This window comes from Salmo salar, chromosome ssa01, assembly GCF_905237065.1.
Source record: "Salmo salar chromosome ssa01, Ssal_v3.1, whole genome shotgun sequence".
Classification (NCBI taxonomy): Eukaryota; Metazoa; Chordata; class Actinopteri; order Salmoniformes; family Salmonidae; genus Salmo; species Salmo salar.
Window position 1 is genome coordinate 95901747 of NC_059442.1, and position 288358 is coordinate 96190104.

Consider the following 288358-nt stretch of genomic DNA (forward strand, 5'->3'; position numbering starts at 1 on the left):
AGTTGCTGCAGGGGGTGCTGAGATGTTGGCCAGGGTAGGTATAGCCAGGTGTAAAGCATCGCCAGCCGTAGAAAAATGCTTATTGAAATTCGATTAGCGTAGATTTATCAGTGGTGACAGTGTTTCCAATGTTCAGTGCAGTGGGCAGCTGGGAGAAAGTCTCTTATTCTCCATGGAATTTAGTGTCCAAAAACCTTTTCGAATTAGTGCTACAGATCACCGACCATTTCCCTCTCCTTACCTTTCAATTAGAAAATTCGTTCTCACTAAACCCTCCCCGATTAGCACCAAAAGCTCAGACTTTAGGGCTTTCTCAGGGACGAAGAGTCCATAATGGTCAGCTATAGCTCAAAGGTCTTACTTTACGCAATCCCACCAACCGATCAACAGAGGGCGCTTCAATAAACTGGGAGACGGCTGAGGCAGCCATGGTACACAGCAGCCTATTGAACATACGCAAACTAAACAAGTCACCCTAACTCAACCTACCACCACACCTCAATCACAGAGAGCTCAGAGCAGCGGGATCCGGTGGGTTTAAAGATCCCGGATGAGCCCCCATTATGTTACGTAGGCCTTTTGGAAGAGGGAACGCAACACCCTGCTACAACTCAACTCCCCATGGAGTGAAAGAGGTATGGGACTGTAGGTGCGGGTAAGGATGACAGAGGCAGAGAATATTACCTTTAACAGGGAATTTATTTCCATTACACGGTAAATGTGGGGAAAAGGGGCTGGACGGAACCAAAGAAGGTAAAATAAGCTTTTTTTTTAAGTCCTCTCCTACCTTACCTGCCTACCCACTACTTACCTATTCTTAACGCCACCTGGCGCGCTAACCACAATACAGGGGTGGTCCACTCAGGTCTTACCTAGTGTGTATAGACAGAGTATATACTACGGGTATATGTATGCCCGCAGGCCTCTTGCCTAAACACTTCCAAGGTGCCTTCCCCTTCACCCCTGGGAACAAATGAAACAGAATAAGTCATCAAACTCAGTGAACAATTTGAATAAACCAAAAACACTAGGTACTATGGCAAACACATACCTCTGCAGGACCGGCTACAAAATACTTTACAACAAATTTACCAGACCAACAACCAGCACAGCACATACAAAGACACTCTCCTAACAAAGGAACACTGGCTTTTCAAGCTGTAGAAGGAGTTGGTAATTGCAGACAGCTGTATCCCCTGACGAGAGGGCGGGGTCAGAGCGCCAATCTGCAATGGGGCCGACCAATCAGCTGCTTGGAATCCAGGAAGCCATCCTGAAACACACACACACACACACAAACACATACAAGCCCAAAACAGCACAGAAACTGGGGAACGTAACAATATATAATACTGGATTAAATAATGATGTAGTAAAAACTGCTTACTCTACTTCTCTCCACTGATCTCCACAGTGACCTGCTCAAAGGGTTCCAGGACTCTGCACACCTCCTCCACCACCTCCCATTCCTTTTGGGTCAGAGCATCAACAGGTACATTGACAATGGCCAGGGTAGAGATGATGGCATCCTTTGACTCAAGAAACCACTTCAACATATAAAATGTTGAATTCCACCTTGTAGTGCAGTCTTGTTTAGGCCTCAGCTCAGGCATCCCCATCTGGCGTTGTGTAGACTTTAGTTTTTCAGCACCTACTGTGCTCCTGTGGAAATATTCCACAGCTGCTTTCACTTTGTCCACAGTGGGCTTCATCACCTTCAGAGCATTTCTTACAATCAGGTTGATTGTGTGGGCAAGACATGGATGATGGGTCCATATAAACATTTTCATGGCTTTGGTTATGTTAGCTGCTTTGTCGCTAACACAACAGACCACTTTTCCATCTACTTGCCATTCTCTGGCCACTCTCAACAGTTCCTCTGCCAAGTTCTCTGAGGTGAACTCAAAGCAGTCCAGAAGACAGCTAGACGTCGAAAAATCTTCAATGAAGTGACATGTAACCAACATGTAAGAAGTGGTTATCCTTGATGTCCAGCAGTCAGTGGTAAAGCAAACTGCATTAGCTTTTGGGACTCTTTCCCACACTTAAGCCTGTGTGCTCTGGTACAGTTGTGGAATAAGTGATTTTGAAAGGGTTTTCCTGCTTGGATTTGTGTACATTGGATTTAGACTATTGTTATAATTTCTAAAACCTTTGTCCTCCACGATAGAAAATGTCTGGAAATCGGTGGCAATCATTTTAGTCAATGCAATATCAATTTGGCCTTGTTTTGCTATCTCCACATGTGGAGGTGCTGGCTCCACCACTATCACTAGCAGGCCTGCTAGTTTATCGAAGCTCCGCTACAGCTAGCTTCACAGTTGGGTGCAGTTCGTATATGCCGGTGTAGGTTGTGCGTAGAACCGGCTTTATATGAGATTTTGTTTTGGCAAATTCTACACTGTGCTCTAACATTGTCTACATTATTAAAATGCATTCAAATGCTACTGTGCTTCCGACTCATTTTCCATCTGTTGTTTTCACAGCTGTCCTTCCTCTCTCTCCTCGGCTGCTAAGTGTGACTGTGAGTGAGAAGGCTCGACCCTCCCTCGTGCATCTTTGGTTCATTGGTTGACACTGCGTGTCTGATTGACAGAAACAACAGGTGAGGCTGTGAGCAGACAGTCAGAACGAATGTGTGCGCTTCAGCATTTAGGCCTATATTATTTAATTTATTTTTTTGTTCTTTGAATTAGTTAATTCTATTAATTTAAATCTTTTGATTATTCATAACTTATTTATTTATTTTTATAAATAGATTCGGCTCTTCTGATATGCTCTTAGAGCCAACTCGTTCGCGAACGACCCATCACTACATCTTTCAATGCGCTTCCCTTTGATGTTCAGTGTCGCTGGACTATTATTGCCCTGCCAGAAGTATTTGGGTTGACATTTCAGTTAAAGGGAGGTTGCTTGCAAGTTTATTGTGTATTGTTATTTGAACTGTATTGATGTGGGGTGGTACTATTGACATATGGCCGAGAAGATTTTGGACATTTTAAGGCCTTTGTTTTGTGTATGAACACCCACACACACCCATTCATACCCTCTGCGAGGCACTGGGAGGTAATACCGATTATTGCCAATCCTCTAATGTTGTTTACTGGGTTCGTTCTTGTCAATTGTTTCTATGAAGTTGCCGTTAAATTGCTCTGCCGTTATTATTGTATGAGGTATTATTGGTGGGGTTACCCCTGTGCTGTGACGTGTGTTTTCTATATGGTGTCTTTTTGTCTCTACTGGCTATCTGGCAAACAGGCTACAGTGTAGGCAGTCTCTTGTGCTGATGTGTGTGTGGTAGTGTTGCTCTATCCTACTCTTTTCTTTTCGGCAGGGTTAATACCTGTCTGGCGCCTGAACAAAATCTTTATCCCTGTCTACTGCTAAAATACCACTATATATAGAGTTGAAGTCGGAAGTTTACATACACCTTAGCCAAATACATTTAAACTAAGTTTTTCACAATTCCTTGTAAAAATTCGCTGTCTTAGATCAGTTAGGATCACCATTTTATTTTAAGAATGTGAAATGTCAGAATAATAGAGTGATTTATTTCAGCTTTTATTTCTTTCATCACATTCCCAGTGGGTCAGAAGTTTACATACACTCAATTAGTATTTGGTAGCATTGCCTTTAAATTGTTTAACTTGGGTCAAACGTTTCTGGTAGCCTTCCACAAGCTTCCCACAATAAGTTGGGTGAATTTTGGCCCGTTCCTCCTGACAGAGCTGGTGTAACTGAGTCAAGTTTGTAGGCCTCCTTACTTGCACACGCTTTTTCAGTTCTGCCCACACATTTTCTATAGGATTGAGGTCAGGGCTTTGTGAAGGCCTTGAGCCATTTTGCCACAACTTTGGAAGTATGCTTGGGGTCATTGTCCATTTGGAAGACCCATTGCGACCAAGCTTTAACTTCCTGACTGATGTCTTGAGATGTTGCTTCAATATATCAACATAATTTTCCTCCCTCATGATGCCATCTATTTTGTGAAGTGCACCAGTCCCTCCTGCAGCAAAGCACCCCCACAACATGATGCTGCCACCCCCGTGCTTCACAGTTGGTCTGGTGTTCTTCGGCTTGCAAGCCTCCCCCTTTTCCCTCCAAACATAACAATGGTCATTATGGCCAAACAGTTCTATTTTTGTTTCATCAGACCAGAGGACATTTTTCCAAAAAGTACACTCTTTGTCCCCATGTGCAGTTGCAAACCATAGTCTGTCTTTTTTATGGTGGTTTTGGAGCAGTGGCTTCTTCCTTGCTGAGCGGCCTTTCAGGTTATGTCGATATAGCACTCATTGTACTGTGGATACAGATACTTTTGTACCTGTTTCCTCCAGCATCTTCACAAGGTGCTGAACGCGTCTCCTTCCTGAGCGGTATGATGGCTGCGTGGTCCCATGGTGTTTATACTTGCGTACTATTGTTTGTACAGATGAATGTGGTACCTTCAGGCATTTAGAAATTGCTCCCAAGGATGAACCAGACTTTTGGAGGTCTACAATTTATTTTCTGAGGTCTTGGCTAATTTCTTTTGATTTTCCCATGATGTCAAGCAAAGAGGCACTGAGTTTGAAGGTAGGCCTTGAAATACATCCACAGGTACACCTCCAATTGACTCAAATGATGTCAATTAGCCTATCAGAAGCTTCTAAAGGCATGACATCATTTTCTGTAATTTTCCAAGCTAGACAGTATCAATTTTATTCTGACAAACGATATGCCTAGGTCTATACAGAAGCTCATGAACAATCTGATTCAATCATACATGAACCATTAGATAGGTATAACTTGTGAAGTAATATTTATGTAATTGCCTTTGCATTTCACCTTCAATGTACATGTACTTTACTCTGTAGGAATAGGGCAAACCATACAAGAAAATGACCTATAAACAAACAACCTGTTCTACAGTATAAACTGTGTGGCACCGAGCCCTGAATACTGATTGGCTTACAGCCGTGGTATATTAGACCACAAACAACCTGTTCTACAGTATAACATGTTTACAACCAAGCTTCTCTTCTTATGAGAAGCTGCAAGCAGCAGGTTCTTTGTGTACTGATCAATCTTAATAAATAGCTATCCTTTATTATGGATAGGTTCAACTAGACATCTAACTATAACACAGACCGAGACTAGACAAGCTAAATATCTAAGTTCATTATAGATTTAGGTCTAGGCCAACTAAATCATACCAATCATACCAACTAGACATCTAACTAGTCTTTAGTATATCAGTATATAGACCAACTTACTTGGCCTCTACCTCTAGATCCAGACCAACTAGACTTAAGATCGTGGCCAACTATGAGACCAAATAGATTGTTGAAAGCCAGTCTGTTTGTGCCATCATACCGATGCTTTGTCACTCATTGTCATGCCAAACATGTATGGCTTGACAATGATAGCAGATCTGAGACCAGGCTAGCTCTAATCAAGACAAAATGCTAACAACATGTCTAGCTAGACAATAGATCTAAAGCCAATAGTAATAGTTGAAAAAAGCACACACATTTTCTGAAGAAAATGTACCTATTCTAGATTAAAATATAGATCTGGGTGTTCGAAATAGAAGTAATACAAAAGTAGCCTAATCCGATTCCTCTAAAATAGTAATACATTAAGTGAAATGTCTTTCAACATAACTGTACTTGCTATAATATATAGATATTTTTTATGTTGATTGATGCAACTTTTATTTTGAAAAAGCGTTCTACGGGAAGTGAGAGTGAAATCCAGTAGGATTCACAGATATCATTAGGGATTTTCCTTCAATTATTATTTTTATTTCGAAGCTGCTTTGCCTCAAGAAAAACAAGTGGACATAACTATTTTACCTAGCTAACAAAACACAACCCTGGCCATGTCTGAGACATACGGTAGGAAATCTTCACTAGTACTGTAAGGTCGCATTACAATAGATATCCAGAGGCGACGATGGAGCAGGTGTAACGTCATTGTTATGTCTCTATCAAAACAAATAGCCTACGCTAGCTAGCTAACGTTAGCGTTTCCTGTTTACTCGTTGATGGGGGTATAGCTTTAGCTAGATAGCTTGCATCTCTGTCAAATGTCATCATTAGCTAATTGGTGTCTTATCTAGACAATCCTCTACATTTCAGAGAGCGACAGTAGCTAACGTTAATTAACTAACGTTACATTTCGGCGAAAAAGTAGCTAGCTATACATGAAGGGGAAAAAATGCGTTAGTTCAGCTAACGTTAGTTATAGCAAGCTGATTAGCCAGGTGCTGTGCTGCTGGATGATTGGCATTGCAAATGCGTTGTTTGCGTACACATGTTAACTAGCTAGCTATCCAACTAGCCTAATGAATATGCATGATCTAATGATTACAATGAATATGAAATATGAATAAAATTAAGTTTGTTTCCCCTCTTCTAGATTTCCTGTTCAAATTCCTAGTGATTGGGAATGCAGGAACAGGAAAATCATGTCTTCTTCACCAGTTTATTGAGAAGAGATGTAAGTCCTCCTGTCCAATGCCTGGATTGTACTGACATGTACTTCCTATCTAGCTAGCTATAACATGTATTTTAGGTACAAGCTACACTTTAAGGTTAAAAGAGCTTTGAATCAATAAATATGTTGTGATCAAATTATGTGATATTAACATGAAACGTTTTAATTTAAATCGCAGTCAAAGACGATTCGAATCACACCATCGGAGTGGAGTTTGGCTCAAAGATAATCAATGTGGGGAACAAATATGTCAAACTCCAAATCTGGGACACTGCAGGACAAGAGAGATTCAGGTATGATACAAGACAGCATTTCACATACCTACTCATACTGTGGCAGGACATCAGACATTTTATTCAAACCAGCTTGGACCGTTTCATCTCCAGCCGATCATTAGAGAACTGGTGCCAGATCCTTAGAACAGTAAGGGAATAAATAATGGCCGATATGGCCATTATCTATTTTAGCGCAGCTAAAATGCTGATGTCGGGGAGTTACTAATGTGGAGTGCAGCTAAAATTCTGAAGCACTACTACTGAGCACCATGTAGGATTTTGTCTTGTGGCACCAGATCATCTTTGGAGGACAGCACTAAATGCTGTTATGTATAGCTAGCTGTATTTGGAGTAGGAGATGGATAATGTCAATTTAATAAATGTAGTTCTGATGGGTAAAATGTCCCAGTTGGTACAATGATGTATTTCAAAGTGATGTTACAATTGCTATTCTCTCCCAGATCTGTGACGCGGAGTTACTACAGAGGCGCTGCAGGAGCGCTGCTTGTGTATGACATCACCAGGTAAGTGAGGAGAAATAATACATGCTTTATTATGGGTTACCTTCAAGGAGTATGCTGTTTTGGAGCTGTCATCCATCTTTGTGAATAAACAACAAATGTTTCTAAAACGACATATTGAATTTAGTACGTGAGCACGACTCTAGGGGACCTAAATTCAGCAAAAAAATAAACATCCTGTCACTGTCAACTGCGTTTATTTTCAGCAATCTTCACGTGTATATATTTGTATGAACATAACAAGATTCAACAACTGAGACATAAACTGAACAAGTTCCACAGACATGTGACTAAAAGAAATTGAATAATGTGTCCCTGAACAAAGGGGGGGTCAAAATAAAAAGTAACAGTCAGTATCTGGTGTGCCACCAGCTGCATTAAGTACTGCAGTGCATCTCCTCCTCGTGGACTGCACCCGATTTGTCAGTTCTTGCTGTGAGATGTTACCCCACTCTTCCATCAAGGCACCTACAAGTTCCCAGACTTTTCTAGGGGGAAATGGCCCTAGTCCTCACCCTCCGATCCAACAGGTCCCAGACGTGCTCAATGGGATTGAGATCCGGGCTCTTTGCTGGCCATGGCAGAACACTGACATTCCTGTCTTGCAGGAAATCACGCACAGAACGAGCAGTATGGCTGGTGGCATTGTCATGCTGGAGGGTCATGTCAGGATGAGCCTGCAGGAAGGGTACCACATGAGGGAGGAGGATGCCTTTCCTGTAACACACAGCGTTGAGATTGCCTGCAATGACAACAAGCTCAGTCTGATGATGCTGTGACACACCGCCCTAGACCATGACGGACCCTTCACCTCCAAATCGATCCCGCTCCAGTTTACAGGCCTCGGTGTAACGCTCATTCCTTCAACAATAAACACAAATCTGACCAACACCCCCGGTGAGACAACCACGACTCGTCAGTGAAGAGCACTTTCTGCCAGTCTTGTCTGGTCCAGCGACGGTGGGTTTGTGCCCATAGGCGATGTTGTTGCCGGTGATGTCTGGTGAGGACCTGCCTTACAACAGGCCTACAAGCCCTCAATCCAGCCTCGCTCAGCCTATTGCGGACAGTCTGAGCACTGATGGAGGGATTGTGCGTTCCTGGTCTTGCCATCCTGTACCTGTCCTGCAGGTGTGATGTTCGGATGTACCGCTCCTGTGCAGGTGTTGTTACACGTGGTCTGCCACTGCGAGGACGATCAGCTGTCTGTCCTGTCTCCTTGTAGCACTGTCTTAGGCGTCTCACAGTATGGACATTGCAATTTATTTCCCTGGCCACATTTGCAGTCCTCATGCCTTCTTGCAGGATGCCTAAGCACGTTCACGCAGATGAGCAGGGACCCTGGGCATCTTTCTTTTGGTGTTTTTCAGTCATTAGAAAGGCCTCTTTTGTGTCCTAAGTTTTAATAACTGTGACCTTATTTGCCTACCGTCTGTAAGCTGTTAGTGTCTTAACCACCGTTCCACAGGTGCATGTTCATTAATTGTTCATGGTTCATTGAACAAGCATGGAAACCGTGTTTAAACCCTTTACAATGAAGATCTGTGAAGTTAATTCATAAAATTCCAAGTATCTTTGAAAGATAGGGTCCTGAAAAAGGGATGTTTATTTTTTTGCTGAGTTTAGATATATGACTCATTGGTAGCACATTGGCTCCTGTCATCTTTTTTGGAAAACACTGCTCTAACCTTTCTAAAGTCAAATTTGATTCATGTAAACAGAACCATCTCATCTGTGTCTTCACTGCTCTCGTCCTCTCAATCTATTTGATCTATCTGACCTCATCGTCCTCAGCCGGGAAACCTACAACGCCCTGACCAACTGGCTGACAGACGCCAGGATGCTGGCCAGCCAAAATATTGTCATCATCCTGTGTGGTAACAAGAAGGACTTGGACGCAGACCGGGAGGTCACCTTCCTGGAGGCGTCTCGCTTTGCTCAGGAAAATGGTGCGTTTAGTATGAATGATGATCCCTCTTAACACTGAAATCCAACGGCTGTATGTATCAAGCGTCTGACTGGGAGTGCTGATTTAGGAGCAGGTATTCTCTGTCATTTTATTTATGGTGTTCAAGAAAGGTAAGCTGATCCTAGATCAGCACTCCTACTCTAAAACGCTTGACACATATCACCCAAAAAGGTAGCTCCTACCCTCTAGACACTGCTGTAGACCTGAACGTCTTGGAATTTCACAGACGCCAAGGTGAAGCAATTACCATAAGATCCTAATTTGAGTGTTTTCCATCCCCCACTAGAGGTCACTGTAGGACAACACTGTGTGAACTAGTACACACAGAACCTTGGCAGTTTCATGTCCTCCACAGCTAAAGGCAGATTTAGGGCTCTATTCAATCCGTATCACAGCAGTTCAGTGTTGCAGCGTGATTGAAATTAAAGGCAATGTTTCTGCATTAGCAGTGACTGTATTCATGGTAAAGACTGCTTATGTCCGCTCCAGGTAGAGTCACTTTAACTCTACCTGCATTTACATATTACCTCGACAAACCGGTGCCCCCGCACATTGGTTCTGTACCGGTACCCCCTGTATATAGCCTCGCTATTGTTGTTTTACTGCTGCTCTTTAATTATTTGTTACTTACATTTAAAAAATTTTACTCATCTAGTTTTTACTTACACTTATTTTTCTTAAAACTGCATTGTTGATTAAGGGCTTTTAAGTAAGCATTTCACTGTAAGGTCTACACCTGTTGTATTTGGAGCACATGACAAATAACATTTGATTTGAATCAGAAATTACCTTTTAAATTTCCATTGTGCATTCTGTATCACTTCAGCTTTACTTATTGAATAGAGCACTGGGTTTCATATCCATCAAGGATAGTCAATGTTAATATTGTGTCCCGCTGTCTTGTCTGTTTCAGAGCTGATGTTTCTGGAGACCAGTGCTCTGACAGGGGAGAACGTGGAAGAGGCCTTTGTGCAGTGTGCTAGGAAAATTCTCAACAAGATAGAGTCGGGTATCTCTCGGCTATCAGTGTCTTCTCGCCTTAACCAACAGCAATGAAAGCATAGTTTACCAGCTGAACTGTTTCAGCTCAGGGAATTTATTTCAACCTTCCTCTCTCTCCCTCTTTGAATCTCTCTCTGTCTCTCTCTTCCAGGAGAGTTGGACCCGGAGCGGATGGGATCAGGGATCCAGTACGGAGACGCGGCGCTGCGACAGCTGCGCTCCCCTCGCAGGGGACAGGCCGAGAGCGCCCAGGAATGTGGCTGTTAGTGAACAAGCTCAGTGTGCCCAGATCCAAGGTGAGAGACTGCTGCCTATTGCAAAGGATTCTGGTCTGGGACTTGCCCTGGCATTATTACACTAGTAACTCAATTAATAGCTCAGTTTAGTGACATCCAAACTGCCGCCTCTCAAAATAGCAGGCACAGATAAAGTTGTAATCGTAGATGTTGCTTTTCACATGTTATATAAGAGGCCATTCAAAAGTCTTCTCTATTTCACAGTTTAGGCTGTTTCAATGCATGGAGCATTTTGAGATGCAAATCCATGAGCTTTAAAGATTGGTCCATAATTCACCAAATGCTGAAACACTGCTAGTTTGATCGCCATTATTGTTGTCAGTTTCGTCTGTTAATTCAAGCTCATCACATGCCCCCTCGGAGACGTGTTCGAGCCCTTAACTACTTCATGTACCCCTTCATGTACCCCTCTCTGTATCTGTCCGTACATTAAAATGGGAATCAGAACTCAAATAAAATAAAACATCATCAGAATGCTGATACATGTTCTTTTCAAATGGTTTCCCTGAATGCTTTGCAATGTTTTATTTTCTGTTGCTCCAAGGTGATCTCTAAAACTACTCCAGGGCTAAGTGTAAGTCTGTGTCCCAAATGTAACTCCTTAAGTCTAGAGTCTCTTTATGGTACTGTGTCGCCCCCCGTGGTAATGGGGGGTTGGATTGAGGCCAGGGGGCTGTTTTTAGGTATCTCACAGAGGGAGGAGCCATCTATCTATTTCGGTCCTCCAGCTCCCAAGTGGCTAATGTGTCAGTGATACCGAACCATAGCCACCCAAATCGACTCTACCTCTTTTGGTAGAGGGGAGGGTAAAGGTCATGAGAATGACGAGCCTCCCTACTAAGAAGCTGTCTGGATGCGGCTTCACACAACTGGGGTTGATACAGTGTTCCCTCTGGGCAGATATATATTTAACCCGAGATTCTCCTGACTCCTGTTGGGTCAAGGCTCTCTGAAGTGCCTTATTTGGGTGTTGTAGTGTTTCACAAAAAATGCCAGGCATAAATAGAGGGGTACAATGTCTGCAGACAGGAATCATCAATTAGCTTGTTAATTACAGAGCGTAGAGTTGAGTAACTGCCAAATATTGCCAGCCCACAGTTGTAATGAATTGTAACTCTGTTGATTGCACATTGACACAGAGGTGTCTTGGCTAAAGGGGCTAATTTACAAGATCCCTGTGTGCCTGGGTGTGTATTGGATTCAAAGCTCTCTGTCCTTGTTTCCAGGCAGGTTGGTGAAGACTCAGATGACAGATGTAGGGAACATGATACAGGGCTCATCATGGCGGAGCGACTCTTCCCTGACCTTCTAACTTCCCAACTTCCGGATGTTCCATCAGTGATCCATAGAGAGTCCCGGATTTTTGGCCCCAATCTGGAATGCTGAGCTTGTTCCTGGACCCCTCAGACACAGGCAGAGATGCCCATGTTCCAATCTCCTCTAAGAGTGGACCAAGCCCTTCAATCATCTAGGCCGTATTCATACTGCGTCTCTCAGTTGGAGTGCTGATATTATTTATTTTTCCTCTTAGATCATAATGAATAAGACAACATGGACAAGGGGACCTGATCCTCGATCAGCACACTTAATCAGAGACGCTAAATGATTACGGCCCTGGCATTTTACTTACACCCCTGTACTGCTGCCCTATCCCTACCAACAGCATCTTGCATTATGTACAGTACTATCTGTATAAAGAATAGATAATTTAAGTACCTCAAAGCATGTTTTATGGACTGAATATCACAGTATTTCATTATTAGCTGAAGAATAATCTATCAATTATGACATCACATTTTCCTTTCATGTTACGGTGAGAATTATCAATCAGCACTGTCTCACGCCTGCTGGTTTCATCGACCTGTTGTTTGTCATGTTACGGTGAGAATTATCAATCAGCACTGTCTGACGCCTGCTGGTTTCATCGACCTGTTGTTTGTCATGTTACGGTGAGAATTATCAATCAGCACTGTCTCACGCCTGCTGGTTTCATCGACCTGTTGTTTGTCATGTTACGGTGAGAATTATCAATCAGCACTGTCTCACGCCTGCTGGTTTCATCGACCTGTTGTTTGTCATGTTACGGTGAGAATTATCAATCAGCACTGTCTCACGCCTGCTGGTTTCATCGACCTGTTGTTTGTCATGTTACGGTGAGAATTATCAATCAGCACTGTCTCACGCCTGCTGGTTTCATCGACCTGTTGTTTGTCATGTTACGGTGAGAATTATCAATCAGCACTGGCTCACGCCTGCTGGTTTCATCGACCTGTTGTTTGTCATGTTACGGTGAGAATTATCAATCAGCACTGTCTCACGCCTGCTGGTTTCATCGACCTGTTGTTTGTCGTGTTACGGTGAGAATTATCAATCAGCACTGTCTCACGCCTGCTGGTTTCATCGACCTGTTGTTTGTCATGTTACGGTGAGAATTATCAATCAGCACTGTCTCACGCCTGCTGGTTTCATCGACCTGTTGTTTGTCATGTTACGGTGAGAATTATCAATCAGCACTGGCTCACGCCTGCTGGTTTCATCGACCTGTTGTTTGTCATGTTACAGTGAGAATTATCAATCAGCACTGTCTCACGCCTGCTGGTTTCATCGACCTGTTGTTTGTCGTGTTACGGTGAGAATTATCAATCAGCACTGTCTCACGCCTGCTGGTTTCATCGACCTGTTGTTTGTCATGTTACGGTGAGAATTATCAATCAGCACTGTCTCACGCCTGCTGGTTTCATCGACCTGTTGTTTGTCATGTTACGGTGAGAATTATCAATCAGCACTGTCTCACGCCTGCTGGTTTCATCGACCTGTTGTTTGTCATGTTACGGTGAGAATTATCAATCAGCACTGTCTCACGCCTGCTGGTTTCATCGACCTGTTGTTTGTCATGTTACGGTGAGAATTATCAATCAGCACTGTCTGACGCCTGCTGGTTTCATTGACCCGTTTGTCATGTTCTTTGTGTTGATATTATTAGTTGTTTTCCCTAATTGTTATGACTCATGCTTTTTAAAATGTATTCTCAATAATATAGCTACTCTTTTTTTTTAAATAAAGTATAACAAAATTGTATAAATTGTGACAAGGTGACTCCTCTTACTTTATTAAGTGTGTCTGTAATATCCATTTTTGAATACTTGGTAACACTACAAATGAAGTTGCTGTTCTACTTGTAATTACTATAGTAAGTCTACCTGTGCAACACTAATTACTATAGTAAAATTCTACCTGTGTAATAACACAAATTACTATAGTAAAATTCTACCTGTGTAATAACACTTCCTATAGTAATATTCTACCTGTGTAATAACACTTCCTATAGTAATATTCTACCTGTTTAATAACACTAATTACTATAGTAACATTCTACCTGTGTAATAACACTTCCTATAGTAATATTCTACCTGTGTAATAACACTAATTACTATAGAAATATTCTACCTGTGTAATAACACTAATTACTATAGAAATATTATACCTGTGTAATAACACTAATTACTATAGTAATATTCTACCTGTGTAATAACACTAATTACTATAGTAATATTCTACCTGTGTAATAACACTAATTACTATAGAAATATTATACCTGTGTAATAACACTAATTACAGTAGTAACATTCTACCTGTGTAATAACACTTCCTATAGTAATATTCTACCTGTGTATTAACACGAATTACTATAGTAATATTCTACCTGTGTAATAACACTAATTACTACAGTAATATTCTACCCGTGTAATAACACTAATTACAATAGTAACATTCTACCTGTGTAATAACACTTCCTATAGTAATATTCTACCTGTGTAATAACACGAATTACTATAGTAATATTCTACCTGTGTAATAACACTAATTACTATAGTAATATACTACCTGTGTAATAACACTAATTACTACAGAAATATTCTACCCGTGTAATAACACTAATTACTATAGTAATATTCTACCTGTGTAATAACACTAATTACTATAGTAATATACTACCTGTGTAATAACACTAATTACTACAGAAATATTCTACCCATGTAATAACACTAATTACTATAGTAATGTTCTACCTGTGTAATAACACTAGTTACTAAAGTAATATTCTACCTGTATAATAACACTTCCTATATATAGTAATATTCTACCTGGGTAATAACACTAATTACTGTAGTAATATTCTACCTGTGTAATAACACTAATTACTATAGTAATATTATACCTGTGTAATAACACTAATTACTAAAGTAATATTCTTCCTGTATAATAACACTTATAGTAATATTCTACATGTGTAATAACACTTACTATACACATTCTACCTGTGTTATAACACTTACTATACACATTCGACCTGTGTAATAACACTTACTATAGTAATTAATTACAGGTAGAATGTTATAGTAAGTCTACCTGTGTAGATCATCAAGGACAATAACCACCCGAGCCACTGCCTGTTCACCCCGCTATCATCCAGAAGGCGAGGTCAGTACAGGTGCATCAAAGCGGGGACCGAGAGACTGAAAAACAGCTTCTATCTCAAGGCCAGTAGACTGTTAAACAGCCATCACTAACATTGAGTGACTGCTGTCTCAAATCTCTAGCCACTTTAATAATAAAAAATTGGAAACAATACCACTTTATATAATGTTTACATACCCTAAATTACTCATCTCATATGTATATAGTGTACTCTATACCATCTACTGCATCTTGCCTATGCCATTCGGCCATAACTCATCCATATATTTATATGTACATATTCTTATTCATTCCTTTACACTTGTGTGTAAAAGGTAGTTGTTGTGAAATTGTTAGATTACTTGTTAGATATTACTGCATGGTCGGAACTAGAAGCACAAGCATTTCACTACACTCGCATTAACATCTTTATTTTTATTTATTTAACTAGGCAAGTCAGTTAAGAACAAATTCTTATTTTCAATGACGGCCTAGGAACAGTGGGTTAACTGCCTTTTTCAGGGGCAGCTCAGGGATTCGATCTTGCAGCCTTCCGGTTACTAGTCCAACGCTCTAACCACTAGGCTATCTGCCGCCCCAACATCTGCTAACCATGTGTATGTGACAAATAAAATTTGATTTGATTTAATAAAACTATAGTAACAGTCTAATTAGTAATAGCTGTGTAATCGTATAGTTATGGACTTTGTGCAGGTTTTGTTATTACATAGGTGGATAAGCTGGCTCACAGACAGGGAGCTAATGCACAGTGATCTACTTACCTTTTGACACCTTGCACCAAATATTGACGCCAGTCATTTCATTCAATGATCATTTTCCCAATGCATATCGGGACTTTTCAGTTCCCTGTGTGAAATGGCAGGCTCCAGAATGTCATTGTGTCTCTGCTTAGATTGACCGTTTAATGGAGCAAGATCGCTATATGTTAATATGGTTCCAGAGGCATGTAACACTTCTCCAGGCTCGACGTGACTGCAGAAATGACAACCTGCAATGCCACTATTGTATTGAGATGAATGACATGAAAATCAACTGATTCCCCCCTCCCCCTCAGGGTAGAACCGATCTACTAGTTTTTGAAGATTATGACATTCATCATGAGAGAAGGCACTGCCAGTGACAGTACAGGAAATGCCCATCACTACTACATGATGGTATGTCCTCTCCCCACCTTCCCTCTTGTCCCCTTAATGTAACACATGAGCATAGTAATGGATGGCATTGTCCATATTTTTGTTAATTGACATTCCAACAGATATAATTTGAGGCATATTTGTGGTTGTGCTGATAAATTGATGAGTATCCAGGTGAAATATGCCTTTCAATCTCATTACTGTAATAAATATTTTCTGGTGGATGTTTTCCAAGTCAAACAATTCAGTAAAAAAAGTGGTTTATTCATTATTTTAGGCATAGCACACAATATCAAAATGCAATCTGATCTCAGTATCGGTACCATTAAATGTGTAAAAGCGTAAACATTTAAGTTTGATCATACAAAATAACACTAAAAAAAGAAAATAGTGGTGCCATTTTTAATCTGCTGGAGCTGGACATTAGCTCCCTCCTTACAGGTTGTCTGTGATCTAGACTCACTAGTCCTACTGGCTTTATTCCAAGTAATGTAGCCTCACATAAACATATTCACTTTAGCACCGACAAGTCATTATACGGACAGGAAGATGTCCCAAAGCTTTGAGTAAATCAAGACCTCAATGTAATGGCTGCAGTAAATTGTTATTGTTCTATACTTCACAACATCGACATTGACATTTTGTGTACTGCAGCTTACTCACACAGATATCAGTGAATCAATTGTTATCTGGTGCTGGTAGATTATTACATTTCATGCATCCTGTGGTTATGATCACTGTAATCGAAAGCATTGGCCCTGTTGTAGCTATTTGAAACATAATATTAGTTATTTACAACTTATTGCATCTATTTATTGCTCATTATTTCATCCAAATTAGTTCTAAACGTTGTCTTATGGTCTTTTACATGGAAATAAAACCTGTGGTGTTAAAACATAATACTGACAAATAAAATGAATATATGATAACAGAAGACCATAACATAATACTGAACCACCCAAAAAATAGATTAGACCATGAGAACATCCACATAAACTAAATTTTGACCTTCATTATCTACAGTATGTACAGAACGTTGTCACTGAGGTCAATGTGCAATTGAGGTCACTTTTGGGAGGATTTTATCAATGACATCTATGCGGTGTCCAGATTTTCATACCTTCACACGCTTCCTGTACCATACTGGGGTATACGGTATTACTTGCAGTGCACACAAGGAGCGCTATTTCTTTCCAAACTTAAAAAATAACACAAAAAGCTCATTTAGGCAGCAGTAATCTTGATACAGGAGGGAATTGATGGTTTCAGTTGTAACCAATAAGCTTGATCTTGCAGGTCAGCAAACCAAATGCATAGCTGGAGTCCTGAGCTGGAAATAATTTATTTGGCACGTTAGATAGTTAACTTTTAGTTATAAGAAGTGGCCTAGCACGTGCCCTCTGCTAGATGGTGTTGAAAGTCCTACTGTCTGTATTTCAAAATACCCCGGTATACCGCCTAAGCCTAATGTCTCCTGAGAGTAACCCTTGGCTGGGGGCTGGGGCCTGGCGGTGCAATAAGCTGAGAACAGGACTATCTAGTGTCATTCTGTGTATAAATAACTTTGGACGGTGATATTGGGATTTCACAAACGGAGGACTATTTACTGCACATTGTTACTGCAAGATAAATAATTCCATCATTCAGAGGATTTTGTGCATGACCGTTGTGAAACTTGAATTAAGTTAATGCATGATTTGGATGCAATACTTTGTAGGGACTAAGGAATATACAGTACCAGTCAAAAGTTTGGACACATCTACTCATTCATGGGTTCTTCTTTATTTGTACTATTTTCTACATTGTAGAATAATAGGGAAGACATCAAAACTATGAAATAACACATATGGAATTATGTAGTAACCCAATTATTTTTTTACAAATCATAATATATTTTATATTTCAGATTCTTCAAAGTAGCCACCATTTGCCAAGAGTGTGCAAAGCTGTCATCAAGCCATTCTTTCAACCAGCTTCACCTGGAATGTTTTCCAACTGTCTTGAATGAGTTCCCACATATGCTGAGCACTTGTTGGCTGCTTTTCCATCACTCTGCGGTCCAACTCATCCCAAACCATCTCAATTGGGTTGAGGTCGGGTCATTGTGGAGGCCAGGTCATCTGATGCAGCACTCCATCACTCTCCTTCTTGGTGAGAGTGACAGAGTGATACACAGCCTGGAGGTGTGTTGGGTCATTGTCCTGTTGAAAATGATAGTCCCACTAAGCCCAAACCACATGGGATGGTGTATTGCTGCAGAATGCTGTGGTAGCCATGCTGGTTAAGTGTGCCTTGAATTCTAAATAAATCACTGGCAGTGTCACCAGCAAAGCACCATCACACCTCCTCCTCCATTCTTCACGGTAGGAACCAAACATGCAGAGATCATCCAGTCACCTACACTGTGTCTCACAAAGACACAGCGGTTGGAACCAAAAATCTAAAATTTGGACTCATCAGACCAAAGGACAGATTTCCACCAGTCTAATGTCCATTGCTCGTGTTTCTTGGCAGAAACAAGTCTCTTCTTCTTATTGGTGTCCTTTAATAGTGGTTTCTTTGCAGCAATTTGACCATGAAGGCCTGATTCACGCATTCTCCTCTGAACACATGATGTTGATGTCTTACTTGAACTCTGGGAAGCATTTATTTGGGCTGCAATTTCTGAGGCTGGTAACTCTAATGAACATATCCTCTGCAACAGAGGTAATTCTGGGTCTTCCTTTCCTGTGGCGGTCCTCGTGAGAGCCAGTTTCATCAGAGCGCTTGATGGTTTTTGCGATTTTACGTGAAGAAACTTTCAAAGTTCTTGAAATGTTCCAGATTGACTGACCTTCATGTCTTAAAGTAATGATGGACTGTCGTTTCTCTTTGCTTATTTTAGCTGTTCTTGACATAATATGGACTTGGTCTTTTACCAAATAGGGCTATCTTCTGTATAGCAACCCTACCTAGTCACAACACAACTGATTGGCTCAAACGCATTAAGAAGGAAAGAAATTACACAAATGAACTTTTAAGAACGTACACCTGTTAATTTAAATGCCTTCCAAGTAACTACCTCATGAAGCTGGTTGAGAGAATGCCAAGTGTGCAAAGCTGTCAAGGCAACGGGTGACTACTTTGAAGAATCTCAAAAATAAAATATATTTTGATTTGTTTTACACTTTTTTGGTTACTACATGATTCCATGTGTGTTATTTCAGTTTTGAAGTCTTCACTATTATTCTACAATGTAGAAAATAGTAACTGGTGTTTTACTGGTGTACAGTCAAGTTTTGAGAATGACACAAATATTAATTTTCACAAAGTTTGCTGCTTCAGTGACTTTAGATATTTTTGTCAGATGTTACTATGGAATACTGAAGTATAATTACATGCATTTCATAAGTGTAAAAGGCTTTTATTGACAATTACATGAAGTTGATGCAGAGTCAATATTTGCAATGTTGACCCTTGTTTTTCAAGACCTCTGCAATCCGCCCTGGCATGCTGTCAATTAATTTCTGGGCCACATCCTGACTGATACCAGCCCATTCTTGCATAATCAATGCTTTGAGTTTGTCAGAATTTGTGGGTTTTTGTTTGTCCACCCGCCTCTTGAGGATTGACCCCAAATTCTCAATGGGATTAAGGTCTGAGGAGTTTCCTGGCCATGGACCCAAAATATTGATGCTTTGTTCCCCGAGCCACTTAGTTATCACTTTTGCCTTATGGCAAGGTGCTCCATCATGCTGGAAAAGGCATTGTTCGTCACCAAACTGTTCCTGGAAAGTTGAGAGAAGTTGCTCTCGGAGGATGTGTTGGTACCATTCTTTATTCATGGCTGAGTTCTTAGACAAAATTGTGAGTGAGCCCACTCCCTTGGCTGAGAAGCAACCCCACACATGAATGGTCTCAGGATGCTTTACTGTTGGCATGACACAGGACTGATGGTAGCGCTCACCTTGTCTTCTCCGGACAAGCTTTTTTCCGGATGCCCCAAACAATTGGAAAGGGGATTCATCAGAGAAAATGACTTTACCCCAGTCCTCAGCAGTCCAATCCCTGTACCTTTTGCAGAATATCAGTCTGTCCCTGATGTTTTTCCTGGAGAGAAGTGGCTTCTTTGCTGCCCTTCTTGACACCAGGCCATCCTCCAAAAGTCTTTGCCTCACTGTGTGTGCAGATGCCCTCACACCTGCCTGCTGCCATTCCTGAGCAAGGTCTGTACTGGTGGTGCCCCGATCACGCAGCTGAATCAACTTTAGGAGATGGTCCTGGCACTTGCTGGACTTTCTTGGGCGCCTTGAAGCCTTCTTCACAACAATTGAACCACTCTCCTTGAAGTTCTTGATGATCCGATAAATAGTTGATTTAGGTACAATCTTACTGGCAGCAATATCGTTGCCTGTGAAGCCCTTTTTGTGCAAAGCAATAATGACTGCACGTGTTTCCTTGCAGGTAACCATCGTTGACAGAGGAAGAAGAATGATTCCAAGCACCACCCTCCTTTTGAAGCTTCCAGTCTGTTATTCGAACTCAATCAGCATGACAGAGTGATCTCCAGCCTTGTCCTTGTCAACACTCATACCTGTGTTAACGAGAGAATCACTGACATGATGTCAGCTGGTCCTTTTGTGGCAGGGCTGAAATGCAGTGGAAATGTTTTTGGGGGATTCAGTTCATTTGCATGGCAAAGAGGGACTTTGCAATTAATTGCAATTCATCTGATCACTCTTCATAACATTCTGGAGTATATGCAAATTGCCATCATACAAACTGAGGCAGCAGACTGTGAAAATTAATATTTGGGTCATTCTCAAAACTTTTGGCCACGACTGTACTGTATGAACATTAAAACGTTTTAAAAGCTGTGAGAAAAGCATGGTGAATGCAAACTTTGGAAACAAAATAATTCTTGATGTTTTCTATTTGATAACAAATACCATATTCCCCATCCTATGTTTATCACAAGTATTGCACTCTATATCCATCAGCACCTGGCAGAAAAGCAGCGCATGTACTCTGTCATCCAGGGGTCAAAGTCAGGTTTGGTCATGGTCACTTTCTCCAGCTCTGCAGACCGCACTCTCCACTTGTCCACTTTCTGCACCTGCTTCTCAACCTCCCGTCTGGTTTTGGCCCGTAATGCAGACTGGTGGATCTGAGGACCACAACAAGAGTTAATGCAGACTGGTGGATCTGAGGACCACAAGAGTTAGTGAAATGAAGTAAAGGAATACTATGGGCCAGTTACCGGAGATTCTCAATTGAACATTCTTTTTAGTTCAGGACTAGGCTTAATCTGGGTCTGAGAAACCGCCCCATTGACCTACTACACTTAAACACTTGACAGACCTTTTGGAATTTGCATTGGCTGAGTGAGTAATCACCTCCTTGGTTGATGCAGCTGGACCCACATTGTGAGTCTTCTTCCTAGCCATCTCAGCTGGCTTATCACCCCCTCCATACAGGGCAAATGGGTGTCTGTTTTTCTTGTCAGTCTCTTTGGGCTTCCGTAGCTGGCTCCATGCCCTGAGGGGCTTTCTGGACTGTTTGGCTTTAGTTTGGGCCTCTGGCTTCTTCCCTGACTCAGAGGCAATTAATCCTTGTCCCAGCTTGACTTCCTCTGTCTCTCTACAACCTCTGTCCACAGCACCCTGTACATCTAGGAAGAGAAGAGATAAGATTTACTTATGAGTTCAATAATTTTTTTTGTATACCTTAGTTTTTAATATGTGCAAGTGTTGTAGGAAGAAACAGTTAACAGACAGAGGCTGTGATAAATATTTTGTATCTTTCCATGTTAACTTATCAGTATGAGAGTCCTATTGTTTCATTATTTATTTGTTTTATTTTAACATTATTTGACCAGGCAGGGACCATGTACAACAACAACACGCGTCTTTGGTAGCTGTTAGCTGCTAGATTTAGCTAACAGCTAATTCCCATCTGCATAAACATCTGAAATATATACGTGAAATAATAAAACTGTAAACATTGACCTTAAAAATGTTTACCAATGGGTGGCGAGGTCTCTGGATAAGCAACTTCTTGCAATTCTTCTGAAATGGGGATCTTCTGTTCCAATGGTTCTTTAGGTGGAATCTTTCTCTCACGTTCTCGTTGTGATTCTTCTTTTAGGACCAATGGCTCAACTTTATTCTTTTGAGGAGTGGACCTGCTGGATTCCGAGTCACTGTCACTGTTCCAAAACCACGGATTATGAGTTTGTTCCAAAAGCCTTCTCGTCAGTCTGTACTTTATCATCTCCTCATAACACTTGGCGTAGGTTTCCCATTCCGGGTCCTTGAATCTCTTCATATACTCCGTTCGGATCCTCTTTGTAACCATTCTTAATTTCCGTTTGTTAGACCCTTATCAAAAAGAAAATGTGTTTGAATTAATTCCTCGCTTGTTACATTGTAAAACTGTTACATAGTAGCGAGCAATACCAGACTATACCTAGCCTACTCATCCAGCGCCAGACATTTAAACCAAAACATAGGGACTACGAATCCTAGAGAAAAGACGCCAATGGCTGAACAGCTGTGGGGGTGTGACGCTGTGTTGACGCGCCCGCCCTCTCAAAAAACGTCTTCATACAGAGGACGTTCTTCAAACGACTCTTCTAGATTTTATGCCATAATATTTTCAGTGTAGAGAAATGTGTGTTTTTTATCATTAATTCTTATTTGAAGCTATAGTCAATCAGCCATAAAGCTTGTTGTAATGTAATCGTTATTGCATTGCACTCACTATTTAATGTATTATTAAACTGGTATGACATGATTATTATTGTAAGATTAAGCTGATAATAGCATATCCATCTCCATATTCTATTGTCAGAATACACTAAGTAGGAAAATCAAACGACTTTATAATGTAGGTAATGTAGTTTACACTGCAACGAATGCAAAATGTGCAAGATAACTAGATTATGCACGCTTTAGCCTATGCGATTTGATTCTGCACAGAACTATTGAATGTCTGAAAATGTATTGCAAATCGTAGGTTTGAACATTCTAATGTATTATACTTACAGCATATAGATTTACTGGCTCGGATTTCACGGAAGCAAAACACAACAGATGGTGTTTCGTGTGCTGTAATCATAGGCTGGCTACGTCTAAGCCCCGCCCGTAGTTGAGATCCATTTACAATGCCATTTCCTCCCAACAGGTGGCCGAATATATGACAATTGGGTGAGAATGCACAGACCAAATGTAACTTGGTATAACATGAGTCTGATCAGATACTTTTAAATAGGTGGTAAATGTTGCCTAGAATACAGGAATGTTGTCGCTAAAATTAATGTCTGCAGAACTTCCGGAGAGTTGGTGCGCAGGGTTTTGCTCCAGCCCTACTATAACATGGTCCTGATGAGCAACTGATTAGTAACCTGCAATCAGTGTGCTAGATAGCTAGAGCAATGTTTGGTCAAAATCGTGGGTAGGCCTACCTGTCTTTTCAAAAGGATGGATGGGGCGGGCGCTTTGAAGAGTTTGAAATGTGTGAGAGATTTGCTCTAAAACTGTGTTCAATTATTTGCCCATGTATTCTAAATGAAGAATATGTCCTTGGAATATGAGATTAGTGTCAAATCTGTGTTGCTGCGAAGTTGAAAGTACAAGGCCCGGAAGGAGCAAGCATAGCACATTCAAGCGAAGGAATTGCCGAGAGTCACCTTTCACTCTCTCCAAGCCAAATCAAGAGTCAAATCTCTTAGACTCCACGCAAGTCAGTTTAGACTCCACTCAAGTCAGTTTGCATGCAGTTTTATTGCGTGCGTAAACGTCCGAATGTGTGAAATTTGATAACAATTAATGTCGTTGACCTTGGTATTTCCAATAGCCTATTATCTCACAGTGCCATTGCATTCAGAATGAAAATCCTAAATTTGTCATGCATTCTACCTGTGCATGTGCACGAGTAGGCAAGCCTATTGGTTCATTGCATGATGATCATGTTATGTATTTTCTAACATTGGCTGATGATTACAAAACAGAAATGTATGAAAATACCAAATAATGGACTTTAATAACTTAGTATTTATGTACATTCACGTTCACATGTTGAATAATAACATGGCATGTTTCGTTCTTGTTGATGTTGGTTGACATTTGCAGATTTTTCCCCCCGGGTAACATAGTTACAAAATAAAAGTCCAGTAACAACATGTTGTTTCTCTTCGCGATCCAGAGAACGCACACACTGGAGATGATGATAGGTTTAGAAGCACTTGCGGTGGACAATGCTGGGGCCTGCCTCGTCGTATTCCTGCTTGGTGATCCACATGGCCTGGAAAGTGGACAGGGAGGCCAGGATGGAGCCACCGATCCAGACGGAGTATTTACGCTCAGGGGGGGCGATGATCTATAGAGAATTAAGTTGAGTATTAGTAAAAAAATAAAATGTTTTAAAAACATGACATATTAAGATTGTATTGTTAAGATCTAAATGTTTATTTTATTTTTCCCAAAAGTTATTTTAAATGTCAGAATATTGTAATTGGGTTGCCGATTATATAATTACCTTGATTTTCATGGTGCTGGGGGCCAGGGCAGTGATCTCCTTCTGCATACGGTCAGCAATACCAGGGTACATGGTGGTACCGCCGGAGAGCACGTTGTTGGCGTACAGGTCCTTACGGATGTCAATGTCGCACTTCATGATGCTGTTGTAGGCGGTCTCGTGAATACCGGCAGACTCCATACCTGTTCAGATCATATCGTATTAGAAACATAATCTCTTTAATTCGACCAACATAGCAGGCATATATATTAGCCCTACTCGTTATACGATGATTACGTACCAATGAAGGAAGGCTGGAAGAGGGTCTCTGGGCAACGGAAACGCTCGTTACCGATGGTGATGACCTGACCGTCGGGAAGCTCGTAGCTCTTCTCCAGGGAGGAGGAGGAAGCGGCAGTGGCCATCTCGTTCTCGAAGTCCAGAGCCACATAGCACAGCTTCTCCTTGATGTCACGCACGATCTCACGCTCGGCTGTAATGAAGAAGTATTTTTGCTCAGAAAATGGAACAAATTATTGCAATTATGCACAGCCAAATGCGCACGTCTTGTGCGTCTTTTCTCATTTGACAGATTACGCATGGCATTCTCATGGTGAGTAAAACAAGGCAAACGAAATCTCACCAGTTGTGACGAAGGAGTAGCCACGCTCAGTGAGGATCTTCATGAGGTAGTCAGTCAGATCGCGACCAGCCAGATCCAGACGCATGATGGCGTGGGGAAGAGCATAACCCTCATAGATGGGCACGTTGTGGGTCACACCATCACCGGAGTCCAGCACAATACCTTGAACATAAACCAAAACGTCAATATTCATCTGAATGAACTCATATTAAAGAGACATGGTTGGCTACACGTAGCCGATATGTTGTTTTAGGTGAATTATTTAGATGCGTAAACTCTGCATTCCTTACCAGTGGTACGACCGGAGGCGTACAGGGACAGCACAGCCTGGATGGCAACATACATGGCGGGGACGTTGAAGGTCTCAAACATGATCTGGGTCATCTTTTCACGGTTAGCCTTGGGGTTCAGGGGGGCCTCAGTGAGCAGGGTGGGGTGCTCCTCGGGGGCTACACGCAGCTCGTTGTAGAAGGTGTGGTGCCAGATCTTCTCCATATCGTCCCAGTTAGTAATGATACCGTGCTCGATGGGGTACTTCAGAGTCAGGATACCTCTCTTGCTCTGAGCTTCATCTCCTACGTAGGAGTCCTTCTGACCCATACCGACCATGACACCCTGGAGGAAAGAGGAGACTCGTTGGTTTATATGGGGACGTAGCCTAATCCCAGTCAAAACATTAAGTGTGAACTCATAGATGGACAATACAGGATTTACTGGGGGGAAAATGCGTAATATGGGCCTGTTGCAAACGTCATTGGAGAGCAGATCTTACCTGGTGACGAGGGCGACCAACGATGGAGGGGAAGACAGCCCTGGGTGCGTCATCACCGGCGAAGCCAGCCTTCACAAGGCCGGAGCCGTTGTCGCACACAAGAGCAGTAGTCTCGTCGTCGTCACACATCTTGGGTTCTTAATAATACAAGTAAAAAAGTTTGTTAATTTTTCTGCATGGCTCACGCGCAACACATCACAGAACAAGATAACGCACGATGCACACCGAAACTGTATGTCCAACTTATTATGTATTGTACAAGCCACAAATGATAGCTAACACACAGAACTTATTAAGATAATCATATGTCGATATTATTGTAATGAAACAGGCAGGGAGCAGGTCTCGATCCCTCGACCTTCTAAGCCCAGCGCGATATCGACTGTGCCACAAGAGCATGCTCAAGCGGGAGAGGCGATATCCGCGCTTATAAAGCCAGGGTCGTTACACTACTCCCACCTTTCAAAGAGCGCGTTCTCTCGCTAGCTTGCGACTCTAAATCTTACAGGAACGCGCTCACCGGTCAAGCACCTGCACTGTCGTGGATACAAGGTCCGATCATTTCTGACACCAATGTAATGAAACAAGTAGGAAGCAGGTCTCGAACCCTCGAACTTCTAAGCCTTTAGTCCAGCGCGCTATCGACTGTGCCACAAGAGCATGCTCAAGCGGGAGAGGCGATATCCGCGCTTATAAACCCAGGGTTGTTACACTATGTTGAATTGAGTTTGGCACAAGTCATTTGAGTTGTGTCAACATTAGATGATGTCGCCCGCTGAATAGCCTACTGGACATGTTCTCCTTATTGTATACCCATGTTATAGGCCAACAATAAGTTGTTCTATGAGTGAAATTATTTCTCCAATTATTGTTTCTCAACTCCATGAAACTCCTCTAATTTATTTCACAACACAAAATCAAGGTAGCCAAGTCTATTAAGCTTCTACAAACAAGGGTTTACCAAGTAATCTGATAGAAAGGAAAATGTGTATTTTATCGCCGTTCTACCCTTCCCCATGTTGTAGCCTATACAATTCCATTAGTCATTTCTTCAGGTGAAGAGCCTGTGACATCACTATCAGTATCTTGTGTAATATTAATTGGTCCCGAAGATGTACAATTAAAAAAATAGAGTATTTCCATTGAAATCAATCCATAAATAGTAGATCCAGTCTTTGAGGTTTGGGTTGATTCCAGGTTCTTACCTTGTCTGTCTCAAATGAAGCTCAGAACACGGAAAACTGCTGCTGCTGGGTCGAGCTACAGTGGCGCTTCCATCCTTATATACTCACCGCGTTCGGCCTATTTCCCTTACCCACCACTGAGAATGTCTACGTGTTCCATTGGACATTTACCCAGCCGTCATCCATATTAGGTTCTTCGGGGTGACAGGGGGAGACTTCGAAGGCAGGTTACAGGGCTCCCCGGTTTCAAAGTGAGCAGCAGGGCTCTCCATGTATGGGACTGCTGTCCTGATTCCAAGCCACGGTGCCAGAGCCGTATATGGAGAGCCTGTGATTTGTAAGACACCCTCATGGCATAGCAAACTATAACTGCAAACAGGATCCCGGTTGGAAAGCCCTTCCCTTATCAAGGACCGCAACCTTATAGCCATATAGGAATGACAACACCAAGGAAGGAAGGTAGTTTACGTTCTTGTTCTGTCAAAGTACCGCAGGCTGATTACAAAAATGTGAATGTTCCTTTGAGAATGGAATTCCTTTCATATAATTTTATTGCAATTGCACAGCCGTTTTAACAATGGGTTGATCTGTAATTTTGGTAGTTTGATCTTTGGGATTTTACTCGGTTTAGAGCTCTAGACCACAGTGGGTTATCCAAACAATAACAGATGCCCCATTGACTCAGGCCTGTAGTAGCATACGTTTAATGAAACTATTTCCATGATGCTATTTGCTAGTTGCATGCATACAAAGTTATCCTTTTTTGAAATGTTGATTTTGTTAGAAGACCAAATAAAGATATTATTATTCCATCAGTGTGCAGCTGTAGCCTGACCTATTTATGGCTAGTGCCAGACGGATTCTCTGAAACATCATAACAGCTATACTATGCTAACTAAGCATGTTATGGTAAGCATCATAGTAGGTTATTTATTGGCTACTTAACATTAGGGTTGTAAAAAATTTCCAGTAGGTCTAATACATTTATTATACAATATATATATATATATATATATATATTATATATATATATATATATATATATATTTGAAGAAATAGTCCAGGTCATCTGCTCACAGCAACACCCCAGTCAAATAATTAGTTGACAGAGACCACAGGAGGCCAGGGTTAATTCATGACGACCCTGTCTAATCCGTTAGCAGTGTAGCCAGACCACATGACACAATAAGCTATCCAAGAATCTCATATCCAACCTTAGAATGCTGTGTTTAATGAAAATGAATAGCTGCTGAGCATTATTTTCTATTGAAATTCTGTGAAAATCAGTCCTTCCATTCACTTGATCTTATGTATTGTGTTGTACAAAATAAATAAAGTGTTTTTTTAGTAGCTCTACATCTGAGGCTGGTTTGGTTTTAAAGGGTCTGCGATCCCAGCTGCTGCCACTCAGCTGTCTGCCCCAGCAGGTGATGCCCCAGTTTAGCCACTCAGAAGACCACTCCAGCCTGGGCTAGAGAACCTTACACTCTTAGAAAAAAAGTTCTAAATAAAATCAAAAAGGGTTCTATTGCTTGTTAGTATATTATGTATTATGGCACCCCTAAAGGTTTTAATACAGAAGCCCAATTAACCCATTTTCTTGAATTGCATAGAACCTTTAGGGGTGCCATATATGAAGCAGTGATAGAAACTTTTCTATAACCTTTTTTATAAGAGTGTAATAGGGCAAGGATAGACTAGGGCTGGGATTCAATCCAATCGCCTCATGAGCTTAGTTCAACTGCCGTACCCCATCAAAACCCCAAATATAAGATTTGTGTACCCCACAGCTAGTAAACAATGTAAATGTCAACAAAAAGCCTCAAAGATGATTAAACTATAGTGTTGATGTCATGGATAGCCAGTCTTTGCATCCATAGCTCTGTCTATGAATTTGTGAGTGGTTACATTTCTCCAGGCCCATCCCTCAGATTGTTACCAAAACAGAGACGGGGGTGTCTGCTTTATTGTTTCAATTAAGGATTCTAGCTTTAATGAGGTTCAGAGGTCTCTTCTAGTCACATTAATTTGGCGCCTCTGTTTTCATGATAGATAGGCTGCACGTCATGGGCTCTAAACTGACCTACATTACATGGCCAAAAGTATGTGGACATCCCTTCAAATTAGTGGATTTGGTTATTACAGCCACACCCGTTGCTGACAGGTGTATACAATTGAGCATACAGCCATACAATCCTCATAGACAAACATTGGCAGTAGAAAGGCCTGTACTGAAGAGCTCAGTGTCTTTCAATGTGGCACTGTCATAGGATGCCACCTTTCCAACAAGTCAGTATCACATTTCTGCCCTGCTAGAGCTGCCCCAGTCAACTGTAAGTGCTTTTATTGTGAAGTAGAAATGTCTAGGAGCAACAACGGCTAAGCCGCAAAGTGATAGGCCACACAAGCTCACAGAACGAGACCGCAGAGTGCTGAAGCGCGTAGGGCATACACATCGTCTGTCCTCGGTTGCAACACTCACTACCGACTTCCAAGCTGCCTGTGGAAGCAACATCAGCACAAGAACTGTTCGTCGGGAGCTTCATGAAATGGGTTTCCATGACCAAGTAGCAACACACAAGCCTAAGATCACCATGCGCAATGCCAAGCATCGGCTGGAGTGGTGTAAAGCTCACCTCCATTGGACTCTGGAGCAGTGGAACGCATTCTCTGGAGTGATAAATCACGCTTCACCATCTGGCAGTCCGAGAGACAAATCTGGGTTTGGCGGATGCCAGGAGAACGCTACCTGCCCCACAGCATTGTGCCAACTGTAAAGTTTGGTGGAGATGGAATAATGGTCTGGGGCTGTTTTTCATGGTTCCAGCGAAGGGAAAACTTAACGATATAGCATCCAATAACATTCTAGACGATTCTATGCTTCCAACTTTGTGACAACAGTTTGGGGAAGGCCCTTTCCTGTTTCAGCATGACAATGCCCCCATGCACAAAGTAAGGTCCATACAGAAATAGTTTGTCGAGATCATTGTGGAAGAACTTGACTGGCCTGCACAGAGCCCTGACCTCAACCCCATTGAACACCTTTGGGATGAATTGGAGCCAGGCGTAATCGGCCAACTTCAGTGCCCGACCTCACTAATGCTCATGTGGATGAATGGAAGCAAGTCCCCGCAGCAATGTTCCAACATCTAGTGGAAAGCCTTCCCAGAATAGTGGAGGCTGTTATAGCAGCAAAGGGGGACCAATTCCATATTAATGCTCATAATTTTGGAATGAGATGTTCGACCAGCAGGTGTCCACATACCTTTTATCATGTAGTGTATTTGATCATTGAAAGGGGTCACAAAGGTATATGAGTAGAATGGATTAGGCAAAAATCCAAGGAATTGTTTTGGATAGCCCAGATGTCTGAACTGAATTTTTTTTTATTATGCTGAACAAAAATATAAACGCAACATGCAACAATTTCAAAGATCTTACTGAGTAACAGTTCATATAAGGAAATCAGTAATTTTAAATAATTTAATTAGGCCCTAGTCTATGGATTTTGCATGACTGGGCAGGGGCGCAGCCATGGGTGGGGCCTGGGAGGGCATAGGCCCACCCACTATGGAGCCAGGCCCAGCCAATCAGAATGCGCTTTTCCCCACAAAAGAGCTTTAATGCAGACAGAAATACTCCTCTGATGTGGAGGTCTGCGGTTGTCAGCAGGCTAATTGCATGCTCCTGCATCACTTGAGACATCTGTAGCATTGTCTTGTGTGACAAAACTGCATATGGCCTTTTATTGTCCCCAGCACAAGGTGCACCTGTGTAATGATCACACTGTTTAATCAGCTTCTTGATATGCCACACCTGTCAGGTGGATGGATTATCTTGGCAAAGGAGAAATGCTCACCAATTAGGATGTAAACAAATTTGTGCCAAAAAATTGAGAAAAATACAATTTGTGTGCATATGGAACATTTCTGGGAATTTTTCATTTGAGCTCATGAATCATGGGACCAATACGTTACATATTGCGTTTATATTTTTGTTCAGTGTAGTTCAGGTAAAATTCTAACTTTTTTAAACACACTTTACACACACGGATTGGAGAGAAAAAAATCAATAGGGTAATAGCACCCTCTTTTGGTATGAGGAAATATTTTTAGAGAATATGTGACGACTGAGTATGATATAAACCTGTCATGTAATGTCAGTACTGCATTTGCTGTATTAGTAGGGCTATTAGTGGGGGTTACTTTGAAAAAGTATTCAGAGAATACCAATTAGATTTTATTTTTCACAGATGCCTAATAATTTAGAGCACAAAATCATCAAAATATAATATTTGATAACATTATTACAACATACTGATTTTACCCAAGAGCCTTCTGTAGAGAAAATGTATATAGGACTTATGCCCCAAAACATCTGAATACAATAGTGATATAGGCGTAGGGTCATCTGTAGATATGAGTAAAAGTGATGTAGGGACGGGCAACTCCAGTCCTCGGGGGGCCGGAGTGGTGTCACACTTTTTTACCCCATCCTTAGCAAAACACAGCTGATTAAATTAATTACATTCTAAACTGAATATCATGATTAGTTGATTATTGGAGTCAGGTGTGTTAGCTAGGGCAATACATAGATTTGAATAAAATGTTACCTACTGAATGTTAGATTGTTCAGACATGTTGCCCAAACTGGTAGCAAAGACCCAAAAGCACCTTTGAATAGCAGAATATTTTCATGGATATGCACATCATTTTCAGAACTGATCAGTGGCGGTTCATTCATTGCTTTATCATCTGGAATGTAAGATGTTATTTGATTATCATCTACATTTATGACAATTTAGCTTGTATTTCAGTTCTCTGTATGTTTACCGTGTCTTGGAAATAGGCCCGTCTAATTGACAATATTTACGTGACTTACTTCAGAGTTTTAATGTCCTTCATATTTTCAGGAAACACTAACCTCTTGAGGATCCTCAATGAGTTGGGTGTCCTCAAGAAGAGAAGCCATCTCAAAATGAATCCCAGCAGTTATATGAGATATCTGCAGTACTCAAATTTAACACGTCCAAAATCATCCATGTCCCATTTGATATGTACGTGCAGCTTCATCTGATTCACATACTGACGTACTGAGGAGTGTAGCAGAGCACGTCACCACTCAGCTACTGTAAAGGCACTTTCTCTACATTTTAAGAGCTCCCCTGTCCTCTGCTCTTTTCAATGCTTGCTTTTGCTCCTCTTGGAAGAAGGTTTGTTTCTCCATCAGCTTTCTGAAGAGGCCTTGGCGGTTGCCCAGGAGCTGTGCGTGCTGACCACACTCCACCACACACCGCTGGCCCAGCACCGCCACGGCGTCAGCGTTCTGGATGGTGGTGAGGCGGTGGGCGATGATCAGCACCATGCGCCCATCCATGAGCCGCTCCAGAGCCTCCTGGACCAGGAACTCATTCTCTGCATCGTGGGCACTGAAGAATAGGGGGGGAAATGCTTAACTGTCCAAAATGAAGAGGAAGAGGCTGAAATAAAACATGTGATGTGATTATGCATATCTCTTACCTTGTAGCCTCATCAAGTAGAAGTATCTTGGGGTTCTGAAGGAAGGGAGGAAAGTAAACATTATTACTTTAGCTCATATAACTAAAAACATCCATTGTTGACACATGCAATCGGGTGTAATTAAATTACCTTGAGCAGAGCCCTTGCGATAGCAATTCTCTTTTTTTGACCACCTGTTGGTTCAAGTAAAATAAGTAATTCCATTCCAGCTGTTAAAACCTCTTACATCTAGATGTTCCGCTAGCGGAACGCCTCGCCAATATCCAATGATAGGGCGTGGCGCGAATTACAATCTCCTCAAAAATCCCAAAACTTCAATTTTTCAAACATATGACTCTTTTACACCATTTTAAAGACAAGACTCTCCTTTATCTAACCACATTGTCCGATTTCAAAAAGGCTTTACAACGAAAGCAAAACATTAGATTATGTCAGGAGAGTACCCAGCCAGAAATAATCAGACACCCGTTTTTCAAGCTAGAATATAATGTCACAAAAACCAAAACCACAGCTAAATGCAGCACTAACCTTTGATGATCTTCATCAGATGAAACTCCTAGGACATTATTTTATACAATACAAGCATGTTTTGTTCAATCAAGTTCATATTTATATCAAAAACCAGCTTTTTACATTAGCATGTGACGTTCAGAACTAGCATACCCACCGAAAACTTCCGGTGAATTTACTAAATTACTCACGATAAACGTTCACAAAAAACACAACAATTATTGTAAGAATTATAGATACAGAACTCCTTTATGCAATCGCGGTGTCCGATTTTAAAATAGCTTTTCGGTGAAAGCACATTTTGCAATATTCTGAGTAGATAGCCCGGCCATCACAGGCTAGCTATTTTGACACCCACCAAGTTTGGCACTCACCAAACTCAGATTTACTATAAGAAAAATTGGATTACCTTTGCTGTTCTTTGTCAGAATGCACTCCCAGGACTTCTACTTTACACCCAATGTTGTTTTGGTTCCAAATAATCCATAGTTATATCCAAATAGCGGCGTTTTGTTCTTGCGTTCAAGACACTATCCGCAGGGTGACGCGCCGGCGCATATCGTGACAAAAAAATTCAAAATATTCCATTACCGTACTTCGAAGCATGTCAAACGCTGTTTAAAATCAATTTTTATGCGATTTTTCTCGTAAAATAGCAATAATATTCACGTTGTTTTCGTTCAAAGACTGAAAGAAGAAAATGGTGTCTTCACGTGCACGCGCGGGCCCGTGTCATTGTTCTCAGATCGACCACTATCCAAATGCGCTACTGTTTTCCGCCCAGGGACTGCAGAGTCATCATTCCGCGTTCTGGCGCCTTCTGAGAGCCTATGGGAGCCTTAGAAAATGTCACGTTACAGATCCTCTGTTTTTGATAAAGAGGCTATAGAAGGCCAAGAAATGGTCAGAGAGGGCACTTCCTGTATAGAATCTTCTCAGGTTTTGGCCTGCCATATGAGTTCTGTTATACTCACAGACACCATTCAAACAGTTTTAGAAACTTTAGGGTGTTTTCTATCCAAATCAAACAATTATATGCATATTCTAGTTTCTGGGCAGGAGTAATAACCAGATTAAATCGGGTACGTTTTTTTATCCGGCCGTGAAAATACTGCCCCCTATCCTAAATAGGTTAAAGAAGCTACGATGAAGAACTTCATAACAAAACCCATATCTGTCTGTAGTCAGATCATTCAGGCTTGAGAATGTCCAGTGAAGTCCAACACCATCATCAGGAAATCTATGTATTTGTCTCACCTGACAGTAGAACACCTTTCTCTCCCACCACTGTGTCAAAGCCTTCGGGGGAAACCTCGGACAAACTCGTAGGCGTTGGCGATCTGTGCAGCCCGGTGGATTTCCTGAACTGTGACCGTGTCAGAGTTGGGCGCTCCATAGACAATGTTCTCAGCGATGGAACAGGAGAAGAGGACAGGCTCCTGCAGACCCACAGAGTACAGGGACAGACCACACCTCACAACACCAGCTGAGCCACAACAATGGGAACATGTGGTCAACTAATAATGTCATCATGTGACCAATTACCTGACTAACAGTTCCAATGTGACTCCTCAGCCAATAAGGATTCAAATCTCTCACATCATGCCCGTCAATAGTGATCACACCTACAGAGCAAAACAGGGATCTCAAAATCAGAAGACTTGATGAAATGGAAGACACATGCACACAGTGACATCAAATCAAATTGCGAAATGCGAGCAGCTTCATGCTCTTACAGTATGATTTGCCCGATCCGCTGGGGCCTACCACGGCCATGACAGAGCCGGAAGGCACGGAGAGACTAAGGTCCTGGAAGATAGGGGCATCTTTGCGGGTCGGGTAGGCAAAGGAGACATTCTGGAACTCCAGATTACCCTTCAGTTGCTCCGGCCTCAGCACAATACCCTCTATAGAGAAATGAGGAGGAAAAAGGACATGCCAGTTTAGATGCAGAGGAGTGTGAAGTGCTATGGTGTTTTGCACAATGCTGTCTCAGTGTGGTCTAGAATTACAGGGGAATGATGCTGACCATTAAGGGGGAAATCAGGCTTCCTGTCCAGTAGCTCCCACAGCCGTGGCCCTGCTCCACAACCCTTCATCAGCTCAAAGTAGAACAAGCTCATCCCTATTCAACAAAACAGACAATTAAACAGATGTTTAGATGAGCTAAGCGATTGAGAATCATTTTTTTTATTTAAGTGTGATTTGTTCATTTAGTAATGAGCTGGGGTTGAGCTATTTCCGGGTTTTCAAACGTAAATGAACCATGTGTATATGTGTTTCCAATTCAACAAAATAACTTAATTCATTAAAGTCAAAATAGTGGTTATGAAATGGTGTGTGCTTTATTTGCATTATTTAAAACATTTTGGTGAATGGATGAAGGTCGTTCATAACTAAAAACTCTGCTAATGCGATTTCCTCTTCCGAGGGGTATTCCAGAAAAATGGTTTAACAAATTCAGTATTTGGGTGATTCTGCAACTTCGGGCACTTTGGCCCGGCAAGCTTTCAGAAATTAAAATGTTTTGAAACACCATTTTACCAGTATTATAATCATCTTTGATTTGTCTGGAAATAATATCCGATAATGGCTGCGATCGTACTATTCAGGAATTGATATATTTTCGTCATTTTTCTCAGACAGCCATAGACAAATGTAATTTCCATCACATCATTAAACATCCATTTTAGTTGAAAATGAAATATCATACAATTATTTTATAACACATTTCTTATACATTTGTACATGAACTTGCACTGAATATTATTTTAAGTGCTTTTTAAGGTTTTCCTAAAATTAATAATTCACCATAATGCCTGAATGTATAAACTTTCCTTTGTGACTGCTGAAAATATGTATTTATCATTAAAAAAAAGATATTTCCACCCAACCTTTTAGTGAGATTATGATAACAACCATATGATTTCCCTATCTAAAAAAAATCAATCAATGTAAATTATACATAATATACTAATTTACCCAAAAAATATGGGTGTGGTGGAAATGACAAGGTGTGGTGGAAAAGACATCTATGTAAAAATAACTTATGAAAACAATATTTTATTGCAAACATTTTGAACAACAACCATTGTAAAACATGTAATTAATTTAAGAAAAAGTAAGATTCCAAAAGTGGGCAGAGCTCAAGGACGTAGGCCAGTGTTTTTCAAAGATGAGCCCAGATTGCAGAGCTCAGTGAGCAAAGTGAAACGGTATCATTTGTGGTATATCAAACACTGGTGTGGAGGGTCACCTGCATGTGAGAATCACCAAAGTGAACTGCCTGGATTTCACTGGTGTATTTACACAGGTAGTTCTCTCAGTGGCACAACTTTGGTTTTAGAAGGGGGGGGGGAATAATTATTAGTCGGATAAACATTCCAAACAGCCTACCCGACCGCTTGGAGGTGTCTGCATGGTCCTAAAGCACACCGTTGCCTCATTTTGTATCACATTCAAATGATAAAACTGGAGGGGACAAAAATGCAATTTCAGAATGTGAGGGGGACATGTCCCCCCCGTCCTCATCCCCAGTGAAAGTTGCGCCCCTGAGTTCTTTGCAAAGTCAGTATGCACAATGATCTCCTCTTTCCACAGGTTCTCTTAATTCTCTCAGTTTGGAGTATTGGTGTCGAATGTTGTACATATCTTCCCCAACTTCTGTTTCAATCCTTTGAAGAAGTCCTCCAGTAGAATATGCAGTGTGCTACACACCTTTTGTTATTCTGTCAAATGTACAGTGAACTTCTCCATGTTTCCCTCTTTGTTTTTCCTTCTCTCTCTCAGCTTTGTTTTTCCACTCAAACCACCATGTCTGCTCACCAGCATCAAAGTCAGATGTTTTAAGCTCTTTGGCTTGGCAAAGGGAGCACTCTCTATACATACATTCTTACTTCAGGTTCTCACAGCACAAAGACTCAATAAGGTTCTCATTGTTGCTGCAGCTGATCACTTTGTGATACTGTAGTTTGTCCGCCATGAACTGGACATTGGCGTGGGTTTGGCATGTGGCATGTGTCCCTATCCTGGACTGTTGACTTGACAACCCAAAAATACGTCTTTTAAAGAATTAATGGTAGGACATTTTAATATCTGAATATTCCCTCTTAAAATCCTGATAAAGGTTCTGAATTGTGCCATTCAAGAAGCACTTCTGCTTTATTTTCTTGTTCCTCGTTAGTGTGTCCTTTTTCCCTGTTGTTGCTCTACTGTTGACATCACGTTCATAGAATCTAGTGATTTTCTCTTCTGTGGCTGTGCTAATTATGTAACACTGCTTTTTTCCTGGAGGATTGAAGACTGGTTGGCCTGTTTTCATTTGCCCTCAATGCTTTTGCTGAAAAAATAAATTCTTTGTTTATGGCTTTGACCAGGCCATACTTTCTCAGGATGTTGCCTCTGAGCATTTTTGAAGCCACTTGTTTGTCCTTGGCACTGCACATTTTTTGATACTTTTGCTTTAACTCTGCAATGATGGCATTTTGAAACAATAAAATCCTTCTCAAGTTCTTCGGAGTTCCCTTCATTTTCTGTTTTATCTATGTCTTTGGGGAATCTTGTCTCTCCATTTTCTTCATCAGTTGATCAAACCTTTTTTTGTATTTCTCAGTTTACCGTTAAGCTTTTATCAAGTTTGCCATTTGTCATGCAAAGATCTCTATGTTTTTGAGCGACCTCTTCCAACCTTTTTCCTTCCAGCAAGTATTAGACTTCTCATTCCTGTTGCAGACGATGAGGAAGGGGTATCAGGGCGTGCATCAGGGCAGGTAAATTATGGGCAGGTATGATGGCCTCGTGTTCTGGCTGCAGGTCGTCTGGTGACTGAGGTGGTGTGTTGCCTGATAGGTAGGTCTCCATCTGGTGACTGAGGTGTTGTGTTGTCTGATAGGTAGGTCTCCATCTGGTGACTGAGGAGGTGTGTTGCCTGATAGGTAGGTCTCCATCTGGTGACTGAGGTGTTGTGTTGTCTGATAAGTAGGTCTCCATCTGGTGACTGAGGAGGTGTGTTGTCTGATAGGTAGGTCTCCATCTGGTGACTGAGGAGGTGTGTTGCCTGATAGGTAGGTCTCCATCTGGTGACTGAGGTGTTGTGTTGTCTGATAGGTAGGTCTCCATCTGGTGACTGAGGAGGCGTGTTGCCTGATAGGTAGGTCTCCATCTGGTGACTGAGGAGGTGTGTTGTCTGATAGGTAGGTCTCCATCTGGTGACTGAGGTGTTGTGTTGTCTGATAGGTAGGTCTCCATCTGGTGACTGAGGTGTTGTGTTGTCTGATAGGTAGGTCTCCATCTGGTGACTGAGGAGGCGTGTTGCCTGATAAGTAGGTCTCCATCTGGTGACTGAGGAGGTGTGTTGTCTGATAGGTAGGTCTCCATCTGGTGACTGAGGTGTTGTGTTGTCTGATAAGTAGGTCTCCATTGCAATTGTTCTCTTTAAAGTCTGTCTTCTATTCTGTTGGTTGCATTTCTATAACCATCTCTTGCTTCTTTGTTCTCGTTTTGTAAGCTCGAAGATAGATATCACTTCTCCCTTCTTTTTTTTCTTCCAGTATCTCTTCCTGTCTTTTTGCAGATGTTCCTGGTATCGTATAGGATCATTTTTTATTTTGTTTCTATGTCTGTGACCTCTTTGCTGTTTTATGTGGCATCTTCTAAAAACAAAGAAAAATACTCAAGTTTTCCAATTGCGCACACCTTGGAGCATTTTCTAGATTAAAGTAATTTAAAACATGACTAAATAAGCCTAAAGTTTAAAAAAGTAAAAAGTAATAACACAATGGATTTTTGTTATTTCCACCATGTTCTGTCATTTCCATCACAGTTAAGTTTGTGATGGAAATGAATGTGATGGAAATGATGCTTCTGCTGTTTTTGGAGAAAAATGACAGACTGCTTAGCATGCTTTGGGCAACCACAGGAACTTCAATGTCCTCAGGGTCAATTTTGTGGATTTTATAAAAAAATATATTTTTATTCTTTATATGTTAAGTTCAAACTACAATCACCCCATATGTTTTTCAACACCTCACTATCAAGTATTTTAGCTTCTTTTCAGATGCATTTTATACCTAAATTTTACTGTTTTGCCCTCGTCCCTGACCCAGACTTTTGAGCTACTATGTTTTTCTATGAGAAAACATGAATAATTACACATGATGTAATGTTATCTTCTAGAGAAAGACTCAATCAAATAAAATCTATATCAATAGATATTATTTCCACAAAATATACCTGTCCTTTGGTAGTGGTGTCATTTCCACCACTGAGGGCAAATTCCTTCTTTCTTCTTTCTTTCTTCCTTCTTTGACCTGACAGGTCATTTTGACAGATGTCAGCATTGCAGCAACAATCGTATACCTTAGTTATAGTTATATAGTAGCTCATCAGGTAGTAGCCTATGTTTTCTCTCAGGTTGATACAGAGAGACTCATCCATGCTTTTATTACAAACAGGCTTGACTACTGCAATGCTCTCCTGTCTGGTCTACCTAAAAACTACTGCCTGTGAGATTTAAAATTAATTTTAAGATTCTTCTATTGGTTTTTAAATCAATCCACGATTGTGCACCCCTATACATGTCAGACATTCTTTTAAGTTATGTACCCAGTAGGTCCCTCAGGTCCTCTGGCACTGGACTTTTAACTATCCCAAGGTCTAGAACCATTACAAAAAAAGATTGCAGTATTTGCATGAGGTAGACACTGCTTCCGAAATAACAGTTTTATTTGCTGCAGTAAGTTTGCAATGTAAGAGTGCAGCAAAACTGCTGTTCAACTGCAGTACACTACATTTATTATTAAAACACACCTTAAAGCACACCTTTTTAGCTTTTCTTTTCCTTAAGGGGCTTTTTAGTCATTCCATTTGTGTTATTCTTTAGTTTTTATCCTCGTGTTTGTTGTGTAGTAAATGTTTCAGTTTTTAATTTTCATTGTCATTATTTTCTTTTTCCTGTGAAGCTCATTGTGTTGCATTCCATGTCTGAAATGTGCTGTAGAAATAAGGCTTGATTTGATTTGATTTGGTATTGGCTACGTTTTATTTACAAAAAAAATCTGATTACAAGTTTATTTGACCAGTACACTCCAGGCATGGTACATTTATATTTCACAATCATGAAGATACTTCCTATTTCAAGTCCATTCACCAGCTCCATTATTCACCAGCTCCATTATTCACCAGCTCCATCATTCACCAGCTCCATTATTCACCAGCTCCATTATTCACCAGCTCCATCATTCACCAGCTCCATTATTCACCAGCTCCATTATTCACCAGCTCCATCATTCACCAGCTCCATTATTCACCAGCTCCATCATTCACCAGCTCCATTATTCACCAGCTCCATCATTCACCAGCTCCATTATTGTCATAATGTAACTTTAAGGAAACGACTCCCTCTGCTGGCCAAATAAGATAACATTCCTTTAGTCTCAGAACTGTATTGACTCAGGTCAATCTCTCCCTTTCCACAGGCCTTGTTTCATGTACAGTATGGCTTCCATTTACTCTGGTATTCACATTATGCTGAAAAACCCCAAGACACCCCGGGTAGAAAAACTGAACCATGCCCATTTTACACTGATGATACAAGTGTTTTATTAAATGTCATGATTTCTAACATTTTTTTCTCTCCAGGTTATAATTGAAAGGATTCAGGAGTTGCCTCAGAGACCTCCTCAGCGTCTGTCTCCACTGTGCTGAGCTTCTGTAAGGGCATCCTGTCCTCCCCAGTCCTCTCTGTCACATTCAGGGACCTACTGACCATCAGGGCCTGGATGGCCGAGGATGACCCACGTGTTGGCTAGCACCTGAGTAGGGACATCCGTGGTAAGGTGGACACCATCCGGCAGTCTGCCCTCTTCCTGCCAGACCACCTCCAGGTGTATAAGGAGGAGCCAGGGATGAAGAAAAGGCTGGCAGGGAAGGGCCTACTCTGCCCAATCCACTCAATACTTACAAAGCTCTGTGACACTGCTCTCCATTATGCGGTCAGGTTGAGTTCCCTCCCGCTGTTCTTCAGGTTCTCACTGGACGCCTACTGTAAAGGAGAGGATAATAAAGAACACAGTTAATCACCGCGGTGGATTTCATTAACGTGGTGACTCTCAAAGACATGTTTGACGGTGAAAACTGCAGCTTAGCTCTGCTGGCTTTGGAGAACCTCTTGAATTTATGCTTGACGGCAGACATTTACAATGTGTCGGCTGACAGGATAAAGCACAAGGAGGTTCAGTTGTTTTTCTATAGGAAGGTGGTTAGGATGTTGTTTGACAATGCCCAATCCCATTATATCAGCATGGTACCGCTGTCTAAAAGCCCTGCTCAGTCTCAACCACCTGATCACAGAGCCGGACGTGGACGAGCTGCTGTCAGCAGGATGGATCGACTCCGACTGCACAGAGCCACGGATTAGGAAGGCACACGAGGCCTTCATCTCCTCTGTTCTCCTGACCTACGCCAAGCTGAGGAGCTCCTGGCTGTCATCTGCCACCCAGCAGTGGATGAGTTCCGACAGCCTGTTCTTCCAGAGTCAGTGCAAAGGACGCTTAGCAGTGGATTTCTTTTTCTTTTCTTTTTTTTCCCACCTTTATTTAACCAGGCTAGTTGAGAACAAGTTCTCATTTACAACTGCGACCTGGCCAAGATAAAGCAAAGCAGTGCGACACAAATAACAACACTGTCACGTCCTGACCAATATTTAGGTATTATTTCTATTATATTTGGTCAGGACGTGGCAGAGGTATATTTGTTTTGTATTATGGGGTTTTGTGTGTGGTGTAGTGGGGTGTATTAGTTTGGTATAGGTTCTAGGTTTGTTTTTCTATGTGTAGTTTTGGGTGCTGGACTCTCAATTGGAGGCAGGTGTTTCTAGTTGCCTCTGATTGGGAGTCCCATAAGTAGGTGTGTGTTTGTTTGGTTTTCGTGGGTAGTTGTTTTTGCACTGCGTGTTGTGTGCCTGCAAAACTGTTCCTGTCGTGTATATTGTTTTCCAGTGGATGCGTTACTCCTTTTTTGAATTAAAACATGAGCATCCATATTCCCGCTGCAGTTTGGTCTATTCAACACGGCTCTTTTTGTGACAGAACTACCCACCACCAAAGGACCAAGCAGCGGAGAAGAGGACAGAGGCAAGTGAGGGAGGAATGTTGGAGGCAGCCCCAATAATTTTTTAGGGGGGGGCACAAGGGCTATTTGGCGGGGCGAGATTACAGCCCCAGGCCAGCTCCCCGTACCCTTGTAGGGCAGACTGGACAGGTCCCGTGCTTTGGGGTTGGGGCTGTGGTGAGGCCTGGGATTTTCAGGCCGGTAGGCAAGGTACCAGCGCCCGCATGTGCCAGGGGCGAAGTAGGCATCGAGCCGGAAGGGGTGATGCCAACCCTGCGCTCAAGACCGCCAGTGCGCCCTTTCGGTCCGGTGTTTCCCGCTAGATGCACTAGCATGGAGGTGCGTGTCTCCAGGCCGGCACGTCCAGTACCAGCCCCACGCATCAGGAGTCTAGTGCGTCAGCCCAGCACCGCCAGTCAACAGTCGTCGGAGCTGCCCGCCAGTCAACAGTCGTCGGAGCTGCCCGCCAGTCAACAGTCGTCGGAGCTGCCCGCCAGTCAACAGTCGTCGGAGCTGCCCGCCAGTCAACAGTTGTCGGAGCTGCCCGCCAGTCAACAGTCGTCGGAGCTGCCCGCCAGTCAACAGTCGTGGGAGCTGCCCGCCAGTCAACAGTCGTCAGAGCTGCCCGCCAGTCAACAGTCGCCGGAGTGGCCAGACTGCGCTGAACTGCCGGAGTGGCCAGACTGCGCTGAACTGCCGGAGTGGCCAGACTGCGCTGAACTGCCGGAGTGGCCAGACTGCGCTGAACTGCCGGAGTGGCCAGACTGCGCTGAACTGTCGGAGTGGCCAGACTGTTCCCCGGCCCAGCCCGAGGGGCCCTCCTGTCCCCCGGCCCAGCCCGAGGGGCCCTCCTGTCCCCCGGCCCAGCCGAGGGGCCCTCCTGTCCCCCGGCCCAGCCCGAGGGGCCCTCCTGTCCCCCGGCCCAGCCCGAGGGGCCCTCCTGTTCTCCGGCCCAGCCCGAGGGGTCCGTCTGCCTGGCGCAGCTATCGGCTCCACCGAAGTGGGCGACGCCGAGGGTGGAGCAGGGTCCACGTCCTGCACCGGAGCCACCTCCAGGATAGGTGGGTTGGGGAGGGAGGGTGTAGCACAGTGCCGTCGTTGACGGCAGCCACCCTCCCTTCCCTCCCTTATTGTTTAGGGGGTATTGCTTTTTGGTTTTGTTGGGGTAATGGGGATTTTTTTGTGTTTTCTTTTAAGGTGCATTCCGGGGTCTGCACCTTTAGGGGGGGTAATGTCACGTCCTGACCAATATTTAGGTATTATTTCTATTATATTTGGTCAGGACGTGGCAGAGGTATATTTGTTTTGTATTATGGGGTTTTGTGTGTGGTGTAGTGGGGTGTATTAGTTTGGTATAGGTTCTAGGTTTGTTTTTCTATGTGTAGTTTTGGGTGCTGGACTCTCAATTGGAGGCAGGTGTTTCTAGTTGCCTCTGATTGGGAGTCCCATAAGTAGGTGTGTGTTTGTTTGGTTTTCGTGGGTAGTTGTTTTTGCACTGCGTGTTGTGTGCCTGCAAAACTGTTCCTGTCGTGTATATTGTTTTCCAGTGGATGCGTTACTCCTTTTTTGAATTAAAACATGAGCATCCATATTCCCGCTGCAGTTTGGTCTATTCAACACGGCTCTTTTTGTGACAAACAGAGTTACACATGGAATAAACAAACATACAGTCAATAACACAATAGAGAAAAAGTCTATGTACAGTGTGTGCAAATTAGGAAAGATAAGAGAGGTAAGGCAATAAATAGGCCTTTGTGGCGAAATAATTACAATTTAGCAAATAAACACTGGAGTGATACATGTGTAGAAGATGAATGTGCAAGTGGAGATACTGGGGTGCAAAGGAGCAAAAAAATAAATAACAATAGGGGGATGAGGTAGTTGGATGGGCTATTTACAGATGGGCTATGAACTGGAAGGAAAGGCGGCCAAAGGAGGAATTGGCTTTGGGGGTGACCAGTGAAATATACCTGCTAGAGCGCGTGCTACGGATGGGTGCTGCTATGGTGACCAGCGAGCTGAGATAAGGCGGGGCTTTACCTTGCAAAGACGTATAGATGATCTGGAGCCAGTGGGTTTGGTGACGAATATGAAGTGAGGACCAGCCAATGAGAGCATACAGGTCGCAGTGGTGGGAAGTATATGGGGCTTTGGTGACAAAACGGATGGCACTGTGATAGACTGCATCCAATTTGCTGAGCAGAGTGTTGTAGGCTATTTTGTAAATGACATCGCCGAAGTCAAGGATCGGCAGGATGGTCAGTTTTACGAGGGTATGTTTGGCGGCATGAGTGAAGGAGGCTTTGTTGCGAAATAGGAAGCCAATTCTAGATTTAATTTTGGATTGGAGATGCTTAATGTGAGTCTGGAAGGAGAGTTTACAGTCTAACCAGACACCTAGGTATTTGTAGTTGTCAACGTATTCTAAGTCAGAACCGTCCAGAGTAGTGATACTGGATGGGCGGGCAGGTGCGGGCAGCGATCGGTTGAATTTAAAAGCAGTTGGAGGCCACGGAAGGAGAGTTGTATGGCATTGAAACTCGTCTGGAGGTTAGTTAACAGTGTCCAAAGAAGGGCCAGAAGTATACAGAATGGTGTCGTCTGTGTAGAGGTGGATCAGAGAATCACCAGCAGCAAGTGCGACATCATTGATGTATACAGAAAAAACGAGTCGGCCTGAGAATTGAACCCTGTGGCACCCCATAGGTGCAGACAACAGGCCCTCCGATTTGACACACTGAACTCTGTCTGCGAAGTAGTTGGTGAACCAGGTGAGGCAGTCATTTGAGAAACCAAGGCTGTTGAGTCTAAGAATGTGGTGATTGACGGAGTCGAAAGCCTTGGCTAGTTCGATGAATACAGCTGCACAGTATTGTCTCATTGATGGCGGTTATGATATCGTTTGAGCGTGGCTGATTTGCACCCATGACCAGCTCGGAAACCAGATTGCATAGTGGAGAAGGTACGGTGGGATTCGAAATGGTCGGTGATCTGTTTATTAACTTGTCTTTCGAAGACCTTAGAAAGGCAGGGTAGGATAGATATAGGTCTGTAGCAGTTTGGGTCTAGAGTGTCTCCACTTTGAAGAGGGGGATGACCGTGGCAGCTTTCCAATCTTTGGGGATCTCAGACGATACGAAAGAGAGTTTGAATAGGCTAGTAATAGGGGTTGCAACAATTTCGGCTGATCATTATAGAAAGAGAGGGTCCAGATTGTCTAGCCTTGCTGATTTGTAGGGGTCCAGATTTTGCAGCTCTTTCAGAACATCAGCTATCTGGATTTGGGTGAAGGAGAAATGGGGGAGGCTTGGGCAAGATGCTGTGGGGGATGCAGGGCTGTTGACCAGGGTAGGGGTGGCCAGGTGGAAATCATGGCCAGCCGTAGAAAAATGCTTATTAAAATTCTCAATTGTTGTGGATTTATCGGTGGTGACAGTGTTTCCTAGCCTCAGTGCAGTGGGCAGCTGGGAGGAAGTGCTCTTATTCTCCATGAACTTTACAGTGTCCCAGAACATTTTGGAGTTTGTGCTGCAGGATGCAAATTTCTGTTTGAAAAAGCTAGCCTTTGCTTTCCCAACTGCCTGTGAATATTGGTTCCAAACTTTCCTGAAAAGTTGCATATCGCGGGGGCTATTCGATGCTAATGCCGTATGCCACAGGATGTTTTTGTGCTGGTCAAGGGCAGTCAGGTCTGGAGTGAACCACGGGCTATATCTGTTCCTGGTTAAAAAAAAATTGAATGAGGCATGCTTATTTAAGATTGTGAGGAATGCACTTTTAAAGAATAACCAGGCATCTTCTATTGATGGAATGAGATCAATATCCTTCCAGGATACCCAGGCCAGGTCGATTAGAAAGGCCTGATCGCTGAAGTGTTTTAAGGAGCGTTTGACAGTGATGAGGGGTGGTCGTTTGATCGCATACCCATTACAGACGCAAGCAATGAGGCAGTGATCGCTGAGATCCTGGTTGAAGACAGCAGAAGTGTATTTGGAGGGCAGGTTGGTTAGGATGATATCTATGAGGGTGCCTGAGCACTGACAGCCTGTTCTCCATAGGACGCTCAGCAGTGGATGAGCCCCCCGACAGCCTGTTCTCCATAGGACGCTCAGCAGTGGATGAGCTCCGACAGCCTGTTCTCCATAGGACGCTCAGCAGTGGATGAGCTCCGACAGCCTGTTCTCCATAGGACGCTCAGCAGTGGATGAGCTCCGATAGCCTGTTCTCCATAGGACGCTTACAGTGGATGAGCTCCGACAGCCTGTTCTCCATAGGACGCTCAGCAGTGGATGAGCTCCGACAGCCTGTTCTCCATAGGACGCTTACAGTGGATGAGCTCCGACAGCCTGTTTTCCATAGGATGCTCAGCAGTGGGTGAGCTCCGACAGCCTGTTTTCCATAGGACGCTCAGCAGTGGATGAGCTCCGACAGCCTGTTCTCCATAGGACCCACCTCTTGCAAAAACTGCTCACTCTCCAACAAATTAAGAAAGTTATCCTAAGCATGAGCTATAGGACAGACTAGAGCTTCAGATGTCCTCCGCAGAGCAGTCCAGCACATTGTGGGGAGAGAAGATCCTCAACTTGGCCAGCAGAGTGACCAGCTATGGGACTGCCAGGTCAGTAGTATGGATGCCAGCATCTACCCAGTTACCACAAACCTACCAATGATCTCGCTATACTTCTCAGAGGACGAAGTGCTTCATGTAGCTGAAGTTCTCCTCAGCTCCCTACTTCAGAAGACACCAGACTACGCCACTGAGAAGCTGTCTGTCTCTCTCATTTCCAAACATCTGCTTGAGAGCCTCATTCTAGTCGAGTTACCCATGACTTACTCTGCTATGGTCAGATGTGTCACTCAAAGGATTGTGGGGATTCTCAGCAGCACCCCAGACATGACCCCAGGCCATCCAGCACTCATGAAGTTAAGTGAAGTCAGTTGTTCAACAGCTGAAGATAAAGTAAGTGCAGTAACTCAGTCAGACGGTGATGTCACTGAAGCCCCCTCTGCTTTGAAGAGACTGGAGGCCATAGCCCAACACATACTGAGCTCTAGTACAACTGGAGCCTCTATAACCCTATCTCAAAGTCAAGCCGATAACCTTTTAAGCTTACTTCAAGTCACCGATGCTCTTAACCCAGATCGAATGTCATCTGAAGACTTTTCAGGGCTCTTTTTGTTCTTATTCCTCATGGTCACAGACACACAGCTACATAAGGACGTGAAGCCTGCAGTGACAATACATCTGCCGAATCAGCTCTTCAGTCTCATGGGGTCACTTCTGGCAGGGAATAATTCCCATCATGTTTTAAAGATTGTGCATGGGAGTAGCCTCTTGGAGGCAGCTTTGGCAGCTCTCCTTTCACACTGCAATAAGGGCCTCTCAAACTGTGGACAGCTCTGCTTGGCTGACTTTCCTAAAAACCATCCATGATTTCATCCAGTCCCTGATCCTATTGATAATCCACAGAATGAGCAGTGTCTGTCTCAACCAAGAGAAATGCCCCACCTACTTGGTCAATAGCAAGGTGGCTGTTATGGCTTTGTCTACTGTCCCAGGAAACACTGTTCTCCGTACAGCTCCTGCTTGCGTCTTTGAACACGCTGTGCAAGGCCATGACCTCCAGCCTCAGCAAAACCAAGCAGCTAGATGAGACCCTGAGCCACTTGCTGGGGAAGAGCACTGCTGTTATGGGCCCTGCCATCCAGGCCAGCCTGCTAGTCTGCTAGGCCAGACCTTCTCTGTGGATGCGATGACCGGGATGGTGAGGAGCGAGCTGGCCTGCGCTTGCCTACAGGATGAGCCTAGCGAGGGCATCACCCAGGAGAGTCTAAGTCACGTGGGTCTCTATAGGAACTTCAGCCAGCAGATCCTACGAGAGCTGTGCCCATCCTAGCACCCCATGGACTTCCTGGTCTCATCGCTCCACTTCTTTTCACTCTCTCATTCCACAACAATGTACGTTTCTTTTTCATTTTTAGATTGACATTGACATTTTAGTCATTTAGCAGACACTCTTATACAGAGCCACTTACAGTTAGTGCATTCATCTTAAGATAGCTAGGTGGGACAACCACATATCACAATCATAGTAAGCACTCTTTTCCTCAACAACGTAGCTATCAGCAAAGTCAGAGCTAGTAAAAGAAAAAGAGATCAGACTTGGTAGTGTGTTCTGAGATGGTAGTGTGTTCTGAGATGGTAGCGTGTTCTGAGATGGTAGTGTGTTCTGAGATGGTAGCGTGTTCTGAGATGGTAGGGTGTTCTGAGATGGTAGCGTGTTCTGAGAAGGTAGAGTGTTCTGAGATGGTAGAGTGTTATGAGATGGTAGCGTGTTCTGAGATGGTAGCGTGTTCTGAGATGGTAGAGTGTTCTGAGATGGTAGCGTGTTCTGAGATGGTAGAGTGTTCTGAGATGGTAGGGTGTTCTGAGATGGTAGCGTGTTCTGAGATGGTAGCGTGTTCTGAGATGGTAGGGTGTTCTGAGATGGTAGCGTGTTCTGAGATGGTAGCGTGTTCTGAGATGGTAGCGTGTTCTGAAATGGTAGAGTGTTCTGAGATGGTAGCGTGTTCTGAGGTGGTAGTGTGTTCTGAGATGGTAGAGTGTTCTGAGATGGTAGAGTGTTCTGAGATGGTAGAGTGTTCTGAGATGGTAGGGTGTTCTGAGATGGTAGAGTGTTCTGAGATGATAGCGTGTTCTGAGATGGTAGCGTGTTCTGAGATGGTAGAGTGTTCTGAGATGGTAGCGTGTTCTGAGATGGTAGCGTGTTCTGAGATGGTAGCGTGTTCTGAGATGGTAGAGTGTTCTGAGATGGTGGAGTGTTCTGAGATGGTAGAGGGTTCTGAGATGGTAGAGTGTTCTGAGATGGTAGTGTGTTCTGAGGTGGTAGTGTGTTCTGAGATGGTAGAGTGTTCTGAGATGGTAGAGTGTTCTGAGATGGTAGCGTGTTCTGAGATGGTAGGGTGTTCTGAGATGGTAGAGTGTTCTGAGATGATAGTGTGTTCTGAGATGGTAGCGTGTTCTGAGATGGTAGCGTGTGTCACGTCCTGACCAGCAGAGGGAGCAATTGTATTAGTTTTGGTCAGGACGTGGCAGAGATTTTGTGTTACGTGTAAGTTGATTGTTGGACTCCCAATTGAAGGCAGGTGTGTTGAGTTGCCTTGATTGGGAGTCCTATATAGTAGTGTGTGTTTTTCCTTGGGGTTGTGGGTAGTTGTTTTTGCACTGCGTTTGTTAGCCTGCAAAACTGTTTATGTCGTGAGTATTGTTTATTGTTTTCCCTGTGGATGCTTTGCGTGTTTTTATTAAAGAAATATGAGTATCCACATTCCCGCTGCGCCTTGGTCCATTCCTGACAACAGACCTTACAGAACTACCCACCACCAAAGGACCAAGCAGTGGAGGAGGAAGGAGCATCGGGTTGATGAATGGACTTGGCAGAGTGAACGACGATTCTGGGAGGACAAACTAAGGGAGCTAAGGGAACCCGAGAGGCAGCCCCAATAATTTTTTGGGGGGGGCACAAGGGCTGTTTGGCGGGGCGAGATTGGAGCCCCAGGCCAGCTCCCCGTACCCTTGTAGGGCAGAGACAGACTGGACAGGTCCCGTGCTTTGGGGTTGGGGCTGTGGTGAGGCCTGGGATTTTCAGGCCGGTAGGCACAGTACCAGCGCCCCGCATGTGCCAGGGCGAAGTGAGCATCGAGCCTGAAGGGGTGATGCCAACCCTGCGCTCAAGACCGCCAGTGCGCTTCTACGGTCCGGTGTTTCCCGCTATACGCACTAGCATTGAGGTGCGTGTCTCCAGGCTGGCACGTCCAGTACCAGCCCCACGCATCAGGCGTCTAGTGCGTCAGCCCAGCCTCGCCAGTCAGGAGCTGCCAGAGCTGCCAGCCAGTCAAGAGTCACCAGAGCTGCCCACCAGTCAAGAGTCGCCAGAGCTGCCCGCCAGTCAAGAGTCGCCAGAGCTGCCCGCCAGTCAAGAGTCGCCAGAGCTGCCCGCCAGTCAAGAGTCGCCAGAGCTGCCCGCCAGTCAAGAGTCGCCAGAGCTGCCCGCCAGTCAAGAGTCGCCAGAGCTGCCCGCCAGTCAGGAGTCGCCAGAGCTGCCCGCCAGTCAGGAGTCGCCAGAGTGGCCCATCTGCCCGGAGATGCCCGAGTGGCCCGACTGCCCGGATCAGCCAGAGTGGCCCGACTGCCCGGATCAGCCAGAGTGGCCCGACTGCCCGGATCAGCCAGAGTGGCCCGACTGCCCGGATCAGCCAGAGTGGCCCGACTGCCCGGATCAGCCAGAGTGGCCCGCCTGCCCGGATCAGCCCGAGTGGCCCGACTGCCCGGATCAGCCCGAGTGGCCCGACTGCCCGGATCAGCCCGAGTGGCCCGACTGCCCGGATCAGCCCGAGTGGCCCGACTGCCCGGATCAGCCCCAGTGGCCCGACTGCCCGGCTCAGCCCGAGTGGCCCGACTGTCCGGAGCTGCCAGAGTGGCCCGACTGTCCGGAGCTGCCAGAGTGGCCCGCCTGTCCGGGTCTGCCAGAGTGGCCCGCCTGCCCGGATCTGCCAGAGTGGCCCGCCTGCCCGGATCTGCCCGAGTGGCCCGCTGCCGGGTCTGCCGAGTGGCCCGCTGCCCGGATCTGCCAGAGTGGCCCGCCTGTCCGGATCTGCCCGAGTGGCCCGACTGCCCGGATCAGCCCGAGTGGCCCGACTGTCCGGAGCTGCCAGAGTGGCCCGACTGTCCGGATCAGCCAGAGTGGCCCGACTGCCCGGATCAGCCAGAGTGGCCCGACTGCCCGGATCAGCCAGAGTGGCCCGACTGCCCGGATCAGCCAGAGTGGCCCGCCTGCCCGGATCAGCCCGAGTGGCCCGACTGCCCGGATCAGCCCGAGTGGCCCGACTGCCCGGATCAGCCCGAGTGGCCCGACTGCCCGGATCAGCCCGAGTGGCCCGACTGCCCGGCTCAGCCCGAGTGGCCCGACTGTCCGGAGCTGCCAGAGTGGCCCGACTGTCCGGAGCTGCCAGAGTGGCCCGCCTGTCCGGGTCTGCCAGAGTGGCCCGCCTGCCCGGATCTGCCAGAGTGGCCCGCCTGCCCGGATCTGCCCGAGTGGCCCGACTGCCCGGATCAGCCCGAGTGGCCCGACTGTCCGGAGCTGCCAGAGTGGCCCGACTGTCCGGAGCTGCCAGAGTGGCCCGCCTGTCCAGATCTGCCAGAGTGGCCCGCCTGTCCGGGTTTGCCAGAGTGGCCCGCCTGCCCGGATCTGCCAGAGTGGCCCGACTGCCCGGATCAGCCCGAGTGGCCCGACTGTCCAGAGCTGCCAGAGTGGCCCGACTGTCCGGAGCTGCCAGAGTGGCCCGCCTGTCCGGATCTGCCAGAGTGGCCCGCCTGTCCGGGTCTGCCAGAGTGGCCCGCCTGCCCGGATCTGCCAGAGTGGCCCGCCTGCCCAGATCGGCCAGGGTGCCCCGCCTGTCCTCCGGTCCAGCCCGAGTGGCCCGCCTGTCCTCCGGTCCAGCCCGAGTGGCCCGCCTGTCCTCCGGCCCAGCCCGAGTGGCCCGCCTGTCCTCCGGCCCAGCCCGAGTGGCCCGCCTGTCCTCCGGCCCAGCCCGAGTGGCCCGCCTGTCCTCCGGCCCAGCCCGAGTGGTCCGTCTGCCAGGGTCAGCCCGAGTGGCCCGTCTGTCCGGCGCAGCTATCGGCGCCACCGAAGTGGGCGACGCCGAAGGTGGAGCGAGGTTCACGTCCCGCACCTGAGCCACCTCCAGGATAGGTGGGTTGGGGAGGGAGGGTGTAGCACAGTGCCGTTGTTGACGGCAGCCACCCTCCCTTCCCTCCCTTATTGTTTAGGGGGTATTGTTTTTTGGTTTTGTTGGGGTATTGGGGATTTTTTGTGTTTTCTTTTTTAAGGTGCATTCTGGGGTCTGCACCTTTAGGGGGGGGGGGTACTGTCACGTCTTGACCAGCAGAGGGAGCAATTGTATTCGTTTTGGTCAGGACGTGGCAGAGATTTTGTGTTACGTGTAAGTTGATTGTTGGACTCCCAATTGAAGGCAGGTGTGTTGAGTTGCCTTTGATTGGGAGTCCTATATAGTAGTGTGTGTTTTTCCTTGGGGTTGTGGGTAGTTGTTTTTGCACTGTGTTTGTTAGCCTGCAAAACTGTTCGTGTTGTGAGTATTGTTTATTGTTTTCCCTGTGGATGCTTTGCGTGTTTTTATTAAAGAAATATGAGTATCCACATTCCCGCTGCGCCTTGGTCCATTCCTGACGACAGACCTTACAGCGTGTTCTGAGATGGTAGCGTGTTCTGAGATGGTAGAGTGTTCTGAGATGGTAGCGTGTTCTGAGATGCTCACCTGTACATTGTGGGATTTCCTGCTGCTGATAATAGCTGTAATAACCCTCCAGTAAATGTCCAAGTTAACTTCCTGTACCATCACTGACAAACATGGGTGACTAAAACAGACATCATTCAGAATTTCACAGAATTTCTCTTGAAAACAAATTAATAATAAAATACAACGAATAACGAAGTTTCTTGCCAGCTGCCTGATTCCAGAAACCTGCTTAAAACCTGTTGGGGATAGGGGGCAGTATTTGCACGGCCGGATAAAAAAGTACCCGATTTAATCTGGTTACTACTCCTGCCCAGTAACTAGAATATGCATATAATTTGGATAGAAAACACCCTAAAGTTTCTAAAACTGTTTGAATGGTGTCTGTGAGTATAACAGAACTCATATGGCAGTCAAAACCCTGAGACAAATCTGAGACAAATCCTGACAGGAAACTGAAATCTGATGTGTGGATATCACTTCAAACATTTGCCATTGAAACACACAGGGGCTTGTGAATCATTTAGCACTTCCTATGGCTTCCACTAGATGTCCCCAGTCTTTACAAAGTGGTTTGAGTCTCCTACTATCAATATTGACTGAAAGAGAGGCCGTGGAACTTGGTCACAGGGGATGGGCCATTACCATTGTGACGTCGGCGCCCATGGGTACTCTCCCTTTTCGAAACGTTTTGAAAAACAATGCAACCGTCCCAATGGAATATTATTGAAGCCCTGGTTGAAAAAGCCCCTAAAGATTTATGTTATACAACGTTTGACATGTTTGAACGAACTTAAATATATTTTTTTTGCTCATTCCTGACGACAAGTCAGACGCACACGGTACATTTTCACTAGCCTTCGGAGCGCGCTAACACTATTTGGACATAAATGATTAACTTTTTTGAACAAAACTACATTTGTTATGGACCTGGGATTCCTAAAAGTGCCTTCTGATAAAGATATTCAAAGGTAAGGGATTATTTACAATAGTATTTTTGATGGTTGATCGTTCCAAGATGTCTCCAACATTTATAGCCTAGACTTTTTTTCTGGGCATACCACGTCGTTTATTGCAAAGTGTGATTTCCCAGTAAAGTTATTTTTAAATCTGGCAAAGCGATGGCATTCAAGACATGTTAATCTATAAGTCTTTGAATGACAATATTACATTTTAACAATGTTTTCGAATAGTAATTTTGTAAATTGTAGCGCTAATTCACCGGAAGCATTTGAGGGAAAAGATTTTCTGAACGTCATGCGCCGATGTAAAATGCTGTTTTTATATATAAATATGAACTTTATCGAACAAAAAATGCATGTGTTGTGTAACATGATGTCCTAGGAGTGTCATCTGATGAAGGTTGTCAAAGGTTAGTGCTGCATTTAGCTGTGTTTTGGGTATTTGTGATGCATGCTAGTTGCTTTGAAAATGGCTGTGTGATTATTTCTGGCTGGGTCCTCTGCTGACATAATCTAATGTTTTGCTTTTGCTGTAAAGCCTTTTTGAAATCGGACAATGTGGTTCGATTCAGGAGAGGTGTATCTATAAAACGGTGTAAAATAGTCATATGTTTGAGAAATTGAAGTTATAACATTTATGAGGTTTTGCATTTAGCGCAACGCGATTCCACTGGCTGTTGATTAGGGTGGCACTGGCCCAGACAGGTTAAAAGTGTTCTGACTCATTGCATCTCAGATGATGTCTGCCTTGGTAGTAAGTATTCACTGTGACTTTTGATGTGCTGTGCTTTATTGAGGACTGTTCATCCAAATAAATGAATGCCGCTGAAAAATATTATTTGAGGTAGAATCATGCAAAATCTAGTTATGGTTAAGGTAGAATGTGTCCTCACTTACAAACCTGCTTCCATGCTTCAAGAGGGACAAAACAAAGCATTGGATTGGCTTTGGCATTGACTTAACATGGAATTGAAGGGTAAATGTGTTTCCTATTTAGCGTAGAAACCTCCTTAGGGCATTGCAGAAAGAAACAGTCTGGCAGTCCGTTACAAAGCATGTCACGCTTCTCCTGCTCTGCACTGTCTCCCGTGTCTTGGATGTGATTTGGGGGAAGAATTGGTTTAGCTGTGGAAAGCCAATGTTGGGCTGCAGCAGTAAGTGTCTCCCTCCCTGTCTCAGTCTCAATCTGCAGCAGGGAGAGTGACTCCCTGTCCCATTTAATCAAACTGAATCTGATTTCATTTATCAATATGGCTCCCTCTCACCTCACTGCAACTCTGCAGGAATAACTAACGTTAGGTGTTACCATACACAACTACAATCCCTCACTGGGTGTCCACAAGACTTACAAACAGGAATGTTGTCTCACTCCAATTGGTGTTCCAGTATTTCTGTTTTTCTCTGTTCTCTCTCTGGGTTACACTTAGTACATTGAGAACCCACACAGGATGTAGTATTTCTCTCTCTTTCTGTCCTTTGTCTCTGGTTCAACTCCCACTGTCCTCTCTTCTCTCAGTTTCTAGTGAAGGAGTCTGGCAAGCAGACAACCCTGACCGCTGCTCTGACCATGCCAGCGCTGGACACTCTGCTCCGTCATGGGGAGGGGATGCTCTCCAACCCCCACGACGTGACCCTGGTGCTGGGGGCCCTGCAGTTTGTCCCCCTTGAACATCTGATCATGGAGGTTGCCACACTACCTTTGAGTCCATCCACGAGGCTCTGTTTGCAGTCATCCAGTGTCACCCGCAGGTTAGTGGCCTAGGTTCGATACATGTCACTTCATGCATCTTTTTATGTTTTTACCCAATCCTTGGGCATAAGAATGGTTCTTTCTGGGAATGCTTTTAGTTGATGTCATTGTGATTATGAAACTTTGATTAATTTATTTTATCTCTCAATATTCCCTTTGTCCATGGAGTTCTTTGATGTATTTTGGAGCGCGTCTTGTGCTGAATAACACTACAGCAGAGCACATTTTGCCTGGGGTTTGATAACACTACAGCAGAGCACATTTTGCCTGGGGTTTGATAACACTACAACAGAGGACATTTTGCCTGGGGTTTGATAACACTACAGCAGAGGACATTTTGCCTGGGGTTTGATAACACTACAACAGAGGACATTTTGCCTGTGGTTTGATAACACTACAGCACAGCTGGTTTGCCTGGGGTTTGATAACACTACAGCAGAGCTGGTTTGCCTGGGGTTTGATAACACTACAGCAGAGGACATTTTGCCTGGGGTTTGATAACACCACAGCAGATGACATTTTGCCTGGGGTTTGATAACACTACAGCAGAGGACATTTTGCCTGGGATTTGATAACACTACAACAGATAACATTTTGCCTGGGGTTTGATAACACTATGGCAGAGCACATTTTGCCTGGGGTTTGATAACACTACAGCAGAGGACATTTTGCCTGAGGTTTGATAACACTACAGCAGAGCTGGTTTGCCTGGGGTTTGATAACACTACAACAGATAACATTTTGCCTGGGGTTTGATAACACTATGGCAGAGCACATTTTGCCTGGGGTTTGATAACACTACAGCAGAGGACATTTTGCCTGAGGTTTGATAACACTACAGCAGAGCTGGTTTGCCTGGGGTTTGATAACACTACAGCAGATGACATTTTGCCTGGGGTTTGATAACACTATGGCAGAGCACATTTTGCCTGGGGTTTGATAACACTACAACAGATAACATTTTGCCTGGGGTTTGATAACACTATGGCAGAGCACATTTTGCCTGGGGTTTGATACCAGTACAGCAGAGGACATTTTGCCTGGGGTTTGATACCAGTACAGCAGAGGACATTTTGCCTGGGATTTGATAACACTACAACAGATAACATTTTGCCTGGGGTTTGATAACACTATGGCAGAGCACATTTTGCCTGGGGTTTGATACCAGTACAGCAGAGGACATTTTGCCTGGGATTTGAAAACAATACAGCAGAGCACATTTTGCCTGAGGTTTGATAACACTACAACAGAGCTGGTTTGCCTGGTGTTTGATAACACTACAGCAGAGCACATTTTGCCTGGGGTTTGATAACACAACAGCAGAGCTGGTTTGCCTGGGGTTTGAAAACACTACAGCAGAGCACATTTTGCCTGGGGTTTGATAACACAACAGCAGAGCTGGTTTGCCAGGGGTTTGAAAACACTACAGCAGAGCACATTTTGCCTGGGGTTTGATAACACAACAGCAGAGCTGGTTTGCCTGGGGTTTGATAACACTACAGCAGTGCACATTTTACCTGGGGTTTGATAACACTACAGCAGAGCACATTTTGGGGTTTGCATCACTTCTCTGAAGTACAACACAAGGAGCCTTGTTTTGTGCTCTTCTAATCTCTGGTCGGGGATTAGTTTCATATTCACAAGTAGGTTCTTCTGATTTTCCTTTTACCCAGACACCCTCAGGGTGTGAGGATCAATCATTGTCAGTGCTGTGGATTCCTTCTTCTCCCTCCTTCCCCTGAACCACAACTCAAGCCATGCTTCTCGGTAATCGAAAGCCCTAGGACTTGAATATGTCCATGTATAAGAGTGTCTGATTTGTGTTTAATTTGCTGTTCACGATAGAAAAAACAGTACTTCCTTTAATGTGTCATAAACAATGGAATGCAAGGCTTAGACGGGTAGATGGAAACAGTGGTTGCTTGTAAAGGTGCTAGCACAGACATTGTGCACTGCAGCAAAGGGAATATTAGAGTTGCTCTCTTGGCAAGTGAAACGGTTGGCATGCCTAGTGTTTTATCCTGCAGCCAGGAAATCTATTTTAATGTAATTTGGTGCAAACATCAGTGTCCACTGATCCACGGTGCGGACTGACCCTTAGAAATATTTAGTCTTGTTCATAATAATAGTTCTCGCTGAAGCAAAATTTGAATCATACCTTTTCACTACCAAATCACATTAACTTTATTCAATTTACAATACTTTGACAATAGCAAGCAACTCTATGCTATATGGTTTTTCATTCTCAATCCCCTGTAATGATGCGTCTCCTGAAGGCTTCCCTTCTCCCTGTAATGATGCGTCTCCTGAAGGCTTCCCTTCTCCCTGTAATGATGCGTCTCCTGAAGGCTTCCCTTCTCCCTGTAATGATGCGTCTCCTGAAGGCTTCCCTTCTCCCTGTAATGATGCGTCTCCTGAAGGCTTCCCTTCTCCCTGTAATGATGCGTCTCCTGAAGGCTTCCCTTCTCCCTGTAATGATGCGTCTCCTGAAGGCTTCCCTTCTCCCTGTAATGATGCGTCTCCTGAAGGCTTCCCTTCTCCCTGTAATGATGCGTCTCCTGAAGGCTTCCCTTCTCCCTGTAATGATGCGTCTCCTGAAGGCTTCCCTTCTCCCTGTAATGATGCGTCTCCTGAAGGCTTCCCTTCTCCCTGTAATGATGCGTCTCCTGAAGGCTTCCCTTCTCCCTGTAATGATGCGTCTCCTGAAGGCTTTTGACACTGTGTAGGTGCTGCCTTGGGAGGCCTTATACTTGCATGGACAAATAACATCTGTCTACACACCTGTCACACAGGTTTACCTAAATGTTCATACAGAATCTTCCTTGGCAGCTGCTGCTCCGATTTCCCTAGCTTGATTCAGCCTATCACACAAGCACCCAAGGGAGTGACTAGCTTACCCCATGACTATTATACTCAGTCAACCTTGGATCCAGGCCAGCACCTAAGTTAGCCCGTTTCCACTTGACATTGAACATATTTTGGGGGTGCTAAGCAAAGAAAACATCCCACTGCCTCCCACTGTAGGCAATAAAACAGAATAACTTCAGAATCAATTTCTGAAAAGGGCTGTTGGTCTGTGCCAGATGCGTGCTTAAGTGGAGGCAGATGTGCTCTGGAGAAGGGCACGTCTTTGGCGTGAACACTGGAGGATGTGTGGAAATGATTACCTCGCCAACTGATGACTCATAGGAACATGGTAGCTCCTGAGCCTGAGAATTGAGGGCATTTTTTTCTCTTTCTCTCATTGGGAGATAGCACATGGCACCTTCCTCTCCTCGGCCCATACCAAAACAATTACAGACCTCCAAGAACAGGGTCTAACAACCGTCTGACAAATATAGACCCATACAAATGCTTCAGTTTGATTATGTATTTGATTTTTTTCTTCGCAAATGTAAAATGCTTTAAAAGCATTTTATAGCTAAATGTAATACAATCTAAATGTCTTTCAAATGTAATTTTGTCGAAGTTGAACTTTTTGTAACGTGGCCCTTTTTTGGAATGTGCCCAGGTGAAAGCGGTGCAGTCTTACCTCAAGTGTTTGGACCGCCTGGAGGTCTCCTCATGCACGAGGGGAGACAGAAGGGTGAGGCTGAGCGAGGGGAGACAGAAGGGTGAGGCTGAGAGAGGTAAGGCCATCGGTTCATGTAATCATTTATTCACTCACTCAGCCACTACTTCATACGTTAATCCAAATATTCACCCATTAACTCATAATCTCAATTGATAGGAATGACATTGGCATTTACAGGAATTGTGTGCATCCTATATATTATTCAGCAGTTTCTATTTTCCTGCTGGTTCCCATTGAAGAACAGCGACCAACCATCTTCATGTGTACTAAATGTCTTCATGTGCACTAAATGTCTTAATGTGTACTAAATGTCTTCATGTGCACTAAATATCTTAATGTGGACTAAGTGTCTTCATGTGGACTAAATGTCTTCATGTGGACTAAGTGTCTTAATGTGTACTAAGTGTCTTAATGTGTACTAAGTGTCTTAATGTGTACTAAGTGTCTTTATGTGTACTAAGTGTCTTTATGTGTACTAAGTGTCTTTATGTGTACTAAGTGTCTTCATGTGTACTAAATGTCTTCATGTGTACTAAATGTCTTCATGTGTACTAAGTGTCTTCATGTGACTAAATGTCTTCATGTGACTAAATGTCTTCATGTGACTAAATATCTTAATGTGGACTAAATGTCTTAATGTGGACTAAATGTCTTCATGTGGACTAAATGTCTTAATGTGGACTAAGTGTCTTAATGTGTACTAAGTGTCTTTATGTGTACTAAGTGTCTTTATGTGTACTAAGTGTCTTCATGTGACTAAGTGTCTTCATGTGACTAAGTGTCTTCATGTGACTAAGTGTCTTCATGTGACTAAATGTCTTCATGTGGACTAAAGTCTTTATGTGGACTAAATGTCTTCATCTGGACTAAATGTCTTCATGTGGACTAAATGTCTTCATGTGGACTAAATGTCTTCATGTGAACTAAGTGTCTTCATGTGCACTAAATATCTTCATGTGGACTAAATGTCTTCATGTGGACTAAATGTCTTCATGTGGACTAAGTGTCTTTATGTGGACTAAGTGTCTTTATGTGGACTAAGTGTCTTCATGTGACTAAGTGTCTTCATGTGACTAAGTGTCTTCATGTGACTAAGTGTCTTCATGTGGACTAAGTGTCTTCATGTGGACTAAGTGTCTTCATGTGGACTAAGTGTCCTCATGTGGACTAAGTGTCTTCATGTGGACTAAATGCCTTCATGTGGACTAAATGCCTTCATGTGGACTAAATGCCTTCATGTGTACTAAATGCCTTCATGTGCACTAAGTGTCTTCATGTGCACTAAATGTCTTCATGTGGACTAAATGTCTTCATGTGGACTAAATGTCTTCATGTGGACTAAATGTCTTCATGTGGACTGAATGTCTTAATGTGGACTAAATGCCTTCATGTGTACTATATGTGTTTTTCAGCCTAAAGGGCACCCTTAATCATCACACCGCTTGACAAATATACTGTATGACACAGACAGCCTGTTGTTTTAGAAGTTGACATGATATTTAGCCTGGGTTCTTCCCAAGGGACTCCTCTGTATAAATGTGCTGTCAGTGTCAAACAACTCCAGCATGCTTAGGGGATGTGATTTTGGGAAAGAGGTCATCATAATGGGAGATTTTAACATCAATTATGAAGACAAGTCTTGTAGGAAAATCCTCAAACAGATCACTAATACCTTTGACCTTATACAGCTAGATTTTAAAGGGCCAACCAGGGTGGCTTGTTGTTCTAAAACACAGATTGATCTGGTGTTCAGTAATAAACCAGAGAGAGTGACTAAATCATTCAATATGGTTACTGGGCTATCTGATCATAATCTGACACTTGAAGCCAGAAAGCTTTCTAAGAGCAGGTTTAACCTCTCTACTGTTAGAAAGCCGGATCAACTAAGAATACCTAAGAGTGAATTAAATTATTTTGAAAATGCAATTAAGGGAATTAACTAGAATGATCTCTAGTCCTATACAGATGTGGAAGCTGATTATCAGGTTTTTATATCCACAATCCAGACTACAATAAATGGCTTCCTAAAGAAAATCAAATCCAAACCTGGCAAAAATAATACTCTTCCTTGGCTACATGGAGAAATCTGGAAACTGACAATTAAAGATCATGCTCTAAAAACAGCCCTGATGTCCAAATTAGAGCATGACAGACATAGGTTTACCATGTTAAGAAATAAGGTGATGAAAGAAATCAGACAGGCCAAGGCAAACTTTTTGATCAACATAATTGGTGAAGCAAGGGGAATTCTAAATTGATCTGAGAGAATCTAAAAAAGTCAACAGGGAAAACCATAGTAACACTGCACCCCCCCACTGGGTTCCTGGGTTCAGCGCTAGTGAAGGACACTCACCGAGTCTTCATCATAAGGGAGGTTTCTGAGTCAGAGGGGAACAAGGTGATTATCTCACTAAAGAACTCTAAAGCCAAAGATGTTTTTGGGCTGGACTCTACCTTTCTTAAAAACTACAAAGAGTCACTCATTGGCCCCATTACTAAGGTCACCAACACATCTATTGGTCAGGGGGTGTTTCCAAGGGTCTGGAAGTCGGCCATAATAACGGCCATCATTAAATCAGGCAACCCTGCTGACGTAAGAACTACAGGCCCATTAGTGTATTACCTGTGGTGTCCAAGGTTGCTGAAAAGTGTGTAGCAGAGCAACTGATTGCCCACCTCAACAACGGCCCCTACACATTACTCTCCATGCAGTTTTGCTTCAGAGCAAAACACTCCACAGAAACGGCCAACTGCTTTCTTCTGGAAAATGTGAAGTCCAAGATGGACAAAGGGGGCGTTGTTGGGGCTGTGTTTCTAGACCTAAGGAAAGCTTTTGATACTGTTAACCATGAGGTTCTCATCACAAAACTGTCCAAGTTCAACTTTTCCCCCGATGCCTTGAGATGGATGAAATCATACCTAGAAGGCAGAACTCAGTGTGTCAGAGTGATGATGTGGGCGTGCCCCAAGGGTCAATACTGGGGCCCCTCCTGTTCAGCCTGTACATTAATGATCTGCCTTCTGTCTGTACTGGGTCTGAAGTTAAAATGTATACAGATGATACAATGATATATGTGCATGCAAAGAGCAAACAACAAGCTGCACAAGAACTCACTACTGTAATGGTCCAGGTGACAAAGTGGCTCAGTGACTCATGTTTGCATCTCAATGTGAAAAAAACTGTCTGCATGTTCTTCACAAAGAGGGTAACTGATGCTACTGAGCCAGATATCTATGTGTCAGGGGAGAAGCTCCAGGTGGTATCTGATATTCAGTACCTTGGCATCATACTTGATTCCAACCTCTCTTTTAAAAAAAGGTAACTAAAAGTTAAACCTAGCTCATTTCTGATTCATGCGAAATTGTTTGACTACAGAAGTAACAAAACTGTACTTCAATGCTATGATACTCCCCCACTTAACATATTGCTTGACTAGTTGGGCCCAAGCTTGCTGTACAACATTAAAAGCCATTCAGTCTGTCTGCATGCTACGTGATTCTTGAGTTTCTCTGTCTGCATGCTACGTGTTGCTTGTTCTATGTTACTCTGTCTGCATGCTATGTGATGCTTGAGTTTCTCTGTCTGCATGCTACGTGTTGCTTGTTCTATGTTACTCTGTCTGCATGCTATGTGATGCTTGAGTTTCTCTGTCTGCATGCTACGTGTTGCTTGTTCTATGTTACTCTGTCTGCATGCTATGTGTTGCTTGTTCTGTTTCTCTGCATGCTACGTGTCGCTTGTTCTGTTTCTCTGTCTGCATGCTACGTGTCGCTTGTTCTATATCCTCTGTCTGCATGCTACGTGTTGCATGTTCTATATTTCTCTGTCTGCATGCTACATGACGCTTGAGTTCCTCTGTCTGCATGCTACGTGTTGCTTGTTCTATGTTTTTCTGTCTGCACGCTACGTGTTGCATGTTCTATATTTCTCTGTCTGCATGCTACGTGTTGCTTGTTCTATGTCACTATGTCTGCATGCTATGTGTTGCTTGTTCTATGTTACTCTGTCTGCATGCTATGTGTTGCTTGTTCTATGTTACTCTGTCTGCATGCTCCATGTTGCTTGTTCTATGTTTCTCTGTCTGCATGCTACGTGTTGCATGTTCTATACTGCTCAAAAAAATAAAGGGAACACTTAAACAACACAATGTAACTCCAAGTCAATCACACTTCTGTGAAATAAAACTGTCCAGTTAGGAAGCAACACTGATTGACAATAAATTTCACATGCTGTTGTGCAAATGGAATAGACAACAGGTGGAAATTATAGGCAATTAGCAAGACACCCCCAATAAAGGAGTGGTTCTGCAGGTGGTAACCACAGACCACTTCTCAGTTCCTATGCTTCCTGGCTGATGTTTTGGTCACTTTTGAATGCTGGCGGTGCTTTCACTCTAGTGGTAACATGAGACGGAGTCTACAACCCACACAAGTGGCTCAGGTAGTGCAGCTCATCCAGGATGGCACATCAATGCGAGCTGTGGCAAGAAGGTTTGCTGTGTCTGTCAGCGTAGTGTCCAGAGCATGGAGGCGCTACCAGGAGACAGGCCAGTACATCAGGAGACGTGGAGGAGGCCGTAGGAGGGCAACAACCCAGCAGCAGGACCGCTACCTCCGCCTTTGTGCAAGGAGGAGCAGGAGGAGCACTGCCAGAGCCCTGCAAAATGACCTCCAGCAGGCCACAAATGTGCATGTGTCTGCTCAAACGGTCAGAAACAGACTCCATGAGGGTGGTATGAGGGCCCGACGTCCACAGGTGGGGGTTGTGCTTACAGCCCAACACCGTGCAGGACGTTTGGCATTTGCCAGAGAACACCAAGATTGTCAAATTCGCCACTGGCGCCCTGTGCTCTTCACAGATGAAAGCAGGTTCACACTGAGCACATGTGACAGTCTGGAGACGCCGTGGAGAACGTTCTGCTGCCTGCAACATCCTCCAGCATGACCGGTTTGGCGGTGGGTCAGTCATGATGTGGGGTGGCATTTCTTTGGGGGGCCGCACAGCCCTCCATGTGCTCGCCAGAGGTAGCCTGACTGCCATTAGGTACCGAGATGAGATCCTCAGACCCCTTGTGAGACCATATGCTGGTGCGGTTGGCCCTGGGTTCCTCCTAATGCAAGACAATGCTAGACCTCATGTGGCTGGAGTGTGTCAGCAGTTCCTGCAAGAGGAAGGCATTGATGCTATGGACTGGCCCGCCCGTTCCCCAGACCTGAATCCAATTGAGCACATCTGGGACATCATGTCTCGCTTCATCCACCAACGCCACGTTGCACCACAGACTGTCCAGGAGTTGGCGGATGCTTTAGTCCAGGTCTGGGAGGAGATCCCTCAGGAGACCATCCACCACCTCATCAGGAGCATGCCCAGGCGTTGTAGGGAGGTCATACAGGCATGTGGAGGCCACACACACTACTGAGCCTCATTTTGACTTGTTTTAAGGACATTACATCAAAGTTGGATCAGCCTGTAGTGTGGTTTTCCACTTTAATTTTGAGTGTGACTCCAAATCCAGACCTCCATGGGTTGATAAATTGGATTTCCATTGATTATTTTTGTGTGATTTTGTTGTCAGCACATTCAACTATGTAAAGATAAAAGTATTTAATAAGATTATTTCATTCATTCAGATCTAGGATGTGTTATTTTAGTGTTCCCTTTATTTTTTTGAGCAGTGTATATTTCTCTGTCTGCATGCTACGTGACGCTTGTCCTATGTTTCTCTGTCTGCATGCTACGTGACGCTTGTCCTATGTTTCTTTGTCTGCATGCTACGTGTTTCTTGTCCTATGTTGCTCTGTCTGCATGCTACGTGACGCTTGTTCTATGTTTCTCTGTCTGCATGCTACGTGACGCTTGTTCTATGTTTCTTTGTCTGCATGCTACGTGACGCTTGTCCTATGTTTCTCTGTCTGCATGCTACGTGACGCTTGTTCTATGTTTCTTTGTCTGCATGCTACGTGACGCTTGTTCTATGTTTCTTTGTCTGCATGCTACGTGACGCTTGTTCTATGTTTCTTTGTCTGCATGCTACGTGACGCTTGTTCTATGTTTCTCTGTCTGCATGCTACGTGACGCTTGTTCTATGTTTCTTTGTCTGCATGCTACGTGACGCTTGTTCTATGTTTCTTTGTCTGCATGCTACGTGTTTCTTGTCCTATGTTGCTCTGTCTGCATGCTACGTGACGCTTGTCCTATGTTTCTCTGTCTGCATGCTACGTGACGCTTGTTCTATGTTTCTTTGTCTGCATGCTACGTGTTTCTTGTCCTATGTTGCTCTGAGTGTGCTCACTGCTCATTGTTTGTCTGTATTGTTATTGTAATTGTTTTTAATAACCTGCCCAGGAACTGGGGTTGAAAATTAGCCGCCTGGCTAAAACCAACACTTACTGAAATGTTGATTAATGTGCACTGACCCTGGAAAAATACAAATAAACTCAAGCTCATGCTGTCACCAGGATAAGCAGTCCTGTTAGTAGGGCAGGAGTATTGAAGGAAAAAGGAGAATATTATAGGTGTGTCTTATCATGTTTTTTATGCTATTTCACACATGAAACTGGGCCTATTTCACACATGAAACTGGGCCTATTTTAATCAGCAGAGCTCATCCAGTGGAAAGAGAGAACAGAAGAAGAATGGTTTCGCCTTCAGTAATGTTATATTTCTGTAGCTGGTTGTATGCCCTGCTGGTCCCCTAGGACTGGATCAAAAGCAATGTGAGGGAAATCTAACATTCCCACTGAGGATGACAGAACTGTCGTAGGAGACATGAAAAGCACAGTGCACAGCGGGAGTCCCGGACAAGCTCGTGGATGGACACCTTTTAAAGTGTTGTACTGCTGCATGCATCCCTGATGAGTTGAATCAGTGTTGAGGAGCTGTATTCAGCTTTGTGATCAACATATTCAGGGATACATTATGTTTTCCTGTTTCTAAAAGGAGCAACATAATCTCAACATCAAAGCCTTCCTGACGTTGTTGACGAAAAGGAAATAATGACATATTCAATTATGCAACAGTAATTGTCTTCAGATGGGGTTTATTTTTAGAAATCATATATAACACGTTGCTAGTGGTCGTCTTCCTCAGCCGAAGGAGGCCAACTCTGTACACATCTAGGCAGACCTCCCCTGTTCCAGGCACAGGAAGAAGGGTCAACAAGAGGAGATGGAGAGGAGCAGCTTGTTGATTTGAACTAGCATATAAGGCTCAGTGCATCATGTGTCGGGTCCTGGCTGGCCCTGTGAAATATAGTAACCCTCACAGGTGGCAAATTGCATGGAGACTGGGTTGTTTAACAACACCTCTCACCCTGACAACGGTGGCCATATTTCTCCCCTGTTTGTTTTCAGCATGTGAGCTGTGCTTTACTGTACATCTAATCAGTCAAGAGAGGAAAGCAGGGATGGAGAAATTGTTCTAGCCGGGCCTTTGTGTTCTCTAATGGGCTATACTGTTTGTTTTATGCAGACTGTAAACATTAGTTTATACACAATTAGAATGATTAAATAGCTTTTGTTGCGCCATATTCTGCTCTTAGCTATCATGATTAATGTCTCAGCTTATACAAAACCCTGTTGTTATTGTTCTGCTCTGTCACAATGCATTGAAAATATAGTCATTCTCAACCGCATGCTGGAGATTTGATTCAAATGCTGTGCTGTCATCAGTTATATCCAGCCCACATCTGTGTCAGGAGCACAGTGCACTCTGAACACCCACTGTGCTGTCATCAGTTATATCCAGCCCACGTCTGTGTCAGGAGCACAGTGCACTCTGAACACCCACTGTGCTGTCATCAGTTATATCCAGCCCACGTCTGTGTCAGGAGCACAGTGCACTCTGAACACCCACTGTGCTGTCATCAGTTATATCCAGCCCACGTCTGTGTCAGGAGCACAGTGCACTCTGAACACCCACTGTGCTGTCATCAGTTATATCCAGCCCACGTCTGTGTCAGGAGCACAGTGCACTCTGAACACCCACTGTGATGCATCACTCAAAAGTCACCATTTTGTAGAAGTTGTCCCACTTCTAAAGTTCTGTCTGAAATAAAAGTTTAACCCTCAGTGTTTGGCGTGGTCTAGTTTTTTAAAAGCTCTCCTCTTCTATTCCCCAGCCCCTGAGACCGATGCAGCGGTGCTTTTGAAGTGTGCTTGCCTGGTGGAACGCATGTACTCCCACACCGCTACCACAGCCGAGGGCTTCACTATCCTCTCCTCCTTCATGGTAGCACAGTACGTCAGCGAGTTACAGAAGGTAAGATCTCTGGTTTTCTCTCATCATCAAGGACGATGGTGATTAGTAAAGCTGGGCAATATGAACAAAAATGCATTCAATTGACTGAATTATCACGGTAACGATCAATTGAACGATAAGTTTGTAACATTAACTACATTATCAGTTTTTTTTACATTACCCTTAAATCCACAACTACTAATTTGAATGCTGTATCTATCAATTGTCCCATTTAACAATCATCCATATTACCAAACTTACTTCCTTTCAAACTTCAGATTTCTCTTGTAGGACCCTATAGGTTATTTATCATAGTGAACGACATCAGCAGAATGTCCACGATAAGTTGTCGGTTTGGTCAGTGTCGATGTCGATAAGTTGTCGGTTTGGTCATTGTCGATAAGTTGTCGGTTTGGTCAGTGTCGATAAGTTGTCGGTTTGGTCAGTGTCGATGTCGATAAGTTGTCGGTTTGGTCAGTGTCGATAAGTTGTCGGTTTGGTCAGTGTCGATAAGTTGTCGGTTTGGTCAGTGTCGATAAGTTGTCGGTTTGGTCAGTGTCGATAAGTTGTCGGTTTGGTCAGTGTAGATAAGTTGTCGGTTTGGTCAGTGTTGATGTCGATAAGTTGTCGGTTTGGTCAGTGTCGATAAGTTGTCGGTTTGGTCAGTGTAGATAAGTTGTCGGTTTGGTCAGTGTCGATAAGTTGTCGGTTTGGTCAGTGTCGATAAGTTGTCGGTTTGGTCAGTGTAGATAAGTTGTCGGTTTGGTCAGTGTCGATGTCGATAAGTTGTCGGTTTGGTCAGTGTCGATAAGTTGTCGGTTTGGTCAGTGTCGATAAATTGTCGGTTTGGTCAGTGTCGATGTCAATAAGTTGTCGGTTTGGTCAGTGTCGATAAGTTGTCGGTTTGGTCAGTGTCGATAAGTTGTCGGTTTGGTCAGTGTCGATAAGTTGTCGGTTTCGTCAGTGTCAATGTCAATAAGTTGTCGGTTTGGTCAGTGTCGATAAGTTGTCGGTTTGGTCAGTGTCGATAAGTTGTCGGTTTCGTCAGTGTCGATAAGTTGTCGGTCTGGTCAGTGTCGATAAGTTGTCGGTTTGGTCAGCTCTAACAATTAGGCTATTATTATACAGGTTGGAAACAACATGATGTTTCAGATCTTCTCTCATCATCCCAACAAGCCCTTACATCTGAAGGGAATACACTCTATCTGCAAATTGAATACAAGGATTTTTATTTGATCCATGGCTGTTTGTATTGTGGTGTTGTACTATACATGGGACCATTTAGAGCTACTAAGGCAAGTCCTCTGGACTTCTCAGATTTGAAGGAGAGAGAAGTCAACATTTCATTTCCTCCATAATCTTGTGTCCCGCCCTGCGCCAACTTGTCCTCGAAAGGACTGTACTTTCTGTAAAGTCTAGTAAACTGTTTTTTCCGTCGGTTTCGTTATGTGATGCCGTCTGAGCATGTCTGGCACTGTCTCAGTGTGTATTTTCCATGGAACAGGCAGAAAGGGAAGATGCATGAGGATTACTTTGGAATGTAAAAATCCATGGGAAACTCTTTGAGTAAGGATTAAACAAAGGATTGATTAAGGCAATAGTTGAACACTGCCATGGTTCTTTCCAGGTAGACTAAGTGCTTTTGTTGTCCAGTTTCCAGCTGGCAATACATTGTATTCCTACCAGGCTTTCAAAACTGCCTTGGCTGCGTACACAAACAAAGGTGTAAGGAAAAGGCAAAACACAGATCAGCCATCTCACTCATCACACCAACATTATGACGGTTACATTTTAATACCCCTTCCCCAGCCTCAAACGCTCAGTCAAATTGAAACCAGTTTTTTTGGGGCCTGCCTTTCAAAGATAATGTCTACTTTTTTAAAGATATTTGAAGATGTGCATGCTTTCCCCTGAGAGAATAACTTCACTGGGCTGTTTGTCCACTTCTATCTGAAACATCCTAGTTGGTACTGCCACACTGCCTCTCCCTCGCCTCTCCTCCACACCCTCAAGGTGACTCTGCAACCAGACATCAAGAGGCACCTGACAGAGGTAGTCTACGGGATCCTGGACCTCTGTGTTGAGCAGGAGGTGAGGTTTCTGAATACCATCCTCCAGATGGGTCTCAGAGAAGTGTTCAACGAGCTCTACGGTAGTTACACTCATTACCATAAAAGCCAGTGGCAAGGAGAGGAGAAATAAACTGCCTGGGACTCTCCTCTACCGTCTCCCTTTCCAGAAAGATTGTCTTTATTGCAGGCACATTTTTTTTCTTAACAAAACAACTGTAAATTCTTAACAATACATGTAAATTGTATTTTTTATGTCATATGGTGAAAAAGAACAAATCATTTGTAGGTCTGCTGAGGATGAGAGTAGATGATTGTAATACCAAAAGCAAATTGTGGAAGTGATTTCTAATGCTTCTAGGTGATTCTGGAAATTGTTTAAACCTGTATATATAGTGGAGGTGAATGTCATTAACATAGCATAGCACATAGTGAATGTCATTAACATCACATGCATTCCTTGTGAAACCTTGTGCCTGAAACTTTCCCTTGTGATTAGCTGTTGTTATTAACTACCAGACAAGGAAAGCTTAGGAGAAATCTGTATTATAATTGTGGTGAGCTTTCGCAGATGAATACAGAAATAGGATAATTTATTTTCACAAATAATGAGCAGAATGACATAGAGTGGGTTTTCAGTGGAATGTCATTATGGATATTCCACTGTTGTCTAACATGATCATTTTCCAAAAGGGCTCCTCAAGCCAATGTAAATCCTTCAGTAGGACTCAATATAATCATTTTTGCAAGGGTTTTCTTTTCTTCTGCTTTAAAATAAATATTTGGACCCTCAAGTGTAAACATGAGACGTTTCTTAAATGTTTGTTGACTGAATGTCTTCAGTCATAAAATGTTCAACCCCTTTGTTAAGGCAAGCCTAAATAAGTTCAGGAGTAAAAAGGTGCTTAACAAGTCACATAATAAGTTGCAATAATAGTGTTTTGACATGATTTTTTAATGACTACGTCATCTCTGTACCCCACACATACAATTATCTGTAAGGTCCCTCAGTCGAACAGTAAATTTCAAACACAGATTCAACCACAAACACAAGGGAGGTTTTCCAATGGCTCGCAAAGAAGGGCACTTATTGCTTGGCAAAAAAATATTTCAAAAAAATATTTCTAAACATTCATCCTGTTTGCAATAAGGCACTGAAGTAAAACTGCAAAAACAATTGGAAAAGAAATGAACTTTATATCCTGAATACAAAGCGGTATGTTGGGGGCAAATCCAACATAACACATCAGTGAGTACCACTCTTCATATTTTCAAGCATGGTGGTGGCTGCATCATGTTATGGGTATGCTTGTCATCGGCAAGGACTAGGCAGTTTTTAGTTTAAAAAGAAACAAATAGAGCTAAGCACAGGCAAAATCCTAAAGGAAAACCTGGTTCAGTCTGATTTCCAACAGTCACTGGGAGATGAATTCACCTTTCAGCAGGACAATAACCTAAAACACAAGGCCAAATATAGACTTAGGTTGCTTACCAAGACAACATTGAATGTTCCTGAGTGGCCTAGTTACAGTTTTGATATAAATCAGACTGAAAATCAAATCAAATCAAAGTTTATTTGTCACGTGCTCCGAATACAAAAGGTGTAGACCTTACAGTGAAATGCTTACTTACAGGCTCTAACCAATAGTGCAAAAAAGGTATTAGGTGAACAATAGGTAGGTAAAGAAATAAAACAACAGTAAAATGACAGGCTATATACAGTAGCGAGGCTATAAAAGTAGCGAGGCTACATACAGACACCGGTTAGTCAGGCTGATTGAGGTAGTATGTACATGTAGATATGGTTAAAGTGACTATGTATATATGATGAACAGAGAGTAGCAGTAGCGTAAAAGAGGGGTTGGCGGGTGTTGGGTGGGACACAATGCAGATAGCCCGGTTAGCCAATGTGCGGGAGCACTGGTTGGTCGGCCCAATTGAGATAGATGTACATGTATAGTTAAAGTGACTATGCATATATGATAAACAGAGAGTAGCAGCAGCGTAAAAAGAGGGGTTGGGGGGGCACACAATGCAAATAGTCCGGGTAGCCATTTGATTACCTGTTCAGGAGTCTTATGGCTTGGGGGTAAAAACTGTTGAGAAGCCTTTTTGTCCTAGACTTGGCACTCCGGTACCGCTTGCCATGCGGTAGTAGAGAGAACAGTATGGCTGGGGTGGCTGGGGTCTTTGCCAATTTTTAGGGCCTTCCTCTGACACCGCCTGGTGTAGAGGTCCTGGATGGCAGGCAGCTTAGCCCTAGTGATGTACTGGGCCGTACGCACTACCCTCTGTAGTGCCTTGCGGTCAGAGGCCGAGCAATTACCATACCAGGCAGTGATGCAACCAGTCAGGATGCTCTCGATGTTGCAGCTGTAGAACCTTTTGAGGATCTCAGGGCCCTTGGCAAATCTATGGCAAGACTTGAAAATGTCTCTCAAGCAATGATCAACAACCAACTTGACAGAGCTTGAAGAATTTCAAAAGAAATGTGTGCAAATATTGTACAATCCAGGTGTGCAAAGCTGTTATAGACTTACCCAGAAAGACTCACAGCTGTAATCGCTGCCAAAGGTGATTCTAACATGTATTGACTCAGGGGTGTGAATACTTAAGTAAATGAGATTTCTGTATTTCCCTTTCAGCACATTTGCAAACATTTCTAAAAACATGTTTTCACTTTGTCATGATGGGGTACTGGGTGTAGATGGGTGAGAATCACATCTGTTTAATCCATTTTAAATTCAGGCTGTAACAACAAAATGTGAAATAAGTCAAGGGGTGTGAATACTTTCTGAGGGCACTGTAAATCCCCTTGAGAGGTTGAGCACTCATGTTTCAATAAACACATATTTACCTTATAAAGTCATTACAGGAAAGTTCATATTTTTTGTCTTAGACTATGTTTATTCAAAAGTCAGATATCTGGCAGGACTGACAATTTACAATGCCTGAATCTACCAACTCGACTGGCAAAGTTTCCTATAATATTCGCAGAAGCTCTTTCATTTAATTAAACTGATCATTTAATTAGAGTGATGGGCTCTGCAGTCAGTGCCAGTAGGCAGATGATGGCTGATTTAAAGAGCTGACATAATACTTGCTGGCCAGTGATGTCCAGGTGAAGTGGAAAGACTTCTGCTTGAAATAATGAAGCAGGGCATTTCTGGCTCCCTCACACATTCCCTCCTGACTTTGCTGGCTGCTTTCGCATTCTCAGTTCTTCTACAGTCATAAGCCTGATGTTGCCTCACAACAGAAAGAAATTAGAACATGAACTGACTGCTGGTTCTCAACAGGGTTGCTGGGTGTCAGCAGGGTTTATTCGGTGTCAACAGGGTGCCAGTTATGGGCCCAATTGTGTGAGTGAATACCCCTTATTTATTAACAGGTAGGTTCTTATATTGTACAAGTGTGTATTAATAATAAAAAGTATGTTTTATTGTCACATACACCTGATAGGTGTAGTGAAATGTGTTTAACAGGGCTAGCCATAGTAGTATGGCGCCCCTACATGTGTGAATTGGCAAAGTTTTTTTGCATATCCCAAATCTCCCGTAGACACTATCGGAGAGTGGGGTCACGGCCAGTGTCTTCCATTATCAACGGTGACACTCTGATCTCACTGGTAAGCCATTATCAACGGTGACCGTCTGATCTGACCCTCTGATCTCACTGGTAAGCCATTTATACAGCCAGGCTCCATAGTGAAGCAGACGTTATACTGCCAGGCTCCATAGTGAAGCAGGCGTTATACAGCTAGGCTCCATAGTGAAGCAGGCCTTATAAAGCCAGGCTCCATAGTGAGGCAGGCCTTATACAGCCAGGCTCCATAGTGAAGCAGGCTTTATAAATCCAGGCTCCATAGTGAAGCAGGCCTTATAAAGCCAGGCTCCATAGTGAAGCAGGCCATATAAAGCCAGGCTCCATAGTGAAGCAGGCCTTATAAAGCCAGGCTCCATAGCGAAGCAGGCCTTATAAAGCCAGGCTCCATAGTGAAGCAGGCCGTATAAAGCCATGCACCTATAGTGAAGCAGGCCTTAAAAATCCAGGCACAATAGTGAAGCATGCCATATAAAGCCAGGTTCCATAGTGAAGCAGGCCTTATAAAACCAGGCTCCATAGTGAAGCATGCCATATAAAGCCAGGCTCCATAGTGAAGCAGGCCTTATAACGCCAGGCTACATAGTGAAGCAGGCCTTATAAAGCCAGGCTCCATAGTGAAGCAGTTCTTATAAAGCCAGGCCGGGGACATGCATAAGTGTTAAACTGTACAGTAAAATAGTTGGTGAGATAGAAAAATGTCAGGAAGGATTTCACAATGTGCAACCATGACCTGCATTAAAGGTGATTCAGGTGTTTTGTATTTTAAAGGAGAGGGAATTAAGAGAGTCTTTTAGAAAAAAAATGCAAGCCTGGTATTCAGTGAATACACTAAAATGCCAAGATCTTCTTGCATCAGTGAAAACCTATAATTGCTGTTAAACGTGGAAAAGTTAAGCAGAATAGAATGGCTTTGTGTAGGATGTAAATCATAGAGAACTAACTAACAGGTTGAATTAATTGAACTCCATAAAGTCGAATAAGGGGTGTATTTCTGTAGAGTTATTCTATGGGGTAACAATTTGATCTAGTGCTAATATGCTAGTCTACCGTTGGAACTCTGCTAAGGACAATCAGGATCCACATTATTGTGTTTGTCACACATATGCTTTAATAAGAAGACATTGCTTGAATATATACCTGAAAAGGTCCAATGCAGCCATTTTGATCTTAATATCAAGTAATATCTGGGTAACAATTACAAACCTTACTATGATTGTTTTAAATTGAAATGTTCAAAAATAACCAAATATAGCTTCTTAGCAAAGAGCAATTTCTCAAGCAATAATTTTTCTAGGACCATCTGGGAGTGATCTGAAAAGGATCTGTTATTGGCAGAGAGGTTTGGAACTCTTTCTTATTGGTCTATTAATTATTTACAGCATAGTGATGTCACCAGACAAGCCAAAACCCCATCCCACCAAAACAGGCTGAAATGGTATTATCACCATTTTTATAATTTCACAGTATTATTCCAACCTAATAGTGTGGAAATATATATAAAACAAAGAAAAATTACATTTTTGACTGCACTGGGCCTTTAAACCTCTGATTTGTTCAAGAGACGTAAGTACACAATGTGCATGATGTCACGTCCTGACCATAGAAAGCTTTTATTTTCTATGGTAGAGTAGGTCAGGGCGTGACGGGGTTTTGTCTAGTTTATATTTTCTATGTTGTGTGGTTCTAGTTTCTGTTTTTCCTATGTTGTTGTTTTTGGGATGAACTCCAATTAGAGGCAGCTGGTCATCGTTGTCTCTAATTGGGGATCATATTTAAGTAGTTGTTTTTCCCACCTGGGTTTGTGGGAGATTATATTTTGAGTTAGTGTATGTTGCACCGCTTCGTCACGGTTTGTTGTTTTGTTTAGTAGTTTATTTGTATTTCTTGCATAGTTTCACAGTTAAAATAAAATGTGGAACGATACACACGCTGCGCCTTGGTCTCCTCCTTACGACGGACGTGACACATGATGGCGGTACATATAATCCAATGCGATTTTACACAAGTAGTGATACATACATTATTTGACATAAATGATTAGCTGAACTTTTTCTCTTGTTATTGCAATGAAATTCATATGATTATTTGGGATAGATGAAGTGCCATTGTTTGCATTGTGGATCACCACCCGCCTCATCTTTTCAAGATGACACGAGTGGTGAATTAATCCTCTCTCCTATTCACCCCATCTTGATGTAACAACTCGACAACCCCTCAGATGTCTGAGGAGGTGCCTGAATTGAAAGGGTTCATTCTGAGACTTAGAAGTCAGTTGGACACACCTTCAATATTTATTAACCTGGGTCTTTCCACATGGTTTGCAGCACTTTTGCCCTCCAACAGTCCTTGAAGTCTACTTGACAACCTTCGTTAAGCCCTTCTTACTTTAATGAGGGTAACCTCCAGTTTTCTGGCAGAACTACCATGCTTCCTCCTGTCAATGGTAATTACAGCTCCGGAGCCCTGCTTCTCCTACTTGCTCTGTCTTTGTGAGTGGCTTGGGAATCCTGGGATCAAACAGAGATACCATCTTCTGTGTTTGAATTAGGAGTTTGGAAGTCCTACCTAGACATGCAGACCTCTGTAAGTCATTTATTCTGTCGTAACAGATGCCAACTGTTCATAGGTGTTGATGAATTGCATGGAAAGGCTCTCTGCTTTGTGGTTTTTCAACAAGGAACCTAAGTAGTCCTACAAAGTAAGCTGTCTCCATTTCATCAATCTACAAATAAGCCCAATTGAATAATGAAATCCATTTTGATGTGGGCTTACCTCTCACTGATGCTCTGGTGTCGATTTGTATGGTTCATTAAGCTGTTCGTATGCTAAACTAAATTGACTGAGATCAAGGAGGCACGCTAAGCCTCATATTCTTCCTTTTCATAATAGGAGATGGAGAGAAATACTTATTACTACGTTGTGTGTCCTCAGCACAAGGGTAAGGTTATTTGGAGAGATGCCCTCTGATGGAAAATGGAAGGCAAAAATAGATTCTGCTTGATATGGCTAGAACGTATTATTCATAGTTGAGGAAAAATACCTATTAGAGGACAACAGGGTGGTAAAATCTTTTGCATTCTTTTTTCTGGTAGCTAAATACATTTAGTAAAACATTTAATTGGGAAAGACTTTGGCGATTAGGCGGTGCTGGGCCAAGTTGCAGAGATGAGTACAAAGAGTTGTGGTGGCTACGAAGTCTTGATGAGGAGAATATGATCTATAATTATGTGTACTTCTATGGACCTTGCAAAGCCTTACCAATCCCACATCAGTAGGCTAGGCTAGGTTGTGATACTTAGAGGCCACTTGAGTTAGGCCCCTATAATTCATTATTTTAGTGCCAGAGAAGGATTAACAGATTAACGCACAACATTTAAGGTTTAAGACGTGAAGTAGGTATCACTGCAGCCTTTTCAATCATCATCATGTAATTGTGGGAAACAAATTGATGACTTATATGAGCACCTATTCGCTAGTTAGGTTAGCCAAAATGCTCAATCAGCCTTTTCACTGTGGGTCAACAGTTTGATATGAGAAAACTTGTGAATATTGGAAATGATATAAATATAATTGGATCTGGATCTCCAGTCAGTCCCCCAGTAATCAATTTGATTAATAGGAAAATATTTTCCTTCCATAAAGCGCAAGGCAGCTACTGGATTTCTGTTTCCTTACATCACATAGTGCCACTCATTGCCTCATTTTACAATTGGATCCCCCACCCCTAATTAGGCTTTTGGTTTAACCCGGTCCTCAGAAGCTGGGCTTGTAAGGAGAACAGAGACATGACATATCACTCTTCTATCTCTTCTTAACCAGTCCTGAGACCCCAGCAAAAATCTGCTTTTGATTTATCTGACATTAATTTATCTGCATGTCCAGCCTCACAATGAAGTGTATGAAGAGTTTTACAATTTTCTTTTCAGGACAACCAGGGAATCAAGTAGAACACAAAACTATTTGACATAAACAGTTGCTTTCAGGAGTTTTATTGACAAATGTCAATACAAAAAAGGTCAGCCAAAGCAAAAACATGATAAATGAATGTCTATGAATGCTGTAAGTACAAAAATGTTTTACACACTGGGAAATTAATATCTAACTAGTCAGTGACAACTGTGTGGAGTTTGTAGTTTGTGACAGCAACTCTGTGAGCTTATTACAGTATTATAGACACTGTCAAATCAAATCAAATGTTATTTGTCACATGCGCCAAATACAACAGGTGTAGACCGTACCGTGAAATGCGTACTTACAAGCCCTTACAAACTACAATGCAGTTAAGAAAAATTATATTTACTAAATAAACTAAAGTTAAAAAAAGTAACACAATAAAATAACAATAACGAAGCTAAATACAGGGGGTACCGGTATCGAGTCAATGTACAGGGGTACAGGTTAGTCGAGGTAATTGAGGTAATATGTACAGTACCAGTCAAAAGTTTGGACACACCTACTCACGCCAGGGTTTTTCTTTATTTTTACTATTTTCTACATTGTAGAATAACAGTGAAGACATAGAAAATAGTAAAGACATCAAAACTATGAAATAACACATATGGAATCATGTAGTAACCAAAAAAGTGTTAAACAAATAAAAATATATTTTATAATTTAGATTTTTCAAAGTAGCCACCCTTTGCCTTGATGACAGCTTTGCACACATTTGGTATTCTCTCAACCAGCTTCATGAGGCAGTTACCTGGAATGCATTTCAATTAGCAGGTGTGCCTTCGTAAAGTTAAATAGTGGAATTTCTTTCCTTCTTAATGCGTTTGAGCCAATCAGTTGTGTTGTGACAAGGTAGGGTTGGTATACAGACGAAAGCCCTATTTGGTAAAATTACCAAGTCCATATTATGGCAAGAACAGCTCAAATAAGCAAAGTGAAACGACTGTCCATCATTACTTTAAGACATGAAAGTCAGTCAATGCAGAACACTTCAGGAACTTTGAAAGTTTCTTCAAGTGCAGTCGTAAAAACCATCAAGCACTATGATGAAACTGACTCTCATGAGGACCGCCACAGGAAAGGAAGACCCAGAGTTATCTCTGCTGCAGAAGATAAGTTCATTAGAGTTACCAGTCTCAGAAATTGCAGCCCAAATAAATGCTTCACAGAGTTCAAGTAACAGACACATCTCAACATCAACTGTTCAGACATTCCCTCTTCATGGTCAAATTGCTTCAAAGAAACCACTACTAAAGGACACCAATAAGAAGAAGTTGCTTAGGCAAGGAAACACCAGAATTATTGGATCTCTTGATAATGATGAGCAAAAAGACTGTATAAACTAAATAATAGAAATACTGAGCTTTATTGCTGACAGGTGTATCAAATCGAGCACGCAGCCATGCAATCTCCATAGACAAACATTGGCAGTAGAATGGCTCGTACTGAAGAGCTCAGTGAACATCAACGTGGCACCGTCATAAGATGCCACCTTTCAAACAAGTCAGTTCGTCAAGTTTCTGCCCTGCTAGAGCTTCCCCGGTCAACTGTAAGTGCTGTTATTTTGAAGTGGAAACGTCTAAGAGCAACAGCGGCTCAGCTGTGAAGTGGTAGGCCACAAAGCTCACAGAACGGGACCACTGAGTGCTGAGGCGCGTAGCGCGTAAAAATTGTCTGTCCTCGGTTGCAACACTCACTACCGAGTTGGAGGCAACATCAGCACAATAACTGTTCATCCATGGCCGAGCAGCCACATACAAGCCTAAGATCACCATGCACAATGCCAAGCGTCGGCTGGAGTGGTGTAAAGCTCGCCGGTATTGGGCTCTTGAGCAGTGGAAAGCATTCTCTGTAGTGATGAATCACACTTCACCATCTGTCAGTCCGATGGACATATCTGGGTTTGGCAGATGCCAGGAGAATGCTACCTGCCCCAATACATAGTGCCAACTGTAAAGTTTGGTGGAGGAGGAATAATGGTGTGGGGCTGTTTTTCATGGTTCGGGCTAGGCCCTTCAGTTCCAGTAAAGGGACATCTTAACGCTACAGTTTACAATTACATTCTAGATGATTCTGTGCTTCCAACTTTGTGGCAACAGTTTGAGGAAGGCCCTTTCCTTTTTCAGCATGACAACGGCCCCGTGCACAAAGCGAGGTCTGTACAGAAATGGTTTGTCGAGATCGGTGTGGAAGAACTTGACTGGCCTGCACAGAGCCCTGACCACAACTCCATCAAACACCTTTGGGATGAATTGTAACGCCGACTGCGAGCCAGGCCTAATCGCCAAACATCAGTGCCCGACCTCACTAATGCTCTTGTGGCTGAATGGAAGCAATTCCCCGCAGCAATGTTCCAACATCTAGTGGAAAGCCTTCCCATTAGAGTTGAGGCTGTTATAGCAGCAAAGGTAGGACCAACTTCATATTAATGCCTATGATTTTGGAATGAGATGTTAGACGAGCAGGTGTCAACATACATTTGGTCATGTAGTGTATATTGTATGCTCAAATTCTATTATTTTAGAAAAATACAATTGCCCTGAGAAATAGATTTAAAAAAAATAAGAATACAAAAATTATTAATATACCTAATATAATTAGACCAAATTATCGGGGGCCCTAGAATCCAATGATCCCGATATGCAACACAAAATTAGGATCTTGGGCATTACCTTTCAAAGTTTGCATTTTCAATATTTTGTTATAGCGCCACCATCTGGCCAATCAGTGTAATTTTGTAAATGCCGTCTGTACGGTAAGACTCATCATTTGGCTCGTTCAAGTGCTAGTCGGAACTAGGTAATTCGGAAATCTCCGTTTTTTTAACTGGTTGTTGTTATACACGTGACGCATTAAACAAATCAGCAAGTCGGACATTTCCGAGTTTCCTAGTTCCGACTAGCATAGTAGGCACGCGGCAATTCGCCCACATTTCGTCCAAATCTGGCCAGTGCACTCTCCTCTCTAAGATATCGCGTGTGACTGACATACGAATAAACGAACATACCAACGAATAACTAATGGACGGAAACTGATCCACAGTCCCCTCCCCGATTTAATCGTGGTGGACAGTGAATAACATAAACCTCTCTGAAACTCTTATATTATGGATTACAATACCATCTACACAGGCCGCAGGGTCCGCTTAATATGTTGCACAAACTGGGGCGTTTTAAAATCCGCGGCGACAATGTTGCAGAAGCTAAACTAATTAATTCACTAATACATCGCCACAATACTGCAACAATGTTTCTTCTGTCAAAGCCAAGAAAGCTTGCAGAGAGACAAACGTACCAACCCCCATCACTCCTCCTTCCACGGAGCGTGATTGGATTAGAGACGGCCTTTCACCTCTAACCTCGTGATGTCGGCTGTTTCCTGCTTTCTCTGCTGGACTGCCGAAGCTGCGCTGAACATTGCTCGTCAATTGCAGGCACACAGCTCGGATACAGGACGCTTTAATCAAAGCATAAGGCTATCGGACATTTATTTCACATTCAAACAGACAGCAATGCGAAGGAAATCGAGGATGTTACTATGCTTCGCGGTCCTGTGGGTGCTTGGCATAGCATATTATTTCTATTCGGGAACAACGTTAAGTCGAAAGGTAGGTTTCCCCGACACTTTTTGCTCTTATTGAAAATGCATCAGGGGTGTATTCATTACGCCAATTCTGCTGCAAAACGTTTCTTAAATGGAACGAAGCGATTAGCGACCAAACTGAATTTGTCCAACATACTTAAGTTTTTCTCTGTTTGATTCCGTTTGGTTCTTAATAAACGGTAAATCGTTTCCGTAATAAATACACCCCCAGAGCTCGCTTTCAGGAGAAACATATTGTGAATATGTTTAACAAGTGGCTATTTTGATAGGCGGTTTATATTATGGAATATTATATTGTTCCATCATCAACTAGATTATTTTAATTTGCTTGAAATGAGGGATATAGCTCTTGTATGATTTGAACGTTGCTCTGTCTGGTATCGTATCATTTTGCTGTGATTAAATAGCTGGGCGGTTGTGAACACTTTATGAAGAGCTGCGTTTCACGCACACAACACTTACTTATTCCACTATTTAGGAAGACCTCAACAGTGAAGTATATCGTCTACAAATACTTCAGTGTTGAAATATATTCCCCCGCTACACTGGCAGGAAATATATCGGCTGCAGATGGATAGGCTACATTGTAACAAAATATGCAAACCTTATGCGTCCGTCTGTCTTTGTTAAAATCCCTGTTTATTTATGGTCATATCATTTCAATTGAGGAATAGGCTAATGCCTGTAGTTTATAACAAAACAACTATAGTTCTCTTCCAAGGCTTTAATTCTTATTTCTCTGTTATCTTAATATACAGGATTGACGAGGTCAAACACGTCACTTATAGTTAAATTGTCCTTTCAGCAAAAATATGAGCGTTTTTATCATGTAACCAACCCTTGTGATAACACCTAGGCTCTTAACGGTCCCCTTGTCATTGTGTGATCATTCATTCTGCCCCTTACATTTGACATTAGGCTGATAGGTGGTGCAGCTAGATAAGGACCCATGGGCATTCTGATTTGATTAACAAAGGCCTAATCTCCAGTTATCAGCGAGCAGTTACCCATTTCCCTGGCGAGTACAAGGCAGTGGGACGCCTCAAGGCCAAATCACAGGGTACCTCTCACAAATGACACTGCTGTGCTAAACTCCCACATTGTACTCAAATATGGGTGATAAAGTTGCTGCTGGTATGCTTCCTGTGGGAAGGGGGCATCTGATGTCTGACTTTTGTTGTGGAGGGAGATGAGCCTGCAAAAGAATGCACTTTCATTGTATTTCTATCCATGTGTAAGACAAGCTATATCTCCAATTAGCCTTACAGCTGTCTGTCTGTGATTTGGGTGGAGACTGCTTTGCATTGTTGCAGGAGAACAACAGTAAAAGGAGACCACGGTGGCTGAGAGCCCAACAGCATTATGCTTCCTCCTGCTACTGCAGACGGGAACCCTCTGTTTCGGACTGTTTACAGGCTCCTGCTACTGCAGACTAGAACCCTCTGTTTCGGACTGTTTACAGGCTCCTGCTACTGCAGACTAGAACCCTCTGTTTCGGACTGTTTACAGGCTCCTGCTACTGCAGACTAGAACCCTCTGTTTCGGACTGTTTACAGGCTCCTGCTACTGCAGACTAGAACCCTCTGTTTCGGACTGTTTACAGGCTCCTGCTACTGCAGACTAGAACCCTCTGTTTCGGACTGTTTACAGGCTCCTGCTACTGCAGACTAGAACCCTCTGTTTCGGACTGTTTACAGGCTCCTGCTACTGCAGACGGGAACCCTCTGTTTCGGACTGTTGACAGTGCTCTTCACTGTAATTTAGGTAGTGTATTTTTATCCTCATCGCACATGCGTGTATTTCAATTGAACAATGCACTTATATGAAAAATTGTAGTCATTTAGCAGGGGCTCTAATCCAGAGCGATTTACAGGAACACTTAGGGTTAAGTACCTTGCTCGAGGGCGGTCTTAGGCACTGCATCTGTGCTAGGGGTGTCACACAGACCCTGGTTCGAATCCAGGCTGTATCACAACTGGCCGTGATTGGGAATCCCACAGGGTGGGGCTCAATTGGCCGAGCGTCGTCCGGGTTTGGCCGGGGTAGGCCATCATTGTAAATAACAATGTGTTCTTAACTGACTTGCTGAGTTACATAAACAAATATAATAAAAGGGCACATCGACAGATTTTTCACCTAGTCAGCTCTGGGATTCGAACCAGTGACCTTTCAGTTACTGGCCCAACGCTCTTAACCGCTAGGCTACCTGACCCTTTTTTGCATCTTACAGTGAATGGTGTGATGGAATGTACATCAGATGTTAAGGCTTCTGTCTGTACTCACAGCTCAGAAGGCCTCTGTAACCATTTAAATATAATGTAATTTATTGCTCTCCACCGAGCAAGTTCTTGTTTACAGACACATTTTTACCCAAAACGTCACCCAGACATTTACAGTTTCAACCCAACACTTTCACTTTGGAGACTTAACATGATAAACTAAACATAGTAAATTCAAGGCAGCAATTGTCTCTGAGTAAACTATATACTGGAAGGCCTTAAATTAGGCCTCTATGCAGGTCGGAGGTCCTCAGTGTTTAGCAGACAGGTCGGAGGTCCTCAGTGTTTAGCAGACAGGTCGGAGGTCCTCAGTGTTTAGCAGACAGGTCGGAGGTCCTCAGTGTTTAGCAGACAGGTCGGAGGTCCTCAGTGTTTAGCAGACAGGTCGGAGGTCCTCAGTGTTTAGCAGACAGGTCGGAGGTCCTCAGTGTTTAGCAGACAGGTCGGAGGTCCTCAGTGTTTAGCAGACAGGTCGGAGGTCCTCAGTGTTTAGCAGACAGGTCGGAGGTCCTCAGTGTTTAGCAGACAGGTCGGAGGTTCTCAGTGTTTAGCAGACAGGTTGGATGATGGATGCTTTCACCGACCTGTCACATTATTGTATTGGGAGCTGCTGCGGCTTGGTGAGAATGCACTCACTGGACGTGTATGGTAACCAGATTGACAGCTTTTATCTCTGGCTCCATTGTGTTTGATCTGATCTCCGCTCTGCAACACAATTATTGACAAGCTGGTTGTTCTGCTCTGGCTCAGCGGACAACATTGTAGCTGCGCCTGCGAGTGTGAATGGCCATGCTGTGCTTCCTCAGCTTTTTAAAGCAAAGCTCTCTTTGGAATAACAATGAATTAATGCATTGGGAAGTGTACATTAAAAATGTCAAGTGTGTTTAGAGCAGAGGGAGTTTCTTCATTCTCTGCTGATGTCATAACTGATAATCCTCAGGTTACATTTTGTTCAGGTTTGAACAGCTCACTGGATGTTTGATTCATTTGCTGAAATAATGTTTGTAATAATAATGGCATTCATTCACAAATGTATTCTGATATTTGAGTGTTCCTAGTCCTCCTGGATTACTATTCCCTCGGTCAGAGCCAACACCTAGTCCTCCTGGATTACTATTCCCTCGGTCAGAGCCAACACCTAGTCCTCCTGGATTACTATTCCCTCGGTCAGAGCCAACACCTAGTCCTCCTGGATTACTATTCCCTCGGTCAGAGCCAACACCTAGTCCTCCTGGATTACTATTCCCTCGGTCAGAGCCAACACCTAGTCCTCCTGGATTACTATTCCCTCGGTCAGAGCCAACACCTAGTCCTCCTGGATTACTATTCCCTCGGTCAGAGCCAACACCTAGTCCTCCTGGATTACTATTCCCTCGGTCAGAGCCAACACCTAGTCCTCCTGGATTACTATTCCCTCGGTCAGAGCCAACACCTAGTCCTCCTGGATTACTATTCCCTCGGTCAGAGCCAACACCTAGTCCTCCTGGATTACTATTCCCTCGGTCAGAGCCAACACCTAGTCCTCCTGGATTACTATTCCCTCGGTCAGAGCCAACACCTAGTCCTCCTGGATTACTATTCCCTCGGTCAGAGCCAACACCTAGTGCAGTTTTATTCTCCTCAGACAATTTATTATGATGTAGCATGTTGCAATCTCCCGTTGTTTACGGAATAACTCAGCGTAACAAAACCCAGCATAGGATCTGAGCCCGTTTTTTGAAGTCCCCCAAAATAATTTTTCCCGCTATGTATATGTGTCTACTGTTGTAGGATGCACTTGGGTTGATTCATATGAATAATCGTGTGGAAATGACGCTAGGTTGTTGTCTCTCACCACCACTCCCACTGTTTATCTTTAACCTACCTGTGAGGGGAAATGTGTTGCCTACCTGTGAGGAGAAATGTGTTGTCATGTGGAGAGCACATTGCTTTTGAGGCCCCTGCTCTATCCTGACCTTTGCCTTGTATGTGGTTTAACATGGAGCCAGAAAAAGTGTTTTTAGAGAGCATTCCAGGCCCTTCCAGCTTCTGCCCTTTTGATCCAGCAGAGCGATCCCTGATCTAATATTGACTAGGCTGAATTGAGGGTCTGGATGGGCCCGCTGATCACAGTGGGAAACCCCAAGTTTAATCTCTCCCCTGCTCTGCTCCTGATCAGCATGGACTACTGTTTTTGTGGGTTGTTGTCTACTTGTCTTTATCCAGTGTGTGTGTTGCTCTTACAGTTGAAGTCAGAAGTTTACATGCACTTAGGTTGGAGTCATTAAAACTCGTTTTTCAACCACTCCACAAATGTATTGTTAATAAACTATAGTTTTGGCAAGTCGGTTAAGACATTTACTTTGTGCATGACACAGGTAATTTTCCCAACAGTTGTTAACAGACAGATTATTTCACTTATAATTCACTGTATCACAATTCCAGTGGGTCAGAAGTTTACATACACTAAGTTGACTGTGCCTTTAAACAGCTTGGAAAATTCCAGAAAATTATGTCTTGGCTTTACAAGCTTCTGATAGGCTAAGTGACATCATTTGAGTCAGTTGGAGGTGTACCTGTGGATGTATTCCAAGGCCTACCTTCAAACTCAGTGACTCTTTGCTTGACATCATGGGAAAATCATAAGAAATCAGCCAAGACCTCAGAAAAATAATTGTACACCTCCACAAGTCTGGTTCATCCTTGGAAGCAATTTCCAAACACCTGAAGGTACCACGTTTATCTGTGCAAACAATAGTACGCAGGTATAAACACCATGGGACCACGCAGCCATCATACCGCTCAGGAAGGGGACACGTTCTGTCTCCTAGAGATGAACGTACTTTGGTGCAAAAAGTGCAAATCAATCCCAGAACAACAGCAAAGGACCCTGTGAAGATGCTGGAGGAAACGGGTACAAAAGTATCTATATCCACAGTAAAACAAGTCTTATATCGACATAACCTGAAAGGCCGCTCAGCAAGGAAGAAGCCACTGCTCCAAAACCGCCATAAAAAGCCAGACTACCATTTGCAACTGCACATGGGGACAAAGATTGTACTTTTTGGAGAAATGTCCTCTGGTCTGATGAAACAAAAATAGAACTAACGTTGGCCATAATGATGGCCATAATGACCATCGTTATGTTTGGCGCAAAAAGGGGGAGGCTTGCAAGCCGAAGAACACCATCCCAACGGTGAAGTACGGGGGTGGCAGCATCATGTTGTGGGGGTGCTTTGCAGCAGGAGGGAAGACCCATTTGCAACCAAGCTTTACCTTCCTGACTGATGTCTTGAGATGTTGCTTCAATATAGCCACAACTTTCCTGCCTCCATGATGCCACTTCACAAAATAGATGGCATCATGGAGGCAGGAAAGTTGTGGCTATATTGAAGCAACATCTCAAGACATCAGTCAGGAAGGTAAAGCTTGGTTGCAAATGGGTCTTCCAAATGGACAATGACCCCAAGCATACTTCCAAAGTTGTGGCAAAATGGCTTAAGGACAACAAAGTCAAGGTATTGGAGTGGCCATCACAAAGCCCTAACCTCAATCCTATAGAAAATGTGTGGGCAGAACTGAAAAAGTGTGTGCGAGCAAGGAGTCCTTCAAACCTGACTCAGTTACACCAGCTCTGTCAGGAAGAACTTATTGTGGGAAGCTTGTGGAAGGCTACCCAAAACGTTTGACCCAAGTGAAACAATTTAAAGGCAATGCTACCAAATACTAATTGCGTTTATGTAAACTTCTGACCCACTGGGAATGTGATGAAAGAAATAAAAGCTGAAATAAATCATTCTCTCTACTATTATTCTGACATTTCACATTATTAAAATAGTGGTGATCCTAACTGACCTAAGAGAGGGACTTTTTACTAGGATTAAATGTCAGGAATTGTGGAAAACTGAGTTTAAATGTATTTGGTTAATAAGGTGTATGTAAACTTCCGACTTCAACAGTATCTGCTTCCTGGCTAAGCCATATAAATGGACCTGGTTTGGAGCTGATCTGTCTCCTTGCAGTGCTTGAGGAGCTCTACTGATGTACAGAACTGTCAGTGTTCTTCCATGATTGTTTTGTTCAATAGGGTGGTTCAGGTGCTTGGAGCTTGTCATTCACCTCCAGCAGTGGTAGTACTCAGTGCCATGATGAGGAAAGGAGCCTACTCTGAAATAATTTTGTTCTTTGATATCCCACTGTGAGCTTTTAAATGATTACTTTCTGAGTTTTTCCTCTTCTGAGGAATATATAACTTGAGAGAAATATGTAACTGACCTTTCTATGGGTCCATGAAAGATGAAAGATGCTATTTTGTTAATGATTGAGACAGGTGGTTAGGCATACAGTGTTTTGACAAGTACCACTACTTCTGAATGGAGACATTTGACAAGGCAAAGACAAAAGAGAGGGGTGAATGCTGCTTTGACTGGTGAAATGTTTATGGAGCTTATTAGCTGTAGTCATTACATTCTGAATTGCAAATGCTTCACCACCATACATTTCTGTGAAGGGAGCCAGAGGCTGTTTGGGCAAAACCCCACTGGTCTGCGCTGCCCAGTACACAATGGCTCCATTTTCCTTAGGACCTGTCGATATAAAGATGCAGTACACCACAGGCATGTGAAGAATTGCATTGACTCTGATAATAAAGCATTCATAGGACACATTCATTACTGCTGGATTACATTACAGGTAATGAGTGTAAATCAAGTCCAATTAATATAGTGACTAAAGATTAGGTATACCAGTCTGAATTATGGTCAAATAAATACATTTCCTCAATGCTTACTCCATTTTTCTTTTTGTCATCTTTGATTTCCTGATAAGGTTTACAATAGTGTGTCAAGTCTATTCTAAGTTATGAGGTATTAACGTAATGCTTTCCAACGCTCAGTCTCTGTAGAACAGGGGGCAGTAAAACAGCTTGACTTGGACACTGGTGATCCACACATGGTTGTAATACTTGGATAAGTGAGATTGTCTCCCTGACAGTATTATGTCTAACAAGGGGCAGATGTGCTCAAGCCGCTGTACAGGGACTGGTGTACAGCCTGTAAGACAGTAATATGACTCTGAAGGGACAGGCCAGGGATGGTACCAGCAGGAATGTGTACTTTGGCATGAGGACTTATAACACACAGGCCATCCTCACTACTCTGCTGACTAAACAGGGTTTTCCTTCTGGGCTATAACTGTTTATGGAGAGAGGGCTACTGCCCTGAAAAGTCTCACACTTTCTGTTTGTATTTATTGGCCCTCTGTCAAGTGTGAACATTGTGACTCTTTGTAACAAACTTGTTCTCAGCTTTGACAAAACAATCTCATGTGTTTGAGAGCCTGCACTTCCCAGAAGAGTTTGGAATTGTGTGAAGGCCACAGGCCAGTGGTGGTTCTGAGGACGATCAACACTAACTGGAATATAACCTCTTTGTGCTTTAAATGAAAGTGCTGATGCCTCAGATTTGTCCTAAGACCCTGTTTCAATTTATTTTCCTTGGGCTAATCATGTTTTATGGAAGAGGGCAGATCCCGTTCTTCCCCTTCTTCAACAATGTGCTTTGTTTTATTGGAAGAATGAACAATGGATTTGCCAGAAGAATTTCAGCGTTATTGGTTTTCTGGATTGTTTTTGAGTTTACAAATACTCCCCAGCTCTGCTTTTGCATAATTGATATTCAGATTTCCATTTGCTGTGTGTGGATGTTTCCTCTCACTGTGATTTGAACAGGATGCACCCATTACATTCTAACAGTCATGGCTTACTGCTCCTGCCCCCTGCCCATATACACATTTTGATGCCCTCTGTAGATCTGGGGGAACTGGATCTACCTAGCCTACCTACCAGATGCTGAAGCTCTGTGAGGACAAAGGTCTATTTTTATATAGCTTGAGTTACTTCTTACAATCGGTCAATCCTATAGTATTTAAAATGTGTGCAGTTATTGTATGGGTGAGGTTTAGAGACAGTGTTTGTTAACTTTGTAAAAAGTGGAGTTGGGTTTCCTTTCCTTCCTTTACAGCAGTAAGTGATTGTTTTACCACCCCAGTGCCCTGCCCAGTTCAACGTTTCTGATGGCACTCATAAATATCCTGGTTGCCTTAGACACAACAAAATCACTGTTTGAAGAACATTACGTCAGTTCCACGTCTTATTGGAAATGTACAGGCTCACAGGCAAAGCCTACGAGAAGACATGATCCTAACAGTGTTGGCTTGTCTTAGTGTACCACTGTGGAAATCTAGAACAACCAAGGCCATGCAGATAAGGAACAAACGTGAACAAAGCCACTGTAAATGTGGTGTGTTTATTGACATCTGTGGGAATTAACTTTTGAATGAGGGATAAGGCAACTGTTCAATAGTTTGGAGTTGTTCAGAAGACTAGAACTAATTTCAAGAGCTGCTGTATCTCTTGCCGCTGTGGTCTTTTCATTTGGGTAAAACCTGTTTTAAGACTTGAGTCATACCAGAACTATTTTGTGTGCTGATGGTATCCTCTTAATTACACTGCCTTCAGAAAGTATTCATACCCCTTGACTTACTCCACATTTTGTTGTGGTACTGTGTTACAGTTCAAAATATTTAAAATATATATTTTTCTCTCACCCATCTACACACACTACCCCATAATGACAAAGTGAAAACATGTTTTTTTTAAACGTTTTTTGCAAATGTATTGAAAATAAAATACAGAAATGTAAATGAGATATGTATTCACACCCCAGAGTCATGTTAGAATCACCTTTGGCAGCCATTACAGCTGTGAGTTTTTCTGGGTAAGTCTCTAAGATCATTTCACACCTGGATTGTACAACATTTGCCCATTATTCTTTGCAAAATTCTTCAAGCTGTCTCAATATTTGTTGATTGTTGCTAGACAACAATTTTCAGGTCTTGCCATAGTTGCAAATCTGCTTGAAAATCTAACTCGGCCACTCAGGAACATTCTCTGTCTTCTTGGTAGCAACTCCAGAGTAGATGTGGCCTTGTGTTTTAGGTTATTATCCTGCTGAAAGGTGACTTAATCTCCCAGTGTCTGGTGGAAAGCAGACTGGACCAGGTTTTCCTCTAGGATTTTGCCTGTGCTTGGCTCCATTCCGTTTATTTTTATCCTGACCTAGTCCCCTGCTCGACGGACGGGACCTTACAGATAATTGCGTGTGGGGTACAGAGATGAGCTAGTCATTAAAAAATCACGTTAAACACTATTGTTGAACAGAGTGAGTCCATGCAACTTATTATGTGACTTGTTCAGCACATTTCTACTCCTTTACTTATTTAGGCTTGCTTTAACAAAGGGGTGAATACTTAAGGCATTTCAACTTCTCATTTTTATTAATTGGAAAAATAAAATTAAAAAAACGTAATTCCACTTTGACATTATGGGGTATTTTGTGTAGGCCAGTGACACAAAATCTATATTTAATCTATTTTTAAATTCAGGCTGTAACAACAAAATGTGGAACAGTCAAGGGATGTGAATTCTTTCTGAAGGCTCTGTAGCTAGTACTGTACATACCTGTTTTACCTGATTTTACTTTATACTTTTACTATTTGCTACATTGTAGAATAATAGTTTTGTCTTAACTATGAAATAACACATGGAATCATGTATTAACCAAAAAAGTGTTAAACAAATCAAAATATATTTTAGATTCTTCGAAGTAGCCACCCTTTGCCTTGATGACAGCTTTGCACACTCTTGTCATTCTCTCAAACAGCTTCACCTGGAATGCTTTCTGACCATCTTGAAGGAGTTCCCACATATGCTAAGTACTTGTTGGCTGCTTTTCCTGCACTCTGCGGTCCAACTCATCCCAAACCATCTGTGGCGTACGGCATTAACATCAAATAGCCCCTGCGATATGCAACTCTTCAGGGAAGTTAGGAACCAATATACACAGGCAGTTAGGACAGCTAAGGCTAGCTTTTTCAAGCAGAAATGTGCATCCTGCAGCACAAACAAACAAAAAAGTTCTGGGACACTGTAAAGTTTATGGAGAATAAGAGCACTTCCTCCCAGCTGCCCACTGCACTGAGGCTAGGAAACACTGTCCCACTGATAAATCCACAATAATTGAGAATTTCAATAAGCATTTTTCTATGGCTGGCCATGCTTTCCACCTGGCCACCCTTACCCTGGTCAAAAGCCCTGCACCCCCGACAGCATCTTGCCCAAGCCTCCCCCATTTCTCCCCTTTCTCCCCTACAAATCAGCAGGGCTAGACAATCTGGACCCTCTCTTTCTAAAATTATCAGCCAAAATTGTTGCAACCCCTATTACTAGCCTGTTCAACCTCTCTTTCGTATCGTCTGAGATCCCCTAAAGATTGGAAAACTGCCGCAGTCATCCCCCTCTTCAAAGGGGGAGACACTCTATACCCAAACTGCTACAGACCTATATCTTTCCTACCCTGCCTTTCTAAGGTCTTCGAAAGACAAGTCAACAAACAGATCACCGACCATTTCGAATCCCACCATACCTTCTCCGCTATGCAATCTGGATTCCAAGCTGGTCATGGGTGCACCTCAGCCACGCTCAAGGTCCTAAACGATATCATAACCGCCATCGATAAGAGACATTACTGTGCAGCCGTTTTCATCGACCTGGCTAAGGCTTTCGACTCCGTCAATCACAACATTCTTATCGGCAAGACTCAACAGCCTTGGTTTCTCAAATGACTGCCTCGCCTGATTCACCAACTACTTCTCAGAGAGAGTTCAGTGTTTCAAATCGGAGGGCCTGTTGTCCGGACCTCTGGCAGTCTCTATGGGGGTGCCACGGGGTTCAATTCTCGGGCCGACTCTTTTTTCTGTATACATCAATGATGTCGCTCTTGCTGCTGATGAGTCTCTGATCCACCTCTATGCAGACGACACCATTCTGTATACTTTTGGACCTTTTGGACCAAGCCATATAATAAATGCCTTACCTTTTGAAGATCTTCTTTTTGCAATCTGAAATGTCTCAGTGACACAATGAATGGTCGTTTTGTTCGATAAATTCTTTCTTTATATCCCCAAAATGTCCCTTTTATTTGGCGCGTTTTGATTCAGAAATACACATGTTCCAACATGACTACAAAGTATCTAATAAGTTACCTGTAAACTTGGTCCAAACATTTCAAACAACGCTCGTAATCCAACCTCGGGTATCCTACAATGTAAATAAACGATGCAATTTAAGACGGAATAAACTGTTTCTAATACCGGATAAAAACAACAAAGTGCGCTCCAGTTCATGCGCAACAAAAGACTAAAGCCCTTTAGAGTGACACCTACAAAGAACAGCCCTACTTCTTCTTTTCTTGTGGAAGCCATATGAACTGCATTCTGGGCCCTAATAAATCAGGTCTCCCATAGAAAACCATTGGAAAACACAATAACCTCCAATTTTTCCCCTGGATGGATTGTGCTCGGCGTTTCACCTGCCAAATCAGTTCTGTTATACTCAGACATTATTCTAACAGTTTTAGAAACTTCAGAGTGTTTTCTATCCAAATCTACTAAATATATGCATATCCTAGCTTCTGGGCCTGAGTTGCAGGCAGGTTACTTTGGGCACGCTTTTCATCCGGACATGAAAATACTCCCCCTATCCCAGAGAGGTTAATTAACCTACAGACGAGCTTCAATGCCATACAACTCTCCTTCCGTGGCCTCCAACTGCTCTTAAATGCAAGTAAAACTAAATGCATTCTCTTCAACTGATCGCTGCCCGCCCGGCTATCGCTGCTCTGGATGGTTCTGACTTAGAATATGTGGACAACTACAAATACCTAGGTGTCTGGTTAGACTGTATACTCTCTTTCCATACTCACATTAAGCATCTCCAATCCAAAATTAAGTCTAGAATCGGCTTCCTATTTCGCAACAAAGCATCCTTCACTCATGCTGCCAAACATACCCTCGTAAAACTGACTATCCTACCGATCCTTGACATCGGCGATGTCATTTATAAAATATCCTCCAACACTCAACAAACTGGATGCAGTCTATCACAGTGCCATCCGTTTTGTCAGCAAAGCCCCATATTCTACCCACCACTGCGACCTGTACACTCTCGTTGGCTGGCCCTCGCTTCATATTCGTCGCCAAACCCACTGGCTCCAGGGCATCTATAAGTCTTTGCTAGGTAAAGCCCCACTTTATCTCAGCTTACTGGTCACCATAGCAGCACGCGCTCCAGCAGGTATATTTTACTGGTCACCCCCAAAGCCAATTCCTCCTTTGGCTGCCTTTCCTTCCAATTCTCTGTTGCCAATAACTGGAACGAATTGCAAAAATCACTGATGCTGGAGACTCATATCTCCCTCACTAACTTTAAGCACCAGCTGTCAGAGCAGCTCACAGATCACTGCACCTGTACATAGCCCATCCAACTACCTCATCCCCATACAGTTATTTATTTTTTTGCTCCTTTGCACCCGAGTGTCTCTACTTGCACCTTCATCTTCTGCACATCCATCACTCCAGTGTATACTTGCTAAATTGTAATTATTTCGCCACGATGGCCTATTTATTGCCTCCCTTATCTTAGCTCATTTGCACACACTGTATATAAACATTTTATTCTCAATTGTGTTATTGACTGTTTTTGTTTATTCCATGTGTAACTGTTTGTTTCGTACTGCTTTGCTTTATCTTGGCCAGGTCGCAGTTGTAAATGAGAACTTGTTCTCAACTAGCCTACCTGGTTAAATAAAGGTGAAATAAAAAAAAATCTCAATATAGGTTGAGGTCAGGTGATTGTGGAGGCCAGGTCATCTGCTGCAGCACTCCATCACTCTCCGTGGTCAAATAGCCCTTACACAGCCTGGAGGTCTGTTGGGTCATTGTCCTGTTGAAAACCAATTATAGTCCCACTGAGCGCAAACCAGATGGGATGGCCTATTGCTGTTATAGCCATGCTGGTTGTGTGCCTTGAATTCTAAATAAATCAGACAGTTTCACCAGCAAAGCACCATCACACCTCCTCCTCCATGCTTCACGGTGGGAACCACACACGCCGAGATCATCCGTTCACCTACTCTGCATCTCACAAAGACATGGCAATTGTAACCAATAATCTCACATTTGGACTCATCAGACCAAAGTACAGATTTCCACTGGTCTAATGTCCATTGCTCGTGTTTCTTGGCCCAAGCAAGTCTCTTATTGGTGTCCCTTTTTAGTAGTGGTTTCTCTGGAGTCATTCGACCACGAAGGCCTGATTCATGCAGTCTCCTTTGAACAGTTGATGTTGAGATGTCTGTTACTTGAACTCTGTGAAGCATTTATTTGGGCTGCAATCTCAGGTGCCGTTAAATCTAATGAACTTATCCTCTGCAGCAGAGGTAACTCTGGGTCTTCATTTCCTATGGCGGTCCTCATGAGAGCCAGTTTCATCATTGCTCTGGATGGTTTTTGCGGCTGCACTTAAAGAAACTTTCAAAGTTCTTGACATTTTCCACATTAATTGACCTTCATGTCAGTAATGATGGACTGTTGTTTCTCTTTGCTTATTTGAGCTGTTCTTGCCATAATATGGACTTGGTCTTTTACCAAATAGGGCTTTTTTCTGTCTACCTTGTCACAGCACAACTGATTGGCTCAAACGCATTAAGAAGAAAAGACATTCCACAAATTAGCTTTTAACAAGGCACACCTGTTAATTGAAATGCATTCCAGGTGACTACCTCATGAAGCTGGTTGAGAGAATGCGAAGAGTGTGCAAAGCTCTCAAGGCAATGTGTGGCTACTTTGAAGAATCTAAAATATATTTTGATTTGTTTAACGCTTGTTTGGTTACTGCATGATTCCATATGTGTTATTTCAGTTTTGATGTCTAATAGAAAAAATAAATAACTCTGGATTGAGTAGGTGTCTGAACTTTTGATTGGTACTGTATGTGTGGAATGCATGACTGGCCCTCATGCTGACTGCTGTAGGCTGTTTCTTGGAAAAAGACATGGCAGCAATGTGAGCCAACAGATTTGGTGGTTTTGCAGGTATTTGTCATGAGCTTTGAGTCCAAAGGCTAAAAACACTGATCAACACCCGGAACTAGACAGTAGCCCTAGTATTTTCGGTAAATTAAACCCCCTGTGTGGATACTATATTCTTACTGGAAGTTGAGCAAATGAAATCGCACTTTCCCTGCCAGTGATTTGTTTCCTTCTTTGAAAAGGACTGAATGCTTTACAACTTCTCGATCAGGAATGACAAATAATCCCTCCTCTGGAGAAATTGAGAATCTCTGTGTGTTGTAGGCAATTGAACATGTCTTTCCTATTCTAAAAGCAAGATGCTTGCCTATTGGAGGCATGAATTTAAGACGTTAAAGGACTTTGACAAACACACAAACTTTCAATAATTAATTTACAGAGGATACCCATGTGATTGTACTTCGTAACTCTCTTGCGTTGTTTTTAAAGAAAGGACTGTCTGGCCGTCGATCCCAGTTGATTGGTGTTTATTCTCACGATAGACACAATGAAGCACATTAGATGTGCAGGATAACAGGATGTTGATGGCTGTAGATTTGTGATTTGTCTGTTTTAACATGGAAATAACTGTGAATTAGCAGGGCCTAATGTGATCATTACAATTAGAGCTTGCTTTCAGCAATAACATACAGAAGCTAATCCCAGGATGCCCCCAATATCTAACTGGTACCTTATACCTACAGTATACACACATCAGCCCATGTACCTAGTGAACTCGTAAATATGACAATAGAATCCAATATTTCACAACGTGACCTACCGCTTGCATGGCAGTATCAGACTGGGAAGAATTTACATTTGCTATCTCCCCCTATCTGCATGCATGACTAATGGCATAACACCTTACTGATATGTACATTTAACCAACCAATTGGAATACATGAACATTGAATACATATTTATTCAGTGTCAAGTGGAAACATAACCAACCCTGTTACATTGGTATAACAAGGCCACATTTTGATGTCAATATTTTGATATAGTACTATATTTTGAGATCACATTTTGAGCATATGGGAGGCAAGAAAGATAATTCAATCTAATTGGATCTTCAATTCAGTTTCCAACTAACCTGATCTTGTCACTGTGAGTTGCACTGTCCAACTGCACATAACCCAGGGGTTTATGTACTAGCAGAGAGATGTTAGAGAAACATCCTGGGACTTTAGCATTTGATATACTGTGAATGATATGTCACATTTGAGCTTTCTCGTATATAGTCAGTTAACAATTTGGCTTAGCAATGAAACATGGGAGCGACTTTGAGACATCCAGAGAGAGACAGCGGTTGTCTGTAACGAGCCAAAATTACTGTGGTGAACAATGCAATCACAGTTAATACACAATAAAAAATAAAGTTGGTGTTATTATGCTAATTTGACAGCAAATGAAACGACTGTTACAGCTATGTGATGAAGATGGATATTTAGCCTAACCAGTGTTCTCGAGGCCATGATTAGACTGAGCAATAAAGAGCACAAACATAAGTCCTACATTTCACCCATCTTATGCCTGGTTCCCACACGGCATTAAGACACAACACAAAAAGATTGTTAGACTAGCTCAACTGTGTTAATAGAATAAGAACAGTTACTCCTGTCTCAAACAGCACAATGACGCAAAAGTTATTGCCCCATTCTTCCAAAATCATTCTGATTGAAACTGATTACATTGCAGAGGAAAGGTCCAACAGCTTGTCTATGCTTTACATAACTTGTGTATAGAAAGGATGGAACCATAATGAGGCCCTGATTCCCATCTTATTCTATAGATTCAGATTTGGCTGTATTTTCTCCCAGTTGTGCATCACTGAATCAATTACAGAGAGTCATCTTATTTATCTGATAATAAGCACCATCTTTCTTCTAGGGGTATTGGAAATGTGTATTTCCCCAAAACTGGAATTGAAGTATAATGACTACTGTTTTAATTGTTTGTTTTGAAATGAGCTGGCAGCATGAATTGTTATATGCACCATTTCCAGAATGACTTAACTGGCAACGTGAGAGAGGATGATGGCATGCAGAGAATATCCCTCAAGGCTGGCAGTAAGGGTGGACCAGCCCAGTTGGCCAAGGAAAATGTTCTTGGAGTAAAGAGGGAGGGATTGGCAAATGAAGAGAGAAGGAAAATAGTGCTTTGTTTCCATGGGTCCTGATGAATTGACAGTTGAGGGAGCCATCTGCCTGTCTGTGAGACCAGGGTCTAATGAGAGAATGTTTCCTGCTCCTTGTATCTGTCACGATTCTGAGCACTCCCACTCCTCTTCTCACTCAGCCCATCCAAAATGGCTGCATCCCAATTCAAATAACATATTTTGAGGATGTATGTGTGTATATATACTTCGCATATCTTTTTATATATATATTTTCTTCTGAAAAACTCAACTTCAAAGCACTCTCCTGCAACTCGCCTCACCAATTCAAAAAAAAAAAACTATTATTCACCTCAAATCTGAAATCCACAACAGTTAGTATTCAGCTAACCACAGTTGGCAGACATCAGCTATCCCTTAGCTCGAATAGCTATCGCCAGTTTTGTACAACGCGAAGCAGACCAGAGCATACCGAACCTATTTTTCTCTCCATATCCCCGGATTTCTATCGCAAGCTCTGGACATTTACACCTGGATCTTGCAGCTAGCGAGCTGCTATCCGAGTGACTATTGGCTAATGTCAGTCCCAGAGCAAACCTCAATTATTCCGGAGCTAGCCAGCTGAAGAGTTCCATCAGCCCCTCCTGGGCTACAATCACCTATCCGGACCCGTTTTACTGCCGATGCAGAGCCCCATCAGGCCTTCATGACTGGACTACTGGCGTTATCTGCCCGAGGGAGTTATCCAACTGGCCCCTCCGTCGCGACGTAACCTGAACGACCATCTGCGGCCTGCTAATCGTTAGCTGTCTTATCGGCTGCTATCTGAATAGGTCTATCGGACAATTTTCTTGGGCCACTATAACTATTTTGCCAATTGGACTAGTCCCCCCTACCACACGGAACCCCACTCATCTACAGACGGAAACGCACAAGGTGGCTAAAAACAGAGCTCCCTCCGTCTTCTGCCAGCTTGCTACCTGTGGACCGGCTAGCTGTCTGAATCTCACTGGACCCTTATGATCACTCGGCTAAGCATGCCTCTCCTTAATGTCAATATGCCTTGTCCATTGCTATTCTAGTTAGTGTTTATTGGCTTATTTCACTGTAGAGCCTCTAGCCCCGCTCATTATACCTTATCCAACCTTTCAGTTCCACCACCCACACATGCTATGACATCACCTGGTTTCAATGATGTTTCTAGAGACAATATCTCTCATCACTCAATGCCTAGGTTTACCTCCACTCTATTCACATCATACCATACGTTTGTCTGTACATTATACCTTGAAGCTATTTTATCGCCCCCAGAAACCTGCTCCTTTTACTCTCTATTCCAGACGTCATAGCCGACCAATTCTCATAGCTTTTAGCCGTACCCTTATCCTACTGTTCCTCTGGTGATGTAGAGGTGAATCCAGGCCCTGCAGTGCCTAGCTCCACTCTTATTCCCCAGGCGCTCTCTTTTGATGACTTCTGTAACCGTAATAGCCTTGGTTTCATGCATGATAATATTAGAAGCCTCCTCCCTAAGTTTGTTTTATTCACTGCTTTAGCACACTCTGCCAACCCGGATGTCCTAGCCGTGTCTGAATCCTGGCTTAGGAAGACCTCCAAAAACTCTGAAATCTTCATCCCTAACTACAACATTTTCAGACAAGATATAATGGCCAAAGGGAGTGGTGTTGCAATCTACTGCAGAGAGAACCTGCAGAGTTCTGTCCTACTATCCAGGTCTGTACCCAAACAATTTGAACTTCTACTTTTAAAAATCCACCTCTCTAAAAACAAGTCTCTCACTGTTGCCGCCTGCTATAGACCACCCTCTGCCCCCAGCTGTGCTCTGGACTCCATATGTGAACTGATTGCCCCCCATCTATCTTCAGAGCTCGTGCTGCTAGGTGACCTAAACTGGGACATGCTTAACCTCTTACATCTAGACGTTCCGCTAGCGGAACACCTGCTCCAATATCCAATGATAGGCGTGGCGCGAATTACAAATTCCTCAAAAATACAAAAACTTCCATTTTTCAAACATATGACTATTTTACAGCATTTTAAAGACAAGACTCTCCTTTATCTAACCACACTGTCCGATTTCAAAAAGGCTTTACAGCGAAAGCAAAACATTAGATTATGTCAGCAGAGTACCCAGCCAGAAATAATCAGACACCCATTTTTCAAGCTAGCATATAATGTCACAAAAAACAAAACCACAGCTAAATGCAGCACTAACCTTTGATGATCTTCATCAGATGACACGCCTAGGACATTATGTTATACAATACATGCATGTTTTGTTCAATCAAGGTCATATTAAATCAAAAACCAGCTTTTTACATTAGCATGTGACGTTCAGATCTAGCATTCCCACCGAACACTTCCAGTGAATTTACTAAATTACTCACGATAAACGTTCACAAAAAACATAACAATTATTTTAAGAATTATAGATACAGAACTCCTTTGTGCAATCGAGGTGTCCGATTTTAAAATAGCTTTTCGGTGAAAGCACATTTTGCAATATTCTGAATAGATAGCCCAGCCATCACGGCTAGCTATTTTGACACGCACCAAGTTTAGCCGTGACCAAACTCCGATTTACTATTAGAAAAGTTTGATTACCTTTGGTGTTCTTCGTCAGAATGCACTCCCAGGACTTCTACTTCAATAACAAATGTTGGTTTGGTTCAAGATAATCCATAGTTATATCCAAATAGCGGCGTTTTGTTCGTGCGTTCAAGACACTATCCAAGGGTGACGAAGGGTCACGCGCAACGACGCATTTCGTGACAAAATCTAAATATTCCATTACCGTACTTCGAACATGTCAACCGCTGTTTAAAATCAATTTTTATGCAATTTTTCTCGTAAAAAAGCGATAATATTCCAACCGGGAGTGGTGGTTTTCGTTCAAAGACGAAAGAATAAAAACATGGAGTCGACTCGTGCACGAGCCTCAGTTTCATAGTGGCCGGTCAGAGTACTATCTAAACGCGCTACTGTTTTTCAGCCAGAGCCTGCAAAGCCACGATTCAGCTTTTTGCTGCCTTCTGAGAGCCCATGGGAGCCGTAGGAAGTGTCACGTAACAGCAGAGATCCCCTGTATTGGATAGAGATAATCAAGAAGGCCAAGAAATGGTCAGACAGGGTACTTCCTGTACAGAATCTTCTCAGGTTTTGGCCTGCCAAATGAGTTCTGTTATACTCACAGACACCATTCAAACAGTTTTAGAAACTTTTGAGTGTTTTCTATCCAAAGCTAATAATTATATGCATATTCTAGTTTCTGGGCAGGAGTAATAACCAGATTAAATCGGGTACGTTTTTTATCCGGCCGTGAAAATACTGCCCCCTAGCCATAACAGGTTAATTATCACCCCAGCCATCCTACAATCTAAGCTTGATGCCCTCAATCTCACACAAATTATCAATGAACCTACCAGGTACCACCCCAAAGCCGTAAACACAGCAACCCTCATAGATATCATCCTAACCAACTTGTCCTCTAAATACACCTCTGCTGTTTTCAACCAAGATCTCAGCGATCACTGCCTCATTGCCTGCGTCCGTAGTGGGTCAGCGGTCAAACGACCTCCACTCATCACTGTCAAACGCTCCCTGAAACACTTCAGCGAGCAGGCCTTTCTAATCGACCTGGCCGGGGTATCCTGGAAGGATATTGACCTCATTCCATCAGTAGAGGAAGCCTGGTTATTTTTTTTAAATGCCTTCCTCACCATCTTTAATTAGCATGCCCCATTCAAGAAATTTAGAACCAGGAACAGATATAGCCCTTGGTTCTCTCCAGACCTGACTGCCCTTAACCAACACAAAAACACCCTGTGGTGTTCTGCAATAGCATCGAACAGCCCACGTGATATGCAACTTTTCAGGGAAGTTAGAAACCAATATACACAGGCAGTTACAAAAGCCAAGGCTAGCTTTTTCAAGCAGAAATTTGCTTCCTGCAACACAAACTAAAAAAGTTCTTCGACACTAAAGTCCATGGAGAATAATAACACCTCCCAGCTGCCCACTGCACTGAGGATAGGAAACTCTGTCACCACCGATAAATCCACTATAATTGAGAATTTCAATAAGCGTTTTTCTACGGCTGGCCATGCTTTCCACCGGGCTACCCCTACCGCGGTCAACAGCACTGCATCCCCCACAGCTACAGGCCCAAGCCTTCCCCATTTCTCCTTCTCCCAAATCCAGTCAGCTGATGTTCTGAAAGAGCTGCAAAATCTGGACCCCTACAAATCAGCCGGGCTAAACAATCTGGACCCTTTCTAAAATTATCAGCCGAAATTGTTGCAACCCCTATTACTAGCCTGTTCAACCTCTCTTTCGTGTCGTCTGAGATTCCCAAAGATTGGAAAGCAGCTGCGGTCATCCCCCTCCCCCTCTTCAGCTGCGGTCATCCCCCTGACCCAAACTGCTACAGGCCTATATCTATCCTACCCTGCCTTTCTAAGGTCTTCGTAAGCCAAGTCAACAAACAGATTACCGACCATTTCGAATCCCACCGCACCTTCTCCGCTATGCAATCTGGTTTCAGAGCTGGTCATGGGTGCACCTCAGCCACGCTCAAGGTCCTAAACGACATCATAACCGCCATCGATAAGAAACAATACTGTGCAGCCGTATTCATTGACCTGGCCAAGGCTTTCGACTCTGTCAGTCACCACATCCTCAGCGGCAGATTCAATAGCCTTGGTTTTACAAATGATTGCCTCACCTGTTCACCAACTACATCTCTGATAGAGTTCAATGTGTCAAATCGGATGGCCTGTTGTTCGGGCCTCTGGCAGTCTCTATGGGGGTGGCACAGGGTTCAATTCTTGGGCCAACTCTTTTCTCTGTATACATCAATGATGTCACTCTTGCTGCTGGTGAGTCTCTGATCTACCTCTACGCAGACGATACCATTCTGTATACTTCTGGCCCTTCTTTGGACACTGTGTTAACAACCCTCCAGACGAGCTTCAATGTCATACAACTCTCCTTCCGTGGCCTCCAACTGCTCTTAAATACAAGTAAAACTAAATGCATGCTCTTCAACCGATTGCTGCCCGCACCTGCCCGCCCGTCCGTCCAGCATCACTACACTGGACGGTTCTGAATATGTGGACAACTACAAATGCCTAGGTGTCTGGTTAGACTGTAAACTCTCATTCCAGACTCGCATCAAACATCTCCAATCCAAAGTTAAATCTAGAATTGGCTTCCTATTTCGCAACAAAGCATCCTTCACTCATGCTGCCAAACATACCCTCGTAAAACTGACCATCCTACCGATCCTCGACTTCGGCGATGTCATTTACAAAATTGCCTCCAATACCCTACTCAATAAACTGGATGCAGTCTATCACAGTGCCATCCGTTTTGTCACCAAAGCTCCATATACTACCCACCACTGCAACCTGTACGCTCTCGTTGGCTGGCCCTCGCTTCATACTCGTCGCTAAACCCACTGGCTCCAGGTCATCTACAAGACCCTGCTAGGTAAAGTCCTCCCTTATCTCAGTTCACTGGTCACCATAGCAGCACCCACCTGTAGCACGCGCTCCAGCAGGTATATCTCTCTGGTCACCCCCAAAGCCAATTCCTCCTTTGGCCGTCTCCTTCCAGTTCTCTGCTGCTAATGACTGGAACGAACTACAAAAATCTCTGAAACTGGAAACACTTATCTACCTCACTAGCTTTAAGCACCAGCTGTCAGAGCAGCTCACAGATCACTGCACCTGTACATAGCCCATGTATAATGTAGCCTAAACAACTACCTCTTCCCCTACTGTATTTATTTATTTAACTTCTCTAGGGTCGGTGGGATGAAATCGTCCCACCTACTCAACAGCCAGTTGAATCCCGTGGCACGTTATTCAAATACCTTAGAAATGCTATTACTTCAATTTCTCAAACATATGACTATTTTACACCATTTTAAAGACAAGACTCTCGTTAATCTAACCACACTGTCCGATTTCAAAAAGCCTTTGCTGACATAATCTAATGTTTTGCTTTCGTTGTAGAGTACCCAGCCAGAAATAATCAGACACCCATTTTTCAAGCTAGCATATAATGTCACATAAACCCAAACCACAGCTAATTGCAGCACTAACCTTTGATGATCTTCATCAGATGACAACCCTAGGACATTATGTTCTACAATACATGCATGTTTTGTTCAATCAAGTTCATATTTATATCAAAAACCAGCTTTTTACATTAGCATGTGACGTTCAGAACTAGCATACCCACGCGAACACTTCCGGGAATATTTTACTAAATTACTCACGATAAACGTTCACAAAAAGCATAACAATTATTTTAAGAATTATAGATACAGAACTCCTCTATGCACTCGCTATGTCCGATTTTAAAATAGCTTTTCGGTGAAAGCACATTTTGCAATATTCTGAGTAGATAGCCCGGCATCACAGGGATAGCTATTTTGACACCTAGTTTAGCCCTCACCAAAGTCAGATTTACTATAAGAAAAATGTTATTACCTTTGCTGTTCTTCATCAGAATGCACTCCCAGGACTTCTACTTCAATAACAAATGTTGGTTTGGTTCAAAATAATCCATAGTTATGTTCAAATATCCTCTGTTTTGTTCGTGCGTTCAAGACACTATCCGAATGGTAAAGAAGGGTGACGCGCACGACGCATTTCGTCACAAAAACTTTCTAAATATTCCATTACCGTACTTCGAAGCATGTCAACCGCTGTTTAAAATCAATTTTTATGCTGTTTTTCTCGTAAAAAAGCGATAATATTCCGACCGGGAAAGCGTGTTTAGGTTCAAAGAGAGAGAAAATAAAAACATGGGGTCGACTCGTGCACGCGCCTCCGTCCCATTGTCCTCTGATAGAGCACTTACCAAAAGCGCTAATGTTTTTCAGCCAGTGGCTGGAATTACATCATTCAGCTTTTTCCCGCCTTCTGAGAGCCTATGGGAGCCGTAGGAAGTGTCACGTTACAGCAAAGATCCTCAGTTTTCATTAAAGAGAGCCAAGAAGAACAAGAACTTGTCAGACAGGTCACTTCCTGTAAGGAATCTTCTCAGGTTTTTGCCTGCCATATGAGTTCTGTTATACTCACAGACACCATTCAAACAGTTTTAGAAACTTTAGGGTGTTTTCTATCCAAAGCCAATCATTATATGCATATACTAGTTTCTGGGCAGTAGTAATAACCAGATTAAATTGGGTACGTTTTTTATCCGGCCGTGCAAATACTACCCCCTACCCCCAACAGGTTAATTTGCTCCTTTGCACCCCATTATTTCTACTTTGCACTTTCTTCCACTGCAAATCTACCATTCCAGTGTTTTACTTGCTATATTGTATTTACTTTGCCACCATGGCCTTTTTTGCCTTTACCTCCCTTATCTCACCTCATTTGCTCACATTGTATATAGACTTATTTTTCTACTGTATTATTGACTGTATGTTTGTTTTACTCCATGTGTAACTCTGTATGTGTCGAACTGCTTTGCTTTTTCTTGGCCAGGTCGCAATTGTAAATGAACTTGTTCTCAACTTGCCTACCTGGTTAAATAAAGATGAAATAAAATAAATACAAAATTAAGACTACTGCTGGGTAAATGTTCAGGTCATTACATTCACAGTGGTTTATGAACTTCAAGCCATCAATGACTGTAGCTAAACACTAATTGCTTTTTTTCTACCTGTCAACAATTTTGAGGCCCCCAAATTGTATGAAACAGTGAAATTGGGCAGACCACATGACTTGTCAAACTTTTTAACCTGTGCCTAGTAAATTATGCACATCATGGCCACTCAGTGGAGACATGAGCAACAGTTGCTATGCTGACTCTCGTTGGCTGCACTGTGGGCAACCTTACTGTCCCAGGTTGTAACCTCAGCCCCTCTGGAGACTGCAGCTTGGGGGTTTCATTTGAGACAATACCATGGGAAAGGAACAGGATTACTTGAGATATCTGAAACTTAGTCTAACTGGGCTGTGTTTTATATATGGGGATGAATTAAGATCTTGTTTGTATCTCATGGAATGAATACTAAGCAGGTGATCAAAACATCTGGAGTTTTCATTCAAATTCTATTCATCCAAAACAGTTTTGATTAGGTTTCATTGAATCCTTTTGCTAGTCATCATACAATGCTCGTAACGTGTCTAGTCACTATCATTTTATGGATTTACATGTATACAGACTTCTCCATGGAGTTTATAAGCTCTGTTTAATGTTATCAACTGATCTGCCCCTAAGTGGTCACCTTACCATCCACAGTCCTCATCCAGCTAGCTACTGTTTACAGGACCATCTGATGGGGACTGGCGACTGTAATTACAGGACCATCTGATGGGGACTGGCGACTGTAATTACAGGACCATCTGATGGGGACTGGCGACTGTATTTACAGGACCATCTGATGGGGACTGGCGACGTAATTACAGGACCATCTGATGGGGACTAGCGACTGTAATTACAGGACCATCTGATGCATGCAGGAGATATCTCCTGGGTGCGGGAGCTGGAGACAAGCCTGCAACTTCCTCTGTGCTGGCCATACATCATCACCTGACAGTCCCTTGCCGCTCAAACTTTTCACTTTGTCACACAGAGCATGACTGCCGCCTCCCCCCATTCCACAGACCCCACTCTGCTCCTCACCAATCTATACAAGCTGTTAAGAAATAATCAACAACATGCCGTTACCTTGACAAGGTGAACAAACGTACTATGAATTATTCAGTCATGATTATGAAATACTGCCTTTTAAAGAAAATATTTTAAACGATCTGCCTACTTGTTGGCTCATGATTCTCAATCATTCCACTGTGTGTGTATTGCGCGTCTGGTCCTACAAGAACTATGTGGATATTTATTGGATGTTATCCCTGATCATCTCCTTTTGTGAGCTTGGTGGAAAATTAGGGCCTTTTATTCAGTGCCATTTTTGTTAATGAGAGTTGGCCTTGGTCAATCTAGGCACTTGCATTCCACAAGTGAGCTCTACTTCATGCACATTGACAATTACCAAGGGCTGGAGTTTAATGGAAAAACTTTCATTGGATTGAATAAATGATTGGAATCACAAAGGCGGATGCCCTGCAGGATCGAATTATGAAAACTGCGAAACTCTTTTGCTCAAAGTAAACTTTGACTCTCCCCCCAAATATTAGTTTTTCTCTATTGATGTTTGAAGTATCCCTTTGCTATCACCATCAGCCTGCTAGACATGTATGAAATGTGTTTCATTTCAGAGGCAATCCACGACTGGAGTACAGTACAAGTTGCTACCTTTATTGAGTTTATACCTGAAACCCTATGCCTCTCAAAATGTCAACCTTGCCATTTGTAAAGACTTATTTCTAGGAATCACAGTTAGTCTTTGTACCTTGTCCTTGCTCCTCTCCATCTCCACAATATTTCAGTTCAACGGTTTGGTTAGAAAGACCTTGTGTGTATGAAGCAGGCTCATTGCAATTCAGGTCGTCTTGCCCTCAGCACCACGTTTCATATTCCCTGAGTGATCCACAGCTACACACCCAAGTGCAGGAGATGATTTGGGTGTCTGTTCGATGGGTAAAGGACGACACCATTGGAACAGCGATCAGAGAGGCCAGGCCTGATTGACACACTGAGGAGGAATGTGTCCAATTTGCACTAATCTCCAGTAACAGAATAAACACCCTGTGTGCGCCCAATATAAATGAATCCTCCCACCTGCTTCTCTTTCCCTTCACAACCAGTCGTCACCTTCATATACGTGTTGGTGTGTTCTGCTCACAAGGAGTCTGATTCAGTTTGGCGTAATACCTCTATGTTTAGCTTGTTTCATTATGATTTGGTAGCGGCTGCTGAATAATAACCACTCCAACTGTAGGGTTGGAAGACTCTCATGCTCCACAGGCCCTGGCTTTAACAGGGCATTTAAATCATTCCGGTTTACGAGAGACAATGAGCTCAAAAGCGGAGCAGTTGCTCCCTACTGCAAGTCAGAAGTTAATACTGACGGTGTGCGACTGGCTGTGCTGTGACGAAGCAGTTGGCTGTATCTCTGCAGTCATCACCAGCAAAATGAAAAGCGCTTCATCAGTGTTTAACCTTGGCCCGTTCCAAGCCAACCTTCACAGAGAAGGCTGTTTACAATGAGATCTATCATCTTTAATACTGCTGGGCATGAGTCTAGGCTCTGACCGTTGCTTCCTCTTACGTCAACTGTGAGCCTGCCTGTCACTGTCAGCTTATCCTTTGTGAATTCTAACAGCAGGGCTCGGTAGTGGTTTAGAACATCAGCCACCAATGTGGTGGTTTAGTAGGACATTGCCTAGATTTGGTTGAATATGGTGTAGGGTGCTGTCAGGGAGTTGTAGAGTTTTATAATAGCAGAAAAGGAAGTACACCCTACTGTCCTTTAACTAATGGAAAAACTTACTGACAGTCAAAGGAAAGACTTGCCTACGTAATGGGAAGTAAGATTTCATTTCTAAAAGTGTCCTAGTTTGCCCACAAAGAGCCCTGATTTCAAAAGGGAAATACTATACATAGTTTGATCAATCATTGTTGCTCCATACATAGCGTTTTCTCCGAAGACAGGTGCCACCGAGAAATAGTTCTGAAATGGCGTCTGAACCATCCATTTCTCCCGTTGTTTCCACTTCAAGTATAGTAGTGAGTGATCAAAACCTCACACTGTGTGAACAGTGTTCTTCTGAAGAGGCTGAAGGCCTCCCGTTGAGCAGCTAAGGGTCACAGAAAGTGTTTATTTTCTAAGAATATGAAATAGATGACTGTCTTGAACATTCCTATTATCATTATTTGAAATCAAATGCTCTGTGAATGTGAAGCTGACAGGAGTTCCCCCAAACAGCTCATTGTTTTTGTTCTTGGGTGTTACGGATACAGGTATCCTGTTTGTGTATCCTGTATGTGTGTTTCTTTTCTCTCCTTCTCCTCCTCCTCACAGGTGACAATCATCACTCCCCAATCAGTCCCCAAACAGAAGTCACATGCTCCTCTTCCCTCACCCAATCACAGTCCCTTTCCCTTGGTTTAAAACCCCAGTCAGTTGCAATCTCTCGCTAGCTCATTCTCACTCTGTGATCAATCTTTGTGTTCATTCTCTCAATCTCTCTGTGTTCAATCAGTCTCTCTCTGTCCCTAGCTCTACATCTCTGTGTTGATCTCTTTTGTTTTGAAACTACATGTCACTTTGTCCATCCCACCTGTGAGTATTATTTTGTTAAAGTGTTGACTGTTAGTTTGTTTGGTGGGAAAAGGGGGTATTAAGACAAGTCGACCATGGGCATACATTACCCGTAGGAATACTTTGTCTAAGTACCCTAGTTAGAACTGGGCGGACCACCCTCTGTATTTTTGGTTAGTTAGCTAGCTGTTGTGGAAATGGGCTAGTCTAGTTTAGGGGTGTTTTTGATTGATTATTGTTTCTTTGCTTGGGTCCAGCTCAGCCCCTTTTCTCACACCCCTTTACCGTGTGTTTTAAAATAAACCTTTTGAGTTTGACGGTAGATTTCATTTGTCTGTGGTTTTTGGTTCTCACTGTTACTTGTCACTATTATAATTTGCATGATTTATGTTACGGGTCTTGTATCCATCCCCCCTAGACTGCAGGGCCAAAAAGGGATTCGTAACATTGGGGAAGAACACTGACTAATGTAGATTATCCAGATTTAAATCCATCCTCTCAGTAGTTGGCTTGTATTGCAAATGTGTTACTTTATTTCATAGCAATAATGTGCTTACCTATACAAATTAATCAATAAAATAGAATACAAACACATCCTACCAATTTTACTTACTGAATCGTCAAGCCAGATGTTGCCATGTCTCCAGATTATCAAGAGTCTTTGTTGGGTCACATGTTAATACTGTCACAGTAATCCCAAAAAGATCATCAAGGACAACAACCACCCGAGCTACTGTCTGTTCACCCCGCTATCACCCAGAAGGCGAGGTCAGTACAGGTGCATCAAAGCTGGGACCAAGAGACTGAAAAACAGCTTCTATCTCAAGGTCATCAGACTGTACATTAGAGGCTGCTGCTTACAGGCATAGACTAGATATCACTGGCCACTTTAACCTCTATGGGCTAGGCGGGACGTAATCGTCCCACCTACGCAACAGCCAGTGTAATCCAGTGGCGCGATTTTCAAATACCTTAAAAATCCTATTACTTAAATTTTTCAAACATATGACTATTTTACAGCTATTTAAAGACAAGACTCTCGTTAATCTAACCACACTGTCCGATTTCAAAAAGGCTTTACAACGAAAGCAAAACATTAGATTATGTCAGCAGAGTACCCAGCCAGAAATAATCAGACACCCATTTTTCAAGCTAGCATATAATGTCACAAAAACCCAGAAGACAGCTAAATGCAGCACTAACCTTTGATGATCTTCATCAGATGACAACCCTAGGACATTATGTTATACAATACATGCATGTTTTGTTCAATCAAGTTCATATTTATATCAAAAAACAGCTTTTTACATTAGCATGTGACGTTCAGAACTAGCATACCCCCCGCAAACTTCCGGGGAATTTACTAACAATTTACTAAATTACTCACGATAAACGTTCACAAAAAGCATAACAATAATTTTAAGAATTATAGATACAGAACTCCTCTATGCACTCTATGTCCGATTTTTAAAATAGCTTTTTGGTGAAAGCACATTTTGCAATATTCTAAGTACATAGCCCAGCCATCACGGGCTAGCTATTTAGACACCCGGCAAGTTTAGCCTTCACCAAAATCAGATTTACTATAACAAAAATGTTATTACCTTTGTTGTCTTCATCAGAATGCACTCCCAGGACTTCTACTTCAATAACAAATGTTGGTTTGGTCCCAAATAATCCATCGTTATATCCAAATAGCGGCGTTTTGTTCGTGCGTTCCAGAAACTATCCGAAATGGTAAATCAGGGTCGTGCGCATGGCGCAATTCGTGACAAAAAATGTCTAAATATTCCATTACCGTACTTCGAAGCATGTCAACCGCTGTTTAAAATCAATTTTTATGCAATTTATCTCGTAAAAAAGCGATAATATTCCGACCGGGAATCTCCTTTTTTCGGTAAACAGAGGAAAAACCAGAAAGACGGGGGCGGCCAGTGCACGCGCCTAAGCCCACAGTCCCTTGATCGGCCACTTGAGAAAGGCGATAATGTGTTTCAGCCTGGGGCTGGAATGTCGACATTCATGTTTTTCCCGGGCTCTGAGAGCCTATTGGAGCCGTGGGAAGTGTCACGTTACCGCAGAGATCCTTTGTAATGGAATGAGATGTCAAAGAAAGACAATAAATGGTCAGACAGGCCACTTCCTGTAAAGGAATCTCTCAGGTTTTGACCTGCCATTTGAGTTCTGTTATATTCACAGACACCATTCAAACAGTTTTAGAAACTTTGGAGTGTTTTCTATCCAAAGCCAATAATTATATGCATATTCTATTTACTGGGCAGGAGTAGTAACCAGATTAAATCGGGTACGTTTTTTTATCCAGCCGTGTCAATACTGCCCCCTAGCCCTAACAGGTTAATAAATGGAACACTAGTCACTTTAATGTTTGCATATCTTGCATTACTAATCTCATATGTATTGTCATGACGTTGCCCTCTTTGAGTACAGCGAGCACAGTTGACCCCCTCCCCCTCTACCATCCCCCTACTTCTGCACCATCTCCCTCTGCACCAGGCCTTTTCTATGCACCATTCCCCTACCTACCTCCCCCTACCCAGGCTGCTATGGTGAGAGGGGTTGTAAAATTACAAAGGAGAATGTCCTGCCTCATGGCCACAGTATAAAGAGAGTGTTTTCATGGAGAGAACAAAGGATTCTTCCACCACACAGAATTGGAGAACCGAACGACATTTATGTTCTGGAGAAGGTATAAAAGATCGGTGAAGAATCCAGCTACGAACTGGTCCGTTTGGTACAATTTTGTGAAACTCATTAGAGACAATATGGCCATATTACCATACTAAGGTTTATATACTAGCCTCAGCGATGAGACTTACATCTAATGGTTGTATAAAATGTATGAATAAGGATAAAGCTATTTGGAATATGTTGAGATGCTATGTACTTATGTTAATGTGAGAGAATTGTATGTCTGTTCAAAGCTTAACTAAGTCTTTGGGTGCCCCCAGGGACACAGACAGGACAAGGCGTCATGTGACAGCCTTTTCTACATTCAGTATATAAGCCCCACACAGAATTTATTTCGCCAGACCAGGCCTCCACTCCATTACGAGTTGGTCAATAGGTTTGACCATGCATCCCTCTACTGAACTTTAACCATACCACGTGGTTAAACTTTTAGACTATCGATACCGACAGAATAATAAGTCTTTGATATTAATTACTAGTCTGCAGCTAGAAATTCGGTATCATTGAACGCGAAGACCGATGAAACAACCATTCTATAACGACATGAACGAATGTTGCTTTGAAAGATCCATTCTAACCGAGAGAGAGAGAGAGAACGCGGACAAAAACTCTCCAACAGAACCAAACTCTCCAACAAGGATCCCGACGACACACTGAGCGTAAATATATATTGATTGCAATTGTTCCCAAATGAGTGAGCGTTCATGTGCAAAGGATTAGCATATCAATTGTTAATATTTATCAACTCTGTGTGCCTTCTCCGCTGCCCCCAACCCCCTTGTTTGTTTAACAAGCCGCCATGCCTGTTTAGCCCACTAGGGCACATTACTCTACCATTTCTTTGTAATGATACCTACTGTTTTGTATGCTTTCTGTGAATTACTTAGTTTAGTAAATAAATGATTTTAAGACAATTGATGTATAGATGACTTAGTGAAGACTGGGTTCGTGCAGATAACAATTTACGACGTTTGGAATGAGACTGACGTCAGGTAATAATACATCATTAATCAGAAGATAATCGGTCAGATATGATATCTGGAAAGTTATATTAGGAAAATTATAACTTTGTAATCTGAATATTTTCCTTGGTGCCCCAACCTCCTAGTTAATTACAGTTACACGATTAATCAGTTAATCGCGTAATAATAATTAGTTATTTGATAAACATGTCTTCAAGTTAATGATGCCCAAAGACACGACAGTATATACTGTATTCTATACTATTCTACTGTATCTTAGTCTATGCTGCTCTGACATTGCTTGTCCAAATATTTTCTTAATTCCATTCCTTTGCGTGTGTGTGTGTGTGTGTGTGTGTGTGTGTGTATTGGATATATGTTGTGAAATGGTTAGATATTACTTGTTAGATATTACGGAGCTAGAAGCACAAGCATTTCACTACTCCCGCAAAAACATTGATTTGATTTGTTAACATGCTGATCGTTCCACCATGTCTCCAGATTATCAAGAGTCTGTTGGGTCACATGTTAACATGCTGATCAGTTCCATCGTGATCATTCAACGTAACCATATTATTTTATTTTTTATTTTATTTAACCTTATTTAACCAGGAAGGGCTCATTGAGATTTAAAATCTATTTTTCAAGAGCGTCCTGGCCAAGATAGGCAGCGCCAAGTCATTACAAAAATTACAGACAAACATGAAAAACTACAAGTAGTAAAAACCATAGAATTCACAAGAGTATAACAAAATCAAAAACAGCAAATTAAAAACATTGACAGGTCAGGGAATCAGACTCAAGATCATTCATCAGTGATTTAAAAATACCAATCGGGACAAGTTCTTCCAGTTTAAAAGTATTTTGTAAGGCGTTCCAAGACGATGGCGCAGAGTACATAAAAGCCCTTTTACCAAATTCAGTTCGGACATTTGGAACAGTTAGCAGGATAAAGTCCAGCGAACGAAGAGAGTACCCACCACATTTCTGAACAATAAAAATGCCCAAATAAAAAGGTAGTAAACCCAAAATGGCTTTGTAAATAAAAGTATACCAGTGACTGAGCCTACGAGTGACTAGAGAAGGCCAGCCAACCCTGGTATACAAAGTGCAGTGGTGCGTAAGGGTTTTGCAGTTTAAAATAAATCTCAAAGTGCCATGGTAAAGGGTGTCAATTGATCTCAAACACTGAGCGGAAGCATTCATATATAAAATATCCCCATAGTCTAGTAAAGGCATAAATGTAGCTGATACTAGCCTCCTTCTGGCTTCAAAAGAAAAACAGCCTTATTCCTAAAATAAAATCCTAATTTCAGCTTCAATTTTTTTGTAAGTTGTTGAATATGCATTTTAAAAGAGAGGCCATCATCAATCAAAATTCCAAGATATTTATATGAGGTTACAACCTCAATCTCCTTGCCCTGACAGGTAGTAATAGGTGAAAGGTTCAGAGGTCTATTTCTTGCTTTAGAAAACACCATTAGTTTAGTTTTGTCAGTATTGAGTATAAGCTTCAATTGACACAAGGTATGTTGAACAGTATAAAAAGCAGTTTGCAAGTTCTGGAAAGCTTTTGTAAGAGACGAGGCACAACCGTAAATAACAGTATCATCAGCATAAAAATGAAGTTGAGCATTTTGGACATTTTTGTCTAAATTATTTATATAAATAGTGAATAAGAGAGGACCAAGTACAGCGCCTTGGGGCACATCACTACAGACAGACAATTTAACAGACCTAAGCCCATCAAATTGAGTGCACTGATAATTAACAAACCTCTGAAAGACCTACACTCGACAATCTCTGCCTTAGTATAGCATGATCAACTGTATCAAAAGCCTTAGAGAGATCAATAAAAAGTGAGACACAATGCTGTTTTTTGTCAAGAGCTTCAGTGATATCATTTAAAACCTTCATGGCTGCTGTAATTGTGCTATGCTTCTTCCTGAAATCCGATTGGTACATATAGCTAATCCTTCAATGTTGAGCTGTATGCTTGATGCCAGATGTATGATCAGCATGAGGAGAGGTAGACTGTTAGTCTGGCACAGTGTTTCTGTTGCAGGGCATTCATTGTAAAAGGTTACAATTGCTCTGAGTCAGGTCATATTTCACTGAGAATTGATGTAATAAAAGCTTTAGTTACACTGTTGCCATATGGAAATGTGCTCTGTGAAACTTCTAAACTTTGTGTGCCAAACCTCTCAGAATGTTACTTTATCCTAAGTTGGTAGCTGCCAGACTTGCGAGGAGAGCGGCCCCAGTTTGGATGCCAGTTTTGTTTTCTACCATCAACGTTTATTAAAAAAAAATGTTTTACCATGTGTTACATCATCACTGGCATGATTTTGACTTTAATTTTTGAACCCAAATGTCCATCTGCACACAGCATTCAATACCCTCTCTGTAGTTTGTCAATTTCAGATCCCTCTTTCAACAAACAATTTTAAGGCTTCATGGAGCCTTCATTAACCCTTTCATAAGCAAATGTTATGTAAGCGTCGCTATTTGCGATCTTCCAAGTTGTTTTGTTAAAACGATCAAGCTAAATTCGCAGCCCCACTCTTCCAATGCATTGTGGCTTTGAAATTCCTGAAAAGTGTGCATTGAATTCTAATAGATGAAATGATAGGAGTATAACATCCTGGCATTTTAAGCAAACTATTTTCAAAAATTCACATACTATAAAACTTTAATTTGGCATAAAAAGTCCTGCACGATTGCATTGGTTCCCTCTATTAGCTGATTTTGATACCGCATATCTAATTGATCTGCTGTTAAAACCGAAATGAGTATGACATCTGGGCATATTAAAGTATACTCGATTTTGGAAACGTCACATACTATAAAACCTTTTTTGTCTCATACTCAAATGGCCTACTATTTAGGATGCAAGTATGGGTATTCGGACACGGCCCCTAACTCTTTTTTTTCGCATTCTTTTTTTTGTCATGGACAGGACAAATTACGAAAGTAGGGGCTGGAATCATGAACTAAATTGCCAAACTATTTGCTCCCTGAAAAGTTATGCTTTGTCATGACGTGGTTGAATTAGTCAAGATGGTGACTCCTGAGGATGGAACTGCAGGCTGGTGTCTGCTATCCACTGAGTCAAAAGAAAACTAGGAACGCTTTATCCTAAGTCTGGCTGTGAGAGCGAGTTATTGATAACAGCAGCTTGGGTAATTCTAAACTGAATGAGAAATTATGGGTTAATACAGAAATCATTGAAAAAGAAAATGTGTAACGCTTGTTTAAAAACTAGGGATGCGCCGATACTGATATCCGGTATTTTCCTTGCCCAAAAAAAAGATAACGATATTTATTAAAACTTTTAGCGGCCTTTTTCAACATTCTAGTACACTTAGTTACACACACATGGAGGCATTAAGGCACTGCATCTCAGTGCAAGAGGCATCACTACAGTCCCTGGTTTGAATCCAGGCTGTATTACATCCGGCCGTGATTGGGAGTCCCATAAGGCGGCGCACAATTGGCCCTGCGCCGTCTGGGTATGGCCCGGGTAGGCCGTCATTGTAAATAAGAATTTGTTCTTAACTGACTTGCCGAGTTCAAAGGTTGCACACACCACACTGTCCAAAAAGTTATTTTGTTGGCATTTACGTATGTCCGATTACCTTAATCAAACCTATTTCTTTCACTTACTTGCTGTGCTGTTTTGTTGTTCAGTCGTTTCATTCTCAACCAGGATTTCATCATGCATGTCAAGCAGTGAAGTTTCAGCACTGTCTGTCCATGGCCTCTCTTCCTCGGTGAGCACTGTCACTGTGTCTGTTTCCAGCTTGTCCAGCTGTGTATGTAACATTTCACGTAAACACTGTTTCTCGTCTGCATCGAGGTAGTGGTCCTTGTACCTAACATCAAGCATGGTGGCGACACAGTAAAGAGGCTCAGAGAGAATGCCACTGAATCGCTTGTTCACAGCCTCAAGTACTTTTGCACGTTTTAACCCCACTGTCTGTGTCGGCAGTTTTGTTGAGCAGGCGTTTCAATGCCATGACAGAGGGTATCACGTCTGCTGCAGACGAAGTTGATTAGCTTATTTCTCCAGTCAGTTGTTCAAATGCCATTTGAAATGGCAGCAGCAGTATGAGAACCAGCACTTTCTTGAGCATGCAATACAGCCTTCCTCAGTACGAAATCCTTGTTGACCCACTGTGCTGTCAGACTCAGCATGCTCATTGGGCTGACGTCGCTTGTCCAAATGTCAGTCGTGAAGCTAATAGCAGTGACGCCCATAGCAAGTAGCTCATGGAGTTTCAACAATACTGTAACTCCGGTAGGGCGACAACTGAAAAATAGTTTGTACCAGGGCTTGACCAGTCGGCAAAAGCCAACATCATCCACGACAGAGAAAGGTTGATTGTTAAGGTCAATGAATCCCATTTATCTTGGCGTTAACCTCTCTTGGGTAGGGGGCAGTATTTTCACGTCCGGTTGAAAAGCGTGCCCAAAGTAAACTGCCTGTTACTCAGGGCTAGAAGCTAGGATATGCATATAATTGATAGATTTGGATAGAAAACACTCTAAAGTTTCTAGAACTGTTAAGATAATGCCTGTGAGTATAACAGAACTGATATGGCAGGCGAAACCCCGAGGACACACCATTCTTCCCCCCCCCCCCCCCCAAAAAAAATCAGCCTACCACTGTTTTCAATGGCTTTCACTTTTATAAGGCGAAGTCCTCCCAGATTGCAGTTTCTGGGGCTTCCACTAGATGTCAACATTCTTTAGAAAGAGTTTCAGGCTGGTTTTTGGAAAAATGAGCCAGAAATTGTCGTTTTTCTAGGTGGCTCCCATTTTGGCTGTGGTGTTTCCACGCGCGTGAATGAGAGCGCGTTCTTTGGTATTTTTCTCCGGTAAAGACAACGGTTCTCCGTCTTAAATTTGATCATTTATTTACATATTAGGGTACCTAAGGTTTGATTATAAACATTGTTTGACTTGGTTGGAAAAGTTTATTAGTAAAGTTTGGGATTCATTATGTATGCATTTTGATGGCGGGAAACTGGGTGGATTATTGACTGAAGCGCGCCAGCTAAACTGAGTTTTTATGGATATAAAGAAGGACATTATCGAACAAAAGGACCATTTTGATGACCTTTTGGCACTCCAAAAGGTCCCAGTTACATCACAAGGTTAGGCATTTATTATATCACTATTTCTGACTTTCGTGTCACACCTGCCTGGTTGAAATATGTTTTTCATGGTTTTGTATGCGGGGCGCTGTCAGATAATCGCATGGTGTGCTTTCGCCGTAAAGCCTTTTTGAAATCTGACACAGCGGCTGGATTAACAAGAAGTTAAGCTTTATTTTGATGTATTACACTTGTGATTTTATGAAAGTTCAATATTTATAATTCTGTAGTTTGAATTTCGCGCTCTGCAATTTCACCGGATGTTGCCCATAAGAAGTTAATGGATTTCGTCTTTGAGTTGTCTTGCTGAAATTTTCTTACACTTTCAAATGACTGCTCGACTTGAACTTGTTTAGTTGTTGGAAGTGTGTGCTTAGTATTTTTCTGCTTTTGTTCTGTGTCGCGCTGTATTTTTCGTGGTGTCAGTACATCATCTACCTACATTATATTAGGTATGCACGTCAGCTTTGACATCGGTTTTGCACATCGGCGTTAAACTAGACATCGGGCCAATGTTGGCATTTTTAGCTAATATCTTCCGATATGCTCACCGACTATATCGTGCATCTCTATTAAAAACATGTTATTGTATTTAAGCAAATATTAACAGCTTGGCTCATCCTACTGCGCCTGACAGGACATCAATTGACAGGGTCATTCTTCAACCATAATTAATTTCTAGTTTACTCCTAACCTGTGAGCCAATGAAAATGTGGCCTCTTCTGAAGACTTTTACTTTGAAGAAAGTGCTCTGGCATACTTCCATCCCGCTTCCCTGCCTGGGCCCAGCTGAAGCAGGTTTGTTCACTGACCTTCAGGAACTCCATTCCCTAGAGGAGGTGGCCCTCATGGGTTGAACTGTGGGTAACGCTCCACTGCACATGTGTCTGTGTGACTCCCACACAGCCGGGGCCACTGACTGAGAAGAGGCACAGCTGGGGCCACTGACTGAGAGGAGACACAGATGGACTTCCATTTCTTGGTGTGGAGAGGGGCATTGTCTCCTCACTTGTCACACTTCCTTTTTTTCTCCATCTCCCCATGGGCAGAGCAAGAGATGGGGAGTGTGGTAGTAGATTACTGCACGGCTGAGTTGGGCACTTGAGTCTTTTTGTGGCTTAACCCATGCTATCACTTCCTCACACAGTGATCATGGCAGGAATATGGGATAACACTGTGACCTGCTCATTTAGTCCATCCTGGGATAACTCTGTGACCTGCTCATTCAGTCCAGTTCGTTACTCACTCTGTTTTTTTGGTGAACAATGCTCTCTGGCCTTTTGGCAGCATGACCTAACCCTAACCTATGGGCAGGAATGACGTGAAAACATTGCCCAATAATGAGAGATCATTTTTGCAACCGGACTAGTAGATTATATTTGAGAGATCAACGTGAACTACTAGACTATTTGCCGTTGCTTTAATGTGCCAAAGCAGCTGAAAAATGTGATTTTTGTGATTCGTATCAGGGGTTGGTGGCAACTTAATGTGAAGTTTTGTTCAGACAATTAAGTCCTCTCCATTCCTAGTTTAAAAATGTTTCTATAGCAACTGAGTTGTGTGTGTGATACTAATAGACATGAAAATGAACTACATTTGACCTGTAATGGAAAGATTAGTCAGCCAGAACATGTTCTGTGGTGCAGTCCCAGGCTGGCTGTGGGAATGAGAGAGAAGCCACGGAGAGGCTGTCCCCTGGGTGTGTTTAAAAAAAATATATATATATTTTTTTTCTTCACATTTATTTAACCAGGTAGGCTATTTGAGAACAAGTTCTCATTTACAACTGCGACCTGGCCAAGATAAAGCAAAGCAGTTCGACACATACAACAACACAGTTACACATGGAATAAACAAACGTACAGTAGAAAAAAAAGTCTATATACATTGTGTGCGAATGAGAAGATAAGGGAGGTAAGGCAATAAATGGGTCATGGTGGTGAAGTAATTACAATATAGCAATTAAACACTGGAATGGTAAATGTGCAGAAGATGAATGTGCAAGTAGAGATACTGGGGTGCAGAGAACTGGAAGGAAAGGCGGTCAAAGGAGGAACTGGCTTTTGGGGGTGACCAGTGAGATGCACGTGCTATGGGTGGGTGCTGCTTTGGTGAACAGTGAGCTGAGAAGAGGCGGGGCTTTACCTAGCAAAGACTTATAGATGACCTGGAGCCAGTGGGTTTGGCGACAAGTATGAAGCGAGGGCCAGCCAACGAGAGCGAACAGGTCGCAGTGGTGGGTAGTATATGGGGCTTTGGTGACAAAACGGATGGCACTGTGATAGACTGCATCCAATTTGTTGAGGTAGAGTGTTGGAGACTATTTTGTAAATGACATCGCCGAAGTCTAGGATCGGTAGGATGGTCAGTTTTACGAGGGTATGTTTGGCAGCATGAGTGAAGGAGGCTTTGTTGCGAAATAGGAAGCTGAATCTAGATTGGAGATGCTTAATGTGAGTCTGGAAGGAGAGTTTACAGTCTAACCACACACCCAGGTATTTGTTGTTATCCACGTATTCTAAGTCAGAGCCGTCCAGAGTAGTGATGCTGGACGGGCGAGCAGGTGCGGGCAGCGATCGGTTGAAGAGCATGCATTTAGTTTTACTTGCATTTAAGAGCAGTTGGAGGCCACGGAAGGAGAGTTGTATGGCATTGAAGCTCGTCTGGAGGTTAGTTAACACAGTGTCCAAAGAGAGGCCAGTAATATACAGAATGGTGTCGTCTGCGTAGAGGTGGATCAGAGACTCACCAGCAACAAGAGTGACATCATTGATGTATATTGATGTGTGTGTGTGTGTGTGTGGCTTTGGGAATGATAGAGAAGCCAAGGAGAGGCTGTCATTAGATGTCCTTGTTTCCTCTCGCCAGCTTTATTATGAAGGGTCTGATTGTCAGTGAGCGTCCTCAGAACTCTTGTATCACTGACCCGCTACGTCTCTCATTCAGGCCACTTATAGAATGGCACGGTGCCGAGTGAAAGATCTGCTTTTACTTTGTGCCCTGCTGAACATAAAACGATGTCTGTCGGTTGGGAAGAAGCGAGGCAACTGAGGGACGTAATGTGAGCGGTTAACAAAAGCATCTTGTAAATCAGCCAGGTTTTTCAGTTAGCTCTTTTTTTCACTTAGTTTGCTGGAATATTTATGATATATTTGGTAATTTAGTAAAGGCCTGGCTGTGCTTCTATGGTGTTCCTAGTCAATTGTAGCTGGTAGGCCTAGACATTACACGAGCCTCCAAAAGGATAATGTGCATTCGATCCTCAAAGGTGATGCTCCAGCTAAGACACGGCTATTCTTGTGCCACACATCTTCTCCAAGTCTTACTGCTGCCAGCAGGGTGGTGTTGATGGCTAGTTTGGGTTGCTTTAGTCTTGGTTCCACTTGTACTCCCCGGACTCTGCAGTCTGGTTCCACTTGTACTCCCCGGACTCTGCAGTCTGGTTCCACTTGTACTCCCCGGACTCTGCAGTCTGGTTCCACTTGTACTCCCCGGACTCTGCAGTCTGGTTTCCTCATGCAGATGGGGGTCCAGGCAGCGGGCCAGCACACACAATTGCCCCATTGAGTTGCTTCCTTCTTAGCCTTGCATGCCAGAGTGACATCTCAGTTTGCTCTGCGGAGTCTTTAGTTTCGGCAGGGAGCATTATGGAGGGCTTCTGTACGCAGTGTGCTCCCAACTCTGCTACACCTTGGTAGGGGAAGGCCAGCCAGCACGGTCAGAGCTCTCCTAGTTTATCACCCTCTATGGTTTATTTTACTTTGAAGTGAAGCAATTTGAAACTCACTGAAAAAAGCCCCTCCTTCAGATGATTTGAAATCCCTGCCTGGCTGGGTCTGGTGTTAGTCTAGGCAGTGTGTGTTGTTCCCTGCCCTGAGGGTAGAGCTGTAGTAGTCTTCCATAGCAGGGATTCTTCTCAGATGGCTCAGGTTGCTGCCACCGCTGCTCTCAGTTCATCTCCCTAGTGAGTATCCAACTTGCTGAGATCTCGATCAATTTAATGTCCAACTGAACAACTTATTGGAGCTATTTTGTGTCCTAAGTATTTACAATTCTCTGAATGATTGTACAACAAGGTGTTTGTTTGAGTTCTTGACTTCTTCAGGATGTAATAAAGGTGTATTAGTATTGGAATTGGAATTGGAATTGATTTGCAATGAGATGATTGGGCACCATTTCACCAATGGTAAAGCTTCAGTTAGGATAGAAGACCAACATTCGGCATTCCGTTTGCAGTGTCACTGTGAGCCAAGCGAGAACACAGAAAATATTTCAGAGTTCATTTTTGAGCTTCTGAATAAAGGTGGTAGATGTAATGCAGTGGTTTTATTGAGTGGGGAATCGTTTCCTCTTATCAGATTAAATGGATGTGGCTGAGCTGACTCAATATAGCCTAACATGTGGCCTCAAAATACCTACTTGTTTGACATTTTTACAGCGGTGTTCGGGACAAGTAACACAATCATTTAGCTGCACCCGCTATAACATCTGCCAAACTGTGTACACGACCAATAAACTTTGATTTGATTAGAAAATGGTGGTGCAGTGAATTGTGGTAGAATTTATCCTCCCCTTTTCTATAAATCAGCTTTGTATGGGCTGTTTTTAGTCCTAAAGGGTGTGAAGTATGTACCTCACCCATTAATGCGGCCATTGAACTTAATAACTTCTAGTCATGTGCAAGTGGAGATGACAGCAGACAAGGGCTAGAAGAATCTTTGTCATTGTTAGGTTTTTTTGGGCTGCCATTACAGATTTGACATTTTAGCTTGATGTTTGGCTAGCGGGTGACAGCATGACAGTCCAAAGCACTGCAAGTTGTTTATCTTTTAAGATGTCACTCTTAGACACATTTTCAAAAGTGCGGCAGCTTCTTCACCTGTATGATATGATAAAAACAATGCTGGAGCCTTAGTGGAGCCCCTACACACCTGTAATGTTAAACAGTAGTTAACACAGAGCACGCCTGATGCTTGTATTTTTCTTCCCACTAATCCTTTGAACGAACCTGACAAAGGCTTTAATTCAGGAAGTATTGGTCAAGCTAATCAAATGCTGGTCAAGTGTATCAAGCTATGAACTGACGAGGCTGGAAAATGCACAAGTGAAACTTCCTGCTCCTTTGATCATTTCACTCAGCGAGGCAAGACCTTTTATCTTCAAAATGCCAGGCCTTTGGTTTTGAATTGCCACTCACTGAGCTGGAGCAGCATGCCTCCTGCACACCTGAAATAACCAGGAGGGCAGTGGCAGAATCACTTTTCATTAGACCTGCAGAAAATGACAGGCTTTTGAGGTAAATGGGGACTATACTTTTGGATGTTTCAGTCAAATTGGACCGTCTGTCACACACTCAATATGTAGCTAACTGAACATAGTATTTTTAACTTTTATCTGCCTTCACACCTGATGTGTATACACCTGCCACTCTACATCAGTAGCACCAGGTCTCTTGGCCTCCACACCTGATGTGTATACACCTGCCACTCTACATCAGTAGCACCAGGTCTCTTGGCCTCCACACCTGATGTGTATACACCTGCCACTCTACATCAGTAGCACCAGGTCTCTTGGTAAGCCTGCCTGCCTGTCAGTCAGTTATTTAGAGACAGCATAAAATATTGTCTGCCAGTTCAGTAACAGCTTTCCCTTCGTTCCCCAGACGACCAGGAGACTCGCATGATGCTTGTCTGAGCAGAACAGTTGGGCAATTCCACAGTAACATAATGATACTTTGACTCTTAGATCTAAAGTCCCCTGTTTTGGGGACCTGCGTGGTTCTGGCTGGATCACGGACAAGATGATAGTGCTATCCTGATCCCTCATATCTGACTGATGCAATCAAATCTAGCTGCCCCATAGAGGCTAGGAAGCCCTGAGAAAATGTGAAAGATGTATCAAACTAACATCAGTCATAACAGGGCATTTCCATGTAAAAGGTTCCATGAGCACCAACGTGAAGTTCATAGGAGCATGTCAAATGAAAGCGAAGTCCATATTTTGGGGACACCATAGGGGCTATCGCATTGAGCGGTAGCCCTGATTCTTAAGGCCCCCAGAGTATGTCTCCTCTGCCTGTGTGAAGCAGGATGTGAAATCTGACACCACTTGAAGCTGGGCTGTCCCTCCTACCATTTCATTTGCTCTTCCGACTGTCCATCATCTCCTGGCTGAACCGTACGTCACGGCCACGAACAACATATGCCTGGAATACTTCCATCGTAACGCAGCAGGAGAGAGTGGTTTCATCGCTGTAGCACTTTCAGACATTCAGAGATCGTTTTTATAGTCACTAATCTAAAATAATTAATAGATTTTAAACAAAATACCCTTTCTGTTTGATGGACAATATTAATATGAGATGAAAGGCGAGTTGCTAACGAGTTCAGGAAGCCAAGCTAAAGCTCGGTGATGTTTACACCGATGGGACAGACGTTTAGATCAAGAGACCTTTAGAGAAAATATTTTCTAACACTAACTATACAAATATGTACCCGTTCTGTCTTTCTCTGTCTATCGCTCTGGTGATGGGCGCCGCACAATTGGCCCAGCGTCATCCGGGTTAGGGTTTGGCCAGGGTAGGCTGTCATTGTAAATAGTAATTTGTTCTTAACTGACTTGCCTAGTTAAATAAAGGCACATTTTTTGGGGGCATGGGTTCTGAGATCCTCAAAAGGTTCTACAGCTGCACCATCGAGAGCATCCTGACTGGTTGCATCACCGCCTGGTATGGCAACTGCTCGGCCTCCGACCGCAAGGCATTACAGAGGGTAGTGCGAACGGCCCAGCACATCACTGGGGCCAAGCTTCCTGCCACCTAGGACCTCTATACCAGGTGGTGTCAGAGGAAGGCCCTAAAAATTGTCAAAGACTCCAGCCACCCTAGTCATAGACTGTTCTCTCTGCTACCGCACGGCAAGCGGTACCGGAGCGCCAAGTCTAGGACCAAAAGGCTCCTTAACAGCTTCTACCCACAAGCCATAAGACTCCTTAACATCTAATCAAATGGCTACCCAGACTATTCACATTGCCCCCACCCCTCTCCACACCACTGCCGCTCTCTGTTGTCATCTATGCATAGTCACTTTAATTAACTCTACCTACATGTACATACTACCTAAACTAACCTCTTTAATTACTTGTTACTCTTATTTTTATCCATATTGTTTGAAACTGCACTGTCGGTTAGGGGCTCGTAAGTAAGCATTTCACTGTAAGGTGATTGTTGAGGCCAGGTCATCTGATGCAGCACTCCATCACTCTCCTTCTTGGTCAAATAGCCCTTACTGTACACAGCCTGGAGGCGTGTTGGGTCATTGTCCTGTTGAAAAATAAATGATAGTCCCACTAAGCGCAAACCAGATGGGATGGTGTATCGCTGCAGAATGCTGTGGTAGCCATGCTGGTTAAGAGTGCCTTGAAATGTAAATAAATCACAGGTAGTGTCACCAGCAAAGCCCCCCCTCACCATCATACATCCTCAATGCTTCATGGTGGGAACCACACACACGGAGATCATCCGTTCACCTACACTGCGTCTCACAAAGACATATTGACTGACCTTCGTGTCTTAAAGTAATGATGAAGTGTTTCGCTTTGATTATTTGTAATGGACTAAATATGGACTTAATATTGACATAATATGGACTTGGTCTTTTACCAAATAGCCCTATTTTCTGTCTACTAACCTCATCTTGTCACAAAACAACTGATTGGCTCAAATGCATTAAGAAGGAAAGAAATTCCGCAAATTAACTTTTAACAAGGCACACCTGTTAATTGAAATGCATTCCAGGTGACTACCTCATGAAGCTGGTTGAGAGAATGCCAAGAGTCTGCAAAGTTGTCATCAAGCAAAGGATGGCTACTTTGAAAAATCTCAAATATAAAATATATTTTTATTTGTGTAATACTTTTGGTTACTACATGATTCCATATGTGTTATTTCATAGTTTTGATGTCTTCACTATTCTACAATGTAGAAAATAGTAAAATAAAGAGAAGCCCTGGAATGAGTAATGTAGGTGTGTCCAAACTTTTGAGTGTAATGTATGTGTAAATAATAGATGTACACGTACCAGTCAAAATTTGGAACACGCCTAGTACTCATTCCAGGGTTTTTCTTTTTAATTAATTATATATATATATATATACAGTGCCTTTGGAAAGTATTCAGACCCCTTGACTTTTTCCACATTTTGTTAGGATACGGCCTTATTCTAAAATGGATAATTGTTTTTTCCCCTCATCAATCTAAACACAATACCCCATAATGACAAAGGGAAAAATAGGTTTTTAGAAATGTTTGCAAATATATATATATATATTATATGTATGTGTGTGTGTGTATATATGTGTGTGTGTGTGTGTGTGTGTGTGTGTGTGTGTATACACTGCTCAAAAAAATAAAGGGAACACTAAAATAACACATCCTAGATCTGAATGAATGAAATAATCTTATTAAATACTTTTTTCTTTACATAGTTGAATGTGCTGACAACAAAATCACACAAAAATAATCAATGGAAATCCATTTTATCAACCCATGGAGGTCTGGATTTGGAGTCACACTCAAAATTAAAGTGGAAAACCACACTACAGGCTGATCCAACTTTGATGTAATGTCCTTAAAACAAGTCAAAATGAGGGTCAGTAGTGTGTGTGGCCTCCACGTGCCTGTATGACCTCCCTACAAAGCCTGGGCATGCTCCTGATGAGGTGGCGGATGGTCTCCTGAGGGATCTCCTCCCAGACCTGGACTAAAGCATCCGCCAACTCCTGGACAGTCTGTGGTGCAACGTGGTGTTGGTGGATGGAGCGAGACACGATGTCCCAGATGTGCTCAATTGGATTCAGGTCTGGGGAACGGGCGGGCTAGTCCATAGCATCAATACCTTCCTCTTGCAGGAACTGCTGACACACTCCAGCCACATGAGGTCTAGCATTGTCTTGCATTAGGAGGAACCCAGGGCCAACCGCACCAGCATATGGTCTCACAAGAGGTCTGAGGATCTCATCTCGGTACCTAATGGCAGTCAGGCTACCTCTGGCGAGCACATGGAGGGCTGTGCGGCCCCCCAAAGAAATGCCTCCCCTCACCATGACTGACCCACCGCCAAACCGGGCATGCTGGAGGATGTTGCAGGTAGCAGAACGTTCTCCACGGCGTCTCCAGACTCTGTCACGTGCTCAGTGTGAACCTGCTTTCATCTGTGAAGAGCACAGGGCACCAGTGGCGAATTTGTCAATCTTGGTGTTCTCTGGCAAATGCCAAACGTCCTGCACGGTGTTGGGCTGTAAGCACAACCCCCACCTGTGGACGTCGGGCCCTCATACCACCCTCATGGAGTCTGTTTCTAACCGTTTGAGCAGACACATGCACATTTGTGGCCTGCTGGAGGTCATTTTGCAGGGCTCTGGCAGTGCTTCTCCTGCTCCTCCTTGCACAAAAAAGTATTTAATAAGATTCATTCATTCAGATCTAGGATGTGTTATTTTAGTGTTCCCTTTATTTTTTGAGAAGTGTGTATATATGTGTATGTATGTATGTATGTGTGTGTGTGTGTGTGTGTGTGTGTGTGTGTGTGTGTGTGTCTATATACTGCTCCAAAAAATAAAGGGAACACTAAAATAACACATCCTAGATCTGAATGAATGAAATAATCTTATTAAATACTTTTTTCTTTACATAGTTGAATGTGCTGACAACAAAATCACACAAAAATAATCAATGGAAATCCAATTTATCAACCCATGGAGGTCTGGATTTTGAGTCACACTCAAAATTAAAGTGGAAAAACACACTACAGGATGATCCAACTTTGATGTAATGTCCTTAAAACAAGTCAAAATGAGGCTCAGTAGTGTGTGTGGCCTCCACGTGCCTGTATGACCTCCCTACAACGACTGGGCATGCTCCTGATGAGGTGGCGGATGGTCTCCTGAGCGATGGCTGAGCGATGTCAGAGTGAAACGGACTAAGATACCGTAGAATAGTATAGAATACAGTATATAGATATGAAGAGTAATGCCAGATATGTAAACATTATTAAAGTAACTAGTGTTCCATTATTAAAGTGGCCAGTGATATCTAGTCTATGCCTGTAGGCAGCAGCCTCTAATGTGCTAGTGATGGCTGTTTAACAGTCTGATGACCTTGAGATGGAAGCTGTTTTTCTGTCTCTCGGTCCCAGTGGTTGTTGTCCTTGATGATCTTTTTGGCTTTCCTGTGACATCGGGTGGTGTAGGTGTCCTGGAGTGCAGGTAGTTTGCCCCCGGTAATGCGTTGGGCAGACCTAACTGACCTCTGGACAGCCTTGCTGTTGTGGGCGGTGCAGTTTCTGTACCAGGTGGTGATACAGCCCCCTGTAAAGGTTTTAGGGGACAAGCCAAATTTCTTTAGCCTCCTGAGGTTGAAGATACTCTGAGCCTTCACCACACTGTCTGTGTGGGGGGTCCATTTCAGTTTGTCAGTGATGTATACGCCAAGGAATTTGAAGCTTTCCACCTTCACTGCGGTCCCTTCGATGTAGATAGGGGGTCTGCACCCTCTGCTGTTTCCTGAAGTCCACGATCGTCTCCTTTGTTTTGTTAACGTTGAGTGAGCGGTTGTTTTCCAGGCACCACACTCCCTGGGCCCTCACCTCCTCCCGTTAGACTGTCTTGTCATTGTTGGTAATCAGGCCTACGACTGTTGTGTCGTCTGCAAACTTGTTGATTGAGTTGGAGGCGTGCTTGGTCACCCAGTCATGGGTGAACAGGGAGTTCAGGAGGGGGCTGAGCACGCACCCTTGTGGGGAGGTGTTGAGGATTAGCGGAGTGGAGGGCATGTTTCCTACCTTCACCACCTGGGGGCGGCCCGTCAGTAAGTCCAGGACCCAGTTGCACAGGGCGGGTTTAGACCCAGGGCCTCAAGCTTAATGATGAGCTTGGAGGGTACTATGGTATTGAATGCTGAGCTTTAGTCAATAAACAACATTCTTACGTAGGTATTCCTCTTGTCCAGATGGGATAGGGCAGTGTGCAGACTGATGGTGATTGCATCGTCTGTGGATCTATTAGCAAATTGAAGTGAGTCTAGGGTGGCAGTTAAGGTAGAGGTGATATGATCCTTGACTAGTCTCTCAAAGCATTTCATGATGACAGAAGTGAGTGCTATGGGGCGATAGTCCTTAAGTTCAGTTACCTTTTGTGTTCTTGGGCACAGCAACAATGGTGGCCATCTTGATGTACGTGGGGATAGCAAACAGGGATAGAGAGATTTGAATATGTCTATAATAGAGGTCGACCAACTTAATCGGAATGGGCGATTTTAATTAGGGCCGATTTTTCAAGTTTTCATAACAATCGGAAATCGGTATTTTTGGACACCGTTTACATTTACATTTTACATTTAAGTCATTTAGCAGACGCTCTTATCCAGAGCGACTAGTTTTTTAAATATTTTTTCCTTTATTTAACTCGGCAAGTCAGTTAAGAACACATTCTTATTTTCAATGACGGCCTAGGAACGGTGGGTTAACTGCCTTGTTCAGGGGCAGAACGACAGATTTTTACCTTGTTAGTCCAACGCTCTAACCACCTGCCTTACATTGCACTTCACGAGGAGCCTGCGTGGCAGGCTGACTACCTGTTACGCGAGGGCAGCAAGAAGCCAAGGTAAGATTCTAGCTAGCATTAAATTTATAAAAATCAATCAACCTTCACATAATCACTAGTTAACTACACATGGTTGATGATATTACTAGTTCATCTAGCGTGTCCTGCGTTGCATATAATCGATGCGGTGCCTGTTAATTTCTCATCGAATCACAGCCTACTTCGCCAAACGGGTGTTGATTTAGCACTGTCGTTGCACCTAACCATAAACATCAATGCCTTTCTTTAAAATCAATACACAAGTATATATTTTTAAACCTGCATATTTAGTTAATATTGCCTGCTAACATGAATTTCTTATAATTAGGGAAATTGTGTCACTTCTCTTGCATTCCGTGCAAGCAGTCAGGGTATATGTAGCAGTTTGGGCCACCTGGCTCATTGCGAACTGTGTGAAGTCCATTTATTCCTAACAAAGACAGTAATTAATTTGCCAGAATTGTACATAATTATGACATAACATTGAAGGTTGTACAATGTAACAGCAATATTTAGACTTAGGGATACCACCTGTTAGATAAAATACGGAACGGTTCCGTATTTCACTGAAAGGATAACAGTCTTATTTTCGAAATTATAGTTTCCGGGTTCGACCATATTAATGACCAAAGGCTCGTATTTCTGTGTGTTATTATGTTATAATTGAGTCTATGATTTGATATTTGGTAGAGCAGTCTGACTGAGAGATGGTAGGCAGCAGCAGGCTCGCAAGCATTCATTCAAACAGCACTTTCATGCATTTCCCAGCAGCTCTTCGCAATTCTTCAAGCATTGAGCTGTTTATGACCTCAAGCCAATCAACTCCCTAGATTAGGCTGGTGTAACCGATGTGAAATGGCTAGCTAGTTAGCGGGGTGCGCGCTAATAGCGTTTCAATCGATGACGTCACTCGCTCTGAGACTTGGAGTAGTTGTTCCCTATGCTCTGCAAGGGCCACGGCTTTGTGGAGCGATGGGTAACTATGCTTCGAGGGTGGCTGTTGTCGATGTGTTCCTGGTTCGAACCCAGGTAGGGGCGAGGAGAGGGACGGAAGCTATACTGTTACACTGGCAATACTAAAGTGCCTATAAGAACATCCAATAGTCAAAGGTATATGAAATACAAATGGTATAGAGAAAAATAGTCCTATAATAACTACAACCTAAAACTTCTTACCTGGGATTATTGAAGACTCATGTTAAAAGGAACCACCAGCTTTCATATGTTCTCATGTTCTGAGCAAGGAACTTAAACGTTAGCTTTTTTATATGGCACATATTGCACTTTCACTTTCTTCTCCAACACTTTGTTTTTGCATTATTTAAACCAAATTGAACATGTTTCATTATTTATTTGAGGCTAAATTGATTTTATTTATGTATTATATTAAGTTAAAATAAGTGTTCATTCAGTATTGTTGTAATTGTCATTATTACAAAAAAATTAAAAATCTGCCGATTTTAATCGGTATCAGATTTTTTTGGTCCTCCAATAATCGGCATCGGCGTTAAAAAATCGTAATCGGTCGACCTCTAGTCTGTAAACGCACCAGCTAGCTGCTCTGCGCTTGATCTGGGGATGCGGCAAGGGATGCCGTCTGGGCCAGCAGCCTTGCGAGGGTTAACACGTTTAAATGTTTTACTCACGTTGGCCACGGAGAAGGAAAGCCCACAGTCCTTGGTAGCGGGCCGCATCGGTGGCACTGTGTTATCCTCAAAGCGTGCGAAGAATGGGTTTAGTCTGTCCAGAAGCAAGACGTTGTTCTCGGCGACGTGGCTGGTTTTCCTTTTGTAGTCCGTGATTGTCTGTAGTCCCTGCCACATGTCTGAGCCGTTGATTTGCGACTCCACTACATCTCTTTTCTGGCGTTTAACTTGTTTGATATCCTTGCGGAGTGAATAACTAAACTGTTTATATTCTGCCATATTACCAGTCACCTTGCCATGGTTAAATGCGGTGGTTCGCACTGTCAGTTTCACGTGAATGCTACCATCTATCCACGGTTTCTGGTTAGGGTAGGTTTTAATAGTCAGTGGGTACTACATCTCCTATACACTTCCTTTATAAACCCAGTCACCTTATCTGTATGCGTATAGATTATTTTCGCAAGCTACCCAGAACATATCCCAGTCCACGTGATCAAAACAATCCTGAAGTGTGGATTCCAATTGATCAGACCAGGGTTGAGTAGTATGAAGCACGGGTACTTCCTGTTTGAGTTTCTGCCTAATACGACTGGAGGAGCAAGATAGTCGTGGGCAGGGCCTTGTAAGCATTCCGGAAGTTTGAATAGCAATGGTCGAGAGTCTTAGCAGCGCGAGTAGTACAGTCTATATGTTCCACTGGATATTATAAGGTGAATGCACCAATTTGTAAGTCGCTCTGGATAAGAGCGTCTGCTAAATGACTTAAATGTAAATGTTAAATGTATATGTTGATTAAACTTTGGCGCCTAGTCCTCAAATTAGCTTTCTTAAAATCCCCAGCTACAATAAATGCAGCCTCAGGGTATGTGGTTTCCAGTTTGCATGAAGTCCAGTTAAGTTCTTTGAGGGCCGTCGAGGTATCTGCTTGAGGTGGGATGTAAACAGTCGTGGCGGTGACGGAGGAGAATTCTCTTGGGAGATAATATTGTCGGCATTAAATTGTGAGGTATTCTAGGTCGGGTGAACGAAAGTAGTTGAGTTCCTGGAATTACACCATGAGTCGTTTATCATGAAACCCACCCCTCCACCCTTCTGCTTCCCGGAGAGAGATTTATTCCTGCCTGCGCGTTGTCCTGAGAATCCTGCTGGCTTTACCAACTCCGACCAGTGTATCCCGAGAAAGCCATGTTTCCGTGAAACAAAGTATGTTACATGCCCGATGTCTCTCTGGAAAGAAATCCTTGCTCTAAGCTCATCAACTTTGTTATCCAAAGACTGAACATTAGTGCGTAATATACTCTGGAGTGGTGGTGGTGTGCGCGCCTCCTAAGTCGAATCAGCAGGCCGCATCGAGTGCCTCTCCTTCCCCGGTGATGTTTTGGGTCGGCTTCTGGAGTATTTCAATTGCTCTGGAGAGCGTGAACACAGGATCTTCTCCAGGGAAGTCGTATTCCTGGTTGTAATGCTGGTAGTTCTGGTGAGTTACCGCCGCTCTAATATCCAATAGTTCTTCCCGACTGTATGTAATGACACAAAACATTTCCTTAACTATTATATGTAAAAATAGTACATAAAAAAAAAAATACTGCAAAGTTTCCCAATTTCCAAACTGCCTCTGGAAGCAATGTCAGCACAAGAACTGTTCGTCGGGAGCTTCATGAAATGGGATTCCATGGCCGAGCAGCTGCACACAAACCTAAGATCACGATGCACAATGCCGAGTGTTGGCATTGTGCAAAGGAATTGAAGCTCGCCTCCATTGGACTATGGAGCAGGGGAAACGTGTTCTCTGGAGTGATGAATTACTCTTCACCATCTGGCAGTCCGATGGATGAATCTGGGTTTGGCGGATGCCAGGAAAACGCTATCTACCTCAATGCACTATGCATTGAGGTAGATAGCGTTTTCCTGACAGCCAACTATAAAGGTTGCTGGAGGAGGAGTAATGATCTGGGGATGTTTTTCTTGGTTCTGGCTAGGCCCCTTAGTTCCAGTGAAGGGACATCTGAACGCTACAGCATACAATAACATTGTAGACGAATCTGTGCTTCCAACTTTGTGGCAACATTTTGGGAAGGCCCTTTCCTATTTCAGCATGACAATGCTCCTTTGTACAAAGGAAGGTCCATACACAGAAATGGTTTGTCGAGATCTGTGTGGAAGAACCTGGCTGGCCCGCACAGAGCCCTGACCTGAACTCCTTTGGGATGAATTGGAAAGCTGACTGCGTTCCAACATCAGGACTAATCGTACAACATCAGTACCCGACCACACTAATGCTCTTGTGGCTGAATGGAAGTAAGTCCCCACAGCAATGTTCCAACATCTAAGGGAAAGCCTTCCCAGAAGAGTGCAGGCTGTTATAGCAGCAAAGGGGAGACCAACTCTAAATTTAATGCCAATGATTTTGGAATGAGATGTTCGATGAGCAGGTATCCACATACTTCTGGTCTGGTCATGTGGTGTATCTTAAAGATTGGTGGGTTTTTGGTAAAGGAATTACAAGGCACAAGGCAATATTTCTTAAACTTGTAATGATGCCTCTAGCACTGAGATGAAGTGCCTTAGACTGCTGCGCTACTCGGGAGCCCTAACTCTGTTTGTCCAGAAATCAAAGACTTTGCTTATGCCTAATTTTTAAGATTGAAAATGGTTGAAAAATATATCTATGCCTTCATTTCCCCAGAATATGGATTTAGGAGCATATCAATTGAAAGCTATGAACTTCACATGTTGGTGCTCATGGAACCTTTTACATGGAAATGCCCTGCTAGGACTGATTTTAGTTTGATACATTTTTCTCAGGGCTTCTTAGCCTCTATGGGGCAACTAGATATGACCTTTCTGATTGTAGCAGTCAGATATGAGGGATCAGGATAGCACTATCATCTTGTCCGTGATCCAGTTTGCCCTTCAACTCCTACAGTAGCTCTCTGTTTACAGGCGTGTTGTTCCCTTCTGCTTCTTTCTCAGTAAATTGACGCACCACCAGCAGCTCTGTTGTGTCTGCGCTTCAGTGTGCAGCCACTCATTTCAACTCTGCTCCAATGGGAGGAGGTGAGGAGACTGACAGGAAGAGGGACAGAAGAAGAACTCCCGCCGGAATCTAGACTTTGTATCTTCTCTAAGAAAAATAACTGAGTTGTCCATTTTACAGCAGCCAAACAAGTTGTAACAAGGGGAAATGACCCCGTCATTATCACCAGAGTGGTAAGCGGAGTGGGCATTAAGGTTAGCGGAGTGGTGGTTACGGTTAGTGGGTTGGAGTTCTCCTATGTCCTGTGAGAGAAAAGAAGAGGGAGATTTCCCTGGTAAGTTGCTGTAAGCACGAAAGCAGCATTACTGGGCAGAACTTTGAACAGGTGGGCACTGCAGTCCCTGTGTGCGTGCGTGTGTGGAATGGACCACAGACCTGGAGAGGGGAAAGGAGTCAGGGACAGGCTTACAGTCAGGGACAAGCTTAGTCAGGGACTGTTAAACAGTCATTCCTTCATATATATGTTTACTGTAAGGCAGGAGGGCTTCCTTATTGGCACCTCTATGAAAATGCTAGGTTAGATTATTTGTTACCTACCATTTACTGTCATGAAGGTGGTGCCTTTGAAATAATGTAGGTGTACTTTATATAGGTTATACTACGTTATATAGGTTAGACACCAGCTCGGTCATTCAACCATTTCTCTGAAGTGTAAATGTAGACTTCAACTTGGGCTTTATTAGCCTGATCTGTTCTCACATATTCACATGCATGATGGGATTCAATGATGAGGACAGGGTAGAGCAGAAACGGTAGACGCCTCAGAAAGCTATTTTTGTTCAATGGAAATCCCAGTTGGTATTTCTGTAGAGGGTATTGGATAGCTGGCATCCTGATGTGCCACTGATGGTGGCAGCTCTTCCTGGATCCTTAAGCCTTCCGGATCCTGATTGGGTTTTAAATGTAGTGAAGTCCGAGTCCACCTCTCTGCCCCCAGCCCCAACTGCGTTCAAAGGCCTCAAGAGTCCCACTGAAAATGCTTTTGGTGATAAATTAGAAGCAGCGGGGGTCCTGAAGGAATATCTCCGTGTTAATTCCGAAGTGGTGGATGTCAAAACATGAGCTGGTGGTAGTAACCATAGTTACATGACTTCTCAGTGAGCTTTGTTTAGACCCTAATGCAGGGGTGTCAAACTCACTTCATGGAGGGCCCTAGTGTCTGCAGGTTTTTGGTTTACCCTTTCAATTAAGCCAGAGACAACCAGTTGAGGGGAGTTCCTTACTAACTAGTGACCTTTATTCATCAACCAAGGACAAGGGAGGAGCGAAAATCCGCAGACACTCAGCCCTCCATGGAAAGAGTTTGACACCTGTGCCCTAAGGTGACGTGTATGCTTTGACGATTTCTCCTGAATGAAACATGCACTAAATCGCTGAGATTACGGCTTCACATGCAAAATATGCAAGACCAATGATTAGGCTACTTTTGAGATGTTCATTTCACTCTCCTGCTCCCTCTCATCTGTTCCTAACTTAGAGATGAAGAGTTTGATATGGTTAAAAAAAACGGCTGTTCTGAATATTTTGACTGGATGTTATTATTAGAAAATGATGAATTGCATCAGATTCCTGATATGTCTAAATGGTTTGTCATACATATGCATTATGAAACTAAGCATGTCACGGGTTGTCTATATGAGCATCTTAGGTTGACGCTAGAGCCGTGATCATAATTTTGGCTAGTGTTATTTTTTTCTGTACCATCCAGGGAAGAATCTTTTGTTTTAACAGGCACTTACAGGTTGTCATAGTTTAATCCATTGTTGGTTTCTGTGAAGGGTCATTACTGTGTTTCTGTGACGGGTCATTACTGTGTTTCTGTGACGGGTCATTACTGTGTTTCTGTGACGGGTCATTACTGTGTTTCTGTGACGGGTCATTACTGTGTTTCTGTGAAGGGTCATTACTGTGTTTCTGTGAAGGGTTATTACTGTGTTTCTGCGACGGGTCATTACTGTGTTTCTGTAAAGGGTCATTACTGTGTTTCTGTAAAGGGTCATTACTGTGTTTCTGCGACGGGTCATTACTGTGTTTCTGCGACGGGTCATTACTGTGTTTCTGCGACGGGTCATTACTGTGTTTCTGCGACGGGTCATTACTGTGTTTCTGTGAAGGGTCATTACTGTGTTTCTGCGACGGGTCATTACTGTGTTTCTGCGACGGGTCATTACTGTGTTTCTGCGACGGGTCATTACTGTGTTTCTGCGACGGGTCATTACTGTGTTTCTGCGACGGGTCATTACTGTGTTTCTGCGACGGGTCATTACTGTGTTTCTGCGACGGGTCATTACTGTGTTTCTGCGACGGGTCATTACTGTGTTTCTGCGACGGGTTATTACTACTCTTGTTGGGGGGTGACAGGTAATTTTCTGCTGTGGTTTTTAACAGCAATTCACTGAGGAATTGTGCTTCAGTAATCTCACTGATTTGGAAGGACATGAAAGAATCGGAGGAGATGGAATGAAAATCAAGTGATAGCTTTATTACTTTTTAAAAGTACTTTTTCAGCACTATCCTGTTGAGCGGTTGTTACCCTTTTTTATATTAAAAACAAAATGTATTAAATAAATGATCATACTTATAAAAGGATAAAAAACATGTAACAGGATTAGGATACTGTAATTTGTGATATTTTACCATAAACCTAGTGCTTCAAAAGATGACTACCAAATTTCATTCCTAAAGACGGTCCTGTTCTCTCTTTCACATGGTAACACACTGTCAGTCAGCTTGTTCTCTCTCTCACATGCTAACACACTGTCAGTCAGCTTGTTCTCTCTCTCACATGGTAACACACCGTCAGTCAGCTTGTTCTCTCTCTCACATGGTAACACACCGTCAGTCAGCTTGTTCTCTCTCTCACATGGTAACACACCGTCAGTCAGCTTGTTCTCTCTCTCACATGGTAACACACTGTCAGTCAGCTTGTTCTCTCTCACATGGTAACACACTGTCAGTCAGCTTGTTCTCTCTCACATGGTAACACACTGTCAGTCAGCTTGTTCTCTCTCTCACATGGTAACACACTGTCAGTCAGCTTGTTCTCTCTCTCACATGGTAACACACTGTCAGTCAGTCAGCTTGTTCTCTCTCTCACATGGTAACACACTGTCAGTCAGCTTGTTCTCTCTCTCACATGGTAACACACTGTCAGTCAGTCAGCTTGTTCTCTCTCTCACATGGTAACACACTGTCAGTCAGTCAGCTTGTTCTCTCTCTCACATGGTAACACACTGTCAGTCAGTCAGCTTGTTCTCTCTCTCACATGGTAACACACTGTCAGTCAGCTTGTTCTCTCTCTCACATGGTAACACACTGTCAGTCAGTCAGCTTGTTCTCTCTCACATGGTAACACACTGTCAGTCAGCTTGTTCTCTCTCTCACATGGTAACACACTGTCAGTCAGCTTGTTCTCTCTCACATGGTAACACACTGTCAGTCAGCTTGTTCTCTCTCTCACATGGTAACACACTGTCAGTCAGTCAGCTTGTTCTCTCTCTCACATGGTAACACACTGTCAGTCAGTCAGCTTGTTCTCTCTCTCACATGGTAACACACTGTCAGTCAGTCAGCTTGTTCTCTCTCTCACATGGTAACACACTGTCAGTCAGTCAGCTTGTTCTCTCTCTCACATGGTAACACACTGTCAGTCAGCTTGTTCTCTCTCACATGGTAACACACTGTCAGTCAGCTTGTTCTCTCTCTCACATGGTAACACACTGTCAGTCAGCTTGTTCTCTCTCTCACATGGTAACACACTGTCAGTCAGCTTGTTCTCTCTCTCACATGGTAACACACTGTCAGTCAGCTTGTTCTCTCTCTCACATGGTAACACACTGTCAGTCAGCTTGTTCTCTCTCTCACATGGTAACACACTGTCAGTCAGCTTGTTCTCTCTCTCACATGGTAACACACTGTCAGTCAGCTTGTTCTCTCTCTCACATGGTAACACACTGTCAGTCAGCTTGTTCTCTCTCTCACATGGTAACACACTGTCAGTCAGCTTGTTCTCTCTCTCACATGCTAACACACTGTCAGTCAGCTTGTCCCCCAGCAGTAATGCGTCACATTGGTGGGTGGGTGACTGACTGTCAATTCAGGCAACAATAGTACTTTGACAGAGCTTCTGGTAAAGGATGGACTTAAAGAATGTGTAATTGTCATGTGAATGAAAGGTGTGCTGACCACACCTGGCCACTCCCTCCAATCTGTGATTTAAATAAAACTGTTACTCATCAACTAACAACAATGTTTTTGGAAATAGGGTTGGGCGGTATCCAGATTTTCATATCGTCATACCGTGCGTCTCTCACATCGGGATTTCCGGTATTACCGGCTTAGTACACAAGGGGGTGCCCCCCCAAAAAAAATTCCCTCTAGGAGTCTATTACCAGAATGCTAACAACATTTGCAAAAGTAATATCACATTTCCATGGAGGCTGCTAGCTAAAAATGCCTGGAGGAGCAGACTGTCTGAGAACAGAGAGGAAAAAATACGCAAGGAAATCAGGCTGCAGTGGCAGCTGTACAGAACTCATCCAAAGGGCTCTGACTAATAAAACACGGCAGATAGCTAACACAATACCGTATCAATTTAGCTACTTACTGAGAACATACAAGTTAAACTTAGGGGTTGCCCTAACTCATAATTCTTTGTTTTTCATGCAGGAAAAACGCATAACTATCTTGCTGCGTTTTTGTAAACACAGATCTAAATTGCTGCTTATTGTAATTTCTAGTTGGCATCAGACTCATTTTGTGCTTCAGTTGCACTTCTCCGCTCGGATGAAAGTTAAACACTCCATGTTTATCACGTCAGACCCTTTTCTGGGTCTGAAGCCGTGGAAGAGTCCACTGCAAATGCTTCCCTGTAATGAGGTGTAGTGCAGAACTCTTTCCAAAATGATTTGCTTTTGCTTCTGCACTGCACCACTTTCTTGCCTCTTATTACAAGGTCCTGATCAAATTACTACATCCTTGGTACTAAATGGCAAGTTAATTGAACTAATTTAACCTTGTTTTGTACTTCATTATAGAATCTTTCAAATTGATTCATTGCCTTGGGATTTTGTTGGGCTCTATGATTAACAAGGCTTTAGTCTCTTAAACAAATATGTTATCTCCTCACAATAGAAAATTATATTGTGCTAAATTCATAATCTGAGTAACAAAGATGCTTGTTTGTCCACAGCATATTTGCTTCACCCTCTTTTCTGCCACATGTAGGTTCATTTGAGGGTCAGAAACCGCCTGTGACTGCATGCAGCCTCAACCGCTAAACATGATGTTCATCCCCTCAACTGAGATTGAACTCGTGATGCTTTCAGTTGCGTTTCTGTGAAAAGAGAATAACCATGTGCCTATACTAGCAGTGTTCAAAAAACCCACCCTATACTTGGCCCTTTTGGCTGAGATATAATTGCATGAGCAGAGTCGGCAGTCAGTAAGCTAGCTATCAAATGCAATTATGTCTGGTTACAACGAGCAATAAAATCCCCACCAGCAATCCCGCAGTCATGTTTCATGGCGTAATCAGTGTGCATACCAGGTCCTGTGGGATGTTAAATCTCTGTTGCATTCCAGAGGGGATGCCACACAAGGCAGGGGGACCCTTGTCGTGACATAGGAATCACTGTGATTCCAGAGGTCAAGGTGAACTGACACAGTGGGCTGTCATATCAGAATGGATCATTCCAGAGGTCAGGGTGAACTGACACAGTGGGCCGTGATATCAGAATGGATCATTCCAGAGGTCAGGGTGAACTGACACAGTGGGCCGTCACATCAGAATGGATCATTCCAGAGGTCAGGGTGAACTGACACAGTGGGCCGTGATATCAGAATGGATCATTCCAGAGGTCAGGGTGAACTGACACAGTGGGCCGTCATATCAGAATGGATCATTCCAGAGGTCAGGGTGAACTGACACAGTGGGCTGTCATATCAGAATGGATCATTCCAGAGGTCAAGATTATAGACTAGCGGCTGTAGAACCCTACGGGTTAATAACACCTCTCGTAAGAACCATGACTGATTTTATGTTTTGTCCACCGGTGATCTAACTGTATGGCATCTTCATGTTCACACTTTCTGTACTGTATGGCTTTGACTGTGAGTGGTGAAGTGTGTGTGTCTTCTGGACAAAGTATCTGGAGGATACGGAGTGTGTGGTGTGTGTGTGTGTGTGTGTGTGTGTGTGTGTCTGTCTGTCTTCTGGACAAAGTATCTGGAGGATACGGATGGGGTGTGTGTGTTCCAGGTTGGCTCTTAAACTGTAAATGGAACAGACTGGATGCCAGGCATTAATCTCCCAGAAAGATTGACTGCAAGAAGATTAGTGGCTTATTCATTTTGTCTCTCTGCCATCGAGCTAGGACTTAATGAGGTCTGCCACCATGCTAGGACTTAATTACGTCTGCCACCGAATCCTGCTAGTCCCACAGGCTCCTCTCCTCCCGAATCCTGCTAGTCCCACAGGCTCCTCTCCTCCCGAATCCTGCTAGTCCCACAGGCTCCTCTCCTCCCGAATCCTGCTAGTCCCAGAGGCTCCTCTCCTCCCGAATCCTGCTAGTCCCAGAGGCTCCTCTCCTCCCGAATCCTGCTAGTCCCAGAGGCTCCTCTCCTCCCGAATCCTGCTAGTCCCGAGGCTCCTCTCCTCCCGAATCCTGCTAGTCCCAGAGGCTCCTCTCCTCCCGAATCCTGCTAGTCCCAGAGGCTCCTCTCCTCCCGAATCCTGCTAGTCCCAGAGGCTCCTCTCCTCCCGAATCCTGCTAGTCCCAGAGGCTCCTCTCCTCCCGAATCCTGCTAGTCCCAGAGGCTCCTCTCCTCCCGAATCCTGCTAGTCCCAGAGGCTCCTCTCCTCCCGAATCCTGCTAGTCCCAGAGGCTCCTCTCCTCCCGAATCCTGCTAGTCCCAGAGGCTCCTCTCCTCCCGAATCCTGCTAGTCCCAGAGGCTCCTCTCCTCCCGAATCCTGCTAGTCCCAGAGGCTCCTCTCCTCCCGAATCCTGCTAGTCCCACAGGCTCCTCTCCTCCCGAATCCTGCTAGTCCCACAGGCTCCTCTCCTCCCGAATCCTGCTAGTCCCACAGGCTCCTCTCCTCCCGAATCCTGCTAGTCCCAGAGGCTCCTCTCCTCCCGAATCCTGCTAGTCCCAGAGGCTCCTCTCCTCCCGAATCCTGCTAGTCCCACAGGCTCCTCTCCTCCCGAATCCTGCTAGTCCCACAGGCTCCTCTGTTGTTTTCTGATTTTGATGTTTTAAAGTGATGTTATGGATTTATCTCAAGGGGAAAGTGGCCCTCCTGTGCATTAGTGACAGCCTGCAAATGGACAACTCCATGTTTAACTCATAAACAGCGAATCTGTGGCAATGCACCGATCCAAACTGACAGGGAAGCAGACTCCTAACAGACTTATCACCCACGTTAATACGAACTCAGAAAGTCATTACGCCAGCTAACACACCAATTTTCTCCTAACAGAGCCTGAAGAGACAGAATGGAATATAATGGCTTCAGATTTGTTTCGTTACAAAAGATGCAAATATTTCACAAAAGTATGAACAAAACATCTACTGTTATCATGGTGTTGCATTTGCAAACTTGATCAAGTGAATCGTCACAATATGGAAATTAGTCTGTTATTCTCGTAATTAGAATAGCAAAAATGTGCATCCTATTTGCATCCATCGAGGGTAAAAATCTCACTTGACAGGCGCGAGCATTCCGTTTTAATTAGTACTGTATCTTCGGGTCACAGCCGCTGCCGGTGTCATCCCTTCTAACATTCCCAGGTCAGGCAGAACTCTGGTGGCTCAACACAGGGCTTAAGTGGCTTTCAGCTGGAGCGAGTTGGAAAATGAGAGCATTGAGGCGGCATGACACCATGGGGAGAAGACAGAGGATGCCTTGGCCTGATCTACCGACTGTAGCCATTACAGTAATGCAGTTGTTCTGGACCTGATTAGAGGTTCTGTCTCTGGGCAGGAGTAAGGCACCCATGCCTGGGCTCTTCAGTGGCTCAGTGTTCAATGTGTGGGACTGGTGGTATTTGTTAAGCCCTCTACTTTCTCAGAACCAGGGCCCCGGACAGAAAGCTGATGGAGAAGACAACCATCACTTGGAAAGACAGCCAAAAGATGACCATTTTAAATAGGCCCACCGTTGTGACATGTGGGCCCAAGATGACTTCAAAATGCTGTGGTTATGAATATTGGTTTGATGGATTGTGTCACCAGCTTAAAAACAAACCTTTTTGTGCTGTCCACATTTTACAATGAAAAGATAGAGTATATGTTCACGAAGACCATTACCAGACGGAATTGAATGATTCATTGGGTGAAAGTCCTGCTATAAAGTGCTTTCATAATCAAATCTGAATACAGCCCAGTGTCCTACCATGTGATGGTTGAAAGGAAAGAAGATCACTGTGCGGACTAGTGTTTAAAGATGCACTATACAGAAATTGTTCACCCATTTCCTGGTTGCTAAAATTATAATACTTCTAATTTCAGTTTGACAAAACAAGCAAGTATCAATCAATCACATGTATTTATGAAGCCCTTTTTACATCAGCAGATATATACAGAAACCCAACCTAAAACCCCAAACAGCAAGCAGTGCAGATGTAGAAGCACAGTGGCTAGAGAGGAACCAGACCTTGAGGGGTGGCCGGGGGGAAATTATAAGAGTTGAAGCTGGTGTACAAAAGTAAAAGATGTAAAAACAAAACCAAAGAACAAGAAGCATAGAAATGGCGCATATAGAACATATCTACCACATCTTAGACTTGCTTTCAATGAGAATGACAGATCTAAAACATACTTTTATGTGGATTAACCATCCTGACTGGTTGCATCACTGCCTGGTACGGCAATTGCTCGGTCTCTGACCACAAGGCACTACAGAGGGTAGTGCGTACGGCCCAGTACATCACTGGGGCTAAGCTGCCTGCCATCCAGGACCTCTACACCAGGCGGTGTCAGAGGAAGGCCCTAAAAATTGTCAAAGGCCCCAGCCACCCCAGTCATAGACTGTTCTCTATACTTCCGCATGGCAAGCGGTACCGGAGTGCCAAGTCTAGGACAAAAAGGCTTCTCAACAGTTTTTACCCCCAAGCCATAAGACTCCTGAACAGGTAATCAAATGGCTACCCGGACTATTTGCATTGTGTTCCCCCCCAACCCCTCTTTTTACGCTGCTGCTACTTTCTGTTTATCATATATGCATAGTCACTTTAACTATACATTCATGTACATACTACCTCAATTGGGCTGACCAACCAGTGCTCCCGCACATTGGCTAACCGGGCTATCTGCATTGTGTCCCGCCACCCACCACCCGCCAACCCCTCTTTTACGCTACTGCTACTCTCTGTTCATCATATATGCATAGTCACTTTAACCATATCTACATGTACATACTACCTCAATCAGCCTCGCTACTTTTATAGTATGTAGCCTCGCTACTATTATAGTCTCGCTACTGTATATACCCCGCCACTGTTATTTTTCACTGTCTTTTTACTGTTGTTTTTATTTCTTTACTTACCTATTGTTCACCTTTTTGCACTATTGGTTAGAGCCTGTAAGTAAGCATTTCACTGTAATGTCTACACCTGTTGTATTCGGCGCACATGACAAATAAACTTTGATTTGGTCTGTTTGCCAAAAAGCTAGAAATTGCGGCTTTATCCAGCATGGGGTCTGACAGAAGGATAATAGGGATGTTTGGCAGAACCATTGACAGTTCTATTATCTATATGCAATAGTGTGTGGAGGATGTGATAACATTAGTGGTATCACTCCCTCATGTTGCTCCAAGAAAGCCGTCCAGTTATAGACCACCATCCCCCATTGGACTGCCAAGTTTCCAGATGATGATCACTGAGGCTTGTGGGTATGAATGAGCTAATGGTCATTTCTGGTGGCCATAAGAATATGTGATATGTGGTCATAATCAACCCAAGGCTTCCTGCTGCAAGTGATTTGGCTAATAATCTTCAAACCGTTGGGGATGAGTCAAAGGATTGCTGAGCAATCAGCGAGGGAGATATCTTGTTGGCTAACATATGGAGGGAGATATCTTGTTGGCTAACATATGGAGGGAGATATCTTGTTGGCTAACATATGGAGGGAGATATCTTGTTGGCTAACATATGGAGGGAGATATCTTGTTGGCTAAACATATGGAGGGAGATAGCTTGGCGGCTAAACATATATGGAGGGAGATAGCTTGGCGGCTAAACATATATGGAGGGAGATAGCTTGGCGGCTAAACATATATGGAGGGAGATAGCTTGGCGGCTAAACATATATGGAGGGAGATAGCTTGGCGGCTAAACATATATGGAGGGAGATAGCTTGGCGGCTAAACATATATGGAGGGAGATAGCTTGGCGGCTAAACATATATGGAGGGAGATAGCTTGGCGGCTAAACATATATGGAGGGAGATAGCTTGGCGGCTAAACATATATGGAGGGAGATAGCTTGGCGGCTAAACATATATGGAGGGAGATAGCTTGGCGGCTAAACATATATGGAGGGAGATAGCTTGGCGGCTAAACATATATGGAGGGAGATAGCTTGGCGGCTAAACATATATGGAGGGAGATAGCTTGGCGGCTAAACATATATGGAGGGAGATAGCTTGGCGGCTAAACATATATGGAGGGAGATAGCTTGGCGGCTAAACATACAGTGCCTTGCGAAAGTATTCGGCCCCCTTGAACTTTTCGATCTTTTTCCACATTTCAGGCTTCAAACATAAAGATATAAAACTGTAATTTTTTGTGAAGAATCAACAACAAGTGGGACACAATCATGAAGTGGAACAACATTTATTGGATATTTCAAACTTTTTTAACAAATAAAAAACTGAAAAATTGGGAGTGCAAAATTATTCAGCCCCCTTAAGTTAATACTTTGTACCGCCACCTTTTGCTGCGATTACAGCTGTAAGTTGCTTGGGGTATGTCTCTATCAGTTTTGCACATTGAGAGACTGAAATTTTTGCCCATTCCTCCTTGCAAAACAGCTCGAGCTCAGTGAGGTTGGATGGAGAGCGTTTGTGAACAGCAGTTTTCAGTTCTTTCCACAGATTCTCGATTGGATTCAGGTCTGGACTTTGACTTGGCCATTCTAACACCTGGATATGTTTATTTGTGAACCATTCCATTGTAGATTTTGCTTTATGTTTTGGATCATTGTCTTGTTGGAAGACAAATCTCCGTCCCAGTCTCAGGTCTTTTGCAGACTCCATCAGGTTTTCTTCCAGAATGGTCCTGTATTTGGCTCCATCCATCTTCCCATCAATTTTAACCATCTTCCCTGCCCCTGCTGAAGAAAAGCAGGCCCAAACCATGATGCTGCCACCACCATGTTTGACAGTGGGGATGGTGTGTTCAGGGTGATGAGCTGTGTTGCTTTTACGCCAAACATAACGTTTTGCATTGTTGCCAAAAAGTTCGATTTTGGTTTCATCTGACCAGAGCACCTTCTTCCACATGTTTGGTGTGTCTCCCAGGTGGCTAGTGGCAAACTTTAAATGACACTTTTTATGGATATCTTTAAGAAATGGCTTTCTTCTTGCCACTCTTCCATAAAGGCCAGATTTGTGCAGTATACGACTGATTGTTGTCCTATGGACAGAGTCTCCCACCTCAGCTGTAGATCTCTGCAGTTCATCCAGAGTGATCATGGGCCTCTTGGCTGCATCTCTGATCAGTCTTCTCCTTGTATGAGCTGAAAGTTTAGAGGGACGGCCGGGTCTTCGTAGATTTGCAGTGGTCTGATACTCCTTCCATTTCAATATTATCGCTTGCACAGTGCTCCTTGGGATGTTTAAAGCTTGGGAAATCTTTTTGTATCCAAATCCAGCTTTAAACTTCTCCACAACAGTATCTCGGACCTGCCTGGTGTGTTCCTTGTTCTTCATGATGCTCTCTGCGCTTTAAACGGACCTCTGAGACTATCACAGAGCAGGTGCATTTATACGGAGACTTGATTACACACAGGTGGATTCTATTTATCATCATTAGTCATTTAGGTCAACATTGGATCATTCAGAGATCCTCACTGAACTTCTGGAGAGAGTTTGCAGCACTGAAAGTAAAAGGGCTGAATAATTTTGCACGCCCAATTTTTCAGTTTTTTATTTGTTAAAGTTTGAAATATCCAATAAATTTCGTTCCACTTCATGGTTGCGTCCCACTTGTTGTTGATTCTTCACAAAAAATTACAGTTTTATATCTTTATGTTTGAAGCCTGAAATGTGGCAAAAGGTCGAAAAGTTCAAGGGGGCCGAATACTTTCGCAAGGCACTGTATATGGAGGGAGAGCTCTTGGCGGATAAACATATATGGAGGGAGAGCTCTTGGCGGATAAACATATCGAGGGAGAGCTCTTGGCGGCTAACCGTATCGAGGGAGAGCTCTTGGCGGCTAACCATATCGAGGGAGGTCTCTTGGCGGCTAACCATATCGAGGGAGGTCTCTTGGTGGCTAACCATATCGAGGGAGGTCTCTTGGCGGCTAACCATATCGAGGGAGGTCTCTTGGCGGCTAACCATATCGAGGGAGGTCTCTTGGCGGCTAACCATATGGAGGGAGGTCTCTTGGCGGCTAACCATATGGAGGGAGGTCTCTTGGCGGCTAACCATATGGAGGGAGATCTCTTGGCGGCTAACCATATGGAAGAAACAGCCCCATTTTTATTTTTTATAAAGTTTGATTCATTTTTCCTGAGCCTGCCCAGCGTGTGCTGCATATTACTCAACCATCTGTTTGAAATCAGGCCCAGAACCGAAGACTCATCAGACTGACTTAGCAAAAACTTAAAAAAAGAGAACAGGAGAGTGAAAGATGTTCTCTGTCTGCCAAATGTCAACATTTTAGCCATGATTAATTGCACCAAATAATTTTGCCATCGGTGGCAGCAGGTTGGTTTTGGCAGAAGGACAGCCTTTCATAAAAAAAAAATTCTAATTGATTCCTTGACTAAGTGAAGCTTATGCTGACCTTTTCACCTGCCCATGCCAGAAGAGTCCTTAATGAGGATTAAATAAAGCTGGATGTTTTTGTTACTTTGAGTTTGATGATTAGCTAAGCTATATTTATCGTTCTGGGCCAAGCAGAAAGGTTCAAGTCTACGGCCACATTCACATGGCCACATTCATGAACATTAAGAGAGAAATATATTGTTAGAACAGAACATGACATTGTGCCAGCTCTATTCATGGTATTTCTATCTGTAACTTTCATTACGGTGACGTGTGAAGCAGGTTTTCTTGTTTTGCATCCGTTGTTAGCTGTGGTGGTTAGGTCTAGGTGTTGTGGTTCGTCATGTTCATGTCGTCATTGACTGTCTCAAGGCCAAGGCTGACTGCATGGCTCATGGAAAGTACACAGTAAACGGTTTAGCTAAATGAGAAATTTAAAGCTTGTCTGAGGTAGGCTGTTACTCTAATGCTGTTGGGTCACTATGCATGGCTGTTGAAGTTTGAATAAGCCTAAATGGTTGATCTCTCTCTTTCAGAAGTTTGCTCCATCACCATCTTGTAGCTTGTCAAATGACCTTTGTAAATCACTCCATTGCTGTCATTTGGTAAATGAAAGACCTTTTCAGTTGTCCTTCGGTAGGGCACTAACACACACTAACCACACCTAGGGCTGTGGCTGTCATGACATTTTGTCAGCCGTGATTGTCAAGCGAATAACTGCCGGTCGCACGGTAATTGACCGTTTATTAACATACAGTAAACACGTTTAGCATCTCCTGGCTTCCATGCATAGCCTACAAGCCAATGGTGCAGACCTTTTGGAAAATGTCTAAATCATTTTAATATAACCTACACCATAACAATAAATCCATTATTTATTTTAGACAGGTCAAAAGAAACGTATGAAGAAATTGTAGTCTATTTCAGAAGAACAGAATAGCATACTCACCACCTTCCGGAGACACCTGAAACCCCACCTCTTTAAGGAATACCTAGGATAGGATAAAGTAATCCTTCTAACCCCCCCTTAAAAGATTTAGATGCACTATTGTAAAGTGGTTGTTCCACTGGATATTATAAGGTGAATGCACCAATTTGTAAGTCGCTCTGGATAAGAGCGTCTGCTAAATGACTTAAATGTAAATACTCTGAGTTGTCCTTGTTAGGCCCTGATATGGCTGTGGGCTACACTGGTTCATTTTGCAAACAAGATTTGCTTAGAATTCCGTGGCATTATTTTGTATTTTATAATATGAAAAATACAATTGAACATGAATAAAATAGAAAGGATATTTCTCCAAATGTTTTCCAAGGAAGTGCACTCATGCAGCTATTTTGTGTTGAGTGTTTAACAAAGAAACTTGTCTTCCCATATGCTTAATTTAGAGTTATTTATACAACTTTGTGATACAAACGTTGGCCTGTATGTTTTTTTTTTTAATACATTCTAAGGCTGCATGATGCGACTCTGATTTGAAAAAGTTGCATGAAAGGCATGGGCTCTGATTTTTTTTCTTGTACAGGCTGCACACACTTCATCAGTCTCTCATTCACAATCACTTGATAATATTCTCACCAGGCCTTGAATTTCCCGGCGGCATACCCCTTGTGTGGCTGTAATGTCCCTAAAAAATCCATGCCTTTTTCACCAAAGTGGCCGTTGTGCCCTTGGGCTGAATATAATAATTATACAGTTGAAGTCAGAAGTTTACATACACTTAGGTTGGGGTCATTAAATCTTGTTTTTCAACCACTCCACAAATTTCTTGTAAAAAAAAGAATATAGTTTTGGCAAGTCGGTTAGGACATTTACTTCGTGCATGACACAAGTCATTTTTCTAACAATTGTTTACAGACAGATTATTTCACTTATAATTCACTGTATAAAAATTCCAGTGGGTCAGAAGTTTATATACACTAAGTTGACTGTGCCTTTAAATGGCTTGGAAAATTCCATAAAATGAGTTCATCGCTTTAGAAACTTCGGATAGGCTAATTGACATCATTTGAGTCAATTGGAGGTGTACCTGTGAATGTATTTCAAGGCCTACCTTCAAACTCAGTGACTCTTTGCTTGACATCATGGGAAAATCAAAAGAAATCAGCCAAGACCTCAGAAAAAAAGTTGTAGACCTCCACCAGTCTGGTTCATCCTTGGGAGCAATTTCCAAATGCTTGAAGGTACCACTTTCATCTGTACAAACAATAGTAAGCAAGTATTAACACCATGGGACCACGCAGCCGTCATACCGCTCAGGAAGGAGACGTGTTCTGTCTCCTAGAGATGAACGTACTTTGGAGCGAAAAGTGCAAATCAATCCCAGAACAACAGCAAAAGACCTTGTGAAGATGCTGGAGGAAACGGGTACGAAAGTATCTATATCCACAGTAAAACGAGTCCTATATCGACATAACCTGAAAGGCCGCTAAGCAAGGAAGAATCCACTGCTCCAAAACGGCCATAAAAAAAGCAGAGAAATGTCCTCTGCTCTGATGAAACAAAAATAGAACTGTTTGGCCATAATGACCATCGTTATGTTTGGAGGAAAAAAGGGGGGAGGCATGCAAGCCGAAGAACACCATCCAAACCGTGAAGCACGGGAGTGGCAGCATCATGCTGTGGGGGTGCTTTGCTGCAGGCGGGACTGGTGCACTTCACAAAATAGATGGCATTGTGAGGAAGGAGAATTATGTGGATATATTGAAGCAACGTCTCGACATCAGTCAGGAAGTTAAAGCTTGGTCGCAAATGTGTCTTCCAAATGGGCAATGACCCCAAGCATACTTCCAAAGTTGTGGCAAAATGGCTTAAGGACAACAAAGTCAAGGCATTGGAGTGGCCATCACAAAGCCCTGACCTCAAACCTATAGAACATTTGTAGGCAGAACTGAAAAGGTGTGGGTGTGTGAGTAAGGAGGCCTGCAAACCTGACTCAATTACACCAGCTCTGTCAGGAGGAATGGGCCAGAATTCACCCAACTTGTTGTGGGAAGCTTGTGGAAGGCTACCAGAAACGCTTGACCCAAGTTAAACAATTTAAAGGCAATGCTACCAAATACCTATTTGAGTGTATGTAAACTTCTGACCCACTGGGAATGTGATGAGAGAAATAAAAGCTGAAATAAGTCATTCTCTCTACTATTATTCTGACATATCAAATTATTAAAATAAAGTGGTGATCCTAACTAGAGGTCGACCGATTATGATTTTTCAACGCCGATACCGATTTATTGGAGGACCAAAAAAAGGCCGATACCGATTAATCGGCTGATTTAATAAATAAATAAACAAAAAATAAACAATACATAAATTTGATTTAAAAAAAACATTTTTAACAATATTTATTTATTTATTTATTTATTTATAATAATGAAAATTACAGCAATACTGAATGAACACTTATTTTAACTTAATATAATACATCAATAAAATCAATTTAGCTGCAAATTAATAATGAAACATATTCAATTTGGTTTAAATAATGCAAAAACAAAGTGTTGGAGAAGAAAGTAAAAGTGCAATATGTGCCATGTAAAAAAGCTAACGTTTAAGTTCCTTGCTCAGAACATGAGAACAAATGAAAGCTGGTGGTTCCTTTTAACATGAGTCTTCAATATTCCCAGGTAAGAAGTTTTAGGTTGTAGTTATTATAGGAATTATAGGACTATTTCTCTCTATACCAAATATCAAATCATTGACTTAATTATAACATAATAACACACAGAAATATGAGCCTTAGGTCATAAATATGGTCGAATCCGGAAACTATCATTTCGAAAATGAAACGTTTATTATTTCAGTGAAATACGGAACCGTTCCGTATTTTATCTAACGGGTGGCCTCCCTAACACTAAATATTCCTGTTACATTGCACAACCTTCAATGTTATGTCATAATTATGTACAATTCTGGCAAATTAATTATGGCCTTTGTTAGGAATAAATGGACTTCACACAGTTCGCAATGAGCCAGGCGGCCCAAACTGCTGTATATACCCTGACTGCTTGCACGGAACGCAAGAGAAGTGACACAAATTCATGTTAGCAGGCAATATTAACTAAATATGCAGGTTTAAAAATATATACTTGTGTATTGATTTTAAAGAAAGGCATTGATGTTTATGGTTAGGTACATTGGTGCAATGACAGCGCTTTTTTCGCAAATGCGCTTGTTAAATCACCCATTTGTCGAAGTAGGCTGTGATTCGATGAGAAATTAACAGGCACCGCATCGATTATATGCAATGCAGGACACGTTAGATAAACTAGTAATATCATCAACCATGTGTAGTTAACTAGTGATTATGTTAAGATTGATCGTTTTTGATAAGATAAGTTTAATGCCAGTTAGCAACTTACCTTGGCTTCTTGCTGCCCTCGCGTAACAGGTAGTCAGCCTGCCATGCAGGCTCCTAGTGGAGTGCAATGTAAGGTAGGTGGTTAGAGCATTGGACTAGTAACCGGCAGGTTGCAAAAACGAATCCCCGAATCCCCCCTGAACAAGGCAGTTAACCCCCGTTCCTAGGCCGTCATTGAAAATAAGAATGTGTTCTTAATCTGACTTGCCAAGTTAAATAAAGGTGTAAAAAAAAAAATCGGCAAATCGGTGTCCAAAAATACCAATTTGTTATGAAAACTTGAAATTGACCCTAACCCCGGCAACAGCTCCGCCCCTCCCTGCAGCTACTTGCCTGAGCCTCCCCAGCTTCTCCTTCACCCAAATCCAGATAGCAGATGTTCTGAAAGAGCTGCAAAACCTGGAGCTGTACAAATCAGCTGGGCTAGACAATCTGGACCCTCTCTTTCTAAAACTTTCCACCGCCATTGTTGCAACCCCTATTACCAATCTGTTAAACCTCTTTCGTATTGTCCGAGATCCCTAAAGATTGGAAAGTTGCGCGGTCATCCCCATCTTCAAAGGGGGAGACACTCTAGACCCAAACTGTTTTAGACCTATATCCATCCTGCCCCGCTTTTCTAAAGTTTTCGAAAGCCAAGTTAATGAACAGATCACTGACCATTTCCAATCCCGCCGTACATTCTCCGCTGTGCAATCCAGTTTCCGAGCTGGTCACGGGTGCACCTCATCCACGCTCAAGGTACTAAACGATATCATAACCACCATCGATAAGAAAACAGTACTGTGCAGCCGTCTTCATCGACCTGGCCAAGGCTTTCGACTATTCTTATTGGCAGACTCAATAGTCTTGGTTTCTCAAATGACTGCCTTGCCTGGTTCACCAACTACTTTGCAGACAGAGTTCACTGTATCAAATTGGAGGGCCTGTTGTCCGGACTTATATTAAACATCTCCAATCAAAAATCAAATAGAGAATTGGCTTACTATTTCGCAACAAAGTCTCCTTCACTCATGCTGCCAAACTTACCCTAGTAAAACTGACTATCCTACGGATCCTCGACTTTGGCGATGTCATCTACAAAATAACTTCAAATACTCAGCAAACTGGATGCAGTCTATCACAGTGCCATCCGTTTTGTTACCAAAGCCCCTTATACCACCAACCACTGCGACCTGTATGCTCTAGTCGGGTGGCCCTCGCAACATATTCGGCGCCAGACCCCCAGTGGCTCCAGGTCATCTGAAAGTCTATGCTAGGTAAAGCTCCGCCTTGTTATCGTGACCAGTGAGCTGAGACAACACCCACCCGTAGCACGTGCTCCAGCAGGTATATCTCACTGGTCATCCCCAAAGCCAACCACTCATTTGGCCGCCTTTCCTTCCAGTTCTCTGCTGCCAGTGACTGGAACGAATTGCAAAAATCGCTGAAGCTGGAGACTTCTATTTCCCTCACTAACTTTAAACATCAGCTATCTGAGCAGCTAACCGATTGCTGCAGCTGTACATAGTCCATCTGTAAGTAGCCCACCCAATCTACCCACCTCATCCCCATATTGTTTGTATTTACTTTTCTGCTCTTTTGCACACCAGTATCTCTACTTGCACATCTGCTCATTTATCTCTCCAGTGTTAATCTGCTAAATTGTAATTACTTTGCTACTATGGCCTATTTATTGCCTACCTCCTCACGCCATTTGCACACACTGTATATAGACTTCTCTTTTTTTTCTATTGTGTTATTGACTGTACGCTTGTTTATGTCGCACTGCTTTGCTTTATCTTGGCCAGGTCGCAGTTGTAAATGAGAACTTGTTCTCAACTAGCTTACCTGGTTAAATAAATGTGCTGACAACAAAATCACACAAAAATAATCAATGGAAATCCAATTTATCAACCCATGGAGGTCTGGATTTGGAGTCACACTCAAAATTAAAGTGGAAAACCACACTACAGGCTGATCCAACTTTGATGTAATGTCCTTAAAACAAGTCAAAATGAGGCTTAGTAGTGTGTGTGGCCTCCACGTGCCTGTATGACCTCCCTACAACGCCTGGGCATGCTCCTGATGAGGTGGCGGATGGTCTCCTGAGGGATCTACTCCCAGACCTGGACTAAAGCATCCGCCAACTCCTGGACAGTCTGTGGTGCAACGTGGCATTGGTGGATGGAGCGAGACATGATGTCCCAGATGTGCTCAATTGGATTCAGGTCTGGGGAACGGGCGGGCCAGTCCATAGCATCAATGCCTTCGTCTTGCAGGAACTGCTGACACACTCCAGCCACATGAGGTCTAGCATTGTCTTGCATTAGGAGGAACCCAGGGCCAACTGCACCAGCATATGGTCTCACAAGGGGTCTGAGGATCTCATCTCGGTACCTAATGGCAGTCAGGCTACCTCTGGCGAGCACATGGAGGGCTGTGCGGCCCCCCAAAGAAATACCACCCCACACCATGACTGACCCACCGCCAAACCGGTCATGCTGGAGGATGTTGCAGGCAGCAGAATGTTCTCCACGGCGTCTCCAGACTCTGTCACATCTGTCACATGTGCTCAGTGTGAACCTGCTTTCATCTGTGAAGAGCACAGTGCGCCAGTGGCAGATTTGCCAATCTTGGTGTTCTCTGGCAAATGCCAAACGTCCTTCACGGTGTTGGGCTGTAAGCACAAACCCCACCTGTGGACGTCGGGCCCTCATACCACCCTCATGGAGTCTGTTTCTAACCGTTTGAGCAGACACATGCACATTTGTGGCCTGCTGGAGGTCATTTTGCAGGGCTCTGGCAGTGCTCCTCCTGCTCCTCCTTGCACAAAGGCGGAGGTAGCGGTCCTGCTGCTGGATTGTTGCCCTCCTACGGCCTCCTCCACGTCTCCTGATGTACTGGCCTGTCTCCTGGTAGCGCCTCCATGCTCTGGACACTACGCTGACAGACACAGCAAACCTTCTTGCCACAGCTCGCATTGATGTGCAATCCTGGATGAGCTGCACTACCTGAGCCACTTGTGTGGGTTGTAGACTCCGTCTCATGCTACCACTAGAGTGAAAGCACCGCCAGCATTCAAAAGTGACCAAAACATCAGCCAGGAAGCATAGGAACTGAGAAGTGGTCTGTGGTCACCACCTGCAGAACCACTCCGTTATTGGGGGTGTCTTGCTAATTGCCTATAATTTCCACCTGTTGTCTATTCCATTTGCACAACAGCATGTGAAATGTATTGTCAATCAGTGTTGCTTCCTAAGTGGACAGTTTGATTTCACAGAAGTGTGATTGACTTGGAGTTACATTGTGTTTAAGTGTTCCCTTTATTTTTTTGAGCAGTGTGTATATATATATATATATATATATTACTTTCCAAATAAATGTTATATAGTGATCGACTATCAATAGTGATCGACTATCAAGGATGGCTATAGGGTGATGTAGGCTTGTACACAATCGCCCAACCTTAACTCCTGTCTGTCTGTCGTTCGTTTTAGGAACAGCGGTAACAATAGGCAGGATTTAGGCTACCAGTTGTAGCTCAATCTTGGGTGCAATGATTTAACGTTACGTTAGCCTACATGATACACTAGTAAAGTAATAAAATATATAGCTGTCGGCTATATTAGCCACGACTTACCGTTCTTTGTGCAGCTTCAAATGTCGAACAAAGTTGGAAATTGTTGCGCCTCCGTGTGTAATTTTCTTCCAGCATGTTTTGCAAGTTGCAATCCGTTTTTGTTGATACAGCGTCGTCTTTATATCCGAAAATAATAATTTTGGGTATCATCTTTCCAAGGGCTCCATCTGATTTCACCTGCCGACGTTCCTCTGCACTGCCACGCACAACTTTTTCTCAGCTGGCACAATTTGATTGGCTGCTGTCCGATTCAAACTGTAATCCGTTAAATGAAGAGTTGATGCGCTGCACACTTTTTAATAGCGTCACTTTTAATATTTGGGCTTGGAGTCATAAGGCTAAAGTCCAAGTCAAGTCACGAGTCATTGGTGTCAAAGTCGAGTTGCAAGTCAACATATTTGTGACTCGAGTCCAAGTCATGTGACTCGAGTCCACACCTCTGGTACATGGTTCCTACATTTCAGCATCTGCCATCATAGTGTCGCTTTACTGCCTGGTTCCTTCATTAGTATCTGTCATCATAGTGTCGCTTTACTGCCTGGTTCCTACAGTTCAGCATCTGCAGCACCATAAACCAGTGTGTTCAAGAATACCCTCAGCTTTAACCTGACTGAAGTTGCCAACTGAAGATAGATTGAAAGAGACTGCCAACTCCATCTCTGCATAATGAGACTTGTGAGTACTGTGCATACGCATGTCCCAGTTCTGCAGCCCTGTTTAGCACGCAAAGATGATCCAAATCGTCACTTTATGACACTGCAGACCTGAATGATAATAAAAACACAAGTCTGTTAGTACAGACAAGGACAGTTCAGTGTGCTAGGTCATCATACTTGTTCTACCAGCAGGGCCTGTAAATATTGACATGGATGTTAGTGTTCCTGATCTCTGAAGAACACTCCAGAGCTACTCTCTTCCCTACCGTCTTCTACTCTCAACTTCTCCAGTTCCAGGTACCAACTTAAGCAACAGCCCCCCCCCAGCATCCTCAGAGAAGATTTTTGGTTACATTTTCCTCCTCTTCATCATCTGCTCCAGAGTAGCCTGGAAGACGAGTGATTGGGGGCTTGGTAAACTTCCAGTTTAAGTCCCTCTAGTCTGGCTGCTTCCTCCCTGCCAATGCCCCCTGACAGTGCATGTAGGGCTCAGCGAGGGGGAACAGTTGCCGTGGGGTTACTCCATGCCAACTGAGATGGATGTTCCTCTGGGCTCTCTGCATTCACACCTGCTCTCTCCTCCCGCTTGGCTCCCAGACCTGAAATGGCCCTGAATCACAAAGATTACATCATGGGAGTCAAGCAGGCCAAAACTAAAATAGAATTGACTGTAGTAGTCTACCACTGTACCAGACAGATGATGTATGGTTGATGATAGATGGTAGCATTGCTGTTCATAGCAGGGCGTACGCCCTACTGTGGCATATGTAATAGCAGAGCACAGCAGGGACCAGCAGAGCTAAAAGCTAAGTTTAGTGGCGCATGATGGTGTGGTATGACGGTGGAGCATGACAGCGTAGTATGCACCCAAGTTGTACGTTAACTTTGTGTGGTAACAAACTGGGCCTGGGAATTGCCCGGAACCTCACCATGCGATGCTATATCATCGCCATGCTATACTAGCACCATGCTATACTAGCGCCATGCCATGCTATACTAGCGCCATGCCATGCTATACTAGCACCATGCCAAGACATACTAGCGTCATGCTATTCTAGCGCAATGCCATGCTGTACTTGTGCCATGCTGTACTTGTGCCATGCTGTACTTGCGCCATGCCATGCTGTACTTGCGCCATGCCATGCTATACTAGCGCCATGCTATACTAGCGCCATGCTATACTAGCGTCATGCCGTGCTGTACTTGTGCCATGCCATGCTATACTAGCGCCATGCTGTACTTGCACCATGCCATGCTGTACTAGCGCCATGCTATACTAGCGCCATGCCGTGCTAGCGCCATGCTGTACTTGTGCCATGCTATACTAGCGCTATGCTATACTAGCACCATGCGATGCTGTACTTGCGCCATGCCATGCTATACTAGCGCCATGCTATACTAGCACCATGCCATGCTGTACTTGCGCCATGCTATACTAGCGCCATGTTATACTAGCGCCATGCCGTGCTATACTAGCGTCATGCTATACTTGCGCCATGCCATGCTGTACTAGCGCCATGCTGTACTAGCGCCATGCCATGCTGTACTAGCGCCATGCTATACTAGCGCCATGCTGTACTAGCGCCATGCTATGCTGTACTAGCGCTATGATATACTAGCGCCATGCCGTGCTATACTAGCACCATACTTAGGTGCCGATTCGATATGTATGTATTGAGATTCAATACCGCAACTTGTATTATGGTTTAATGTTCTAAAGATATTACTCACTATATGTCTGCTGCAGAGAGACGAGAGAGCATGAGAAAACAACTAGTTTTGATCAGTCAGGGAAATAAAAGTGCTGAAAACATGTTGGCTCACTATTTAAAATGAAGATGACGAACAAGCTATAGGATGAAAATTACCAGCGTTTTGGCACAGGTACAGCCGACTAGTGCTAGTTAACTACCTAGAAGAGAAAAAAAAAGATACTTGGAGTCAAAGTATATCCTCCAAAATAATATTGCGATATGTAACTGTATATAACTTTTATCCCCCGATCACTATAAGAAACCTCGCTTCCAACCTAAAAGTCAAGAAGCTTTTGGTCTGGCTAAGAGGATGTGTGTTTGACTTTAGTAAAGGCTTGAATAGCATTAGGATGCTACAGTAACACTTCTATCACTCATCTTAAAACTAGTGCTTTCTCAGGTCTCCCACCAAGAGACCCAACCGGTGGCTTGGTAATGAGTTGTTCATTAGCCAGAGGCTAACTCTGATGAGTGTGAGGAGGAGAGTCGTGTGAATTCCTCAGATAGCGCTGCCTGTAATGTTAATGGCAGCACAATAATTGTTCCCATGTTCTGTCAAGTGTGAGAAACGATGAACAACTGAGACTTCATGAGAATCACTCTGGAAATCGCGTTAACGTAGGCTGTTTGTCAGCGAGATGACTGTCAATTTCACACACAAGCAAACCGAGCAATGTTGACTCATTTTATTTGTTCGGTTTTTTTTCTTTCTGGAATGACCTGTTATTGTAAACGGTGTTGGTATTGTGGTTTTGCAGAGCAGACTTAATTAAGTGGAATACGCACATCATTCATTAGAATGATTATAGCGATCTGCATCCGTGTCAGCTACAGCCCACCACCACCACCATCATCACCACCACCACCATAACTCCCCTCCACTTTAAGAAATAACATCAGAACACATCATTTTGCTCTAGGAGACATGCCTCAAATTTTTCTTAATCGTTCTCAGGACATAAAGTACTTATTTATGCTCCTCTGTCTAAAGGTATAGATTTTTTCCTAAGGTTTGATCATTGATTTGATAAGTTTATGATAAAATGCTGAGCCTCTGAATGCTATTGGTTGCCACAGCCACCAGTCAATTTTGGCCTGAAGGAGCAGGCGACCAGAGCTGGTCGTGTTCGGCAGAGTGAGGGCTTCTGGACTTCAGTAGCTTGAGCTCTGTCCATACCATCCCGCCTGTTGGTTTATTTACTGCTAACCTTGGCAAGACGACTTCCTGTTTGAGTTATTGCCGGTCTGGCCTGCGGTGTGTTACAGGCTTGCAGTGCTGCAGTGTTTCACCGTTTGGCTTGGCCCATGCTGTCATTGTCAGCGCGGCCATATTTCACAACAGTTGGTTATAGAGGCAGGTGAGATTGAGGCCAAATTTGACTTGATTTTCCCTTACGAAAAATGCATCTACTCTTTCAAAAATGTCCATGAATTAGAATTCATAATAATTCACATTTCCTGTTGCTGCAATCATTTTTTTCCTGCTGTAGCAAATGAAGATTACATCTGTACTCTTCACTGGCTTTGTTTTGGCACACAGCTCATGTGTGTTCTAACACTGATGGAAATCCATCTGGCTGTTTAGTCAGAGTGTCCTTCTGCTTTTGATGTTGCCGTGACATCAGAACAGCAACCATATGAGAATAGGCAGTCGACAATTCCTCTCCATCGCACTCTGTTCTGTGAATCCTCACAAAACGTATTGTTGCGGATCAATCATGCACCTGGCGATGATTGGAAAGTTCAAGAGCATCTGCACCAGAGTTATTGTATAATTCTGTTTTCTTACCTTAAGTCTAGAACGTTTCTAAAATGTTGTCCTGATGGTTGTCAACAGGGAGACGACAACATGTGTTTTGTCCATTATTTAGTATAAAACGTTGTTTTTCTTTTTATATTGGGTGTTTTTTACAGGCTGTCGGTGTGTCTGCTCCAACATGTAGAAATACTCTTGGTCTGCCTCTGGAGAAGATCTAATGTGGTCTGCATGACTCAACATACAAATTGTGAAGTTATTTGAATGGCTGTGAGCCCTAAGATAAAACAAAACATGCCCCCTGTCCATCCTCTGTCCGTCTGGTTTTGATAAGTAGCCTACGTTCTAAGTTCTTCAATGGAATAATGGCTTTTGACAAACTCGCAGACATTTTAAAAGCTGCTCGAAGCAGAGCAATAAGTCAGGGGCACCTTGTTGCCACAGTAACATGATGATGCAAATCATGCGTTTCTAATTCCACAGCCAACCTTGAAGAAATAAATCAATAGCACCAACAGGGAACTAGGAAGACTACAATATTTTAAATGTTTTCTAACCATTTGCTTTCAAAATTAGTCTGGGAAATGTGCTTGACATTCTCGGTGTTTGACATACCGCTACTTATGAACATGGGTATTTTCTATCATTAGATCATCCTTTTCTGAGGAGGGACAAACATTTTCCACTGAATGTAGATTGTGACCTTCTCTACGTGTTTCTATATTCATGTGTCTTTGTTTCTTTGGCAGGATGACTGGAACGCTATTGACTCATCAAATCAGGCCCAGGCCCACCGCAACGCAGATGACCAAACCCACAGCCTGGAAACACTCCCCTCAGGTAGGAGCCAGATACCCAGCCAGGCATCCCACAGCACCGTCCATTCTGATTGGACACACACACTCTCCCCCCATTTACAGACATGATGAGAAGATTAGTCAACACAGGACTCCAGGTTGACATGTTGTTCAACCGACTGTGCAATAGTGCAGGGTTCCAGCTGTGGTTCTGTTTAAAACTAGTAAACTACCTTCACTGTTTACAAGGTCAGGGCTAATTATGCAAGGTGTGTGTGTATAGGAAGGCTATGAAAATAATCTGAATTCATCTGGGTGTTTTTCAGAGTGTCTGATCTTCATCAATGGGCCAATCACCCAAATCTCTCTCGTACCAGTTTGCGAGCCCATGTGCTCAACCGAACCGGGATCCGATTTAGCAGAGCTGCTTTATGCATTAAGCTTCGGGTGTAAGCATATGCTGACGTTACATAGGCTTTTCCTGCATTTAAAAAAGCAGCATGCCGTGTATGGAGGGATATAAATTACAGTAGTTTTAACATCAGAACTGTTATATATTCTCTCCTTGGCAAGGTAGTCCTTAGAGAGCTGTTCCATTTAATTTATGTCAGAAACGTGTGTTTTCTGTAAAGGTAGGGCAGGGAGACATCTTTCTGCTTTTGTATCCTGAACAATATGTAGAAAGAATACTCTGGGGTGTACAGTAGTTCCAGGGAATCATCACTATTCAGATATCTTGTTTCAATGCCTCACACTATTTAGTTCACTCCGCTTAACACTCAAGTTGGACCGAAACAAAGAATTCACAGAAGGGTTGCAGTTTTTAATTAAGTGGATTTCCAGATGGCCTAATATACAGTTATTCCTTTTTTGACTATAAGTAAGTATGACATCAGAGCTGAATTTAGCCATATCCTGCACCATCATTCCTAAATGTACATTCCCATATTACTACTGTACAATACGGTTTAAGATCTGATAGCAACTCCTTGACATATGGAGCTGAAGATCCATCCAAAATGTGGGTCCAAATGTGCCAAGGCAGCAGTGAGGGGCCTTCCCCTCTATCTGTAGGACTTTGTGCTCCTCCAAGCTGCCCATCAGCCACAGTACTGTGTTTCAGCTAGAGAGCTCCACACTTCCCCACACAAGGGTTCTTATAAGGCTACATGGTTCCCTGTCCGAATGCAAAAACAAGCCCACAGACGACCACCTCTGGTACAGTTTTGGGCAGACTGGCTCACATACCCTGAGTATACCAAACATTAGGAAAGCCTTCCTATTGTTGAGTTGCACCCCCCTCCTTTTGCCCTCAGAAAAGCCTCAATTCGTCGGGGCATGGACTCTACAAGGTGTCGAAAAGCGTTCCACAGAGATGCTAGTCCATGTTGACTTCAATGCTTCCCACAGTTGTGTCAAGTTGGCTGGATGTTCTTTTGGTGGTGGACCATTTTCTAATTATATATATCTTGTCTCATCGCCACAACTCCCCAACGGGCTCGGGAGAGGTGAAGTTAGAGTCATGCGTTCTCCGAAACATGACCCGCCAAACCGTGCTTCTTAATAACACCCGGTCGCTTAACCCGCTAGAGCAAGATGAGCCAAGTAAAGCCCCCCCCAGCCAAACCCTTCCCTCACCCGGACGACGCTGGGCCAATTGTGCGCTGCCCTATGGTACTGCCGGTTGTGACACAGGATCGAACCCCAGGCTGTAGTGACGCTGGAACACTGCAATGCAGTGCCTTAGACTGCTGCGCCACTCAGGAGGGCCCGGTGGACCATTCTTGATACACACAGGAAACTGTTCAACGTGAAAAACCCAGCAGCGTTGCAGTTCTTGACACAAACTGGTGCGCCTGGCTAGGGGCTGTGGCGGTCGAAGAATTTTGTCAGCTGGGGATTGTCAAGCAAATACCTAGGTCCATTCTAAGATGATGTACTGGTGGGTCCATTCTAACATGATGTACTGGCTGTAGGGCTGTGGCGGTCATGACATTTTGTCAGCCGGTCATTGTCATGCAAATAACTGTCGGTCTCACGGTAATTTACCGTTAATTAACATAAACCCAGTTGCTGTGTGACCGAGAGAATGATGGTCAAAAGATAAAGGAGAAAAAAAATCGAAATAAAAGTACATTTGAATGACACTAAGTAGCAGTGTTTTTACAACTAATACCGGTTTGCCTGAGGCTGATGCCGTGCAGGTGTTTGTACACATGCATATACACCCACTCTCATTCAAATAAACACATACAAGAACACACACATACATGTAATAGTACCAGACATGCACACAAACATATACAGTTGCCATTGCTGTTATGATTTTAGTGGTCCTTGATGTCCTTTGTTTTAAATGTATTATTATTACAAAAAATTGCTTTGTTTGCTGTTATCTTCGGTCTTTTCCTTTTTTCTCTTTAGTTCATTCTCTTGGTTGTTGGTGCATTGGGGGGTTCTTGGGGGTGGGGAATGGAATGAATTGTATTTTTTTTTCTTTCGGTGGGGCTGTGGGAGGGGTCTCGAATGGTTGAGGGACAGCTATTGGGGAACTGTGGGGCGGTCTTGGAGGGTTCGGGTTTCACAAGATTGTGATCATGATAAAGGAAACTATGACATATTTTATATCACTATCATGCACACGCACCCTCACACATAAGGATGGCTCTGTTGCGGAAAGACTGATACATGTTTGATAGTGTCTTGATGCTGTATTTTTTGTCCTTTATGTTCTAATACTTTGTTACCCCTTGTGTTTTTTGTAATAAAAAAAAAACATAAACCCATTTAGCATCTCGTGGCTTCCACACTGTCATGACACTCTCCTTTGTGAGGGTCAAAAGGACCCATCAGCTAGGCAATTGTTTGAGGATAGCTAGACACCCCCCCTCCTCTCCTGTGGAGGGGGGAAGAGTTTGGCCTGTTTATGACTTGAATACCATGCAGAAACTCTCCCCCACTCTGCAGAAATGGAAGGCTGAAAATCCTTTGTTACACAGAGACTTTTCCGCCAAAACTATATCTAAAATTTGACAATTAAACAATATTTCAAACAATGACAAATGGTCAGTGGGGATTTAAAGAACAATCTTGTAAAGTGTATTTTGTGATGTCATTAAGGATGGTATAACTATCTCTGAGGGTGTACACATGCTAGTTCTCAGGTTTGTATCTAAATGTTGTATAAAATATATAATTAAGTATGACAATATTTTGGAAAAGATAGAAATGTGATTTTAGCCTTCTAAATGAGAGAAACCTGGGCCCAGTCCGTAACCATGATCACGTGAGCACAGACATTGTGTCGGCGTGTTTGAACGCCCCTAAGACCAGAGTGCTTAAAAGGACTTGCTAACGAAATGTACATGAGACCAAAACATGCTGGGTTGCTGCCAGAGTGTAAAGTGGTCCTAGCTGTACCCTGAATAATCAAACATTGAGACCAGAGAACGTGAGGACGTGGTCCACACGTTGAAATTGTTAAAGCTACAAGACCAGAAAATGGTAAGACCCTCAAACTCTCGACAAGTGAAGAAGATAAAGACTAGACTGGAGCATTCACATTCTGCAGCTGTGTATCTTTGTAAAGTAGTTTAGGAAACTCGACTAAAGACGAGAGGGAAGAACAGATCCCTCTCACCACCATAGGTACCTCTGATACATCCATCCTAATGAACACTCCAAGACAAAGACGCCAACAACTAAGGACATTGTGACCTCTGGACAACCAGAGACTTACATCGAACTACTCGCCATGTTTAAACAGAGAGACGACAGAGAAAGACATCTACACGTAAATATATGTTGCATTTCTAATCCAAATGAGCGGTTGTTAGGGTGCTAAATATTCTGACTACGGTGAGTGTAGTTTCCAAATGTATGTACGAGAAGTTGACGCTTCCTCTCCCTCTCCTTACATACCCCTCCCCTTTCCATTGTGTATCCATTTACATTTTACATTTTAGTCATTTAGCAGACGCTCTTATCCAGAGCGACTTACAAATTGGTGCATTCACCTATAATATCCAGTGGAACAACCACTTTACAATAGTGCATCTAAATCTTTTAAGGGGGGGGGGTTAGAAGGATTACTTCATCCTATCCCAGGTATTCCTTGAAGAGGTGGGGTTTCAGGTGTCTCCGGAAGGTGGTGATTGACTCCGCTGTCCTGGCGTCGTGAGGGAGCTTGTTCCACCATTGGGGTGCCAGAGCAGCAAACAGTTTTGACTGGGCTGAGCGGGAACTGTGCTTCCTCAGAGGTAGGGAGGCGAGCAGGCCAGAGGTGGATGAACGGAGTGCCCTTGTTTGGGTGTAGGGCCTGATCAGAGCCTGAAGGTACGGAGGTGCCGTTCCCCTCACAGCTCCGTAGGCAAGCACCATGGTCTTGTAGCGGATGCGAGCTTCGACTGGAAGCCAGTGGAGAGAGCGGAGGAGCGGGGTGACGTGAGAGAACTTGGGAAGGTTGAACACCAGACGGGCTGCGGCGTTCTGGATGAGTTGTAGGGGTTTAATGGCACAGGCAGGGGAGCCCAGCCAACAGCGAGTTGCAGTAATCCAGACGGGAGATGACAAGTGCCTGGATTAGGACCTGCGCCGCTTCCTGTGTGAGGCAGGGTCGTACTCTGCGAATGTTGTAGAGCATGAACCTACAGGATCGGGTCACCGCCTTGATGTTGGTGGAGAACGACAGGGTGTTGTCCAGGGTCACGCCAAGGCTCTTAGCACTCTGGGAGGAGGACACAAGGGAGTTGTCAACCGTGATGGCGAGATCATGGAGCGGGCAGTCCTTCCCCGGGAGGAAGAGTAGCTCCGTCTTGCCGAGGTTCAGCTTGAGGTGGTGATCCGTCATGCACACTGATATGTCTGCCAGACATGCAGAGATGCGATTCGCCACCTGGTTGTCAGAAGGGGGAAAGGAGAGGATTAATTGTGTGTCATCTGCATAGCAATGATATGAGAGACCATGTGAGGATATGACAGAGCCAAGTGACTTGGTGTATAGCGAGAATAGGAGTGGGCCAAGAACAGAGCCCTGGGGGACACCAGTGGTGAGAGCACGTGGTGCGGAGACAGATTCTCGCCACGCCACCTGGTAGGAGCGACCTGTCAGGTAGGACGCAATCCAAGCGTGCGCGGTGCCGGAGATGCCCAGCTCGGAGAGGGTGGAGAGGAGGATCTGATGCTTCACGGTATCAAAGGCAGCAGATAGGTCTAGAAGGATGAGAGCAGAGGAGAGAGAGTTAGCTTTAGCAGTGCGGAGAGCCTCCGTGACACAGAGAAGAGCAGTCTCAGTTGAATGCCCAGTCTTGAAACCTGACTGATTAGGATCAAGAAGGTCATTCTGAGAGAGATAGCAAGAGAGCTGGCCAAGGACGGCGCGTTCAAGAGTTTTGGAGAGAAAGGAAAGAAGGGATACTGGCCTGTAGTTGTTGACATCGGAGGGATCGAGTGTAGGTTTTTTCAGAAGGGGTGCAACTCTCGCTCTCTTGAAGACGGAAGGGACGTAGCCAGCGGTCAAGGATGCGTTGATGAGCGAGGTGAGGTAGGGGAGAAGGTCTCCGGAAATGGTCTGGAGAAGAGAGGAGGGGATAGGGTCAAGTGGGCAGGTTGTTGGGCGGCCGGCCGTCACAAGACGCGAAATTTCATCTGGAGAGAGAGGGGAGAAAGAGGTCAAAGCACAGGGTAGGGCAGTGTGAGCAGGACCAGCAGTGTCGTTTGACTTAGCAACGAGGATCGGATGTCGTCAACCTTCTTTTCAAAATGGTTGACGAAGTCATCCGCAGAGAGGGAGGAGGGGGGAGGGGGAGGAGGATTCAGGAGGGAGGAGAAGGTAGCAAAGAGCTTCCTAGGGTTAGAGGCAGATGCTTGGAGTTTAGAGTGGTAGAAAGTGGCTTTAGCAGCAGAGACAGAAGAGGAAAATGTAGAGAGGAGGGAGTGAAAGGATGCCAGGTCCGCAGGGGAGGCGAGTTTTCCTCCATTTCCGCTCGGCTGCCCGGAGCCCTGTTCTGTGAGCTCGCAGTGAGTCGTCGAGCCACGGAGCAGGAGGGGAGGACCGAGCCGGCCTGGAGGATAGGGGACAGAGGAAATCAAAGGATGCAGAGAGGGAGGAGAGGAGGGTTGAGGAGGCAGAATCAGGAGATAGGTTGGAGAAGGTTTGAGCAGAGGGAAGAGATGATAGGATGGAAGAGGAGAGAGTAGCGGGAGAGAGAGAGCGAAGGTTGGGACGGCGCAATACCATCCGAGTAGGGGGAGAGTGAGAAGTGTTGGATGAGAGCGAGAGGGAAAAGGATACAAGGTAGTGGTCGGAGACTTGGAGGGGAGTTGCAATGAGATTAGTGGAAGAACAGCATCTAGTAAAGATGAGGTCAAGCGTATTGCCTGCCTTGTGAGTAGGGGGGGAAGGTGAGAGGGTGAGGTCGAAAGAGGAGAGGAGTGGAAAGAAGGAGGCAGAGAGGAATGAGTCGAAGGTAGACGTGGGGAGGTTAAAGTCACCCAGAACTGTGAGAGGTGAGCCATCCTCAGGAAAGGAACTTATCAAGGCGTCAAGCTCATTGATGAACTCTCCAAGGGAACCTGGAGGGCGATAAATGATAAGGATGTTAAGCTTGAAAGGGCTGGTAACTGTGACAGCATGGAATTCAAATGAGGAGATAGACAGATGGGTCAGGGGAGAAAGAGAGAATGTCCACTTGGGAGAGATGAGGATTCCAGTGCCACCACCCCGCTGGCTCGATGCTCTAGGGGTATGCGAGAACACGTAGTCAGACGAGGAGAGAGCAGTAGGAGTAGCAGTGTTATCTGTGGTGATCCATGTTTCCGTCAGCGCCAGGAAGTCTAGGGACTGGAGGGTAGCATAGGCTGAGATGAACTCAGCCTTGTTGGCCGCAGACCGGCAGTTCCAGAGGCTGCCGGAGACCTGGAACTCCACGTGGGTCGTGCGCGCTGGGACCACCAGGTTAGAGTGGCAGCGGCCACGCGGTGTGGAGCGTTTGTATGGCCTGTGCAGAGGAGAGAGAACAGGGATAGGCAGACACATAGTAGACAAGCTACAGAAGAGGCTACGCTAATGCAAATGAGATTGGAGTGACAAGTGGACTACACGTCTCGAATGTTCAGGAAGTTAAGCTTACGTTGCAAAAATGTTATTGACTAAAATGATACAGTACTGCTGGCTGGTGGAGTAGGCTAGCTAGCAGTGGCTGCGTTGTTGACTTTGAACGTGTGGCTGGCTAGGTAACCTCGGTAGTTTCAGTACTACACCTTGTCATGATACAAAGCAACTTTGTAGCTAGCTAGCTAACATAACACTAATCAAGACGTTCCTTGTAGTGTATTTAGTTTCAACAATGCTGCTCGTCGGTAATAGTTGGCTAGGTTAGGAAAAATGGCGTCGCGGGGGACGGAAATAGCTGGCTAGCTAACCTCGATGGCTGGCTAGCTAACAATTATCAATTAACAATTATCAAGCTATGACAAAGACAACTAGGTAGCTAGCTAGGTAACACTGCACTAGTCAAATCGTTCCGTTGTGAAGTATTAGTAACTACAGTGCTGCTAGTCGGTAACGGATGGCTAGCTGGCAGTGGGTTAATGATGACTAGGTGTGTTGAGTAAGTCTGGCGCCGCGTCGCGGCTGGCTAGCACACCTCGATAATACTCAAACTCAAACTACACAATTATCTTAGATACAGAGACAGCACAGACAACTATGTAGCTGGCTAACTAACACTAACACCACACTAATCAAGTCGTTGTAATGTAATAGTTTCTGCGGTGCTGCTAGTCGGTAGAAGTTGGCTAGCTAACAGTGATGACTAGCTAGCTAGCAGCTAGCAGTGTTGACTACGTTAGGAGCACGAAGATAGCTAGCCTCGATAATTACTCAGTTACTCTAAACTACACAATTATCTTTGATACAAAGACGGCTATCCAAATGGTCATGTTTTTGTTAGTCCTCTAGGGACTGTTTTCATTGCATTATGTTAATCAATAATCAATACCGTGTGTTTTATGTATTTCTGTGTGATTATTTAGTTAGAAAATAAATAATTAAGACAAGTTGTGTATCGCTGATTCAGGGTTAGTGCAGATTTACAAAGTCAACAACGTTCAGAATGAGACTGATATGAGGAAATAATTAATAGTTGATTGTTATTGATGTAAGAGATATTTATATAATCATTAGAGTTTGTCGGGAGATAGTAACTCGGTATACAACTTTTCCCGTGGTGCCCCAAATTCCTAATGAGCTAATTGTTACATGATTAATTTAATGAAGTTATTTTTTTTATTTCACCTTTATTTAACCAGGTAGGCTAGTTGAGAACAAGTTCTCATTTGCAACTGCGACCTGGCCAAGATAAAGCATAGCAGTTAGACACACACACAACACAGAGTTACACATGGAATGAACAAAACGTACAGTCAATAATACAGTAGAAAAAAAGAAAACAAAAAGTCTATATACAGTGAGTGCAAGTTAGGTCAAATAAGGGAATTAAGGCAATAAATAGGCCATGGTGGCAAAGTAATTACAATATGGCAATTAAACACTGGAATGGTAGATGTGCAAGTAGAGCTACTGGGGTGCAAAAGGAGCAGAATTCATAAATACAGTATGGGGATGAGGTAGAGAACTGGAAGGAAAGGTGACCAAAGGAGGAATTGGCTTTGGGGGTGACCAGTGAGATATACCTGCTGGAGTGCATGCTACAAGTGGGTGCTGCTATGGTGACCAGCGAGCTGAGATAAGGCGGGGCTTTACCTAGCAGAGACTTGTAGATAACCTGTAGCCAGTGGGTTTGGCGACGAGTATGAAGTGAGGGCCAGCCAACGGGAGCGTATAGGTCGCAATGGTGGGTAGTGTATGGGGCTTTGGTGACAAAACGGATGGCACTGTGATAGACTGCATCCAGTTTGTTGAGTAGAGTGTTGGAGGCTATTTTATAGATGACATCGCCGAAGTCGAGGATCGGTAGGATGGTCAGTTTTACGAGGGTATGTTTGGCAGCATGAGTGAAGGATGCTTTGTTGCGAAATAGGAAGCCGATTCTAGATTTACTTTTGGATTGGAGATGCTTAATATGAGTCTGGAAGGAGAGTTTACAGTCTAGCCAGACACCCAGGTATTTGTTGTTATCCACTAAGTCAGAGCCGTCCAGAGTAGTGATGCTGGATGGGCGGACAGGTGCGGGCAATGATCGGTTGAATAGCATGCATTTAGTTTTATTTGCGTTTAAGAGCAGTTGGAAGCCATGGAAGGAGAGTTGTATGGCATTGAAGCTCGTCTGGAGATTAGTTAACACAGTGTCCAAAGAAGGGCCTGAAGTATACAGAATGGTGTCATCTGCGTAGAGGTTGATCAGAGAATCACCAGCAGCAAGAGCGACATCATTGATGTATACAGAGAAGAGAGTCGGCCCAAGATTTGAACCCTGTGGCACCCCCATAGAGACTGCCAGAGGTCCGGATAACAGGCACTCCGATTTGACACACAGAACTCTATAGGAGAAGTAGTTGGTGAACCAGGCAAGGCAGTCATTTGAGAAACCAAGGCTGTTGAGTCTGCCAATAAGAATGTGGTGATTGACAGAGTCGAAAGCCTTGGCCAGGTCGATAAATACAGCTGCATAGTAATGTCTCATCGATGGCGGTTATGATATTGTTAAGGACTTTGAGCATGGCTGAGGTGCACCCATGACCGGCTCTGAAACCAGATTGCATAGCGGAGAAGGTACGGTGTGATTCAAAATGGTCAGTAATCTGTTTGTTAACTTGGCTTTCGAAGACCTTAGAGATGCAGGTTAGGATAGATATAGGTCTGTAGCAGTTTGGGTCTAGAGTGTCTCCCCCTTTGAAGAGGGGGATGACCGCGGCAGCTTTCCAATCTTTGGGAATCTCAGACAATACGAAAGAGAGGTTGAACAGGCTAGTAATAGGGGTTGCAACAATTTCGGCAGATAATTTTGGAAAGAGAGGGTCCAGATTGTCTAGCCCGGCTGATTTTATAGGGGTCCAGATTTTGCAGCTCTTTCAGAACATCAGCTATCTGGATATGGGTGAAGAAGAAATGGTGGGGGCTTGGGCGGGTTGCTGTGGAGGGTGCCGGGCAGTTGACCGGGGTAGGGGTAGCCAGGTGGAAAGCATGGCCAGCCGTAGAGGAATGCTTATTGAAATTCTCAATTATAGTGGATTTATCGGTTGTAACAGTGTTTCCTAGCCTCAGAGCAGTGGGTATCTGGGAGGAGGTGCTCTTATTCTCCATGGACTTTAGTGTCCCAGAACTTTTTTTAGTTTGTGTTGCAGGAAGCAAATTTCTGCTTGAAAAAGCTAGTCTTGGCTTTTCTAACTGCGTGTGTATACTGGTTTCTAACTTCCCTGAAAAGTTGCATATCACGGGGGCTATTCGATGCTAATGCAGAACGCCACAGGATGTTTTTGTGCTGGTCAAGGGCAGACAGGTCTGGAGTGAACCAAGGCCTATATCTATTCCTGGTTCTACATTTTTGAATGGGGCATGCTTATTTAAGATGGTGAGGAAGGCACTTTTAAAGAACCAGGCATCCTCTACTGTTGGTATGAGGTCGATGTCATTCCAGGATACCCCGGCCAGGTCGATTAGAAAGGCCTGCTCGCAGGAGTGTTTAAGGGAGCGTTTGACAGTGATGAGTGGTGGTCGTTACGGATGCAGGCAGAGGCAGTGATCGGTGAGATCTTGGTTGAAAACAGTGGAGGTGTATTTGGAAGGCGAGTTAGTTAGGATGATATCTATGAGGGTGCCCGTGTTTACCGATTTGGGGTTATACCTGGTGGGTTCCTTGATGATTTGTGTGAGGTTGAGGGCATCAAGCTTAGATTGTAGATTGTAGGATGGCTGGGGTGTTAAGCATATCCTAGTTTAGGTCACCTAACAGAACGAACTCTGAGGCTAGATGGGGGGCGATCAATTCACAAATGGTGTCCAGGGCACAGATGGGAGCGGAGGGGGGTCGATAGCAGGCGGCAACAGTGAGAGACTTATTTCTGGAGAGATTCATTTTTAAACTTAGAAGTTCGAACTGTTTGGGTATAGACCTTGACAGTATGACAGAACTTTGCAGGCTATCTCTGCAGTAGATTGCAACTCCTCCGCCTTTGGCAGTTCTATCTTGACGAAAAATGTTGTAGTTGGGTATGGAAATCTCAGAATTTTTGGTGTCCTTCCTAAGCCAGGATTCAGACACGGAAAGGACATCAGGGTTGGCGGAGTGTGCTAAAGCAGTGAGGAAAACAAACTTAGGGAGGAGGCTTCTGATGTTGACATGCATGAAATCAAGGCTTTTTTGATCACAGAAGTCAACAAATGAGGGTGCCTGGGGACATGCAGGGCCTGGGTTTACCTCCACATCACCCGAGGAACAGAGGAGGAGTAGGATGAGGGTACAGCTGAAGGCTATCAAAACTGTTTGCCTAGAGCGTTGGGGACAAAGAATAAAAGGAGCGGATTTCTGGGCGTGGTAGATTAGATTCAGGGCATAATGTGCAGACAGGGGTTTGGTGGGGTGCGGGTACAGCAGAGGTAAGCCCAGGCACTGAGTGATGATGAGAGGCTGTATCTCTGGACATGCTGGTTATAATGGGTGAGGTCATCGCATGTGCGGGAGGTGGGACAAAGGAGGTAACTTAGGTATGATGAGTGGAACTAGGGGCTCCATTGTAAACTAAAACAATAACTAACCTAAGCAACAGTATATAAGGCATATTGACATTTGAGAGAGACATACAGCGAGGCATAAAGTAATCACAGGTGTTGATTGGGAGAGCTAGCCAGACAACGGGTGAGACAACAGCTGATCAGCTCAAACCACAACAACAGGTAAAATGGCGATGACTGGACAGAGAGGGTCGGTTAACTACACACACAGCCTGAGTTCGCGGCTGTGGCCGACAGATAAACAAATAATAAACAGAATGGAGTACCGTGATTAATGGACAGTTCAGCAGGCATCAGCTATGTAGCCAAGTGATCATAGGGTCCAGGGGGCAGCGGTAGATGGAACAGGGAGGCCGCGGAGTAGTCGCTACTACGCTAGCATGCGGGCGACACGGCGCTTAACCTGTTAGGGCTAGGGGGCAGTATTGACACGGCTGGATAAAAAACATACCCGATTTAATCTGGTTACCACTCCTACCCAGTAACTAGAATATGCATATACTTATTACATATGGATAGAAAACACCCTAAATTTTCTAAAACTGTTTGAATGGTGTCTGTGAGTATAACAGAACTCAAATGGCAGGTCAAAACCTGAGAGATTCCTTTACAGGAAGTGGCCTGTCTGACCATTTCTTGAGCTTCTTTTCCATCTCTATCATTTACTAAGGATCTCTGCTCTAACGTGACACTTCCCACGTCGTCCATAGGCGCTCAGAGCCCGGGAAAAAACAGAATGTCGTCATTCCAGCCCCAGGCTGAAACACATTATCGCCTTTCTCAAGTGGCCGATCAAGGGACACGGGCTTATGCGCGTGACCCCGACCGCCCCCGCCTTTGGGATTTTTTTCCTCTGTTTGCCGAAAAGGAGATTCCCTGTCGGAATATTATCGCTTTTCTACGAGAAAAGTGTCGTAAAAATTGATTTTAAACAGCGGTTGACATGCTTCGAAGTACGGTAATGGAATATTTAGAATTTTATTGTCACGAATTGCGCCATGCGCGTGACACTTCTTTACTATTTCGGATAGTGTCTGGAACGCACGAACAAAACGCTGCTATTCGGATATAACGATGGATTATTTTGGACCAAACCAACATTTGTTATTGAAGTAGCAGTCCTGGGTGTGCATTCTGACGAAGACAACAAAAGGTAATCAAACTTTTATAATAGTAAATATGATTATGGTGAGTGCTAAACTTGCCGGGTGTCTAAATAGCGAGCCCGTGAAGCCTGGGCTATGTACTTAGAATATTGCAAAATGTGCTTTCACCAAAAAGCTATTTTAAAATCGGACATATCGAGTGCATAGAGGAGGTCTGTATCTATAATTCTTAAAATAATTGTTATGCTTTTTGTGAACGTTTATCGTGAGTAATTTAATAAAATGTTAGCGAATTCCCCGGAAGTTTGCTAGTTCTGAACGTCACATGCTAATGTAAAAAGCTGGTTTTTGATATAAATATGAACTTGATTGAACAAAACATGCATGTATTGTATAACATAATGTCCTAGGGTTGTCATCTGATGAAGATCATCAAAGGTGAGTGCTGCATTTAGCTGTCTTCTGGGTTTTGGTGACATTATATGCTGGCTTGAAAAATGGGTGTCTGATTATTTCTGGCTTGGTACTCTGCTGACATAATCTAATGTTTTGCTTTCGTTGTAAAGCCTTTTTGAAATCGGACAGTGTGGTTAGATTAACGAGAGTCTTGTCTTTAAATAGCTGTAAAATAGTCATATGTTTGAGAAATTGAAGTAATAGGATTTTTAAGGTTTTGAAAATCGCGCCACAGGCTGGCAGTGGCTGTTACGTAGGTGGGACGCAAGCGTCCCACCTAGCCCATAGAGGTTAAAACGTGCAAAAGTACTTGAGGCTGTGAACAAGCGATTCAGTGGCATTCTCTCTGAACCTCTTTACTCTGTCGCCACCATGCTTGATGTTAGGTACAAGGACTGCTACTTCGATGCAGACAGTGTTTACGTGAAATATTACATACACAGCTGGACAAGCTGGAAACGGACACAGTGACAGTGCTCACCGAGGAAGAGAGGCCACAGACAGACAGTGCTGAAACTTCACTGCTTGACATGTATGATGAAATCCTGGTTGAGAATGAAACTAATGAATAATTAAACATCACAGCAAGCAAGTGAAAGAAATAGGTTTTGATTATGTTTTACTGGTAATGGGGACACACGTAAATGCCAACAAAATAACTTTTTGGTGTGTGTGTGTAACCTTTATTTAACTAGGCAAGTCAGTTAAGAATTTTTTCATTTATTTATTCATATTTACAATGACAGCCTACACCGGCCAAACCCGGATGACACTGGGCCAATTGTGCGCCGCCTTATGGGACTCCCAATCACGGCCGGATGTGATACAGCCTTGATTCGAGCCAGGAACTGTAGTGACGCCTCTTGCACTGAGATGCTGTGCCTTAGACCTGTGTGAGAGTGAGTGAACTACTTAACTGTACTAGAATGCTTAAAAAGGCCGCAAAAATGTTAAATATAGGTATAGTTTTTTGGGGGGGGAAAGGAAAATAGCGGTTATCGGTATCGGCCAAAAATGTCATATCAGTGCATCCCTAGTTATTATTGTAACTTTAGTAGTTTTACAAATGTTGGGCTATATGTTTTGATTTTAAATACATTGTAAGGCTGCATGATGCGACTCTAATGAGGATTTGAAAAAAGTCGCTTGTAAGGCATGAGGTCTGCTTTGTTTTTGTGCGCAGGCTGTACACAGTTCATTAGTCTCTCATTCACAATTTGACAAGCACTTTATAATGTCTCGAATTTCACGGCAGCATCCCTTTTGTGTGGCCGTAATGCACGCTAAAAAAATCCATGTTTGTTGTGGCCGTTGTGCCCTTGGCCCGGAGCGCTGCTTTGTACCCTTCTCCCTGAGTGCTGCGCGCTCCGAAGCACCTCTCACTCACATAGCTCTCCATCACGTGATCTGGTCTTTCTTACAGGCTAAAGTGAAGACACATCAGGGACGCAACTGCCCGCGTCCTTATCCAATTCCGAGGTGTGTATTGGAAGAACTGTACACATTTAATTTTCGTCAGCCAACAAGATGAGAAGGCTTAGTGAACAGCAAAAGCTCTAGCCTATGTCAATCTACTATCCCCCATAGTATAAAAGTTGACCTATTCTGTGCGAGAAATAAATATTCCAAAGTTTGGGACAGTTGTGGGATGTGATAGATCCCAAATTAATACAACCACTAGCATCAAAAAAACTTTTTCATCCAGTGTGGCTTACGCAACACATCAAAGTTTAGCTTTAAATGTTAATAAACTTTTAGGCTATTTCTTCACATTATATAAGCGCAGCAATGTGCACATATTGTTCCTCAGTTCTTTAAAGTGATAAAATGAAGCTACTGTATAAGGGATCGTTGTATACAATATGTTCAAATGGTGGAACAAGCTTCCCCCTACTAGCTCTGACTTTGCTGATAAATATTTTCAGGTAAAATGTACTTGATACGATTGTCATATGTGGTTGTCTCACTTTGCTATCTTAAGATGAATGCACTAACTTAGTCGCTCTGGATAAGAGAATCTGCTAAACGACTCAAATGTAATGTTCCGGAATTTACTGCATGGAGGATTTGATTTCCTCTTTACAAATCTAGTCCCATCATTGCCAGCAGGCCATGCTCATTAACACAGCCTTAACTGCTGCTATTAGCAAAATAACAAGTGACCTAATAACTTAATGTCTTACTTATGTTTATTTTATTTATTTAACCTTTTATTTAACTAGGCATTAAGGTATATGAAGATATTTGATGTAAAAATAACAGATTACAACAAAATGTGCTACTGCGTGTCTGTGGATTGTGATGACATAAGACTGAACCATTTAATAGACTGCACCATTAATTTCATAGATAGTCATCTGTGGCTTCTGTTAATCATGGAAATGACAAGGTCAACTGCTTTTTGTCTCCAAGCTTAGTCAGTTATAATGCCCCCTGCATGCAATTTACCATTTCTGTGGAACAATTAGCATCTGAGACGGATTATTCTCAGACCTTCCTAATTGTCATGCTGAAGACAAGCTGTCAGAGCTCAATGAGATTAATTACTCATGGTCTTTTTTTCTCTGCGTGCCCCCACCCTGTCTGACAGATAATGTAATCGAATGCTGCCGTATGTTTTAGAGGCTTCATTAACATAACAGCTGCATTAGTGTTTAGCCACACTGATATCCAGTGTTTATGTGGGGACATGTTTTCATATGTTGTTGTGACAAGAATTACAATTACACATGGCATTTTATTTAGCTTTTTATTTAAATGTATAATAATCTGACTAGGCTGTGTGTGTGCTCCTGCGAGAGAAGAAGCAAAAGAGACGCAGGTAGCTTGTATGTAGCTGACTGCAGGCTCTTATTACAGTTTGGGAAAGTCTTTGTAATGTAGCTGACTGCAGGCTCTTATTACAGTTTGGGAAAGTCTCAAATTATCTGTGAGCTCTGGAATGTGCAAAATAAACACAAAGGTTCACTTGTGATGAAACTGCAACCAGAAGGTGCTAGCAGCTGTTTTCTGCCCAGTAAGAGGGAGGGCGGTTAGAACATGTTTATTTACTGTGCTGCAGTCCATTGTACTGTCTTAATTTCCTCTCCTGTGTGTCTGCTCTGGTCTGCAGGCAAGGTGAGATGGCAAGACTTTGACCAGGACCTATATGTTGGTGCTACGGTGGTGCGGCCAGGGCAGGATCCCTACGCCCGCAACAAGTTCAACCAGGTGGAGAGTGACAAGCTGAGGATGGACCGCGGAGTCCCTGACACCAGACACGACCAGTAAGTCTCCATTCCACCTCAGTCATGGGTGGAATTGAGTGGGAAACACATGAGTACAGAATTAAAGAATTTTAGCTCAATTCATGGTGATTTTACTGCAGTGAGTAGTTGAGTGAATGTCTTATGGGGGAAAAACTGGGACCTCATGCTGTCATCTGATTACCAGGAGGGCAACATTAATCAGAGACAGAAGTATACATTTTTATTTTTCTTCCTCCTTAGCCTAACGACAGGGTTTCTTCTGCTGGCGCCTCAATATAACCTAACTAAGCCTCACAATAACGCTGGACTGAGTTTCTTCTGCTGGAACCTCAATATAACCTAACTAAGCCTCACAATAACACTGGACTGAGTTTCTTCTGCTGGAACCTCAATATAACCTAACTAAGCCTCACAATAACGCTGGACAGTCTAGCAGAGACCTTTGGCACAATCATCTGAAGCTACCAATTGGCTCACCCACTCACTGCCCAAAGATCTAAGTAAATGCAGGTCCTCTGGGAAAAAAATACAGGCGAGTAGATGGCTTATTGTGGGGGGTCAGGATAGTAGATTGATAGCGAATTACCCTTCAATTTTCTTCCTTGTTGAAGCAGTTGATGTTGATCAATGGTGCCTGTTAGCAGTTGATGTTGATCTATGGTGCATGTTAGCAGTTGATGATGAATCCATGGTGCCTGTTAGCAGTTGATGTTGATCAATGGTGCCTGTTAGCAGTTGATGTTGATTGATGGTGCCTGTTAGCAGTTTATGTTGATTGATGGTGCCTGTTAGCAGTTGATGTTGATTGATGGTGCCTGTTAGCAGTTGATGTTGATTGATGGTGCCTGTTAGCAGTTGATGTTCATCCATGGTGCCTGTTAGCAGTTGATGAATCCATGGTGCCTGTTAGCAGTTGATGATGAATCCATGGTGCCTGTTAGCAGTTGATGATGAATCCATGGTGTCTGTTAGCAGTTCATGCTGCAGTTGGTGCCTGTAGTTCTTTGAGGTCCAACAGTGTCCAACTGTATTTATGTCTGTGCTTTTGATGTTTGCTCAGGATGGGCCAGGGCCCAGTTTCCCAGTGCCAGGGCTCAGTTTCCCAAAAGCATCTGAACGCTAAGTTCATCGTTAGCACCTTCGTAGGAGCATCATTAAATCTCTGAGCTGTTTCTCAAAACCATTGTTACTAAATATTTTGTATTTGTTTTTATAATGGAGCCCCATTAGCTATTGCCAAAGCAGCAGCTACTCTTCCTGGCGTCCAGCAAAATTAAGGCAGTTTATACAATTTTAAAAACATTACAATACATTCACAGATTTCACAACACACTGTGTGCCCTCAGGCCCCTACTCCACCACTACCACATATCTACAGTACAAAATCCATGTGTATGTATCGTGTGTATGTATGTGTCTGTGCCTATGTTTGTTGCTTCACAGTCCCCGCCGTTCCATAAGGTATTTTTTTTATCTGTTTTTTAAATCAAAATGTAGTGCTTGCGTTACTTGATGTGGTACTGTGTGCCTCCCATAGTCTGTTCTGGACTTGGGGACTGTGAAGAGACGTCTTGTGGGGTATGCATGAGTGTCCGAGCTGTGTGCCAGTAGTTTAGACAGACAGATCGGTGCATTCAACATGTCAATACCTCTCATAACTCCAAGCAGTTTAGTCGTCTCATAACTCCAAGCAGTTTAGTCGTCTCAACTTGCTCAATTTCCACATGATTTATTACAAGATTTAGTTGAGTTTTAAGGTTTAGTGAGTGTTTGGTTCCAAATACAATGCTTTTAGTATTAGAAATATTTAGGGCTAACTTATTCCTTGCCACCCACTCTGAAACTAATTGCAGCTCTTTGTTGAGTGTTGCAGTCATTTCAGTCACTGTAGTTGCTGACGTGTATAGTGTTGAGTCATCCGCATACATAGACACTCTGACTTTACTCAGTCAGTGGCATGTCGTTAGTAAAAATTTAAAAAAGCAAGGGGCCTAAACAGCTACCTTGGGGAATTCCTGATTGTAACTGAATTATATTTGAGAGGTGTCCATTTAAGAACACCCTCTGTGTTCTATTAGACAAGTAACTCTATATGCACATTATAGCAGGAGATGTAAAGCCATAACACATACGTTTTTCCAGCAGCAGACCATGATCGATAATTTATCTCAGCCAATCATCAGTCATTTGTGTAAGTGCTGTGCTTGTTGAGTTTCCTTCCCTATAAGCATGCTGAAATTCTGTTGTCAATTAGTTTACTGTGAAATAAAATTTTATCTGGTCAAACACAATTTTTTCCAGAAGTTTACTAAGGGTTGGTAACATGCTGGTTGGTTGGCAATTTGAGCCAGTAAAGGGGGCTTTACTATTCTTGGTAAGCAGAATGACTTTAGCTTCCCTCCAGGCCTGAGGGCACACACTCTCTGGTAGGCTTAAATTGAAGATGCGGCAATATCGTCTGCTATTATCCTCAGTAATTTTCCATCCAGATTGTCAGCCCCCGGTGGCTTGTCATTGTTGAAAGACAACAATACTTTTTTACTTCTTCCACACTGACTTTACAGAATTCAAAAGTACAATTCTTGTCTTTCATAATTTGGTCCAATATACTTGGATGTGTTGTGTCAGTGTTTGTTGCTGGCAGGTCATCCCTAAGTTTATCTTGCCAATGAAAGTCATTAAAGTAGTTTGCAATATCAGTGGGCTTTGTGATGAATGAAGGAGCCGAGTTGTCTTTTTTTCCCAAAATGTAATTTAAGGTGCCACCAAAGCTTTTTACTATCATTCTTTATATAATTTGTCTTTGTATCATAGTGTAGTTTCTTTTTTATTTAATTTAGTCACATGATTTCTTAATTCCAATCAGTTGGGCTGCCAGACTTTATTGCCATACCTTTTGCCTCATCCCTCTCAACCATACCATTTTTAAATTCCTCATCAATCCAAGGGGATTTAACAACAGTTTTTATAGTAATTTTCTTAACTTCTCTGGGCAACGTCCCACCCTAGTCAACAGCCAGTGGAATCGCGTCACACGAAATACAAATACCTCATAAATGCTATAACTTCAATTTCTCAAACATATGACTATTTTACACCATTTTATAGATACACCTCTCCTGAATCGAACCACGTTGTCCGATTTCAAAAAGGCTTTACAGCAAAAGCAAAACATTAGATTATGTTAGGAGAGTACCCTGCCAAAAATAATCACACTGCCATTTTCAAAGCAACTAGCATGCATCACAAATACCCAAAACACAGCTAAATGCAGCACTAACCTTTGACAACCTTCATCAGATGACACTCCTAGGACATCATGTTACACAATACATGCATTTTTTGTTCGATAAAGTTCATATTTATATATAAAAACAGCATTTTACATCGGCACGTGACGTTCAGAAAATATTTTCCCTCAAATGCTTCCGGTGAATCAGCGCTACAATTTACAAAATTACTATTTGAAAACATTGGTAAAATATAATATTGTCGTTCAAAGAATTATAGATGAACATCTCGTGAATGCAACCGTATTGCCAGATTTAAAAATAACTTTACTGGGAAATCACACTTTGCAATAAACGAGGTGCTATGCTCAGAAAAATAGGCTAGGCGATACAGGTTAGCGCCATCTTGGACTCATCTAAAATCAAATATACTATTGTAAATATTCACTTACCTTTGATTATCTTCATCAGAAGGCACTTCCAGAAATCCCAGTTCCACAACAAATGTAGTTTTGTTCGAAAAAGTTAATAATTTATGTCCCAATAGCTCCTTCTTGTTAGCGCGTTCCGAAGGCTACTCAAAATGTACGAAGCGCGCGGGACTTGTCGTCACGAATGTGCAAAAAAAATGTCTTTATTTTTGTTCAAACATGTCGAACGTTGTATAACATAAATCTTTAGGGCCTTTTTCAATCAGAACTTCAATAATATTCAAGGCGGACGATTGCATTGTCTTACTAAACGTTTCGGAACGAGAGAGTACCCACGGGCACGCGCATCATAGTAGTAATGGCCCTCCCTCTATGACAAACTTTCCAGGCCTCTCGTTCGGTCAGTTTTTACCGGAGAAGACTCAAACCACTTTGTAAAGACTGTTGACATCTAGTGGAAGCCATAGGAAGTGCTAAATGATTAATAAGTCCCTGTGTGTTTCAATGGCAAAGGCTTGAAAGTGATTCCACACATCAGATTTCCACTTCCTGTTAGGATTTGTCTCAGGGTTTTGACTGCCATATGAGTTCTGTTATACTCACAGACACCATTCAAACAGTTTTAGAGACTTTTGAGTGTTTTCTATCCAAATCTACTAATTATATGCATATTCTCGTTTCTGGGTAAGAGTAGTAACCAGTTTAAATCGGGTATGTTTTTTTATCCGGCTGTGAAAATACTGCCCCCTATCCCCAACAGGTTAATGGGTGCGTGTTTATTAGTAACTGGAATAAGTAGTTTCATAAATGCGTCAAGTGCAGCATCTGGTTTCTCCTCATTACACACCACAGACCAGCAAATACTCTTTACATCATCAACATATGAATCACTACAAAACTTTTTGTATAACCTCTTATTATTACGCCCAGCCTTTGGAACTTTGGTTTTCCTAGATATGGCTATTATCAAATCAAATGTATTTATAAAGCCCTTTTTACATCAGCTGATATCTAAGTGCTGTACAGAAACCCAGCCTAAAACCCCAAACAGCAAGCAATGCAGGTGTAGAAGCACGGTGGCTAGGAAAAACTCCCTAGAAGGCCAGAACCTAGGAAGAAACCTAGAGAGGAACCAGGCTATGAGGGGTGGCCAGTCCTCTTCTGGCTGTGGCGATTATAACAGAACATGGCCAAGATTTTCAAATGTTCATAAATGACCAGCAGGGTCAAATAATAATAATCACAGTGGATGTTGAGGGTGCAACAGGTCAGCACCTCAGGAGTAAATGTCAGTTGGCTTTTCATAGCCGATCATTCAGAGTATCTCTACCGCTCCTGCTGTCTCTAGAGAGTTGAAAACAGCAGGTCTGGGACAGGTAGCACGTCCGGTGAACAGGTCAGGGTTCCATAGCCGCAGGCAGAACAGTTGAAACTGGAGTAGCAGCACGGCCAGGTGGACTGGGGAGAGCAAGGAGTCATCAGGCCAGGTAGTCCTGAGGCATGGTCCTAGGGCTCAGGTCCTCCGAGAGAGAAAGAAAGAGAATTAGAGAGATCATACTTAAATTCACAAAGGACACCGGATAAGACAGGAGAAATACTCCAGATATAAGACTGATCCTAGCCCCCCGACACATAAACTACTGCAGCATAAATACTGGAGGCTGAGACAGGAGGGGTCGGGAGACACTGTGGCCCCATCCGACAATACCCCCGGACAGGGCCAAAAATGCAGGATATAACCTCACTCACTTTGCCAAAGCACAGCCCTTACACCACTAGAGGGATATCTTCAACTTTAGGTGAGGCTGATGAACCTGTAGCCATATTATTTAACATTAGATCATCTGTAAGCTTTACAGGAATGTGGTTCTGAATATAGACCGCAACACCGCCCCCTTTGGCATTTCTGTCTTTTTGGTAGATGTTATAACCATGTATTGCTACCACTGTATCATCAAAGGTATTTTCAAAGATAGTCAGAATATGAATGTCATCTGTTACAAGCAAGTTATTCACTTCATGGACCTTGTTTCTTAGGCTACATATGTTAATATGGGCTATTTTTTTTAGCACTTTTCCAGGTTGTTTTATTGCTTTTAATGCTTTACCGAGAAGCTTATCAGAGGTAGACTTACTCATGTTATTTACATTGGAGCTGATAGTACAGGGTGAGCTGCATAAAGTGGTCTTCCTACTATTGCACACCACCTCAGTGCTAACAGTGTAACTGTGGTTTATAGGCTCATGATTACTGCTTACAATAGCTGTAGGATAAACAGATGTATTCGGTGCAATTAGGGGTACATAAATATAATTACTTACATTGTTTGCCAATGCCCCTAAGATCATGTACATTTGATGCAGCATTATGATGACTCATTGTCACAATGGTAGGGTTTAACTGAGCTGGTCTTGGATCATTTACCAGTCATTGTTTCAACGCAGCCTTGAAATGCGTGGACAGAGTCCAGGAGCCAAGATGATTTGGATGGACTCCCGTCATTCCTGTAGAGTATCTTCTGTTTCCAGAATGTGTCGAAGTTATCAATAAAAGTGACTCTAGCAGACCAGACCTACAGTAATCTTTTAGACTGCTGGCATTAAATATCTGGCTGCCTAATCTTTCACACCAGCGGCCCAACGATGGTACTGGACCTGACATTATATTTTTTGGGGGGTCTTTTAATGCTACAATCAGTCATTTAAAATCCATTTTCAAATGCTCCGAGCTAGCCCTCCTGATGTCGTTTGACCCCACATGGACTACGACAGTGTCAGCTCCCGGCATCTGTCGTCGAACAGTCAGAAGCAGCCTTGTTATGTCCTGTACTCGTGCTCCTGTGTAGCACAGGGTTTTTGCCTTGGGGACTGAGATGTTTCTCACCATAGAGCTGCCTATGATGACAGCTGGTGTTGTTGAATGGGCCGGTCTCTCAGGCAGCCTCACGGTCTGGTGAGGCTGGGAGCTCCGAGGATCTGAACCCGAGGTAGAAGCCACTGGAGAGGGAGACAGAGCCGAGGACAAAGACGCAGGTACCTCCGGATCCGATCTTGATTGGGAAGCCACCAAGGATGAAGTCGCCGGAACCTCTGGATCCAAAGCGGCAAAGCTGTTTCTGGTCTGTCAGTTCCGGGCTCAACATCTCCATGGAGACTCCCATTGCCAGAGGGTGCCTTCTTTGACTTCCACGGTGAGTGATGTACCGCCATGGCTGGTTGGTTGGGTCGAGGTCAGCTCCGTTCTCCAGGGAAGGAGAATCCCCTTCGGGGATGGAACCCAGCCTAGCAACGGCCAGTCAGCTGTGGAGAGCCGACATGGTGGCGAAACTTCCACCAGACCAGAGCGGCGTCCGGCTACTGGGGTGAAAGAAAAAGTAGGTGGGCGTGGGTTCCCCAGAAGCTTATGTAGGAATGACAAATCATTCAATAAACCTCAACTAAATATTGTAATAAATCATGTGGAAATTGAGCAAGTTGAGGTGACTAAACTGCTTGGATTAACCCTGGATTGTAAACTGTCATGGCCAAACATATTGATACAACTGTAGCTAACATGGGGAGAGGTATGTCCATATTAAAGCACTGCTCTACCTTCTTAACACTATCAACAAGGCAGGTCCTACAGGCCCTAGTTGTGTCACACTTGGACTACTGTTCAGTCGTGTGGTCAGGTGCCACAAAGAGGGACTTAGGAAAATTGCAATTGGTTCAGAACAGGGCAGCATGGCTGGCCCTTGGATGTACACAAATAGCTAATATTAATAATATGCATGTCATTCTCTCCTGGCTCAAAGTGGAGGAGAGATTGACTTCATCAGTACTTGTATTTGTGAGAGGTATTGACATGTTGAATGCACCGAGCTGTCTGTTTAAACGTCTAGCACACAGCTCAGACACCCATGCATACCCCACAAGACATACCACCAGAGGTCTCTTCACTGTCCCCAAGTCCAGAACCGACTATGGGAGGTGCATAGTACTACATAGAGCCATGACTACATGGAACTCTATTCCACATCAAGTAACTGATGCCAGCAGTAGAATCAGATCTCAAAAACAGATTAAAATATATGGAATAGTGGGGACTGTGAAGCAACAAACATAGGCACAGACACATGCATACACACACAATAACATACACACTATACACACACACATGTACACATGGATTTTGTACTGTAGATATGTATTAGTTGTGGAGTGGGGGCCTGAGTGCACGCTGTGTGTTGTGAATGTATTGTAACGTTTTTAAAATTGTATAACTGCCTTAATTTTGCTGGACCGCAGGAGGAGGAGTAGCTGCTGCCTAGGCAGGAGCTAATGGGGATCCATAACAAATACAAATGAAAACAAGATAAATGCATTAAAATATAAATATATTTAAATTATATTTAAATACATTTCATGTTCAATCAATTTCAGTTCTATTTTGCAAATTGAAGTCAAATTTTTGCTCAATCTATTTAATTTATTGAACGTTCTCTCTGTGTGGCGTTTTGGGAAACACTTTACGTCTGCAGCGGTTGTAGGAAAGCGTCATTAAAACACTCGTCAGCCCGACTTCCATCACTATCGGGAAACCAGGCCCTGATCAACAGATATTAGATACTCCAGGGAGAACCTTCAGATAACAGGAAGCCCACTCTGGAAGAGCTTCCTCCATTACCACATAATCATGTTACTCATCATCAAATTAGAGAATCACTCTGCTGTTTTATTTGCCTGTGGAAACCTCTGTGGCCTCGCTCTTATACCCTCAGATATCCAGAACGTTTGAATATCGGACAATGCAAAGTGAATAAGCATGAGATTAATCCCTGTGTATAATGGATTCTTTATCTCTTAGGGAGGGTGTACATGGCCTAGTGGGTCCTTTTGTGAGGGAAATGGCTGTGACTAAGGCAGCTGCCCAGGGACTTCCCCAGTAGTGCATGTAAGATTGAACTGGAAGTGCCCCTTTTGATCTCTGATGCCCATTCATCCCACATTTACAGTTTAGTCATGTAGCAGACACACTTATCCAGGGCCACTTACAGTTAGTGCATTCTGTGTTTGAGGCCTTCTGGCCCTGTGGCACAGAGCGTGTTACAAGAGGAAATATCAAAGACAGTGAAGGGGGGGGCGGGGTAAGATGATACATGGAAGTGGATACAATTGATGAGGGACAGGGGGTGGAAGAGGGGGAGCACAGAGGCCAAAGTGTTGGAATGCTAATGAGAGGGAGTGGTCGGTGGCTGTTACAAAGTAGCTTTCCCTCTGACATTCTGATCAATGTCTTCAGGGGACCCAGGAATCGCCCCTGCTCCTCTGCTTCATCTGCCACGTTGGCTCCCTCATGTCAGCCAGAGGAGCGCTGCTCAAAGGTACAATTGATTATCCTCCGGGCTGGTCTGCCCTCCTGTGCTCCCGGGGACCTGGGCACTATCCCTGCCAAGATATCAGGACAGAAGGGCCAAATCCATATGGTTTGAGTAAGCCTATGAGTTGTTGTTTTGGCCCTCAGGTGGGTTTAAATGCCAGGTAAGTCTAGTACTCCTTTTAAATGGGAACTGATCTGGTATGCACAGGAGACATGGTTTTCTCTATAGAGCTGGTACAGTACATGTTGTCTCGTGAGATTACACCTCGTGCTATTTTTCTGAGCATGGACCAAATGCCAAATACTACATTGGCCAGATGTAGCAGGCAGTGAAGCAATGTTCATTTAGGTACAACATTTTGATTTAGCTACAATATAACATGAGATCTGATCAATATTCTCCACCATTAATGCTCATGGGTCATGTTGACAGCATTGTTCTTCAGTGGCCACAAATTAATATATTGAGGTAAGCATTTCTGCCACTCTGAAAACACTTTCTCCCGCTGTCCCATCGGACTGATGCAAATATATTGGTGGTTGGGCACTGGGTAGTAAACAAAACAAAAATCCCTGATCTGATCAATTAGTCTTCTCATTAATTAATTATTCTTTACCTGACGTTAGTCTCATTCCAAATGTCGTAAATTGTTGCTTATCTGCACCAACCCAGTTTTCACTATGAGTCATCCATACATCAATTGTCTTAAATCATTTTTTTACTAACTAAATAATCACAGAAATGCACAAACAGTAGATATACACTGCTCAAAAAATAAAGGGAACACTTAAACAACACATCCTAGATCTGAATGAAAGAAATTATCTTATTAAATACTTTTTTCTTTACATAGTTGAATGTGCTGACAACAAAATCACACAAAAATAATCAATGGAAATCCAATTTATCAACCCATGGAGGTCTGGATTTGGAGTCACACTCAAAATTAAAGTGGAAAACCACACTACAGGCTGATCCAACTTTGATGTAATGTCCTTAAAACAAGTCAAAATGAGGCTCAGTAGTGTGTGTGTGGCCTCCACGTGCCTGTATGACCTCCCTACAATGCCTGGGCATGCTCCTGATGAGGTGGCGGATGGTCTCCTGAGGGATCTCCTCCCAGACCTGTACTAAAGCATCCGCCAACTCCTGGACAGTCTGTGGTGCAACGTGGCGTTGGTGGATGGAGCGAGACATGATGTCCCAGATGTGCTCAATTGGATTCAGGTCTGGGGAATGGGCGGGCCAGTCCATAGCATCAATGCCTTCCTCTTGCAGGAACTGCTGACACACTCCAGCCACATGAGGTCTAGCATTGTCTTGCATTAGGAGGAACCCAGGGCCAACCGCACCAGCATATGGTCTCACAAGGGGTCTGAGGATCTCATCTCGGTACCTAATGGCAGTCAGGCTACCTCTGGCGAGCACATGGAGGGCTGTGCGGCCCCCCAAAGAAATGCCACCCCACACCATGACTGACCCACCGCCAAACCGGTCATGCTGGAGGATGTTGCAGGCAGCAGAACGTTCTCCACGGCGTCTCCAGACTCTGTCACGTCTGTCACGTGCTCAGTGTGAACCTGCTTTCATCTGAGAAGAGCACAGGATGCCAGTGGCGAATTTGCCAATCTTGGTGTTCTCTGGCAAATGCCAAACGTCCTGCACGGTGTTGGGCTGTAAGCACAACCCCCACCTGTGGACGTCGGGCCCTCATACCACCCTCATGGAGTCTGTTTCTGACCGTTTGAGCAGACACATGCACATTTGTGGCCTGCTGGAGGTCATTTTGCAGGGCTCTGGCAGTGCTCCTCCTGCTCCTCCTTGCACAAAGGCGGAGGTAGCGGTCCTGCTGCTGGGTTGTTGCCCTCCTACGGCCTCCTCCACGTCTCCTGATGTACTGGCCTGTCTCCTGGTAGCACCTCCATGCTCTGGACACTACGTTGACAGACACGGCAAACCTTCTTGCCACAGCTCGCATTGATGTGCCATCCTGGATGAGCTGCACTACCTGAGCCACTTGTGTGGGTTGTAGACTCTGTCTTATGCTACCACTAGAGTGAAAGCACCAGGATGGCGCATTCAAAAGTGACCAAAACATCAGCCAGGAGGCATAGGAACTGAGAAGTGGTCTGTGGTCTCCACCTTCAGAACCACTCCTTTATTGGGGGTGTCTTGTTTATTGACTAATTTCCACCTGTTGGCTATTCCATTTGCACAACAGCATGTGAAATTTATTGTCAATCAGTGTTGCTTCCTAAGTGGACAGTTTGATTTCACAGAAGTGTGATTGACTTGGAGATACATTGTGTTGTTTAAGTGTTCCCTTTATTTTTTTGAGCAGTATAGTTACAAGGAAATGATAGCGGATGTGCCCTAGTGGGCTAAACCGGCATCGTGGCTTGGTGGACAAAAGGGAAGTGGGGGTCGACTGAGATAAAAGACACTTCAAAGTTGATAATTCTAACAATTGAAATGCACATGAACGCTCACTCATTCGGGAATAATTGCAATCAATATATATATTTACACTCAGTGTGTCGTCCTGATCTCTGTTGGAAAGTTTGTTTCTGTTGGAGAGATTGTCCGCCCTCTCTCTCTGCCGTGGTTGGAATGGGTAGTTAAGAGTAACATTCAGCTATGTCGTTATAGAATAGATGTTTCGGCGGTTGTCGGTCTTTGTGTTCAATGATACCGAATTCCTAGCTGCAGGCTAGTAATTAGTATCAAAGATTTGTTCTTATTCTGTTGGTTCGATAGTCTCAGAGTTAACCACGTGGTATGGTTAAGAATTCAGCAAAGGGCTCAAACCTTACCCTCTCGTAATTGAGAGAAGCATGGTCTGAAGATAAATTCCCAAAGTGGGGGTTATATTCAGGAGAGCAGAAAAGGGCTGTCCCACGACGCTGGATCAATGTCTGTGCTCATGGGGCAGGCCTCTGATTTAGTTAATCTCCAAAGGGAATTGGAGTTCCCTTCATAAAACAGTCTAAAATCACATTACATAATTTCACAAAGTTTCATCTTTACTCATTCATCCCATACAACAATTAGATGCAAGCCCCACAACCGAGACTCTTGTTTAAACAGGGTTATGGAAATGTGTCTGTATTGTCAATTCCCAGAATTAACTTGACATATCCAACTGAAGGTACTTTTGGAATCACTAGGGCGAGCGCTGTAGTATGACTTATTTCACCAGTGAGTTATGGTTTGGGAAGGCCTGTGTTGGTCTTAGCTAACACAGAGTTATGATCGTCTGTGCCTGGAGTTTGACATTACTCAACTCCGTCTCCGCAAAGACATTAACGACCCCTTAAAGAGTGACCTCCTTTAAAAAGCAACAAATCACAACGGATAAATTAAGGTTGTGATTTGACGATGTCCGTTTGCCCACTGACATGGGGTGAACAGCTGCGGTGATTGCTCTCTATCCGATAGCATAGATAGTGAGACAGACCCGCCCAGCAGCTCTGACTTTGATTACGTAAGATGACACGTCACGCAATTGTCAACTTGAGAAATACTGCACCAGACACCTTAGTTAGATGTCAAACTAAAACATCCTCGGTAAAAACGTCATCTTAGATTCATTCTGGGGATTTTGAAGAAGGGAAATAGGCTTCCGCATCTACAGTGTCTCATGTCGGACAAACATCCTTAACCAAACGCGGAATCGGTCAGGAAACACACTTCCAAGACTGAAATCTCATTTTTCTAATGAGCAACAGAAAAACACGTACCAATCGGTGTGTTCAGTGGCTCTTTAAAGTACCTAAAATATACTCTGAGTTGTAGCATTTGACTTGACTATCTCATTCATGTGTCATACACTAAGCATTTAGCCACACCACTATAGGTTTCCCATGAGCGCCTGTGGTTTATGACTGGTGGGTATGCAGGATGTTTGGTCAGGAAGGTCTGTGACCCCCAACCCCACACCTCCCCCTGTCTGTTTTCAGACCCGTCAAGTTCTTCCACACTGATCTCGACAAACCATTTCGAAACGGACCTCGTTTTGTGCACAGGGCCATTGTCATGCTAAAACAGGAAAGGGCCTTCCCCAAAATGTTGCCACAAAGTTGGAAGCACAGAATCGTCTAGAATGTAATTGTTTACTGTAGCATTTAGATTTCCCTTTACTGACACTAAGGGGCCTAACCAGAACCATGACAAACAGCCCCAGACCATTATTCCTCCTCCACCAAACTTTACAGTTGGCACTGTGCATTGGGGCAGGTAGCATTTCTCCTGGCATCCGCCAAACCCAGATTTGTCCGTCGGACTGCAAAATGGTGAGGCATGATTCATCACTCCAGACAACGCTGCTCCAGAGTCCAATGGCGGCGAGCTTTACATCACTCCAGCCAATGCTAGGTATTGTGCATGAAGATCTTAGGCTTGTGTGCGGCTGCTAGGCCAAGGAATCCATTCTATAAGCGCCCGACGAACAGTTATTGTGCTGGCGTTGCTTCCAGAGGCAATTTGGAACTCGGTAGTGAGTGTTGCAACTGAAGACAGATGTTTTTTTACGCGCTATGCATTTCAGCACTCGGCGGTCCCGTTCTGTGAGCTTTGTGGCCTACAACTTCGTGGCTGAGTTGACCGGTGCAGCTCTTAGCAGGGCAGAAAACTGACTTGTTGGAAAGGTGGCATCCGCCACGTTGAAAGTCACTGAGCTCTTCAGTAAGGCCATTCTAATGCCAATGTTTGTCAATGGAGATTGCATGGCTTTGTGCTCGATTTTATACACCTGTGTTGCTGAAATAGGCAAATTGACTAATTTGAAGGGGTGTCCACATACTTTTGTGTGTATATATAGTGTACTTTGTATCCTGCTTTTTCTCAAGTGTTTCCTTTATTTTGGCAGTTAACTGTATGTTTGTCATAGATGTCAAAGAATTTCAATCATCCTGCGTAACTGGAAATGCTAATTGACAGCATTCTCTTTGTGGGTCTGTCTGTATTGTGTCTGAGTAATTGAAGTTAGATATGGCTACAGACATGTATTGTTTGGGATTGCTCTGCCAACTATAATGGCACATGGTGAATCAATTAAGTCTCTTCAACTTGCTGTTGTTTAGTCTTGGCTAGCAGCGCTCTCCATCCTCCACCTGCTCAGCTTCTTTCAAGCCCGTCATTTCCACTGTCCCTCGAGTGGATGAGCACAGGCTTCCTAACGATCCTTTTGACAAGTTGGCCCATACTTTGTCAGTAATTGCTGTTCGGTAACTGACGCTTACTTCTGCCTGTGGTCAGTGCGCCTGCAGCAAAGTTCTCAAGGGAATGCAGGGTCACTTATACGCCAATAAAGCAGTCACCAGGAACTAGGCTGACGTGAAGCAGTCACCAGGAACCAGGCTGACGTGAAGCAGTCACCAGGAACTAGGCTGCCTTGAAGCAGTCACCAGGAACCAGGCTGACGTGAAGCAGTCACCAGGAACCAGGCTGACGTGAAGCAGTCACCAGGAACTAGGCTGACGTGAAGCAGTCACCAGGAACTAGGCTGACGTGAAGCAGTCACCAGGAACCAGGCTGACGTGAAGCAGTCACCAGGAACCAGGCTGACGTGAAGCAGTCACCAGGAACCAGGCTGACGTGAAGCAGTCACCAGGAACCAGGCTGACGTGAAGCAGTCACCAGGAACCAGGCTGACGTGAAGCAGTCACCAGGAACCAGGCTGACGTGAAGCAGTCACCAGGAACCAGGCTGACGTGAAGCAGTCACCAGGAACCAGGCTGACGTGAAGCAGTCACCAGGAAGCAGGCTGGCGTGAACATGGATATTTCAGCTTTTTGCCTCTGTCGTTGCCGTGAAGAGGAGCATTGTGAGGAATGCTACAACTACACTAATCTTTACTTTGTTCCATATCTTATGCACTCTTTCAGCTTTCACTCTGTCCTGTTAGTTTCAACATGGAAATGGGGTACAATTCACAGTGATTGATTTGTTTATTCCAGAGGTACCGCATGCTGATTTAATTTCCCTTGTTTAATTTCCCTTGTTTGTGTCTGTAGAGAGCGGTAACTTCTAGGAGGGGATTGAACTGTATCTCTCAGTTGTCAATGTGCCAGGATCACAGTATGTGCTCTGGTGGAAAATATTTCATGCAGAGGTCTCTGTATTCATAGTGGATTGATATCAATGCCAGGGGGTGGCACATTGATTTGTTTGCCTCACCAGCTTGGCACCTCTCACTGTGTGTGTGTGTGTGTGTGGGTTTGAAGTATCTGGGGATTAAATTAATGCTGGTTCACCATATATGGCCATAGTGCTAGTCAGTGTATTTGAATCAAGGTTACGTTTCCTCTAAAATTTACATAAAATAAATGTCTAATTTGCTATGATTAGGGGAAAAACATCTTGACTGTATATATTGGTTTCCATGACACCCTTCATGATTAGGCCAGTGTCTTTGAAAGTGTTGTCTTCACTGAGAGTTTGAGCTCTCCGAGTTTCTCTGGCGGACACGGTTAGCAGACAAGTGAAAGGTGCCCACACTGTGCCCAACATTTGCACGCATAACATGCATATATTTGAATAGATTTGAAGCTCTTTTATTCCCACGTCAGTGTGAGCTGTGTCTACAGAGCCACAGGGAGGTTACCCCGAGTGTCTGAACCATGTCTACTACAGAACAACCACTAGTACAAATGGGTTTAGGATTTATTTCAACTCATCTGTTGATTTTATTTTGTTTTGTCCTGGACTCTTTCTTGGCACCAGTGGAAGATATGTCACCTATTTTCTTTGTTAATGCACCTCCTGAGCCATGGCTCTAAGTACAGTATTTCCACTAGAAGAATTCCCCCACAATCTTTCCAACATTCTGCTTCAAATTGTCACATTTGTTTTCAACTCACCAGAGTTCTAAATGAGGAAAGGCCCAAATGCTCAAGGTTTATATACAACACTTAGATGTTCATATGAAATCATATGAATAGAACTAGAAGTCCTCTTCAGAAAGTGAAAAGAAAACTGAACATAAAATCACTTTACATCAGAAGAATGGACCTGCCAGTATGTCGGGTTAGAATGGACCCGCCAGCACGCCGGGTTAGAATGGACCCGCCAGCACGCCGGGTTAGAATGGACCCGCCAGCACGCCGGGTTAGAATGGACCCGCCAGCACGCCGGGTTAGAATGGACCCGCCAGCACGCCAGGTTAGAATGGACCCGCCAGCACGCCGGGTTAGAATGGACCCGCCAGCACGCCGGGTTAGAATGGACCCGCCAGCACGTCGGGTTAGAATGGACCCGCCAGCACGTCGGGTTAGAATGGACCCGCCAGTACGTCGGGTTAGAATGGACCCGCCAGTACGTCGGGTTAGAATGGTCACTACCAAAGCAGAAAGGGATAATTGCCTCTTACATTTGTGTACATGAAACCCTTTGTACATTGTAAAAATCCTATTTAAATACATGAATGCATAACTAAACTGAGTCTTCGTGATATGACCTTGTCACGAGCAGCATGATGTTGGCATCTTTTGAATAACGAAAGGCGAGGGGACATTTGGCCCATAGACTTGACCTCGAAACGTGCAAAGAATGGGGGGTGGAGCTACTGTTCTGCTTTCCGCTCCGCTTTCTAGTATCTATTCTAACACATCTCCCCCCAGAACTTAGTCGAGCATTCGACACAATACGCACAATTTTAGTTCTGAGTTTCTGACATTACTCCCTGCCTAAGTACCACTATCCCTACTGTACTGTATGTAAGGTGTTAAACTTACGGTCACATCAGTGACGTTTTCTGTACAACTCTCTATCAGTTTCCGATCAGTGTTTGATGTGAGCGAGAGCTCTGTCGGTTTTCTAAATGCAGCTCAGCTTCCTCTCTTCCCCATCTCTGCTCTGCCTGCGGCTGTCTGCCAGGCACCATCAAACACTTAGGTGGAAGATTACTCCTCTGATTCTCGTCACAACAGAGCCTTGTCTGTTTAAAGCCAATCAAAATGGAGGCGTTTTTATTTCAATGTCCTTTTTTTTTGACAAGCCTAAATTGCTTGGCTTCTTGTTTACTCTTCAGACAGAGTGTTACCTTGGATGGCAGGAGGCCTTCTGGAGGCTAAGGGTCTTAATGAGAATGTTTTATGTATCGTCTGTCGACCCAGCGGGGACTCTGTAACCGTTGTCTGGCATTTTAGCCACTGTCTCTGATTCTAATTAAGTGTTCTCGGTGTACACTGCCGGATGAATATTTCATGAGAAATGTGAGCGGGTCACGTTGTGAAGCACTGCATGGCGTGCACGTGAAGAGGCCACCAAAGGACCAGGCAGAAGGCTATACAAAGCAACTCATCAGCCCGTGCTTGTTTTTTCTTCAAACTATGTCTTTCATATCCCCTCCCTACAGTGTCTTGTTACTGACACCTCTTTTCTATTACGCAGCTCAGAGGGAGCTACATTACATGAAGTATGATGTCTGTGCAAAGAAAAGGGCGTGCCGCAGTTTGTTTGTTTGGTACACATCTGGTGTCAAGGACTTGGTTAAGCCGGGGTTGGTTTACTGGACTACTTTACATCCATTCGAAGAAGCATGGACTTTAATGTGAATGCAGTCCTAACAGTAATGACCTGCTGGTGTTCAGCTGGGGCACTAAATAGTCCACTACTGAAGTTGTGTGTGTTTCAGGTACTGTCTGTAAAGTAGATCAGGTATCGATTTACGAGGTCCTCTCTAGGCCCAGATGGTATCATAGTTGACCGCTGCTCTGGGAACTATGGCCAGCTATTTTATGCCTTTTAGTTCTCCTAAAAAAAAGGTAGTCGTTTCATGTCATGTCTTGTCTTGTAACTCCTGTCGGAAGCATTGATTGATGTTACAATCTTACTCTACTGTTGTCTCTCTATCGCTCTCTCTATCTCTATCAATCTATCTATATATATATATGGAGGCTCATCGTGGGCACTCCGTGTCAATGGCGTTGACTCGGGTAGTCGCTGCGCTCTCACCCATACTCGTACCCGACGCTGCTGGTGATTGGGCTCTAGTGGATTAGCCCATCTATCATATTGAAATCTCAAGGGGCTGGTCTGAGGCGCCATCGTTTACGCAAGCAAGACTTTCCTTCCATTACAGCTTCACCAAACCGTCACGAGAGTGTGTAACCTTTAAAAAAAATCTGTAACCTATTTTTTGGGGGGGCCCGGGGATTTCAACATCAAAAGCTAAAGTTATTCAACCAGCGTATTGGAACACACAACACCGGCTAACCCTTGTTTCTCTCTTTTAAAGGCAGATAATTGGTCCTTTTTGGCCATTGATTGTTTTCAGTGTCCTATTGAATTTGTGTGTCCCCTTTCTCCCTCAGCTGCCAGCATAAACAGTGGAAGACAGAGCTGCCTGCTTCTAGTGTGATCATCACTTTCCACAATGAGGCCCGCTCTGCTCTGCTCCGCACCGTGGTCAGGTGAACACACACACACACACACACACACACACACACACACACACACACACACACTCTCTCTCTCTTTCTCCGACAGGCTAGGCCTGAAGATGCTAACCCATGTCTAACCCTCTGCCCTCCCTCCCTCCCTCTCCAGTGTTCTTAAGAAGAGTCCCCCCCACCTTGTCAAGGAGATAATCCTGGTTGATGATTACAGTGACAACCGTGAGTTGCTGTTTGAGTCTTAATTCTCTCTTTTGCCCTGTGCCTCTGTCACTCTGGATCAGTACTGGCACTGGTTGACAGGCTCCAGGTCCTTCTCTCCCTCGCCACCCGGTCTGTAAACTAAAGCCCCTGTCCTGAACCATCTCTCAGGCTCCGTCCCTCTAAACTCTGGGTGACCCTAAAGGGCACATGCCTCCAGCTCAGGCATCACACCTATCATATATCTTTCCCTCCTGTTTTAATAGAGGTCTCTTGTTCCCGTCTGCCTTTTGAAGTAGAGTAAAGCGATCTTTGAGTCGTTCTAGAGTTGTCTGTTTGACAGTGGCCCTCCAGTGACGCCGACACTAAGTAAACCATTGGTCCCGCTTTAAATGAAACACAACTTTTACAGCTGAAAAGAAGTCTTCATAAAGCCCTTATAAATCCCATATAGATGTTTATTTGACGTGTGTGTATATGTGTATAGATGGTTTATTTTAGTAACCAAGGGTTGTGTCTCGTGGTTCAGCTGAAGATGGAGCCTTGTTGGGGAAAATTGAGAAGATCCGGGTTCTTCGAAACGATCGACGAGAAGGTGAGTGGATAAATGGGAAATCCATTTGAAGGAATAAAAACTGCTAGTTGAAAATGATTGGTCAGGCTTTAGTCATCATCATAGTATTTGATGCCCATTGTCCTTGACCTTGTCCAACACTGCATGTACCCTAATCAAATCAACTGAAGTGATTTGCCACTTGTAACAGCAGAGAAGGATCATTAGGGCTAGGAAAGGAAACCTCTGAACAGGTTTATTGGGGTCAATGGGGAGAAAATATACAATCCAAAACAATGAAGAGTTTGTAACAACGAGTATATTTTTGGAAAGTGCTTTGTGTGCTGTCGAATAGAATGAATATTAGGTCAAAAAGACTTGGCTGCAGTCCTCTGTTCATTATTGCTATCTCTGCAAAACTGATTGTCTTTTACAACTCCACAATAGCACACCACACTCTGCTCCTCTCAACCAATAGCACACCACACTCTGCTCCTCTCAACCAATAGCACACCACACTCTGCTCCTCTCAACCAATAGCACACCACACTCTGCTCCTCTCAACCAATAGCACACCACACTCTGCCCCTCTCAACCAATAGCACACCACACTCTGCCCCTCTCAACCAATGGCACACCACACTCTGCCCCTCTCAACCAATGGCACACCACACTCTGCTCCTCTCAACCAATGGCACACCACACTCTGCCCCTCTCAACCAATGGCACACCACACTCTGCCCCTCTCAAACCAATGGCACACCACACTCTGCCCTCTCAACCAATAGCACACCACACTCTGCCCCTCTCAACCAATGGCACACCACACTCTGCCCCGCTCAACCAATGGCACACCACACTCTGCTCCTCTCAGCCAATAGCACACCACACTCTGCCCCTCTCAACCAATAGCACACCACACCCTGCCCCGCTCAACCAATGGCACACCACACTCTGCTCCGCTCAACCAATGGCACACCACACAATGCCCCGCTCAACCAACTAAGCAAGAATTGAATTGTCTAACCCAGGGTTAAAGTTCATATGACCAAGCACTTCAGCGGGTAATAGATTACTTCAAACCAAGTCATTAAAAACATACCAGATGACTTCAAACCAAGTCATTAAAAACATACAAATGTATAATTTCACACTGTATGAAAATGCACTCAGACAATGTCGCTCTAGATAAGTGTCTGCTAAATGACTAAAATGTATAAAGTAAATGTAACCATTTTAATCTGGGGGTATTTTAAGTTTTGTATTAATAATATGAAAAGTTTCAATGTTAATAAATATTTAATTATGAGTGGCCAACGATTGTGATATGCTCATCCCAAACTTCAGGGAACCAGTACTGTACACGTAGAAATGAGAGGCCTGCACACACATGAATGAACCATTGTGTATTTGTAGATGACATATTGATTAGAGCACCAGGCGTGCTACTCCTCCACAGGTCTGATGAGATCGCGGGTGAGAGGGGCCGACACAGCCACTGCCAGTGTTCTCACCTTCCTGGACAGCCATTGCGAGTGTAACGAACACTGGCTGGAACCACTCCTGGAAAGGGTGGCAGAGGTCAGTGTGTACCATAGACATCTTAACTATGAAATAACACATGGACTCATGTAGTATCCAAAAAAGTGTTAAACAAATCAAAATATAGTAGCCACACATTGCCTTGGTGACAGCTTTGCACTCTCAACCAGCTTCACCTGGAATGCTTTTCCAACAGTCTTGAAGGAGTTGAGCCCTTGTTGGCGGCTTTTCCTTCACTCTGCGGTCCAACTCATCCCAAACCATCTCAATTGGGTTGAGGTCGGGAGATTGTGGAGGCCAGGTCATCTGATGCAGCACTCCATCTCGTTCTTTGATCAAATAGCCCTTACACAGCCTGAAGGGGTGTTGGGTCATTGTCCTGTTGGAAAACAAATTATAGTCCGACCAAGCTCAAACCAGATGGGATGGCGTATTGCTGCAGAATGCTGTGGTAGCCATGCTGGTTAAGTGTGCCTTGAATTCTAAATAAATCACAGACAGTGTCACCAGCAAAGCACCCCCACACCATAACACCACCTCCTCCATGCTTCACGATGGGAACCACACATGCGGAGATCATCTGTTCACCTACTCTGCGTCTCACAAAGACACGGGGTTGGAAAAAAATCTCAAATTTGGATTCATCAGACCAAAGTACAGATTTCCACCGGTCTAATGTCCATTGCTTGTGTTTCTTGGCCCAAGCAAGTATCTTCTTCTTAATGGTGTCCTTTAGTAGTAGTTTCTTTGCAGAAATTAGACCATGAAGGTCCAATTCACGCAGTTTCCTCTGAACAGTTGATGTTGAGATGTGTCTGTTACTTGAACAATTTCTGAGGCTGGTAACTCTAATGAACTTATCCTCTGCAGCAGATGTAACTCTGGGTCTTCCTTTTCTGTGGCGGTCCTCAGAAGAGCCAGTTTCATCATAGCTCTTGATGGTTTTTTGGACTGCACTTGAAGAAAGTTATTGGAAATGTTCTGTATTGACTGACCTTCATGTCTTAAAGTAATGATAATGGACTGTCGTTTCTCTTTGCTTATTTGAGCTGTTCTTGCCATAATATGGACTTGGTCTTTTACCAAATAGGGCTGTCTTCTGTATACTACCCCTACCTTGTCACAACACAACTGATTGGCTCAAACACATTAAGAAGGAAAGACATTCCACAAATTCACTTTAACAAGGCACACCTGTTAATTGAAATGCATTCCAGGTGACTACCTCATAAAGCTGGTTGAGAGAATGCCAAGAGTGCGCAAAGCTGTCATCAAGGCAAAGGGTGGCTACTTTGAAGAATGTCACAAATAAAATATATTTATATTTGTCTAACACTTTTGTGGTTACTGCATGATTTCATATGTGTTATTTCATAGTTTTACACACACACATACAGTGCCTTCGGAAAGTATTCAGACCACTTGACTTTTTCCACATATATATATATATATATATATATATATATATATATATATATATATATATATATCTCTCACACACACACACCCTGGACATACGATCTTATCCCAGAGGCCGACCCAAAACAACGTGGTCGCCGCAAGAGAGGCAGACAGAGCGTCCTACTGGTCAGACTCAGAAGGCGAGCACACCATCGACCGCTTCCTAGCATATTACTCACCAATGTCCAATCTCTAGATAACAAGGTGTACGAAATTAGGGCCCGAGTTGCCTTCCAGAGAGACATCAGAGATTTTAACATTCTCTGTTTCACGGGAACATGGCTCACTCGGGATACTTTGTCAGTCAGTACAGCCATGCGGTTGCTCAGTTGGTAGAGCATGGTGTTTGCAATGGTGTTTGCAACGCCAGGGTTGCGGGTTCGATTCCCACGGGGTGCCAGTACGGGAAAAAAAATAAATGTATGAAATGAATTGAAATGTATGCCTTCACTACTGTAAGTCGCTCTGGATAAGAGCGTCTGCTAAATGACTAAAATGTAAAATGTTTCTTCACGCATCGCGCCGACAGAAACAAACATGGTGTAATCACAACAACATACAGGAACTCAAGTCCTTATGTTCACCTGGCCTAGAATTCCTTACAATCAAATGCCGACCGCATTATCTTCCAAGAGAATTATTTTCGATTATAGTCACAGCCGTGTATATCTCTCCCCCCCAAGCAGATACCTCGTCGGCCCTGAAAGAACTTCGGTGGACTCTATGTAAACCGGAAACCACACATCCTGAGGCTGCATTTATTGTAGCCGGGGATTTTAACAAAGCTAACCTAAGATCAATACTCCGTAAATTCTATCAGCATATCGAATGCTCGACACGAGCTGGCAGAATTCTGGATCAATGCTACTTGAACTTCCGCGATGTATACAAAACCTTCCCTAACCAGAAACTGTGGATTAGTGGCAGCATTCGCGCAAAACTGAAAGCACGAACCACCGCTTTTAATCATGGCAAAGCGACCGGAAACATGACCGAATACAAACAGTGTAGCTATTCCCTTCGCAAGGCAATCAAACAAGCAAAGCATCAGTATGGAGACAAAGTAGAGTCGTAATTCAACGGCTCAATCACGAGACGTATGTGGCAGGGTCTACAGTCAGTCACGGATTACAAAAAGAAAACCAGCCCCAATGCGGACATCGACGTCTTGCTCCCAGACAAATTAAACAACTTCTTTGCTCGCTTTGAGGACAATACAGTGCCACTGACACGGCCCGCTTCCAAAACCTGTGGGCTCTCCTTCACCGTGGCCAACGTGAGTAAAACATTTAAACGTGTTAACCCTCGCAAGGCTGCCGGCCCAGACGGCATCCCTAGCCGCGTCCTCAGAGACCAGCTGGCTGGTGTGTTTACAGACATATCCAACCAATCCCTATCCCAGTCTGTTGTCCCCACATGCTTCAAGATGGCCACCATTGTTCCTGTTCCCAAGAGAGGTAGGGTAACAAACTAAATGTCTATCGCCCCATTGCACTCACTCCTGTTATCATGAAGTGCTTTGAGAGACTAGTCAAGGATCATATCACCTCCACCCTACCTGATACCCTAGACCCACTCCAATTTGCTTACCGCCCCAATAGGTCCACTGACGATGCAATCGCCATCACACTGCACACTGCCCTATCCCATCTGGACAAGAGGAATACCAATGTAAGAATGCTGTTCATTGACTACAGCTCAGCATTTAACACCATAGTTCCCTCCAAACTCGTCATTAAGGTCGAGAACCTGGGTCTCGACCCCGCCCTGTGCAACTGGGTCCTTGGCTTTCTGATGAGTCGACACCCAGGTGGTGAAGGTAGGAAATAACATCTCCACCCTGCTGATCCTCAACATTGGGGCCCTACAAGGGTGCGTTCTCAGCCCTCTTCTGTACTCCTTGTTCACCCATGACTGTGTGGCCATGCACGCTTCCAGCTCAATCATCAAGTTTGCAGACAGTGGTAGGCCTTATTGCCAAGAATGACAAGAAGGCCTACAGGGAGGAGGTGAGGGCCCTCGGAGTGTGGTGTCAGGAAAATAACCTCTCACTCAACGTCAACAAAACAAAGGAGAGATGATCGTGGACTACAGGAAACAGCAGAGGGAGCCCCCCCATCCACATCGACGGGACAGTAGTGGAGAAGGTGGAAAGTTCCTCTACCTGCACATCACAGACAAACTGAAATGGTCCACCCACACAGACAAAGTGGTGAAGAAGGCGCAACAGCGCCTCTTCAACCTCAGGAGGCTGAAGAAATTTGGCTTGTCATCTAAAACACTCACAAACATTTATAGATGCACAATCGAGATCATCCTGTCAAGCTGTATCACCGTCTGGTACAGCAATTGCACCGCCATCAACCGTAAGGCTCTCCACAACGCATCACTTGGGGCAAAGTACCTGCCCTCCATGACACTTACAGCACCCGATGTCACAGGAAGGACAACATCCACCCGAGCAGCTGCCTGTTCACCTTGCTATCATCCAGAAGGCGAGGTCAGTACAGGTGCATCAAAGCTGGGACCGAGAGACTGAAAAACAGCTTCTATCTCAAGGCCATCAGACTGTTAAACAGCCATCACTAACATAGAGAGGCTGCTGCCAACATACAGATTTCTGGCGTCATACAAATCTCTGGCCTCTTAAATAAATGGAGTTAATAAAGGTACCACTAGTCACTTTAAATAACGCCACTTTATTAATGTTTACATATCCTACATTACTCATCTCATGTGTATTTACTGTATTCTATACTATCTACTGCGTCTTGCCTGTGCCGCACGCCATCGCTTACCTATATATTTTATGTACATATTCTTATTCATCCCTTTTACATTTGTGTGTATAAGGTAGTTGTTGTGAATTTATTAGATTACTTGTTAGATATTACTGCATAGTCGGAACTAGAAGTACAAGCATTTCACTACACTCGCATTAACATCTGCTAACCATGTATATGTGACCGATATAATTTGATTTGATTTGACACACTCCGGGCTCTGACATTGCTCATCCTAATATTTCTATATTTCTTTATTCCATTCTTTTAGTTTTAGATTTGTGTGTATTAGATATCACTGATCTGTTGGAGCTAGGAACAGAAGCATTTCGCTACACCCGCAATAACATCTGCTAAATATGGTTGTGACCCCAAAAATGTTATTTGATTTAAAGAGCTCTAACTCACCGTTGGTTTGACAAAACTTCAATGGAACACAGTCACTGCTGTAGTTCTCTGCTGCTCCATCAAAAGACTTGGAATAGTTCTGGAATGATCCAATCCATCTGATTTATGTCACTCTCAGCAAATGTTGTACTTCCCTCTTGGAAATCTATTTGTGTTCTGGCTGTGTTAAGCTCATATATTTAAGTGAATATGTGGACAGAAGTTTGACTCGCCGCAGATCTGTTTTGGACTGTAATTTGTTATTCAGCTTTTATCTAGTGCTTGGTTGCGAAATGATGTGGTGGTTTTGACTGATTATTTCAGTCCCTGAGTCTTATTTCAATATAATCTAGTGGAACACTGCATCTTTGTGTCCCATCTTTCTCTCTTTACTTCTCCCACAGGACAAAACGCGGGTTGTTTCCCCCATCATCGACGTCATCAACATGGACAACTTCCAGTACGTAGGCGCCTCGGCCGATCTCAAAGGAGGTAAATCCCACTCGTCTACACCTGCAGCTTTCCTTTCCTCTCCAGGGCAGGCTGGAAAATCACATGGCAGTTTTCACTCTGTACCCAATGTCACCTTCTGCCAAAGAAGTCTGTTTCTTGGAGTGTGGCTGGCTGACGGGCTGACTGAGTGGATGGTTGGTTGGTTGGCTGACTGGCTGGTTGGCTGCATGTGTGTGAGAGCAAAGGAGAGAATAAGCGTGTGATAAATCTTGAAAAAGAGAGTGGCCTTTGGAATGGAAACTATTTGATTGATTTGTCTAGGGATATAGGCAGATTACATTGTGCACTCCCAAGGCTCCTGCACTCTATAGGGCTTATAAGAAGTGTAATGTACAGCCATATGGGGCGGCAGGTAGCCTCGTGGTTAGAGCGTTGGGCCAGTAACCGAAAGGTTGCTAGATCGATTCCCCGAGCTGACTAGGTAAAAATCTGTTGTTCTGCCCCTAAACGAGGCAGTTAACCCACTGTTCCTAGGCCATCATTGTAAATATGAATTTGTTCTTAACTGACTTGCCTAGTTAAATAAAGGTTAAATAAATAAAAAATGTATCTAAAAATGTAGATAGATGGAACGCCACAGATGTGTAATATAATATATATCAGTTAGGCATTGTGTGTGAAAAGGATAGTAGTGTTAAGAGAAATACAAACACTGACAACCAGCTTTTCCTGTTATTAAAATGAATCTACTCTTGTTTACTTGAAATCCCTTAAAACCTAATCAGTACCTGTTTTTCCCACTCTAGGATTTGATTGGAATCTGGTCTTCAAGTGGGACTATATGACCGTGGAGCAGAGGAGGGTGCGTCAAGGAAACCCCACTGCTCCAATCAAGTAAGCCTGTCTCACCTCTGGGTTCTTTATGCTGTCCTCTCCTCTGCCTCACAGCCAGGGCCCCCTGGAGGAGAGGCTGAGGCAGGCAGTATTAGATATCAGTGTGCAGCATCCACACTGAGCCCTCTGGGGAATATAGCCAAAAGCCCCTGAAAAAAAACGGAGCCTTTGAGCCTCTGTTCCATTTTCTCCCTGACGTCTACGGTGCCGTATGATATCGCAGGGTGAAGTAAACACAGACGGGTGATTGAAGGCGTTCTCATCTTATACAGCTTTGTCTTAAATTGTGTATGGTGGTGATGAGGGAGAAGATATTTGATGAAGATATTGCTGTGAAAGGAAGATCAGAAGAGAGCAAACACTTTGATTTGTTCGATCAGTATGAGACCACATAAATGGTTCTGTTTTACGTAATAACCAAATGTCAGATGCATTCTCTCAGTAAACATATTGGTAACCAACAGAGGGCAGCATTTAATCAATATCCAAAGGCTAGAATTAGAGTATGGCTCTTCATTGCCTATAATGCATCTTGTTCCTCTTCACAAGGTGATGGAAATTAACCCAAAGGGTGACTCAAGTCATTTTTTATCGTAATTGGCATTTGGTGTTTGAAAATATGTAATTTGTTTGTGACAGGTTTAGAGAAAACAATAGGATAAGCTGTTCTGGTTAAATGGACTTCTAGATCTGCTTTAGTATCCCTGCATTATCCATGTCCCTGTAGACCAGACCTTGGTAGATCCATGTCCCTGTAGACCAGACCTTGGTAGATCCATGTCCCTGTAGACCAGAGCTTGGTAGATCCATGTCCCTGTAGACCAGACCTTGGTAGATCCATGTCCCTGTAGACCAGACCTTGGTAGATCCATGTCCCTGTAGACCAGACCTTGGTAGATCCATGTCCCTGTAGACCAGACCTTGGTAGATCCATGTCCCTGTAGACCAGACCTTGGTAGATCCATGTCCCTGTAGACCAGACCTTGGTAGATCCATGTCCCTGTAGACCAGACCTTGGTAGATCCATGTCCCTGTAGACCAGACCTTGGTAGATCCATGTCCCTGTAGACCAGACCTTGGTAGATCCATGTCCCTGTAGACCAGACCTTGGTAGATCCATGTCCCTGTAGACCAGACCTTGGTAGATCCATGTCCCTGTAGACCAGACCTTGGTAGATCCATGTCCCTGTAGACCAGACCTTGGTAGATCCATGTCCCTGTAGACCAGACCTTGGTAGATCCATGTCCCTGTAGACCAGACCTTGGTAGATCCATGTCCCTGTACACCAGACCTTGGTAGATCCATGTCCCTGTAGACCAGACCTCGTTTGATCCATGTCCCTGTAGGGCTGGGCGATATGGCCAAAATATTATATCATTGTATTTAAAAAGAATTGGACGGTATTTTTAGTTTTTGAATAATAAAAGTTCTACATTTGCTTTATGAGTAGTGAGTGATCCTAGGGTGGCAACACATACAGTTGAAGTCGGAAGTTTACATACACCTTAGCCAAATACATTTAAACTCAGTTTTTCACAATTCCTGACATTTAATCCAGCTTTTATTTCTTTCATCACATACCCAGTGGGTCAGAGGTTTACATAAACTCAATTAGTATTTGGTAGCATTGCCTTTAAATTGTTTAACTTGGGTCAAACGTTTCAGGTAGCCTTCCACAAGCTTCCCACAAAAAGTTGGGTGAATTTTGGCCCATTCCTCCTGACAGAGCTGGTGTAACTGAGTCAGGTTTGTAGGCTTCCTTGCTCGCACACACTTTTTCAGTTCTGTCCACAAATGTTCTATACGACAACTTGGAAGTATGCTTGGGGTCATTGTCCATTTGGAAGACCCATTTGCGAACAAGCTTTAACTTCCTGACTGGTGTCTTGAGATGTTGCTTCAATATATCCACATATTTTCCTTCCTCATGATGCCAACTATTTTGTGAAGTGCACCAGTCCCTCCTGCAGCAAAGCACCCCCACAACATGATGCTGCCACCCCCCCATGCTTCACGGTTGGGATGGTGTTCATCGGCTTGCAAGCCTTCCACTTTTTCCTCCAGACATAACGATGGTCATTATGGCCAAACAGTTCTATTTTCATTTCATCAGACCAGAGGACCTTTCTCCAAAAAGTACGGTCTTTTCCCCATGTGCAGTTGCAAACTGTAGTCTGGCTTTTTTAGGGCGGTTTTGGAGCTGTGGCTTCTTCTTTGCTGAGCGGCCTTTCAGGTTATGTTGATATAGGACTCGTTTTACTGTGGATATAGATACTTTTGGACCCGTTTCCTCCAGCAGCTTCACAAGGTCCTTTGCTGCTGAAAGGGATTGATTTGCACTTTTCGCACCAAAGTACGTTCATCTCTAGGAGACAGCACACGTCTCCTTCCTGAGCGGTATGATGGCTGTGTGGTCCCATGGTGTTTATACTTGTGTACTATTGTTTGTACAGATGAACATGGTACCTTCAGGCATTTGGAAATTGCTCCCAAGGATGAACCAGACTTGTGGAGGTCTACAATGTTTTTCTGAGGTCTTGGCTGATTTCATTTGATTTTCCCATGATGTCAAGCAAAGAGGCACTGAGTTTGAAGGTAGGCCTTGATATACATCCACAGGTACACCTCCAATTGACTCAAATTATGTTAATTAGCCTATCAGAAGCTTCTAAAGCCATGACATCATTTACTGGAATTTTCCAAGCTGTTTAAAGGCACAGTCAACTTAGTGTATGTAAACTTCTGACCCACTGGAATTGTAATACAGTGAATTATAAGTGAAATAATCTGTCTGTAAACAATTGTTTTGAAAAATTACTTGTGTCATGCACAAAGTAGATGTCCTAACCGACTTGCCAAAACTATAGTTGGTTAACAAGAAATTTGTGGAGTGGTTGAAAAATGAATTTTATTGACGCCAACCTAAGTGTATGTAAACTTCCGACTTCAACTGTACATTCTTAGTGAGTTCAATGAGTCTTTCTCAATTCTGATTGTTTTATACTGTTCAACCAAAACAAATTTCTGTGCTTTTATCATTTCCCGCACTCAAGTGCAGTGGTGGAAAAAGTAACCAACTGTCATACTTGAGTAACAGTAAAGATGTGTTAATAGAAAATTACTCCAGTACAAGTGAAAGTTACCCAGTAAAATACTACTTGAGTAAAAGTCTAAAGGTATTTGATTTTAAATATACCAAAGTATCAAAAGTAGAAGTATAAATTATTTCAATTTACGGATAGCCAGGGGCACACTCCAACATTCAGACATAATTTATAAACAAAGAATTTGTGTTTAGTGAGTCTTCCAGATCAGAGGCAGTAAATGACCAGGGATGTTCTCTTGATAAGTGTGTGAATTGGAACTTTTCTGGCCTGCTAAGCATTCAAAATGCAACGAGTACTTTTAGGTGCCAGGGAAAATGTATGGAGTAAAAAGTACAGTATTTTCTTTAGGAATGTAGTGAAGTAAAATTAAAAGTTGTGAAAAATAGTAAAGTACAGATACCAAAAAAATAACAACTGAAGTAGTACTTGAAAGTTTTTATTTATTTAAGTACTTCACACCACTGCTCAATTGAGATCATTTCCACACTGCCATGTAGGGCTGCACGATATGGGCAAATAATCTAGGATTTATTTTTAACCAAATGTTGCAATTGCGATTTGACTTGCGAATTAGAGCAAAACTGTTTGAATCATAGAAATAGAATGGCTATTCTAATTCTATAGTTAGAATATAATAGTGGGCACTTTGAATACAGTGTTGTTTGAGATGATGACAAATTAAAATGCCAGGGAGGAGTTATTGTGACAAGGTAGGAACAAAAGTGTTGATAAGTGTTTCCTAGGGGACCCTATAAGCTTTGGCTACATTGCATGTTTTCTCTTAGCTACTTCATGTAGCTAACATATTCTTGCTTTGCATATTCCTCTTTGATTTAGAATATACTGTTGCACAAACAACATGCTGATTTAGGTCTACACCATCACTGGTATTATCAGGCAGTATTAGCTAGCTACATTTGCGCATACTCAGTACATTTATTAGCTAGCTAGCTATTAGCGTCTAACAATTAGCGTCTCACAAGATTTAGGGCAACTTGCTAAGAAAAGACAAACTAGCTGTTTGCTGATGTAAGAAACACAAACTAATAGTGTCATTATAGAACGCTGGTGGATTTATATTAAGAAGCAAAGTGAAAACATCGTTGTTGTCGTCAACATTGTTGCATGTGCTGCATTGACCATGCAGACCAGTGATGGGTCATTTGCAAACGAACCAGCTCTTGTAGGTGAACGTTGGGAGCCGGCTCGCATATCAGAAGAGCCGAATCTATTTATAAAAAATTAAGATATGAATAATCAAAAGATTTAAATGAATAGAAATAACTAATTCAAAGAAGGAAAAAATAAATAAAATAATATAGGCCTAAATGCTCAAGCGCACCGATTCGTTCTGATTGTCTGCTCAGACTATGACACGAGCATTTTCAATCCCAATGATGATAACTAAACAATTATTTAAGCTTTGACCAATCCCCGAGGTTTGTAAGACCCTGGGTTTAATATTAATTAGGCAAAGACTCAGCTTCTGCAAAAGGTCCGTAAGGTTTATTCAGAGAACGTTCTAAAGTCCAAAATACACAGACATGTCATTTTATCACACACACACACACACACACACACAGTAGGGGGGCTGTATCTCTCCCCACAGTCCACATTCCTCGTATATCACTACCAAGCTGGCAGTTCCATACCGTTCCCTCCCTCCCGAGATTAGAGGGACCTTGACAGTGTCTCTTTCCTGTCGTAAGTTTTTCAAAGTTCCAACCAGGTCAGGTCATGTATAGTTTAATTGTCCTTATTGGACTTAAGTTTATCACTCTAATTCATTTTACTTTACATAGTCTAATAATTACGTTAGTCTAATTATTGTTATACATGTTACATAATCTAATAACTACGTTTCAGGGTGGAATTCCTTAGTCATTACCTTAAACATATAAATTCCCTTATCAGACTAACAGTTGTTCCTGTTACTAACCTGTTGTTCCTGTTGATCAGACACGCAGTGTCAACCAAAGATACATGAGGGAGGGCCGAGCTAACTCGCACAGTTGTACACTTAGCAGCCGAGAAGAGAGAGGAAGGACAGCTGTGAAAACAGCTGAAAATGAGTCGGAAGCACAGTAGCATTTGGATGCATTTTAATAATGTAGACAATGTTAGAGCACAGTGTAGAATTTGCCAAAACAAAATCTCATATAAAGCCGGTTCTACGCACAACCTACACCGGCATATGCGAACTGCACCCAACTGTGAAGCTAGCTGTAGCGGAGCTTCGAGAAACTAGCAGGCCTGCTAGTGATAGTGATGGAGCCAGCACCTCCACACGTGGAGATAGCAAAACAAGGCCAAATTGATATTGCATTGACTAAAATGATTGCCACCGATTTCCAGACATTTTCGATCATGGAGGACAAAGGTTTTAGAAATTATAGCAATAGTCTAAATCCAATGCACACAATTCCAAGCAGGAAAACCCTTTCAAAATCACTTATTCCACAACTGTACCAGAGCACACAGGCTTCAGTGTGGGAAAGAGTCCCAAAAGCTAATGTAGTTTGTTTTACCACTGACTGCTGGTCATCAAGGGTAAATACGTCTTACATGTCGGTTACATGTCACTTAATTGAAGATTTTTTGATGTCTAGCTGTCTTCTGGACTGCTTTGAGTTCACGTCAGAGAACTTGGCAGAGGAACTGTTGAGTGGCCAGAGAATGGCAAGTAGATGGAAATGTGGTCTGTTGTGTTAGCGACAATGCAGCTAACATAACCAAAGCCATCAACATTGTAAAATGGACCCATCATCCATGTCTTGCCTACACAATCAACCTGATTGTAAGAAATGCTCTGAAGGTGATGAAGCACACTGTGGACAAAGTGAAAGCAGCTGTGGAATACTTCCACAGGAGCACAGTAGGTGCTGAAAAATGAAAGTTTACACAACGCTAGATGGGGATGCCTGAGCTTAGGCCTAAACAAGACTGCACTACAAGGTGGAATTCAACATGTTATATGTTGAAGTGGTTTCTTGAGTCAAAGGATGCCATCATCTCTACCCTGGCCATTGTCAATGCACCTGTTGATGCTCTGACCCAAGAGGAATGGGAGGTGGAGGAGGAGGTGTGCAGAGTCCCACCCCTGGTACACCCTATCAACAACAGGTGAATTATCAAGAGCGCCAAATTTGAAAACAATTAAATGTCATAATTCAAATTTCTCAAACATACAACTATCTTACACCCTTTGAAAGATAAACATCTCCTTAATCTAACCACGTTGTCAGATTTCAAAAAGGCTTTACGGCGAAAGCATAAAGTTAGATTATGTTAGGACAGTACATTGAAAATAGCTGTGTGTAATGTTTTGTCAATGCAAAGACAGGCATCACCAAAAGCAGAAAACCAGCTAAAATTATGCACTAACCTTGACAATCTTCATCAGATGACACTCCTAGGACATTATGTTAGACAATACATGCATTTTTTTGTTCTATCAAGTTCATATTTATATCCAAAAACAGAATTTTACAATGGCGTTGATGTTGAGAAAATATTTTCCCTCCAATACCGCCAGTCAATCAGCACAACAAATGAAATCATTACTATTCGAAACCATTGGTAAAATATTATATTGTCATTCAAAGAATTATAGATTAACATCTCGTGAACGCAACCGCATTGCCAGATTTAAAATAACTTTACTGGGAAATCACACTTTGCAATAAACGAGGTCCTGTGCTCAGAAAAATAGGCTTGGCGATACAGACAAGGCGCCATGTTGGAGAGATCTAAAATCAAAAATACTATGTAAATATTCCCTTACCTTTGATTATCTTCATCAGAAGGCACTTCCAGGAATCCCAGGTCCAAAACAAAATGTAGTTTTGTTCGAAAAAGCTCATAATTTATGTCCAAAAAGCGTGTTGTTAGCGCGTCCTGTAGGCTACTCAAAAACATGAACGTCGCCCGCCGGACTTGTCTTCACCAAAGAGGGGGAAAAAAATCTTTACGTTCGTTCAAACATGTCAAACGTTGTATAGCATAAATCATTAGGGCCTTTTCCAATCAGAACTTCAATAATATTCAAGGCGGACGATTTGCATTCTCTTTTAAAACGTATTGGAACGAGAGTACCCAAACATGCACTCGCGCGCCAGAGTAGTATAGGCCATCCGCTTATGACCAACATTCCAAGTCTCTCATTCGGTCAGTTTTCACAGTAGAAGACTGAAACCACTTTGTAAAGATTGTTGACATCTAGTGGATGGCATAGGAATTGCTCAATGATTAATAAGTCCCTGTGTGTTTCAATGGCATAGGCTTAAAAGTAATTCAACACATCAGATATCCACTTCCTGTTAGAATTTGTCTCAGGGTTTTGACTGCCATATGAGTTCTGTTATACTTACAGACACCATTCAAACAGTTTTAGAAAATTCGGAGTGTTTTCTATCCAAATCTGTTAATATATCCTAGCTTCTGAGTTGGTGTAGGAGGCAGTTAAAAATGGGCACATATTTTTTTCAAAATTCTCAATACTGCCCCCTAGCCCCAACAGGTTTTAAATGCAAATGTTTAATTGCATTCTTTTTCATAACAAACCAATGCATTTTTAAATACGTTGTGGTTAAGGTAGAGTGTGATTTAATTTAATTAGAATTGTTTTAACACCAATCATAGTTTGACTATCTCAAACTGTTTGACTTGAAAAAATACAAAACATATTTTTTTAAAGAGGCGTTTGGGAGCCAAAAGAGCTGGCTCTTTTTGGTGAGCTGAGCCGAATGAGCCAGCTCACTGAAAAGAGCCAAGTTACCCATCACTAATGCAGACCGCTTCTTAATATAAATCCACTTGCATTCAAAGTGAAAACAGCATTGTTGCCTGTGCTGCCATGACCATGCAGACTGAATGCAAGTGGATTTATATTAAGAAGCAAAGTGAAAACAGCATTGTTGCCTGTGCTGCCATGACCATGCAGACTGAATGCAAGTGGATTTATATTAAGAAGCAAAGTGAAAACAGCATTGTTGCCTGTGCTGCCATGACCATGCAGACTGAATGCAAGTGTCTCGTGGTTGAGGAACATCAAATGCGCTTCTTGAGTGACAGAGGGCGTGTCTAGGTCTGTGTGGAAAGTGGCGCGGAGAGAGATGACTCACGTAGTGAAGTGAACTATAAAAATGTACATTACACATGGCGTATCACATTTAACAAACCAAACATTCAAATACCGGTTTAGAAGGTAAAGTAAAAACCCAAACCGGTCCCTGCATCAATACCTGTATATCATAAAATGCGGTATACTGCCAAGCCCTATGTCCTTGTAGACCAGACTTTGTTTGATCACTTTCTCTGGAGACCAGAACTTGTTTTAGTTTTGAGCCATGGATTTTTGTTCAACAGGCTTTTGTCCAAGACGCTCATTGATGTTTTTCTTCCTTTTGAAAACAAAATGGCCTCTGAGGAAAAGTGAAGTGTTGTATTATTCCATCCAAACAGCCAGAGGTCAGGACACCACAGCTCCCTGCCGCTGCCGGGTTACAGGGCCAGGCTCCCTGCCGGGTTACAGGGCCAGGCTCCCTGCCGCTGCTGGGTTACAGGGCTCCGGATATCACATGCAAATGAGAGGACTGTAGGAGAGCTGAACTTGGCAGAACGGTCTCTGGTTTGTCTCATAACCCTAGCTACTTTCTGTCATACCCCTTTCTCAGGACTCCCATGATTGCCGGCGGCCTCTTTGTCATGGACAAGGACTACTTTGAGTTGCTGGGGAAGTACGACATGATGATGGACGTGTGGGGTGGAGAGAATCTAGGTAAGTGGACACAACACTAGGAAAGCTTGAGCTTGTTTGTCATTGTGTGGGAATGGGAGAGGGAGTGGGATGCTGTTTTTGGATTGGTTTACGATGTCAATATTATATGACCCCATTTTCTGACTGAAATCGTATTGACATTGAAGATGCCAACTTCTAGCACAATGAATTGTCACTGTAAAACCTTGCCCTAAACCATTATATTAATATGTGTGTTTTGTATTTGGACATTGCAGAGATCTCTTTCCGCGTGTGGCAGTGTGGCGGCAGTCTAGAGATCATTCCCTGCAGTAGAGTGGGCCACGTCTTCAGGAAGCAGCACCCATATACCTTCCCTGGGGGCAGTGGCACTGTGTTTGCTAGGTGACTATTGATTGTACCTGTGACATGAGGTAGACTTGGCTAAAGTCTGCCTTCTTGTGGTCCACTGTGTACTAACCTCTTCTACATACTGGCACTGTGGACTAACCTCTTCTACATACTGGCACTGTGGACTAACCTCTTCTACATACGGGCACATAACCAACCAGAGGGAGTGTACATAAGAGTTTGAAATGAGAGCCATAAAAAAGGGCAACTGTACAGGCTAACTGGCAATTGAGTTTACTCACTAACCCTACAGTAACTTTAACTTTACCCACGTTTTACCCCAAACTTTACCTTTCTCAAAGACCCAATGAAATCCAAGCTGAGGCATTGAGATGAATACCTGCTAGTAGCCTGTAGGGAAGGGCTGTTTCATTCCTCTGAAATTCACATTCTAATACTGCTGTTCAAAGTCTAGCTGAGCTGCAGTCGTTAAAATAGTGGCTGAATCAGAACAGAAGCCTCAGCTCTGCCCTCGTCTTGGCTTCACCCCTGCAGTGTCAACACTGTTTCACATTTGGGTGATTCATCAATGAGATGAGAGAAAGCCACCACTCCCTCACTGCCAGTCTGTCACATAGCACTGAAAACCCCACAGATTGCCAAGTCTTAGGATGTGTGCTCATATCTCAAAATAGCTTCGAGGACTGTCACTCTCCTCCTGTGTTTTCTGAAGCTTGAACCGCCTCCTCACTTTCTCTTGCCCTGTTCATATTTTAACAGACATCCATCCTTCTATTGAATATATAACAGATGTGATCAATTGAATCTGTAACATTGCCTATAGTTTTTAGGCTACTGCACTGAAATTATTATATTATTTCAGATCAGTGATTATTTCAAGGACTGGAAGAAGGAACAGGAAGAATGCATTTTTTAAAGTATTCTAACATGGTGTGTATCGTTCTGTCCACAGGAACACGAGGCGAGCAGCAGAGGTGTGGATGGATGAGTTTAAGAACTTTTACTACGCCGCTGTGCCCTCGGCCCGAAACGTGCCCTACGGCAAGTAAGTATCCTTTCAGACGCCCTTCTTCCTGTGCCCTACGGCAATTAAGTATTGTTTCAGACACACTTCTTCCAAGATGGCATCGCAGATGGCCCTGCTATCCTTTTATAGAATAACAAAAGACATTCCCCCTTTTCTGACACCTCCAGAAGGTCAGACGGTGCGCCCTGAGCGGAGTTCTAATATCATGTACTCTGTGCTTTGATGTAGTGATCTCAGTTGCCTCCAGATGTCATGCTGCGTGCGGTCTGTCTCTCTGAGATGGCTGGTAGTTAGATGAGTCATGGTTTCATCTCTGTCTGGCAGCATTCAGAGCAGGATGGAGATGAAGAAGAGGCTTGGCTGCCAGCCATTCAAGTGGTACCTGGAGAATGTGTACCCTGAGCTGCGGTAAGTAGAGAGACCACACCGCCACAGTGGACCAGGAATATATAGGCGAAACAGACTTTGGGGGCCTTTGCGTTCCACTTGGAAATTCAACTAGGGGAAAGACTGGTGGTGGCAAAAACTCACATCTTGTGATTTGACATCCCCTTGACTTGTGCTGTTTGTCTGGCCCTTCAGGGTCCCTGACCATCAGGACATTGCCTTCGGAGCTCTGCAGCAGGGAGGGAACTGCTTAGACACGCTGGGACACTTTGCAGACGGAGTGGTGGGGGTCTACGAATGCCACAACGCTGGGGGAAATCAGGTACCATTCAGGGCTCAGGTATTGCTCAGATCCATTACACATAACCAAGCTGTGCACCGGGCTGGGTAACACACTGAGGTGGGTTTACTTTTGGTCAGGTTCGGGACTGGACAGTCCACTGTCAGGTTCTGGGCTGGACAGTCCACTATCAGGTTCTGGGCTGGACAGTCCACTATCAGGTTCTGGGCTGGACAGTCCACTATCAGGTTCTGGGCTGGACAGTCAAATATTGCTTTGATTGGGAGTCTCCGATTCATATTGATGAAATCCATTTTGATATCCCACTTCCCACAACATATTGATTATATTACTGCGCTGGAGGAGGGGATTATGGGAGAGTCAAGGCCCTGTTGGTCTATATAGGTGTGATTTACAACAGACAACATGCAAACACTGCATATTCACACTTGACAAAGACACACACATTACAAATAGATCTACATAATCATTCAGAGGAGTACCTAAACTAACTGTCTCCCTCTCTTTCTCCTCAGGAATGGGCGCTGACCAAGGACAAGTCAGTGAAGCACATGGACCTGTGTCTGACGGTGGTGGATCGCACCGCAGGCTCACAAATCAAAATGCAGGGCTGCAGGGAAAACGACAGCAGACAGGTGAGCGAGCCGAGCACCGAGTCATGCACCGAGCATCAGATCGATCAGAAAGCACTAGTAGTAAAATGAGAGACTGACAGCAGTCCGGCTGTTAGAATGGAATTAGAACATGAATTTAGTGGATTATGATGCTTTTCTGGATTGGGATGATCCCTTTGGATTTGCACCATAAACTCACTATCAATAGAAACCATTAGTGAGTTTTTAGTTAATAAAACTCACATGACATAAAAACCTGTGACTGATTTGTGGACCCTTGTTTCCTCCCTCTCCCAACCCCTCCCTGACCCCACCTCGTGTGTCTCCAGAAATGGGAGCAGATTGAAAGCAACTCCAAGCTGCGGCACGTGGGCAGCAACCTGTGCCTGGACAGCCGCAGCGCACGTAATGGGGGGCTGACAGTGGAGGTGTGCAGCCCCAACCTCAACCAGCAGTGGAAGTTCACCCTCAACCTCCAGCCCTAGAGAGAGAGAGAGATGGACAGACAAACAGAGAGAGTGTCCCCCACCAGCACCACATCCTCTCCTCCCCGGAGCCAAACAGACTAGAGCCACCCATTACCAACATACACAGACGGACAGACTGAGGTCCCCGGAGGGGCCACAACACACAGAGGGAAGCAGGATATGAAACTACAGACTACCAAGTGGGATGATGATGATTTTAATGTTGATGATGATTTTAATGTTGGTGGTGGTGATGATGATGATGATAATGCTTTCCCTCCAACTATATACCTCAGCGTTTCATCTTTAGTCCCGCTCTTTGGAATGTGACAAAGTAATTTTTCTTATTACAGGTGAAAGGAACATTGTGGATGTTTTTTATTTTGTGCGTGTCCTTTGTTCTCTCTTTCCACTGAAGTTCTGAAATGGATAAGACTATTAATTAGTAGTTTTTCTCTCTCAAGTAATCTGTCTTTGTTGAATGTAAAAGACGTATTCTACAGAGGTTCCCTGACTAGACAGAGACTGGCCAGGAACAAAGCGGATGGTCTCAGCTGGTTTTGGCCCCTTAAAGTCCTGCTGGTAGAAGGGAAATGACTCTATGCACTGTTCCTCTCGTTCACTCAAACGCCTCTCTCCTGATTGGTGGACTGTTCTGCCAGAGTTGAAAAGAGATTAAGAAAATGAACAATTTAGAGTTTTCATTCTGCTCCTGTCACGCGTGTTGTAAGAAGGTACGTCGTCCGATCAGAAGTGTTCTCTTCGCAGGCCTGGATACTGGTGGGGCCAGGAGTTGTTGAGGGTGTGGCTGTATCGCTGCTGAATCCTCACAGATTGTAGCACTGGCTGCTACGGCTCCTCAGTGTTTGTCCCCTTTCTACATCACAATTGAATGGAACCCCCCCCAAATGTTATATATATTTATATATATATTTATATATATATATATATATATATATATATATATATAGTATGTTTTTCTTTGCAAAAGCAGTAGTGTCCAAGTTTATTGTAGTTTTATTTTATTTCTAGCAGACATTGAAAAATGTGTTTTGTGTTCAATTATACTGTAGAATAATCAACTGAGTAACACAGTAAATTGGACAGATATTTCTTTGTACTATTGTTGCGTTGTGACAGTTCTCTTGTGAGTAAAAACATATCTACTTACTTTCTAAAAAAAAAAAAAAAAAAAAAAAGTTATCCTTTTCAGTGTTGGTGTTACCATAGTAACTACCCTGTCATAACCTCATCCAAATCAGTATTGAAGAGTTTATTACAGGGTAATGTTGGAACCATCATTTCCATTCTCAGAAGTCTACAAGTGTTGTCTCACACAGTGTATGTATTTGTGATGACATTTTAGAAAATGCCACTTGTTCAGCGCTAAGTGACAGACAGCATGTACACTGGGAGGCCTTGCTGCATGTTATACCAATACTTCTACGCCTTTTTTCTCCTTCAGTTTCTTTTTCTGTCCATTTGTTTCTCGACATTACTCGCATGCTTTGTGAATGATGTCTTTGCCTTGTTTGATATCCATCCCATTTAAAAGAGAATGTGTGTGCTAGTGAACAGCTTTCAACAGGTTCTTTTGAAGGAGGGAAGGTCATTCGGCTATAAATAACTGCACTCACAAGGGAGAAAAGCAATAACATGTTCCTATTTTCCTATTTCAGTGTCATTGTTGTGCATTTAGCATCTGCTTCGGGACCATTCTGATTGGGCTTCTACATGTAGCTTGTGATATGTGGTACTTTAAACGTTACCGTTTACCCTTCTGAGGGGCAGCAGAACCCACCTTTAATGTGATGGCCAAAGGAGCCTATAACGACTTATGAAAGCAACAATTCATCCATTGACGTGACATTGTTTTTGTCTCGTGGGGGTTCCCCCGATATCAATGGAGATTAATTTATTCTAGAATAGCAAATTACAAATGATTTAGTAATATTTGCTTTCTGTATTTTGTACACTCTCATTATATATGCACATATTTACCATAAGCAATCTGTGTAAGTCCTACACATCAATCCCTGTGTGTGCTACACCATTCTGGTCAAACTTCCTGATACAAAAGGAGTCTCCAACCATACAGAAATGAGCATCACAACGACAGAGCATATGCAGCAGTCCCTATCTGACGCTTGTGTAAAAGGTATTGCATTTAAAAAATGCCAAAGAGGTGTCCCACAGTGAGAGAGGTGTCCCACGGTGAGAGAGGAGGTGTCCCACGGTGAGAGAGGTGTCCCACGGTGAGAGAGGAAACAGACCATAATATTTTATCTGCAGTTCAGAATGTGAGATCCGTGTGAGAGCAGGCCTATGAAATCATGAGATGAGTTGGGGGTTGTAACCTCCCGTATGAGATGAGTTGGGGGTTGTAACCTCCCGTATGAGATGAGTTGGGGGTTGTAACCTCCCGTATGAGATGAGTTGGGGGTTGTAACCTCCCGTATGAGGTGAGTTGGGGGTTGTAACCTCCCGTATGAGATGAGTTGGGGGTTGTAACCTCCCGTATGAGATGAGTTGGGGGTTGTAACCTCCCGTATGAGGTGAGTTGACAAGTTTCACATGGTAAGAGCTTTGTCTGCTATCACGTACGTCACTGTTGAAATTTAAACAATTCTAATGTGAAATTCAGATGTGTAGAGAATGGCCTACAGTACTAAATGGGATTGCTCAGGTGAACATTGTCTACATGGTGGCAACGGTTGTTCAAGTATTGAATCAAGCCTTTTTTGTAAGATTTGTGTGAAAATGACAAGTTTGCTGTTCACTTTAGGAATTACGGAGAGAGAAAAAAAAGAATCCTAGCATTACAGCCACATTTTAATTGGATGACATGTTTACATTGCACAATGTGCCAAAGTTATTTACTTATTTGATTTACATTGTCAATACAAGGTGAAGGACGTGCCATTGGAATAATGATGACGGATAATAAACCAAATCAAGAAAATAGTAATTTGGGACATCAAATATGATTTGTTCCTTTGATAAAACGGTTTGCTGTAGGATTGTGTAGATTACGATTCAAATCACAGGGGAGGCAGCGTGGGGGTAACCAATGTAAAAGTGTATGTTTGTATATACACTACGTTGATCCACTGTACAGTATGAACAAGCAACACCAGTGAGTGGATCTACTGTACAACGCTTGGAATTGTTCACTGTTTTATAGTTATGGCAAATTTACTTTAAATTAGGAAACATTTACTTAAATAAATGCATTTATATATAAGAGATGTGGCCTTTCTTTACATTCCTTGAAGACTTGGTTAATTAGCAATGAGAAATAAGGTTTGGAAGCCAGAGTTTTGTTGGGTTGTGATGATCATTCAGCCTGCTTGCTCTCATTGCTATGCAGAGTCCTCCTTGGGGGAAAACAGGACAGTATTGTCATGGAAACAGCCTCTAACAAAGATCCAGCCCTGGCTGTTCTCCAGTGTCTCCAATTTCCACTCAGCAAATTGTGGACATCTCTCTCTCATATTAGGGGTTCTCAAACCTCTCCTCGGGGACCCCCATCTGTTCCATGTATAGGATCCATTTCAGAGCTAGCACACCAGAGTCAACTAATTCTCAAGCCCTTGTCTGGGAGAGTTAGTTCAGGGCTTCAACACAACTGGGAAACGTCTGGGGGTCCCCGAGGAGAGGTTTTAAGAACCAATCCTAGCCCTGGGGACCTCAGGTAGACATTTGTTTCAGCCCTAGTACACCCATGCTTGATTCGCATCAACTCATCATCAAGCCTTTAATTAGTTGAATCAATTGTGTGAGTGTTAAACCAGTATTTACCAGGATTGGGAAACACTGGTTTAGATGCAGGGCCAAAAGGAGGGTTGTGTTTTAGTACGCATAAAGGTCCAGCTCTAATACCTTCTGCATGTACAATACCACAGTCAGAGGAAACTAAAGGGTTTGTACATATGTGTAACACTCCATCACATCCCAGGGTAATGTAACAGACATGTAACAGACATTAAAAGCCCAGTGCAGTCAAAAGTATTTTTTTTTGTGTGTTTTGTATCATATTGTACAACAGCTGATGAAACTAACACTGTAAAAGTGTAAAAACATTTGATCAGCGTTATTTCCTAATAGTTGCTGGTTGAAAATACAATCTACACAGGACCTTCTAATCAGCAGGTTTGCGTGGGTGGGAGTTTTGGCTTTCCATGATGGCATGGTGATGTCGTAAATTAGTTAGGACTGTCTGGATCTCTTTTTATTGGTCTATCAAAATTCTTGCATGAGAATTTTTTTGCAATTAATTTTTTTCTCCCCAATTTGAATGGAAATCTATTACAGTAAGGTACTTAATTGTTACCCAGAAATGTTTTGATATTGATACCCAACTGTCTGCATTAGACCTTTTTAAAGACGCAGAGTCACCAAAGATCAGCAGCTCTACTAAACAGACCTGCTGTCGCCCACTGCTCCATACTCCTAGCCCAAAGGGGGCGCTAGCCTGACATGCATCATACTCCTAGCCCACAGGGGGCGCTAGCCTGACATGCACCATACTCCTAGCCCACAGGGGGCGCTAGCCTGACATACTTCTAGCCCACAGGGGGCGCTAGCTTGACATGCTCCATACTCCTAGCTCACAGGGGGCACTAGCCTGACATGCACCATACTCCAAGCCCACAGGGTGAGCAAGCGTGATATGCACATATTCGTCACGCTTTAGATAAAGTATAATTTTATAAAGCATATAAGGTTAAGGAAGCCTTCGTAAACCCTTTACAAGGCCTACATAAACACTTGACACTGGTGGTGTATAAAATCATGAACATTTATTAAATGTGTGTAACATGGTGTAAATGCTCATCAACATATGATTCACAAAGTCAGTCATGGCCCAGTTTTTCAAAAGATGGATTTCTATCAGATAGGATTAAATGCATAGACATAGAATGAACAGAACATAAAATGGGGACACGTTCTATTCATTCTATTTCTATGCATTTAATGCTATCTGATAGGAGAGATCCAGATAAACAACTTTTGAAAAACTGGGCCCAGGGTGGTGCACAGTTAACATGGAGATTACAGAAGGAATACAGAATGAGGAGCGTACAAACATGACACAGCTATCACTTTTCCTCCACCGATGAAAGACACAAGACGAGAAGCCGTTTCTACAACACAACATTCCCAGAGCAATCATACATTGCAGTTTGTTTTGTACATACAGTTTTTGACATTACATTCTTCTAGAATGAATCCGATACGTTAGGATGTTTGGTCCAGTTTACACATTAGTACAATGTGAAATACACCATGCTGAAACTAGATTTCATTTCACCAACTCCCTTATTATTCTTGACAAATGTACTATTGATCAATGATTGAGAACATTATGATAAATATTTCAAACTATTTCAATATCTACTAGAATTCTTTACAGTATTTTGATAGCACCTTATGTTATCAGGTTATTGTATTTATTTAGCATTTCTAATTAACCTTTGAATATCAAATAATGGTGCCCTGAGGTCAGCAAAGTTAATTTCCTTTCCTTGAAATGAGTGTCTCCACCATACATCTTTATGTCCCAACTTTAGACTTTCTATTACCACATTGCACTATAGGCCTACAGAAAGACATGACAATGAGGTCTCAATGTTCCTTCAGAAGTGGCAGCACTATTATTTTGAGATAGACTTGAATATGCAAAGAAGCCAATAGGCAGAGGCAAGGTTACCCATCACACGACATGAGCACAGTTCACTGCGCTACTTCCATTAAACTTCACAGTTCACTGAGCTACTTCCATTAAACTTCACAGTTCACTGAGCTACTTCCATTAAACGTCATAGTTCACTGAGCTACTTCCATTAAACGTCACAGTTCACTGAGCTACTTCCATTAAACGTCACAGTTCACTGAGCTACTTCCATTAAACTTAAGTCTCTCTCAAAAATATAGACTCCATGTAGGCTATTATACTGTAATAATAAAATGTATTTACAGTATTTTATCAGTCTTGATCACAAATGCAGAGTGAAAACTAAATTGAATGAAAAACATTCACAAAATAGTTAGTAAAAAAACTAACTATTAAGAACTTAATGGGCTGCCTGACTAGCCAGAGAGATGCAGTGTATGGTAATATTCTTATTGGCATGCAGTCTCGGATCGTCCATTAAGAGCTTAGTTTAGGGGTAGAGGTGGGTGCACTGGAGTGGTACCGCCCCGTGGCACTCACGTCCATAGCCATGAAGTGCTTTGACAAGCTGGTCATGGCTCACATCAACAGCATCCTCCCGGACACCCTAGACCAACTCCAATTCGCATACCGCCCCTACAGATCCACAGATGACGCAATCTCAATCGCACTCCACACTGCCCTTTCCCACCTGGACAAAAGGATCACCTATGTGAGAATGCTGTTCATCGACTACAGCTCAGCGTTCAACACCATAGTGCCCACGAAGCTCATCACTAAGCTAAGGACTCTGGGGCTAAACACCTCCCTCTGCAACTGGATCCTGGACTTCCCGACGGGCCGCCCCGAGGTGGTAAGGGTAGGCAACAACACATCTGTCACGCTGATCCTTAACACTGGGGCGCCTCAGGGGTGTGTACTTAGTCCCCTCCTGTATTCCCTGTTCACCCAAGTTTGCTGACGACACAACAATGGTAGGCCTGATCACCGACAACAATGAGACGGCCTATAGGGAGGAGGTCAGAGAACTGGCAGTGTGGTGCCAGGACAACAACCTCTCCCTCAATGTGAGTAAGACAAAGGAGCTGATCGTGGACTACGGGAAAAGGCGGGCTGAACAGGCCCCCATTAACATCGACGGGGCTGTAGTGGAGCGGGTTGAGAGTTTCAAGTTCCTTGGTGTCCACATCACCAACGAACTATCATGGTCCAAATATACCATGACAGTCGTGAAGAGGGCACGACAAAACCTTTTCCCCCTCAGGAGACTGAAAAGATTTGGCATGTGTCCCCAGATCCTCAAAAGTTTCTACAGCTGCACCATCGAGAGCATCCTGACTGGTTACATCATTGCCTGGTATGGCAACTGCTCGGCATCTGACCGTAAGGCACTACAGAGGGTAGTGTGAACGGCCCAGTACATCACTGGGGCCAAGTTTCCTGCCATCCAAGAAGCTAGACGGTGTCAGAGGAAAGCCCATAAAATGATCAGAGACCCCCCCCCCCCCACTGTTTGTTAAGGGCTTGTAGGTCAGCATTTCACGGTAAAGTCTACACTTGTTGTATTCGGCGCATGTGACAAATAAAATTTGATTTGATGGTCTTGGAGCTGCACTCACTGTCAGACAGATGCTTTATGGGTCAGAGAACAGCAGTAGCTAAATACCAGAAGGAAAGAACGATGACATAGACTGAGAGGCCTGTCAATCAACTGACCTCATGAATTTGACAGAGGAATAGTAAATTAAAATTGCCTCTCAGATGCTATAGGGAATTACAGTGATATCAGACTGACACAAAGACATTTAAGGCAACGAGAAATGGCCAAGGATGCTAAAATAGGATGTGGCCTCAGGTACTGAATATGACTTGGCTACCTGTGTTGTAAGGGTTGAACAAAAAACCTAGTAGTAGAATCATGGAGTGACAAAAATTCATGAACACAAATGCATTATACAGATTGACGTGACAAACTCTCATTTGTTAATCTATCTTGAATAAATTATATTTTTCTCTGCAGAAGACATCTGAAATCGTCAAATGATACTGGCATCAAATGCCTTTGTGGTTTTGTCCATATTGCTCTCTCCTTTATGAAACAATAAATAAATCCTCAACCAGTTTTGAACATACCGGAAGAACAAAATATGTTATATGTAAAAGGCACTGAGAAAATATCTAATACATGGCTGAGTACTAGTGTTTACTTTGAACAGTTGTTGACCGTATCATGCATACTTCTTGGTGTCTATCAATATAACAATTCAGAACAAAAGAGCATTGTTATGAGCATTATCAACCGATGTATGGCATGTCAGAGCTTCTTTCACACAGTGATCAGTGCACAGAACTAGTGGCTCACACAAACACACAAGAACGACAATGTTTTTTTGGGGGAAAGAAAATGTGAAAAATGACAATCATTTGTCTTACCGATAAGTGAAGACTAATAGAACTATAATCATACACTGAAAAAAATATAATCGCAACATGTAAAGTGTTGGTCCCATGTTTTATGAGCTGAAATAAAAGATGCCAGAAATTTTCCATACGCACAAAAAGCTTACTTCGCTCAAATTTTGTGCACACATTTCTTTACATCCCTGTTAGTGAGCATTTTTCATTTGCCAAGATTATCCATCAACATGACAGGTGTGGCATATCAAGAAGCTAATTACACAGCATGATCGTTACATAGGTGCACCTTGTGCTGGGGACAAAAGGCCACTAAAATGTGCAGTTTTGCCACACAACACAATGCCACCGATGTCTCAAGATGAGGGAGCGTACAATTGGAATTCTGACTGCAGGAATGTCCAACAGAGTTGTTGCCAGAGAATTTAATGTTAATTTCTCTACCATAAACGTCGTTTTATAGAATTTGGCAGTACGTCCAACCAGCCTCACAACCGCAGACCACGTGTATTGCGTTGTGTGGGCGAGCGGTTCGCTGACGTAAACGTTGTTGGCAGAGTGCCCAAATGGTAGAGGTGGGTTTACTGTATGGTATGGGCAGGCATAATCTTTGGACAATGAACACAGTTGATTTTATCGATGGTAATTTGAATGCACAGAGATACATTTATGAGATCCTGAGGCCCATTGTCGTGCCATTCTTCAGCCCCATCAACTCATGTTTCAGCATGATAATGCACTGCCCCAAGGATCTGTACACTATTCCTGGAAGCTGAAAATGTCCCAGTTCTTCCACGGCCTGCATACTCACCAGACATGTCACCCATTGAGCATGTTTGGGATGCTCTGGATCGACATGTACGACAGTGTGTTCCAGTTCCCGCCAATATCCATCAACTTTGCACAGCCATTGAAGATGAGTGGGCCACAATCAACAGCCTGATCAACTCTATGTGAAGGAGATGTTGTGCTGCATGAGGCAAATGGTGGTCACACTATATACTGACTGGTTTTCTGATCCATGCCCCGACCTTTTTATTAAGGTATCTGTGACCAACAGATGCATATATGTATTACCAGTCATGTGAAATCCATAGATTATGTCCTAATGAATTTATTATATTGACATTTTCTGATATGAACTGTAACTCAGTAAAATCTTTGAAATGGTTGCATGTTGCGTTTATATTTTTGTTCAGTATACATACCTTATCTGCACACAAAAACACATTTACCACAATTGCCTATGCACATATTATATATTTAGGTAAATATTCATAACGTTTTCAATTTCATTGGTTTTTAGTGTTCATCATCATCGAGTGTACTTTAGTTGATCAGCAATATCCCCTTTAAATCATTCCTACATAAATATTGGAGCACTAGGTTGCATAAGTCAGCACTCAATAGACACCAATTTCCCTTTCTAGTAAACTTTGATTTCCTGCTTCTTCAAAGAATGGTCGAGCACTCAATAATTAGGGAGGAAACTTAGGCGATACCAGTTAAACAGCATTAAATCTTCAGTATTCTGTGACAGAGCATGGATTTACACAATAGTTAAGGAGTATTAATGTGCATCATTTAACTCCTATTTTCTGAGGAAGCATTTAGTACCACCATTAATTAAAGGGATTCATCAAAGCTAGGGATATTTAGTAAACATCAATAGACCTTTATTCAATCACTTTAAAGTGCAAGACGATCGAAAGTGCATGAGTAGTGCCCAAGCTAGGACAACTCTGCCTCAGTAGTACAAATCTCACAAACACTTCACACATCAATAACACAGTCACAGTGGCAAGGAGTGGACAAGCACGAATGTATGTCATCGGCCAACGGATAAAATAGGCCTTTGTGTGTGGACTTTGGAATTGCACACTTTTACACTGACATAACAGTCTCTATTGGAAAAGAAGACATTATTAATCCACAGTGACATTCACTTCACTGACTTAAACAGCTCCACCTACAGCACATTGGGGTACTATTCTGTCTCCACACCAGATGCAAGACAGCACCCTCTCAAAGTCATTACGGAACAGGAGAATCCATTCTCCAAAGCACATTTGGAAGGAATAACGTTGACAAACTCTGTGGGTCTGGTGTTGTCTTCTCTCCATCTTTTAGTGACATCATTGGACTGAGAGTCATTGGCTGATGGTATGAAATGTTTAACTCAAACCCAACTCACATACTTTATAGATCAATGTCAGGCTTGCTTCCAGGGAATGAGCTGTGGACGTGACCAGCCCTATTCAGTAGACCTGAACTGGGAACAGTCCATGTCTGTGTGGTCTGTCAGTGAGTGAGTTTGGCTGTGGACGGTTTAGCGTGTTTATCTAGAGTTGAACTGAACTGGGAACAGTGCATGTCTGTGTGGTCTGTCAGTGAGTGAGTTTGGCTGTGGACGGTTCAGCGTGTTTATCTAGAGTTGAACTGAACTGGGAACAGTCCATGTCTGTGTGGTCTGTCAGTGAGTGAGTTTGGCTGTGGACGGTTCAGCGTGTTTATCTAGAGTTGAACTGAACTGGGAACAGTCCATGTCTGTGTGGTCTGTCAGTGAGTGAGTTTGGCTGTGGACGGTTCAGCGTGTTTATCTAGAGTTGAACTGAACTGGTAACAGTCCATGTCTGTGTGGTCTGTCAGTGAGTGAGTTTGGCTGTGGACGGTTCAGCGTGTATATCTAGAGTTGAACTGAACTGGGAACAGTCCATGTCTGTGTGGTCTGTCAGTGAGTGAGTTTGGCTGTGGACGGTTCAGCGTGTATATCTAGAGCTGAACTGAACTAACCCCTGCAGCTCTTGATGATCCAAGACTACGCCACATGGAGACTGTGTTCATGCTGTACATCAACAGTACGCCTCATCCAAACCAACGTTCACGTGGCCAGCATTGGCAAGAACTGGTATCGTTTATCATATCATCAAACCTTCCCTTTGCCGTCTGAAAACCTGACTACAAGTCACACCATCCAGTATTTCCAATGATGTTGCAAATATAACGACTGCCAGTCATATAATCTGATGACCAGTTGAAAGGTTCCTATTGACTGAGATATGGAGTTGAGTACAGTAAGCACTACCCTGATAAGTAGGAGATTTCCCATTCCAGATATGAACCATCAGCAGGAAGAGCTCTGGAAGGGAATAGAAATGTAGATCTACTTCTCCTTCATATTTCATTTAAACATAATGGATCCTGGGCTTACATATACTGTGTATATACATAATGCAGTTCATCTGCTTAGTGGTTCAGGTCTATCTTGGAGAGAAAATCCCAGATGTTGCTCGGTAGGTGGTCCAATAGAATCATAGATTGACATTACAGAGTGACATTGCACTACATGGAAACAACGTTTAACCCGGTCAGAAAAAAATAAGAAACATTCTGCACATTTGAAGAGTAAATTATCCAAACACTTTTTTGTCATGCAGCCTGTGACACTAACATAATGAGGCATGTGGATAGTACAATGGCTCTGCTTTGTGCCTCAGTAAAGAAACGTTCCTCTATAGACATTTCTCTTGAGTTCTGAATCAGATAGAGACCTGCTCTCCACACCTAGAGGTTTTGTCCCCAAACCCATTTAACACAGACACTATTAAAATATGGTTTCATTTAAATAATTACGTATTCCAGTGTCTACAATTGTAAAGAAAATATGTATTAGTGGGTGTGGTTAGTGTGCGTTAGTGCTTTGCATGTGATGAACAGTGTGTGTGGGTACGTGTGAGACATGACAGTGTGTGTGTTAGTGTGTGAGACGTGACAGTGTGTGTACGTGCGAGATGTGACAGTGTGTGTGTGTGAGACGTGACAGTGTGTGTGTGTGGGTACGTGTGAGACGTGACAGTGTGTGTGTGTCGGTACGTGTGAGACGTGACAGTGTGTGTGGGTACGTGTGTGAGACGTGAGTGTGTGTGTGTGAGACGTGACAGTGTGTGTGTGTGGGTACGTGTGAGACGTGACAGTGTGTGTGGGTACGTGTGAGACGTGACAGTGTGTGTGTGTGTGTGGGTACATGTGAGACGTGACAGTGTGTGTGTGTGTGTGTGTGTGTGAGACGTGAGTGTGTGTGTGTGTGAGACGTGACTGTGTGTGCGTGCATGTGAGATGTGACAGTGTGTGTGTGTGTGCGCGTGTGAGACGTGACAGTGTGTGTGTGTGTGTGTGTGTGTGTGTGTGTGTGTGTGTGTGTGTGTGTGTGTGAGACGTGACAGTGTGTGTGTGTGTGTGTGTGTGTGTGGGTACGTGTGTGTGAGACGTGGCAGTGTGTGTGTGTTTGTACGTGTGAGACGTGACAGTGTGTGTGTGTGTGTACGTGTGAGACGTGACAGTGTGTGTGTGTGTGTGTGTGTACACGTGTGAGACGTGACAGTGTGTGTGTGTGTGTACGTGTGAGACGTGACTGTGTGTGTGTGTGTGTGAGATGTGACAGTGTGTGTGTGTGTGTGTGAGACGTGACTGTGTGTGTGTGTGTGTGTGTGAGATGTGACAGTGTGTGTGTGTATGTGTGAGACGTGACAGTGTGTGTGTGTGTGTGTACGTGTGAGACGTGACAGTGTGTGTGTGTGTGTGTGTGTGTGTGTGTGTGTGTGTGTGTGTGTGTGTGATGTGACTGTGTGTGTGTGTGTGTGTGTGTGTGTGTGTGAGATGTGACAGTGTGTGTGTGTGTGTGTGTGTGGGTACAGTGTGTGGGTGTGTGGGTACAGTGTGTGGGTACAGTATGTGTGTGTGTGGGTACAGTGTGTGGGTACAGTGTGTGTGTGTGTGTGTGTGTGTGTGTGTGTGTGTGTGTGTGTGGGTACAGTGTGTGGGTACAGTGTGTGGGTACAGTATGTGTGTGTGTGGGTACAGTGTGTGGGTACAGTATGTGTGTGTGTGGGTACAGTGTGTGGGTACAGTGTGTGGGTACAGTGTGTGGGTACAGTATGTGTGTGTGTGGGTACAGTGTGTGGGTACAGTGTGTGTGTGTGTGGGTACAGTGTGTGGGTACAGTGTGTGGGTACAGTATGTGTGTGTGTGGGTACAGTGTGTGGGTACAGTGTGTGGGTACAGTATGTGTGTGTGTGGGTACAGTGTGTGGGTACAGTGTGTGGGTACAGTATGTGTGTGTGTGGGTACAGTGTGTGGGTACAGTGTGTGGGTACAGTGTGTGGGTACAGTGTGTGGGTACAGTATGTGTGTGTGTGGGTACAGTGTGTGGGTACAGTATGTGGGTGTGTGGGTACAGTGTGTGGGTACAGTATGTGTGTGTGTGGGTACAGTGTGTGGGTACAGTGTGTGTGTGTGTGGGTACAGTGTGTGGGTACAGTGTGTGTGTACAGTATGTGGGTGTGTGGGTACAGTATGTGGGTGTGTGGGTACAGTGTGTGGGTACAGTATGTGTGTGTGTGGGTACAGTGTGTGGGTGTGTGGGTACAGTGTGTGGGTACAGTGTGTGGGTACAGTATGTGTGTGTGGGTACAGTGTGTGGGTACAGTGTGTGTGTGGGTACAGTGTGTGGGTGTGGGTACAGTGTGTGTGTGTGTGGGTACAGTGTGTGGGTACAGTGTGTGTGTGTATATTATAAAGATGACGTGGTCTCCTCACTGGGTGGGGGTACAGTCGTCTAAGTTCAGCAGCTCCCTCACCAGTCTCTCTCCAAACTGCGCTCGGCTGTAGCGCTTGACGTGGTAGGCATCGGACATCTTGTACAGGATATAGGCGTTGTTTATGGCGATGCTGATGGTCAGCCAGAACACCTGCTGCCACGTCTTGTTGGGCTTGTGGAAGATGAAATACCTGAGAGAAAAGACCAACCCTGAGTGGCTAACTGGGATCTTGACAAATTGGTCATTTTATAATATGTCAGATGTCCATCACATCCAATTGATAATCTGAAATGACAACGGACGGAAGGGCACATAGACAGTTGGGAGGATATCTTGTCTCCATGACTAGGTGTGAGGCATTGGTTAGTGGTGAGGAGGAGCGATATTCAGCTAAAGTTCTGGTTTCTGGCTCTCCAGATGTAATCTGCAGTTCTGCACGCCCACAAGTGTTGTCCTCTGAGGTACAGAACAACATCTAATTACTGTCCAATCTCCAAACTAATTGGAGGCAGAGAGAGGTTAGAGAGGGAGAGAAGTAAAGTGACATTCTCCCTGGTGTGTGTGTGTGTGTGTGTGTGTGTGTGTGTGTGTGTGTGTGTGTGTGTGTGTGTGTGTGTGTGTGTGTGTGTGTGTGTGTGTGTGTGTGTGTGTGTGTGTGTGTGTTGAGCAATATGCCATCTATCACTCCTCTTGTCCCCTTAATTGAAGGCTTCTGTCTTTGACCGACGTTAACATCACTTGGTGCTGTTCTCCATTTGGGACATAGAAATGCACCATGCTGTGCATATCAGAAGATTTCTATATCATATTAATGCGATTCCTGAAACATTTCCTTCTCCAGGTGTTGGAAGATCGAATCTGGAGCACAGGGGGAGTCAGGCTGACCCTCTGTATAGCAGCACAGGGGGAGTCAGGCTGACTCTCTGTATAGCAACACAGGGGGAGTCAGGCTGACTCTGTATAGCAGCACAGGGGGAGTCAGGCTGACTCTCTGTATAGCAACACAGGGGGAGTCAGGCTGACTCTGTATAGCAGCACAGGGGGAGTCAGGCTGACTCTCTGTATAGCAACACAGGGGAGTCAGGCTGACTCTGTATAGCAGCACAGGGGGAGTCAGGCTGACTCTCTGTATAGCAACACAGGGGGAGTCAGGCTGACTCTGTATAGCAGCACAGGGGGAGTCAGGCTGACTCTCTGTATAGCAACACAGGGGGAGTCAGGCTGACTCTCTGTATAGCAGCACAGGGGGAGTCAGGCTGACTCTCTGTATAGCAGCACAGGGGGGAGTCAGGCTGACTCTCTGTATAGCAACACAGGGGGAGTCAGGCTGACTCTCTGTATAGCAGCACAGGGGGAGTCAGGCTGACTCTCTGTATAGCAACACAGGGGGAGTCAGGCTGACTCTCTGTATAGCAGCACAGGGGGAGTCAGGCTGACTCTCTGTATAGCAGCACAGGGGGAGTCAGGCTGACTCTCTGTATAGCAACACAGGGGGAGTCAGGCTGACTCTCTGTATAGCAGCACAGGGGGAGTCAGGCTGACTCTCTGTATAGCAACACAGGGGGAGTCAGGCTGACTCTGTATAGCAGCACAGGGGGAGTCAGGCTGACTCTCTGTATAGCAGCACAGGGGGAGTCAGGCTGACCCTCTGTATAGCAGCACAGGGGGAGTCAGGCTGACTCTCTGTATAGCAGCACAGGGGGAGTCAGGCTGACTCTGTATAGCAGCACAGGGGGAGTCAGGCTGACTCTCTGTATAGCAGCACAGGGGGAGTCAGGCTGACTCTCTGTATAGCAGCACAGGGGGAGTCAGGCTGACTCTCTGTATAGCAGCACAGGGGGAGTCAGGCTGACTCTCTGTATAGCAGCACAGGGGGAGTCAGGCTGACTCTCTGTATAGCAGCACAGGGGGAAGGTTTATAGCTGACACCACTGTCATGTCCCAATGAAGTCTGAAAGACTTTCAAATTAGCCACACAAAGCCGTAGGGACCTCGCAATATTCATGAATTTGGAACAGCATAATACTTTGCCATATTAAAATAATTTCACTAGACCAACAGCAATCCAGGACAGCAGACTCATGGAGAGCTACTGGGTAGGCATGTTTTTGCTCCAACCTCGTAACACAGCTTATTCAGCTAATCAATGTCCTTGTTAGCAGCTAGTAGAATCAGGTGTGCTATAGCTAGGGTTGGAGCAAAAGCCTGCAGGAGGGTAGCTTCTCAGGAGACGGGTTGGACAGCCCTGTGCTATGATGATGAACATTCATATAGGCAAACACCTTTCTCCCTGGGTGACAAATTAGTACAATAGATCCAGTATGTCAACTAGTGGGCTAATTAGTGACTCACTTGCTGTACTTGTCGTCATACTTGCAGATGTAGCTGAGGTGTGCAGCGAAGGCCTCCACAGCCAGCGGACAGGGAATCTCACCACTTTTCCTCTTGATGATCACCCCTGGAACCCAACACATGACTCAGAGAAGGCTAATGGGAGCTGGAACCCAACACATGACTCAGAGAAGGCTAATGGGAGCTGGAACCCAACACATGACTCAGAGAAGGCTAATGGGAGCTGGAACCCAACACATGACTCAGAGAAGGCTAATGGGAGCTGGAACCCAACACATGACTCAGAGAAGGCTAATGGGAGCTGGAACCCAACACATGACTCAGAGAAGGCTAATGGGAGCTGGAACCCAACACATGACTCAGAGAAGGCTAATGGGAGCTGGAACCCAACACATGACTCAGAGAAGGCTAATGGGAGCTGGAACCCAACACATGACTCAGAGAAGGCTAATGGGAGCTGGAACCCAACACATGACTCAGAGAAGGCTAATGGGAGCTGGAACCCAACACATGACTCAGAGAAGGCTAATGGGAGCTGGAACCCAACACATGACTCAGAGAAGGCTAATGGGAGCTGGAACCCAACACATGACTCAGAGAAGGCTAATGGGAGCTGGAACCCAACACATGACTCAGAGAAGGCTAATGGGAGCTGGAACCCAACACATGACTCAGAGAAGGCTAATGGGAGCTGGAACCCAACACATGACTCAGAGAAGGCTAATGGGAGCTGGAACCCAACACATGACTCAGAGAAGGCTAATGGGAGCTGGAACCCAACACATGACTCAGAGAAGGCTAATGGGTGCTGGAACCCAACACATGACTCAGAGAAGGCTAATGGGAGCTGGAACCCAACACATGACTCAGAGAAGGCTAATGGGAGCTGGAACCCAACACATGACTCAGAGAAGGCTAATGGGAGCTGGAACCCAACACATGACTCAGAGAAGGCTAATGGGAGCTGGAACCCAACACATGACTCAGAGAAGGCTAATGGGAGCTGGAACCCAACACATGACTCAGAGAAGGCTAATGGGAGCTGGAACCCAACACATGACTCAGAGAAGGCTAATGGGAGCTGGAACCCAACACATGACTCAGAGAAGGCTAATGGGAGCTGGAACCCAACACATGACTCAGAGAAGGCTAATGGGAGCTGGAACCCAACACATGACTCAGAGAAGGCTAATGGGAGCTGGAACCCAACACATGACTCAGAGAAGGCTAATGGGAGCTGGAACCCAACACATGACTCAGAGAAGGCTAATGGGAGCTGGAACCCAACACATGACTCAGAGAAGGCTAATGTGAGCTGGAACCCAACACATGACTCAGAGAAGGCTAATGGGAGCTGGAACCCAACACATGACTCAGAGAAGGCTAATGGGAGCTGGAACCCAACACATGACTCAGAGAAGGCTAATGGGAGCTGGAACCCAACACATGACTCAGAGAAGGCTAATGGGAGCTGGAACCCAACACATGACTCAGAGAAGGCTAATGGGAGTGGGAGTTAAAAACAGAAGTATTATGTAAACAGATGTTAAGACTCTGTGACAAAGTACAATACAAGTGACATTTGGAGCATAATATCTTAACAGTAAAGTATAGCCCATCTGTAACTGGATAAAGAGTGATGCCGTACATAACTAAACTACAGGCCACAAAATCCAATGTTGATGGTTTCTCACTATAGCGCCAAAATAACAAAAATATTCTGCAGAAAATACCTTGATCTGCAACAAGAAAAACAGGACTGCGTGCTTACTAGTGTAGCTAGGAGAAACACCTTCTAAAAAGTATCAACCCAATACCTAAAATAAAGTGATTGCAGGTGAAGCAGCACATGAAAAATAGATGAACATGAGGAGTGTAGTTATGGAGGTAGTTGAGAGGGAACGAGTCTAGTAGTCCCCTGGATTCCAATTGAACCATTAGCAGGACTTTGATACGGTTACCTTGACTGAACCTCCATCTGTAGCTTCCATAAAAATGATCCTCATGGATCTGTACGCTAATTACACTACACATTGGAAAGTTACTGGAGGGTCATTTGAAAAACAAATGCGAGATCAGAGAGTAACGATCATATCAGTCAGGAAACACAATGGATTTTTTCTTCACAGAATTGAAGAATATAATTTAGCAGCAGACTTGGTAAGGTCTCAATTTGGAAATATTTCTCTGACTCTCCCTCACCATTGCCTCAGCTTCAGTCGTTCACATGATTACTTCACTTCACAGCCATTTCACCAATGATACAGTGTTAGATTTATTCAAAGGTCAAATGGCTTTCTCTGTAGCTCTAATGAAATGCTACGACCACCACTTAACCATCCAAAGACAATAATGACTAGTATGTATAAGAAACGATTGGAGGGATAACAGAAGGTTGGGGTGGGAGGGGGTTGTGTTTTGCTGTATTTTGGGGGTTTATATTATCAGTAGTGAGATCATTTGTACCGGATTAAGGGACAATGAAAAATACCTACATTCTCTCTAGGATTCATTCAGATTGGGTGGGTTTTCCTCATTGAATACAACACTAATAATGCATCTTTTGTTTATTTGCATGTTTTTATTTTATTTAACCTTTATTTAACTAGGCAAGTCAGTTAAGAACAAATTCTTATTTACAATGGCGGCCTACACCGGCCAAACCCGGACGACGCTGGGCCAATTGTCCCTATGGAACTCCCAATCACGTCCGGTTGTGATACAGCCTGGAATCGAACTAGGGTCGGTAGTGACGCCTCTAACACTGAGATGCAGTGCCTTAGACCGCTGCGCCACTCGGGAGTGGAAATATTAACTCTCCATCGATTCCACTCATCTACTCTGGATCCTTGCTGTTTATCTATCCAGATATAATGCATTTTCTCACCTCTTATTTTACAAATGGGATTAAATGTGTCTGAGGTGAGAGACCTTCTCACATGCCACACAACAGGGATTTTCTCATTATCTCTGATCATCACTCCATCCTCATACAGGGAGAGAGAATGGTGAGGTGTTCCATGACGGTTCCCCAGCAGTCTACAGGGTAGATTCTGAGTGCATTAACACCTAGAAGTGACTTTTATCTGGGAAATCCACATCATGTCAATGGTGGGTGGTGACTCATTTTGTATCAGTCAGCCCTAAAGAGCTTCATAGTGATGCTCCATTTCAGAACATTCTAGTGATGCAGTAGGTCGACATGATCAAAATAAGGAGAAACGTTTTGCTTTAAAATTGAAGGCAGTTCACCACAAATCTATACCCATGATTGAACACAGTTTAAACATCCACCTGAATGCATCTTCTGAATGAAAATGTATGAAAAAGAAAGTGTTGTTAATATAACACTGGTTGCAGAGCGGGAGTCCTCACCTTCCTTGGTGGGTGAGTAGGCGTTGGTAAGGAAGCGGAAGTGTCCCTTGTTGTACCAGCTGATGAGGGAGGTGTTGCCTCTCATCATGCTGCGGGACTGGCCCCTCTGCTGTGGGCTCTCAGGATTCACCAGCATGCACTGGGGCAGGCCAGTGCAGTCACTCTTCCTGGTGCTCAGCAGCCCACAGCAGTAGATCTCTGGCAGAGGACAAACACACACCTTTAGACATCTGGGACACGTTCAGGATGTTGCAACAGACAAAAAGGATTTTCGCCTAAATGTTCCACCGCACTGCTAAATCTACTTCTGTGTGTACAATGTAACGTACTTGTGAGAGTTTTGATCCTGATGTGTGCTGAATATAACCCTCTTGTTTCCTATAACCCACCCTCCTGCTGTAATGAGAGATGGCCCAGATTAGGCTGGACAAAGTTGAATTACTGTTTAACAGATGCCCCGTCTCACTTTTCTCCACACACCGAAAAAAAATGTAAAAAATCAGATGTGTTATTTTTGGGCCAATATATGAAGCTCTTTGTTTATAATGCACTGTCCGCTCTCCCTTCAGGCTCTCCCAAGTTGATGCCCAAGAGACCAAGCAGCCTCAGATCACACGCTCAGATCATGTTCAAGTCTCGGATTGGACAGTGAAACACACGCTCACACCTGCAGGCGACGTGCAGATGTTTAATTTCTCTCTCACGGAACCCAAACCGGCTGCGTACGTGCGCCATCGTGCGCTATCGTGCATACATTTATTTTGTCCCCCTACACCAAACACAATCACGACACGCAGGTTAAAATATCAAAACAAACTTTGAACCAATGACATTAATTTGGGGACAGGTCGAAAAGCATTAAACATGTATGACAATTTAGCTAGTTAGCTTGCACTTGCTAGCTAATTTGTCCTATTTAGCTAGCTTGCTGTTGCTAGCTAGTTTGTCCTGGGATATAAACATTGAGTTGTTATTTTACCTGAAATGCACAAGGTCCTCTACTCAGACAATTAATCCACACATAAAACGGCCAACCGAATCGTTTCTAGTCATCTCTCCTCCTTCCAGGCTTTTTCCTCTTTGAAGTTATATGGTGATCACATCTAAACGTTCATAGTATTACCACGACGACCGGCAAAACAGTTTGTCTTTCAATCACCCACGTGGGTATAACCAATGAGGAGATGGCACGTGGGTACCTGCTTCTATAAACCAATGAGGAGATGGGAGAGGCAGGACTTGCAGTGTGATCTGCGTCAGAAATTGGAATGACTTCTATTTTAGCCCTTGGCAACGCAGACGCTCGTTGACACGCGCGAGCAGTGTGGGTGCAATAATTGAATAACCTATATTCCTACATTTATTTTGCAATGCTCGCGGTGTAGTCAGGGTATTCTATATAGATTGATGCTTCTAATTGTGCATGTTATAAACATAATGTTTTTTATGATTAAAGGTTAAACTCTATGGCTGGATTGATGTATTTTTTCCAATGCTAAGTTAATTTGGCAGACCTAACTTGATTGACCCTCTTTCTACATGGCCTACTAGTCTAATAGAGACCTAATCATATTTGTATGAATATTTTGTTAACGCCTAGGCTATAGAGATGCATTCAGGTAATGAACTCATTATTATGCAACATTTTAAATTTGATTACAATTATTTGTCAATCATTCTTGAATGTGTTAGGCTATACAATTAAGTAGATTAATGAACTGATAATACATTCATACATATTTTATTTTTTTTAAATCATTTTTGAATATGATAGGATGTATAATAGAATGCAATATTCTATGTGAATAATGTTCATTAATGTTCATTTGTGTATTCATAATAATAATCGGAAAAAAATGTCTGAAATTGAATTTTTCGCCTATTGATCATGTCCATATAGCCTAGGACAATGTTGTAAAGTACTGTTATTCCTTATCCACCTAATGAACAACTTAGTTTTTTTTTCTTTGTTGCTTGCTCGCCTCACTTTTCTGGGGGGAAAATCTGTTAAACAGTGAATCAATTTTGTCTGGCCTTACAGGTGCCCAGTCAGTGTTGAGATTGAGATCAGAGGATAAAGCCTAGAGGAGGACAGACTCTCCCTCTACCACGTCTTACTCAACAAAGGGTGAAAGAAAGACAATGGCATTTCTCATTTTTAAGGAGTTGAAAATGACTGATATCTCACTAGACTGTTTACTCTGTTCATTAACAGTAGGATGAACTGGTGCTCTCGGTTTCCAAAATAAGAATCAGGAGAATTTAATGGACGTCATCTTCACAGTTTACTGTATGGCCAGTTACGCAGCTTAGTGGGTGGTAGGCATGGAAGCAGAATACACACAATTTACATCTTGGTTCTCAGGGAAGTCTCAAGGTGAACTTCAATTGACGGTCTTCAATTTCAGTGTTACAGTAGCCGGAGGTCGTTTATGGTAATTAAAAACGGCAGAGGATGAGCAGGAAGGAGATTACAGTACTGTAAAGAGAGAGAGAGAAAGCGAAAGAGAGGAAAGAGGTGGATGGAAAGAATGAGGAATAAAGAGATAAATGGGATGAAAGGTTAAGATCTACCCTGTTTCTCAAACTCCTGGTACAGGTTGAGGCTGGTGATGCTGGGCCCGGTGAAGATGATGCTGTTGCGGCCTGAGAGGTTCTGACACAGCTGTTTGGCCACCATACTGTGGAGCTGAGGCTTGTACTTCAGGGTGGCCAACCCATCAGGACCCTGGCCCTCCTTCAGATGCACATAGATCTGGAAGAGAGACAGAGACAGTCAATACCACCATAATGTCATCAGGTATCCTAGCGTTTAAGCGCATTGGGCCAGTAACCAAAAGGTCGCTGGTTCGAATCCCTTGAGCCGCCTAGGCAAAAAATCAGTCGATATGACCTTGAGCAAGGCACTTAACCCTAATTGCTCCTCCTGTAAGTGGCTCTGGATAAAAGTGTCTGCTAAATGACTAAAATGTCAAATGTAAAATGTCATACACTGACATATATAAATGAATACATAATGATCTCAGGAATGGTCTGTGTAGTGGCTAGTGTTCCAATTAGCCACATTGATGTGGCTCCTACAATCTGAGTCGCTGGCTTAGCTCCATTGACTACCATTTACATTTAAATACTTCTAATCAGACAAGTTGATTGATACGCTAGTTCTCATCACACAATGTAGTTGACAATACTAACCCTGTAGTTTTCTATTGACAATACTAACCCTGTAGTTTTCTATTGACAATACTAACCCTGTAGTTTTCTATTGACAATACTAACCCTGTAGTTTTCTATTGACAATACTAACCCTGTAGTTTTCTATTGACAATACTAACCCTGTAGTTTTCTATTGACAATACTAACCCTGTAGTTTTCTATTGACAATACTAACCCTGTAGTTTTCAAGTAAGAGAGAGCTATACAAAAAAAGGACATGATCGATTGATTCTTCTTCCCACCAACTGAGACACAGCCCATGCATATCCATACATTCTCAAGTCTTCCTGGATCTGTTTGAGGCATGGGGCAGCAGTCATTTGGCGTATCATACTCCCACCAAGAACAGACAGCAATTATACTAAGTGGACTGGCGCCTTCTCCTGGGAATCAGTAATAAAACATTGGTTCTGGAGACTGAGGCACTGGATGGTCCCACATCAGTCATCCAATCACAGTTTGTCTGGATCTCTCAGCTGTGTCTGAGTGAGGGTGAAGGGCATGGTCTGAGTGTCCTGTCCTGCAGTGTTGGTGTCCTCTACAGACTAGACCAATTGCAGCTAGTCTTGTGAAAGCCCCTGTGTGGTTGTACTGGGCGTAATTGAAGGTGGACAGTCTTTGTCACAAAGTTGGCTAAGTACAGTACTAGCTCCCAGATATAAAAGAGTAGAAATCCAAGAGGCTGCAGTCCTTCCCTCCCCTCATTCTTCCTCCACTGCTCTCGCCTTCTCCCTTTCTCTCATTTTCTTCTTTCATGTGCGCACACGCACGCACACACACACACACACACGCACAGTACCTGACAGATGAAACCAGTGGATGTGCACTGGCGGACCCACAGACTGAACTTCCTCTTCTTCCTCTTCCTCAGCTCTCTCTCCGTACAGGTGGTGATGAACACCGGGTCCTCGTCAATCAGGGGCTCATGGAGCACCTTTGGGACAGAGGGAAAGCATCAGTATTACATCATGGAACACCTTTGGGACAGCATCACCTCACCAACATGTCAATCTTTCCCCCAGCAGTTTGTACAGTTCATATTCAAAGGCATCCTCAAGTTTATTAGTCATACAGTATGTCCCGGATACACATGGTATACATCGTCCAACGAAACGCTTACTTGCAGGTTCCTTCTGGACAATGCAACGACAAAGTAAATGTCTCCTTCAGCCAATAGCAGGTGCATAACCAGGGATGTCTCCTTCAGCCAAGAGCAGGTGTATAACCAGGGATGTCTCCTTCAGCCAAGAGCAGGTGTATAACCAGGGATGTCTCCTTCAGCCAAGAGCAGGTGTATAGCCAGGGATGTCTCCTTCAGACAAGAGCAGGTGTATAACCAGGGATGTCTCCTTCAGCCAAGAGCAGGTATATAGCCAGGGATGTCTCCTTCAGACAAGAGCAGGTGTATAACCAGGGATGTCTCCTTCAGACAAGAGCAGGTGTATAACCAGGGATGTCTCCTTCAGCCAAGAGCAGGTGTATAGCCAGGGATGTCTCCTTCAGCCAAGAGCAGGTATATAGCCAGGGATGTCTCCTTCAGACAAGAGCAGGTGTATAACCAGGGATGTCTCCTTCAGCCAAGAGCAGGTGTATAACCAGGGATGTCTCCTTCAGCCAAGAGCAGGTGCATAACCAGGGATGTCTCCTTCAGCCAAGAGCAGGTGTATAACCAGGGATGTCTCCTTCAGCCAAGAGCAGGTGTATAGCCAGGGATGTCTCCTTCAGCCAAGAGCAGGTGTATAGCCAGGGATGTCTCCTTCAGACAAGAGCAGGTGTATAACCAGGGATGTCTCCTTCAGCCAAGAGCAGGTGTATAACCAGGGATGTCTCCTTCAGCCAAGAGCAGGTGCATAACCAGGGGATGTCTCCTTCAGCCAAGAGCAGGTGTATAACCAGGGATGTCTCCTTCAGCCAAGAGCAGGTGCATAACCAGGGATGTCTCCTTCAGCCAAGAGCAGGTGCATAACCAGGGATGTCTCCTTCAGCCAAGAGCAGGTGCATAGCCAGGGATGTCTCCTTCAGCCAAGAGCAGGTGTATAACCAGGGATGTCTCCTTCAGCCAAGAGCAGGTGCATAACCAGGGATGTCTCCTTCAGCCAAGAGCAGGTGTATAACCAGGGATGTCTCCTTCAGCCAAGAGCAGGTATATAACCAGGGATGTCTCCTTCAGCCAAGAGCAGGTGCATAACCAGGGATGTTTCCTTCAGCCAAGAGCAGGTGCATAGCCAGGGATGTCTCCTTCAGCCAAGAGCAGGTGTATAACCAGGGATGTCTCCTTCAGCCAAGAGCAGGTGCATAGCCAGGGATGTCTCCTTCAGCCAAGAGCAGGTGCATAGCCAGGGATGTCTCCTTCAGCCAAGAGCAGGTGTATAACCAGGGATGTCTCCTTCAGCCAAGAGCAGGTGTATAACCAGGGATGTCTCCTTCAGCCAAGAGCAGGTGTATAACCAGGGATGTGGGGGTACTGAACCATTAAATGCCTGAGGGTGGCAGCATGGTAGCTGTTGCTGACTGATTGTACTGTATATGTGTGGACTACAGACTAAACCTAGGGAGCATCTTAACATCCTACTGTTAATCAAACAGTGTGTCTAACCCCTCTATCTGTCTGGCTTTCTAGTCTGCAGAATGTCAAGTTGGCTGGACGGCCCCAGCATGCGTTGCCACAGTGATTTTGCACCTGACCAAGGAGCCACAACGAGGCACAGGTGGTGTTTGTTTTGCCCAGAACAGAACAGGCAAGCCATATTGAGTACTGTAGACGTTCTGCCTGCTACCTCTCTGTTAACTCACACCTCCTACCACTGGGGAGCCAAACAGACACACGGCAGGCTGCCTGACTGAGAGGAAGTACCTCAAAATGTATTCTAGGTCTGCAGGACAGCCTGAACGGATCAGGGAGCAGGTATTTCAGACATGTAGAGAAGACATGATGTGACCGGTTGTTCCAGGTTGTTTTTAGCCTAATATGTTGATTTGTTTTGATGATGCAATGTCCCGTTGGTGATAGAAACACCTGGATCCTTTACATGGAGTCAAATAGGTCAATAAGACACAGAGACACGGTGACAGTTGACCAGAGGAATCTGTTATAAGCACTGTGTTTGAGACATTAATTATTCAGTTGGAAACAAACAGCAGCTGTTGATAGTTATCCACAGGTCTCCCTCATTAAACACATCTTGAGCAGCAAAAGGATTTTCTCAATTATTCAGTTATTCCTACATGGGTGAAATCAGTCACAAATGTGTGTATTGTCTGACTTGTCACTGCTGCCTGAAATATGACAGTGTGGCTATAGACCTGTCCTTTAGACCCTGTGCTCTGCTGATATTACTACCATCTATTAATGCTCGGTTAGTCTTTGGCCTGTGGAGGATGGATGTGAATCAAACCCATTTCTCAACCCCAATGACTTCATCTCCGTGGAGGCCATGACAAAGATGAATTCTATCTGTCTGCCAGCTGCTGCATTAGCTAAGATAGGTGGCATTCTGAGAACCATGATCTACCTGAGAGAGAGAGACAGTGTCTGAGAAGACAGAGACGGAACCAAAAGGTACACCTTCTATTTGCCAGACGTGCTATATCTCTAAACAGAGGTGTTTGTGTTGTGTACGTTAATGAGAGAGAGTAGCATTGGACAGCTAGCCAAGCAGAATTGTTAGTGTCACAAAGCTCAGCAATTTGAATGTAGTTTCCAAAGAACCCCTGCTATGCCAGAGATGCACTGGAAGGCTTTGACATGCACCTTTCCTTTCGTCTTAAAGTAGAAACTTCACTTAATGAGCTGTCTAAAAGGGGGAAGAAAAAACATTTCTGTAAAGGCTTCTGTTATTCTCATTATAACAGGCAGAGGCGGAAGGAGGTAGGCTTCACAGACAGAAAAAAACAGTACATGGAACATTCTGGTAGACACTTTTTCTTGGCCACAGCCAGGGAAAAGGCATTCATTATTCAGACAGAACATCCATCCCCAGGCTGTGCTGATCAGAGCCCCAGACAGAGGCAGCCCAATCAGAGACAGGATATCACCAACCCCCTACTGTGGAGCTATGGAGGGCATATTTCACCTCATACCTCTACAGCTACTGGAGTCAGTGATAGAAATGTCCCTGGAACTCAGCAGTAAGTGCAGATAATAAAGTGAATGTCTGGGTGAAAGTATTTGCATTGGGAAATGATGAGGGTTTTGAACAATGCCTGCTGGTTTTTACAAAACATACATACATATATATATATATATATATATATATATATATATATATATATATATATATATAGAGAGAGAGAGAGAGAGAGAGAGAGAGAGAGAGAGAGAGAGAGAGAGAGAGAGAGAGAGAGAGAGAGAGAGAGAGAGAGAGAGAGAGAGAGAGAGAGAGAGAGAGAGAGAGAGAGAGAGAGAGAGAGAGAGAGAGAGAGGCAGACAGAGAGAGAGGGGGAGAGAGAGAGAGAACAAGGAAACCAGATGTGCTATGCTGTGTCCAGACACCAGCCTTGGGGGCCCTGACTTCTGGGCCAGAGGATGTGGTGTGAAGCTGGATTCCCTTTCCCTCAGCTCTGACTGAGTGGGTCTGCCTCATTTCCATCTAGATTCCTAGGAGTGGAGTGGAGGGGAGCGGAGGGGATCAGAGTAGAGTGGAGAGGAGGAGAGTGGAGTGGAGGGGAGCAGAACAGAGGGGATTGAAGTTGAGGGGAGGGGAGTGGAGTGGAGGAGAAGGAAGGTGCCCACTCAACACTCCTTTCCTCCCCTGTCAGCTCTGGGAGGCAGCAGCGCGCCGATATGATCCGCCATGTCTGACAGGGAATTTACATGCAATGCGGAACGCCTGATGGTCACCAGGGAACACGCTGAGGCAAACTGTCAGCCTCCTGTACACTATGTATATAGTTCAGAGTACACTACACCTTGACTGACACATTGGGCACATCCCAGAGTTATTCAATTTAGAACATTTGAACAGGCATTTCAAATAAGACAATGCAGCCTTATTATTGCCTTACTAAAATGTTATATTGGTTGTTATATTGGCTGATATTTTGATTGTTATATTGGCAGTTATATTGTTATATTGGTTCTTATATTGGTTGTTACAGTGCCTTCGGGAAGTATTCAGACCCCTTTACATTTTCCATATTTTGTTACATTACAGCCTTATTCTAAAATGGGTAAAAAAAATCCCCCCAAAAAATCACAGCAATCTACACAGAATACCCAAAAATGACAGTGCGAAAACAGTTTTAAAATTTTTGCAAATGCATAAAAAATAAATAACAGAAATACCTTATTTACATAAGTATTCAGACCCTTTGCTATGAGACTCGAAATTGAGCTTGGATGCATCCTGTTTCCATTGATCATCCTTGTGATGTTTCTACCACTTGATTAGAGTCCACCAGTGGTAAATTCAATTTATTGGACATGATTTGGTAAGGCACACACCTGTCAATATAAGGTCCCACAGGTGACAGTCCGTTTCTGAGCAAAAATCTAGCCATGAGGTGGAAGGAATTGTGTCGAGGTCACAGATCTGGGGAAGGGTACGTAAAAATGTCTGCAGCATTGAAGGTCCCCAAGAACACAGTGGCCTCCATCATTCTTAAATGGAAGAAGTTTGGAACCACCAAGACTCTTCCTAGTGCTGGCCGCCCAGCCAAACTGAGCAATCGGGGGAGAAGGGCCTTGGTCAGGGAGGTGATTGTCGCTCTGATAGAGCTCCAGAGTTCCTCTATGGAGATGGGAGAACCTTCCAGAAGGACAACCATCTCTGCAGCACTCCATTAATCAAGTCTTTATGGAAGAATGGCCGGACGGAAGCCACTCCTCAGTAAAAGGCACACGATAGTCCACTTGGAGTTTGCCAGAAGGCACCTATAGGAGTCAGACCATGAGAAACAAGATTCTCTGGTCTGATGAGACCAAGATTGAACTCTTTGGCCTGAATGCCAAGCATCACGTCTGGAAGAAACCTGGCACCATCCCTACGATGAAGCGTTGTGGTGGCAGCATCATGCTGTGGGGATGTTTTTCAGCGGCAGAGACTGGGAGACTAGTCAGGATCAAGGCAAGGAGGAACGGAGCAAAGTACAGTGAGATCATTGATGAAAACCTGCTCCAGAGCGCTTAGGACCTCAGAATGGGGCGAAGGTTCACTTTCCAACAGGACAATGACCCTAACCACACAGCCAAGACAACACAGGAGTGGCTTCGGGACAAGTCTCTGAATGTCCTTGAGTGGCCCAGCCAGAGCCTGGACTTGAACCTGATTGAACATCTCTGGAGAGACCTGAAAATAGCTGGGCAGCAACACTCCCCATCCAACCTGACAGAGCTTGAGAGGATCTGCAGAGAAGAATGGGAGAAACTCCACAAATACAGGTGTGCCCAAGAAGACTCGAAGCTGTAATCGCTGCCAAAGCTGCTACAACAAAGTACTGAGTAAAGGGTCTGAATACTTCTGTAAATGTGATATTTCCATTTTTGTGGGGGGTGGGGTTTTGAAAACAAATCAAAACATCTGTTTTTGCTTTGTCATTACGGGTATTGTGTGCAGATTCATGCGGGAAAAAACAATGTAATCCATTTTAGAATAAGGCTGTAACATAACAAAATGTGGAAAGAGTCAAGGGGTCTGAATACTTTCCGAATGCACAGTATATTGTTATATTGGTTGTGATATTGGTTGTGATACTGTTATATTAGTTGTTATATTGGTTATACAGCGAGGGGAAAAAGTATTTGATCCCCTGCTGATTTTGTACGTTTGTCCACTGACAAAGAAATGATCAATCTATAATTTTAATGGTAGGTTTATTTGAACAGTGAGAGACAGAATAACAACAAAAATCTAGAAAAACGCATGTCAAAAATGTTATAAATTGATTTGCATTTTAATGAGGGAAATAAGTATTTGACCCCCTCTCAATCAGAAAGATTTCTGGCTCCCAGGTGTCTTTTATACACGTAACGAGCTGAGATTAGGAGCACACTCTTAAAGGGAGTGCTCCTAATCTCACCTTGTTACCTGTATAAAAGACACCTGTCCACAGAAGCAATCAATCAATCAGATTCCAAACTCTCCACCATGGCCAAGACCAAAGAGCTCTCCAAGGATGTCAGGGACAAGATTGTAGACCTACACAAGGCTGGAATGGGCTACAAGACCATCGCCAAGCAGCTCGGTGAGAAGGTGACAACAGTTGGTGCGATTATTCGCAAATGGAAGAAACACAAAAGAACTGTGAATCTCCCTCGGCCTGGGGCTCCATGCAAGATCTCACCTCGTGGAGTTGCAATGATCATGAGAACGGTGAGGAATCAGCCCAGAACTTGTCAAGGATCTTGTCAATGATCTCAAGGCAGCTGGGACCATAGTCACCAAGAAAACAATTGGTAACACACTACGCCGTGAAGGACTGAAATCCTGCAGCGCCCGCAAGGTCCCCCTGCTCAAGATAGCACATATACATGCCTGTCTGAAGTTTGCCAATGAACATCTGAATGATTCAGAGGACAACTGGGTGAAAGTGTTGTGGTCAGATGAGACCAAAATGGAGCTCTTTGGCATCAACTCAACTCGCCGTGTTTGGAGGAGGAGGAATGCTGCCTATGACCCCAAGAACACCATCCCCACCGTCAAACATGGAGGTGGAAACATTATGCTTTGGGGGTGTTTTTCTGCTAAGGGGACAGGACAACTTCACCGCATCAAAGGGACGATGGACGGGGCCATGTACCGTCAAATCTTGGGTGAGAACCTCCTTCCCTCAGCCAGGGCATTGAAAATGGGTCGTGGATGGGTATTCCAACATGACAATGACCCAAAACACACGGCCAAGGCAACAAAGGAGTGTCTCAAGAAGAAGCACCTTAAGGTCCTGGAGTGGCCTAGCCAGTCTCCAGACCTTAATCCCATAGAAAATATGTGGAGGGAGCTGAAGGTTCGAGTTGCCAAACGTCAGCCTCGAAACCTTAATGACTTGGAGAAGATCTGCAAAGAGGAGTGGGACAAAATCCCTCCTGAGATGTGTGCAAACCTGCTGGCCAACTACAAGAAACGTCTGACTTCTGTGATTGCCAACAAGGGTTTTGCCACCAAGTACTAAGTCATGTTTTGCAGAGGGGTCAAATACTTATTTCCCTCATTAAAATGCAAATAAATTTCTAACATTTTTGACATGCGTTTTTCTGGATTTTTTTTGTTGTATTCTGTCTCTCACTGTTCAAATAAACCTACCATTAAAATTATAGACTGATAATTTCTTTGTCAGTGGGCAAACATACAAAATCAGCAGGGGATCAGATACTTTTTTCCCCCACTGTATGAGTTGTATTAGTTATATTAGTTGTTATATTGTTATATTGATTGTTAAATTGGTTGTAATATTGTTGTATTGGTTATATTAGTTGTTGTATTGGTTGTAATATTGTTGTATTGGTTATATTAGTTGTTGTATTGGTTGTAATATTGTTGTATTGGTTATATTAGTTGTTGTATTGGTTGTAATATTGTTGTATTGGTTATATTAGTTGTTGTATTGGTTGTAATATTGTTGTATTGGTTATATTAGTTGTTGTATTGGTTGTAATATTGTTGTATTGGTTATATTAGTTGTTGTATTGGTTGTAATATTGTTGTATTGGTTATATTAGTTGTTGTATTGGTTGTAATATTGTTGTATTGGTTATATTAGTTGTTGTATTGGTTGTAATATTGTTAAATTGGTTGTTGCATTGGCTGTTATTGTCACATCCTGACCAGTAAAGGGCCTATTTGTTATTGTTGTCACGTCCTGGCCAGTATAAGGGTTAATTGTTATTGTAGTTTGGTCAGGACGTGGCAGAGAGAATTTGTTTTATGTGGTTCAGGGTGGTGTGTTAGTTAGGAGGGTGTTTGATTTATTATTTCCGGGTTTTGAGTTATGGTCTATGTTTATGTATTTCTATGTGTAGTCTAGTGAGTGTGTTTCTATGTTGAGTTAATTGGGGTGGACTTCCAATTGAAGGCAGCTGTTTGGTGTTGCCTTTGATTGGAAGTCCGATATTAGTTGGGTGTGTTTGTCTTGTATTTGTGGGAGATTGTTTTTGCATTGCGTGTTTTGTTAGCCTGCAAAACTGTCATTTGTCGTGCTTATTGTTTTCTTGTTTTTTTCGTGTTCAACGTTTGTTAATAAATTAAGAAAATGAACACCAACTCTGCTGCATATTGGTCCACCTTTTCGGACGACGATTTCGCTATATCGTCCTCCGACGAAGAAAGCCGTGACAATTGTAGTTTGGTCAGGACGTGGCAGAGGGTATTTGTTGTACATGTTTTTGGTTATGTGTTTATATAGAGGGTTATTTTGTGTAGAGTGTTTCTGGGTTTAGTGGTGTATCTATGTAGAAAGGGTATTTGATTTAAGTGGTTTGGGGTTTATTAGATATGTATTTATGTAAGATGGGGTGTTTGATTTAGGTGTTCCGGGTTGTTGGGTATGTTCTTGTATTGTATTTCTAGGGGGCTGGTCTAGTGTTGTATTTCTGTGTTGGCCTGGTGTGGCTCTCAATCAGGAACAGCTGTACATCGTTGTTGCTGATTGAGAGTCATACTTAGGTCGCCTGTTTTCACCTGTTAGTTTATGGGAGATTGTGCTTGTTTAGCTGTGTGCCTGACAAGACTGTCCAGTTTGTTTGTGTTTTGTATACGTTTGTGTTTTCCTTCTTCACCAAATAAAAAGAAGATGAGTATATATTTTCCCGCTGCGTCTTGGTCTTTACCCTACGACAACCGTGACAGTTATATTGGTTGTAATATTGGTAGTGATATTGGTTGTTATGTTGGTTGTGACGTTGTTATATTGGTTGTTATACTGGTTGTAATATTTTTTATATTGGTTGTTATATTGGTTGTTATATTAGTTGTGATATTGGTTGTAGTATTGTGATATTGGTCGTTATCTTGTTGTATTGGTTGTAGTCTTGTTGTATTGCTTGTAGTATTGTTATATGTTGTAATATTGTTACATTGGTTGCTATAAGTTGTATTGGTTGTTATATTGGCTGTGATATTGGTCATTATCTTGTTATATTGGTTGTTATATTAGTTGTTATATTGCTTGTTATAGTGTTATATTTGTTGTAATATTGTTATTGCTTGTTGTATTGGTAGTTATATGTTATATTGGTTGCTGTATTAGTTGTTATATTGGTTGTAATATTGTTATATTGGTTGTTGTATTGGTTGTTACATTGGTTGTTACATTGATTGTTATATTGGTTGCTGTATTAGTTGTTATATTGGTTGTAATATTGTTATATTGGTTGTAATAGTGTTATATTGGTTGTTATATTGGTTGCTGTATTAGTTGTTATATTGGTTGCTGTATTGGTAGTTATACGTTATATTGGTTGTTGTATTGGTTGTTACATTGGTTGTTATATGTTATATTGGTTGCTGTATTAGTTGTTATATTGGTTGTAATATTGTTATATTGGTTGTAACAGTGTTATATTGGTTGTTATATTGGTTGCTGTATTGGTAGTTATTGGTTGTTATATTGTTATATTGATTGCTGTATTGGTTGTAATATTGTTGTTATATTGGTAGTTATATTGTTTGTTATATTGGTTGTAATATTGGTAGTCCTGGCACTTAATCCTAGTATGAATTTCCTGTTTTAGGTCAGTTAGGATCACCACTTTATTTTAAGAATGTGAAATGTCAGAATAATAGTAGAGAGAATGATTTATTTCAGCTTTTATTTCTTTCATCACATTCCCAGTGGGTCAGAAGTTTACATACACTCAATTAGTATTTGGTAGCATTGCCTTTAAATTTCTTAACTTGGGTCAAGCTTCCCACAATAAGTTGGGTGAATTTTGGCCCATTCCTCCTGACAGAGCTGGTGTAACTGAGTCAGGTGTGTAGGCCTCCTTCCTCGCACACGCTTTTTCAGTTCTGCCAACACATTTTCTATAGGATTGAGGTCAGGGCTTTGTGATGGCAGATCCAATACCTTGACTTTGTTGTCCTTAAGCCATTTTGCCACAACTTTGGAAGTATGCTTGGGGTCATTGTCCATTTGGAAGACCCATTTGCGACCAAGCTTTAACTTCCTGACTGATGTCTTGAGATGTTGCTTCAATATATCCATATAATTCTCCGTCCTCACGATGCCATCTATTTTGTGAAGTGCACCAGTCCCTCCTGCAGCAAAGCACCCCCACAACATGATGCTGCCGCACCCGTACTTCACGGTTGGGATGGTGTTCTTCGGCTTGCAAGCGTCCCCCTTTTTCCTCCAAACATAACGATGGTCATTATGGCCAAACAGTTCTATTTTTGTTTCATCAGACCAGAGGACATTTCTCCAAAAAGTATGATCTTTGTCCCCATGTGCAGTTGCAAACCGTAGTCTGGATTTTTTTATGGCGGTTTTGGAGCAGTAGCTTCTTCCTTGCTGAGCGGCCTTTCAGGTTATGTCGATTATAGGACTCGTTTTACTGTGGATATAGATACTTTTGTACCTGTTTCCTCCAGCAGCTTCACAAGGGCCTTTGCTGTTGTTCTGGGATTGATTTGCACTTTTCGCACCAAAGTACGTTCATCTCTAGGAGACAGAACGCATCTCCTTCCTGAGTGGTATGACGGCTGCGTGGTCCCATGGTGTTTATACTTGCGTACTATTGATTCTACAGATGAACGTGGTACCTTCAGGCATTTGGAAATTGCTCCCAAGGATGAACCAGACTTGTGGAGGTCTAAAATAAAATTCTGAGGTCTTGGCTGATTTCTTTTGATTTTCCCATGATGCCAAGCAAAGAGGCACTGAGTTTGAAGGTAGGTCTTGAAATACATCCACAGGTACACCTTCAATTGACTCAAATGATGTCAATTAGCCTATCAGAAGCTTCTAAAGCATTTTATGGAATTTTCCAAGCTGTTTAAAGGCACAGTCAACTTAGTGTATTTAAACTTCTGACCCACTGGAATTGTGATACAGTGAATTATAAGTGAAATAATCTGTCTGTAAACAATTGTTGGAAAAATGACTTGTGTCATGCACAAAGTAGATGTCCTAACCGACTTGCCAAAACTATAGTTTTGTTAACAAGAAATTTGTGGAGTGGTTGAAAATCGAGTTTTAATGAGTGAATTTTAATGAGTCCAACCAAAGTGTATGTAAATTTCCGACTTCAACTGTATATTGGTCGTTATATTGCTATATGTGTTGTGATACTGGATGTGATAGTGCTTGTTATATTGGTTGTTTTATTGGTCGTAATATTGGTATATTTGTTGTGATACTGGTTGTTATATTGGGTGTTATATTGGTTGGCTATTTTACAAAGTTGGGTATGTCTGTGTCAAAGTAGTAACTTAAAACTGAAATAGAACAGAGGACAGGTGGAGAAATCCCTGACATGGCTATGTTAGACATTCATTGATGTGCAAATACCCTGTGCAGTAACTAGTAGGCTTAGAGACACTGTCACGTCCTGACCAGTAAAAGGGGTTGTTTGTTATTATAGTTTGGTCAGGGCGTGGCAGGTGGTGTTTGTTTAGTGTGTTTCGGGGTTTTTGGTTGATGTTCTATGTTTTCTATTTCTATGTGGGTTTTCTAGTTTTTCTATGTCTATGTTAGTTTTGTCAATGACCTCCAATCAGAGGCAGCTGTTTGTTGTTATCTCTGATTGGAGGCCATATTTAGTTGTGTGTGTTTTCACTTGTGTTTGTGGGTGGTTGTTACCTTGTATAGCCTGAGCACCTTACGGGACTGTTTTCGTCGTTTGTTTTGTATAAGTTTTTTTCCTTTCTAATAAAAAAAAGATGAGCAATATAACCGCTGCATATTGGTCCGACGATTTCTCCTCTTCAGACGACGAAGTTTATGACAGACACATTCTAAATCAGTTAGAAATACTATTTGGGCTCAGAAACTGCAGTCTGAAGTCACTATGGATCACTAATCTGACCCGCTCTTTGATACCAAAATACAGCATAACCTTCTAACGTGGAACACAGAGGCAGTCATACGTAATTATTTCTGTGAAGGCAACAACATTTCGACTTCGCATCCTCACAGCCCACTTTGTATCCTCCACTTCTTCCTAGCATGGAAAGAGAAGACAGGTTGTCCTCCTTTCAGAAAAGTTCACATTGCCAAGATTCTGAAAGAGTTGGTGGAATCCCCATGGGGGGTTGCAAATTGGCTCATGTCAATCAATTCCAATTGCAGCAAGGATATTCAGTGTGCATTGGCTCGTTTCTGAACTTAATCTTAACCAATCCCTCTTAATTAAACGACCCAAATACACGTTATTCAGCTGCTGCCAGATATTAGATTAACATTTGAATAGAGTTTAATTAGACAGAAAACAAGTTTACTCTTCACAGATAAATATTCAGCTCCCAAAGAAGTTAACTATGAGTCTGTTCTAAACTAGAACAAACATGGACTCAACGTACCATTGTTCCAGGAATGTTTGTCCAAATGACAACCTACCTATCTGACCACTGTGATGTATTTTGAGTCTGTTCTAAAAGTACCCAGAGCCGAACACACCAAGCTGCCCGCTGGGCACAGATGTCAACACATTTGAATTGAAGGCAGTCGCTTCAGGAAGTGATTTTAATTATAATTTTTTTAAATATATGAAAAACTTGAAATAAAATTCAAGTTCACTCGAATTGACCCCAGCCCTGTCATCTGTACTAAACATGTCCAAAGCTGAACAGTACACACAGCAGCCTACTGCCATACCTGAGTCTGTGAGGGGCGGAAGGTGCTGCAGCCAAACGACTGCTGCAGTGAGTCCAGGAAGGGCTGGATCTTGTAGAGGCCATGGCTGCCGTGGCTGGAACGGAAGGCCACGATGTGGAAGTACTTGAGGATCTTCTCGAAGCGCGCCTGGCTCATCTTGAGTGCGATGCTGCGGTTGCTAAAGAAGCCACTGCTCCAGATGCTGAGCACTGACTCACAGCGGTGAACGCTGGTGGAAGTCACGAAGCCCAAGAAGGCCTTCATCTCGGCCGCAGTCACGTTTCGCCAGCCCTCGTCGCTGCCGAAGCGCTCCTGGTACTTCTTGGCGTACATGTTGGTCTGCGTCACCATGTTCTGGATGGCGTTGTCGGGCACAAAGAGCTGGAAGAAGTCCATGCAAGTGGCTGTGGCTGGCATTCTCTGGGTAGGGCCTGGTGACAGGGAGAGAGACAGACAGATGACGGAGCTGCAGTCAAAGCATCACTCGCTCATTAAAACCTGCCTCTCAGATTGATGCTGTCAAATGAAAATAACAATCACACATTACTTGTAAATTGAGTCTTACTGTGTAAACGACTATGATTTCTAAAAAGGGAATTACAATACTTTGACAGTATGGAGCTCTTTTGTGCACTGAGTTATTTTGTACAGTAAAAAAGCAGAACGTGTAGCATTTCTTTCCAGTCTTTGTTATTTGGATTGTGCTGTCAACCCTAGGGCTGCAATCAACTTCTATTCAACATGACAGTAACCATAATGTAATCCAAACAAGAATCAATCTTTTGGGGCTTGAGGGAAGGGTTCATTACTGTCATGTGCTACACTATAGTGGATAGAAAGTCTTGTCTTGTCTCGAACGTGTCAGATGAACATTCCCGCTTATGCAAGCCGACAAATATAACCGTTTGGAAAAGCCCACTCATCGACATTGACATACTGTAGTTTCCAATGCATGGTAATCCGCACCTCCAACAACGCATCTGTCAAACTACTCAAGTTTGCAGATGACACCACTCTGGTCGGTCTCATCACCGACGGCAATGAGTCCATGTACCGTGGAGAGGTCGACCGGCTATCCACTGGGCACAGACGTCAGTTAAATTTGGTTGATTCACTAACGTGAATTCAACGCGAAATCAACAAAAAATGTCACCTTGTCATTGGATTAGGTTAAAAGTTGGGTGAAAAAAAGACTACATTTTCTTACGTTGATTACTTTTTTGTAATCCAATCAGTTTTCCACATTGATTCATCATTTACATTTACATTTTTACATTTTAGTCATTTAGCAGACACTCTTATCCAGAGCGACTTACAGTAGTGAATGCATACATTTCACACATTTTTATTTTGTACTGGCCCCCCGTGGGAATCATCAAATTGATTTGTATTTTTTTTATGACATGGAAACAACATTGATTCAACCAGTTTTTGCCCAGTGGGTAGTGGCCTGGTGCAGTCACAATAACCTAAAACACAGACAAAAGCGTGGCGATGGTAGTTGACTTCAGAAAACGCCACTAACCATCTCTCCCCCTTGAGATTGATGGCTCAAGTGTTAGCACGGCTGAATCATTCAAATTCCTGGGGACCATCATCTCCCACAGTCTCAAGTGGGAGGACAACATCACATCACCAACCGGACAGTTTCTTCCCCCGGGCGGTGGCCCTCACCAACCGGCCATCTGGCCCATTGAGACTATGCACTCTATGCTACAGTTTATTAGGTATACCACCCTGTTCACGAAAATGGTTCACACCTACAGACATTTGAGTCACATGGCGGTGGCTTGCTATATAAAGCAGGCAGACGGGCATCGAGGCATTCAGTTACTGCTCAATTGAACGTTAGAATGCAAGCTAACAGGCGGACCACAAACAGGCAAATAACGGCACAGTACAACAGTGGTGTGCAGAACGGCATCTCGGAGTGCACAACTCGTCGATCCTTGCCATGGATGGTCTATTGCAGCAGACAACCACGCCAGATTCCACTCCTATTAGCTAAAAACAAGAACTGGCTCCAGTGAGCATATGATCACCAACACTGGACAGTTGAGGAGTCAAAAACATTTGGTCCGACACCTGGTCTGACGAATCCTGGTTCCTGTTACGTCATGCTGATGGCAGAGTCAGGATTTGGTGTAAGCAGCATGAGTCCATGGCCCCATCCTGCATGGTGTCAACGGTAAGGCTGGTGGAGGTGGTGTAATGGTGTGTGGAATGTTTCCCAAGCAACGTTTCCATGCCCCGAAGAATTGACTGTTCTGGAGGCAAAGGGGGGTCCGACCCGGTACTAGATGGATGTACCTAATAAACTGGCCACTGAGTGTATATTCTTACTGATACTGTAAATTTGTACATCCACTGTATATCAACCATAAACCCAAGAATAGAGCCTTGATTAAAACTGCAGCACTGAACTGTCACAGGTCATCATCACATCTGTTAATTAACTGTATAGGCTGTGGGTGTGAAGTATCTCTGGACTTACGCAGGCCCTGGGTTAGAGGAGGGTTTGGCTGGGGTAGGCCGTCACTGTAAACAACAACTTGTTCCTAACTGACTTGCCTAGTTAAATAAGGTTCATTAATGACACATCACAAAACCAGTGAAGAAACTCATTGAACTGTCGCTCTCTAATCTTGTAAAGTCAGTAAGGGAGTAGAGGAGCACCTCAACCAAGGTGCAGCCAAAAATCACAAGAGAGCTCATCTAAGAGCTCTCAATTAAAAGCTGATGAACCAAAATATGTAAGAAAATGATCCGCTTTTAATTGTGAGAGAGAGTCACACCTATTTTTCTTGGCACACTTGTAAAGTATGCACATTCACTGGAGTGAGAAACCGTCTCTAAACAGAAGTACAAGTTCAGGCCCAGTAAACCAGTATTTTTCTCATTCTCTGGAACAAATTGATATATCTGAAACAAACTCTATATCTGGAAGTTTGGATTGGCCAACTGCTAAAAGCCATTTGGCTAAAATGAAGAATCTCATGTCCTCTCTACGTCCAGCCTAGAGATAAGGAAAATGTTGGGTCTCAAAAGGACAAAAATCATCTAGTTTGGTATTTTACTACTCTTGCACTGAGTGTACATGTCAGGTTGACAGAGCTAAACGTTGTTACTTTTGGACCCTTAGTTCCTCAAACCCAGACTGTGAGAGAGTTACATCTAATTAGGCAACAGGCCAAAGGGTGGGGTCACACTACAGACCTAGACACGGTTTCAAAAACCACTTCTTTAATCCAGTAGACTTTCAAATCTGGCAGCAAAGTGCAAAATACAGGATGACTGCCTTAGAGGCAGGGATTTCCAAAGACAGATGCCATAAAATCAATACAGTAAACAGAAGTCTGGCCAAAAATGAATTTATGGAATAGAATTGTTTTATTCCCTTGATTAAGAATTCCACTGTGGGAAATTCCTGACAACACCGCAGAAGAATGTCTAAGACGAACATACTGTAGATAATGTATGTGCCATTCAATAAAGTGAAATGGAGCTTGATTGATTCTAAAGCCTTTTCTAATCATAATTATGTTACATAATACATTATACGGTAATAGATTATACAGTATTATATTGTAATCCGGCGGGGTTGTCCTAACGTGCCTATACACACTGCAGAGATTTTACTCGGATAATGAAATGAGTGGAATGACATTTCAGACCCATAGACATGCTTACTAAGTGCTGCCTATCCCTGCTATAACTGTGGGATTTTCATATCAGACTAAATATCAATCATACAGACTCCATCGCTCATTTTCCCAATGAAAAATGTATGTTGTGGTTTATTTATGTATGATAGCTAGTGTCCCATAGAATTGACGTTATAACTCCAGTTTCTCCTTGAGACATGTGGACCTTGCACTGGACAGTCTTCTCCTCAGTGAACACCAGCTTGTTGCATGGAAACCTTCCGTTGACCTAACCTTAATGACAAAACCACCTCATGTTCATCTTTCCTGGCCACACCAGCCCTGTGTCTTGCCTATTTGCTCATATACTAATGGGTTGGATATTGTCATGCTTTTACTGCATTTTGGCTGGGGAATTTGTTTGAAATACGCCTGCCAACACTATTGTTTGTGTCAACAGTCTCAAATAACTTAGTGGTGAGTGTGAGGAAGCAAACCATGCTCTAGTGGAGACAGAGACCGCCACACATACTGTAGTGTAGACTATAAAGTACAAAGACTTCTGTACGCTGAAGTGATTCCCAAGGCAATGTCTTGGCTAACGCCACCACCTGTCATTGCCTGTGATGAAGCCCATACCAAAGCCTACAGGCAGATGGCATGATTTTCTCTCACGTCGTGACAGTGGCACAAGGCACCACCCACACCACCGTGGGGAGAGAAGGAGGCATTTATTTGCAAGTCAGTGAGAGTGTTCAGACAGAGTAATGATGAAGGGAGGAACCTCAATCTACACATACTTATTTAGTTACATTTGACATACAGTATCTATGCAATAACACCTATTATACGACTGACCAGAACTGTAATACATTGATCATTTTACAGGATATTTGTAAGGATAACAATATTACATTTGGTTAGGTTGTTGGTACTAGAATGGGTTTAACTCCTGAAGTACGACTTGTAACTACTAGGTATTACTTTACAGTGGCAGCACTGGGAAACCAATTTTTTAAAATTCTCTTTAAAGGCCCAGTGCAGCCAAAAACATGATTACCGGTGTTTTATATATATTTTCACACTATGAGGTTGGATTAATACTTTGAAATTGTGAAAAGGATGCTAATGCCCTTTTAGTTAAGAGCTGTTGGAAAAGACCGCCTGAAATATCAGCCTGTATTGGTGAGATGGAGTTTTGGCCTGCTTGGTGACATCACCAGGCGTTAAATTACTTAATAGACCAATAAGAATGAGAGTTCCAAACCTCTCTGCCAATAACAGCAAGTTTTCAGTTTTCCCCTCCCCACACAGACCACTACCAGACAGTCCTAGCAAAATTCTTGCTTAACAAATTGCTCTTTGCTAAGAAGCAATTTTTGACCAATTTAATCTTAAACAATCACAGTAAGGTTCTTAATTGTTACACAGAAATGATTTGATATTGAGATCAAATAAAGGCTACATTGGACCTTTAAAAACTCTGCCCTGGGCATGCAATAGGAGACTGAGATAATGGAATAAACATTACCATTACTTTACAGGCCCTCCGTCATTGATCGTAGCAGCTGAACCTTCCATGAAGATGTAAGAGGGGAGATGGTCATTCATCTCCACTTAGAGTTAATTTGTCATGGCTGCCAGTGCCTCGCCTCTCTCTCTCTCTCTCTCTCTCTCAGCCTATGATGTTGGAAGAAACAGTGCTCCCTGGTCCATACCCAGCAGCCACACACAGATAGGCCTACAATCTGCACTATAAACAGTAATCTAGGGGTGCTTTCAAGACATGCACCACTAACATGTTCTACACAGCAGCTCTTACTATATTGCCATGACTACCTAGGTCACCTTTTACTGCCAATGTAAAAAATACAAAATATTCCTGCCAATGAACATCCTCTATCGTATTTTTGTCTTTCTTGGAGGTCCAAAATTCACGTTGGCATACTTCAATGCCTCAGTTGGCAAATACATGTGGCTGAACAGGCAAAGATGTTGCACAACGTTATTAGTCTCTGGAGATGCAGTGAGAGGAACAGAGAAGCAGAGCGCGTTCTTCTTAGGCTCCTCTGCAACTTGTTCCCTATGTCCATTTACTCTTTGGTCCCCAGTGCAGTGTTACAGTGTGGGCTATTTCATTTGGATAATTAAATAGCCAAATTCATATAAGCCACAATTCTCCAAGAAATGAATCCATATTGTGACATGATCCTTTATTAAAGGACACTTGGGCTTTCTTTCTCTCTCTCGCTCTTTCTCTTGACCTGCTGTTCAATCAGGAGTCAGGACCTACAATCATAGGCTACTTACTAGACACACACACACACACACACACACACACACACACACACACCTTAGATGATGGAGAAAATCAGATCATGATCCTATTCATTATGTCAAGCGAGGCTTTATTCTTAAAATGAAATACCATATGTCTCGTTGTATGGGGCCACCGTGATATCTTGCAGGGTGTCGCTCCATCCATCCTCTTCTGCTTGAGTTATTGAGACGGAGCCGGGTGGACCTCCGCTTTGACAATTCATAGTCTCACCTGACCTTTGATCGTCGCCGGCCTCCATGCAGCAGTTATCCGAATTCGAGTCACCCGAAGTGCTGTAAAAGGGATTGTCGCTGCTGTCATCTCCCGATTCCCCAAAAACATCATCTGAGATCTGCAAGCTCTCGTAGCGTGAGCGAGCCGCCTCCAAGACAGACAGCGCCTTCCTCCCACATTCCGCCATCTCTCGTCGATGCTTTTTGTAGCTTACAACACGGCACAATATTCGGCATGTAACTATCCACGACTGGGGAAAAACTCGTAACACACACACCTACCTACGTCCACTCCCACTGTACGTTTTTAGAATTATGCTAGGCCTACTGCAGACTTGTGATGTGATAACTTCTACTCTCCCCTTTCTTCAAAGCATGTGCCGGAGAGGAGCTGTCCTCATCAAGGGTACTTATTAAATACCCCTAAGCGCTATGCACAGAGACCGAAATGATCAATATTGATCACACCTCTGCGCATCCGTGTGGGCCAGCTATTTCGTTGGTGGCTCGTAAAATGGGCTCGTACTGTGTAGAGATTTCAATGAATACGCGGCATCATGATCAGCTGACCTGGGTGGCTCTCATGTGCTGGCCAATAGCGTTGATAATAGCGTTGTATATCTCACTGTTATGTCAAATCTTATGATATTAAAGCAGAATTGTCTTCTGATGCGGTTAGAAAATGCATATACCCCATCAATTGCCTATTGCTTATGATACGAATATAAAACACATGTATGACTAACGCGTTCGTTTATTCATGTTTTATTAATGCATTCGTTTATTCAGACAATGTCATTACAGGAACTCTTTCAAATCAGTTTTGAAAACGTTTAATGAATTTATGTGGAAAGGAAAGCAACAGCAGGACAGGATTTTTATTTTTAAGACCACCATATTTTGGGGAAAAACCAAGCAGCGCTCCCCTTGGTGCCCTGTGGGGGTGCAGTAGACTGGTTCGCGGAAGTCATCTGGCTTTTTGGTGTGGTACCCTGTCATGTTTGCGGAAGTATCATTTGTCTTCTCCCCTCTGTCATTCTTCAGAAAGTATTTAGCAACATTCGATACTTTATATTATAACTACATGTCCAGCCTTTTCTGATTTCAAGGGTAGTACAAAAGAAAGATGAATCTGCCAAAGGGGCCGGATTCTCTGTGTTTCGACAAGGACGTGTTTATGAAGGTAAGAATTTGACTTTTGAAACTAGACAGCTGGCTAGCAATGCCATAGGTTAGCTAGCAGTGATCAGCCAAACTGGCTTCATCACTTGTTATGAAACGACTTAAATAAGTTTGTCTCGTAGTATTTATCTACCTAAACCCGATTAGAAATGGCAAGTTAGTATCTGCTGTACATTATTTGCATAATCTTAGCTAGCTAGCTAGCTAACTAACTAACTAACTACATGATCACTCATGACATGTTTTGATCATCTGTTGCATTCAGGATGACTTCGACGTGGATCAGTTTGTTGCAGATTGCAGAAAGCATGTCCAACTGGAGGAGATGCGCGAGGACCTTGAGATGTATTTCAAACAGCTCAAAACAGCCATGGTGGAGCTCATCAATAAAGATTATGCTGACTTTGTCAACCTCTCCACCAATCTGGTGAGTTTCTATGGCTGACACGTTCAAGATGCTGCAGTGTCCCCCACCCAAGCTGCATTAAGGTTTACAACCATACATTTTCAGCCAAATAACAAGATAGCAATCACATTTTACGATGATGTCACTCAAAATAAACTAGGAGCAACTGAGAGCAACAGCAGGAATCTGCTCAATATAGATGTAGCAATCTAAATAGATGTGATGTGGGATAATGATGATGTCAGTTTGTTCTTCCTAACAGTTGTTCCACCTAGGATCAGGACTTTTACATGTCAAATAGGCCTAATAGCTACAGTAGGTAGATAATAATGGATATCATCTATTTAGGTTGGAATGGACAAAGCCCTGAACCAGCTATCAGTACCACTGGGTCAGTTGCGTGAAGAGGTGCTGGTATGTGCTCTGTTTCACTCAATTTTTTCATATTATGATCAATTGGATTTATCTTCATTTCTGTTGACTTGGCCACACACGTTGTCTTATTTCTGTTGACTTGGCCACACATGTTGTCCTATTTCTGTTGACTTGGCCACACACGCTGTCTTATTTCTGTTGACTTGGCCACACATGTTGTCCTATTTCTGTTGACTTGGTCACACACGCTGTCCTATTTCTGTTGACTTGGCCACACATGTTGTCCTATTTCTGTTGACTTGGTCACACACGCTGTCCTATTTCTGTTGACTTGGTCACACACGCTGTCCTATTTCTGTTGACTTGGTCACACACGCTGTCCTATTTCTGTTGACTTGGCCACACATGTTGTCCTATTTCTGTTGACTTGGCCACACACGTTGTCCTATTTCTGTTGACTTGGTCACACACGCTGTCCTATTTCTGTTGACTTGGTCACACACGTTGTCCTATTTCTGTTGACTTGGCCACACACGCTGTCCTATTTCTGTTGACTTGGCCACACACGCTGTCCTATTTCTGTTGACTTGGCCACACACGCTGTCCTATTTCTGTTGACTTGGCCACACATGCTGTCCTATTTCTGTTGACTTGGCCACACACGTTGTCCTATTTCTGTTGACTTGGCCACACACGTTGTCCTATTTCTGTTGACTTGGCCACACACGTTGTCCTATTTCTGTTGACTTGGCCACACACGTTGTCTTATTTCTGTTGACTTGGCCACACACGCTGTCTTATTTCTGTTGACTTGGCCACACACGCTGTCTTATTTCTGTTGACTTGGCCACACACGCTGTCTTATTTCTGTTGACTTGGCCACACACGTTGTCCTATTTTTGTGTGTTGGTCTCCTTTTTACTTCTCAGAACTTGAGAACATCTGTAAGTGAGGTGGTCCAAGCCGTTGACAACCAGCTATCCAAGCAAGATGACTTGCAAAACAAAAAGGTTTGTTAACCTTATGTCTACCATTTCAAACAATAGTTTTTCTATAACATACAGTACATTTGTATGTGTGTAGCTGGATGCTTACACTTTTGCAATTCATTTAGACAAAACATTATGATTCAAAGAGAAGTTAGACGAGTTTCTTTAAACTGTCATGTTTCTCTTTTCTTCGTTTAAACCAGATCAATGTCATGAAACTCATACAAGTTGTTCGATCACTAGAGAAGATTGAAAAAATCCTACATTCTCAGAACTCAAATGACTGGACATCTCTTGAGATGAGCAGGTCTGTTTAAAAAGAGATTGCATCAGCTTTTTGCTGATTTGACGTAGGCTATTTACCATACAGATGTATCTGTTAATGATGAATACAGGCTATTTACCATACAGATGTATCTGTTAATGATGAATACAGGCTATTTACCATACGGATGTATCTGTTAATGATGAACACAGTCTATTTACCATACGGATGTATCTGTTAATGATGAACACAGGCTATTTACCATACGGATGTATCTGTTAATGATGAATACAGGCTATTTACCATACGGATGTATCTGTTAATGATGAATACAGGCTATTTACCATACGGGTGTATCTGTTAATGATGAACACAGTCTATTTACCATACAGATGTATCTGTTAATGATGAATACAGGCTATTTACCATACGGATGTATCTGTTAATGATGAACACAGTCTATTTACCATACGGATGTATCTGTTAATGATGAACACAGTCTATTTACCATACGGATGTATCTGTTAATGATGAACACAGTCTATTTACCATACAGATGTATCTGTTAATGATGAACACAGTCTATTTACCATACAGATGTATCTGTTAATGATGAATACAGTCTATTTACCATACGGATGTATCTGTTAATGATGAACACAGTCTATTTACCATACGGATGTATCTGTTAATGATGAATACAGGCTATTTACCATACGGATGTATCTGTTAATGATGAACACAGTCGATTTACCATACAGATGTATCTGTTAATGATGAACACAGTCTATTTACCATACGGATGTACAGTTGGAGTCGGAAGTTTACATACAACCAATACAGCAACCATAAGTGTATTATTATTATTGTTTGTAATATTGTTATATTGGTTGTTATATTGGTTGTTACAGTTGAAGTCGTACATTTACATACTCTTAGGTTGGAGTCATTAAAACTCGTTTGTCAACCACTCCACAAATTTCTTGTTAACCAACTATAGTTTTGGCAAGTCGGTTAGGACATCTACTTTGTGCATGACACAAGTCATTTTTCCAACAATTGTTTACAGACGGATTATTTCACTTATAATTCACTGTATCACAATTCCAGTGGGTCAGACGTTTACATACACTAAGTTGACTGTGCCTTTAAACAGCTTGGAAAATTCCAGAAAATTATGTCATGGCTTTAGAAGCTTCTGGTAGGCTAATTGACATAATTTGAGTCAATTGAAGGTGTACCTGTGGATGTATTTCAAGGCCTACCTTCAACTCAGTGCCTCTTTGCTTGACATCATGGGAAAAGCAAAAGAAATCAGCCAAGACCTCAGAAAATTTTTTTGTAGACCTCCACAAGTCTGGTTCATCCTTGGGAGCAATTTCCAAATGCCTGAAGGTACCACGTTCATCTATACAAACAATAGTACGCAAGTATAAACACCATGGGACCACACAGCCGTCATACCTCTCAGGAAGGAGACGTGTTCTGTCTCCTAGAGAAGAACGTGCTTTGGTGCGAAAAGTGCAAATCAATCCCAGAACAACAGCAAAGGACCTTGTGAAGATGCTGGAGGAAACGGGTACAAAAGTATTGTCATGACGTTGCCCTCTTTGGACACTGCGAGCACCATCCCCCGACCTCAATACTTCTGACACCAGGCTCTGTAAGAGCGGTCGTAAATTCCTACGAGGAGACCCTCTCCTCATGGCCACAGTAGAGAGAGAACAAAGGAGTTCTTCCACCTCACAGAACTGGAGAACCGAATGACATTTATGTTCTGGAGAAGGTATAAAAGATCGGTGAAGAATCCAGCTATGAACTGGTCTGTTTGGTACAATTTTGTGAAACTCATGAGAGACAAAACCGCCACATTACCATAATCATGTTTATACAATAGCCTCAGCTATGAGACTTACATCTAAATGGTTGTATAAAATGAATGAATAAGGATGGAACTGTTTGTGAAATTGTGTAATGTGATTTTGGACTGTTTAATGAAGGAAACTCCAGTTCCCTTTCGAGTCTTAACTAAATCAGAGGACCGCCCATGAGCACAGTTATGGTCTGGCGTCATGGGACAGGCCCTTTTCTGCTCTTCCGAATAAAACCCCCACCGAGGTTTTCTATCACCAGACCGAGCTTACCTCAATTACGAGATGGCTAAAGGTTGGAGACCATGCATTTCTCTTGATTAACTTTTAACCATACCACGTGGTTAAACTCTTAGACTATCGATACCGACAGAATAAGAACAAGTCTTTGATATTAATTACTAGTCTGCAGCTAGGAATTCGGTATCATTGAACTTGAAGACCGACAACCGCCGAAAACATCTGATCTATAACGACATGAATGAATGTTACTCTGAACTGTCCATTCTAACCACGACAGAGAGAGAGGGCGGACAGACTCTCCAACAGAAACAAACTTTTCAACAGAGATCCCGACAACACACTGAGCGTAAATATATATATTGATCGCAATTGCTCCCGAATGAGTGAGCGTTCATGTGCAAAGGGTTAGCATTTCAATTGTAATACTTATCTACTGTGTAGTGCCTTCTCAGTTGACCCCCCACTCCCCTTTTGTCTAACAAGCCGCCATGCCGGTTTAGCCCACTAGGGGCCAATCCTCTATCATTTCTTTTTAACGATATCGACTGTTTGTTCTGCATTTCTGTGAATTACTTAGTTAGTAAATAAATTATTTTAAGACAATTGATGTATGGATGATTCATAGTGAAGATTGGGTTCGTGCAGATAACGTTTGGAATGAGACTGACGAGGTAAAGAATACGTCATTAATCAGAAGACTAAGTGATCAGATATTAAAATATCTGAAAGTTATATTAGGAAAATTATAACTTTGTAATCTGAATATTTTCCTTGGTGCCCCGACTTCCTAGTTAATTACAGTTACACGATTAATCAGTTTAATTGTGTAATAATAATTAGAGAGTTATTTGATAAATATGTCTTCAGTTTTAATGATGCCAAAGACACGACAGTATCTCTATCCACAGTAAAACGAGTCCTATATTGACATACCCTGAAAGGCCGCTCAGCAAGAAGCCACTGCTCAAAAAACGCCATAAAAAAGCAGTGAGGACAAAGATTGTACTTTTTGGAGAAATGTCCTCTGGTCTGATGAAACAAAAATAGAACTGTTTGGCCATAATGACCATTGTTATGTTTGGAGGAAAAAGGGGGAAGCTTGCAAGCCGAAGAACACTATCCCAACCGTCAAGCACGGGGGTGACAGCATCATGTTGTGGGGGTGCTTTGCAGCAGGAGCGACTGGTGTACTTCACAAAATAGATGGCATCATGAGGCAGGAACAAATATGTGGGTATATTGAAGCAACATCTCAAGACATCAGTCAGGAAGTTAAAGCTTGGTCGCAAATGGGTCTTCCAAATGGACAATGACCCCAAGCATACTTCCAAAGTTGTGGCAAAATGGCTTAAGGACAACAAAGTCAAGGCATTGGAGTGGCCATTACAAAGCCCTGACCTCAATCCTATAGAAAATGTGTGGGCAGAACTGAAAAAGCGTGTGCGAGCACGGAGGCCTACAAACCTGACTCAGTTACACCAGCTCTGTCAGGAGGAATGGGACAAAATGCACCCAACTTATTGTGGGAAGCTTGTGGAAGGCTACCTGAAACGTTTGACCCAAGTTAAACAATTTTAAAGGCAATGCTACCAAATACTAATTGAGTTTATGTAAACTTCTGACCCACTGGGAATGTGATGAAAGAAATAAAAGCTGAAACAAATCATTCTCTCTACTATTATTCTGACATTTCACATTCTTAAAATAAAGTGGTGATCCAGGAAATTTTTACTAGGATTAAATGTCAGGAATTGTGAAAAACGGAGTTTTAAATGTATTTGGTAGAGGTGTATGTAAACTTCCGACTTCAACTATATCTCTGTTAATGATGAATACAGTCTATTTACCATACGGATGTATCTCAATTAATGATGAAGTTTGCCGTTTCTTTTGCTTTGTAGTCCTCTTTTAGCTGGCCAGATTCTGGAGCGGATTGCCACAGAGTTCAACCAGCTGCAGTTCCATGCTGTCCAAAGCAAGGGCATGCCCCTGCTGGACAAAGTCAGGCCTGTATGTCCCGTCACATCATTCAATATTTACGGCCCCATTGGATTTGTGGAGTTGATTTTGAGTACACAAACTAGACTAAGATTAATGGTTGAAAATGGCCATGCCTGTCCATTATAAAAATCCCTTTACTGACACTGTGTCTGTCCATGCCTGTCCATTGTAAACATCCCTTTACTGACATTGTGTCTGTCCATGCCTGTCCATTGTAAACATCCCTTTACTAACATTGTGTCTGTCCATGCCTGTCCATTGTAAACATCCTTTTACTGACATTGTGTCTGTCCATGCCTGTCCATTGTAAACATCCCTTTACTGATACTGTGTCTGTGTACGACTTGTGTTGTAGCGTATTTCTGGCATCACGTCCATGTTACAGCAGTCTTTAGAGGGGCTCCTCATACAGGGCCTCCAGACCTCCAATGTGGACATTGTGCGTCACTGCCTACGCACCTACGCCACCATCGACAAGACCAGGGACGCAGAGGCACTGGTGGGACAAGTCCTGGTCAAGCCCTACATGGACATGGTGAGGTTGTGTTTCATCGGAACCAGCAAGATCAGAAGAGCATTTAGTGCTGGTGTCCCGTTCCCAGATTGAACCTACTCCTGGACTTAAAAACTTAATTTTATTTGCTTTTAAATCCAGAAATAGGCTTTTATCTTGTTTCTGATAATCCGGCTCTTAGTGCCCAGCTCACCAATATCTTTGTGAAACGATGCAGAAATTGACAGTTCAAGAACTTTATGTACTGTGTTCTGCTTCAGAGATGAAGTCCATGTTTCCATCTCTATAGAAACAGTACTTCAGTTACTATTTTGTTATCAACAGGTCATTGTTGAACAGTTTGTCAAGTCCACCCCCAATGGCCTTCAAATAATGTACACCAAGCTCCTACAGTTTGTGCCACATCACTGTAGACTGCTGCGCGAGGTGACTGGAATGGTCATTTCAAGGTAAGCCCCATTGCTGTCCACAAAGTCAAAGTTCTAAAGGCTTCTCTCCCTTCAGATATAAGAAAGTACATGGTAGAATGGTAGTTACACATTGAAAACCCAGAAAGTACATGGTAGTATGGTAGTTACACATTGAAAACCCAGATAGTAACTGGTAGAATGGTAGTTACACGTTGAAAACCCAGAAAGTACATGGTAGAATGGTAGTACCACGTTCAAAACCCAGAAAGTACATGGTAGAATGGTAGTACCACGTTGAAAACCCAGAAAGTACATGGTAGAATGGTAGTAACATGTTGAAAACCCAGAAAGTACATGGGAGAATGGTAGTTACACGTTGAAAACCCAGAAAGTACACGGTAGAATGGTTGTTACACGTTCAAACCTAGAAAGTACACAGTAGAATGGTAGTTACACTTACAAAACCTAGAAAGTACATGGGAGAATGGTAGTTATGAGTTCCTAACCTAGAAAGTACACGGTAGAATGGTTGTCACGAGTTCATAACCTAGAAAGTACACGGTAGAATGGTTGTTACGTGTTCATAACCTAGAAAGTTCACGGTGAATGGTAGTTATGCATTCATAACCTAGAAAGTACGTGGTAAAATGGTAGTTACACGTTGAAAACCCAGAAAGTACATGGTAACATGGTATTTACACATTCATAACCCAGAAAGTATGTGGTAAAATGGTAGTTACAAATTCAAAACCTAGAATGGTAGTTACGCATTCATAATCTAGAAAGTTCACAGTAGAATGGTAGTTACGTGTTCATTACCTAGTAAGTTCACGTTAGAATGGTAGTTACACGTTCATAACCCAGAAAGTACATGGTAGAATGGTAGTTATGCGTTCATAACCTTGAAGTGTGTGGTAAAATGGTAGTTACGCATTCATAACCCAGAAAGTATGTGGTAAAATGGTAGTTACGCGTTCATAACCCAGAAAGTATATGGTAAAATAGTAGTTATGCGTTCATAACCCAGAAAGTATTTGGTAAAATGGTAGTTACGCGTTCATAACCCAGAAAGTATATGGTAGAATGGTGGTTAACCATTCATTATCTATGAATTTCTTGTTTGTTCTTTCTCATGTCTTTGCTTTCGGCTGTCTGTCCAGTGAGAAGGCAGACATAGTCCCGGGATACGACTTCTTGGTGAACTCAGTGTGGCCGGAAATCATCAAAGGTATCGAGGAGAGAATCGCATCTCTCTTCAACGCGGGCAACCCTGACACCTTTTATGATGTACGTACTCTGACTACCCAATCATGTTCCTCTGGCATCAAAACTGTCAAATCAACAACAACAAAAATCCAACAGAGCTTGGTTAATGGTTCATGTTTGTATCTATTTTGCAGAGGTACACTATCAGCATTGACTTTGTCAGAAAGTTTGAGAGACAGTGTGGCTCCCAAGCTAGTGTGAGGAGACTGAGAGCTCACGCCTCCTATCAGAGCTTCCACAACAAGTGGAACCTGCCTGTCTACTTCCAGCTCAGGTGAATAGCTGTGTGCTCCTGCATTGCTTGCTGTTTGAGGTTTTAGGCTGGAGTTCTGTACAGAACCCTGTGACATCAGCTGATGTAAGAAGGGCTTTATAAATACATTTGATTGATTGATTGCTCCATGAACTTTGACCTCTGTGCTTCCTGTACTGACCCAGTTATGTGCATGTATTACAGTAGTGTCCACACAACAACTCAATCTGTGCCACAGTGCTGTCAGAACTGATATGCTCTGGTAACCTCCCTGGCAGGGGGTGTTTCCCTTTTATTTCATTCATTTCATCTTATTTTTAAAACTTGCATGAATTTGATGTATTCTGAAATCTATTAACAAGAATATCTACAACAAAAAAGCTTTGGATTTTGCTCCCTTTATAATAGTTACCTACCGTACTGATGTCCAGTCATCCATTTTACTTCCTGGATATTGTGCTGTCCACATTATATCTTGTTACAGATAAGAAGATATTTACGGGGTATGCGTCATAATATGTTGTCAGATTTGAGAGGTACTTTAGCATTGTGTCCAACACAAGTCTGGCTTTTTGCGTAAGGCCTGATGAATACTCCCTCAAAGGGAATATTGATTTTTTTTCTGGAGTCAACGTGAAGGTTGTTGGACACTTTGCCTTGCACTGTTTGTCAGCCCCGGCACATTTTACAATGGAATGTACATCATGCTGCACATACTCAACACTGTGTAAAAAAACAACATGTTTTTGATCAATTCCAACTGTTTTGCTCATAGAACAGCATGCAAGCTTATATGTGTTCAACAGCCAGGCATTGACCTATTGTTCCCCATCTCTGTCACAGGTACAAGGAAATTGCTGCATGTTTAGAGAATGCTATTGCTGATGGGTTAGAGGCAGCACCAGGTTAGTAGCTATATCCAACTGTAATAACACGACAGACCCTGGTTCGATTCCAGGCTGTATCACAACTGGCCATGATTGGGAGTCCCATAGGGCGGTGCACAATTGGCCCAGCGTCGTCCAGGTTAGGGTTTGGCCGGGGTAGGCCATCATTGTAAATAAGAATTTGCTCTTAACTGACTTGCCTAGTTAAATAAAAGTAAAAAACATTTTTTTAAAGTATACAAATGGATAAGTTATTTTATTAGTCATTACCATAATATACAATATTACCTGATGGCTTCAATTATTACCCCCCCCCCATACACACTTTCTCTTCCTCCCTACACACTCTCTCTTCCACCCAACACACACACACATTCTCTTTTACTCCCTGCATACTCTCTCTACCTCCCTGCATACTCTCTCTTCCTCCCTACACACACTCTCTTCCTCCCTACACGCTCTCTCTTCCTCAGCGGGCAGCTCCTATCACCTGCTGGTGTCCCAAGTGCTGTGGAACAGCTTGGTCAGGTGCTGGGCGGATAAGGTCTACCTGCCCCCGCTGTCTCACCGCTTCTGGAAGCTCACCCTGCAGCTGATCTCACGCTACTCCAAGTTCCTCACTGAGGTACAGCCTCCAACATGGCAATCCAACCTTTCCACTATAATATTAATGCTAGTGTGCATAGTGTCTATAGATTCAGTGATACCTCTATTAATCTAGTGTTCAACGTAGCCTGCAGTGTCAGTATTCCAGTATTTTAAATGAGTCCTATAAAAGGAAATGCTGGTCACATTAAGTTGTCATGATTGGTGTTTCTGGACCCTGTCTCCTAGATGCTGACTAAATCTCCCTCCACGGAGGTCAGTAAAGACCCCGTGAGGCTCCTCCCCAGCTCCGCCTCCTCCACGTCCAGTCGCACCTCTCAGGATGATGGGGGCAGCGAGAGCGGCAGCCCAGCAACCCTCTCCACCAAACAGCTGGTCTTTATAGCCTCTGATGTGAACCAACTACAAGACCAGGTAGTGATATGGACCAATCACAAGACCAGTTAGGGATATGGGCCAATCACAACAAGCCAATGCAGTTTTGTATTGTATTTACCTTCCAAGAAGCCAAACGGAATTGACAAAAATCTTAATAATGTTGTTTTTAATAATTGCTTTTAGGGTTAGGCAACATTAGACATGCTATTGCATGAACCTTATTTGTTCATATTTTTCTCGACAATTAAGAGTTTGCCTTCCTCACAGATTACGGAACTTTCTGAGATGATTAAGCAGAGACTGGAGATCATTGGGTACAACAACTTTGTAATTGTTGCAGGTATGTCATCGTCATGCTTGAAAAGCACACATTGATACATTGTTCCAGACAAGTGTTTAATCATGGTACTTATTCCATCAGCTCTTACTGCATGTTAGTTGATATATTGCCTTTTGATTGCCTTTTTGACAAGTGTCCCTCCCTGCCTTGTGTTCTCTCTCCAGAGGCCCTAGAAGACTCCAAAGCCTCCCTCTCTGGCTGCATTCCCACCTTGAACCGCAAGATGACTCAGCATTTAACCGAGAGGTGCTTCCGCTTCCTGAAGAGTGCCTCTGAAGTCCCCCGACTGTACCGCAGGACCAACAAGGTGAGACGGCCCGCCCCTCAGGCCCCATCCTCTCAGAACAATGGAACAGTGCTCCCATTAGGCTTTAATGTTGCTGAGATGATTAGAGAACATCTGCTGTACAGTACCAAAATACTGAAGAGTGTACCACACTACACACTCACAAGCTTGAAAACATGCCTGTTCTTCATTCCTTGTATAGGAAGTTCCCTCCAGAGCCTCTGCCTACATGGACAACGCCCTGCGGCCGCTGCACCAGCTCCTGAGCGACTCCAAAGACACGGTGAAGCCCTCCATCGCCCAGGACTGGCTACGGATCACACTCAATGACTGCACTCACAGGTAGGGGGACTCTGCTGTCTGTTAGACTTCCTGTGTAGGCAACTACAGCAGTGTTACTCATCTCCAATCCTCCAGTATCCCCAACAGCACCCGCTTTTGTTTTTAACCCCAGACTAAAACACCTGATTCAACTTGTTGACAAGTACAATCAGGTATGCTTGTACTGTTGGGGATACTGGAGGACCGGAGTTGGGAAACACATAACTACAGTATACTGGTGACTGCTGAATGGGAAAAGGAGATCTTGTAAGGCGAATTCTAGTCCACATATAAAGATTCTACATTGAATGCATGCCTTCGTTTTTAGTCCATGTATTGTGTTAAAATAATATTTAATAAAATCTTAGGTGTACTCTTCTGCTTGCTCCCTGTAGGGTCAATGCAGTGAGTCACAATGTGTTGTCCTAAGAATGGCACCACACAAGGCCACCAACTAACATTGAATTGAATTCCATGGCAGTCAACCGCACTAACTTAAGTAGCTTTTTGTTCTGCTCCACCAAGCACAGAAGTCTGTCATTTTCCATTTTCACTTTGGGCAGATATTTTGAAACCATATCAGATGTTTTGAGTTCTGTGAAAAAAATGGAGGAGAGTTTAAAGAGACTGAAGCAAGCGAGGAAAACAGTGACCACCAACACGACAGGAACCACCGGAGGCCCCACAGACGACAGCAAGATCCGCCTGCAGCTGGCCTTGGATGTGGAGTACCTGGGAGAACAGGTAGGGTTCACCCTGTTAGAGAACACCAACCGTATCTTGTAATTGTCCTTTGACTATGTTTTAGAAAGACCGTCTGTTTAACTCAAGCAGTGGGAAGGAAGGAAGGAAGGCATGTCAGGAAAATCCCCAGAATGATTGTTGTGATGGTAAGCTTCTAATACCATATTGATGTTTGTTTCCCATGATAGATTCAGAAGATGGGTCTGCAGCCTGCCGACATCACCATGTTCTCAACACTAAATGACTTGGTCCAAGGAGCACAGGACGGGACTCCATCAGAGCAGGCTGGACCGTAATCCTGCACCAATGTACCTGTGTGCTTGTAGTTAGGAGGAAGAAAGCCCAGTGAAGGACTGGGTCATATTTATGTTGAACACTGATCATATGGGACATGGCATTGAAAATCAGGAGAATTTCTAAATGTCATTGTACAATAGCAATGAAATATTTCCTACTGGCTCCCTGGCTGTTCATAGCAGCAAATGTCTCATTTAATGGGGCCTAAAGGGGTTAACCCTAACCCCTTTAAATATATTGTATGTGGTGAACAGAGTTGGTGAAGGATGAGAGATACTGTGAACAGAGTTGGTGAAGGATGAGATAGATATTGTACATTTTAAATAAAATGAATCAAAGTTGTATTAACAGCTTTGGATTCTTGTATGTTGTGTAAATGTGATTCAAGTGACCTAATAAGACATCTCTCTAAGTTCAGCTGTTATGAGGGTAACCTAATAAAGTATCTCTCTACGTTCAGCTGTTATGAGGGGTAACCTAATAAAGTATCTCTCTAAGTTCAGTGACACTCAGTTCATTTGCTAGACAGGGATCAACCATAATTATTTTCGGTCTGGTTTTGGAAAGAGGTTGTTCATTATTATGTTATCAAATACCTCAGGAGAAATATAGTCACTAGCTATTCATTTTTTTTCTAGAGGATTTGTCCCCCAAAAAAGAGCTCCACAATATTCATAAACTCAGGCCTTTCAATAATCATTTGTCTATCTTTATCATAGCGTACAGTACATTGCTGTAACCTACAATGTACACTACCGTTCAAAAGTTTGGGGTCACTTAGAAATTTGTTTTTGAAAGAAAAGCACTTTTTTTTTGTCAATTAAAATTACATCAAATTGATCAGAAATACAGTGTAGACATGTTGTAAATGACTATTGTAGCTGGAAACGGCAGATTTATTTATGGATTATCTACATTGACGTACAGAGGCCCATTATCAGCAACCATCACTCCTGTGTTCCAATGGCACGTTGTGTTAGCTAATCCAAGTTTATCATTTTAAAAGGTTAATTGATCATTAGAAAACCCTTTTGCAATTATGTTAGAACAGCTGAAAAATGTTGTGCTGATTTAAAGAAGCAATAAAACTGGGCTTCTTTAGACTAGTTGAGTATCTGGAGCATCAGCATTGGTTGATTACAGGCTCAAAATGGCTAGAAACAAAGCACTTTCTTCTGAAACTTGTCAGTCTATTCTTGTTCTCAGAAATGGAGGCTGTTCCATGCAAGAAATTGTCAAGAAACTGAAGATCTGGTACAATGCTATGTACTACTCCCTTCACAGAACAGCGCAAACTGGCTGTAACCAGAATAGAAAGAGGAGTGGGAGGTCCCGGTGCACAACTGAGCAAGAGGACAAGTACATTAGAGTGTCTAGTTTGAGAAACAGACGCCTCACAAGTCCTCAACTGGCAGCTTCATTAAATAGTACACCTTAATTTAAAACACCAGTCTCAACGTCAACAATGAAGAGGCGACTCCGGGATGCTGGCCTTCTAGGCAGAATTGCAAAGAAAAGCCATATCTCAGAATGGCCAATAAAAAGAAAAGATTAAGATGGGCAAAAGAACACAGACACTGGACAGAGGAAGTCTGCCTAGAAGGCCAACATCCCGGAGTCTCCTCTTCACTGTTGAAGTTGAGATTGGTGTTTTTATGCGGGTACTATTTAATGAAGCTATAAAAAAAAACATTAAAACATTCCCCACACCATTGCACCACCTCCACCAGCCTTACCTTTGACACCATGCAGGATGGGGCCATGGACTCATTTGCTTACACCAAATCCTGACTCTGCCATCAGCATGACGCAACAGGAACCAGGATTCGTCAGACCAGGTGTCGGACCAAATGTTTTTGACTCCTCAACTGTCCAGTGTTGGTGATCATATGCTCACTGGAGCTGCTGATAGGAGTGAAACCCGGTGTGGTCGTCTGCTGCAATAGACCATCCGTGACAAGGATCGACGAGTTGTGCTTTCCGAGATGCTGTTCTGAACACTTGTACTCCGCTGTGATTTGCCTGTTTGTGGCATGCCTGTTAGCTTGCACAATTCTTGCCATTCTCCTTCGACCTCTCATCGACGAGCTGTTTTCGCCCACAAGACTGCCACTGACTTGATGTTTTTTGTTTGTTGAACCCTTCTCAGTAAACCCTAGACTATGTCATGGCCAGACGTTTCTGAGATACTGGGACCGGCGTGCCTGGAAACTTGTTTTGCCATTTCTAACGTTCAATCAAACAGTAACTGATTCCCTCGATACCTGTCTGCGTGCTTTATATAGCAAGCCACGGCCACCTGACTCATTGTCTGTCGGAGCTAACCATTTTCGTGAACAGGGTGGTATACCTAATAAACTGGCCACTGAGTGTAAATTCTAACTCCAGGAATTAATTATCATACCAGTAAGGGAACATGAAATACTGCATTGATCTTGGAATTTTTGGGGGGTATTTGGTATTTTGTTAGGATCCCCATTAGCTGTTGCAAAAGCAGCAGCTACTCTTCCTGGGGTCCACATAAAACATGACATAATAGAGAATGACAAAATACAGAACATCAATAGACAAGAACAGCTTAAGGACAGAACTACTGTTAGTACAAACCAGCATGTCTGCTGATCCAGGATGTTTTGTATTTTTCTGCAGTTGGTCACAGATTTGGCAGTCTCTATGGGGGTGCTACAGGGTTCAATTCTCGGGCCGACTCTTTTCTCTGCATATATCAATGATGTCGCTCTTGCTGCTGGTGATTCTCTGATCCACCTCTACGCAGACGACACCATTCTGTATACATCTGGCCCTTCTTTGGACACTGTGCTAACAAACCTCCAAACGAGCTTCAACGCCATACAACACTCCTTCCGTGGCCTCCAACTGCTTTTAAATACTAGTAAAACTAAGTGCATGCTCTTCAACCGATTGCTGCCCGCACCCTCCCGCCCGACTAGCATCACTACTCTGGATGGTTCTGACCTAGAATATGTGGACGACTACAAATACCTAGGTGTCTGGTTAGACTGTAAACTCTCCTTCCAGACTCACATTAAGCATCTTCAATCCAAAATTAAATCTAGAATCGGCTTCCTATTTCGCAACAAAGCCTCCTTCACTCATGTCGCTAAACATACCCTCGTAAAACTGACTATCCTACCGATCCTTAACTTGGGGCGATGTCATTTACAAAATAGCCCCCAACACTCTACTCAGCAAACTGGATGTAGTCTATCACAGTGCCATGCGTTTTATAACCAAAGCCCCATACACTACCCACCACTGCGACCTGTATGCTCTCGTTGGCTGGCCCTCACTACATATCCGTCGCCAAACCCACTGGCTCCAGGTCATCTATAAGTCTTTGCTAGGTAAAGCCCCACCTCAGCTCACTGGTCACCATAGCAACACCCACCCATAGCACGTGCTCCAGCAGGTATATTGCACTGGTCATCCCCAAAGCCAACACTTCCTTTAGTCGCCTTTCCTTCCAGTTCTCTGCTGCCAATGACTGGAACGAATTGCAAAAATCTCTGAAGCTGGAGTCATATCTCCCTCTCTAATTTTAAGCATTAGCTGCCAGAGCAGCTTACCTGTACCTGTACACAGCCAATCTGTAAATAGCACACCCGACCTCATCCCCATATTATCACTTACCCTCTTGCTCTTTTGCACCCCAGTATCTCTACTTGCATATCATCATCTGCACATCTGTCACTCCAGTATAAATGCTAAATTGTCATTATTTTCGCCTCTAGGGCCTATTTATTGCCTACCTCGTTAATCTTCTACATTTGCACACACTGTACATAGAATTTTTTATTTTTATTTTGTATTATTGACTGTATGTTTGTTTATGTGTAACTCTGTGTTGTTGTTTTTGTTGCACTACTTTGCTTTATCTTGGCCAGGTCGCAGTTGTAAATGAGAACTTGTTCTCAACTGGCCTACCTGGTCAAATAAAGGTGAAATCTTTTTTTTTTTTTAATTGTCGTGTTGATGTAGATAGCCCTAGAGTTGGGTTTATTATTTTCCCCAACAAGAGAATGGCATTGGAGTTTCCCTCTACTATAGTGAAGAAGGGCCTGTGGACAGTGAGTTTGAGGGGAACCCCTCCATATTGGGTCTTGTCTTGAGTTTCAGCACCACCTTCAGCCATCTCAAACATGACTTTGTTGACCACCTGCAAGATAAACTACTCTAAGCTCAAAGTCACCATTAGATTCAAACAAATTGTTGCAAAAGTCTAAGAGTACCAATAGGTTTTTTCCATTCTATCTTTTCTGTCTATTTGCATTCATCACACATACAGTGAGGGAAAATAGTATTTGATCCCCTGCTGATTTTGTACGTTTGCCCACTGACAAAGAAATGATCAGTCTATAATTTTAATGGTAGGTTTATTTGAACAGTAAAAGACAGAATAACAACAAAAAAATCCAGAAAAACACATGTCAAAAATGTTATAAATTGATTTGCATTTTAATGAGGGAAATAAGTATTTGACCCCCTCTCAATCAGAAAGATTTCTGGCTCTCAGGTGTCTTTTATTCAGGTAACGACCTTAGATTAGGAGCACACTCTTAAAGGGAGTGCTCCTAATCTCAGTTTGTTACCTGTATAAAAGACACCTGTCCACAGAAGCAATCAATCAATCAGATTCCAAACTCTCCACCATGGCCAAGACCAAAGAGCTCTCCAAGGATGCCAGGGACAAGATTGTAGACCTACACAAGGCTGGAATGGGCTACAAGACCATTGCCAAGCAGCTTGGTGAGAAGGTGACAACAGTTGGTGCAATTATTCGCAAATGGAAGAAACACAAAAGAGCTGTCAATCTTCCTCGGCCTGGGGCTCCATGCAAGATCTCACCTCGTGGAGTTGCAATGATCATGAGAACGGTGAGGAATCAGCCCAGAACTACATGGGAGGATCTTGTCAATGATCTCAAGGCAGCTGGGACCGTAGTCACCAAGAAAACAATTGGTAACACACTACGCCGTGAAGGACTGAAATCCTGCAGCGCCCGCAAGGTCCCGCTGCTCAAGAAAGCACATATACATGCCTGTCTGAAGTTTGCCAATGAACATCTGAATGATTCAGAGGACAACTGGGTGAAAGTGTTGTGGTCAGATGAGACCAAAATGGAGCTCTTTGGCATCAACTCAACTCACCGTGTTTGGAGGAGGAGGAATGCTGCCTATGACCCCATGAATACCATCCCTACCGTCAAACATGGAGGTGGAAACATTATGCTTTGGGGCTGTTATTCTGCTAAGGGGACAGGACAACTTCCCCGCATCAAAGGGACGATGAATGGGGCCATGTACCGTCAAATCTTGGGTGAGAACCTCCTTCCCTCAGCCAGGGCATTGAAAATGGGTCGTGGATGGGTATTCCAGCATGACAATGACCCAAAACACACGGCCAAGGCAACAAAGGAGTGGCTCAACAAGAAGCACCTTAAAGGTCCTGGAGTGGCCTAGCCAGTCTCCAGACCTTAATCCCATAGAAAATATGTGGAGGGAGCTGAAGGTTCGAGTTGCCAAACATCAGCCTCGAAACCTTAATGACTTGGAGAAGATCTGCAAAGAGGAGTGGGACAAAATCCCTCCTGAGATGTGTGCAAACCTGGTGGCCAACTACAAGAAACGTCTGACCTCTGTGATTGCCAACAAGGGTTTTGCCACCAAGTACTAAGTTATGTTTTGCAGAGGGGTCAAATACTTATTTCCCTCATTAAAATGAAAATCAATTTATAACATTTCTGACATGCGTTTTTCTGGATTTTTTTGTTGTTATTCTGTCTCTCACTGTTCAAATAAACCTACCATTAAAATTATAGACTGATCATTTCTTTGTCAGTGGGCAAATGTACAAAATCAGCAGGGGATCAAATACTTTTTTCCCTCACTGTAGTAAACTACAGTTTGTAAAGGTACTGTTTAGTTTAGTATCTATCTGCTCTATATCACAGGTTTTTGTAAACATATTTCGCTCATTATGTTAACAGATTATTTGTTCCTATGACACTAAGAGGAACTCTAGATCTTACCTTATCAACACTGAACAGCTTGTTACTGCCGAGTCTTTCAAACTCAGTATCTGAACCCAGCAAACATTTATCAATCTTAGCTGCCATGGCCGAGAGCAACGACCTTAGGTCAGTCGGGGCTGTCATGGAGAACTTGGGCAGAGACAGGTCCAGGAACCTACAAGGAAAACAACAGACCAGTTTGCACAGTGCTTATTTCAGTCCATATCCCCTGATAGCTGCTCAAACCCTAACTGCAACCCTTATATTATCTTGCTGCAATAGTTGTTTAATCAGTGTTTAATGCTGTACACAATACAGCACTTGTTGGTGTTATATAATATAGGTGACACACAGTGCATTCGGAAAGACCCCTTGACTTTTTCCACATTTTGTTACGTTACAGCCTTATTCTAAAATTGATTAAAAAATAAATAAATCCTCATCAATCTACACACAATACCCCATAATGACAAAGTGAAAACAGGTTTTTAGAATGTTTGCAAATATATAAAAAATTAAAAACATACATTATTTACATAAGAATTCAGACTCTTTGCTATGAGACCCGGCATTGAGCTCAGGTGCATCCTGTTTCCATTGATCATCCTTGAGATGTTTCTACAACTTGATTGGAGTCCACCTGCGGTGAATTCAATTGATTGGACATGATTTGGAAAGGCACACACCTGTCTATATAAGGTCCCACAGTTGACAGTGCATGTCAGAGCAAAACCCAAGCCATGAGGTCGAAGGAATTGTCCGTGGAGCTCAGAGACAGGATTGTGTCGAGGCTCAGATCTAGGGAAGGGTACCAAAACATTTATGCAGCATTGAAGGTCCCCAAGAACATAGTGGCCTCAATCATTCTTAAATGGAATAAGTTCGGTCCCACCAAGACTCTTCCTAGAGCTGGCCACCCAGCCAAACTGAGAAATCGGGGGAGAAGGACCTTGGTCAGGGAGATTACCAAGAATCCGATGGTCACTCTGACAGAGCTCCAGAGTTCCTCTGTGGAGATGGGAGAACCTTCCAGAAGGACAACCATCTCTGCAGCACTCCACCAATCAGGCCTTTATGGTAGAGTGGCCAGATGGAAGCCACTCCTCAATAAAAGGCACATGACAGCCCGCTTGGAGTCTTCGAAAAGCACTTAAAGGACTCTCAGACCATGAGAAACAAGATTATCTGGCCTGATGAAACCAAGATTGAACTCTTTGGCCTGAATGCCAAGCATTTTGTCTGGAGGAAACCTGGCACCATCCCTACGGTGAAGCACGGTGGTGGTGGCATCATGCTGTGGGGATGTTTTTCAGCGGCAGAGACTGGGAGACTAGTCAGGATCAAGGCAAGGAGGAACGGAGCAAAGTACAGCGAGATCCTTGATGAAAACCTGCTCCAGAGTGCTCAGGACCTCAGACTGGGGCGAAGGTTCATCTTCCAACAGGACAACGACCCTAAGCACACAGCCAAGACAACACAGGAGTGGCTTCGAGACAAGTTTCAATGTCCTTGAGTGGCCCAGCCAGACAGAGCTTGAGAGGATCTGCAGAGAAGAATGGGAGACACTCCCCAAATACAGGTGTGCCAAGCTTGTAGCGTCATACCCAAGAAGACTCAAGGCTGTATTCGCTGCCAAAGATGCTTCAACAAAGTACTGAGTAAAGTGGCAAGAAAAAGTATGCAAAACCTTTGGAAATACCTGGATTTCTGCATGAATTGGTCATAAAATTTGATCTGATCTTCATCTAGGTCACAACAACATACAAACACAGTCTGCTTAAACAAAATCACAAACAATTATACGTTTTCATATCTTTATTGAACACGCAGCGTAAACATTCACAGTGCAGGGTGGAAAAAGTGTGTGAACCCTTGGATTTAATAACTGGTTAGGGCTAACTCTAACCTCATTTGTCAGCAATAACCTCAACCAAACATTTTCAGTAGTTGCGGATCAGACCTGCACAACTGTCAGAAGGAATTTTGGATCATTCCTCTTTACAAAACTGTTTCAGTTCAGCAATATTCTTGGGATGTCTGGTGTGAACTGCTCTCTTGAGGTCATGCCACAGCATCTCAATCGGGTTGAGGTCAGGATTCTGACTGGGCCACTCCAGAAGGCTTATTTTCTTCTGTTGATGCCATTCTGTTGTTGATTTACTTCTGTTTTGTGTCGTTGTCCTGTTCCATCACCCAAATTCTGTTGAGCTTCAATTGGCGGACAGATAAGTAAAATGTTAGGCTGTCTACTTTTTAATTAACACTTAAAGCATTGTTGGTTAAGGGCTTGTAAGTAAGCATTTTACTGTAATGTCTACACCTGTTGTATTTGGCGCATGTGACAAATAACATTTGATTTGATTTGACATTCTCCTGCAAAATGTCTTGATAAACTTGGGAATTCATTTTTCCGTGTCATTGCAAGCTGTCCAGGCCCTGAGGAGCAAAGCAGCCCCAAATCATGATGCTCCCTCCAGCATATTTTCTAGTTGGGCTTAGGTTTTGATGTTGGTGTGCTGTGCCTTTTTTTCTCTACACATAGAGTTGTGTGGTCCTTCCAAACAACTGAACTGTAGTTTAATCTGTCCACAGAATATTTTGCCAGTAGCGCTGTGGAACATCCAGGTGCACTTTTGCAAACTTCAGATGTGCAGCAATGGTTTTTTTGGACTGCAGTGGCTTCTTCCGTGGTGTCCTCTCATGAACACCATTCTTGTTTAGTGTTTTACGTATCGTAGACTAGTCAACAGCGATGTTAGCATGTTCCAGAGATTTCTGTAAGTCTTTAGCTGACTCTAGGATTCTTCTTAACCTCACTGAGCATTCTGCGCTGTGCTCTTGCAGTCATCTTTGCAGGACGGCCACTCCTAGGGAGAGTTGCAACTCCATTTATAGACAATTTGTCTTACTGTGGACTGATGAACATCAAGGCTTTTAGAGATACTTTTGTAACCCTTTCCAGCTTTATACAAGTCAACAATTCTTAATCTTAGGTCTTCTGAGATCTCTTTTGTTCGAGGCAAGGTTCACATCAGGCAATGCTTCTTGTGAATAGCAAACTCACATTTTGTGAGTTTTTTATAGGGCAAGGCAGCTCTAACCAACATCTCCAATCTCGTCTCATTGATTGGACTCCGGGTTAGCTGACTCATGACTTCAATTAGCTTTTGGACAAGTCATTAGCCTAGGGGTTCACATAGACAAGAAAAATACAATAATTGGTGTGTTATTAGTTTAAGCACACTATGCTTGTCTATTGTTGTGACTTAGATGAAGATCAGATCAAATTTGATGACCAATTTATGGAGAAATCCAGGTAATTCCAAAGGGTTCACATACTTTTTCTTGCCACTGTATGTAAATGTGATATTTCAGGAAGGTTTTATTCATACATTTGCAAAATTCATAAGGCACTCGCACATCTGAGCTATCTTATCTTAAAACCTGAATATGAATAACTTTGCTGTAAATGTACAGCAAAGTTATTTGGGCCCAACAAGTGGCAGTAGTCTTTGAAGCATCCTCTGAAACCCCCTCCTGCTGTTTAAATACCATTCACTGGCATTTTCTACAAGAAATCTGCCTCCAGAAATAAAAGCTTCTCCCAAGTGGGTGTGACACCTACTCCTGTTGCCTGCTGCACTGCTGCTTGGATTCCACCTGGCGATCTGTTCATTGTCTGCCATGGCCTATCTCCCTCTGTCTGGTACAGGTACCCCCACCACACTCACTCCTCTCTCCCGAGCTTTCACTCTCCTCCAGCACTCAAGTACTGTTGGGGAGAGTGACACTGAACTTACAATGGCTAGCCCCAAGTCATTATATATTTAATTTATTTCCTTGTGCATTTTGCTATTTGCCTCATGACTGCTGCATACTTTGTTGACTACAAACTTTCTTTACCCAACCGTGGGACAGACTATGTTTGTTCCCACACTCGGAACTCTGACTCTCTATTGGTTACACAGACTTTTGGCCACCCGTCCTATTCTAACCACCTCTCACCGGCTTTGTATTCATGTTACCTGATGACATTGCTGTACAATATGATCTTGTTGCCATCTGATGCACATTCAGATGTTATAAATCAGCACTCCAGAGCTCTCCCTGTCCTCTGCCGTGCCTTGATTGTATTACTGTTGATGATACCTGGAAATGTGCATGTAGACCCTAGCCCATCTACTGTTGCTAGCCCCAATTCTGACTTGTGCTCTGATATCTGCTTCACTGATTTCTGCTCTCGTAAAAGCCTGGGTTTTCTGTACGTTAACACTAGAAGCTTATTACCTAAAATGGATCAATTGAAAGTGTGGGTTAACAGCTCCAATCCAGATGTGTTTGTCATTACTGAGACGTGGTTAAGGAAGAGTGTTTTGAATACTGATGTTATCCTTTCTGGTTATAACCTTTTTTGGCAAGACAGATCTTTCAAAGGTGGGGGAGTGAAAATCTTTACCAAGGATCACCTTCAGTGCTCGGTTGTCTCCACCAAGTCTGTCCCCAAACAATTAGATTTTCTGGTTTTAAGCATTAAACTTTCAAATAGCTCTTTGTTGACTGTTGCTGGGTGCTATCGTCCTCCATCAGCACCGGCCTCTACCCTACCTGCCCTAAGCTCTCTCCTGGCCTCTTACACTAAGTCTGAATTTGTCCTGCTAGGTGACCTAAACTGGGACATGCTTAAACCACCTCACCAAGTCCTAATGCAATGGGACTCCCTAAATCTTTCTCAGATTATTACCAATCCCACAAGGTATGACTCCAAATACCCAGAAAACTACTCTCCTCGCTGTTATCCTCACCTATAACCCTGATAGGTATCAGTCTGGTGTTTCTGTAATGACATTAGTGATCACTGTTTTACAGCCTGTGTTCGTAATGGCTGCTCAGTGAAACGACCTGTCCTGATTTGCCATAGACGCTTGCTAAAAAACTTTAATGAGCAAGCCTTCCTTCATGAACTGGCCTCTGTAAAATGGTATAGAATCAGCTTTATCCCCTCTATCGAAGATGCTTGGGCCTTCGTTTTTGATATGTTCAGTGGTATTGTTAACAAACACGCTCCCATAAAGAAAATGAGAATTAAAAACAGGTTCAGCCTCTGGTTGGACCGTGATCTTGCAGAGTTACTCCACCTCAAGAATTGCATTTGGCTAAAGGCTCGGCACACGCATACTCAGGCTGACTGGCTATCGTTCAGGCTATTGAGACATAAGTGCACTCAGGCTATCCGGAAGGCCAAAGTTAGTTACTTTAAGGAGCAGTTCTCTCTGTGGGTCTAACCCCAAGAAGTTCTGGAAAACAGTTAAAGACCTGGAGAATAAACCCTCCTCCTCACAGCTGCCCATGTCCCTTAATGTTGATGTGGTTGTTACTGACAAGAAGCACATGGCTGAGCTCTTTAATCACCACTTCATTAAGTTAGGATTCCTATTTTACTCAGCCATGCCTCCTTGCCCGTCCAAAATTTCTTCATCTCCCACCCCTTCTAATGCGACTATCCCCGATGCTTCTCCCTCTTTTTCCTCTGCCCCGCTACAAAGTTTCTCCCTGCAGGCAGTCACTGAGTCTGAGGTGCTAAAGGACCTCCTTAAACTTGACCCCAAAAAGTCATCTGGGTCAGATGGTTTAGATCCTTTCTTCTTTAAGGTTGCTGCCCCTATCATCGCCAAGCCTATCTCCAACCGTTTTAACCTGTCTCTCCTTTCTGGGGAGGTTCCCATTGCTTGGAAGGCAGTCACAGTTTGTCCTTTAAATAAAGGGGGAGATCAAGCTGATCCTAACTGTTATAGGCCTATTTCTATTTGCCCTGTTTATCAAAAGTGTTGAAAAAACTTGTCAATAATCAATTGACTGGCTTTCTTGATGTCTTCAGTATTCTCTCGGGTATACAATCTGGTTTCCGCTCAGGTTATGCATGTGTCACTGTAACCTTAAAGGTCCTCAATGATGTCACAATTTCCCTTGATTCTAAGCAATATTGTGCTGCTATTTTTATTGACTTGGCCAAAGCTTTTGATATGGTAGGACATTCCATTCTTGTGGGCCAGCTAAGGAGTATTGGTGTCTCTGAGGGGTCTTTGGGCTGGTTTGCTAACTACCTCTCTCAAAGAGTGCAGTGTATAAAGTCAGAAAATCTGTAGTCTCAGCTGTTGCCTGTCATCAAGGGTGTACCCCAAGGCTCAATCCTAGGCCCCACGCTCTTCTCAATTTACATCAACAACATAGCTCAGGCAGTAGGAAGCTCTCTCATCCATTTATCTACAGATGATACAGTCTTATACTCAGCTGGCCCCTCCCCGGATTTTGTGTTAAATGCTCTACAACAAAGCTTTCTTAGTGTCCAACAGGCTTTCTCTACCATTAACCTTGTTCTGAACACCTCCAAAACAAAGGTCATGTGGTTTGGTAAGAAGAATGCCCCTACTCCCACAGGTGTTATTACTACCTCTGAGGGTTTAGAGCTTGAGGTAGTCACCTCATACAAGTACGTGGGAGTATGGCTAGACGGTGCACTGTCCTTCTCTCAGCACATATCAAAGCTGCAGGCTAAGGTTAAATCTAGACTTGGTTTCCTCTATCGTAATCGCTCCTCTTTCACCCCAGCTGCCAAACTAACCCTGATTCAGATGACCATCCTACCCATGCTAGATTACGGAGACATCATTTCTAGATCGGCAGGTAATGGTGCTCTCGAACTGCTAGATGTTCTTTACCATTCGGCCATCAGATTTGCCACCAATGCTCCTTATAGGACACATCACTGCACTCTATATACCTCTGTAAACTGGTCATCTCTGTATACCCGTCGCAAGACCCACTGGTTGATGCTTATTTATAAAACCCTCTTAGGCCTCACTCCCACCTATCTGAGATATCTGCAGCCCTCATCCTCCACATACAACACCCGTTCTGCCAGTCACATTCTGTTAACGGTCCCCAAAGCACACACATCCCTGAGTCGCTCCTCTTTTCAGTTCACTGCAGCTATTGACTGGAACGAGCGGCAGCAAACACTCAGACTGGACAGTTTTATCTCAATCTCTTCATTCAAAGACACAATCATGGACACTCTTGTTGACAGTTGTGGCTGCTTTGTGTGATGTATTGTTGTCTCTACCTTCTTGCCCATTGTGCTGTTGTCTGTGCCCAATAATGTTTGTACCATTTTTTTTGTGCTGCTACCATGTTGTGTTGCTACCATGTTGTTGTTATGTTGTCTTGCTACCATCCTGTGTTGTCATGTGTTGCTGCCTTGCTATGTTGTCTTAGGTCTCTCTTTATGTAGTGTTGTCTTTCTTGTTGTGATGTGTGTTTTGTCCTATATTTATATTGTATTTATTTATTTTTTTATCCCAGGCCCCTGTCCCCGCAGGAGGCCTTTTGCCTTTTGGTAGGCCTTTATTGTTCTTAACTGACTTACCTAGTTAAAGTAAGGTTAAATAAATAAAATAAAAAAGACCCACTAGAGCTAAAGAAATCTGTAATGTTCACAACCACTTTCAACTCACGAAAAATGGGAGATGCTGTCAAGAAACACTGGCATGATTTATCATCGGACCCAGCTTTTCCAGCTGTCTTTATGAATACACCACTTATTGTATATAGGAGAGGTCGCAATTTATGCGATAAATTGGTCCATGCCAACTGCCAGGCTCAAAAGAAAATCAGCCAGGCTCTTTTACGCCCTCTTCCGAATGTGCAGAGGATGCGCAAAGTGCAATAATATAATGAAGTGTGAATATTTCAGCCACATACAGGAAAACGGTTCCAAATAAATGACATTATTACATGCTCCACCACCCATATTATTTACATTATTAAATGTCCATGTGGGCTGTGCTATGTAGGTAAAACCTCTCGTTCTCTCAAACAGAGAATCTGTGAACATAAAGTTCAATTAGGAGAAACGACAGGGATTATCCAGTCGCAGTACATTTTAATGACCTAAAACATGACATTTCTACCTTTTAGATTTTGTGGCATAGAGAAAGTTAAGATATCAGACAGGGGAGGTGATATGAATAATACTCTGAGCAAAAGAGAATGTTTTGTGATTTTCACCCTCCAGACATTATTTCCTAAAGGTCTTAATGATGAAATGCCTACGTGTGTTATGTTGTAAATTTGAACATGAACATGCCCGTATTTCAGATTACTCTGATGTTTTTCTTGCACTGTACCCAATGATTTATGAAAACTTTCTTGGTAGGTCTATGTCCCCATTGTGGTTTAACAGATGTGTTTAATACGTCTTATTTATCCACTTTATTAGAATATTGATGAAATGCATCTTGTTATATTTGGTAGCACTTATTTGTTTTCCCTCGACTCCAACCCCTTTTGTTGCGTGGAACGGATGTGGTTGGGGCTAGGTCTACATAAGGGTGCTAATTTAAAAAAGTCACAGAAGTTCTGATGAAGGCCGTGAGGCCGATAAGTAAAGCTTATTAAAGATCAGTGGTACTATCAAGAGCTGTGTGCGGATTTCCTCTTTTTTCTTTTCTCATTTTATTCATACGTTTGCAAAAATTTCTGAAAACCAGTTTTTGCTTTGTAATTATGGGGTATTGTGTGTAAATTGACAAGGATTTTTTTTATTTAATTCATTTTAGAATAAGATTAACGTAACACAGTGGAAAAAGTCATGTAGTCTGAATACTTTCCCGATTGCACTGTATAGTGTATTTTGTGATAATTGCGTTGTTTGCTCTATAACCCTTTGTTCATACACCACGTGATATACAATAAGGCCATACAACAAAAGGACAACAGTCACACAGTGGTGGAATAAATTCAACTACGCATACGTTTGTTTAATCCCAAAACCGGAGAGCAACATCTGTCGGGTGCTAAAAACAGCTATCACCTGCTGCATGGTCAAACAAGTTCATGTTTTCGACAGTTTACTAAACAACTACTGATTTAGAACCACAGAGTTACCAGAAGTCAGCTCAAAAACAACAGGAGCACCGCTATTCCAGCACTATTTCAATTTAAACATCATTAAATCAATAAGGCTATATATGCTTAGTTTAATACAATGAAAGCAAACTTAAATATACCACAAACAATTTAGCCCAATCAATATTGCCAAATATCATGTGGATCTTCATGGTACTGATTTCTGTGTGTGTTCACACAGCAATTAAAACATTTTTTTTGTACTTGTAGAGTAGTTGAACGCCAATGCCATCTTCTCTTTCATGTTCGCAAAACGATCTATGGTTCTCTCATATAGTACACTTTTAATTTTTGTTGTTGTTAATAGGCTACCTAGCTAAAATGCTTGCTAGCCTGGCTGCCTCGCATGGGCTACAATGAACCAGCTAAGAGTAGCTAGCTAGTTAACGTGAGCCTACTAGACTACATATTGAACTTCAATTGTTTCAGGCCAGTGGCACAACATATGGATTTATGGTTAGATCAAAGTCGCCATCATAATCATTGGCCTGTGCAGAGAATTAAGACAAAACCACAAGTCCAAATCTCCATATAAGGAAAGGGCCGACTTAGCAAGCTAACAGGACATCAACACTAGCAGACCAGAAACATACATGTTTTTCTGAAAATTACATTTTCAAGGGTTGTGATTTGATTGGTCTGAAGCCAAATCCAAACTGGCCTCCCTTGGGAGGCGTTTTGTTGCACCAGGACAACCAACAGTTGAGCTCAGCTCAATGCTGATTTGCTTATTTTATTTGGAAAACAATATGAAGTGAGGCCAAATGCTTGATGGCATCGATCAATCAAATGCAACATGTTATACTCTTTTGGTCCAGACAGCATCAGATACATGGACAGAGGGGCGCTGTTTCCCTCACTCGGGTGAATTCGCCGGTGAGATTCAGCCAATTGCAAATTGACGGGAAATTATGAAAACACGAAGAGACGAAAGATAAATGATTCTATCATTTAAAACATTTTATTGGTCAAATATTTGGGAAAGCCTGGCTTCCCTTTGCATCCATGAATACACACCACTGTCACTAACTCCTCAAACCTGCTTCTCAGGATCAGGGGCGGAAATCCCGGGGGGGGACAGGGGGGACGGGGGGGACACGACCCCCCCATCCTGGGAAAAATATGATTTGTCCCCCCCAATATATCACTGAAACATAACTATGTAATTTAAATAATATTAATAATACGCAATGAAAGCAATTGTGCTGATTATAGACACTTAATAGCGCGTTTTTAAGTTTCAAAAGATTGCGACCCCCCCACCCTTTGCCTCACAATGGTTTGATCCACTGGCAAGGTAACAGAGGGGTCGTGTCTACTGTTTGAAAGGCACTCAATGAACGTAACTGACGTGAGGTTAATCCAGTCAATCGCGCACACACACTAGCTGAATATGCAGAGCTAGCGCGCTAATATTAACTATTAAGCTAGCTAGTACCTATTACATTTATGTGGCCTTGTCAAAGATGGAATCTTTGCTATCGTCAATTTATTCCGAGATCAGCATGCAGATGATGTAAGTTAGTGCTTCAAAGTCCCTGTGATAAGGTTAGCGATAAACTGAAGTCCAAACAGAACAGTCGCACCACGCTTCGCTCCACAGGTAATATTCCACTTCGCTACATTACAACGGCTTGATTTGTTTGATCTGAGCAATTCTTCTTAGCTAGCTACATAGCCGTCTTTGTATCAAAGATAATTGTGTAGTTTAGAGTAACTGAGTAATTATCGAGGCTAGCTATCTTCGTCCTCCTAACGTAGTCAACACTGCTAGCTAGCTAGTCATCACTGTTAGCTAGCCAACTTCTACCGACTAGCAGCACCGCAGAAACTATTACATTACAACGCAACGACTTGATTAGTGTGGTGTTAGTGTTAGTTAGCCAGCTACATAGTTGTCTGTGCTGTCTCTGTATCTAAGATAATTGTGTAGTTTGAGTTTGAGTATTATCGAGGTGTGCTAGCCAGCCGCGACGCGGCGCCAGACTTACTCAACACACCTAGTCATCATTAACCCACTGCCAGATAGCCATCCGTTACCGACTAGCAGCGCTGTAGTTACTAATACTTCACAACGGAACGATTTGACTAGTGCAGTGTTACCTAGCTAGCTACCTAGTTGTCTTTGTCATAGCTTGATAATTGTTAATTGATAATTGTTAGCTAGCCAGCCATCGAGGTTAGCTAGCCAGCTATTTCCGTCCCCCGCGACGCCATTTTTCCTAACCTAGCCAACTATTACCGACGAGCAGCATTGTTGAAACTAAATACACTACAAGGAACGTCTTGATTAGTGTTATGTTAGCTAGCTAGCTACAAAGTTGCTTTGTATCATGACAAGGTGTAGTACTGAAACTACCGAGGTTACCTAGCCAGCCACACGTTCAAAGTCAACAACGCAGCCACTGCTAGCTAGCCTACTCCACCAGCCAGCAGTACTGTATCATTTTAGTCAATAACATTTTTGCAACGTAAGCTTAACTTCCTGAACATTCGAGACGTGTAGTCCACTTGTCACTCCAATCTCATTTGCATTAGCGTAGCCTCTTCTGTAGCTTGTCTACTATGTGTCTGCCTATCCCTGTTCTCTCTCCACTGCACAGGCCATACAAACGCTCCACACCGCGTGGCCGCTGCCACTCTAACCTGGTGGTCCCAGCGCGCACGACCCACGTGGAGTTCCAGGTCTCCGGGCAGCCTCTGGAACTGCCGGTCTGCGGCCAACAAGGCTGAGTTCATCTCAGCCTATGCTACCCTCCAGTCCCTAGACTTCCTGGCGCTGACGGAAACATGGATCACCACAGATAACACTGCTACTCCTACTGCTCTCTCCTCGTCTGACTACGTGTTCTCGCATACCC

The 288358-nt window shown here is 43.3% G+C and overlaps 6 protein-coding genes and 2 pseudogenes across 12 annotated transcripts; 4 read left to right on the forward strand and 4 right to left on the reverse strand.

Annotated features, from left to right (window-relative positions):
• The first annotated feature begins 5681 nt into the window (after positions 1-5681).
• On the forward strand, positions 5682-13631 carry LOC106610715 (ras-related protein Rab-4A). Of its 2 annotated transcripts, XM_014210224.2 has the most exons (8): positions 5682-5879; positions 6403-6483; positions 6659-6773; positions 7217-7279; positions 9071-9225; positions 10159-10254; positions 10399-10543; positions 11770-13631. In XM_014210224.2, exons 1-7 carry the CDS (start codon positions 5864-5866, stop codon positions 10512-10514), a joined length of 642 nt encoding a protein of 213 aa, XP_014065699.1. In that variant the 5' UTR covers positions 5682-5863; the 3' UTR covers positions 10515-10543; positions 11770-13631. The 2 variants fall into 2 exon arrangements, with proteins under 2 accessions (XP_014065699.1, XP_045580581.1); XM_045724625.1 differs by lacking the exon at positions 5682-5879 and having other exon boundaries at positions 5994-6483.
• Positions 13632-20790: 7159 nt separating this feature from the next.
• Positions 20791-23891, reverse strand: ccsapb (centriole, cilia and spindle-associated protein b). 2 transcript variants are annotated; one of them, XM_014210246.2, is made up of 4 exons: positions 23181-23891; positions 22158-22514; positions 21531-21805; positions 20792-21301 (listed from the first exon to the last, which is right to left on the reverse strand). In XM_014210246.2, the coding sequence occupies exons 1-4, from the start codon at positions 23251-23253 to the stop codon at positions 21131-21133; spliced, it is 876 nt and encodes a 291-aa protein (XP_014065721.1). In that variant the 5' UTR covers positions 23254-23891; the 3' UTR covers positions 20792-21130. The 2 variants fall into 2 exon arrangements, with proteins under 2 accessions (XP_014065730.1, XP_014065721.1); XM_014210255.2 differs by lacking the exon at positions 23181-23891 and having other exon boundaries at positions 20791-21301; positions 22158-23144.
• A 261-nt stretch (positions 23892-24152) lies between these two features.
• LOC106610721 (actin, alpha skeletal muscle 2) lies at positions 24153-27543 on the reverse strand. The gene is made up of 7 exons (XM_014210238.2): positions 27272-27543; positions 26067-26203; positions 25585-25909; positions 25295-25456; positions 24953-25144; positions 24673-24854; positions 24153-24513 (listed from the first exon to the last, which is right to left on the reverse strand). Exons 2-7 carry the CDS (start codon positions 26193-26195, stop codon positions 24370-24372), a joined length of 1134 nt encoding a protein of 377 aa, XP_014065713.1. The 5' UTR covers positions 26196-26203; positions 27272-27543; the 3' UTR covers positions 24153-24369.
• Positions 27544-34392: 6849 nt separating this feature from the next.
• LOC106610619 (ATP-binding cassette sub-family B member 10, mitochondrial-like) lies at positions 34393-35402 on the reverse strand (annotated as a pseudogene).
• A 5517-nt stretch (positions 35403-40919) lies between these two features.
• On the forward strand, positions 40920-69538 carry LOC106610625 (unhealthy ribosome biogenesis protein 2 homolog; annotated as a pseudogene).
• A 10663-nt stretch (positions 69539-80201) lies between these two features.
• On the forward strand, positions 80202-218304 carry galt2 (Polypeptide N-acetylgalactosaminyltransferase 2). Of its 3 annotated transcripts, none has more exons than XR_001329933.2 (17): positions 80202-80459; positions 159041-159131; positions 175455-175608; positions 193926-194024; positions 194161-194228; positions 194737-194802; positions 196220-196341; positions 201338-201425; positions 202193-202280; positions 211064-211167; positions 211404-211530; positions 212450-212542; positions 212849-212932; positions 213107-213233; positions 213728-213847; positions 214156-217794; positions 217953-218304. XR_001329933.2 is itself a non-coding variant. In NM_001173688.1 (16 exon segments), coding segments are annotated over 16 exon segments (1683 nt in total). In that variant the 5' UTR covers positions 80299-80363; the 3' UTR covers positions 214312-215492.
• Positions 218305-227853: 9549 nt separating this feature from the next.
• On the reverse strand, positions 227854-257422 carry pgbd5 (piggyBac transposable element derived 5). The gene is made up of 7 exons (XM_014210272.2): positions 256744-257422; positions 250672-251102; positions 237725-237859; positions 236284-236464; positions 233710-233907; positions 230335-230440; positions 227854-228172 (listed from the first exon to the last, which is right to left on the reverse strand). Exons 1-7 carry the CDS (start codon positions 257054-257056, stop codon positions 227977-227979), a joined length of 1560 nt encoding a protein of 519 aa, XP_014065747.2. The 5' UTR covers positions 257057-257422; the 3' UTR covers positions 227854-227976.
• Positions 257423-257825: 403 nt separating this feature from the next.
• Positions 257826-271004, forward strand: cog2 (component of oligomeric golgi complex 2). Of its 3 annotated transcripts, none has more exons than XM_014210285.2 (18): positions 257826-258051; positions 258316-258477; positions 258805-258870; positions 259761-259841; positions 260024-260127; positions 264101-264209; positions 264556-264735; positions 265039-265163; positions 266285-266411; positions 266525-266664; positions 267487-267548; positions 268004-268155; positions 268365-268550; positions 268782-268854; positions 269019-269161; positions 269343-269482; positions 270025-270205; positions 270394-271004. In XM_014210285.2, the coding sequence occupies exons 1-18, from the start codon at positions 257995-257997 to the stop codon at positions 270499-270501; spliced, it is 2196 nt and encodes a 731-aa protein (XP_014065760.1). In that variant the 5' UTR covers positions 257826-257994; the 3' UTR covers positions 270502-271004. The 3 variants fall into 3 exon arrangements, with proteins under 3 accessions (XP_014065760.1, XP_014065769.1, XP_014065773.2); XM_014210294.2 differs by having other exon boundaries at positions 264586-264735; XM_014210298.2 differs by lacking the exons at positions 257826-258051; positions 258805-258870; positions 259761-259841; positions 260024-260127.
• The last annotated feature ends 17354 nt before the right edge of the window (positions 271005-288358 follow it).

What these genes read in the sequence shown, in the direction of transcription:
- LOC106610715 (XM_045724625.1), top strand. Translation starts at nt 6,369, where the DNA reads ATGAATAAAATTAAGTTTGTTTCCCCTCTTCTAGATTTCCTGTTCAAA. An exon ending in GCAGGACAAGAGAGATTCAG is followed by an intron (nt 6,774 to 7,216) that starts GTATGATACAAG and finishes ATTCTCTCCCAG; the next exon opens with ATCTGTGACGCGGAGTTACT. An exon ending in TCGCTTTGCTCAGGAAAATG is followed by an intron (nt 9,226 to 10,158) that starts GTGCGTTTAGTA and finishes TGTCTGTTTCAG; the next exon opens with AGCTGATGTTTCTGGAGACC.
- ccsapb (XM_014210246.2), bottom strand. Translation starts at nt 23,253, where the DNA reads ATGATTACAGCACACGAAACACCATCTGTTGTGTTTTGCTTCCGTGAA. An exon ending in AGAGACCTCGCCACCCATTG is followed by an intron (nt 21,806 to 22,157) that starts GTAAACATTTTT and finishes TTCTCTTCCTAG; the next exon opens with ATGTACAGGGTGCTGTGGAC. An exon ending in CAGCTGCATCAACCAAGGAG is followed by an intron (nt 21,302 to 21,530) that starts GTGATTACTCAC and finishes TGTGGTCCTCAG; the next exon opens with ATCCACCAGTCTGCATTACG.
- LOC106610721 (XM_014210238.2), bottom strand. Translation starts at nt 26,195, where the DNA reads ATGTGTGACGACGACGAGACTACTGCTCTTGTGTGCGACAACGGCTCC. An exon ending in TTGGTCGCCCTCGTCACCAG is followed by an intron (nt 25,910 to 26,066) that starts GTAAGATCTGCT and finishes TCTTTCCTCCAG; the next exon opens with GGTGTCATGGTCGGTATGGG. An exon ending in CTTCCAGCCTTCCTTCATTG is followed by an intron (nt 24,855 to 24,952) that starts GTACGTAATCAT and finishes TGATCTGAACAG; the next exon opens with GTATGGAGTCTGCCGGTATT.
- pgbd5 (XM_014210272.2), bottom strand. Translation starts at nt 257,056, where the DNA reads ATGGCGGAATGTGGGAGGAAGGCGCTGTCTGTCTTGGAGGCGGCTCGC. An exon ending in CTACTCACCCACCAAGGAAG is followed by an intron (nt 230,441 to 233,709) that starts GTGAGGACTCCC and finishes GTTGGGTTCCAG; the next exon opens with GGGTGATCATCAAGAGGAAA. An exon ending in TATGACGACAAGTACAGCAA is followed by an intron (nt 228,173 to 230,334) that starts GTGAGTCACTAA and finishes CTTTTCTCTCAG; the next exon opens with GTATTTCATCTTCCACAAGC.
- cog2 (XM_014210285.2), top strand. Translation starts at nt 257,995, where the DNA reads ATGAATCTGCCAAAGGGGCCGGATTCTCTGTGTTTCGACAAGGACGTG. An exon ending in AGTTGCGTGAAGAGGTGCTG is followed by an intron (nt 258,871 to 259,760) that starts GTATGTGCTCTG and finishes TTTACTTCTCAG; the next exon opens with AACTTGAGAACATCTGTAAG. An exon ending in TGCTGGACAAAGTCAGGCCT is followed by an intron (nt 264,210 to 264,555) that starts GTATGTCCCGTC and finishes CTTGTGTTGTAG; the next exon opens with CGTATTTCTGGCATCACGTC.